Raw genomic sequence first — 288,358 nt, 5'->3', positions numbered from 1 at the left:
GCACATGGCTTCCACCTCCCCTTAGTGCCAGTGTTTGCCCCTTGCTTCTTGGAAAGGGCTATGCCTTGGGGATGCTTGGCACAAAATAAAGCCCTTTATCCTCAGCTGCTCTACTCAGTCTGTTGTGAATTGGATTTTGGGTTGGGAAAGAGAATCAATAAGTGCTGTATGAGAAACTAATGAATCCATTAGGATCCAGAGAGCTGGAAAAGCACCCCAGAACTGAGACCTGGGGTTTGGGGGAGGATTTCAATTCCGTTTGGATCTGAAGGAGAACCAACCAAATCTGCACTTCCTCAAACATAGACCGAAATACAGCTGGTCCTTCAAAACCCACACTCCTCCATGTTTCGTAATGCCGTTCTCCAACCAAGCAATGTGTGTCAAAATGCAGGCGCTAGGTCAGAGCTTTCCAAACTTTTCATGTCGGTGACACACTTTTTAGACATACATCATTTTGCAGCACATTAATTTAGTTTTGCATCATTTCATGACACAGTAATTCAGTTGTCCTATCAAACCAGAGGTTAAACTAACCCCTTTGCAGCATGGGGAGCATTTGTGTGACACACCTACACACTGCAGCTAACACACTAATGTGTCACGGCACACAGTTTGGAAAGCTCTGCACTAGGCCCTAATTGGCTGGCCTTCTCCAGTGCTACACATGCACACACTTTTCCATGGTGCTACATGTGACGTGGACCTGGGATTTTGTAGACCTGAAGGCAGATGGTTCTTATGTCCCATAGTTGTGTCTGATCCAGAATTGTTTACCCCACAGTGGTTTGTGCCCCAAATGAAGATAGAGTTGGGGTTACCTGTTGGCTTCTGTTGCCTATTCATGTGTTGGTTGCCAGGTTGCCCAGTGTACAGTACAGTATATATATATTGCAGATTTAATTTATCATGGAGAGGTAGAAACAGCTAAATTGGCTGAAACATCCTCTACAATGTCAGTATTAATGGTAACAGCAGCCCTATCATCCTTTGTTTCGTATGACACTCTCAGCTGTCCGTCTCTGTCTGTCTCCTGCTTTCCAAAGGTATCAAATATTTAAAAGCATTTAAAGTGCATTTATTTCCCAGAGACCTCAGACCTTTCTCTCAAATGTCATTGCAGGAAGATTCTCCGTTTATGCATATTGTCACCTGAGATGAGCAGTAGCACCCCCGTGGATTCGAGACTGTGGAGTATTCTCTTGTTATCTTCTGCAGCCTGCTTTCTGCTCTGCTGGAAGGTTACAAAAATGTCCTCACCCCTTCTAGCTGAAAAGGCCTTAAAAAAATAAAAATAAATCACTGCATGCATATTTTTTTTAAAAAAGAAAAAAGCTAGAATTTCTATTGTGGGATACAAACACTCAAAGAATCGAGGATGTTGCTAGCTGTGTTATAGCAGCCAAGAAGATTAAGAGGAACAAAGCAAATGCTGTATTTGTTCATGGGCAGAGCAATCTCAAAGTGGAAGCAGGGAGAGAGAACTGATAGCAGATGGATCTCCTTTCTGTCTGTCCTGCCAAGATTGCACTAGTAGAAGATGGGTCTGTGCACACCTAATGGCCTCCTCCGCATTTGTTACAAAAAGTATCATTTCTATTGATTTGGGTACAGCATCTGCCTTGCATGCAGAATGTCCCAGGTTCAATCCCCAGCAACTCTGGGTGGAGCTGGAAGTCAGGATGGAAGGATCTGTCGATATCCTTTCTCTCAGTCTCCTGATGAGGCGATCGCTTGGGAGATGTGCCATTAGGAAAACAAAGGAAGGTAATGGCCCTTTAAGAAAGCTATGGAGAGGGGCTCTGTGCCAGATGGCAAGTGGGTGGGGGCTGTTGTGGGCCTTCCCTCAACTCAGAGATACATCTGAAGACAAAGCAGAGTTCTGAGGGAGAGTTTTAGAAATGGCTGGGATGTGTGTGACCTGGAGGGGGAAAGTTGCAGTCTGGTAAAGGCGGCAAGCTGGAGAGAGGGTCAGATGTCAGTTTGAATCCACAGCTATAGCTATGGGAGAAGCAAGACCCTCTTGGGATGTCAATGCTGTGAACACCCCCCCATCCTAGGCTCAGTTTTATATATATGTAGGGACACGGGTGGCGCTGTGGGTTAAAGCCTCAGCGCCTAGGACTTGCCGATCGAAAGGTCGGCGGTTCGAATCCCCGCGGCGGGGTGCGCTCCCTTTGTTCGGTCCCAGCGCCTGCCAACCTAGCAGTTCGAAAGCACCTTCGGGTGCAAGTAGATAAATAGGGACCGCTTACCAGCGGGAAGGTAAACGGCGTTCCGTGTGCTGCGCTGGCTCGCCAGATGCAGCTTGTCACGCTGGCCACGTGACCCGGAAGTGTCTGGGGACAGCGCTGGCCCCCCGGCCTATAGAGTGAGATGGGCGCACAACCCTAGAGTCTGGCAAGACTGGCCCGTACGGGCAGGGGTACCTTTACCTTTACCTTTAATAAACGATACATCATAAAGACACCATAGTTTCTGCTGTCCCTCATTTTCCAAAAGGGAACATGAACCCTGAGTAAGCGTGCTTGGAACTCCCTAGAATCTCACACCACTCAGAGATTGGGAGGGGGGATGAAGTGTAACAATACTTTGGCCCTTGGTTGCCCCCACCTTCCCTGAAGTACAATGGGACTGCAGATATGGGATGGAAAGATTGAGATGGGAAAAGCCCCATTGCAGAAGCAGAATCATAGAATCATAGAATCATAGAATCAAGAAGTCCTTGTGCACAGCTCCGACTGATGATGTGGTTAGGTGAATCCCACCTTGTCTTTTATTTTGTAGTGCAATCATTAATCCATTTAATGATTCCCTTGCTAAGACACTGTATATATTGCTCTCTGAACAGTAGTAGCCAATATTCTCAGACTATGCAGGGGGACCAGAGGTTGCTGTGGCCAAAAAGTCATTGAATCCCTCCCAAACAGTTTGGCCATGGACCCAGCGGAAGTCCTCATTAAAACTTGTTTGGCCCCGACTTAAACATACAAACTGAAATGTGGATAATGGATTTCCTAACACCCTGTTTCCCAGGTGTTATCAGGATAACAAAATCAGCCATATCCATGGTAAAAGAGAAACTGCCGGGCTGATAATATTGCAAATGTCACACTGAATGGATTATTTTTGCTTCATTGTTATGGGTTTAATGCACCTTTGCTTTTACACTGCAGAATTGGCCAAACAGCATTATGCAAAGTTATTCTCCTATATGAGCATGACCTGCCAGACTATTTTGGGTGCAGATTTCAGAAAAGTAGAAACACATGCATTTTTCAAGCTTGATGGTAAATAATGTGAGAGCACAGTGCACATGGTCTCCCCTCCACAGAAGCAATATCCATGCAGGAACAGAGTGTGATGTTTGTCCTTCTCTTAAACAGCACATGCAAAGTAAGGTAAAAAAGAACAAACACCCCCAGGAGGATTTGGCTGCTTCCAAACGGAATGCTGCCACCTGCTGTCCATATCTTTCATTTCTTCTTCTTCTTCTTCTTCTTCTTCTTCTTCTTCTTCTTCTTCTGCGATCACTTGTAGCCAAGTAAGATTGTCTTCCATCAACACGGTTTTAACAATGAGTCTGTAAATGACTGTGGAGGCCAATTCTGGATCCACACATCCTTTCACAGTGGGGACATTGGTTTTCATGTGCAGCATTGGAATTGTGCTATTATTGACTTACAGAACTGTGATGAAAACCTATATAACAGCTTTATGTCCTGCCTAAGACAAATACATGGATTAATGGACACTAAAGCCCTGTTAAAACATTCTGAGCTCATCATTTGATAAGGGAGAGTGAGGAATAGTTTGCTGGGTTCATTTCCCTGCCTCGTTTATTTCTGTCACCATCACCCATCACAAATAGTGTGTGGGGGTGTGTGACTTCTCAGATCTGCTTGTTTAGACTTCCTGATGAAGAAATCATCCCTCCAGCCCATGAACAGCAATGTGGGCAGTGGAGCCAGTGATCTCACCCTTGCTCTCCTGCAACGCACGTGAGATTCAGAACATCTGAGGAGAGCTAATGCAGTGGTGGGTAGAAAAGGAGATCAAGTTCTACTGGTAGATCTCCGGATGCCTTGCAACAGGTCACCAACTGTTTCTGCCTCCCAATTGTTTAACAATAGCAGGAACAACCAAAAGGTTTTCCCCACCTTCTAAATTAGGGTGTTGAAGTAAGGTCTGGGGAGGGTGGTGGGGCAGGAGTGGATTTCTTTGTGACAGGATTATGAGCTCAGTTCCAATACTGAAAACAAATTCCTAGGCTGACATGTTCTCAGAGTCCCCTAACTCCTTAATTTGCCAGCCACTAACTTTTCAGATAACATTTTTAACTGAATTCAGGTAGGTAGCCGTGTTGGTCTGACACAGTTGAAATATATATAAAAATAAACAAATGATCTCTCAGGTGCTACTGGACGATTTGTTAATTTTTTATATATTTTAAACTGAAGTGTAAAATACAACAATAAACAATACACTCACCTCAGAACTTCAGCTTTTACAAATGATAAAAGGAATTGTTTCACATAGTCTAATTTTCAGCTGGGTATGACTGGTGGACTTTGAGATTTCACCCAGTCTTAGAAGGGGCAGGTTTTTTAAACAACAACAACAACAACAACAACAACAACAACAACAACAACAACAACAACACAGCTGGGAAGTGGGGAGGGGGGAGAGCCTTGGATGGAAAGAGATATTGCTAGACAGACACTTTCTAAGTAGAAACACATTGTGGGTTTTGAGGGGGGCAGGACCAGAAACAGCACAGGAAAAAAAATCAGCTTTATTGTCCTTGTAGCCCCCTTCTTAATGCTGTTTGTGTATAATAACTTGTTCCTAATGCTTTCTGCTAATTTCTTAATTTGTGACTGTTTTTCACCTCCCACATTGTTTAGACAACCCAAACCTCCTACGCAGCTGACGCTGATCTCAGTTTTTGAAATCCCTTTATTCTGTCACTATCTTAATTATATATTAACTCCCTATCGCATTTATAACCAGAACATCCAGTACATTGAAACTCATGGTGATTTTTTAAAAAAAATGTTACCAGAGCATAGGAAAATGCCTTACACGAAGCCAGACTACTGATCCATCTACCATTTGAGTATTGTCTCTCTTGAGTGCCGGCAGCTCTCCAAGGTACCAGACTGGGGACATTCCTGGCCTTATCTGGAAATGTCAGGGGTTGAGCCTGGGACCTTTCTTCAGTGGGATACTCTGCCACTGAACTATGGCCCTTCCACATGCTTATCGTGTAAGTTTGTTTTATCATGCTGTATTTTTGATGGGAAGCATTATGCTCCTGGTGCATAAAACAGTGGTGCCCTATTTAACTTCTGGAATTTAACAGGGGTGCTGTAATAATAATAATAATAATAATAATAATAATAATAATAATAATAATAAATTTATTTATTTATTTATTTGTACCCCACTCATCTGGCTGGGCTTCCCCAGCCACTCTGGGTGGCCTCCAACAAAATATTAAAATACAGTATTTAACCAGACTCTGGAATTAATGGTCAATGTGTTTGTCTGTGTGGCTCTTTAGAGGGCAATGAACATTATTTCAAAATGTAGTAAGCCAGCCTGCTGAATTTGGCACAACCCCCCCCCCCTCATTCTGCTGACTTGTCCCTAAACTGCTGCTCCAATGGTAAAAGGCAAAAGGTAAAGGACCCTTGGATGGTTAAGTCCAGTCAAAGGTGACTACGGGGTTGCAGTGCTCATCTCGCTTCAGGCCAAGGGAGCTGGTGTTTGTCCGCAGACAGCTTTCCGGGTCATGTGGCCAGCATGACTTAAGTGCTTCTGGTGAAACAGGACACCAAGACGAGTGCCAGAGCACACAGAAACTCTGTTTACCTTCCCACCACAGCAGTTTCTATTTATCTACTCACATTGGTATGCTTTCGAACTGCTAGGTTGGCAGGAGCTGGGAGAGAGCAGCTCACCCCATCGCATGGATTCGAACCACCAACCTTCTGATCAGCAAGCCCAAGTGGCTCAATGGTTTAGACCACAGCACCACCCGCTCCAATGGTACCACTGGATGATGCATATCTTTTGAAAAATGAACCTCATTTTTATGCTACCTCCTACCATGGGCAATGACAATGGTCAGGGATGATGGGAGGCATAGCTCAACACCATTTGGCAGGCAACAGCAAACTGATTGAGAATCTCAGAAGCGACAGAGGGTTGGAATTAATTTGACCCAACAACACTGCCCCCCACTCAAAAACAAATCACACTGCAACAAACTGACTGCAACCAACCATGCCTAGGCCCTCTGGTCTCTTGCACTGCCAACAAAAATAAGACACCTATTTATGTGATGCTGGCACAAAACCCCCGCCCATATACTATGCAAAAAAATAATAAATCACAAAATGAAAGTTTACCACCTCCCCCTCCTTTTCCTCCCACCTCTCTCCCCACTTCTTTTATCCCCCAACCCCAAACTTCCCAATGTCTCACACTGAATGTAACTGAAAACAGAGGTGCTGTATGTACTTTTGTTACCTAAGAAAATCTTTTAATGAAATCTTTTAAAAAGCAGACTTGTAGTTTTGCAAAACTTCCACAAGGTGTCAGGGGCGACATTCCGTGATTGGAGTGAATGGCAGCCAAGATTTCATTTACAGTGATATAAACAGAGGGGGACAGCAATGTTCATTTGTTTTTAAAATTCTAAAACTCAGGGTTGTCATATAGAAGCCATACAAGAGCACTCTGCAAGGAGGGTCGGAGGGGAATAGCCTAGGCTGGTATAAAACGGACTAGTACTCAGGAAGCTGAATAGCACAAGCTGTGATTTTCTTGCATGCCTCTATACCAAGGACAAGGAATCTGTAACCCTCCAGCTGTTACTATCAGCTCTCCCTAACATGGCCAATGGTCAATAGATGGCCAATGGATGATGGGAAATGTAGTCCAACGAAAGTTGGAAGGCCGCAGGTTCCCCATCCTTGCTCTATATACCTGATCATATCTTAGAGCAGAGGTTTTCAATCTTTTTGAGTCCACAGCTCTCTTGACCAGCTGCATTCTTCCTGCGGCATCCCTGTGGGGCTCAGGAGCCCAGTTATATCACTCCTTCCCAAGCTGGCAGCCTCTCACCCTTTTTCAAACACCCTCCCTTGTGGAGCACTCCCTCAGTCTCCTCTCCCCTCTCCTTGGGAGTCCTCTGGGCAGCCACTGCTGTCACCCCCTAGTCTCTGAGCTGCTCCCCCCCCCCCAAAGAGAGGTGCCTCTTTCGAACTGCTCTTACCATCAGAAAGTTCTTTCTGGCGTTTACCTAGAATCTCCTTTCTTGTAACTTGAATCCATTGATTCAAATCCTACCTTCTGGAGCAGGAGAAAACAAGCTTGCTCCATCTTCCAGGTGACAGCCCTTAAGATATTTGAAGATGGCTATCACATCTCCTCTCTGCCTCCTTTTTTCCAGGCTAAATATACCCATGTCCCTCAACCATTCCTCATAAGGCTTGGTTTCCAGATCCTTGATCATCTTGGTCACCCTCATCTGCACATGTTACAGCTTGCCAACATCCTTCTTAAATTGTGGCACCCAGAACTGGACACATAACTCCAGGTGTGACCTGACCAAGGCAGAATAGGGTGGGACTATTACTTCTCTTGATCGGGACACTATAGTTCTGTTGATGCAGCCTAGAATACCATTAGCTTTTTCACACTGTGGACTCATGCTAAGCTTGTGACCCACTAAGACCCCTAGATCCTTTTCACATGTACTACTGGTAAGCCAGGTACCCCCCCCTCTTATACCTGTGCAGCTGGTTTTTCTACTTTGAAGCAAGTCTCATTGTTCAATGAGACTTACTTTCAGATAAATGTGTATTGGATTGTAGCCTAGGTGGCAAAAATTGCTTCAAAAGGTTGTTTTCTAAATCAAATCAAGAGCAATATTGTTTGGAGAATAAAGTAGAGTTGTGGGTTGAAAGTATTAGGAGAAAGCTAAACAGATGGTTGATGAATCAATAGCTCTGGGGACCATCATATTTTGTATGTTGCCTCCAGCATTGCCCGTGAAATGTATTATCCCTTTTCTGTAGCTGAAGCCAAATCTTCCCACCTGATGTGACAAACAGAGCTGGCTTGAAGAGAAAGCGCCCACTGGAAGCAGTTGTCTAAATATTGAGAGGGAACTTGTGGGCTACTGTGTTATTTATGTACACATTTAAAAGCCAAATCTAAGAAAAATGTTATATCCATCTTTTCACTGCCCACTTTCCACTGGCTAGAAGAATAACACTCAAATTCTACTGTTGCATCCTCAGTAGTTCCATAAAAGGTAAAGGGACCCCTGACCATTAGGTCCAGTCCTGGCTGACTCTGGGGTTGTGGCGCTCATCTCACTTTATTGGCCGAGGGAGCCGGTGTACAGCTTCCGGGTCATGTGGCCAGCATGACTAAACTGCTTCTGGCAAACCAGAGCAGCGCACGGAAATGCCGTTTACCTTCCCGCCGGAGGTATTTATCTACTTGCACTTTGACGTGCTTTCGAACTGTAGGTTGGCAGGAGCAGGGACCTAGCAACAGGAGCCCACCCCGTAACGGGGATTCGAACTGCCAACCTTCTGATCAGCAAGTCCTAGGCTCTGTGGTTTAACCATCAGTGTCACCCGCGTCCCTAGTAGTTCCATAGAATCAAATAATTAGAGTGGTGGAACTCCTCCTCATTTCTTTTTCTCTGCAGCTCCCTGCACACCCTCAAAATCTGTTCCATATGGTTGGGGGACCCTGCACAGGGAGAAGTGCAGCATTGGAGACAAACTGGTGACTCCCATTGCACAAAAACCACTGCATGCATCTGTCTGGAATTTAGCAGGCTTCATCAAAAAGGACTACTGGGCCTACAAACTTCCTCCATTTCTGTCAAAACATAAGAAATATAGCCATTTTGTTCATTTCTCTTGTAATTCAGTGGGGAAGACATAGGAAGCCTTGGATTTTCTGGAGTGAGCTTTTGATTTGCACCTGAGTGGAAGTGGGTGTCATCTTGAGCAATCCTAGCCAAACTCAGAATGCAAATGCAAACTGAATCTTTTTTTTTTTTTTGCTTTTTTAATTAAAATACAAAACATATGCATTTACACAATACACACTACCTAATTTTCATAACATAAAACATACCTACATTACTCTATATAATACCTACCTATACTATACATATGGACACCCACCAAGTGACTTGACTTCCAGCTGTTCTTGTTACGCTACTTTATTTTTCCAACTAGCTTGAACGCATTTCATTGTTTAATCTCTTCTTTTATCTTAACTTTACTCTCCTTTCACTTTAATCATTTTCTGGATTCACTCAGTATCTGTCAGAAATTCTACTTTTCCCACATAAATTTTGATGTATTCCTTAAAGATAGCCCACTCCTTATTCACTTTTTGTACCATATCTCCTCTTATCCTCCCTGTTAGTTCTGCAATATGGAAGTATTCCATCATTTTAGATAACCAGTCTGTTTTAGTTGGGACGCTGCTGCTTTTCCAATTTTTGGCAATCAATAACCTTGCCACCGTAGTTGCATACATAAATATTGGTCTGACTGTTCTTTTTATTTCCTCTGACATGATACCTAGGAGAAAGGATTCTGTTTTTGTTTCAACTGAAAATCTAAACATCTTTTTCAGTTCATTATAGATATTTCCCCAGAATCCCACTATCTCTTTGTACTCCCACCACATATGTAGAAAGGTTCCTGCCCCATTGTTGCATCTCCAACATACATCACTACAGTTTTTGTACATTTTTGCCAATCTGGCTGGGGTCAAGTACCATCTATATTGCAGCAAATGCAAACTGAATCTAATCTTTGGTGCACGCCTCTTGGAGACACATGGATGCACCTTCAGCCACATGGGGCTGCTGGGAGATGAAATCTAAAATACCTGGAAGGTGCCAGGTTAGGTACAGGCATGCACTTTGTCCCCACTACTAACTTTTCCAGGGGTCGTTCCTCTACCCCCAGTATTCATGTGTCTAATGTGGGGGTTTGAAGGACCTGTAAATATATATTTGCCAGAATGTGTTTTGTGACTGGGAGCCTTGGGATCAGGACCCCAGCCTTATCAGAGTTCCAAAGAGGCTTGTAAGATTACTCAGGCAAATGCACATGCAAGCTATCTTCAGATGTTGCTGCTAGACACATTAGTGCGCGCTCTCTCTCTCTCTCTCTGTGTGTGTGTGTGTGTGTGTGTAGTGCATGAGGGATGGGGGTGACACACAGCTCTGTACACAGTTTTCCCTGGGTATGGCCAGGCTGAATGCTTGAAAACGGCTCACATCTAATCCCCATCCATTCCTCTTGGCTGAGTGCAGAATTGTTGTCCCCTCAGCCATATTTTTAGGAACTCCTCATGCCAGGAGTTCTGCTGATACATAATAGAAAAGCTTATTTATGGCTCAGGCTTGCCCATACTTTTTGTGAAGGTAGAATTGTGTGTTAATATGAGCTTGTGGGGGAGAAAAAAGACTTCAAATGACTTCATGAAATGACAAAGAGCAACACACACACACACACACACACACACACACACAATGTAATTTGAGCAGTTATGTGCATAACAACCAGTCATTGTGCACATTTCCTAGGCCTCATGGAGAAAATGCACATAATCTGCTCATGAAGAACTGTGCACATTTCCCAGTGAATATACATAATCTCCAAAAGGCTTTGGGGACTCTGCATATATCAACTGAATTTTGTACATTCTCTGGCCATTATGCATAATCCCCATCAGCCTTTGGGGAATGTCAGCTGTGGGTCATGTGTGCATTGTTTTGGGGAAACAACCTTGAGGGCCATGTTAGTACCCTGGCTGAGCCTAATCTGGCTTGTGGGTCAGAGGCTGCCCATCACTGCTGTGAAGAAATAAATAATTGGTGCTGCTTTCAGAAAGAGCTGTTCACTACCTATTAAAAAGTGGCCATAGAAGCTCTTCACTACACATGAGTTGGCCCACAAACTGGAAACTAGCACAGCAAAGAACTGGGAGAGAGCCTTGCTCCTGATCTAGAACTTGCTCAGGGGAGGGTGATCTGGAAACCAACTCTATTTTTTTTTTTATGTTTAGCCTAGAGAAGAGACGTCTGAGGTCTTCAAAGATCTGAAGGGCTGCCACACAGAAGATGGAGCAAACATGTTCTCTGGTGCTCCAAAGGCCAAGACTAGAACCAATGGGTGGAAATTGCAAGGAAGCAGATTTTGGCAAAATGTCAGGTGACATTATAGTAAGAGAAGTGGAGGAGATTGCCTGGGGGAGTGGACTCTCTGTCACTGAAGGCATTTAAGCAGAGGCTGGATGGCCATCCATTTAAGATCACAACCTGCATTTAGCAGAGGGTGGGACTAGGGGGGACCTCCAAAAGCCCTTCCAACTCTATTGTTCTCATTTTGGAATAATAATTTATTATTTATACCCCGCCCATCTGACTGGGTTTCCCCAGCCACTCTGGGCGGCTTCCAACAAAAGATTAAAAATACATTAAAACATCAGTCATTAGAAACTTCCCTAAACAGGGCTGCCTTCAGATGTCTTCTAAAAGTCAGATAGTTGTTTATTTCTTTGACATCTGATGGGAGGGCGTTCCACAGGGCAGGAGCCACTATTGAGAAGACCCGCTGCCTGGTTCCCTGTAACCTCACTTCTTGCAGTGAGGGAACTGCCAGAAAGCCCTCGGAGTTGGACCTCAGTGTCCAGGCTGAATGATGGGGGTGGAGACGCTCCTTCAGGTATAAAAGAAATGTCCCTTTTAACATATGCAATGCACTTTCAGAAGAGATCGGTTGCGGCATACATTTTCTTTCAGGATAGTTCACTAATGAAAAAAGTCAAGGAAGTCAGGCTGATCTTTGCATGCATAATGAAAAATAAATGAACCTCCCTCCCTTTCTAAATAACGGAAGAGCAGAAGCATGTGTGTGGGTGGCTGCTGACCAGCACTTCATGTTCCAAAGCTGTGCATGGCTCATTAACCATAAATAAATAAGCACAATGTGAAAAGTATTATGTTGTGAAATTAAAGTGGAATAAAAACAACAACAATAACCCAAAGGTTTTGCAAGATGTAAGAGATACCCTAGGTTGGCTCAAAATAATTAGCACAACCACCACACAAACTGACACATGTAGCTCAGTGTTAGACCATCTGCTTTCCACAAAGGAGGTCTCGGCTTCCATCCCCATCATCTCCAGGTTGGGCTGGGGAAGTCCCCTGTCTGAAACTCTGGACAGCCACTGCTAGCCACTACTCAGACACTAGGCTATTCTATTTCAATGCTGAAATAGAACCAAGGATTCGGGAATTGGATATTGGATGTCAATAGTTGTTCCCCCAGCAGCATCTCAGCATCTTCTGAGGCAGTGCAGGGATTACTTCTTTGGCAAGAACTGTTCCCTGTCACCTGCAAAAGATCCTTTGCTCTAGTTTGCAAATTATTCTTATTCTTATTATGCCGCACATCTGACTGGGCGGCTTCCAGCAAATTAAACACAGTAAAACACCAAGCATTAAAAACTTACACACACACACACAGAGAGAGAGAGAGAGAGAGAGAGAGAGAGTGCTATATCTCTAAGGTAAAGTGCAAGTAGATAAAGGTACCCCCTGACTATTACGTCCAGTCACGGAAGACTCTGGGGTTGCGGCGCTCATCTCACTCTATAGGCTGAGGGAGCTGGTGTTTGTCTGCAGACAGCTTCCGGGTCATGTGACCAGCATGACTAAGCCGCTTCCGGCGAACCAGAGCAGCACACGGAAACGCCGTTTACCTTCCCACCAGAGTTGTACCTATTTATCTACTTGCACTTTGATGTGCTTTTGAACTGCTAGGTGGGCAGGAGCAACGGGAGCTCACCCCGTCGCGGGGATTCGAACCGCCGACCTTCTGATCGGCAAGTCCTAGGCGCTGTGGTTTAGACCACAGCACCACCCGCTATATCTGTAGATACACATATATCCTTATATACATAAAAATGTAAGGCTGTTGTCACGCCGCAGTTCATGTAGGAGACCACACTGACTCCAACATGATAAGCGACAGCCATTTGAGTGAGGAAACATGCTGGTGGCAGGCAGCCCAGGGTAGAGGTGCTTCACAGGGCAGTTTAACAAGCTGCGCTGTGAAGTCTCCCTCCTTCCATTAAATGTGACTGCAGCGAGGTCTAATAAAGTGGCGAGGTGCGCTTCACACACTGGTTAAGCAAACTGCTATGTGAAGACACTCCACCTTTAAAATGAGCTGGGGGTTGGGGCAAACAGTGCGGGGAAGGGGTGGGTGACAGTCCACTCAGTGTAATCAGTTTCTGCAAAAAGAAAAGGAAAAGCAGCCACATAAGGAGCGATTCCTCCTCCTGAGCTTCCTTCCCTCCCAAGAGTGTCGCCAAATAATTGAGTAGTTTTCCAATTTTCCAACAGGCTGGATTTCCAAAATGAAGTAACCCACTGAAATGATTGCCTTTCAAGAGAGAAAAAAAAGTCTCCACTAAATGAAAGTTTTACAAAAGTTACTGCTTGGAATTGTTCACTTGAGCTGGCATATTATTAGTAAAAGAACAGTGCTTGAGCTATTGAGTATGTACTATTTTACTTCCTTTTGAAAAGGCTGCCTTTTCATTACTGTATTTCCAGTAGGACTTTCAATTGCTATGGGCCTGTTCCATTCCCATGTGGTTGAACCCAAGAAACAGGACTTGAACACCAAAAGCATGTTGAATAGGATCTAGGAGTCTTGGTTGACCATAAACTTGACATGAGCCAACAGTGTGACGCGGCAGCTAAAAAAGCCAATGCAATTCTGGGCTGCATCAATAGGAGTATAGCATCTAGATCAAGGGAAGTAATAGTGCCACTGTATTCTGCTCTGGTCAGACCTCACCTGGAGTACTGTGTCCAGTTCTGGGCGCCACAGTTCAAGAAGGACACTGACAAACTGGAACGTGTCCAGAGGAGGGCAACCAAAATGGTCAAAGGCCTGGAAACGATGCCCTATGAGGAACGGCTAAGGGAGCTGGGCATGTTTAGCCTGGAGAAGAGGAGGTTATGTAGCACCCTGCTTGTGGTTAACGCTTAGCTGGAATGAAATATTCAACGCAGCAATAGAGAAATTAAAATAATAATTTATTTGTCAGACAAATAAATGAGAGGCACAGTGGTATATGGTTACCAAGCTCTGGCCTGCCTTCCTGCCATTATGGCCAGCACTTATATTTCCTCAATCCAGCCCCCTTTCTCCTCCCTTTGGCTGCCTTTGTCCAATCAGCCTGGTTGAAATTCCTATTGGCTGTTTGCTAGAACCAATCATAAAAGATACACCCATTTCCTATTACCTTTTATGGGAGACAGAGAGCTATATTTTCTTCTATTTATAAATGGCAAACAAGTAGCCATTAACCTCTACAAGGCACCTTAATTACCAGATAACCTTTGGCCCCTCTTGCCCTATTCCCTGCAAAACAGATGGCTAATGGTTCTAATTTTATCTGAACAGATCTTTTTGTTCACCTTCTCACACACCATCTATGAAAGAGCTCCTTCTTTGGAGGTCATATGTCAGGAGTGCTCTGATGGTGTTTCCTGCTTGGCAGGGGTTTGGACTCAATGGCCCTTGTGGTCTATTCCAACTCTTCTATGATTCTATGATTCTATGAAATAAGAATCTAACATTTATTACTTTCTAGATGCTTATTGCATTCAGGCAACAGAATATCATATTATACATAACATAAATAACCTTTTAAAAGGAAAAGAAATCTTTGCAGAGTAAAAGGATCTCAATTTAAAAGGAACAAGGAACAGCTTAAAAAACGGCTCTTTACTCCCCCTCCTGCCAGCCAGATGCTTTGACCTTTTTGACCTTTAGGCAAATGACTCTTTGTATGTTGAGAGGCCAAATGGCAAAACCTTTTACTATTTACTAATTCTTAATTTAGCCGCTTTTATTACAGCTTAATTATATTCTGTAATATGTAGGGTCAGTGACCTTTTGCTCTTCAGCCTTTTTATGACCGCAATAAACCAAAGGGGCCTCTGACAAAGACCTTGCCTGCTGGTTTCCTGCCTCGAAAGAAACATTTGTGAATTTAAGCTCATTTTTAGAATACAGGAATCTGATCAAAATATAAGCCTTAAAATGCAGGCTATGATCAGATGCCTCAGTTAAGGGGTGATATGATAGCCATGTTCAAATATATAAAAGGATGTCACATAGAGGAGGGAGAAAGGTTGTTTTCTGCTGCTCCAGAGAAGCGGACACGGAGCAATGGATCCAAACTGCAGGAAAGAAGATTCCACCTAAACATTAGGAAGAACTTCCTGACAGTAAGAGCTGTTCAACAGTGGAATTTGCTGCCAAGGAGTGGGGTGGAGTCTCCTTCTTTGGAGGTCTTTAAGCAGAGGCTTGACAACCATATGTCAGGAGTGCTCTTATGGTGTTTCCTGCTTGGCAGGGGGTTGGACCCGATGGCCCTTGTGGTCTCTTCCAACTCTATGATTCTATGATTCTATGAAAGCTATTTGTCTATCTGGATCAGTATGCTCTACTCTGGCTGGCAGCAGTTCTCTAGGGTAGGGTAGGGTAAGCTTTTTCAACTTGAGGGCCAAATGCCCTAGTGGCTGACCTTCTGGGAGCTGCATGGCAATGCTGGGTGTGGCAACGAATGTGACTCTTAATCTTTATACACACTTTTCCATCCAAGCAGGAGATCTTGAAGCAGAGACTAGAATGCTGGGTACACTCTAGCGCTGGATCTCTCTCATTGAGCAGGAGGTTGGAGTAGATGCCTATAAGGTCTGCCCCCAACTCTATGATCCTGTGGCAGGGACAGGCAAGCCTTCTCATCTGAGGGTCACACTTCTTCCAGGGGCTGTGTGCAATTTATGGGTAGGCAAAGCAGAAGAGTGTTGAAACTGTTGTTTAGCAAACAGGCAGAGTGGCATGATCGCCAGGGAAATAGGATCTGCTCCAAATGGCTGTGTAGTTATGGGGAAAATTTTCTCTGTATATGTTTCTGTGCTATGTACAACACCTAAACTAATAATAATAATAATAATAATAATAATAATAATAATAATATTTATACCCCGCCCTCCCCAGCCAAGACCGGGCTCAGCGCGGCTAACGCCCGATATAAAAACAAATTGATTGAAATCCAACGTAAAAACAAGATTAAAATACAACATTAAAACATAAAAACATTAAAATGCAGCCTCATTTCAGTGGAAACTCAAATCGAAAACTTTTGGGGGGATGAAAACATCAAGTCTTCACCAAGGCTAACTATCCAGACTGGTCCTACATGGGCCAGGAAAAGACAAAACCGCTCTGCTCCTGTACCCTTGAATCATACATGGTTTTTGTTCAGTTTGCTCAGTAAAGTGTCATGAGGACTTTTCTCTTTGGGCTTCATCTGTGTTCTTTAAGTGACTTTGCTAACAGTGGTGTCCGACAGTCACCTTTACAGTCGCTCGTTTACAGTTTCAGAGCACAAAATCCCTACAAAATTCATTTACATCTCTCGTTCGCAAAAGCAATCAACAGCCTCCTCTTGTTGCTCCTGCCTGGTGATTACGTTGCCATCTGCTTTGACTCTAGTGGGTCCCTCACTTTTACGCCCTTCACTTTCTATGATGTCTGCTTGCTATAACTCTCTAGTCTCCACCTCATGTGTCAGTGCCCCCAACATGGCCAAACTGACAACACACTCCAACCACCCCCATTGTCCCTTGCAATTTCTAACTGGAGAGGCAGATGTTATTATAGACTTTTCGGTCTGTGCGTCTCTCTTTTTCGCAGAGCTCTTTAGCTTAGCCAGATCTAAATCAGTCAAATCTAACCTCCATTTTCTGGGTGACCAGCCACGATGCTTATCTCTATGACAACAGAGAGTTTGCCAAACAGTGCTTCAGAAAGCTAACTTTTCCAATGTACTTTAAATTATGTTTTAAAGGCTAATAAAGGTTTGCTGATAACTATCTCCTAATAGGCTTGGCTAAATATTCTACATTTTCCGATAAATAAATTAAGGGTCATTATCCAAAGTGATCTTTTCCTCCCAGATAATGAGTTGCATTTGTGGCATTCCATGCTTATTAGTCTTCAGGGGCCAGACATCAACCACTCTATGTTTCTCCACACTTTTTCTTTATGGTGGGTCAATACTTTTTTTCAGCACCATCAGTCTGGCCTTCAATAACACTGAGATGCTGACAGCTCTCGGGGTGCCACTTGCTTATGTTGCTTACCCATCGGGCGGAACATTGGTATGGGGATAACCCAGAGCAGATTCTTACTCTACAACAGAGATGAGGAACCTGTGTCTGGACTACAACTCCCATCATCCTTGACCATTGGCATTGCCAGCTGGGGCGGATGGAAGCTGAAAGTCCAATGACATTGGTACGGTTGTTGGCTCTCCAACCCTGATCTACAATATGTAGAAAACCATATGGTGTTGCCTTATAACAAGTCAGACTACTTTGGTTCATGGAGCTCCTGCTTTGACTGGCAACAGTTTTCCAGAGTCAGGACATCACTATTGTGGAGGGTGGGGTGATTAAAAAATAAATCCTCCTGTCAGATTGGGACTATCTCCTCACTCATCCAGTTTAGGGATATCCCACCATTCTTCAGCAGAGTTTCTTTTCCTTCAGCAGGGTAAGCGGTTCATGCGGCCTAGGACCCTCGTACCTATGGGACCGCCTCTCCTGGTATGCCCTGCGGAGGACCTTAAGGTCCATAAATAACAGCACTTCAGAAGTCCCGAGCCCCAAGGAGGTTAGATTGGCCTCAACCAGGGTCAGGGCCTTTTCAGCTCTGGCCCCGGCCTGGTGGAACGCTCTGTCACAAGAGACTAGGGCCCTGCGGGATTTGACATCTTTCCCCAAGGCCTGCAAGATGGAGCTGTTCCGCCTGGCCTTTGGGCTGGACTCAGTCAACCCCCCCCCTCATTTTTATTTTTATTTTGATGGAACCCCTTATATGGGATTTTGTATATAAATTTTCCCTGGACTCTTTTTGCTGGCCCATGTAGGACCTGCATGGATAGTTGGCCTGATGAATATTTGACGTTTTCTCCCCTTATGGCTTTGATCTATAGGGTACCATTAAAACGAGGCTGCATTTTAACTGCATTTTAACTTATATTTTAATCAATTGTTTGTTTCGGTGTTTTGTTTTGTTTTGAATGTTTTTACTGTATTTATATTTGGTGTTAGCTGCCTTGATGGTGCCGGGGATGCCGGGGATGGTGGGGTATAAATAAAATGTATTATTATTATTATTATTATTATTATTATTATTATTATTATTATTTCAAGCTTTAATAATAAGTAAAATTGTAACACGAAAAAATACCATCTATATGTCAGGAATTTGTCAGACACAGCCGATACTCCCCCCTCTTAAACAGTGTCTGGGAGGAAATTGCTGAAATGTCCTGGAAAATCTGGTGGTATGGTAGCCCATGTTGGTAGTGTAGATGTTGGTGAATTTCATTAAAAATAGCTCAAAACTAAAAAAAAAAAAGTGGAACAACTTTTGCGCCCGGATTTTCACTTTGTGAAATATGGCAGCCCTAACTATCTGAGAGAAACTAAAGCAACATCATGAGGCAAAAATGACAGTTGGTTTCTCTAACTGATTTTAACTGAATACCTGAAGGGAGGGGCCGATTCCAGAGCAGAACACAAAAGCCCTGCCCACCAGATGCCAGACATTTTACTGTTCAAATTAGGCCCCAGTGTTTTTCTTACAATCACTCTGGACCACCTCAATCAACTAGAAAATATGGCACCGCTGATTCAGGAGGAATACTCATTGTCATATAACTACCCCACAAACAAATGAATCAGAACAAACGTACAATAAAGGCTGGACCGCCATGTCAGCTTTGTGCAAGCAAATCAGGATGAATGTTCAATAAACAGGTCATCTGGAAGAGCCCTAGCAGAGGAAACATGTTTCCCAGGCAATGTCTTAAGACAGGTTTATGGTGCCGATAAAAACACCCGTTCACTAGAGCGGTGGGAGAGCCAGGCTAGAAATTATTAGCTGCCTGTATTGAGTATCCTCTTGGAAGGCTTCTTGCTGTTGACGCAAAAGAGTGGATCTGAGATCACTGCAGGGGAAGTCTATTCATAGAAAAAAAATATGAATTGATTCATACAGCTACATAGTTGTTCCAAAACACTTTGCCGGTCACCTTTTCCCCACTGTAGAAAATGAATGTATTTTTTCTGGACGTTAACATCATCCAATGCTGTCTTCTGTTTCATTCACCCTGCATGAGCATTATTACTATTATCTGTGCTATTTTTGAATCACCTCCTATGAAGCATCTCAAAGCAATTTCAAAGCACAATAACAGTATATATAAAACTACTGCATAGACATAAAAAATTCAACAAAAACCTGTTGCATACATAAAAAAACAGTTAAAATAATTACATTTATAAATGCAATTTCAAATCCTTGCTGTGTAAAAAATTGCTGTGTAAAAATATATATTTGCTTTGTAAAAAATATATTTGTGTTTGTTCAAATGCAGCCTGATCCTATGCATATGTACAGACAAGTGAGGTCTGTTAAATTCAATAGGGCAGCATCAGAAGGGGTTAAGGTAAGCAATTTTATGGACAAGCAGCTCTTGCAGGTTAGCTTGGTTGGTTAGCGCCTGGTGCTTATCCTTGTGTGGGTGCACATTCCTGCATTCCAGGGGGTTGGACTAGTTAATCAATGGGGGTCCCTTCCAACTCTATGATTCTATGAGTCTACTCCACCACTACCCTCTCCAAACAGCTCCTTAATTGCCAGATCCAATAGTAGTAGTAGTAGTAGTAGTAATAGTAATAATATTTATTTATTTATTTATACCCCGCCCATCTGTCTGGGTTTTCCCAGTCACTCTGGGCAGCTCCCAACAGAATATTAAAAACACAATAAAATATCGAACATTAAAAACTTCCCTAAACAGGGCTGCCTTCAGATGTCTTCTAAAAGTCAGATAGTTGTTTATTTCCTTGACATCTGATGGGAGGGCATTCCACAGGGCGGGTGCCACTACCGAGAAGGCCCTCTGCCAGGTTCCCTGTAACCTCACTTCTCGCAGTGAGGGAACCGCCGGAAGGCCCTCGGAGCTGGACCTCAATGTCCGGGCTGGACAATGAGGGAGGAGATGTTCCTTCAGGAATACTGGACCGAGGCCATTAGGGCTTTAAATGTCAGCACCAACACTTTGAATTGTGCTCGGAAATGTACAGGGAGCCAATGTAGGTCTTTCAGGACTGGTGTTATATGGTCTCGGCAACCACACCTAGGCACCAGTCTAGCTGCCACATTCTGGATTAATTGTAGTTTCCAGGTCACCTTCGAAGGTAGCCCCACGTAGAGTGCATTGCAGTAGCCCAAGATTACATAAATCCTAAAATTACATTAAAAATATATTTTCACATACAAATGGAATGACAAAATTAAAATGGCTGAAGTCCCAAACATGCTTCCTTGAAAAGTAACCCCATTGGAATCAATAGGACTTCCTTCAGTGAAAATGCATTTGGGATGAGAGCAGTAATGTGGGAAGTCACATTATTTCTCTTTCAGAAATATAACATGTGGGGCTGGTGGAATCTTTTTAACCACTACGCCACATTGGCTCTCAAGTTTGTCCACAAGTCATCAAATTTGTGTGCTTATTTATATATATATATACACACCAAGCAATCAGACAAAGCTACCAATTGTTAGCAAACTTCAAACAGCTTGCTAAAGCTATCAACAAGCCTCCTGTTACAGCATTTCACCAGTCTCCAAATCTATGCAAACGATTAGCGAGAGAACTTCAGTTCTGGATCTCACCCTTGTAATTCCAAACCCTGTTATAACCTGTGATTGTCTCACAGAGACAGCTACCTTTGAAAGCCCCAAGACGGGTAGAACAGATGGGTTAACATGGTGGATATTTTTGCTTACAAAATATCACCTGCAGGCCCTGCAAGATAACATATCACTGAGTCCAAAAAATACTGGGATGCAATACATCAAGGACTACAACCAACCTATGCACACATTCCAGGAACCACAAATTGGCAATTTGGACCAAAGAAGTGGAGCGACCGGTCTGGTGGAGCACATTCTGTTTCTGAGCCCCACAGCTGGTCAGGCTCAACAATAATTGCTATAGAGATGCCAACAGATCCAACAATGTTAGCAAAGAGGAACAAGTTCTGGGTTTATGTGCTGGAGACATTAACGCTGTATTGCCTCACTCAGCCTGGAGGATTGAAACAGCATCGCTTCGCCTCAGCAAATGAAGTCATTCTGTTGTTTGTTTGTTTTTAAGATATTTATTAAAGTTTCAAAAAAGGTTACAAAATAAGAAAAAGAAGGGGGGGAAAGAGAAAATACAAAATACAGGGGAAAAAAACAGTTAAAAACAAATCAATCTTTTCATATCTTGTCTTTCATTTACTTGTTTCCCTGACCTCCTCATACCTCCCTTTTTTTGTATTCCAGTTCAGTTAGTTAATTCAGCAAATCCTTTCCCTCCTTGTTTTTATCTTAATCCTTTACCTTGATATATTATAACTTTACATTCTCACCTGTTAACAATCCATTTTTACATACTCCTTTATAACATTGCTGCTAAAACCACTTAACTTCATTCCGACATCATTCTAACATTCATTAATTTTGCAGTATTTCTGTAGATAGTCTTTAAATTTCTTCCAATCTTCTTCCACCGACACTTCTCCCTGGTCTCGGATTCTGCCAGTCATTTCCGCCAGTTCCATATAGTCCATCACCTTCATCTGCCACTCTTCCAGGGTGGGTAGATCTTGTGTCTTCCAATACTTTGCAATGAGTATTCTTGCTGCTGTTGTAGCATACATAAAGAAAGTTCTATCCTTCTTTGGCACCAATTGGCCAACCATGCCCAGGAGAAAGGCCTCTGGTTTCTTCAGAAAGGTATATTTAAATACCTTTTTCATTTCATTATAGATCATCTCCCAGAAAGTCTTAATCCTTGGGCATGTCCACCAAAGGTGAAAGAATGTACCTTCAGTCTCTTTACATTTCCAGCATTTATTATCAGGCAAGTGATATATTTTTGCAAGCTTGACTGGTGTCATGTACCACCTGTAAATCATTTTGAAGTCATTCTGAGCAATCCATCCTCAAAGCTCTCTATAACTCCCACCTTGGAAACAGCACCATGTAATTTTCATCAGAGCAGCAGATGAAGATGGAAGCCCAAACATTTTGCCGCCTAAATAAAAAAACTTATATTTGTTGAATCGCAGTAGCATATACATTATTTCAGAGGTTTACCAAATTCGAAAAGGGCTCCAAATCGAGTTCCTGCACCAGTGCTCTATAATAAAATGCATTTTAAATGTTATTTCAAACAATGCATGCATTTCTGTGCACACAATTTTTCTAGTATAAGCATCTCTGTATATATTGGCATGCTGGAAAGCTGCATTGCAAAATTCAGGGGATTGGGAATTTTGAGGAACAACTGCGTTTCGATTCACATATCATTTTCAGGAAGTGAGAATTGGGTAGGTTTGCCTTTAAATGCCATCTGAATAATAATAATAATTAAAAAAATGCCCCATCCCTACTTACAATCCATTACCAGCTTGTGTAGGCTGGAACAGCTAGGAAATGGATTATCTACGCCTGAGGAAATAATTACAGTGCACAGGTGATCCATTGTGTAAAATAAGAAGAAGTTGGATTTGCTGAGCTTTAGGGGGGAAAGAGCGAGGAAAGCCAAACAGGGAAAACATGAAATGAAGAGGCTTTGATCACTAGATTGTGTCCTGTAAAAAGTGAGTGAATGAACTGTTGTTATTCCATTATTAACATCTAGTGTGGAAGCAGCCTAATGTATGCAGCATCAGTTTTTCCCTGGATATCACACAAAAGCTAAAATGACTTATTTAGGGTGAAAAATGCAGCATTCAAAATGCTGGGACACGTGAGAGTGAGGCGGCATAGCTTGCTAAAATGACCACGGTTCCCTGCTCGCTTTAGGTTTCACCACTGCTGTGTTCCTAGGAAGCCACAGCTGTGCTCCAGGCTGCCTACAGTGCGCTTCTGGATTTTTAAATCAAGGAATAGGTGACAAACCTACAGAGAATGTATTATGTTCCATTTGAGGAAGAGAGTTAAGTTGAAAGTGTGCTTGCTTGCTTCCTCTTTTCATGTACCTTTCTGATCTGACTTGAAATGAAAATGTTTAAAGGTTAGGGTTATTGGGCAAGTGAAGAGGAGGCCTCAGGCAGCTGGTTATAGGTGTCCTGAAAGGACAAGACATTGGTGGTTACTTAATTTATTGCACCCCCCCAAAAAAACCAGGAAGATATGCTTGTGGGATTGCTTGCCTCAGCTGCCAAAATGACTCTGCACATTGCCTTGGGGTGGGAGCAGATGTCATTGACTGGTCCACCTCCGGCAGTGAAATATTTGGGGCTGGCTGTGTTGTACCAGCCAGCTATTGAAAGAGCAAGAGCAATGATGGGGAATCAGGGGCTGTATATGGCCCTCCAGCCCTTTCATTCTGGCCCTCAGAACTCTCCCCTTTTCCAGACCACACCCCTCACTGACCCTACATTGCAATCTGTGTGGTTTTGCTGACTGTCCTTGAATTCTCATAATATTTGATAATGAGCTCTTTACCCTGGCCTCTGACACCTGAGGTGTGTGTTTTCGGGCCCCCACCCTATTCCTGTGACTGTTTTTAATTTTTAATTGTGGTAACCTGCCCCTGGGATCTGCTGGTGAAGGGAGACAGTAGTAGTAATAATAATAATAATCACCATCACAATCCTTCTTGCTCATCTGGATGGAGGAAAGAGAGGGGTGTGCTACTGTGTGTATAATATATTGCATTCCTTTCTGTGACCATTTGGGTCTCTGGCCCCACCCACCCCTCGCATGTAGCCTTCAGAAGTTTGCCCGGATTGGAAATAGGTCCTTGTGGCTGAAAAATGTTTCCCATCCCTGAGCGAAAGAGGAAAGAAAGCTGCTTTCTTTCACCCCAGCCTGGTCAACATGAGAAGAAGAAGAAGAAGAAGAAGAAGAAGAAGAAGAAGAAGAAGAAGAAGGGGAGGAGGAGGAGGAGGAGGAATTTGGATTTGATATCCCGCTTTATCACTACCCAAAGGAGTCTCAAAGCAGCTAACATTCTCCTTTCCCTTCCTTCCCCACAACAAACACTCTGTGAGGTGAGTGGGGCTGAGAGACTTCAGAGAAGTGTGACTAGCCCAAGGTCACCCAGCAGCTGCATGTGGAGGAGCGGGGATGCGAACCCGGTTCACCAGATTACGAGTCTACCGCTCTTAACCACTATACCACACTGGCAGAATAAGATGATGGCAAGCAAAGGTGGAATAATGGATTGCACCACTTCAGAGTAACAATAGGAATTGCAACTTCTGAATGTTTTTCTGTGCCAGAACGCTCTATGAGTAATTAATACATATCTAACATTAGTATATTAGGTTCCAGATCAGCTTTATCTCCACTGTGCCAGAAGCATAGCTGTCAACTTTCAGATTTGAAAATAAGGGATCAGCAGCCTCGAAAATAAGGGATCAGCAGCCTCACCTGTCCCGGGGACAGTCTACAGGATATCTAACAATCCGGGATAGCAGCGGGAAGCACCAGGAAATGGAGCTGGAATAAGGGAATTTCCTGCAAAAAAAGGGAAGGTTGACAGCTATGGCCAGAAGGTGTTTTTTTCTATTTGTAACATGGGGAAATCTTTAAAAATGTGTCAAGCACACTTCTGCAGTGTGCTATGTTCTATCGCCTCTAAATTCCTACACTTCATTCTGCTGCGTAGACCCAGCTTACGTCCTTGGCATGGATCCCAAGGTCAGCTGAAATAGGTTTGCATCTGTTCAGTGCCTGGATGGGCTACCACCTGAGAACCCCATTCCTCCCTCCTTGAGTTCCATGCTGGAATGAATCAACATAAAAGAATAAAATCTTACACCTTCCATAATCTACGCTGAATACAGGGAGTGATGTCTTGACAGAATAAGAGGTTGGCATGGCAGCAACTGACTGCAAGCAAGTTATTTGTCTGTTTGTGCACCAACATCTGTTCCCAGTCCTCGCGTCTCTGAATAATCCTAGGAAGTTTCCCAAGTGGAAAGGTAGTAGATTGCTCAAGGTCATTCAGTTGGATAAGCATGTTCATGCGTGTCCCACAGATGGATAATTGAGAGCTGTCGAGATTAACATAAAGATTTGGAAATGAGGAGCAAGCAATCAGAGAAGGGTCCTCTTGATCACATCTGCTGTACATCGCATGCTTTCAAAGAGTAAAGTCAGACAGCACACCTATCGGTTTTGATGAGAAGAATAAAATCTGTAAATAATGGATTGGTTCCGTAATTTTTTTGGGTGGTGTTGGTGGAAAGGTTGTGTTGGTGGTGGGGGTTAAAGGTTGCTATCTCTTGTCATGTCTAGCTCTGACCTGGTGCCAGTCCTCAGAAGATGAACCAAATGTTCCATAGGTTGAGGACCATGAGCTGCAGGCAGGGTCTCCTGGAAGAATGCTGAAGATCCCCTTTGATTGGGGGAAGGGCTCTCTGGTGGGAGATCCTCCTGAAGAATCCTTGGAGGAGGAGGTGGAGTCACCCATCACTCCTTGAGAACATCAGTACCAAAAGGCTGTGACAAGATGAAAGTATGAACCCACACACATCCATCAACATGGGGCCCACAGTCCACAGGAGGGCAATTCGAGAATGAGTTATTAACAGTTAATGGCCTTTTGGCTTTCCTCCACATGAATAGGAGTTCACTTTTTCAATAATAAGAATTATATGTGGGGCATCAGGATTTTAGAGATGCTTAGATGGGGCATGGCCAAAAAAAGGTTGGAAACCACTGGTATAGACCCAATGTACACTAATGGGAGGGCTGGAACTTTTTGCATGTATACATTCAAGCCTTATGCCCAGCAAAGGTTGTGGCACAAAAGGGAGTAGGAAAATGGATATGAAAAGAGAGTATATGAGTACTGGTTCAGAAAGCAGGGTTACAAAAAGTGGGCAGAAATTAATCACACAGCTTAATTCTAAAAAGGAAAGGATTCATAACTACCCAAAGCCCTAGACCAGTTCACCTGTGAGATCACCTTACCCAACCTGTGCCCTCTCGACTGCTTTGATCCACAGAATTGGCACTTTTATAGGAGCCATATATTACCCATTCCACATTTGTAATAACTCAGTGTAATAACTTGGTGTGGCAGTGCCTACACTTTAGAACTCCCTGACTATTGAGATCAAGCAGTACTTCACAGTACTCTTTCTGACACCTGCTAAAACCATTCTTGCTTACCCAGGTGCCTAGAAAGTTGAGGCAATTTTAATCTGTTTTAGTTTTTTTCACTTTTGTATGTTTTAAATCAGGGTTGTGATATTTTTCTCTCTCGAGTTTATTGTTTTATCTTTTTGTAAACCACTTTGAGTTTTTTTGGGGGTTTTTTTTTACAATCAATCATATAATTTTTTACAGTCATATAATTTTTTATGAAATAAATAAAATAATAAATAGAGAGTGAGCGCAGCAGTTAGCTACAGGCTCACACTAAAAATAAAGAGAACTAATGGGAAGGAGGCATATAGCTGATCTTGGAGAAAGTGAAGCACAAAGTCTGGGAGATCTGGGATCTATGCTTCCCACAAGAATTACAGAATCCTAAACCAGCAAGGCAACTGTGGCCCTCACTCATTCCTTGGTCCATAATCCAGTTGAGTGTAGGGCTGATCCTTGATATTGCTGAGGAGAAAAGAGGGGGTCCTGCTGGAGTTGTGAGTTAACTAACTATTGAGAACCTGATGTATACTTTAACTTCTGTGGAGTGGGGAGGGGGCTTCCATAGCGAGTGAATAATATAACACTTAAGTCCATTGAAATGCTTTTTCCTTCTGGTGCACTATTGTGTTTTGTAACATAAGTTTGAAGTGAAGAGTACATGACCTTAATTTTGGGGTGACCGTATCTTTATCTCTCTAATTTCTGAACAATAAATCCACATGAAAGGGGATTTAATTGTCTGCGTGAAGTTCGTCTCGTGCTTACAGAAGGATGGCTGGTAAACACAAGCATTAGTACACTGATCTTTTCTGCAGCTATTAGGGTCAGGATGTTAATTACTTTTATCAGGTTATGTTTGAGATAGGAGCTTCTACAGGGATAACAGCTAGTTCAGTGGGGCGCGGGGGGTGGGGATATGTTATATTAAATTTATGCCAGCTGCAATGATGCCATGCTCCAAGGACATAAACCATGCAAAAAGTACAAACTAGCACCCACTGCTGTAAGGTCCAGGCCTGGACAAAGAGCAATGACATAGGATGTGTCTATGGACCCAGAATCATTGTGTGGGTAATGAGTAAGGGTTTATTCAAGAATAAGCAGTCCCTAAGTCTCATTTACTGTCAGAAGCAGTGCTTAGGGTATTGTCTGGGAGGGTAGAATATATAAGGTTTCTGGATAAAACATGGGTCTCTGGCTTCTTGCTTCTGATTCTAGGTCCCAACCAGTGCCAGATTTATGTATAAGCTAAACAAGCTATAGCTTAGGGCTCCACTCTCTTGGGGGCCCCAAAAAAATTTAAAGGAAAAAACCTGGATGTACATTTCCAAAATATAAGATAAAAAACAAATAAAATAAAACCTACATACAGCAACAGTGTTTTGTGTTGTGTATTTGTTATGTGCAAATGGCTTTAGATACCTATTAGGTCCATATAGCATATATTCCACACAAAAAACAGTGGCAATTTGTTGTTGACAAAGGACTGCTGGACATATAAAGGGCCCCATTACCTTCAGTAGCTGAGGGCCTCATCAAACCTAAATCTGGCCCTGGTTCCACCCTGCCAAATTCTATGCTGAGCAGACCTTGGACCACAGGCATAGTGGGTGGGGATGCTGGCAGGGTGACCTGAGAAGAACGCAAGAGGCATGCACTCTTCAAATGTGCCACAAACAGCAGTTCCCTGATTCCTTCTTACCTTAGTACCAGCTATTCCTGTGCTAAAGCAAGGTTGGATCCGAAAGAGTTCCTACCAGAGAGGAATGGCAAACCAAGCTGTTGGACTATGCTTAAATGGCAAAGTTGACTGGATAGCTCAGGAACCAAGAGGACAAAAGCTTTAAAAAAGAATGGGGAAAAAATATAAACTACTTAGGGGACCACTGCAAGCAGATGAAACCATTAACAGAATTTTAATCTCACTTGTATTGTAACAAACGTTATGGACAATATGGATTGATATAAAATGTAGACTACAGAATAATATGCAGTTTTAAATGTTAACAATTGGGCCTATGAAGGGAATGGGGGGAAATCTCAAGATTCAGAGTAATCTCTATATATGGATATGAATTTGGATTGTTGTAAAATTGTATTGGTAAAACCAAATAAAAATGCTATTTATTTTTTAAAAAAGCAAGGTTGGATCCTCTGTCCACAATGGATTTAAGAATACTGCAGAGATCAATTTAGGTTTGAAGGTTGTTTAATATGCTTGGTGGATGGAAACCAAAGGATAGGCAAATGGGGCAGTGTTTACAATTGCAGCTTGACGATATGTGCATGCACTTGTACATCCCACTAAACCAGACAGGCCTGAATAAACATGCATAGGAGCAAGCCGTTGGTCTGATTCTCCTATGTTCCCTTTGTTGCCTTCAGAGAGTGCAAGTCTGATCTGTGGCCAGCGCACACTAGGCCATGAGAACACACTTCTTTGAACAGCAAACCCTGCAGCTAAATCCCTCGAAGGGAATGGACAGGGAGGAGGCTCAATGACCTTTAAAAGCACAGTGAGGAAAGATCTGTCAAATAGCTGCTTTCAAAAGTGCAGAGAAAGGGACTCCCCAGACATCCCACATCCAGCTCTTCCACTGATGTCTTGAAGGGTTGTTTTTGGCCAGAGCTTACAAAGAAAAGCATTTGTGTCCAGGCAGGAGCTAACTTGTACATTTCATGAGTCTTTATTACTGCAAGCTCCTCCAGGCAACCTATTTGTTCATCCTGATTTGCTTGCACAAGGCTTCAACAGAGGTTAGATTATATCTATTCTTTATAGAGTGTCCATCCTGATTTGTTTGTGCAGCAGTTATTTATTTAAACTACTTCTTTAAACAAGGTGTTTACCAACTTAACTACAACCATAGTCATTAAGTGGCTTGCAAAGGTTCAGCACAACAAATAAAGATCAGTTGAAACTATGAAATAAAAATGCAATACAATAAAAATGCATGACAGATATTTTTTTTGTTAAGTCTTCGGTAGTTAGAACTTCAGTAGGAAGGAGACTTGGCTGATTATCTATCTCTATCTATCTATCTATCATCTATCTATCTATCTATCTATCTATCTATCATCTATCTATCTATCTATCTATCATCTATCTATCATCTATCTATCTATCATCTATCTATCTATCTATCATCTATCTATCTATCTATCTATCTATCATCTATCATCTATCTATCTATCTATCTATCTATCATCTATCTATCTATCTATCTATCTATCTATCTATCTATCATCTATCTATCATCTATCTATCTATCATCTATCTATCATCTATCTATCTATCTATCTATCTATCTATCTATCTATCTATCATCTATCTATCATCTATCTATCTATCATCTATCTATCTATCTATCTATCTATCATCTATCTATCATCTATCTATCATCTATCTATCTATCTATCTATCTATCTATCTATCATCTATCATCTATCTATCTATCTATCTATCATCTATCTATCATCTATCTATCTATCATCTATCTATCTATCATCTATCTATCTATCATCTATCTATCATCTATCTATCTATCATCTATCATCTATCTATCATCTATCTATCATCTATTGTTGTTGTTTAGTCGTTTAGTCGTGTCCGACTCTTCGTGACTCCATGGACCAGAGCACGCCAGGCACTCCTGTTTTCCACTGCCTCCCGCAGTTTGGTCAAACTCATGCTGGTATCTTCAAGAACACTGTCCAACCATCTCGTCCTCTGTCGTCCCCTTCTCCTTGTGCCCTCCATCTTTCCCAACATCAGGGTCTTTGCCAGGGAGTCTTCTCTTCTCCGGAGGTGGCCAAAGTACTGGAGCCTCAGCTTCACGATCTGTCCTTCCAGTGAGCACTCAGGGCTAATTTCCTTAAGAATGGAGAGGTTTGATCTTCTTGCAGTCCATGGGACTCTCAAGAGTCTCCTCCAGCACCATAATTCAAAAGCATCAATTCTTCGGCGATCAGCCTTCTTTATGGTATATATATATATATATATATATATATATATATATATATATATATCGTATTTTTCGCTCTATAACACGCACCCAACCATAACACGCACGTAGTTTTTAGAGGAGGAAAGTCCATAGGCATGCAACCCGTAGGCATTCCCTCCATAACACGCACAGACATTTCCCCTTACTTTTTAGGAGGAAAAAAGTGAGTGTTATGGTGCAAAAAATACGGTATATATATAAATAATTTTTCTGTTTTACAAATTAGGGTATTCATTTAAACAACTTTAGAATATCAACGACTTGCCTTCTTCTCTTTCCATAACAAAAATCCCTACATATTTTACATAAACTAAACCATTCAGTATTTCATTATTACAGGGACATCCAACTCCCAAGAGACTGTGATCTACTCACAGGGGGAAAAAACTAGCAACTGGCAGTGATCTACCCTCAGCTCAAAGCTGTTAAGCTTTTTTTAGGGAGGAAAGTTCCATGGGTGGGGGGGGGGGGCAGGGCAAAGTTTAGAGTTTAGGGAAGAAACTGTCAGACTGCAGTAAAGGGAAAAGGGGTTTAGATGCTCACTGAAATATCGCTATGGAAACAATCTGACTCACAGCCAAAACTAAGTCTTCCGTTCCAGCGATCATGCAAAAATTGAGGGTGGGGTGAGGGGCTGGGGCTGGATGCTCTTAGGCAAAATCAAAGGAAAAGGAGCCCATGATCGACAGTGATCGACCGGTCGACTTGTTGAACATCCCTGCATTATTACATCCATCAAAACTTATTTACACTGTTGAATTTATTTTAATGCTGCCAACAATTTCAAGTGTACACAACCCCCCCGTATATTCAATAAACATTTCCCAATCTTCTTAAAATGTATGTTCTTCTTGTTCTCTTATTCTATATGTTAGGTCCGCAAGCTGCGCATATTCCATCAGTTTAAGTTGCCATTCTTCTTTAGTTGGGACTTCGCTCATTTTCCATTTTGGGGCTAACAAAACACAGGATGCAGTAGTGGCATTAATAAATAACGTTTTTTGACACCTGGGAATTTCCATATGAATTATCCTCAACAAAAAGGACTCTGGTTTTTTCCCCCCTGGGGGTGGGGGGAGTGCTTTTAAACATTATTTCCCAATACTCTCTTACCCTTTTACCACATATAAAAGACTTGGCTGATGTCAGCTGGAAGGAAGATCTATAAAACTGGGCCTGCGTTACTAAACTTGTAGATCTAAGCTGTGCATCTGAGCCATGGGGGACCACTAACAATGCTTCAGTGATTGGCCAAGGATATAAGAGATTAGGCGGTTCAGGTATACTGGACCCAAATTGTTAGGGTGCTTGCAAATTAATACAGGAACCTTGACCCAGGCCTAGGAGTGTATGGGAAGCCAGAGAAGCCTTTTGAGCACTGGAGTTATATAAAGGCTGATTATCGTCTGTTCCCATCAACTGTCTAGCTGCAATAATCATGTCTTAAGGATATCAGTGCATGCCTCACCATGACCAGTCTATCCCTACCCAAGAACGGAAGTAGTTATATGACAATGAACATCCATCTTGCTTTGCTTGCAGGGCGTTTATATCTTTCATTAGTCATCTGTCCATCCTCCACTTTTCAATGAGTTTCCCCATCAGCCAAACTACAAAAAGTGTGTTTCTTCTTTTTTAAAAGGGGATTTGTTCGCTGGGGCAACATAGCAATGTTATCCACTTAAATGGTGCAAAGCTAAAGTTCTAATATATACTGATATTTCTCCCACAAATGAGTGGGAGTCTGGAGACACACCCTGTGTGTTCATGGGATTATTGCACAATGTTTGTATTTATGGTAGGTTTTTACAGGTCTCCACCTGAAGGTGTTAGTACCAGGAAACGTAGGCACCATGTGTCTTCAGGATATTGACCCCAGTGTCACCTCTCTGATTTGGGACAATGCTTGAGCACTGCAAGGTTTTTGGGTACCAAAGAGCACAAACCTTTTATCCATCCTCACAGGTGAAACAAGCATTACATATGCACCATTATTGTGGGGAAAGACATTAGCAAAGTCTTCATTATGCAAGACTGGTTGTAATTTTCTACAGCAACCAACCCAAAAATGCATCAGGATAATACATTTTGCAATGTTGACAGAATGGTTTTGAAAACTATAACTTCTGTAATAAAATCTAATTGCATGGATACCCAACCTTGGTCCTTAGAACTAGCAATTAGCAACATGTGTTTAATATTTCAAAATAAAACCATAACAGCTGCTAATTAGTTAGCCACATTTTGACAGTTTGGTGCTAATAAACCTGAATAATCTGTTTTTTTGGATGCTAAAAAGATTTGAATATTATCTCATTAAGATATCATATTTTTGGTTCGAGGCAATAATATGTAACTGGGAACTATCTCTCACAAACATACTGCATGGCAGATTGCAGGCTACTTAGCTGAGATCCACAGTGTGGCCTTTGCTATATTTCAGACATATCTATCCTATTTTGAGCCTCACATCAACCCAAAAATGTCTCACACATAAAGGATATTTCCTGATTTTACACCCCTCCCATCTTCCCTTCAGCATGGAAGAGAATAAAGCTAAGCTGAAATATTTCATAGGGATAGTTCACATATAGAATCCTCATCACATGAAGGCTAACTAATGGCACAAGCTTTTATGTACTGCAGTCTACTCCTATCAGATGCATGAAGTGTTATCCTGAGTTACAGGTACATACAGTTAAAGAGGGATAGGAAACAAGGCAAAGGAAAGTGAAATGCAGAAAGCACAAACAGTGAGAATAATGATGTTAATAACAGCAGCAATTCAAAGAGCAGCTGGTGATAGCACAGATGATAGGAGCCCAAGAAAGGGGAGACCCAAAGGACCCCATTTTGTCTCATACACCAGACATTAGCTAGAGACTCCATCTTGCTCCAAAACAGTAGATTTTAGCTTTTTGCCTCAGGAATCAGCCTTTTGCAAGCAAAGCATAGCTTTGGTCTCCTCAGCAACCTTTTAACCCAGCTTGAATGGAGAAGAGTGTAAGCTCTAGACTTTTCTGTCCCTTTTTTTAACCCTACTGACTCATTCCCCCATGTACATCAAAAATTGCAGTGGTCTTCAGAAGCTGACTTAAGGCTGCTAAAATCCTACCCCGATCTTGTGACCATTTTAGACCTTGTCTTCTTTACCTCTGTCCTACTTCCCTAAAAATTGTCCTGAGAGCAAAATAAGCTAGAAAACCCCCAGACAGATGAGATAAAATAGTACGTTGCTATAAATTGTCATGGTAAGTATGTTGTGTAAAATACTACAGCTCGCTTTAGGGGAAGCCACGACTATTTAAAATGGTACTATAACACTTTAAATTTATGATGTGAATGTGGTGAGGGCAGGGCTGTCTTAAGCATATGCGGTGCCGGGGTGCAAAGATCCGCCCAGCACCCCCCCCCAGGTTGCCCAGTCCCAGGCATGCAGGAAGGCGGAGCCAGCTGGCCATCTCAGGGTTTTGCTGGCTCAGTCACCCCTGAACTTGCAGTACAGAGCTGCCTGCAGCAGAAGAGCCTGCAGTGGTGCTCCGACCGACAGGCAGGCTCTTCCCCGGACTCAGCTCTCGGCCTGGTGCCCCTGAGAGCCCGGCATCTGGGTGCCCCGCACCCCTATCGCCTATGGGTAAGATGGCCCTGGGTGAGGGCCAAGTACAAAGCAATTGATTAATAATAATAATAATAATAATAATAATAATAATAATAAATTTTATTTATATCCCACCCTCCCCGGCTGAAGCCGGGCTCAGGGTGACCAACAACAAATATATAACATAAAATCAAACAATAATTAAATTACCTCCTAAAAACAGGTCAATTACAGAGTAATTGCTGTGTACATGCAGGTGTGAACAAGGATTGAGGCTTGTTGATTTGAATCTGAGATACCAATGGAATAACCTCAGGCTATGCAGCATCTGGCTCCGTATCTTTTTCTTCTTATGAACAATCCCAGAAGATTTCAGATATGGTGATACATCAAATGGAAAGATAAAGCTTTCAGGAAAGAGGGCATATGGTCTTGGACTGTAGCAATTATAAAGTAGCAAAGCCACCCACTCAGTGCTAAAAATGATCATGCAAACTGAGCAGCAAAGTAAGCAGACGGTCTGCAAACACAGTATGTAAATTCTTTTCTAAAAAGAAAATATTGGGGATATTTCCCTTCCTCATTAAAAACAGTAGCACTGTGCTCTAGTGAGTTCAGACAGGGGACTTTCTCAGCAGTACTTGGAGAATGAGGGCCCCTCCAGACATCCATAATGCTTTTGGCTCATGATAGTATTGAGAGAGTTATACACATTCCTGTATTCAACACTATTTGCGCCTGCAAAGGTTTCAGGCCACCATAGTGCTTTGTTTCCAATCAGTTCACATCTTGTAACTTCCTGCTGAAATTCCTGTTAACTGTTTATACCACAAATGTTCTGGTTTATCTTTTGTTGTGCTATGGGGCAAGAATGGCCCTCCAAGGACACTTTCACACCATACATAGTGCTAATTTGAGGGCTTCCGGTTGGAGGAATGGCGGACTGAGATATGGGCGCCCCTGCCCACAGAGTTAATGATGCAGTGCTGAGAGGTGACCAGGATGTAAGTTGTTAACCATTGTTTAAAGGTGAATATTTATGACACCTGTTGAATCTCTGTTGGAAGAGTATCCACAGGATTGGGCCAGAGAAACTAAAGGCTCGGTTTCATGTCAATGTCAAATGAACCTCATCAACTTGGAAGACAACTAGGAAGGAACTCAGTGCGGGATATCGGATGCAAGCATCTTTCATCATCCCTCCGACATTTCCCTCTCCCCTGCCCCTTGATCACTGAGAGACGTCAACCAACAACATTCTTCTCCGATGTATTTTCCTTGAGACACATCCTGTGTACAGAACCCTCTGCTAGATAAGTTCAACAAACAATCAATCATGCCACTGGGCTGCACAGGCATTAAGCCATAATAGTCTCATAGAGCCTGCCATAGATATACTCACCATCTAGCTGTGCAAAACTGAACATAAAACAAAAATTCAATATATTGCACCGGCATACCACTTTATCTCTCACCTGGTGCATAAAACAATCTCTTCTCTGTCCCATATAATGCATCTACTCTTATACCTCTTATCACATCTATACTAAAAAATGTGAAACATACAGTAGTACCGTGTCATCATTGTAAGACATTCACAAATTTACTGTCCCTTCTTAAGGTGGTGCCGGTCTTAGAGGTGTGTGTGCCTGGCAATTCTTACTTTTGCAAAAATCAAGAGATGGAATGGTAGAGGTTCAGTGTCTCTGTATTTTCCAATTAATTAAGATGTATGAAATTCACCGAGGTAGGATCAGAATGCTAGCATTCCAAGCAAGTAACTGCTGAGTTATGAACAGTTTCAAAAAGTACTGACAGCTCATCATTAGCTTGTACATGCCAAATATGATTTATATCCTGCTGCTTTCGAACTGAAACCAAGCAAGGAAGTTACTAATCAGCATGGAAATAGCAGAGAACAAAAGACATGGGCAGAACATTGAATTACTGTATACAGTTGGGGTTGGTCAGAATAAACAAGCTTCCGCCATGCATTTGCCAACCTGGGTTAATTGTGTCCTCTTGAAAATCACCATGTGTGGGTTTTCTTTCCAGTTGTATACAGAGTCTGTACATGAGAAGTTCCTCACATGTAGTGCTGTTTTGCTAGGGATGGGGAGAATTATTTTCAGTTCACATTTCAAGGCGAAACCTCCCTAATGAACACTTCCTCTTTGATGTTGTGAGCTAGTTTCAAAATGGTTTACCATGGGAAAGTGGCATTCAGACAAATGGTGCTGAGCCCACTGTGTTTCCTTTTTGCTAAATGGAGGCAGAAAACATTCATATAAGATAGGACCCAAGGAAGTTAATGAACAAATTCATTAAAAGCCCATAAACCAACCATGTAAGCTTTGTCCTTGCATCCACTACAAAGCAGAGAGAGGTTGCATTTGAAATGCCCGTCATGTGTGGGTGGCTTGCAGAATAAGAAATCTGCCTTTATCTGTGGGCTTTAAAAAATTGTGATATAAGCAAGAGAGCATGACCTCTTGCAGCATCGTTACTGCCACTGCTAAATGCTATGATTGCCCTGTGAGGTTATTGAGGTCAGCTGCCTGGGGTGTTACTTTGGCATAGAGGTCCTTTTAAGGGCGCAATAATCATAACTCTTTAGTAAGTTTGGGAAACCGAAGAATAACTGTGGGGAAATTTATATGCTGTTATTAGGGAGATAAATGCACACTGTGATTGGCCATAGTATGTATACGGAGCTTTTAATCATACCATTTCATCTCAGTATTTTCAGAAACTCTCCAGCAGAAACATATCAGTGGAAGAATTTGTATGTGTGTGTTTGTGGGTGTGTATGAGAGATGATATAATAGCAAAAAGAAAAGTACTGTGCTGTTTTTGATATGCATTTTTCCCCAAAGTGAGTCTTATTGTTGCTATTATTAATCATGCACCCTTCATCCTATGGTCCCAGGGTGGGTGACAACAATTAAAACACAATGTTAAGAACAGTTTAAAGCAACTTACAATCATGGAAATAAGGTGGGTCCTAAAATACACCTCAAACATCAAAAGCCAGGGAAAAGGGGTGTGCCGTGCCGTGAAGATGAAAGACAGCTTGATTTCAAGCCTCCACTATCCTCAGGATTAAAACTGCTCGAATGTCTGCAGAAATGTGGTTTTCCACCTCTCTGAGAACTCCCCCGAAAGGTTATGTTGCAGGGCTTACGCAGTCCGAAAAGTAAATTAATGAGGCTCAATATTCAGCACACTCTGGAGGCTGACCCGTCAGAGCTGTCGGACAAAGCTAGTGAAGGATACATGGCGCCCAGCACATCCAGGGAAAAGGGCACAAAAACCTCTAGCAGCCCTGAGGAGAGGGATTCGGTGAAATTTATTGCCAAACTAAAACAGGTTCTAGACTGACTGGCCTGCTGCTCTGCAGCCACCTGAAACTAAAATTAAAATGTTACCTGATTGCATAGCTGATGTAACACAAACCAGCAAATGAAGCGCTTAATGTTAGCCTGGCCACTCAATCTGAACTGCAATTACTCAAAATGACATGGGAAGATCAGGAATGAAAAATTGAGGATCAGTCTAACAGGGATAGACCAAAAAAGTTTTCTCTACGCAGAACAGGAGGAAATAGAGGACATGATTGCTTTTATTTTTAATTGGTTTGGCAGTTTGAGTATAGACCCCACCCCCTGCCACTGCCACTCACTTCCATTGGCATTGAACAAGCTCACAGAGTGGGCAGACCCCAAACAAGGGCTTCGGACATACCTAGGGATATTGTTGTGCATTTCAAAAGATATCAGATCAAAAATTCAATCTTCAATTCTGTGATCTTAAAAAGCAAATCCTTGATTATTTGGGTGTTCCTGGACCTATTCCTAGAGACCTTGGCCTGTCGCAGATCATTCAAATGCTTCACTGCTCCGCTAGTAGCTGCAGTAATTTGTTACCAGTGGGACTTCCCATTTAAGATAGTGGTGCAAGTAAATTGTGAATACCTTGTAGCTTATAATGTTCAGTAAATAGAAAATATACTGCATAATCTTGAAATTACCATCCCAGAATTGGCATCAAATGGAAGGTCTATCCTCCATCCCCTCCTCAGCACGGGTGGCTCAAAAGGAGAACAGGACGTGGCACTACTTGTTAATATTATGGGAAGTAAACCTAAGACTTGCAGACATTCAACTTCAATTCAAAGCCTTCAGGCTATTATTACTTAATTCCCGAGGAAGGAGAGGGTGTGGAGAACTAAAATAATCCCCCACCCAGTCCTTTCTTAATTGCCTGATGCTAGATCACCAGTGTTGAAGCAATGATTCTTCAACGTCAACTTCGTTGGACTGGTCATGTTGTGTGGATGCCTGATGATCATCTTCCAAAGCAACTACTCTACTCTGAACTAAAAATGGAAACAAAAGAGTTCCCGCAGGGCTCCCTAGGCTGCGGATAACAGCCTGCTGCACGGAGCGCAGGGTGCGCTGAAGCAGAGTGCCCCACGCTTCGGGCAGACATCGGCCAGCCCCACAAGCTCGGGGGACAGCGGGGAGGTGGAGCGCCGCCATACCGCTGTTCCCCGACCTGGTTTGGTTTACCCGACCTGGTTTTGGGGGGGAAATAAAGGGAAAAAAATTCCTTTATTCCCCCCCCAAAAAAACAACTAGATGCGTCCTATGGGGCGGAGCATCCTATGGGACGAAAAATACGGTAATCCTTGTTCAGGAAATGCACCAGAAAAAAAACAAAACTAATACTCACTGTTTGAAGGCTAAAGGCTAGGTGATCAATATTGTTCTCCAGTGTCTTCCATAGTATGGGGGGGGTGTCGCAGTGAAAGTGCCATTTGTTGTTAAAGACTCACTGGCAAACCCAAGAGGTAGATACCTTCTGGTACAGGGCTCTCTAAGGGCATATAATCTCATGGTTGCTTGCTTTATGCTCCTAATATTTCTCAATTAGATTTTTTTGAATCTCACACCCAAACTCTACAAGACTTCCAGGAGGGTGAAATAATTTTAGGAGGAGACATGAAGGAGTGTCTGAACTCTCAACCATAACTTCTGTGACCCTTGGCAGCTTTGCCACCCCACTGATAAGGAATTCATGTTCTACTCATACTTATCTCCCTTAGTGGCCTGTTTTGATTGTCTTTTCATCTCACACAGTCTTTGGCCTAAAGTAACATGGATAGACATAGGAATTATTTCAGTCTCAGATCAAGGTCTCTTTGCCTCCAAGATATTTCAATGGACTTTTGACTCACTTTTATTGACAGCTAAATTGGCTAAATAAAAATTACAATAAGCTCTATTTCCAAGAAAATGCCATTCCAGAAACTAAGGTCTCAATTTCATGGCATGCCATGAAACAAGTTATTAGAGGGCAATGCATTAGTGAAGCAGCCATAGGAAAAGAGAGAGGAACTTCTCTCCTCCTGACTACACAAGGAAATACAGAATTTGGAACTCCTATGTTCTCAGTAGTGGTGCCCACCCTGTGGAACGCCCTCCCATCAGTTGTCAAGGAAATAAACAACAATTTGACTTTTAGAAGACATCTGAAGGCAGTCCTGTATTTGGAAGTTTTTAATGTCTGATGTTTTACAATTTTTAATATGTGCTCTAAACCGCCCAGAGTGGTTGGGGAAACCCAGCCAGATGGGTCGGGTATAAATAATAAAATTATTATTATTATTATTATTATTATTATTATTATTATTATTATTAACCTGAGAATGCAGCACATTCAAACTTCTACGAGCTAAGAGAGCAGAGCTTGAATCTCTAGAGACAGATCACATTCTCCAAGCTCTTGTTGTGGTTTAGTTGTTTAGTTGTGTCCGACTCTTTGTGACCCCATGGACAGGCACTCCTATCTTCCACTGCCTCCCGCAGTTTGGTCAAACTCATGCTGGTAGCTTCATGAACACTGTCCAACCATCTCGTCCTCTGTCATCCCCTTCTCCTTGTGCCCTCCATCTTTCCCAACATCAGGGTCTTTTCCAGGGAGTCTTCTCTTCTCATGAGGTGGCCAAAGTATTGGAGCCTCAGCTTCACGATCTGTCCTTCCAGTGAGCACTCAGGGCTGATTTCCTTAAGAATGGAGAGGTTTGATCTTCTTGCAGTCCATGGGACTCTCAAGAGTCTCCTCCAACACCATAATTCAAAAGCATCAATTCTTTGGCGATCAGCCTTCTTTATGGTCCAGCTCTCACTTCCGTACGTCACTACTGGGAAAACCATAGCTTTAACTATACAGACCTTTGTTGGCAAGGTGATGTCTCTGCTTTTTCTCCAAGCTCTACCATGCACCAAAAGAAGTTACTATGGCTTTGGAAATAAAGCCTCGCAACTACTAGCGTGCAACTAAAGAAGTGGTGTTCAAGAAACTTGATTCTCTGCATACACAACACTGAAGGCTACCTCTGCTATGAACATCATAAACCAACCATGAATTTGAACCAGTCTTCAAAACCTCTACATATCTGCAGATCGATCTAAGGATGATATTGACTCTTACCTGTTACAAACTGGACTGCTGACTTTGACCGATGACCACAGGACCTTTTTCCAAAACAAGTAAACTTTTTCCAAAACAAGCACTGTTTCCAAAACAAGTAAAGGATACAATTAGACAACTAACAAAAGGTAAATCTCCAGGATCTGATGGGTTCACTGGAGACTTTTACAAAACCTTTTGTGAGGCATTAGCTCCTCAACTGAATGCTTTATTTAATGACATGCTGTCAGGTGGTATTGTCCCCTCCTTGTGGAAAACCTCTAGAATTGTATTAATCTCCAAATCTAATGCATACCCCTAATGTATTATTGAATGCTGGTGCAAAAATACTATTATCTGTAATAGTCCAATAACTCAGTGTGTTTATTTCTGATTATATAGCTCTAGGCCAATCTGGCTTTATTCCTCAAGGGAGTATTTCTGCTGCTGTTAGAAGGGTTCTCAATATAATTCACAATGCATACAGATTTTGCCCTTCCGCAACTTTTATTTCACTAGATGCCTTCAAGGTATTTGATTGTATTGAATGGAGCTATCGCAAGAGACTCATAAAAAATGTTGTTTGGGAATAGATGTTTACACTTAATTGAACAAATTTATTTGGAATCCCCAGCTTACATTACCATTAATGGAATTGATTCAGCTCATTTCCTAATGAAATGAAGGACCAAACAAGCCTGTTCACTATTGCCTCTTCTATTTGCAACTATGGATCTAACATTCTTCACTGAAATTAAAGTTATCCAAATTCAAGGAACTGAACAATCTGCTATTAATGATATGTGATACTAAAAAAGCTATTCTGTCTTTACAGCAGGCTGATGTTGCTGGGTTAAAAATCAATTACAACAAATTGATCATACTGCCTATTATTTCCAAGATTTCAGAAAGCAACTAGTTATGCTCTAACACTGGCTTTAAATTGCTACATGGTGGGTATAGATGTCTTGGTGTAGTTATAACCTCAGCATTATTGTAAAGAAACCATAGGGATCGCCACAAAAAGACCACAGAAAAACTTCACTCTTGTAAGTGTTTAAATTTAAGCAGGTTAGGTTGAATTGCAGCAGTGAACATGCGCATTCTTCCTAACTTTCTACTGTATTTATTTATTATTTTCGGATCCTGCCCATACCTGTCCCTCATTCTCAATTGACTTGATGGCAACACTTGATTAATAATTTTATTTCAGGAGGTAAAAGAAGCAGGAAGAACTGTCTGACCATGTATTAACTAAGGGAGGTACTGGTACCCCCAAACTTAAGTTGTATTATGAGGCTTTCCAGTTAAAATAGTTGACGCTTGTGATTAATTCAACTTTGAGATGGCACTGGACTCCACTCCGTTTATCAAAAATTAGAAAATACCATGCTAATCCATGCTGGAGAGACTGTGATTCCACTGGAACGCTACTCTATATGTGGTGAAATTGCTGTATCATTCAGAAGTTTTGATCTTTGGAGGTTTTTTTTATTTTATTTCAAGGATCACAACTCAAGTGCTAATCCCAGACCCAGCTCTGGTGGTCTTCTCCTTGGAAGGGGGCAACAATTTCTACATTGCTGATAAGTCCTTAGTATTCACATTCCTAGCTGCAGCCATATTCACAGTTGTGACTTATTGGAAACCTAACCAACCCCGCTCTCAGGAGGAGTGGCTTAGAAAGATTTGGAACACCTAATGCAATGAAGGAGAGCCCTTAGAGGCAAGTCAAAAATAGACCGTTTTCATTTGATATGACATAAATTCCTTTCCTTTGTCAACTCAAATGCAGAACCCACCAGACCTCCAATTTCCCAGGTTACTATGTGGAGATTAGCCTTCTTTCTTATTCTTCTCCCTGTACATTCTATTTATGATCACTATGTAAAGCTGCACTGCCTGTTTTTGTTAAGTCCTGATTTCTCCCTCTCCTTTTCTTGAATTATTATGTGTTATGTTTCATTATGGTCTCCTTTGCTGTGAAAATCACCTATGTAACACATGCTTCTTCTCTCATAACAAAATAACAATAAAGATTTCTTTTTTAAAAAAACAAACAAAAAGCTAGGGTAAAAAACATATATATTCAGCATTTGCCAAAAGCTGTATAATGCACCTTTGTGGGGCATTTCCCCCAATTTAGGGGCTGCCACAGAAAATGCACTCTCCTGCCCCTTCAGTGCCTCTGAGGGTGCTGGAATGACCCCTATTAAAACCCATGAGGGTCTGTAGGAAAGAAGGCACTCTTTCAAGTATTCTGAGTTGTTTAGGACTTTAAACAGGGTGACCACCTTAAATTGCATCCAGGAACTGACTGGCAGCCAATGCAGCTGTTTTGTGTTTTTTTTATATAAAAAAAGCTTATGTGAGATATAAACAGAATCCCAACCAGTAACCTAGCTGCTGCATTTTGACCCAGTAAAGGTTTCCTGGCCATCTTCATGGGCAACTCCACATAGAACGCATTGCAATAGTCCAATCTGGAAGTTACCAGAGCATGGGATACAGTCAGTGGCAGAGAGCAGGCGGGGGCAGGGCTGGTGCGTGTCCTGTGGCATGGCGCCCAGTGCAGGCGGGGGGAGGGGCAGCCATGATGGCACCCCACCGAGATCATGCTGCCGGGGGCGGTGTGCTCCCCCCACATGCCTCTACCTCTGCCAGTGAGTACAGTGACCAAGTCAATGGTGTTCAAAAGGGACTGTGGCTGCTGAACCAGCTAGGAAAAGGCCACTAAAGTCACCTGACTCTCCAGTGACTTCCAGAAGCACACCCAAGCTATGGACCTGCTCTTTCCAGGGGAATGCGAATCCATCCAGGTCAGGCTGTCTTCCCACCAGCTGGACATGAGAACGCATGACACACAGCACCTGCCTTTTCAGGATTCAGCTTCAGTTTATTGGCCCACATCCATTTGTTCACTGCCTCCAAGCACTAGCCTAACAACACCTCAATCATCTTTCCTGATTCCGATGGAATGGTTGTCATCTGCATATTGATGGCTCTTCACGTCTCCGACTTACAGCTCCCAGAGGTTTCATACAACCTGCTCCCTGTGGGATAGCTGTTGAGCAGAGGGATTGATCCTGTAGGGTATGGGTGCTGCTTCACAAGCAGCTTCCCTGCAGGTAAAAGAGCACCATGGAGAATTTAAACAAACCATTGGTAAGAAGTGTCAATGGGACGCGAGTGGCGCTGTGGTCTAAACCACTGAGCCTCTTGGGCTTGCTGATTGGAAGCTCGGCAGTTCAAATCCCCGCGACGGGGTGAGCTCCCATTGCTCTGTCCCCGCTCCTAGTAACCTAGAAGTTAGAAAGCACACCAGCGCAAGTAGATAAATAGGTACTGCTGTGGCAGGAAGGTAAACAGCGTTTCCATGAGCTCTGGTTTCCGTCACGGTTCTCCATTGCTCCAGAAGCATTTTAGTCATGCTGGCCCCATGACCCAGAAAGCTGTCTGTGGAGAAATGCTGGCTCCCTCAGCCTGAAAAGCGAGATGAGCACCACAAGCCCATAATCGCCTTTGACTGGACTTAATCATCCAAAGGTCCTTTACCTTTACCTTTTTTTACCTATCAATAGCAGAATGTAGAGCAGCATGGCTCTGAATACCAGTTGTTCAAAGTGGAGAGAGTGCTAGACTGGTGATTGGGAGTGGCTGCCGAGACCTGAAAGACCTACATTGGCTCCCAGTATGATTCCGAGCACACTTCAAAGTGTTGGTGCTGACCTTTAAAGCCCTAAATGGCTCCCTCACTGCGAGAAATGAGGTTACAGGGAACCAGGCAGAGGGCCTCCCATCAGATGTCAAGGAAATAAACAACTATCTGACTTTTAGAAGACATCTGAAGGCAGCCCTGTTTAGGGAAGTTTTGAATGTTTGATGTTTTATTCTGTTTAATATTCCATTGGGAGCCACCCAGAGTAGCTGGGGAAACCCAGCCAGATGGGTGAGTAAATAATAATAATAATAATAATAATAATAATAATAATAATAATAGTAGCATTCAAGTCCTACCTGGAGGCATCTGGCTGGCCATAGCAGGTTTCTGGATTAGAGGAGTCTTTGGCCTGATCCAGCATATTTTTCTTATGCTTGTGGTACATGAGTGTAGCACTGCATTGTTGCATGAGTGCTTGCAACTGATTCCTGTACTCTTTTCACTTCACAACAGTCATTAACTGTTAGCATGAACTGATAACAGCCTGATATGTTTCCCAAAATGTGCACTGTATGGTTCTTTAAAGGAAACATGCTTCCTTTAAAAAACATTGCTTTAAATATATTGTTTAATATGCTTCCTTTAACAACAACCTTTTCACCTCAAACCCTGTTATGAAATCCAATTTCTTTCCCTCCATTCATATAATTGGTTGTTTCCAGGAGTTCTGCAACTGAAGGCAAAGAAGCACAAGTGATGCTTCACACATTAGAAAGAAAATTGGATTTTTTTCTGTTTCTTTTGACTGTCCAAAACGACAGAATACCAAAATAATATATAAATAGAATAGCGTCTGTGGCTCTTTAACAGAGCACTTCAAAAAAAGAAAAGAAATGGTTTGGAGGCAGGACCCCTCCTCTTTCTCATTTTCTCTGAAGTGTGGAAATTCAGAGCAGGATTCAGAGCAGGGAGAGAGAGAGAGAGAGAGAGAGAGGAGTTGCCACGTATACTTTCCAGGTGTAGATTCATAAGGGAGCATCCATTGCACATACCTGTTTGGATGCTCCATTAGCAGTCCTAAAAGAGTAGAGTGGTACTTGCCTTGTCTGTCTGTGCATTTGTCGCTTTTTTCCTTTTCCTTTTTACATAGACCTCTCGAGTTAAAACTGTGTCGCCAAAAGAGGTTCTATTGCCTTTCCCGAGAAAAGCAGATCTGTGGATCAATGGACACTTTGTGTATCTTTCTCATTAATAGGCTGTTTGTGATTTGGCAGCTTGGTAGCTTTGAGATGATCAGCCTCTTCCCTTGGAGGGCTTAGGGGAGACTGGAGCGGCGAAGCTTCTGCGGGCAGCGATCTGCAGCATGTTTGCGGAGTGAAGTGTGATGTGCTGGGTTTTCTCTGACTGCCCAAAGTTGGAGCGGAGCTTATGTCGTCAACTCAGATTGAACATGCACAGCTCTGAAGTCCCTGCAAAAAAGCTGAAGGTAAGTCCCATATATTACACTGAATACAAGGACAGGAGGGAGGAATGGACTGGGGTATCTGATAGATAAATATCTGCATGTATTATCAACACACAACTCTCTATTCTTCTGCAGTGATAGAATTGCCTTCATCTGACTAGGGCTGATCAATGAATGCCAATGGCTGTGGCTACCAGCAGGATAGCATAAAACAGTGTGAAAGGGCTTTAACTCTAAATATTTGGATGCAATCCCTTTCATTGAACCCTCAGCATGACTCTTTGGGGTCGTTTCCTATGAAGAATGTCTTAAGCTGGGAGAGTTAACTCTGTCCAATCTTTACTCCCAATTCAATCCTCTCTCAAGTCACTTAAGACTTTAAAAAAGAAAGTAATAGAACTAAGGAATACCAGCTGTGTACACACATATTTTGTTTTGTCCTGCTGTGTTGTCGATTCAAGCAGATTTTTGAAATTGACTATTGTCTGGAGGGGGAGACCTAGCCTAATTTGTCTCCAGTCTTAGATTCACTTTTGCTGGAAAGAGAATAGTTACCCTTGTCTTCTGAGGCAGTCTTTCCAGCAGATAGAAAAGTCCTTCTTCCACACCTATCAGTGCCTGGTTGTTGTTGTTGTTTTTATACAAATCCCCACCCAATGAAACAGATGAACATACCTGTATCATAGCTTTGTGTGTGTATTTGTGTTTGCTGGGGCTAGTGGTCAACAAGCTGTTTGGAACAAAGGACTGTCATGTGTGAAATATCACCACACAAGGGACCTGCATCTTACACTCCATTCACTATGATCAACTTTTCCTAGGGAGACAAGGGGGAAAATGTGCTGACCAGTAGCTGATGGGCAGAAGCAGCCGAGTGAAGATGGAGAACACTACAGACAATGGACAGAATCAAACAGAGTTCTTGCCGATCCGGGAGGTGGCTACCCTTGAATACCAAGTGGTCACCATCTTCTTGGTCCTCCTCATCTGCGGGTTAGGCATCGTAGGCAACATCATGGTGGTGCTCGTGGTACTCAGGACGAAGCATATGAGGACCCCTACAAATTGTTACCTGGTGAGCCTTGCTGTGGCGGACCTCATGGTGCTTGTGGCTGCCGGGCTTCCCAACATCACGGAGAGCATCTATGGATCCTGGGTCTATGGCTACATTGGGTGTCTCTGCATCACTTACCTCCAATATCTTGGCATCAACGCTTCTTCTTGTTCTATAACCGCCTTCACCGTTGAGAGGTACATAGCTATCTGCCACCCTATCAAAGCCCAGTTTCTATGCACATTCTCAAGAGCCAAAAAGATAATTATTTTTGTCTGGGCTTTCACCTCCATCTACTGCATGCTCTGGTTTTTCTTATTAGATCTCAACATGGTAGCCTACAAAGATGCCACTGTAGTGTCCTGCGGGTACAAAGTGCCCAGGAGCTACTATTCTCCAATCTATATGATGGACTTTGGGATATTTTACGTCATGCCAATGATATTAGCAACTGTCCTCTATGGGTTGATTGCCAGGATATTGTTCCTAAATCCCATCTCGGCTGACCCAAAAGAAAACTCAAAGATGTGGAAGAATGACGTGGCTGCCCCAAACAAGACCAAAACAACCAACAAGGGTATCAACAGTGCTGTGGCTTCCAGAAGGCAGGTAGGGAAATGGCCTGCCAATGGCTTTTTTTTTTGGAAACTGTAGTTGTAGCTGAGGTGGGTGGGTGTTCTGCTGCTTTTGGATGTAATGGAACCAACATGTTTAGGAGCATTGTACCTCTGAATACAAGGGACGCGGGTGGCGCTGTGGGTTAAACCACAGATCCTAGGACTTGCCAATCAGAAGGTCAGCGGTTCGAATCCCCACGACGGTGTGAGCTCCCGTTGCTCAGTCCCTGCTCCTGCCAACCTAGCAGTTCGAAAGCACGTCAAAGTACAAGTAGATCAATAGGTACAGCTCCAGCGGGAAGGTAAACGGCATTTCCGTGCGCTGCTCTGGTTCGCCAGAAGCAGCTTAGTCATGCTGGCCACATGACCCAGAAGCTCTACGCCGGCTCCCTCGGCCAATAAAGCAAAATGAGTGCCGCAACCCCAGAGTTGGCCACGACTGGACCTAATGGTCAGGGGCCCCTTTACCTTTACCTCTGAATACAAGCAATGGAGCTGTGTCTTCACGTCTTGCTGGAGAGCTTCACAGCTCTTCCTGTTGGCATGATGGACTAGATTGACTATAGTCTGATCTAATGAGAACATCTTAACTTTTCTATTAAAAGTACAAATACCTGACCTAGGACATGCAAAGAACCCTTCATCTGTCTGCAATTGCAGTCAAAGACGGGCGTGGTGACATCACAGGGTGCTGTTGTCAGGAGCTACACCTGGGTAGGGTTGTTCTTTGTCTTATCGCTTCTCTTTGAGCAGAAGTGATATATATTGTTGAGTGCTGTAAGATCCTAGGAGTTCCAGGTGCATATACTCAACGTTCGTGTTTCCTTTTGGGAGTGAGGCACAGAGGAGACTCCAGTATCTTTATTATATATGGTTTATTACACACATAAATAACCAAGATTGTCTTGCTTCTTTCATAGCTACAGCCTTGAATTCAAACAGTCCCCAGCCATGGCTCTGACTCTCTGCAGCTTGCTGACTTTTACATGCAACCTTTCACCCCCAGGTTACCTGTAAACCAACTCTGAAACTCTCCTTTTAAACTCTGCTTTGCCTTCCAAACTAAACTCTGAGTTGAGAAAGGGGCTCCTCCCATTTGTTGTCTGCCACAAAGTCCTCCCTCTCTGGTTACCCTAATGGTTCATTACCTTCCTTTTGTCTTTCTTAATTGCTCATCTCCCAGGGGATTTCCTGACGCAGGAAACTGGTCTGGCTTAAATTTTAATGCTTGCTATATCCAATGTCTAGCATCCAGTTTTAACATGTCAAGCATTGTTTAAATTCTAACATTTACTGAATCCAGGAATTTAGGGTGTCTAGCACCCACAAACTCATAACAGTATGGTGTGGATTGGCCTCAAAACAGCCTTAATGGACTCCTGGCTCAGATGTAGCTTCTTACTATGTGCTCAGTCATGAACCCATATTGTCGCTGCAGAATATGGGAAACTCTTAAGAAGCCAAGCAAATGTTGGTGCCAAAGCACCTCAAGAAATCAAATCCAAAGGGATGGGAGTTCCATTGTTTGTTGTTCAACTGAGATGCCTAAGGAAAACTCACAAATAGGTGATAGATGTCCCCTAAATTTTCTCCCATGATTTGTTAATCAGGATGATTGCTTTAGAACATGGAGTTTTTACTTTCTGGCAGTATTATAGCAAATGTAATATTGGGATTTGTAGGATAGGCTCTACCTAGCCCAGTGATGGCCAAACCTGGCCCGCCAGCTGTTTTGGAACTACAACTCCCATCATCCCTAGCTAACAGGACCAGTGGTCAGGGATGATGGGAATTGTAGTCCCAAAACAGCTGGAGGGCCAAGTTAGGCCATCACTGATCTAGTCTAAGGGTCATCATTCCATCATCATAGTTTAACAGTTTTATACAGTGTCCATTATAAACTAGACACTGTACAATAGCAAGTGCAATACATCCTTGCCAGCACATTCTAATTATGATACAATACATATGGAAGTGAAAAGAAGCTGGCAAGGAAAATGGTTAGTTTTGCCAAGCATTGGGCAACGGAAAAAAATAATGCAAAAGAAACATTTGGTGCTTGATCTCAGCAGGCTATAATGAGGCTTCCAGTTATGGTTCCTCTTCTATATTTAGTGTAAAATTAACCAGAGGCTTGTTTGTTTGTTGCCAAATTTATGGCCTAGCTTTGAGGTTCTCCTTGCTGTCTTTTGTATGCACCCATGCACAATCTCATAAGTTACCTTATGAACAGAAGCCACACATTCTCATCACCAGCAGCAACTAACCATTCCTAAATGCCTGGGTAGATAGATTCCGGCTTACAGCTGGAATGTCAATAAGTTGGTACCATGCACACTTTTTTAAAAAGGCGTTTTAAAGTCAGGGAGCCACCACAGAGAAGACTCTGTCTCCATTTCCACCACAGGGGAAGATCCAATGTACTTCCCCTGGTGATGGAACAAATAGTAGGCTTTGCTGAGGACATGGACAGGATCACACAGGGAGAAATGTTCCTTCATATACCTGAGCCCTAAGTTATTTGAGGCTTTGGGAGCCCGTGTGGTGTAGTGGTTAAGAGCGGTAGACTCGTAATCTGGTGAACAGGGTTCGCGTCTCTGCTCCTCCACATGCAGCTGCTGGGTGACCTTGGGCTAGTCACCCTTCTCTGAAGTCTCTCAGCCTCACTCACCTCACAGAGTGTTTGTTGTGGGGGAGGAAGGGAAAGGAGATTGTTAGCCACTTTGAGACTCCTTAGGGTAATGATAAAGTGGGATATCAGATCCAATATCTTCTTCTTCTCTTCTTCTTCTTTGTAAGTCAAAGGTCAACAGTCAGTGTGGATCCTTCAGGAGCAATGTTATTTGATCCCTGACAGCTATCTCTGTTGGTTCCCTGGCAGCTGCATTTTTGAAAGATCTCAGGGAGGTTTATATTAAGTGGGTTATATATACTTTTAAATAAGGTGGCACCCATTTTGAGGGTGAAAGGACCCACAGGCCAGGGATTTATCTCTGTCCTGGGTGTGGAGCCAAGCACTGCTATTGGTTGGTTGTTCCTGCACCCAGGGCAATGCCCCCAAATTCCTGTCGCCATTGGCTGATTTGGTGGCAGGAAGGTGATCTGGCCTGCAATAAGCCAGTTCACAGTGGAGGCCTGGGACCCGCCCACAAAGCCACCTGCCCGAGATGCTTTTAAATAAGGTGGCGCCCATTTTAGGCGTGTCCAATTGATGTGTGGCTGCTAACATCTGGGTCCTTTTGGACCTGGAAGAGGAAGGAATGGAGGTGGAACAGAAGGGATGGAAATGGGAGCAGGGTGGGGAGGGCTTATGTGTGCTCCACTGATGTGCACTTTGATCCAGAATGAAACCGCCATGGGAACAAAGAGCTGCTTGTACATAAAAATAAAAGGACAGCTTCATTACAGTAAGTAACTATGTAAGCAGTTCCCAGAGCAGGGGGGCAGGGGTCATTGTGCCTAGGCTACCTTTGTCTAGCAATAGCTATAGCTGGCATAGCAATCCAAACTGCGAAGGGATTCCGTGCCACTGAGGCTACCTGGGGCTCCAATGACAGAGGTACTCTCAGACTACATGCCTGCTATTTCAGGGCATGTGCAACCACCACCATCTGCCCCAACCTGGAAGGTTGTCCTCCCAATTCCCAGCCCCAAGATCCACTTACCCATGGGACCTCCAACTTGTTAGCATCCACTCAATTTATTGGCCTTCATCCAGTTAACCAGTAGAGGATTGTGCTGTAAATGTGTGGCTTTAGGCACTTTCTTGGGACCTAGACCTACTAATTAGGGCTGTTGTAAATATAGCATTGGTTCCTTGGGATGAAATGTGATAGAGAAACAGTTCTCGTTCTCTCTCTCTCTCTCTCTCTCTCCATCCCTAAAATATGCTTGCTTATAAACAATATTGGCAGAATAATGTGCTGCAGGTGTGATGAGCTTCTGGGTTCAAGTCCTCCGAGGTGCAAGGTGGTCCTGATGCTGACTGCATTTGTAAGACTGAGATTTGTTTTTCATTGTATCATCACAATCACTTCATTTCTCCCACATGAATGCCTGGGGTTGCTGCTGCTGTTGTTTTACAACAGCAGCAACAACATTCTTTCCAGGTGCCCTTTCTTTATTATCGGGCTCCATGCTGACAGAAAGAGAGGTGTTAACAAGGAGCATCCTTTCAATGCAGCCTTTGAAATCAACGGCATCCTTTACAAAACGTATACCTTTGTGTTGCTGGAAAGAAGTCTTCACTGAAGCCTCATCACAACACTTATCAGTTTCCAACGCTCAAATAGATTGTGGCTTTTGTATATCATAAATTGGCTCTTCTAGTCAAATTCTGTAGAGATATGGAATACTTAACTTGGGGTGCTTCGAGATTTTGAATGTTCTTCAGATATGTGAACACAGATCCGCTCTAGATGACTTTTTTGGGGGGGGGGTGAATGTCAGCATTCACCGGTGCACCTGAGTCAACTCACTTTATTTTTTTAATTAACAAAATTTGCCTGGAACGGATAGCACTCCCATGTGCTGAATTTCAGCATTCACCTTTTAAAGGAGAGGACTGTTATTAACTGTTTCATTATTTGTCTGCCAGTATGCTTTTTATTGTGCTTTTTATTATTATTATGGATGTTCTGTGATGTGTTTTTAATGTTGTACACCGCCCTGGGATCTTTTGATAAAAAGTGGTATATAAATAAAATAAATAAATAAAATATATATCCAGGGGTGGGTGGCTATCCTTTGCCCAAAACCAGAGCTCTGTGAACCAAGTCTCTAGGATGCACATTTACCACTAGTCTGACAAATTGGAGCTAAGATGAGAGCTGTTGCTTCAGCAATGAAGGGGTCCCAAGCTATTTGGGGGTCTTGCCTGCTAGGTCTCTTAGCCCCCTTTTCAGGCAGGCGGCTTGGCAGGTGGGCCCCGGGCCTTCCTGGCAAATGGGCCTATCGCAGGCCGGATTGTATTCCTGTTGCCAAATGGACCAGTGGCAGCAGGAGTAAGGGGATGTTCCCCTGGACATGGGACCAACCGACCAATTGCGGCCCTTGGCACTGTGCCCAGGGGAAGTTTAAATGCCCGACCTTTTCTCTCGCCGCACTGGTTCTGCCACCCTCCCTCCCTCAGATTAGGGTTTTCATGTGCACTTTGACCTTGCTATGGGCAATGTCGGTCTCCTAACCTAACTTGGCTAATTGGCGCCGCCATTTGGGTTTTTGCCTACCACATAGCAATTGTCACAACTTTGTAAGGCAGATAGGTATTGAGTAAGCCTAGTCTTGGTTGGGGGGAAGGTTGTAGCCTCCACCTGCCCCTCCATGGGGAAGGGTATCCTGTTAAAAGCATCCAGCATCCAGGAGGAGTGGCTTCTGCCCAGATGGAGGCTAGGGCCATACCACTCCTCCAAAAGGAACTGCTTGGGATTTGACGTAGGCCACAGGGCGTCCCCCCCCCCATTGGCTTCACCCGTAGAAACTCTCCCAGCGAACCGGCAGGAGTGACATGCACAGTTGCTATGCCTATGGCCAAACCTCACATCTGTAACCAATAAAGTTGTTACCTTATTTGATTCCCAATCCAATATCCTGTGTAGTGTCTAGTGATTTACATCTTGGGGAACAGGGTGGTCACGGGGCCTCGATACACAACACCAACACCTTGAGTTGGGCATGGTAGCTCATTGGCAGCCAGTGCAGAACTTTCAGGACCAGTGTCCCATGGTCCCATCAGGCTGCCCCATCTACCAACCTAACAACTGTATTTAGCACTAGCTGTAGTCTCCAGATCATCCTCCAGGATTGTTATCCAGTGGGTGCTCGGGTTGCGAATGTGATCTGTGCGGGAAGCACGTTCGCAACCCGCAGCATCCACAACCCGCAGTGTCGTATCTGTACATGTGCAGGTCATGATTCGGTGCTCCTGTGCATGTGCAAAGTGTGACTTAGCACTTCTGCACATGCGCAAGCGCCGAAACCCAGAAGTAACCCATTCTGGGTTCGGCACGGTGTGCAACCCGAAATCGCGCAACCCAAAGCGTCTGTAACCCGAGGTATGACTGTATATCTTTAAGCACAAGGCAGAAACATTGCCTTTGGCCTTTCAAACTGGGGAGGGGGGTGCTCTTGCTAGTTATGGGAGCAGAGAGGAAGTAAGAACACTATCTTTGGGCATCAGTAACTGTTTGCCTCTCAAGGCTAATTTTGGATAGGAGGCAATTGTCATCAGGATCACAATGCAGGAGGAAAGTCCTGCCTCCCCAACAGCCGTGGGTAGAAATATAAATTGGCATTTGATATAACATGTCATTTGGCTCTTAGGCTGCAGTACTGCGACACATACCTGAGTGTTGGACTGCTTGAGCTCAGCGGTACTTACACTCCAAACATGCATCGCACTGTAACATTCTGAGTTGGATTCAAATAAATTGTTGTACTAGCAAACATGCAGTGGGACTCCCACAACACACCACACAACACCGCACTGCCGGAGGGTCAAGAGAACACCCCAAAAAGTGTGCAGGGAAATAAGAGGGAAGTTTGTTGCTTCGCACAGGTAGAAGTGCTTGCGCTGACAGAATGATCGCCTTAGTTGCTATGTTGAATTCCACCCGCTGTGTTCTTGTCATGTCCCAGAGAAGAAAGGATGGAATGTATTACCAAAGCAATGTTGTACATATACAAGGTCTAAGGTGCAGATATTTGCATCTCCAGCTAAAGTAGCAGGAGATGGTGGAATCCCAGCCACTATTACTCAGAGCAAATAAAACTGCATTTAGTGAGCGGATGGTCTAATCCAGTGAAAGGTGGCTTCATAGCTTCATATTTTCTTTATTTATAACTGGGGCAGCAGAATGCCGAACACAGACATCTGGTCCCATGTATGAATCTTAATCTGATTAATAACTACATGTAAATTTTGTTAGGATGTTTTGTTTTGTTTTTCTGTTTTAAACATAGAACAGTGTCCATTGTGTGCGGCATGTGCCACAGCAGAGATCATTCAGTTTGTAACTAAAAGGTGAATTCTGTCAATGTAAAGTCAACGAGCCAAGGGGGTGGGTGGAGTGTTGCTTAGCAACCAGGCAGAACAACCTGAATGAGGGATCAAGTGCTCTGATTAGCTGTGTAGTTCAGAAGGAACTTCATATAAGGCTTGAACTATGAAAGGCAAAACCTCTCCATTCCTTTCTCCTCAAATTATACACTGGTTTTGTTCAGCTTGCTCAGTGAAGTGTTATCAGAACTTACGGTAGCTCATGTTAGCAACATGACCTTGATAACATATTGTTCTGACGGTGGTTTCTGCCTGTACGCAATGGCCAGGCAGTGGTCTGCTTTGACAATGCTGTTCATCAGAACTCAGGGAAAAGGAGGAGCTGTTTTCATATCCTTTGCAAATTTGAGTCCTTCTAACAGGCTGTGAGGGACGTGGGTGGCACTGTGGGTTAAACCACAGAGCCTAGGACTTGCTGATCAGAAGGTCGGCGGTTCGAATCCCTGCGACGGGGTGAGCTCCCGTGGCTCGGTCCCTGCTACTGCCAACCTAGCAGTTCAAAAGCAAATCAAAGTGCAAGTAGATAAATAGGTACCGGTCTGGCGGGAAGGTAAATGGCATTTCCATGCGCTGCTCTGGTTCGCCAGAAGTGGCTTAGTCATGTTGGCCACATGACCTGCGAGATGAGCACCGCAACCCCAGAGTCGGCCATGACTGGACCTAATGGTCAGGGGTCCCTTTACCTTTACCTTTAACAGGCTGTGAACCTGAAGCCATCCAGGTGTTGCTGGAATTCAACTCCTATCAGCCCCAGCAAGCCAGCAAATAAATGACCAGCGATGATGGGAGTTGGAGTCCAACAACATCTGGAGGGCCACAGGTTCATTGCCCCTGCAATAGGTGATCAGCTTTGACAGTAACAAATTTCTTCTAAGTTTGCACAGCAGAATCATAGAGAAGTGTACTTTTTTTCAATAAACAACAACAGTCCGTTTCATTAAGGGTAGTGCAAGAAAGATAAATGTCAATTTTTTCATGTGCTAGTATTTCATTCTTATCCTTTTCCAGAATTCCCTTTGGGCTACCGTGTTTGTGGTGCGCTTATCCAAGCAAGTGTCAAACTCTTCAGTACAATCACACTGCTAATGCCGTCTCTGCTGTGGCCCTGAGAATTTTCTCAAACCAGCCAAGCACCTGCAATTTTGTTCCAGTGTATGCTGCAAGCAGATTGTTCAGTCTAACAATACACTCTCCCCCAAATTGTTCTCAGCTTTTAAAGAACTGAACCATCTTATCTTACCTTACCCAGCTATAACCCTCCAGGCAGGCTATTTATCGGCTGCTTTTCTATTAAATTTTGAATTTCCACAGTCTTTCTGCTGATAAGTGTTTTTACCTGCTGCAGTGATGGTATTTTTTAGATGTGATGGTGCGTTTTAAATTAGGCACTCAATATTATATGGTTTGTAAAATGTTGTTATAAATTGTGTTTTAACGTGTTGGAAGTTGCCTTGAAAGGGTGTTGTTGTTGTTGTTGTTGTCATCGTCGTCCTCTTCCTCCTCCTCCTCCTCCTTCTTCTTCCAGACTATTATTAGGCCTTCCATTCAGACTACCATCTCCCTTCTATTACTCCACTCCTTTGATCAGGATTTTAAAATATTTTCAACATACACAGAGAGAGAGAACTGTAGGAATGATCTGCCAAGTCACTCATCTTGACAACTACACAGGGCTTAATATCCAGGGCGGGGAAGGAAGCACACAGCTAGGTGCAAAACACACCTGGTGAATTTTGAACACTGTGGGGCGCGCGCGTGGAGAGCTGTTAGTACTACAGCCCTACTACAGGAGTCGGCAATGTGCGGTCCATGGGCCACATGCGGCCCATGAAGACTGTTTTACCAGCCCACAAGCTGCCCCCAAACCAAGCCGTCCTCTCAGTGAGATGCCTGCGGGCTGCGCTAAACCAGCACAGTGCGGGGACTTGCCAAGCGGTGCCAGAAATTGCATCTGCACATGTGCAGATACCGGAAATCGCATCTGCGCATGTCCAGACACCAAAAATCGCTTCTGTGTAGGTGTGATTTTCAGCATGTGGGCATGCGCAGATGTGATTTCCGGTATCTGCACATGCGCAGACACGATTTCTAGCATCACGCTGCACCAGTCCGGCCCACGGACGATCTCCATGGGAGTGACTCAGCCCATGGCCGATAAACCTTGCCGACCCCTGTTCCACTATTATGCTATGTATTATGTTTTTATTATCATATTTTGTAAAATATGTTCTTAATGTTGTACACTGCCCTGGAATCTTTGGATAAAGGGTGGTATATCAACCAACCAAACAAACAAACGCTCATGGCTTCCCCCCAAATAATTCTTGAAACTGTAGTTTACCTGTCACAGAGCTACAATTCCCGGCATCCTTAGCAAACTATGATTCCCATAAGCTATATGCCTTAAATGCATGGTGTGGATGGGGCCGAAGTCACCTTATGCAAGAAACCAGTTGCTTGGGGAGAAGAGCCAGGGTTTTAAATGGCTTGGTTGACAAGGATTGGTCCCTGGGAACAGCTGACTCAGACAGGCTTGTTCTGCATCCTGGGAGGCAAGTTTAAAGCACAGAACTTAGTCTACCAAGCTTATTTGGAGGAAGAGGTGGCTAGAAGCAAGCTAGCGGTACCCCTAGTTGCAGGTCCTTCCTGGCTTATTACACCTGAGGAGCCATGTGGCTGGCTTGGTTTCTCAGCATAGAGAGCAGCTCGCAGACAGCATAGTTAACCAGCAGAGTCAAGGAAAGTATTAGGGGCAAGCAAGCTTTCATCAGGAGAAGTCTTGTCCAAATGCGGAGAACAAAAAAAGAACAGCTACTTTGGCCAAAGAAATAAAAATGAGGATGAAAACAAAAATCAACCAGCACATTACTAAAAATATTAAGATCTACAGTAGAAAAAAAGAAAAGAAAACAGTAGAAAAAAGAATAGAAAAAGTAAACACTTTAGAAGCAGGAAATCAGCTAGCGCTGTGGTTGGGACTTTGGGTGACAAGGGAGTCAAAGGTGTGCTAAAGAAGGAAAAAGAGATCACAGAGAAGCTGAATGAATTCTTTTCATCTGTCTCCCCAGTGCACAAAGTAGGGCAAATCCCTGCACCTGAACTAACTTTCTTAGGCATGAAGTTCAAAGAAAACAGTGGTGACAAAAGATGAAGTTCTAGGCCTTACTGACAAATCAAAAACAAACACATCACTGAGTTCAGATTGCATCCACCTAAATGTGAAAATGCTGTCCTTCTAACAAGCATGTGCAACATTTCCCTAAGATCAGCCTCCCTATCAGAGGACTGGAAAGTGGCTAATGTGGTGCCAGTTTTTAAAAAGGGATCCAGGGGGATTTGAAAAATTACAGGTCAGTTAATTTAATGTCTGTTTCAGGAAAAGTTCTATGGTGCATTATTAAAGGTAGAATTAGTAAGCAGATGGAAGAACAAATTGTGATGAAGCAAAACCAGTGTGGCTTCTTCAAGGGCAAGTCCTGTCTAACTACCTTTTAGAGTTCTTTACAAGTGTCAGTAAGCATAAGGATAGGCTGTGATCCAGCAGACACTGTGTACTTCAAAAAAAGCCTTTGATAAACCCCTTCAAGACTCACATGGAACACGGAGAAGATCAGTAACAATTTAAAGGACAAGAAGTGGAAAGTAGGAATAAACAGACAGTTCTTACCATGAAGGGATGTAAGGTGTGGAGGTCACCCAAGGTTTTGTGCTGAGACGTGTGCTTTTCAACTTGGTCATAATTCACCTATAGGTGTGAGATAGCCGGGTTTGCTGATGACACCAAACTGCTTAGGATGGGAAGAAGAAGAACAATAACAACAACAGTAACAAGATAAAGGTGGAGAGGAGTGATTGTGAGGAGCTCCAAAAAAAATCTCTTGAAACTGGGCAAATGAGCGTTTCTGATCATGAGTCCACCAATGAATGGAAAACACCCCTCTTCCCCAATTTCACCCTTCTGACATTAGCAGGCAACAAATTGTTATTATTTTCCCAGATTAGACCTGTTCAGAAGCATAGCATTTAACATTTGTAACTGAAATAGGGTCACGTTCAATGAGACTATAATACAGCACACTGGGTAAGCTGGCTGTTTGAAGCTTGGAAGATCAAAGTCTCATTCCTTCATTCAGAACTCAAGAGGCCAAGTTCAATGCAAATTCCACGTTGGAGCATATTTCACTATGGCGTGATCATTCAGGGAAAGGTTGTGCAAGAAATTAAATGTGATAGTGGCAACATTTTTAGAAATAAAAATTCCGTTGGTTTGCTTCTAAAGGTTCTCTTGTATATTGTTACAGCCATATTGCATATTGTCATTTCTCTCTGTAAAATTAAGAAATAACTTTCTCCCTATACTTCTGTATAGATTGATACCTAAAGATTTAGTGGTCACTCTTATTGGAAGCCAGAGGGACTATAGCTGAATGGCAGATCACATGCTTTGCATGCAAAAGGTCCCAAATTCAGACCCTAGCATCTCCAGATAGGTCAGGTAAAAGTCACCCTGAGCACCATATATCTCAGGACACACACACCCAGCTCAAGGAACAGTGGTGCTTTGACTGTCCTGATCCCTTGCAGGCCAGGTCACATGTCACCTCAACTAGACCTCTGATCTTAGCATTGTAGTCCTACAGCACTAAGATTGCAGATTATCCTCTGCCTGCTCTTTAATAGTAAACTGGCAGGATTTATCATATTCCTAGTCTTAGCACTGTGGTCCCACAGCCCTAAGATGACAGATGAATGTCTGCCTGCTACCTTTTTAAAGAACAGAGGCTTAGCCCCAAGCTTAGTGCTGTAGGACTACAATGCTAAGATTAGAGGTAAACCTTTGCTTTGCTCCCAGCTTGAAATTTGTGAAAAATGACCTGTGGAGGGTGGGCCAGTTCTGTTGCAGATATTAATATTGCACCACTTGAAGCAATAGGATGTATAAAAACTGACTTCTTTTGGAATAAAAATGGTCCAGACCCATAAATATGATTCAAAAGCTTTACTAACCAGAACTTTCTTCATAACAGGTACAAAGACAAATAATGATACATCCAGATAATTCCATAAGACATATAATATAACAACAACAACAACAACAACAGCAACAACAATTTATTTATACCCCGCCCATCTGGCTGGGCTTCCCCAGCCACTCTGGGCGGCTTCCAAAAAATTTTTTAAAATACTGTACTACATCAAACATTAAAAGCCTCCCTAAACAGGGCCGCCTTCAGATGTCTTCTAAAAGTCTGGTAGTTGTTGTTCTCTTTGACATCTGGTGGGAGGGCATTCCACAGGGAGGGTGCCACTATACTTGTCAAAGCATAGGTTCATCTTCTTAGTAATATTAGATTACTCCAAACAGACCTGAAATCAAAAGTCTTTCTCTTCCTACAACTTCTATTTGGCTGGGAATGTTATCTCTCCTAGAAAGACCTCATTAGCACATCTTTCTCTCATGTGGCTGGAAACAAAATACCAAAGGCCTTCAAAATGGTGATTTGCCGCTAAATACCTTATTCATGTGATCTAAGGTTAAATACCACGTGAAATAGCAAATCACATCAACAGTTAATTATTAACCCATCTAAGTACTTAGAGAGCTCTGCTTTTTGCTCCATACCCCAATGGAATTTTCCTATGTTAAACCCTTAACAATACACATACAGGCATTTTCCAGTGTGAAATTAAACAATTACATTTAACAAGTTTCAAATCTGCAGCCTAAAAGAGGGTTCTCAGCTGCTACTCTAACAAGAAAATTATTTTTAGGAAAGGCTGTGCCTGCCACATCATACTGCTTGAAGCGATGAGATGTGATAATTATATAATGAGATGTCCTAATGAGGAACCGCCCGCAATATTTCTAAATCTTCCTGGAATTTTCAAAATGATTATCATATCTGTGTGATCAACAGACAGTAGCTGTATAGAAGAAATAATGCATTCAGGACCACAAGCACATCTATAATGGCACTGCAATGGAATGGGAGTCAGAGGGAATGTTTATTATCTCAACATGATGAGCCATTCAGTATCTGCAGTCTTTTGCAGAAAGGTATGCAATTTGCGAAGGAAGAGATGTGCAGGGGTCCCAAGTATCATTCTGCCTGAATACGCACAACACATTTCTCCCTTTGTGTTCTGAAATGGATAATGGTAAATCTTTGGAACATGCCGGGCACAACCCACTTTTAAGTCACGTTGTTTTTATTTGGAGAAGTGTTTGATTTTGGCCTGTTTTGCATCTTCTGCTATTAGCAAGCATTTCTGACACAATCCTCCTAATATTTACTCAAATGTATATAGGATTACTTTATTTTTCCGTGTATTAGACAAGGTTTTTTTCACTCAAAAATCATGTAAAAAAACTGGGGTCGTCCTATTTATGGATGGGGGGGGAGCTGCGAGCTGGTTGGCGGTGTGCAATTTCCCCCATGCAGCTATGGGAGGTGCACACTCTAGGGAGATTGTCCCCCAGCGGCATGGAGGGGAAGCTGCATGCGCCAGCCAGCTGATTGGCGGGCACACAACTCCTCCCCATGCCGCGGCAAGAGGCGCACGCTCTAGGAAGCTGTGAGCCACCAGTCAGCTGCTTGGCAGCCCACGCTAGTGGCATGGGGGGAGCGGCTGCCCACTTTGCCAACCCCCAGCAACAGTCCTGATGGGGTGATGGCGCGCGTGCAATTCCCCCTAAAAAAAGCTCAACAGCATTGGGCCATCTCCATCTCCCCTCATTTTCTTTAAATTTATTCACCCCAAATAGGGGACGTCTTATATATGGGGGTGTCTTATACACAGAAAAGTATGGTAAATTCAAAAGGGCTTACTCCTAGAGAAGTATGTTTGGGGTTGCAGGTGTGCAGCACAATCTTATGCAGGTTTATCCAAATGCAAACCCCACTGTGTTTAATCATAGGTCCTAGTTGTGTAGAGTTGGAAGAGACCCCAAGGGTCATCTAGTCCATCCCCCTGCAATGCAGAAATTACATCCCTGACAGATGGTCATCCATCCTCTGTTTAAAATCCTCCAATGAAAGTTCAATCCTACATGGACAGTGGGAGTTAAGGTCAAATTGCATTCTATGTTAAATAATATGTGCCCTTCCATTTGTGGAGGCGTCTTTGATCTAGCAGAGGCTTCTACTAATGGGATTTATTTATTTTTGGTCAATTTCCCCTGAAATTCCCTGCAGCTATAGAGCGGTCAATTTTTTTGTTAGATCGTTTTTATTAGCTTTCCAATAAAAGACATCCAATTAACATATCAAATCATAATCCAATAAAAATAATAAAATAAAATAAAAAGGTCGAATTATCTTCCGAATTATAACTGTCAATTTTAGTCCTCTTGCTTGCTGATTTTTCCAATCCTAATTTCAGTTCTCCACATTTTGTAACAATTGGCAACTTCATTTTAATTTAACTCATCATAAAAATTCACCAGCATTTAATGTGGATTTCTCCGGATGAACACATTTTGATTTACAGTTTTGATTAATATACACATATTTGAAAGCAGTTTCCCCTAATACATGCATTTTTGTGAACATTAGGTGAAGACCTGCATTACAAAATTCGAATAAGTGTGAATTTTGCAGGACAGTTGTGTTTCACTTCACCTATTGCTTTGGAATGTGTGGATTTGATAGGTTTTGCTTTAAATGCATGCTGAACAGAACTTTTCCTTTGCCCCATCTGCAGCTTCTGAAAATCTACTCCATAAGGTTTGAAACAGTTTGGAAAATAGGGTGGGGGCTGTAGGAGAAAGGGACTAGGCAAACATCACCTCTGATCTTCTTCCATCAGCAGAATCCTCCAGGAGATCAGTCTCTCACAAATGGAAAGAAATGAATGGATACAACCAATTGTGGTTTGATAGGTTTTGGGATTGCAAAAAAATGTAATGATCCTGTTTTCACTGATGTGGATGATTTCCTCCCCCCTCTTTTTAAAAGTGAAACCTTTTATTAAAATATTGGTTTGAAAGCCAAACAGATATAGCAGCTGTGATATGACAAGCCCTCTCATTTGCACACAAAAGCGTTAAATGAATGGAGTGGAACATTTTTCATATTTAGAACATCAGGTGCTACTTTTAAATGTGCAGCCGTGGTGGGGAGATACATCAATTAGCCCTCCACTCCCTCAGTTTTAAAAAACAGCTTGCTATCTTGTCTGCGTGACTTGTGACATGCTGCTATTCAGAAACAAAAGAATACTAAATAATTATTCCATGCAGAAATCTTAACTTGCATTTTTTGGGGACTGTGGCCAGTACCTTTGCCAAGCCCCTCTCAGTTACAAAATCTGCCTTCATATTTTGCTTAATATAGCAAATACTGAAATACAAGCAGCCGCTGAACCCTAACAAATGAATGAATCAAATCAGGTATTTGGTGAGTCTAATTGAGGGTTGATAATTCTGTTCAGTGTGGGGAAAGCATTGTGGACCTCAAAGGTCATTTAAGGCCACAGAAGGTGACTGCCAGGACCCTATATCCCAACATCAGTACCTGAGTTGGCTGCAAATCACGTATCATATATACGTGCAATTTGCCTCATGTCAACTGCACAGTTTGGAAAGAGCACAGCTGTCCTTAAGTTCACCTGAACCTGCTGCAATAATGTTTCTCTACAAAATTCAAGCAGAAAAGAACTCTTTAGCATCAGAGGCAAGGAAGGTATTATTCCCTCTCCCACTCTCCCTCTCCTTCTCTTCAACACATACATCCATAAACAAGTAGAACCTTAATAAATAAAAGGGTTCTTTACTTTATTCTGTTTCTTCCCCATCCTTTACCCTAAGGTCCCAGGGTGGGTTGCAAACAATCAAAACAGTTCCATGCATTCAACAATTAAAAACATTTCCATATACGAAATCAATGCAAACATTTAAAAATAATAAAATATAGACACAGTTCAAAATAGTTCCAGTACAGATGCAGGCTGGAATAAATGTGGAATGCTATGTTTTCCAAGCAGCTGGGTCTTACCCCCCCCCCGAATACTACATTCCATTCCCCTTCCCCCAGACACCCATCCCTTGCAATAGGCCTGTGAGTGTTGTCCTATTCTCATTTGGCTGGTTTTGGGGGTTATGGGACTGCCCCCTTCGGCCCCCCCATTTTTGTACTTCTATAAACGTTGGGGTTCCCCACAGCATGCTGCAACAGTCCTTTTGCTTCTTAGTGGCTACATTACCATTCACACGTGAATTCACTGCAAGAGGGAGTAATTGCATGGTATCATTAATGAACTTGGTGCTTCACAAAGTAGCATAAGCCAAGAAGACAAGTCCCTACCCTGCAGAACTTGCAATTTTATAGAAATATCATTTCCCACAAAGCCCTGTTAATGACCCTTTCCTCATGCAACAAAACAGAAGGGTGGTTGCATGAGATACAGGAATGTAAACACACAGGCTATCCATTCTTGGTCATGTCAGCAGATGAACTGCAGTGTGCTCATTTACCAATGGGAGCCTTTGGGTTTTCGACTGAAGTGGGAGAGCTGTGGGCCTCTAGAAGTTGCTGGACTACAACTTCCATCATCACTGATGATGCTCTATGTTTGGTTGGGGCTGGTGAGAGTTGAAGTTCAGTGACATCTGGGATGCCTTGGGCTCCCTATTCCCAGAGAAGGCTCAAAGGCAAGTTCTCAAGATCCATGTTGTATTGAACAGAAGGGCCATAAGCCCTCCCCTGTTCCCACAGAAAGCTAATTAGAAACACTCTTTCAGATAATGGGCTTTGTACAGTGGTACCTCAGGTTACATACGCTTCAGGTTACACACTCCACTAACCCAGAAATAGTGCTTCAGGTTAAGAACTTTGCTTCAGGATGAGAACAGAAATCATGCTCCGGCGGCGCGGCAGCAGCAGGAGGCTCCATTAGCTAAAGTGGTGCTTCAGGTTAAGAACAGTTTCAGGTTAAGTACGGACCTCCGGAACGAATTAAGTACTTAACCTGAGGTACCACTGTACTGGCAATCACTTCTGAGGGCTAGCATGCACATTCCCAGAATAGTATGGTAGAGCCTATGTTTGGTAATTAATTTGGGGTGAGGAGTAGCCCAGAAGTGCAATTCCAAACAAGAGCAGCATTCTTAATATGGCAGAGTGTTTGCCTGCTGCAGAGTTGCTTTGCTAGTTAAGGAGGTTCTCAGCTTTTTTCCTTAGCTGCTATAAAAAGTACAAAATTCAAAGGAATCAATATCCTAATGAGAATATTGTACACTTTGGAGTGTTTTCATGTTTTAAAAGTACAACATTTTTACCATGAAGAGGGTCACCGGGGGGGAGGGCAGGGAAAGAAAGGTCTATCTCATCCCTAAATTGAAATCTTATTAGGCTTCTCAATAAGGCCTATTCAATATGTTTTCCATACAAAAAGATCCCCCGATGATTGAATTTTCAAGTGCTGTTTAAGGAAGACTTGTTCAGAGGGAAGCATCTTGCCATTCCTGAGAGGGCATTAATGAATGGTTGTAATAATGGATTAGGTCAAAACACTTCAATGATATATTTTTAATCTCCTTTATAAGTACTGTGGCTATGTTAAAACCCACATCAAGGCCAAATGTCTTGGCGATGCTCAATGTCTTAATGATGGATGAATCAGACTATTCTTCATCCCTGTCTCCATGTGTTCATTTATAAGTCCATTCTGTCCTGTTTCTGCATCAACCTGCTATGCTTCAATATGCATTTTCTTACACAATAATATTTAAATATGCATTTTGTCCCAGTGTACTCCTGGTACATTGGGGGAGAAATCTGATTAAGTGCACATGTTAAAATAACCTAATTAATGCACACTTTCCAAAACAATACATGAGCCGAAACACAGGCAGCCTTCCTAGCCTTGCCAAAGTAGTTCATGTGCTGGTTACTTCAAGACTGGGTTACCGCCATATGTGCTCTATGTGGGGCTTCTCTGATTCTGCAGTCAGTGCAGAACGCTGCAGCACGATTGCTGACAGGAGTGAGGCCTTGTGCTCAGAGATCTGCGCTGCTTGCCGATTTGCTACTGGGCCAAGTTCAAGGTAGTACTATTAGCATGTGAAGCCCTTAACAACTTGGGACCAGTTTATCTACAAGATCGCCTTACCCGGTGCTCTTTTCCTAGAAAAAACAGTGTCAGTAATCACCACGATCCTCTCCACCTTTTCTCTCATTCTCTCCTGTTCCCCTTCAATTAATTAAAGCCCCACTTTGTGCGACCCTCCCCCTTCTTCAACCTCTCCCCCACCTTGCCCCGTCTGCTCTTCACACCCACCCAGCATCCCACCCTCCCAATTCCCGTTCTCCTCCTTTCCTCTCCTCCCAGCCATCACCTGCAGCATCCACACTCATGCAGCAACAGAATGGAGGACTGCGGCGCTAGCAGCAGAGGCTGCCTCCCCCCTTCTCTCTCTCTCTTTTCCTCCCTTCCCGCATACATGGAAAGAATGAGCAGAAGCAAAAGGGAAGCGGTGCTTCTGCTTGCCCGGCTGCTCGGGGTGCACAAGGCAGAAGTATAGCGGCACGTCCGGGGGGGGGCATGCATTGCGAGGCAACTGAGGGAGAGTGCTGCAACCTGTTGACTGAGAGTGGCAACTACAGCCCCAAACAAGGGCCTTGTTTTCCTCGCCACCATCTCAGCCTCCTGCTTTTCACAACCTGAAGTGAAGGACATGAGGCAGGAGTTGATAATGCGGGTGAGCTGTGCACAAGCAAGCTGCCAGCTAGCTCTGCAGAGGCTCCTTTTATTGACACAGTATGCAAACCAAGGCAGATACATTTTGGGCTGTAACCATATTCCAGTCCCGAGATCGTGGGGTGGTACAAAGTTATTTTGGCACCTGTTTCCACAGTGTCATTTTCCCCTTTCACAATGTAAGATGAAGGAGACAAAGGTCACAGACAGGACACGGCAGACTACTAAGACCGCAAAAGGTTAGACGGAGGGCAAGATGTTCAGACAGCTGTGGCTTTATCTGTGAGGGGGAGCATGCTGCACACCCCAAGGTCACGCATGCAGACAGCTGAGGCTGCCCATAGGCGGGAGTGTGCTCCGCAACCCAGTGATCATTCCTGAGCCAGTGTGCTGTAGTGGTTAAGAGCGGTAGTCTTGTAATCTGGGGAACTGGGTTCACGTCTTTGCTCCTCTACATGCAGCTGCTGGGTGACCTTGGGCCAGTCACACTTCTTTGAAGTCTCTCAGCCCCACTCACCTCACAGAGGGTTTGTTGTTGGGGAGGAAGGGAAAGGAGAATCTTAGCCACTTTGAGACTCCTTAAAGGGAGTGAAAGGCGGGATATCAAATCCAAACTCCTCCTCCTCCTCCTCCTCCTCCTCCTCCTCCTCCTCCTCCTCCTCCTCTTCTTCTTCTTCTTCAACAACCCCCTTTTAAACATGGTTGCTTGCTTGCTTTCCCAATCCTCCATTTACCTTATTGCAAGATTTTGGGGGGGGGAGGGGAAGGTGACAGTAGTGTGTACCGTTGAAAAAAAGCACATGTGCCCACTCAACTGTTTAGATCTGCGGAATTGGCACAACTACAGGGGCCACATAATATCCATTCCCGAGTCTATAAGAACTTTGTAACTCCCTGCCTTTTGAGATCACGCAGGCGCCTTCACAGTATTCTTTCTGGTGCCTGCTAAAGGCATTCCTGTTTAGACAAGCCTACCAGATGCTCAGAAAGCTGAGGTGATTTTAAACTGTTTTAGCGTTGTAACTTTTGAATTGTGGGAGCCAGGAAGTCATGGCAAGGTTTGTAGTGCCACCTGGTGTCTTGCTGACCCAGTGACCAGCATGTCTGTGCCTTACAATGTATTAGAATTGTATTGACCTTAAAAGGAGTTGTGTTTCCTCTGGGCAGTGTTGACCCTATATGGTGTGGGTGGGTTTAAGCTTGGCCAGATGAGGTAACATGAGACACTGGCAAGCAGCCATGCGGCTGGAGAGAACAAAGGGTAATAAAGTGACCGGACTGGAGAGGAGAAGATGTCTGAAAGAGCTGTCCATCAGTACAAGGAAATAAGCTAGCTCTCTGCGTCTTTATTTTATGCTAAAATAAGCGCCATTTGTAACGGCTGGCCCGACAAGTGGTGCCCCGTGTGAGGCTGAATAAAAGATTATGACTGAGGTTTTTAAAAGAGAGCTAAGAAGCAAGATTTGAAGCAAACAGTCTGGGCCAGACTGTGAGAAGATTTTTGATCCAAGCAGTGGATATTCATCGACTTACCTCGCCTGGAAAAGGTTTCAAGCGCTATTCATCTACGGATCCAAGGTTAGTCGATCCCTTAAATATTGATTTTAGAAAAATGGGCAGCTCTTTGACTACTCCCCAACAGAAATTTTTAAAAGACTTAAAATTTCTCCTCTCCTGCAACAAATTGGAAGTTCCTGAGGGAGATTTGATACAGCTCATTCTGGCAATTGATGAACATTGCCCCTGGTTTCCTGCAGAAGGAACTTTGGAATTAAAACTTTGGGACAATATTGGAACACATTTTCATGGACTTCCCAGCATTGGTGTTCGAAATTTAAATGCATGGTGCAAGGTTCGATATGCTATGGGTTCTTTATCACCAAAAAATATCTCCATAGCTGCATTGCCAACACAAGCTTCAGCTTCTTTAATTCAGCCTGCTGTCCTGCCATGTGTTCCAGCCCTTGCTTTGCCTGCAGCCCCAGATCCCAAACCTCCAGACTGCAGTTCCTCACCAGAGGACCCAAATCTGCAAAAATACCGTGGTCTGGCTGGAAATGATCCTGCTTTTTCAGCAGCAGCAAAAGCAGCTACCCCTTTGCAACGTGCAGTATTTGCCTGTTCCTTAACTCAGGATACTATGGCATTCCCTGGTGCTACAGCAGGAATTCAAGCCCAGCTTTTGGCTCCAGATGACATCAAGCCTTTGGCACGTACAGTTTTACCCCCATCAACTGGTGTATTGTTTGCTCACGAATGGGAAATTGCCTGTGGTGTTTATGCTCCTGCTTTACTGCAACAAATCAGAGGAAATAATCCTAATCTTACCCTCGCAGATGTGATGGATGCTATGATGGGGCGTGAGCCCTATGCTCAGGCTTCAGTACAAGCCACACTGCTGCAGATCTTATTGAGGGATACTGCTCTTGCTGCTCAACAAGCAATGAGAAAAATCAGGCTGATTACAGCAGTGAGTAGCCAAATTGAAAATCCTGAAGCCAAACAAATAATTATCAAACAATTGGCCTTTGAAAATGCCACTGAGGATTGTAAGGTTGTGTTGCGCCCGATAATACACCTTCCTGCCATTGATACAGCTACGATGCTACGCATTGGTCAGTCTGTTGGTACAGCCACCCACAAGGCTCATTTGCTGGCAGCAGCGCAAGATAAAAACCAACCTGTGGCCATCAATACAACGTTTCCAGCATGGCAAACCAAGATCACTGATACTTCAGTGTGGGTAGAACAGTGGCCTCCACCAAAAGAAAAAACCGCAGCAATGGCACCATCTCGTTTCTGAACAGCTTATCTCTGAACAATTGACTTTTAGCTACATTGAATCATTTTAATCCCACTGGATCCAGCAGACAGGAACAGTTTGCTTTTACATTGCCAGTATATAACAAATTGCAATCCACCCAGCGATATCAGTGGATTGTTCTGCCACAACAGCATGCGGAACTCCCCTACATTTTGCCAAAATTTTGTGAATGAAGCATTGAAACCTTTCCGCATGCACCACCTAGAGGTGCTGAACACAAGCTGCATCTGGCAGTATTTGCTACACCATTGTTGCCAACAGGAAATTTATATGCTCAGATGGACAAGAAGAAGACTATCTGCATTATAGAATGCTTACATTTACCTCATACCCCTTTGAAGAACATTTATTCCGCAAATGAATCCACATCAGACAATTGTTATCAAAGGACATTCACGTGCAATAACTTTGAGCAGTTTTGATGTTGCATCAATTTATATGCCATTTTCACAGACTGAACAGCAGCATTTATTGATCACAAATGCTGCCGTGCAAATTGTTTTAACTAAACCCTTTGTCTCTCACACCTCTCCCCTCTGCACTAACCCTTTTCACGGATGGAACGAAAAATAGGGGGGGGGTGACATGGGAAGAGGGAGGAAAATGGAAAAGTTATTTACCTCTCCACAGACTTCTGCCCAGCGAGCAGAGCTAGCGGCTGTGATTCTTGCCTTTCAATCCTTTCCTACTCATTCTTTCAATCTTATTGTGGATACTCAGTATGTATATCGCTTTTTGCTATTTTACCAATATCTTATATAACTCCTTCCTTGGATTCTGACTTGTTTTCCTTGTTTCTTGCCCTGCAAGCCTTACTTCAGCACACTATCCGCTGTTTCTAAGTCATGGGTAAACCTACGCGTATCAAAACTGATAATGATCCAGCATATATTTCTAAAACATTTTCGGAAATTTGTATGTTGTGGAATGTGAAATTAACTCATGATATACACTTTAACTCCATAGGGCAAGCGATAGTGGAAAGAGCGCACCTGATGTTCAAAACACTATTGCTAAAACTGCTTGGCGGCCGAAGCATTCGAACAGCACTCATCCCTTCAGCTGTTCACCAAGTTCTTTTTGTGCTTAACATTCTTTTATATCCAAATACTAGGACCCATACTCCCGCGGAATTGCATTTTAGGAAGGAGGAGGCACTCCCCCACCCCTTGGTGGTGTACAGACGCTTGCCTGATCCCGCATGGCATGGACCTGTCCCGCTGATCACGTGGGGACGAGGGTACGCGGCAGTGGATGTCGAGGACAAGCCTTTATGGGTTTCAGCTCGATGTGTGCAGCCATGGCAAGTCCCTTCAACTGCGGAAGTGCTTCCTAACCATTTCCTTGCCATCCTTTGCTGCACCGTTATACAAGGAAGAGAAGCAGACGACACAGTCCAGTTGAAACCACCATATTTCACCTTATCGGCTGGCAAGCAGCAGTTGCCTGAATCCTACACTGGCTGGCAGTATTCATGGCTCAGCCACTCTCGAACTATAAGAACAGTGTTGTTGAATAAGACTTTTAAGGGTGAAAATTATCATAAGATATGGAGGAATAATATTTTTGTACAAGTTATGATTAAGTTTACTAGTTTATTGCATGCTTCTAAATGTTGGGTATGTATGCCTGCCCCCAGTTAATTTCAAATTAAAGAGGGAAAGAATCATGGGGCATATATCCAAACTGTCAATATACATTGAAATTCATGTTTAATAGCTCTTGTTCTCTTACAGGAACATACAGCGACCAATCTCAGTGCTATAGAAGCGATACCAGTGCATGACTAATAAACTAGGAAAAGAAGCCTACCATGCAGCATGGAATCAGAATTCTTACATTCTTAGCTTCCGGATGGAAGTTGGCTTCGACATTTATTGATTATAGTGATTATTATAGTAGTTATTTGCATTATTTTGTGTTGCTATATACAATGTATTCATTCTTTTTGTGTTGCTATATACAATGTATTCATTCTTTAATTTCTGTATGTACTGCATGGTTCTCCAGTCCACGGCCCGCTTCCGGTGTCAAAAGAGTCGCTTCTCGCGCTCGACAAAGCCATTGGTACTGATATATATGATTATGCTTAAAATATAAAGAAAGAGGGCATGTGGGAGCCAGGAAGTCATGGCAAGGTTTGTAGTGCCACCTGGTGTCTTGCTGACCCAGTGACCAGCATGTCTGTGCCTTACAATGTATTAGAATTGTATTGACCTTAAAAGGAGTTGTGTTTCCTCTGGGCAGTGTTGACCCTATATGGTGTGGGTGGGTTTAAGCTTGGCCAGATGAGGTAACATGAGACACTGGCAAGCAGCCATGCGGCTGGAGAGAACAAAGGGTAATAAAGTGACTGGACTGGAGAGGAGAAGATGTCTGAAAGAGCTGTCCATCAGTACAAGGAAATAAGCTAGCTCTCTGCGTCTTTATTTTATGCTAAAATAAGCGCCATTTGTAACGGCTGGCCCGACATTGAATTATTATTTTTAAAACAATCAAGTGATGTACACATCATGTGAATAAAATGAATAAGCAAAGTTTGCAGTTCTCTGAATTTTCGCATTCCATTTCTCCAGACAAATAAATGTGTACAAAATTCATATACTGGGGTAAACTCCCAGTACGTTTCTGAGCACAATTCAAAGTGTTGGTGCTGACCTTTAAAGCCCTAAACGGCATCAGCCCACTATACCTGAAGGAGCATCTCCACCCCCATCATTCAGCCCAGACACTGAGGTCTAGCACTGAGGGCCTTCTGGCAGTTCCCTCACTGTGAGAAGTGAGGTTGCAGGGAACCAGGCAGAGGCCCTTCTTGGTAGTGGTGCCCGCCCTGTGGAATGTCCTCCCATCAGCATCAGATGTCAAGGAAATAAACAACTATTTGACTTTTAGAAGACATCTGAAGGCAGCCCTGTTTAGGGAAGTTTTTAATGTTTGATGTTTTATCATATTTTTAATATCCTGTTGGGAGCTGCCCAGAGTAGGATGATAATAATAATAATAATAATAATAATAATAATAATAATAATAATAATAACAACAACAACAACAACAACTGTACATAAAAATGCATTTATTAGTGAAAATAATGTCCATACCCCCCAAAACAGAAGCCGCAGCATGCAGTCCACAGTAGCTTACCAGCCTTAGACTCTGAGATCCTCAGCTCACGTTGTAAAGTACCTGACTTCAGTGCCTTTCAAAAATGTATCCCCTTTGGGAATCGATAGAAAATTGCACTTCTCGAACCATTAGCTTTAAGGCATCATCATTAACTTCTGTTGGCTTCCTCTACAGTAAGTGCTTGGGGGGAGAAGGCCTTCAGCCTGACCTCAATAGATAATGCTTTGTTCTGCGTTCAGTTCTTTTCTCTCTCTCTGCCACCCTGCCCCATTTCCGTAATAGTTCTGTCCCACAATCCCATTCACTATTACATTAATGGCTGGCTCTTTGCTCCTGATAAAATGGAGCACTCTTAATTTAGTGCAGTGGGAGAACGCCGAGTTCGAGCTTGTAACTGCATCAGATTAAAATAATTTCTCTTATTCTCTGGACAATTCTTGGGCAGAGGTTGTGCTGAAATAACTGAGATGCTTAAATTGCTTATGATTGGTTAGTATCGTGTAACCCCTGAAGTCTCAGACAAAAAGCTTCTAGCATGGGGGAAAGTATCGTGTAGCAAGTTATCCATTGACCTTTGTTTGAAGGACTGAGTCACTGCAGCACATTAATGAGAGAGTTGGGGCTTGGTTTCAATGATAAGAAAACAATTATGATTATTCAGAAGCAGCAGAACACTTTCCATTTTATTTTTTCAGAATTTGATGGCATGCTATAGAGATGGATATTAATTTTATAGGTTTGCCGAAGTATTGGAACTCATTCAGAGCTCCACAAACAAGTGGAGGGATAGGGGAAATTTAATTCAGAAATCAAAGCCTGCTATTATTGTTATTATTATTATTTATTAAATTTGTTGGTCTCTTTATCTTGCCCAAGGCTGTCCACAGCAACTTACAACCAATCAACCAACCAACCAACCAACCCCAAACACCTCACATAGATACAATTAAAACCAAGTGGGAGGAAACTACATTAAAAACACTCCTCCCACTTATAAAATGCCACAGGTGGTTAAAGGCCAAAGGCCTGGTTATAGAGGAAAGATTTTGCCTGGTGCCTAAAGATATATAATGATGGTGTCAGGCAATCCTCCTTGGAGAGAGAATTCCACAAAGAGGGAGCCACCACAGAAAAGGCCTGTTCTCATGCTGCCACCCTGGTAGTAATATCATCATCAAACCTTTTATTGCATACAAACATCCAAACATCCAAAACAAATCAATACAGAATTACCACTTCCCCAGTGGCACAAACATTTGCTAAAAGAAAGGAGGCAGAGCAGTCTATCGTCACATCTCTAGGTCTCCAGGAAGATCAGACGTCTGCAGTGTATTTCGACGACAAAAAACCAAATAGAGATATTTAGCCACTAACTTGGTGAGCTCCTGATCATTCCCCAGTAATAGAAAATGTATGACCTCCAATTCTGATTTCCATTTGGGGATGCAGAGTTGATCTAGAAATTGCTGACGGAGATCAGCATATAGTTTACAATTGAGAACCATATGTGTGAGGGTTTCCACCAGGTGGTCTTCACATGGGCAAGTTCTTTCTCCTTCCACCCTGCCTGAGAACCTTCCCCAAAGGAGGTTTGAATTAAACCTGGCCAGCGAAAATTCCTTTCTTTCTTGAGGGTTAAGCAGAAATTCAAGGTAATTGTGGTTAGAACATGTTTTCTCTGCTGCTACTGTTAATTCCTGGCCCTCAATATCCAATAACCTAGTTTTTATTATAGCCTTGGTAGATGGTAGGGACATTGATCGCAAAAGTTCCACTGACAACCCAAGTTGCTGTACCTTCTTGTTAAACTGTTGTAGCCCTGGGGAAAGAAAGGGGTCTAACAAAACTTCGCTGAGGAGAGGATCTTTATCTGATGTAAGGCAGATGTTTAACCAGCAGAGAAGAAATCTCGCCCAGGCGAAAGTCTCTGGTAGTAATATGCATTCCACCAGATTACCCTTTCCCAATCTGGTGTTCACATTCTCCAGCTTGTTTTCTTCATCCAAGGGAGAGTTCAGCTGGTAGAGCATGAGACTCAGGGTCAAGGGTTCAAGCCCTACATTGGGCAAAAAAATCCTGCCTTGCAGGGGCTTGGACTGGACTCTACTTAGAATCTCAAGATTCTAAGATTTTACGATGTTTTTAACTTCAACCCTGACACAACTATGGCAGCTGGGGCAGTGGCGGAGGAAGGGGGTTGGGGGGGGCTGCAGTCTGCCCCGGGTGTCATCACTGGGGTGTGGGTGTGTGTGACAAAATGAGTTGTTGTTGTTGTTGTTTTTAAAAAATGGGCTCATGAAACTTTTTAGGAGTGATGTGGTGGCTTAGACGACTGCAGGTTCTGCACTGCCTGAAACAACAGTGTGGGAATTGTGTCTGCCTACTGCCTCTCCCTCAGCCGCCCTACAGCTGAGGAGGTGGCAGCGGAGAGGCTCCAAGCGTTGGAGAGGCTTGCCCCGCCCCCGGCTGCAGGACACCCCCCTGCACCAGGGACCCAAGCGGCTAGCTATGCCGCTGAGCTGGAGCTGCTGGGAGTTGTGGAAGGCTGAAAAAAACCCTGAAGTGTTTGCTGTGTTCCTTCCCTGCTTTCCCCTCCCTCTCTGTTGCTCACATGGTATTGTTTCCTGTTCCCCATAGGTTACCAAGATGCTGGCTGTGGTTGTAATCCTCTTTGCATTTTTGTGGATGCCCTACAGGACCCTGGTGGTTATCAACTCTTTCCTGTCTCGCCCTTTCCAAGAAAATTGGTTCCTGCTGTTCTGCAGGATCTGCATTTACCTAAACAGTGCTATCAACCCTGTGATTTACAACCTCATGTCCCAGAAATTCAGAGCAGCCTTCAAGAAACTCTGCAAATGCCAGCAGAAGCAGTCGGAGAAGCCCAACAACTACAGCGTGGCCCTAAACTACAGCGTCATCAAGGAGACAGACCATTTCCACACTGAGCTAGAAGACATCACCGTCACAGACGCTTATCTGTCATCCGCCAAAGTGTCTTTCGATGATACCTGTGTGTCTTCTGAGGTAAAGAAGCACTGCAATGCTTTAACTATGTCCTTCATCTTAAGGTCCATGGAAAAGGTGTAACTGCAGAAGGTTTTTTGACAGAGGTAGAATTGATGACTAGAATCCAAAATCCAGGTCTTTAATAAAGGGATGGGGATAGTGTGGCACTCCAGGTATTATTGGACTACATCTCCCATTACTACTACTACTACTACTACTACTAATAATAATAATAATTTATTATTTATACCCCACCCATCTGGCTGGGCTTCCCCAGCCACTCTGGGTGGCTTCCAAAAAAAATATTAAAATACTGTAATACATCAAACATTAAAAGCTTCCCTAATCAGGGCTGCCTTCAGATGTCTTCTAAAAGTCTGGTAGCTGTTGTTCTCTTTGACATCTGGTGGGAGGGCATTCCACAGGGAGGGTGCCACTACCGAAAAGGCCCTCTGCCTGGTTCCCTGTAACTTAGCTTCTCACAGTGAGGGAACCGCCAGAAGGCCCTCGATGCTGGACCTCAGTGTCCGGGTAGAACAATGGGGGTGGAGAAGCTCCTTCAGGTATACAGGACCGAGGCCATTTAGGGTTTTAAAGGTCAGCACCAACACTTTGAATTGTGCTCGGAAATGTACTGGGAGCCATTTGTTTATGCTGGCAGGGGCCAAAGGGCATTGGAATCCAACAATAATTGCATGGCCATGGATTCCCCATCCTTGCTTAACCCAATACACATAGAATAATAGACTTGTAGAGTTGGAAGGGACCCTAGTCCAACCCCCTGCAATGCAGGAATATGCAGTTGTCCCATAAAGGGATCGAACCTGCAACCTTGGCATTATCAGCACCATGCTCTAGCCAACTGAGCTATCCAGATCACCTTTGTAACTCACATTTAATCATGATGGAGCTCAGAGCAGTTTTCTGTCCAGATTCTGGCTAGATTTTGTATCAACAAATTGGCTTTCAAAGGAAATTAGATAAAGCATGGAGAATAAGGCTATGGATGACTTGGTGGCTACCTGCCACCTCCAGGATCAGAGGCTATGGGTCTTTGGATACCATTCACTGGGGAACGACAGAGAAGGATGTCACCCTCCAGTGCTGCTTGTGGGTGTTTCTTAGGCATCGGGTTGGGCATTGAAGGAAATTAGGGTGTTGGACTAGATAGGCCTTTGGCATGACTTGCTCTTACATTCAGTGACCTCAGGACGTCGATAGGCGCAAATCGGAGACGACAGTCTGTGTCGACAAAGTGACTTCCGCTTGTGCAAAATGCTCTCTGGATCCCACTCATCGTTTATTATTTCATTGGAGCGTTTTGAAGTACAGTGGTACCTCGGGTTAAGTACTTAATTCGTTCCAGAGGTCCGTACTTAACCTGAAACTGTTCTTAACCTGAAGCACCACTTTAGCTAATGGGGCCTCCTGCTGCTGCCACGCTGACGGAGCATGATTTCTGATCTCATTCTGAAGCAAAGTTCTTAACCTGAAGCACTATTTCTGGGTTAGCAGAGTCTGTAACCTGAAGCGTATGTAACCTGAGGTACCACTGTAATGGTCTGTGTTAATCCACTCCAGAGCAATTACAAAAGCCTGGTTGTCAAGTGGCAACAGAAAGAGCTACTTCATGCATCAATTCAGCATTCCTGTGTATTTTATTCTTCTCCTTTAAAAAAAACAAACTATGAAAGTTGGTCTGTCAAGAGGTAGGACACGATGGGTTGCATTTGCATGACTCGTTTCCCCTCCTTGCTGCACACACCTCTGACATTTCAGGTGACTCATTATTTCAATTTCTGCTTTCAGGTGCTGTGACGTTGGAGCCTACATCTGCTCTGTCTCTCTTACTTTATTTGATCTTGCAGAGCCACCCAGTTCTGAACCAGTCTGGTTGTTTTCTAGTTATATTTGATGTGACCGAGCTTGATATTACAAATGCTGACCCTGCTCACACCACAGGGAAGCTGCTTCGTTTCATTAAACTATGCTTGCTATATGGAAACTAGGAGGCAAATGGCAGAAGTGTGTGCATTGTTACACATTCCTTTTTAAACCATGTGCTATGAAGCGAAAGCTGCCCAATTAATTATCCAGGGCAGGACTCCCCAAACTTGCATCCCGACATGTTTTTGGACTAGAACTCCCAGGTGCTGAGAGTTGATAGGATACCCCCATTCCCCTCCCAGAGATACAATACCAAAAATGGCATTTGTTCCTCTTCCTGATGCAGCTGCCCACCCTCTATCCCCCACGATGGCTCACAAGGCACAGCAGTTTTCTGCCCCCTTTCCCCCACAGATGTGTTCCCTGGTGGTGGAAGGAAGCTGTGCATTATGGGTATGGAGCCAGCTCCACACAGGTTTCATATAGATAAGCCTACACATCAACACACTTGGGAGATAATATGGATGTTCCTTCAGAGTAAGTAACTCAGGGCAAACAGCTCTGCAGAACCGGAGGAAAGGAATGTGCTTGACAGAGAAGCAAACATTTACACTGTAGCAGTAAGCTTCTTTTCCAGATTTAAAATGTACATAGCAGCAGTGCTCTCTTGGGTTTTAATATACCAGTCTGGCCGACCGCTACTGTTGCTTGCCTCATATGCAACTGTAGTTTAAAATGATTAAATTGTAATTACAGAGGGATCTTGAGAGCAAAGTGAGGGGAATAGTTTTTCATTCCATAGCAAATAGTAAAATTAAAATTTCTGAGCAATGTTATATTCAGCTGTACCCTGGATCTCAAACGCCTTGGCTCCCGAACAAATCATCCCTCAAATGATCAAAACCCAGAAATAAATGTTCCGGTTTTCGAAATGTTTTTGGAAGCTGAACGTCTGACGAGACTTCCGTGGCTTCCGATTGGCTGCAGGAGCTTCCTGCAGCCAACCGGAAGCCACACTTTGGTTTCTGAACATTTTGGCAGTCGAACAGACTTCCAGAACTGATTCCGTTTGTCTTCCAAGGTACAACTGTATATATATGTATGCTTCCTCTGTGAAGAGGGTTAAAGGACCTGTTACTCTCTTAGCATTCTCACACTAACCCAATTCAAGAATTCGCTCTGTGAAATTCAGCTCCCATTCTTCGGGGCCTCCTTGTCATCTTGGCTTTCTGTTTCATGATTCCCCTCTCCCGTAGCTTCTCTGCATATAGTCCCTTGTCCAAGTATTAGGATAGAACCACTTGACACTCCCTTCTCTTGTTCTTATTCCTGCAGCATCCTAACTCCTCTCTTTCTTTCCTGCTGAACTATCTGACTCACCCATGATCATTGTCAGCATGCAGCCTACTCTGCCCCAGCCCCAGCCCCACCATGAGGGAGAATCATATCATTGGAAGTTGCACTGGAGGCCATCTAACACAAGAAAAGCCTGCCGGATTGGGCCAAGGGCTCTTCAGCATCCTGTTCTCACAGTGGCCAACTGGATGCCTGTGGGAAGCCCGGAAGCAGGACCTGAGTGCAACAGCACTGTGCCCTCATGTTGTTTCCAGCAATTGGCATTCAGAAACATACTGCTTCTGACCATGGAGGCAGAACACAGCCAAATATAGCCTTATCCTACATGGATTTGTTTAATCCTCTTTTAAAGCCATCCATGTTGGTGGCCACAATGAGAGGAGGATGCTGAACTAGGTTGGCTATTGGTTTGATCCAGCAAGCTCTTAATATTCCATCATTCTGGTACCACAATTTTTCACTAGTTCAGACCATTGCTTCATCTAGCTCAGTATTGTCTACACTGACTGACAGCTAGGGTTTCAGACATGGGTCTGTTCTAGTCCTATCTGGTGAAGGGAAGGATTGAACCTGGGCCCCTTTGCATGCAAAGCATGTTCTCTACCGCTGAGCTACAGCCTGACCCCTATTTGGTCCCTGAAAAACAGGCCTTGTCTCTTTCCACACTGCTCAACAGTATTTGTCACCATGGTCAGTCAACGTTTTGTGAATTATCCTTCACCTTCATAATTTTGGATATTTGTGAATATTCCATAGCATGCAGCTAGTTCACCAATGTTTGGTGGGAGGGTTTGCTGTGATAGCAGTTAGCCATTTTAGCAGATGGATTTTGCCATAAAATTACAGGCAGAATTCCCTGCCCCCACAGTCTCATTCTCTCTTTGTCACATGCTCTTAAAAAAGGGGGAAGCGACTGATAGTGGAGAAATTGAGAGAACGAGAATCAAAGAGTGAACTTGAATCAGAGACCAGTTTGCACAGCCTCAAAGTAGCATTATTCAGATTATTATTTTTAATATTATTACATTGTACTCCGGGCCCTTTGTGACATAGAATATAATTTTGGTTCCAGTGAAATAGACAATACTGAGATGAGAAAGGCACTTTTCCAACAAAAGGCTCCAAGATGTTTTTTTCAGGCTGCAGGCCCTTGAGCAGCTTTTAAAATGAAAATTAAATGGCGGAAGCCACTCTTGACTTCCTCTTAACTCAGCCAAAATTAGCTAGCTACAAGCACATTAGTGCAAATACTTATGTGTGCTGTTAACTGTGTGTGTTACGTCAAGAAATAATTGTGCGAAGTGGGACTCAAATGAGCCTGAGAGCAGAATGCCAACCCATTCTCTGTCAGCAAAAATCACTCATGTGAAATGTTCCAAAGAGAACTGACGATCCTAAATCTTTCTAAAGCAAATGTGGGGAACTGGATCTGGAATCATCTACCCACAGGTCATGGACCAAGTTTAACAGGTGGGTGGGTCCACACACCTCACAATCGCTTGTGATCCCCCCACATAGGTCTTTGCAGAGTGCTTTGCAAAGTGTTCCACAAGACCTGCTTGAGAAGCCTCTTGGAAAGCACTGAGCAGGGCAGCACTTTGAAAGGGGCTTCTCTTGAATGCCAGGTCTTGCTAAGGCTCTTTCAAAGTGGTATATAGCTCAGTGCTTCTCAAGGGGCCTGCAAGGTTCAACAAGCTTGCCATTTTGAGACCCTATCTCTGGAAACCAGGATATATAAGTCGTTCCCAGAAATACATGCATACATCCATATAGTGCATTGTTTTGAAAACTTGAATCCTATTTTCTACGCGGTGACTTTGCCATATAAATATTACATGGTGAACATTTTAGTTTGAATGTGGCTTGCATATACGTGGAAACAGAATTAATTAGGTATGCAAAACTGCAGACAACTTTGCATATGAAGCATTACCATAATATCATGATTTATTGCTAGGTGTGCAAAGCTCATTCCGAAGTGCAGAAGAATATATTGCCCTTTGAATTTCCCCCCCAACCTGATGTGATTAAATATAACATGCATTTCAAATTCATGAATCTCATTTTCATAGTTCAAGCATTGTGAAAGTGTCTGTTGGAAAACATCTCTGAGCTTGAACTAAATATTTTTATTCTTGTATTTGTGTTTCTGTTGCTGGAATTATGTGTTTTAGCATGTACAGAATTTTGTAAGGTCTGAAGAAGTGCATTTTACTGCCCGCTTTTTATTTATAATATTGTATATTGTATTGTTTCTAGAAGGAATCATCTGCTCAGTTACTGTTATGAGACCTAATTTTGAGGAAAGGATTTTTGAGTGGTGACTTTGTACTTATTGATCTAGACCAGGGTAGCCAACATAGTGACCACCAGATGTTGCTGGAATACAATCATCCGTGACCATTGGCCATGCTGGCTGAGGCTGATGGAATATTGCAGTCCAACAGAATCCAGAGGGTACTTCCTTGGCTACCTCTGAGCTAGAGAGGATGAAATCAATTTAAGAAAGAACAGTATGGTGATACCTGTTGTCAGTATGCTCATTAATGGGAGCTGCATGATGCCAATTTACTTTTCATGGCTCCATGAATACAAAAATTTAAATAAACTTTCTGATGTGGAAAACCGCCCAGTGTTTCTCTGATCAGCGATATAAAAAAGACAGCCAAATTCTTGAACGATTCTGCTGATGGCTGGGGTACTTTATCACTGTCAATTAGGGATGTCAGAGAATTGCGACGGAAACGTAAATGGAATCAGAAATCATTGACGTTTGCTTATTCATCTCATGTCTCGAATGGAAATCAATCCAGTGAATATTATCTGCAAACTTTGATGGGTCCCTCCACCTATTTGCATTAAGTTTGCTTTGCCCTTAAATGAACGGCTTTTGCATTGGAATGAACATTGTGGAATAATGTAATAACAAAGTAATCAATATGACAGATAATTATGAAAAGCTCTGCCATAGTGGACAGCAAGATGAATATTGTAGGGGTTTTTCTTGGAAGCTGAACTACGTTGGAACAGAAACAGCACTACATGAGACAAATGTGCACTGGAACAGGAATCAATGCCTTCTTATTTCCATACTGTCAGTGATCTATAATTATATTGCCATTTAACTCTAGAAATGGACTCTAGAAATGGACATTCACAGTGCGTTGTTAGGCATGTTGTATTCAGAAGGCAATCCCATTGATTTCAATGGTGCTTATATCCAGGTAAAAAACTAAAAACATGTTTGGATTCCACTGCACAGGCCCCTACTGACTACATAGCTACACCACACAGAAGATTATCTTGTTCTCTGGGGAAGGGGGACCATTTTAATGTTGAGAATATTTTCTCCATTTCCAAACCCATTAATTGCTATTTTTCCCCAGATGGCAGTCACATACTGACAGAGAGAGATGCCACAATTCAGCATAGCCTGTCTGATATGCTACACGATCCTATCACTGATAGTAAACAATCCTAGAGGGTGGGAGGGAAGAGAGAATTAGTTTCCAAATCAGTCACATGGGTAATTCTAGCCAATTAGGAAAGGATTATGTCATATTATATAGCCAAGCTAATAGGGTTACATGGTGATGGCACTCATAGCAAACATTTCAATTAAGAGAGGGAGAGTTCCAGGATCAGTCTCACTGATAATTCTAGCCAGTTAGGAATCACATTATGAAAGAATGATGTCACACCGCAACATCTGACTTAGCCACATGATGAAGTCATTCACAGTAAACAAACAAATCGAAAGAAACTGCAAGAGAGTGCTCTTTCTGGATCATCCATATGGAATCATGTAGTGGAACGACAGCATAGCACTACACAATCAGTTTGATGTGGGTGCATGATTACATCACAGATGGCAAAAGAAATGCAATGAGTGTAAGACAGCTAGAAAGGTGAATGTATGCGAACTGGTGAATTGTGAAAAATCATGGAAAGGTAAGTCACTTTTCAACATTCTCCCAAAAAGCAGCCAGTAGTTTCAGTTTAATCCTAATGCATACCTGTACACATTATGAATGCTTGCCACCACCCCTATAGATCTGTTAGCTGATCATTAACAGGATAGAAACTGACTGTTAACAAGGAGGGGGAATTAAGGTGAAAGGACTGTAATGCAGTATCCTGCCTCTATTTGTCCATATCTCACACTGTTACTGCACATGGTGCATAGCAAAGCTGGTTGGGTTAAGAAATACAATCCTAAATTCCTTCAGCGCATCCTGAACAAGAAACAGGCTGTTCATCGACATTCTTGCTCCAGTGAGAAAACGCACACAGAATGTTCTTTGATGGATGCCAGGATTTTATTCTTTGTGACAAGAAGCTTTGTCATGGCTCTAATTAAGAAGCAATCAAATAAATCTCTCTCTAGCTCTCTCTGCCACTTTAGCTCCAGAATGAAAACTGTGAGAATGTGATGAGAACCAAGGCAAAGTTAGACAGTAGGGCCAAGGGCCAAATTTACCCAGCAGTGATTCCTGTTTGGACTAGGAAGCCATTTCTCACAATCCAAACCCACCTGCCCCAAACCCGATGTCATATTTGATGTCAAGAATGGGGCAGGTTCCAATGTTCCAATAAAGGAACAATCAGGAGCTTAAAACTGAGCTCCCAATTGCTCCAAAAGCAGGAAACAGTTTGCATTGAAACAGCTACTAAAATAGCAGTGGCCAGTGGTATAGCGTGGGTTGCCAGCACCTGGGGCTGGCAGAGGGGTGTGTGGAAGGGTAATGGATGGAGTATGCATGCACATTCAATTGCCTAATGGCGTCCACGTCACCTAGGAGATTGGGGCCGCAGAGATAAGAAAATAAGAGTCGTTCCGTTGTCTAGAAAGGTCACTTCCTGGTTCGCATGGAGAAGTTGTTTTCAATGGAGCCCAGTGATGGAAGTACGCAGCTGGAGAGAGATATAGATCTGCCCCACCCCAGGATACAAAGTTTCTCCACTCGTGCAGTATGTCTCAAAGGGGCACGAGACAACATGTTCCAGCCCTTATTCACACAGTTATTTAATACTATCTTTCTGCACATACTTATATGAAGGAGCGTCTCCACCCCCATCGTTCTGCCTGGACACTGCCGAGTGCCTTCTGGCGTTTCCCTCACTGCGAGAAGCCAAGTTACAGGGAACCAGGTAGAGGGTCTTCTCGGTAGTGGTGCCCGCCCTGTGGAATGCCCTCCCACCAGATGTCAAAGAGAACAACAACTACCAGACTTATAGAAGACATCTGAAGGCAGACCTGTTTAGGGAAGCTTTTAATGTTTGATGCATTACTGTATTTTAATCTTTTGTTGGAAGCCGCCCAGAGTGGCTGGGGAAGCCCAGCCAGATGGGCGGGGAATGAATGAATGAATGAATGAATGAATAATTATATGAGCTGCCTTATAATGAGTCAGCCCATTGGCCCCTCTGCACCAGCATTACCAACACTGATAGGCAGTGGGTCTCCAAGGTTTCAGGCAGGAATCCTTCCCATCAGTCAGAGGCAGCGATGCTTCTGATTACCAGTTGCTGGAAACCAAAGGAGGGAAGAGTGCTTGAATCCTGCTTGTAGGCTTCCAGCCAGGCATCTGGTTGGCCACTGTGAGAACAGGATGCTGGACTAGATGGGCCACTGGCCTGATCCAACCATAGCTGTCAACTTTTCCCTTTTCTTCTGAGGAATCCTATTCAGAATAAGGGAATTTCCCTTAAAAAAAGGGAAACATTGAAAGCTATGGATCCAACTGGTTCTTCTTATGTTCTTATGCTCTTTGTAGAGTAGGCTACCTTCCAGCTACACAAAAGTCAGAGATTTACACACAATCCTAGTGATGCTCATTTTCCTCAGGCATCATCGCAGCTGAAGAACATACTGAATCCTGGTCAAAGCGCTACAGAGTTAGGGCCAATTACAGGGATGGCTTACGGAGATTGTCTGGGGTGGTCTAGGAATAAGCCCACTTGAAGAAGGTCTTGAGCAGGGGTCAGCAAACTTTTTCTTTTCTTTTTTTAAATAATTTTTATTAACCGACCAATCAAATCAAATCAAATCACATCACATAAATTCCGAATTACAAAGCTGAATTTTAAATTTTTGTTGAGGGGACCCATATTTCAAGTTCCGAAGGGGGATTCCGATCATCTTCTTGCTGCTGCGTTAATATCCAAATCAGTCCAAATAAAGTTCATAATTCTATCCAGTCTTATCTTGCTGTTTCCACATCTCATCTTGTTCGTATATATTTTTTCTTTTTTTCTTTATGATCTCTTCTGATAATCTCCTTAAGCAGATAAACCCCAATTGTAATACTGTGTGAATTTTTCCGTTCGTCCAATCCTCATATCGAGATGGTTTCCATATATCATTGCTTTCATAAATAACATTGCTCTTTCCATCATTTATCTCGCAAACTGTCTTTCTTAAGTCCCTCTGAGGAGTCTCACACACAATACAAAAGCAGCTCTATTTCTCCTCCCAGACTCAAGTCCTCCGACAGAGCTTGCCAACATGGCGACGGTATTTTTAACTGCGTCATTCCAAAGCTCTTATACATTCCACTATCTTCTTAAAACATGCTTTGGTTAGAAAATTTATCTCCACACAGTCTTAAATCCACAGCTTAAGTCATTAAAACGACATTTCTGACTTGTGAGGGGGGGGGATTCTTGTTTAATCACATAGAAGAAAGAAAGGAAAGTTTTTCCCCCCTCCCCCATCCAGTCCCTTTGCCGTACCGAGTCTTGGCGTATCTTCTCATGATTTATTCTTGTTCCTCCGACTCGTCTTGTTTATCAGAGATCTCTTCAGTTAGCAGTCTTTACTCCCCCTCCTTCCTTGAAATATGTGCATTCACTTCATCCTAATTGTTTCTTTTGAAGTTCTTGCAGCTAGTGGCGCGGATCAGAGACAGCGTCCAGGAGCGCCGAGATCCCACAGGAGGGCATTCTGCCTAGTGCCCCCATCCCCACAAATTCGGGGGTGGTATAGGGCACAGCAGGCAAGGGCAGCCCCCCCACAACCTTGGGGGGGTAGGGAGGCTATTTACTCCCATCACAGCCTCCTAATTACCTCGTGTGGGTCGGAGAGATGTTATTGTCAGCCATCTTCCGATGCGCCCCTAGTGGCCCCTAGGGGTCAGCAAACTTTTTCAGCAGGGGGCCAGTCCACTGTCCCTCAGACCTTGTGGTGGGCTGGACTATATTTTGAAGAAAAATAATGAATGAATTCCTATGCCCCACAAATAACCCAGAGATGCATTTTAAATAAAAGGACACATTCTACTCATGTACAAACACACTGATTCCTGGACCATCCGTGAGCTGGATTTAGAAGGCGATTGGGCCGGATCCGGCCTCTGGGCCTTAGTTTGCCTACCTATGGTCTTGAGGGTTGGATAAAGAAGCCTGAAAGAGAAGGCCTGAGTTTCGCCACCCCTGGTCCACAGGCTTGGTAATTTTTTCCCACATGGATGGATGCTTCCACACAAGCCTGATGGAACAGCTTAGGAAAATTATGTGTGGAAACAGGAATGAACATTATAAAGACATTAATCCTTATTGGGTTGCTGAGGAAACTGTGGAGAGGGAGGGGAATCATGATAATGTTTAGTTATCTACTTTTTACATTTTAAAAAAATCTCCACACAGACTGCAATTTCCATTGTAAGGCGGAGAATATGCTTGCATGAAAGTGCTTCATAGATTGCACTCAGTCTCCTATAATGATCTCCTTGCTTTCTGGTGGATCTTAGATGCCTATAACGCTGATATCTGGCTGTATTTTATTATTGTGTTTTTAAAAATAAATTATTTGTTAATACATTTATGATCACCATTCTGCTCAGGAGTTCAAGGTGGTGTAACATGGTTCTCGCCAACAAGTCTGTGAGGTAGGTTAGGCTGAGAGGCAGTGATGGACTGGCCCAAAGTCTCCCAGTGAGTTTCATGACAGAACGGGGATTTGAACCCTGGTCTCTCAGGTCCCAGCCCAGTACTCTAAGCACTGCACCACACTGGCTATATGAAGGTAAACTATCATCTTGCTGGTCACTTACTCCCCATGTGTTTGATAATAAAGACTCGGCCATGTTAAAAAAATAAATAAATCCTAGTTTGCAAACAGGTGGCAGTGTCCAGAGATAATGATAAAGGCTGTGATATCTCAAAAGCATCGAGAGAAGATGCTTGAAGAAGAATTTCTGTGTTTTGATGCTGCCATTCAGCCGTCTTAGCCCAATAAAATGTTCCTTGTGAATTCTGTTCCTGTTTTTATTAGCAATTCTTCAAAACGTCAATGCCTCCCATACTCCAGTTTCTAAATTATTATTCTAAATAATTATTCTAAATAATAATGGACCTCATGGGCACAGATGTTTTATAATAAACTTATCTGAAAGCTTTAGCCTTCAAGGGCACAAATTTGCATTAAAAACAATTAATTTTAATGTGAGAAGAATGTCCTATTTTCCTGTCAGCATGATCTGCTTTGAGGTGCTATTTGTTTCAAGCAAGAGTCTTTGGGAGTCATCCATCCCCCTGTTTTTAATGATCTTGGATTGTATTATGTGGATAAAAGCAATGACTGATGCATGAGACATTTATATAATGGGTAAATTCCTGAATCAATTAAATCCAGCATTTACTTGCATTAAAGCTACAACTGCACTATATATTGAAAGCAGTATAATACCACTTTAAACAGTCATGCTTCTCCCCCCAAGTCCTGGGAAGTGTAGTTTGTTAATGGTGCTAAGACCTGTCAGGGGACCCCTATTTTCCCTCACAGAGCTACAGTTCTCAGAAAGGTTTAGTGATCAATCTCTTTCCCCAGAAAACTCTGGAATCTGTAGCTTTGTGAGGGAAATAAGGATCTCCTTTCAACTAGTATACTAATAGTTTATGCTATCACAACCATGATGGCTAATAATAATAATAATAATAATAATAATAATAATAATAATGTATTTATACCCGGCCCATCTGGCTGGGTTTCCCCAGCCACTCTGGGCGGCTTCCAACAAAATATTAAAATACAGTAGTCCATCAAACATTAAAAGCTTCCCTAAACAGGGCTTTCTTCAGAAGTCTTCTAAAAGTCTGGTAGTTGTTGTTCTCTTTGACATCTGGTGGGAGGGCGTTCCATAGGGTGGGTGCCACTACCGAGAAGGCCCTCTGCCTGGTTCCCTGTAACTTCGCTTCACGCAGTGAGGGAACCGCCAGAAGGCCCTTGGCACTGGACCTCAGTGTCTGGGTAGAATGATGGGGGTGGAGACGCTCCTTCAGGTATACTGGACCGAGGCCGTTTAGGGCTTTAAAGGTCAGCACCAACATTTTGAATTGTGCTTGTTGTTTAAAATATAGGCTGAGGTGCTAATACAAACTTAGATACCAGAGTCTGTGCTACTGTCTTCACACAAATCATAGGAGATGAACAACCATTAATTCAACTTGGCAGCACTGGAATGTTTCTACAGGAGGCTAATATTGAATTTTAATTCGTACTTCAATCATTTTAAAATTGTAGAGCATTTTAAATCTTTGCCGTTTTCAGAACCAATTATTTTGGACTTAAAGGAGTGATAATGATAGCATCGCTTTCAAGAGAGGCCAGCTAATCTTCTATCGTTCATTGACATATTTTGCTGGGTATTACAACTGGCCTGGAGGAATCTCTTACAGGAAAGGAGCAAGCATAGCAATATAATGAAATGAGGAAGCCTCCAAGTATAGCTCTCCAGCTCTGCCTCACCCCATCCTTGAGTGTTTTTGCCTGCCTTGAATATGTCATTGAACTCTAAATGCCTGTTGCTTACCTAGATGCAGGATGGGACCTGATATGTATGTATGAAGAGTCTGCTATCAGCTGAGAGTCCCAGTAAAGAGGAGGGTGTCTGAGAAGAGACAGTGACATGGGACAGTGCCAATGGTCAGGTCGAGAAAACTACCGTTGTTCCACAGGCCTGATAGCAGGTTTAAGTTCCTGCTTCTGAATCTCACTGACGATCTTTTCGTAAAATGCCTGTTTCATATTTCCCCACTACATTTGCTTTATTTGAGTTTTGATTGCATTCCTGTGATAAATTTCGCAGCGATGTAATAAGCTGGAATTGCAAATGATAAGTTGAGTTTTCCATTCCTTTTGTCAGCTTGTCTTGGCTGAGCAATATATCCTGCCAGGAATTAGGTCAAGAAAAATGGTCAAAAGGCATGAAAAAACAAACTCGCTTATTTCCTGCAGATTATTGCAGAGCTGTGAACTTTATTGAGGTTCTGGGTGTGCCAGCTTTACATGAATGCAGGAGAGGTGCCCAAACCACACTAACTAATAACATTATTACCTTGTGGATGTGCACAACCCCCAGATAAAAAAATGTGAGGTTATTAATATCCGCCTTGTGTTAAATGTATTTTCCTACAAAGACAAATACCTGCAGAAGATACTGTCCCGAAACGCAACGGTAAGATGAAGAATGCATTGATAAATTGCTGAAAGGAGATGAAAGGTTTGGCTTATCAGTCTAATCATGAACCTGAATAATTGCACTTCTTTGGGGCAGAACAGAAAGTACTTGGCCTCCTGAGAAATCATTCCCAGTGTGTCAAAAATCTATTACTCTTTGTTTGAATAAGCTGTGCTGCTTGTCAGTTGTAATGAGAGGCAAGCAAGTGTAAAGATTACCTTTACAAGCATTGATCTAAATGCCTGGAGAATAACTTCAACTACATGTGTATACACCTCTTCATTATTAGTATGCTAGCACATCATGAACTACCTTTTGCTTCACGCTTACTATGAGTCATTCCCATAGAGCACAATGTTGCTGAAGGAGCATGCATAGGATTGCACCGTAAATTTCAGACACAATTATCTACAGGGAACATACCCTCCAACAATTCTCTCATGAAAATAGGGGTAATAATAATAATAATAATAATATCCTGCCCATCCAGCTGAATTGCCCCAGCCACTCTGGGCAGCTTCCAGCATATAAAAACATAACAAAACTTTAAACATTAAAAAACACCTATACAGGTGTCTTCTAAAGGTAGTATAGTTACTAATCTCTTTGGCTCAGGGGTCGCACAACCTCATACCCTCCAAAATTTCTCTGATGAAAATCGGTAATCTTTGTGTTCTTATCTTATATTTTTATGTTGTGAAGTGCCCTGAGATCCACAGATGGTGGTATATATATTTTAATGACACAAATGTTTCCAGGCTTTACTTTCCTGCCTATTTTCTGGTTTTAAATCTCTGCTGTGGTTCTCTCACCAAAGAGCACTTGCCCCAAACTTGGATCTTGGCATCCAGGAAGTCTCCCTCACCCTACCCCTTTGCCACCATCAGGGTGGCCATTTGTCATGGATGCTTTAGCTGAGATTCCTGCATTGCAGGTGGCAGACTAGACGACACTCAAAATCCCTTCCAACTCTACAATTCTATGATTCTGTGAAATCCCATCCTCCATGCACAGAGCTATGCTATGCTTATGAATGGAGTTGTATTAGTTGCATCATGCCTCTGAGTATCAGTTGCTGAGCAGAATTTTGTTGAACTTGTGTCCAGCTTGAAGGCTCCCCAAAGGCATCTTGTTTTTTGTGGCGATCACACAGGGTCCCCGGACGTTTAACGGTCTATTGATCCCTGTGCCACCACTGTGCTCACTTCCCCGCTGCCACCAACCAGTTACTCTCTGGTAAAACACTGAGTCCAGTCAGTTGTTAAAAGTGAACCAAAAAAACAAGTTTATTTTACAAACATTAACAAGTTTATGGTTTTTCAGATAATACTCCTGTCAGTATCTAAACTTTTGTTTCTTTACCGGCCTCTACCTTCCTAATACCTTCTGACTGATTATCTCAACTGTTTGACTGACTCCTCTTAACAAATTCTCTCACTCTTTCACACCAGACTAGCCCAACCCACAGACTTATCTTCTCTGTCTCTCCTAACTCCAGACTTTCTTCTCAACCACTCATGGAACCTCTGTGCTTAAACCTTATATATAGTTAACTCTGCCCCTTGGGTTCCCATTGGTTAGTCATTTTACAATTAGTTAACCCTTTCCTTACGAACCCAGTATGATGTCACACACATAGGAGGGCAAATGCCACATTGACCTCTGTGACAACAGGATGTTGGACTAGGTGGGCCATTGACCTAATCCAGCAGGTTTGTCTTCCATTCTTATCTCCTGGGATCTTTTATGCCTAGCTTTCCTGAATGCCACTACAGTAGCAAGAAGGCTAATTGGGAAAGATCACATCTACCCTGGAAAAATATATCAGAGCATAAATTAAACCCAGCTTCTGCAGATGTTTTTTCAGGGTTTTCAGACAGAAAAGTCCCAGGTTCAATGCCCGACATTTCTAGGTAGGCTGAGATAAGACTCCTCATCTGATATCCTGGGGAGCCACTGCCAATTAGTGTAGAGAATACTGAGCTAAATGGACCAATGATCTGAAGCATGGGTAGGCAAACTAAGGCCCAGGGACTGGATCCAGCCCAATCACCTTCTAAATCCGGCCCACCCACGGTCTGGGAACCAGTGTGTTTTTACATGAGTAGAATGTGTCCTTTTATTTAAAATGCATCTCTGGGTTATTTGTGGGGCATAGGAATTCATTCATATTTTTTTACAAAATATAGTCTGGCCCCCCACTAGGTCTAAGAGACAATGGACTGGCCCTCTGCTGAAAAAGTTTGCTGACCCCTGAGAAGGTTATTTTAAAGTTCAAATAAGGCAGGTTCTTATGTTCCTATGATCTCCTCCATGACTAGACAGGCCAACAAGAATCATCCTAACATTTTAAAGGCAACAAATAGCCCTCATTAAGTCAATGTCTACCAAAAGCCTGTGGTAGTGACATTCAAGTACTCAGGAAACGCAGAACATATTCCAGACAAATCTGACATCTTTCCATCTCAAAGAGATGCAGTTGCCTCCCAGCCGAGATCATTTTCAGGCTTATAACTTCTCAGCTGGCAGTCTGTTTCTGATGCTGGCAATAAATACAATTCTATCATATCATTAGATCTGGCTTAATGTGGCCAATATGATGCTGAAAGCAATGGATATAATGAAGATGAAAGCAAGGTCATTTAGTTACGCTGCATATTTTTAAAGGACAAAATAGGTCATCATTCATGCTGTGCTTTGCCTAAAGTGTCTTCAAATGAAGATCGAGAGACTGACAGCTAGTGTTGGAGGAAAAATCCACATGAGTTTATTGGTTGGATCCTTGCTGCTCTGAAACTGTTAACAAGCTGTCATTCCTGAAAGTCAGTTGTCATCCATTATTTCCAGTTCAAAAGAACTTAAAAGTTCGAGGTTGTTCTCTGAAACTGCGGCTAAAGCTGATAACCTGTGGAAAGTGGATTTTTCATGGCAGGTTTCTGAAAAGGATATAGGATCTGGGGCTACCTTAAATCAATGGTGGTTGTGTAGGATAGCCTGCCCCATTGCCAGGGTGCTGTCAGCAGCTCCTGGCTGGTTGCCCAGGAAAGTATAAAGATAAGGAGAAGTTTCTTACCATCCTTTTTTATTTCAAACTTTACAGAGAGAGGCTATAGAACCAAGCCTCTTGGATAATGGCGTTATCCCGAGTGAATCTCCACCCCCGTCTTTCCCACTTCCTCATTTGTCATCATCATAATCTCCTCTACAGGTGCTGCTAAGTGCCCTCTGTCTTTGAACTCTTTGCTCTCCTACTTTTAAGGCTCGCCAGGTTCTAAGAGATGGTGGGTCTGGATTGCTTTCTAGTGACAACATGTAAGCCAGCTGCTGCTCCAGCTCTGTCTGCTCCTCCTCTCCCATTATTTCCCAACTTTCCCCCTCACCTGCCTCTGAGCTGTGACCTCCCGCAAATCACTGTTGCAAATTTATAGTCTTCCCTTTCCTCTTCCCTGGAAGGGTCAGGATGGGGAGGCAATCTCCAGCACTCCCCCTCCTCTCCCCAGCCCCTGACACTCATATAACCAAAGTGCTTAAGTCTAATTAATACATGAAGGGGTTAATGCCATAGAGTAAGCTGCCCTGCCACACTTAGCTAGGTCACTCACCCTCACCTTGGAAGTAAGAAGTTGAGTTTATTGTTCCCTCAGTCTACCATGTGAACTTCAGTGTGTAAAGAAGTCTGAGCTGGTTGCTCCAAGCCTTTCTACAAAGCCATAATCGTGTTCCTATACAAATAATGTAGGAACTTTCACCACTTTGGAACTAACCCAAGTTTTGCTTCCTGGGTTTTCTGAATGCTGTATAGAAAAGCACATGATTCTGACCTTTGAAGAGTTTGTAAGTAATCCATTTTTAACCAAATGTGTGGTCTTTTTCTATGCAAAGGGAAGTTGGAAACTTTGGAAGGGACTTAGAAGGCCATATTTAAAGCTCTAATAACCTGTGTTTCCACACTTTACTTTGTAGATTTTAAATCTTTGTTTGTCTTCTCTCAACAAAGAGTACTTGCCCCAAACCTGGATCTTGTCATCCAGGGAATTCTCCTCCTACATACCTAGTTTTCCTTTCCCTACCAACAGGCTGTTTGGGTACTTTTTTGGGTGGAGGTATAAAATGTGGTTAAGGAACCCTCCAGAATTTTGAGAGGCAGGGGACTTCAGAGATAGAATAGAAAGGGTAAATCTGCTCTCATGATGTTGGCTGTTGCTCTCTGGATGCTTTGTTTCTAAAAGAAAAGCAGAGGGACCTTTTCCCTAATATAAAAATGTTTGGATTCCTTAAAACAATAGATCTTCAAGCCACAGCCTCATTCAAGCCACAGCCTTCAAGAAGCAGGGATTTCTCTGTGATGCAACAACTTCTGTGGAACTGTCATCCTTTAAAAGCCTACCAGGCAAGTTCTGAAGGAGGCCTTAAAAGGCTTAGGATTTGTGGGTCCTATGTCGTGATTTAATCTGGGGTCCATATGTATTTTCTTTTGGTTTTTATTGTGGACCACTTCAGAGGCTATTTCTAGCATGTGATGGAGAAGCTATTATTTATAAAGGGATAGAGAGATCAGTTATATGATAACTTACATCCATATTGTGATTTTATTGCTATTTGAAAACAAATAACATAATTTGTATTACGTATTTTCTAAATGGCTTAAAGGTCCTGGAGGGCTATGGGCAGGTTATAAATAAAGTGCACACACACATACACAACAACCATTGAAATTCATCAGTTTGTGACACTTTGTCCCTAGGAATAATTTGAGTAGTCCTGATATTGCATGGATGATGGTGTCTTTAACACTCAGCACACTGCACAAATAACAGTTTGGATAGTTAGTTTCTCCTAGTGTTTCTTTGCTTGTTTTTTTAATATTGCTCCCATTAGGGTTAGGTTTTATGATATGTTTGAAACCTGATCATTTTTTATATGCTGATGATGAGGCTGTGTTCTGTAAGCCACTCTGATTTCACTGGGTGGAGTATAAGTTTCTATTTAAAAAACTGAATATAACATTTGGAAAAATAATTAAGACACTTAAAAGAGAACACCCCAACACACATCCATTCATCTTGACATCATCTCTGAAGATATTCTGCATATCTGTGCCTGGAGCAATGATTTCTAGCTCAAAATAAGTGCACGAAGCCTAATAAAAATGTTATTAGCTGCATCTATGGGAACTTGATGAGATCTTAGATAACAACAGCTCCAGGGTATGTGAATCCCAGCAGAAGATAACTCTAATGTCCATGGCTGATAAATTATATATCGACATTGTTAGCTGTTCTGATCATTGTGTTGTGAAGGAGAGCTGAATTATATTCTTAGAGAGGTTGTAGACACATGGACAACCACCACCCGAATCCTGGAAGGAACATCTCCCTGTGGAAATTGGTAAACATGCATGATGCCTTCACCATAAAGCAGATAGGTGGGATGATGGATCCTACTCTCCTCTCTCTTGTATATGACGTGTCTGCAATCTTTTATTTTCCCTGCTGGCTGGGATGCAGTTGGCATTGTGGTCTAAACCACTCTTGGGCTCACCGATCAGAAGGTCGGCAGTTCGAATCCGCACGTTGGGGTGAGCTCCTGTTGCTCTGTCCCGGCTTCTGCCAACCTAGCAGTTTGAAAGCACGTCCGTACAAGTAGGTAAATAGATACCGCTGTGGCGGGAAGGTAAACATGGTTTCCATGCACTCTGGTGTTCCATTGTGCCAGAAGTGGTTTAGTCATGCTGGCCGCATGACCTGGAAAACTATCTGTGGACAAACACCAGCTATCTTGGCCTGAAAGTGAGATGAGCGCCACAACCCCATAGTTGCCTTTGACTGGACTTAACCATCCAGGGGTCCTTTACCTTTTACGTTACCTATTTTCCCTGCAATATCATCAAACTTCCTATTTTTGTTACATTCCTTTATAGCAGTTCGGTCTCTGCTATATGCCCCAGACTGCTCTTAAGCTCACTGTAAAGACAAGATCTGAATTACAGGCCTTCTGGTTCACTAATCAGGCTAATAGGCACTGTACAAAATAGCACCTTTTCCATACCTGCTAGTCATAGGAAGAACTGGAAGTGTTTTGCTAAGCATCAACATCTTCCCACTCTTGTGACCAATCCTTACAACGTGATTTCACCACATCCCATTACGTCAAATTTATTTTCACAACCCTATGGACTAGAAACCTATTTCAAAACAAACCAACCAGAGAGATCCTTGGGCTGTAATCCATGCATTCATCCTGATTTGCTTGCACAGAGTTTACACAGAGATTAGATTGTATCTGGTCTTTACTGAGCCTTCCTTCTGATTTGTTCCTGCATTCCAGGCATCCTGTGCTCATCCTAGTTTGTATGCAAGGTGCTTATCCACCTTCCTATTCACCATTTGTTGATTCCACACTTTTCAACACATTTCCTCATCACTTTTCTAACCGCAAAAGGTCAGGTTACCCCCCACTCCCTCTTTAAGTGGATTTGTTGTGCTAATGTGGCAGAGCACTTTAATCCACTTTCCTGGTGGGTGCGTTTCAATCCCTCCCACAAAATACCGACAAACTGGAGCCACCCTAATTCGTATACGCCAACCACATTTGCTCTTTTTGAAAGTGAATTCATGTGCTTGAACACCTAGTTGGAATATCTAGAATCCAGGGTGGAGAACATAATGTGAATATTCATTTCAGCAAGTAGGGTTCGAAGTGGCAATGCTGAGAGACTGGCAGCCAAAACGTAACCTTCTGAAGCTTAAGTAACCAATATCGGCAAAACGCTTAAGCAACAAAAGATCTATAGGTGCATAAAGGCAGCCTTCCCATCTTGCCAGCTCAGCTGGCATGCAGGAGAGCAGAAGAGCAAAGACATGCATATAATTGATTTGTAAAAGATTGAGAATGTCACTGAGGTGCACTGAAGACTGTCTCTTTGGAAGAATGACTAAAGGGATTCAAAACCTAATTTTGATAACAAGGATGATAATAAGAAGAGAAAATGGTGCATGAATCATTCACTGTGCTAGTAGCTGGGGTCTGTGAGAACCTAATCTATGACTCTCACCATCCTCATAATATATGTGCTGCAAATCTTTGTCTTGGAGATCGAGCAAAAGTCTTTGCTTGGCTAACCAAGGAGGACCGGTTTAAATGTTATGCAGGGGGAATTGTTGCAGGAATAAACAGCAGGGATAGATGCATCTCTCGATGAGCAGTCTGTAATCTTGATAATTTTAATGGTTTTGCTGTTGGGTTTTTTGTTTTGTTTTTGCACATCTATTGTAAGCTGCCCAGAGGACCTTTATGTTATGGGGTGGTACACAAACCCCATAAATAAACAAACTACAAGCAACTCCCCATTTGTGCAGGAACAGCATGCTCATGACCACTGACGCATGGGCTGTTTTTAGGGCAGAATGGGCTGGGTTTATGTGCATCCTGTTGACCTGTTTAGTGCCTCGGAACGCAACTCCCGTGTAAATGAGGAGTTACCCGTGTAGGAAGCCTCTTGAGGATGGAAATCAGCTGGGAATAGTGACAACAGTGATGGAGGCATATGCACATCCACCCCAATGACTTCTGAATGTCTCAAGTTCTATTACTATTAACTTATCACATTTGTCAGTCACTTTATAACAAAGAAAAAGGCCCCAAGTGCTTTAGCAAGATAAACAACAGCAAACGAAAGCAATTTAAGTCCAGTAAAATTCACAACGAGCAATACAAAATACATAGAATGCTCATTCAAGAGCATATGAATAAGGCCAAGTCTTACCCACCCAATCAAAAGATGAGCACCACCGTTTGTGTCATGAGTGTGCCATAATTCAGGGCTGAGGGAGCTATGGCCCTCCAGGTGTTGTTGGACTACAACACCCATCAGCCCCAGCCAACATGGCCAATAGTCAGGGATGGTGGGTTTTGTAGTTCAGCAGCATCAGAAGGCAACCGATTCCTCATCCCTTTCCGAATATGTACCAAGGTTTGTTAATTTCGCTCAACAGCTGAACAAAATGGCATGTTTCATGCAACAGCAATGGATGCTCATCTTTTCCTCACCTTAGGCGAACCACTTCCCTGGACCAAACTGCCCACAAATTAAAAATTGTGTCCTCCTTACTTACAGGAAAAAACTGTATTTTCATTAAAACTGGAACTCTTCATGCCTCCATGGATGAGTAGTCAATGCGGAGGGGCCCTTAACGCTTCGGCAGCTAATCAATATGGCCAATGGTCTGATTGCTTGATGCTGAGCACGCTTTCATGTTGGGCATAATAATTAGAATTGAATCTGGGCTTCTTCTTTCTTTCTCTCTCTCTTTCCCATGAATCATGAGCTACTCGGGCCCTAATTTACAAAACATTTAAGCGCTAGAGAGGTTTGGAGGCTCTTGTCAAGGAAATAAGGATGCAAAACGAAAGAGCCCCAGAAGGACCAAAGCTTCAGAGTGAGGGGTGGAAGGAAATGTTTTGCTGACACTGAAGTTTAACCTTTTAAATTAATCAAAGTTGGAGAGAAGCGAGGGATGTCTCTTAAACGCTCGCTGTGTTCCACCGAGAGCCCATCTGCTTGAGCCAGGCAAGATTAAAAACAAATCCCGTAGATCAGGTGCACCTGCTTGTATTGTAATACATGGTGATATAACGGAAGGATTTGGGGGGGGGGGTTGACAAAAGCAGGTTGGATCATTAAATGCACACAAGGGGGCATTTTCCCCCTGCAGTGCACTTGTCAAGTATCAGCTAATTGGCTCAATTAATTGGCCTCACATTGTTCGGATCTGATGGGCATTATCACCGTGTCGTAATAAAATCTTCAAAATGATTTCTCTCTGACAGCATTTGCCAAGTTCCATTCGCTGTCTCTCAGTACTTACAGTGTGTTTGTTTGTGGGGAATGCATGCACACAGAGAGACATGCATACTTGTGAGTTGTTGCTGTGCTTGCCTGACAAGTGCAAAAGGCAACCACTGCTAAACAAACAAACAAACAAACAAACAAACAAACAAACAAACACTAGAGCCACTAGAATGCTGCAGAAGATGAAGATGGCAGCCGCATTGGAGTTAGCAGGCTTCACTTCTCATTGGTTCTGGCTCTACCTGTCATTGGCTGTAGCTCCACCTACTACGGACCTCCCTCCCTTCTGCACCACCAGTCCTAATGGGCAGCAGCCACCATTGGTTGGATTCAACACTCCCACAATTCCCTCTGCTCTTTGAACGCCAGCAGCTGGTGTGATTTTAACCTTCCTTCCTTCCTTTCTTTCTTTCTTTCTTTCTTTCTTTCTTTCTTTTTGACATAGTAAATTGTGTGCTGTATTCATTCCGGTTAATTTATTTCTCTGTGCATGGTGTTGTTGTTGGTTTTTTTAATAAAAAAAATGTATGCCGTGTGCACTGAACATGTAGCAGTGAAAGCCCCCTTCCCTTCCGCCTGGAGACTGTGGGCTGCCCAACTTATACGGCCACACTAATCGCACTGTAGAGCTTTTCCTGGCAGTCTTACTTCAGATTGCAGATAAGCAAGGGACTGCATATTCACCTCCTTGCCCACAAAAATAAGCAGAGGGGAAAAACCAAAAGCAAATTAAGGGGAAAGGTTTGGCTTTGCCTTATCCCCAACATGTTAACTGTCTCTCTGTGTGGAGCATGTGTATATTCATGCATTCAACAAATATAGTCCACCCACCTACAGAGGAGAGCTGTAGCTCAGTGGTAGAGCATCTGCCTTGCATGCAGAAGGGCGCAGGTTCAATCCCCAGCATCACCAGGTATGAAACCCTGGACAGCCACTGCCGGCCAGTGTAGACAATACTGAGCTAGGTGGACCAATGATCTGAATCAGTCTAAGGCAGCTTCCTGTGTTCTTAAGCAAAAAATTAAGTGTCTTGAAAAAAACACAGCTCAATGAAGCAGAACATGCACAGAGATTTATTTATTTTTTAAATACTGATTTTATTCTCTGCTTTATCATGTTCTATTTTTATTGCTAAACCACCTAGAGGACTCGGTCACTAGATGACATATAAATACTGTTAGCAAGTAAAATATATTGTGTGTGGAGGTCCCCAGGCCACCCCTCAAAATAATTCACAAATCACACATAATTTTTGTTTAAGGTTTTTGGCATAATTTTGGCCACAACTTATTAAAATACATCTGTGAGTGGTTGCTTAGGCATTAGCTATGACTATCTGCCCCCCCCCCCCGCCTGGGACAGAACTGACTTTCCGAACTCCCTCAGAAGCCAGTGAAGGGAAAACAATATTGGGGATCAGTTGAGCTGAGTGACAGTCCCTCACCGCTCACCCAACCTGCTCCCCAAGGCTTGCCAGCCCTGGTCCAATTTCAGGGATTGGACGAAATCGTGGCAAGCCCCAGGATTCCTTTAACAGAATTCCCTTCCACACCACCATTGGAGAGGCAGGCCCAGCCTATCCTTACCCCTCCTCCACCAATTTTTAGAACCAATGCCTAACAGCAACCTTACAAGTTGTGACGAATTGCTAAGTAGTAGGCAAAAACCAAATGGCACCAGCCAATCAGCCAAATGGACAAAATTCCTACTAGGCCCCTGCCCCAACAGCAGACAACCCCATGACAGGCATAGCAAGGTCAACCGGGCGGTTGGGCGGGCGGGCGATCCAATGCACTCAGCGAAAGAGAAAGGAAAAGCTGAGTGCCCCAATATTTAAAGCCTATGGTCCCACCCCCCCGAATTGCAACATGCAATTTGCCCCAGCAACCCGGCCATCCAAACGTTGCCCCAGGCCATCACAATTTTTACCTGCCTGGCAACTGAGGGTTGGCCTGGCAGACCCCACCGCAACACGTGGTCTCATTTCAGGGAGAACATGCTTTGGAATAAATGTCTGTCTCCTATCTATCAATGCATTCAGTTTCCAGTCACTCAATGGGTTGCTTTCTTTAAAAAGAAAGGAAAAAAGGAGGCTGTAATCAAATGCTGCCTTTCGCTCCTTTTAGGTGTGCAGGAGCTGGAACCGAGCAACGAGAGCTCACCCCATCGCTGGGATTCGAACTGCCGACCTTCTGATCGGCAAGCCCTAGGCTCTGTGGTTTAGACCACAGCGCCACCCACTAGATTTAAAATCTATCTATTCCCTGACCTGCCCCCAGAATACTGTGGGGGGTGGAATATGCCAGACAGCATACAAATTTTATTTTTTAAAGAATATTTATTAGATTTTCCAATTTTTTAAACAAACAAACAAAAACAGAACAAACAAAAACATTAAAAAAGACATAAAGTTCATAAATCATACTTTTAAATAACAAATTTCTCAGACCTCCTCATACTTCTCCTCCTTGTATCCCAATTAAGGTTATTTGTTCAGCAAATCCTTCATTTAAAGCATTACAGCTTATAACATTACCTTATTTTTCCAACCCTTCCCCCCCCATCTATGTTCCTTTATATCATTACAGCTAGAAACCCCTCAGTTTCAATCCAACACCATTTAACTTTCCTTAGTTTTACAGTATTTCTGTAAATAGTCCTTAAATTTTTTCCAGTCTTCTTCAGCCGACTCTTCTCCCTGGTCATGGATTCTGCTCGTCAATTCTGCCAGTCCCATACAGTCAATCAGCTTCATCTGCCATTCTTCCAGAGTGGGTAGATCTTGCGTCTTCCAATACTTTGCGATGAGTATTCTTGCTGCTGTTGTAGCATACATAAAAAAAGTTCTGTCCTTCTTTGGCACCACTTGGCCAGCCATGCCCAAGAGAAAGGCCTCTGGTTTCTTCAAGAAGGTATATTTAAATACCTTTTTCAATTCGTTATATATCATTTCCCAGAAAGCCTTAATCCTGGGACACGTCCACCAAAGGTGAAAGAATGTACCTTCATTTTCCTTACATTTCCAACATTTGTTGTCGGGCAAATGATAGATTTTTGCAAGCTTGACTGGGGTCATGTACCACCTGTATATCATTTTCATAATATTCTCTCTAAAGGCATTACATGCCGTGAATTTAATCCCGGTGGTCCACAACTGTTCCCAGTCAGCAAACATGATATTATGTCCAACGTCTTGTGCCCATTTAATCATTACAGATTTAACCGTCTCATCCTGAGTATTCCATTTCAGCAGCAAGTTATACATTTTTGACAAAGTCTTAGTTTTGGATTCTAGCAATTCTGTTTCCAATTTAGATTTTTCCACCTGGAAACCAACTTTCTTGTCCAAATTGTAAACCTCCATTATCTGGTAATAATGAAGCCAATCTCGCACTTTATCTTTCAGTTTCTCAAAACTCTGCAGTTTCAGTCTGTCCCCTTCTTGTTCCAAAATTTCCCAGTATTTTGGCCATTTGGCCTCCATGTTAAGTTTTCTCTGAGCCTTAGCCTCCATTGGTGACAACCACCTTGGAGTTTTATTTTCCAATAGATCTTTATATCTAGTCCAAACATTAAACAGTGCTCTCCTGACAATATGATTTTTAAAAGCCTTGTGTGCTTTCACCTTGTCGTACCACAAATATGCATGCCACCCAAAAACATTGTTAAAACCTTCAAGATCCAAAATGTCTGTGTTCTCAAGAAGCAGCCAGTCTTTCAACCAGCAAAATGCTGCTGATTCATAGTAGAGTTTAAAGTCTGGCAGGGCAAATCCACCTCTTTCCTTTACATCAGTTAATATCTTAAATTTTATTCTAGGCTTCTTGCCCTGCCAGACAAATTTAGAAATGTCTTTCTGCCACTTCTTGAAACAATCCATCTTGTCCACAGCATACAAATTTTCTGTCCCACTGAGACCAATGAGAGCAAAAAGCTTCCGAAAGAAAAGCTTGCGGAAATATAAAAAGTCAAGAGAGAGAGAAAGAAGAACTATGAATCACACCTTCCATTCTACTAAGCTGAGCCCAGGAGGGTTTTGGATTTAGCAATTTCTCTGCCTTCACTTCTCCCTCCCGCCATCTTTTGGATTGTTCTCTTAGAACAGAACCATTAGTAAGAATGTCTAGTGATTGCCAAAAGCAACAAGGAAAACAAGCAATCATCCCCAAGGTTCAGGATTGCTAGATTAGATTAGCAGCAATGAACAATATGGACTGCACCGATAAATTTTACACACCCTTTTAAGTTTGTTTCCTTTGAAAGGGGCACCTGAAATCAATGAAACTGCTCAAATTGATTATGAGGTGCGGTGACATCATCATTTGCCCTATATGATCCCTGATTTGCAAGGAACGTGCCGTGAATAAGTAAACATGCATAGGATGGAAGAGAAAGCAGAAATTAATTTAGTAAACAAGGCTTCTTGGATGGTACAATATATATTATCCAGCTAAGTACTTTTTTCTTGTTGCTGTATATGATGTTGAATAGTCAATAATACAGTGTGAGTAAAATACGCAGGGGGGGAAATCAATCTAGGCCTGAGGTCATAGACAATATTGAAAAGCAGTGCTGTGTCAAATCTCTGTGAAGTTCAGATATTTTGCAAAGTTCAATTTCTGACACTAAAGTTGCCGGAAGAGGGTATGGCTTGAAAGATGGGTGCAGAAAAATTATTCCACACTCATGCACATTTTTGTACTTGGTTGTGGTAACTGTTTCCCCAACCTACTGCTGCTTCAGAGCCATGTTTTAGTACCTAAAATTGAATTTCAACTGTAGCCAGTCAGTCTTCTCCATCTTCTTCCCTCTGCCTTCCCTTCCCAACCCCTTCTTCTAATTTTTATTTTTATTTTCTTCTTCCTTTACTCTTGGCTTTGATTAAATATGTCCAATTTTCTTCATGGTATTATGAACTGACATGCTTCTTCTTTTTTCCTTTTACCTTTACTGTTCATTTTTGTTACTTGCATTCTTACAAAAATTAGAAAAGAATCTCCAGCAAACAATACATTCAAAAAGTCTGCAAAAATAAAACATGCCTTCTTCCTTTGTTTTAGGTTTGCCATAGTTCAATAAGTAAAAACCAGGACATCCCAAAAGTTGTTGAGCTTTTTCTTACAAAAACTCCAAAACCCCATGATTTTTCAATTGACTTGCCTAAGATCCATTTCCGCCTTTGAAATCCCGGTAATGTCCAGGAAAATCCAGACGTATGGCAGCCCTACTTGTTTTGACACAGAACTAATGAAAAGGTTTGTAAAACCTAGTTTTTCATCATCTAGAAGCAGATGCTCCACAGAGACAGAAGTAACTACTTGACACACTTTTGTGATGTCTGATTTTCCTTTTGTTAAAAATAAAGAGTGTTGCTGCTGCCTTGGAGACATGGAAACAATTGATTTGTTTATTGTGTTTTAGGCCACAAGACCCCTGCAAGTTAGTTGCTTAGTCCTATTCAGAAATGTAGTGAGTGAAAGAAGCCTTTGATTCAGAGATGCTAAGATTTTGCTTTTCTTCCAAAACGTTAAAGAACCCAGCATTGTTACCTTGATAAAGGATGGAGGTAGATTGAAGAAAGATTGATTGTGGATCAGTGAAGAAGTAGGTTGAGTAAATGAAGGCTCTGAATAAAAGAGTCTCAGGTTTAGACATCTGGGAGAATACAGTCGTACCCTGGATCCCGAATGCCTTGTGGGTTGAACGTTTTGGCTCCCGAACGCCGTAAACCCGGAAATGAGTGTTCTGGTTTACAAACGTTCTTTGGAAGCCGAACGTCCAACGTGGCTTCTGTGGCTTCCGCGACTTCCGCTTGAGTGCAGGTAGCTCTGCAGCCAATTGGAAGCTGCGCCTTGGTTGTTGAATGTTTTCGGAAGTCGAACGAACTTCCAGAATGGATTCCATTCAACAACCAAAGTACGACTGTACAAACAGCATGAAAGGTAGCAGAACTGGAAGAAGAAGAAGAAGAAGAAGAAGAAGAAGAAGAAGAAGAAGAAGAAGACGACGACGACTAGAATTGAGAGGTGACTCCACTATAGAAAGAGGCTATTAGGACTGGCTTGAACGTCACACACATCTAAGATGTGCACTCAAAACAGCAATGTGTGAATGAGAAAACACACATTTGGAACACCTACCCAGAGATTGGACCTGGTGTTGTCAGCTCTTTCTCATGTGCACATTCATTGACAAACTAAGATTTGTTTGCAAGCAATAATGGCAAGGTTCCTTGATGCACAGAAATGGAATGTGCATAGACTGAGAAGCTGGCATAAAGCACACCTGTGTAAATTAAGCCACGGTAAAGTTACACCAGATCCAAACCCTGTTCAATGGGGTGTGGGGGGTGTGTGTGCTGCTCTGCCTAAGCCTGGCAGAGGGAAAACAGAGGGGAGGAGTTGGTGAGGACAGACAAAGCTATAATTATGGACTGCTTCAAAGGAGTTTCAGAAGCAAGAAGCAAAAAGACCCTCTCTTGGGCTCAAGGGAGAGAAACACATTGGACTTGCTATGCATAAATAATACTGCTTGTAATAGTTGCCACCCTGCAAGTAAAGAGTCATCTTCAAAGTCTTGTAAATGGAGTTTACTTCATCACTAGGGCTTTGAGGGTGAAACCACTGTATCCCTCTGCATGACTCAACTCAGAAAAATAGCTAACAGGACCCAACCTAAATCCCCCATCTCTGGTCTGGCCCATGTCATGCCCCATTTTGGAGCATGTACAGTGGCCTTAATTCAGCCAGCTTCAGCTCAGCTGGCAGAACAAGGATGGCCAAGTTACACTGGCAAATCTTTGGCTGAGCCAGGGTTGGTGGCTAAACACTGACTGAGCCTTGCTGTGCCTGCAATCAGGCAGGTGAGCCAGAGATCCACCACATCCTAAACTGCTCATCCCTCTGGGTCTTCACATAGGATTGTCCGCTAAAGCTGTAGCAAAAATGCAGCCTGCAGTTTCACAGACCTATTCTCCGGTGACCGTGTTTTTGGCAAACAGCTCTGTGAGCAGGAGAAATTCTGAAAAATTGCCCAGTGTACTTTCATGCTTGACCGTGGTAACAAAAGCTGTACGAAATGCAGAGGGGGGTGGGGGAAAGTGAGATTTCTAGCAGCCAAAGGCTTCAGATTTAACAACTCGGCTGCACAGGGGGAGGAAAGAGTTGTTTACGTTTCTCCTGTTTGCAAAGCTTCAGGATGAAGAAGGAGATTGTGTAAGTAAGCTGACCCCTCTGTGCAATGGGGAAGGATCTGAAAATTTGTATAAATCCTCTACTTTGACCAAAGACTAACTGCAAGCACGACCTAACTAAATCTTATGCATACATTTAATTCCAAAACAAAATTTGCTTTATGGGAGAGCCAGAGCTCCGAAATCTGGAGACCCAGCACTAATCAAGCATAATTGAAATAGCTTTAATATGACCTCAGGGCTAGCAGACACATTATTTGGCAGAAGTATTGGTTCCAGCATGCTCGGCAATGGGGATGCAGTTTCTGAACCAAAAACAAGCACAGTCTGGATCTGGACCATGGCTCGGGGCAGGAAAAGTTCTCCCTTTCCCTCTGTGCCATGTTCTGGCTTGGAATTTGGCTCTCCCATAAAGCTGTTATTTCATAGAATCATAGAATCATAGAATCATAGAATCATAGAATCATAGAGTTGGAAGAGACCACAAGGGCCATCGAGTCCAACCCCCTGCCAAGCAGGAAACACCATCAGAGCACTCCTGACATATGGTTGTCAAGCCTCTGCTTAAAGACCTCCAAAGAAGGAGACTCCACCACACTCCTTGGCAGCAAATTCCACTGTCGAACAGCTCTTACTGTCAGGAAGTTCTTCCTAATGTTTAGGTGGAATCTTCTTTCCTGCAGTTTGGATCCATTGCTCCGTGTCCGCTTCTCTGGAGCAGCAGAAAACAACCTTTCTCCCTCCTCTATGTGACATCCTTTTATATATTTGAACATGGCTATCATATCACCCCTTAACCTCCTTTTCTCCAGGCTAAACATGCCCAGCTCCCTTAGCCGTTCCTCATAAGGCATCGTTTCCAGGCCTTTGACCATTTTGGTTGCCCTCCTCTGGACACGTTCCAGTTTGTCAGTGTCCTTCTTGAACTGTGGCGCCCAGAACTGGCTCCTGTACATAGAGCCTGCCTTTGAGGAGCAGGTGTAGAGAGAATCTTCTCTGTGATAGTCCCCTGGCTGTGGAATGCCATCGTCTTATAGCAGAAGTGGGTCACCTGTGGCCCTCCAGATGTTGTTGGACGACAGCTCTCCACTATCCCTGATCTTTTCTCCTGGTGCTGATGGGAGTTAGAGCTTGCCAACATCTGGAGGAATGTAGATTTTCCCCAGCCAGTGGTTAATTTTTTTCTGGGGGTACTCAAGAGTACAGAGTACTGGCACCTTTTTTCTAGAAGAAAAGCACTGGCACTCACTGTAGCAACTTCGTGGTGAATACCAACACCTTTTTTCTAGGCACAAGTGGGGTATAGTGGTTAGCCTTGGACTAGCAGCTGGGAGATTCGCTTTCAAATCCCCACTCAGCCACAAAGCCTTGGGCCAGTCACTGCCACTAAGCCTAATCATCTCACAAGGTTGTTGTGGGGATTAAACAAGGAGGAGGAGAACCATGTAGCCCACCACAAGCTCCTGGGAAGAAAAGGTAGTATATAAGGTAGCAAAGATTAAATAATAATAATAATAAAATAAATAAATAAATAAATAAATAATAAATGTAATAAATGTAAGTCATCAATTTCTTCTCCCTGTTTCCTTTTTTTTAGGAGATTACATAGCTATTCCATGCAGAACAAAGACCACATTTCTGTGTCAGTGAGACAAATTTATCTGGGCGAGACAAAGTGATGTGATGCTCACTCTTGTCAGCAAGAGTGATTTCACCTGGTGATTTCCCTCTACAAGAGCTTTGCAGAATCAATATTCTGAAGCTTCCTTGTATGTCGACTGCATGAATGTAGCTGACTACGTTGGAGTCAAACTGCCTCAGTCCAGGCCTCTGAGCCAGAAGGCAGAGCTGGATTCACAGATCGTTCCCTTGGGGTTGCTTTTCATTGGAAACAATTCAGCCTTTCAAAGGAGTTACAAGGGGAGGCAAGTGGAGGGACAGCAGTGAAGATTTAGCAGCAAAGATAACCAGCTCACTCCTATTCAGACATGGCAGCATCTAATATCTTTCATTAGGAAGAGGAATGGGGGTATTGACACAAGCTGTGATCTTGTCAGTTTTCAGGCTAGGTTAGCTTGAGTCAATGATTGTGGGAGAGATCACTAGGAAAATAATATTCTGGAGATGCCTTATGCCAAGTAAAAGATTTTGCCACATATTCTTCTAATGAAAGCTTAGCTAACTGGTCAATTGATTCAGACTTCTTAGGAGCTGATGCATATGCTCCCAGACAATCTCAGCTTCCTCCATATAATGAAACCTCCACAATGCATAATAACAATTTTGGTCTACTAGAGACAGAAACTCTTTCACTGTGGGAACTTCTACACAACCAATGTCTCTTAACAAAACAAATAGCAGAGGGAATCTTTACCAGAAGGGACACATTGGAAAAGGAATTTTCCAGTTTGAATGCCATAATTGGTACACTGGTTGGGTTAGTGGAGAGAGGAATTCTCTCCAAGCAAAGAATTTGAAGTTGGTGATGGTTTGGAGGTACATCAAGATGATGATAGGTCTGAGCTTGCTAAGTCCCTATCAGATTCATGTAGCTAAACAATTAAATGGCATCTATCAAGACTGGGACTTGAACTCAGAGATCTGCTTTTACACCAATTTGAATGCTCAGGAGATGGACTTGTAGAAGTCATTTCCATTTGTGACCTAACTCCTTCAGATCCAAGACTACTGATAATGAATGAGAGAGAGGAGAGAGTGAACTGTTTTATTTGTGATAAAAAGGTAAGCCCAATATCCTCTCAGCTACATTACACATTAAAAAATAAATGTTCCTGTTGAAGTTGAATAATTTTGCTTGCACAAATTCTTCCCAGCACTAGTCTAATGTAGGGGTCACCAGTGAGGGGGCTGTGAAGGCCTTCATTGGCACCCCCAGGTGGGGGAGGGGGCTATGCTTGGGTTTCTCTTTTTCTCTTAAAATGTAAGTCTCTAACCCCCCAGAAAGAAAGCTATGAAGAAAAAAGTGTGCAGATACACCTCTAAACAATTTCTGTGAAATGAGCCAGACTGGCTTCTCCTGCCTGTGAAAGTGAAGTCAAGACTGTGATTGATAAATGAATTGTCTGGACACCAGGCAATAGTATTCCATGGGGTCCTAAATGGCTGTTATTTTCCCTGTCCCCTTTTTCTGGTGCTTGTAATCTCTGTAGTTTGCCCACTGGCACGACCCCCCTGGTCTAATGTATTTTTTATTTTATTTTAAAGGATATCAAACTATTGGCAAAACGACTTCCCATTTAAAATCCACATGATTGTGTGGACCCTTGTCTTATACTCTGTACTATTCTAACATTATGTTCATGCACAATTGCCCTATCTGATTCGCTGTGTCTAGAATGCAGTTTTGTGCCCTGTATTAAAAAAACCCTGGTTACACTTCATGGCAGCTTCTATCAGCTCTACAGCTGTTCACGTAGCAGATAAACAGATGTACCTTTTGCACAGCACATCAAATGGCATCAGGATTGTCAATAACCAGCCAAGTGAGACTTGCTCATGCAGGGGAAAGGCAGTAGGAGAAGTGAGCTGCATACTGAGAAGGTGCATAATAGTTAGCACAGCTTTTAAAATAGGAATGAAAAAGGCAATGGGGGGTTGGGGAGAGGTTTTCTTAATTCACTGTTACAGGTGACTAAATATTGACACTAGATAAAAAAACATTCTTGTTTAGTTAAGTCTACCCAGGTGCTTAAGGGACGCGGGTGGCACTGTAGGTTAAACCACAGAGCCTAGGACTTGCTGATCAGAAGGTCGGCAGTTCGAATCCCCGCGAGGGGGTGAGCTCCCATTGCTCGGTCCTTGCTCCTGCCAACCTAGCAGTTCAAAAGCACATCAAAGTACAAGTAGATAAATAGGTACCGCTCCAGCGGGAAGGTAAACGGCGTTTCCGTGTGCTGTTCTGGTTCGCCATAAGTGGCTTAGTCATGCTGGTCACATGACCCCGAAGCTGTACACCGGCTCCCTCGGCCAATAAAGCGAGATGAGCACTGCAACTCCAGAGTCAGTCACGACTGGACCTAATGATCAGGGGTCCCTTTACCTTTACCTTTACCCAGGTGCTTAGAAAGTGAAGATAATTTTTATCTGGTTTAGTATTTTAACTTTTGTATGTTTTAAAATAGGGCTGTAATTTTTTCTTGATTTTATTGTCGTATATTTTTGTAAAACACTTGGAGTTGTTGTTTTTTTACAACCAAGTGGTATATAAATTTTATGAAATAAAAATGTTGATTCTGTATTTAAATCATGTCAGTGATTTGGACTCTGCAGAAAGTTGAGGTATGCAGTTCATACATGGATAATTTAATATTCAATGGATATATTGACATGCTTTGGAAAACAGCTGCTGCTCTGGAAGCCCAAGGCCCAAAATAAGAACAGTTCATAACATAAACTGACTTCTTGCATGGGTAGAGATGGAAAGGAAGCAATGGCAAAGAGGGTGAAGACTTCTGTAGGATTTGAGTTGCACCTTGACCCAACTTTCCTTTTGACAAAGCAAAGAGAGTAGATAGAAAGGGGCAGGGAGGAAAAGGCTGTAGCTGGTTAATGAATTGAACTGGAGCCTTCCTAAGTCCCACTGAGACCATTGGTATTGCAGAGCATGCCTGAAAGCTCTCTTCCTTGCTGCTGAAAACAGCAGACACTGGGGTTTTCAGCACCTTGGAGAGAGGCTGGATGCTGTAAGCATCTGGAAAGCACATTCTGGTACAGTATGCAGCCTCTGATTGAAATCTCATTTGGAGCATTAGGCAGCCTATTAGTTTTCTTCCTCTTCCATAAACATTACATGAGTAAGTAGGTCGGAGAACAAACTGACAGGTCTTAACTTTGCAGGTCTGTTGAAAGCGTAATGGGCTGGGCTCACAGAATAGAATTATATATCCTTGGGATTTTGTTGGAGGTTTAATGGCCAGTTTCTGTTGTTGTTAACATTGCCCTAAATAAGAGCATAGTCTGAAAAGTACACATTGGCTTTTGAAACAATAGCACAAATTTAGCAAGTTTTTTTCCTACACCTGCAATTCCCCTCTTTCTTCATTTTTCATGCTTTGCTGTGCCTCTCCTTTCCCCATTCATACCAAGAATGACAATTGCTGCTGTCACTGAGGCCAGCCAAAATCATCCAAGAGTTTGTGTGTTGCCTAGGCTTCCGTCAACACAGAGATTGTTCATTCACACTTACTGATAAATACAGGGAAGCCTGGGTCTTAATGGGTGGCAAGTAGCGAGCTTTCAGATAGCCTGTCCAACCAGCAGCTAATGTTACTTCTTTGAGAGACCATTAACTAGAGCAGCTGGTTGTCCTTTCAGTTCATTTCTGATAGCAAAGATAATACCATAGCAAGTGTGATGCTCATTTGAGCTTTTCAGTCAGAAAATGCTCAGCAATATGGTTGGAACTGATGCTGCAATCTTGGCTACAGCATGGTGCACATTTCATGTGGAGTCTAGATATTAATGCTTCTCTTATCCTAACCCTTCTCCAGCTTCATCTTTGTGCCACATAATAGCCCCCCCTCTCTCTGTGTGTGTGTCACAGGCTGGACTGAGGAGTAATGGTGTGGGCTGCCCCCCTCCTCCTAAACCTTCCTGAGAACAAGAGGACAGTATAGATTTAGAACAGTGGTTTGCAGAAGGGCATAGTTCAGAGGCTGCAGAGGGGAATAGCTGGAAAATATTGGGAGAGGAACAGCAGGAAGAAGAAACACCAGGGAAGAGACAGCTGGCAGACTCAGTGTCTTTGGAGAGCATTCCTGACCTCCCCCCCCCACCCGCTCTCAGGACCAGATGGCCATTAAGAGTAGGAGAACAGAAAGTTCAGAGGCAGAAAGCTCAGATCAGCTGATGACATAGAATAGGAGAGACAGAAGGGGTTGGAGTTTACTTGGAGCAATGCCATTATTTAATAGAGACTGCATTCCTTCACCTCTCTCTGTGAATACTGAATAAATTATTTGGTAAGAACTCTTTTTGTTTTTCTGCTTCTTTGCTGCCACCGGTGGAGGGATCAAATTCCCTGAAGCCTGACAGTGCTCTTGCAACTGACAGAATGGGAAAGCAGTGCCACAGTAGTTCATACATGTGCTTTATTTGTGAAATTTTAATGATAGTCCTGAGCTATGCCAAGATACTACAGATATATATACATATAAATAAACACACAGAGAGAAAGACACATTTACACACACACACACGTTCGGCAAATTGGCTCCTGCCACGTGGCTTTCACCATCCTCATATCTTAGTTTAGGCATTGGGTAGATGTAATCTTGGACAGAGGGGAGGTTGTAGCCTCTGTCTGCCCCTCCGGAAAATGGGGTAGCCTATTAAAGGGATCCAGGGGAGATGATTCTGTCTGGACGCCCAGGGGAGGAGCTACTCTTTGATGTTCATCAAGAATTCCCTCTCTTCCGACTGACCCCAAATAAAGTACTTCCAGCAGGCAGACTGGAGGGAGTGTTTCAAATCAATGCCTATGCCAAACCTCTTACATATGTAGTCAATAAAGTTGTGGCCTGATTTGACCCCAAATACAACTTGTCATGTCTCATTATTCAAAGTTAATATGGTCCATTGTGTGGGAGGATGCCTGCGCACACAACTCTTCATACTGCAAAAGTTCAGCTTTGCTGGTTAAGGATTCCATATGTTGCATCAGGATGTATGTATGTATGTGAGAATGCGCGCGCACACACGCACACACACACACACAGAGAGGGAGAGAACCTTCTGTTAAGGGCTACTACTATTTCCTCTGCTGCCTGCTCTTTGCAGAATAAAATACCCTTTTAACTTTTGATTATGAAGTTTTCTCTAGCCTCTAGCCTGTACTGTGTTTGCTTTGAGAAAATGAAGCGTATAGAATTCTCCTCATGATTTAGGCAGGATATAAAGAAAAGCAAAAATAAATAAATAAATAAAATGGACCCTATTGAGCTGGAAGAAAACAACACGTTCACCTGGGCTCCCTCATTCTTACCCACTCAGTTTGAAAGTGATGCAGTCAAAGAGCTAAAACCCAAATATATGAATAAATAAAGCACAAAGCATCAAGGGGATTGGTTTTCACAAAACCCACTGCCGTTAATAAATAGAAATTTAATTCATTGGAGAAGGGAGAGATTGTAGAGAATGGTTATTGCCAAAAGGGAAAGAAGAGATTATCAAAATACAGAAATAAGCTACAACAGGGCGCTCCTGTCTAACGCAATGTGGACCCTTTTGAATGTTTGCCTTCAGAGTTTCTCTCAGGCTTACAGCTGGGAGTTTCTCTCTTTGGTTTCTGTGCTGGACAACAAATGTGGCTTTTCTTTTATGTCATCCCATCTTGCCCCAACAGGTAGCCTGAGGCAAAAAACCATGAGAGCAATTTATGACTAGCATATTCCAACCATCTCCACTCTTCAGTAGCATGTGCCTCACTCACCATCCTCCTTTCACTGGTAGGGACCTCATGGTTTTCTTGCTCCCAAGACAAACGTACACTTGCTAGCTTTAATTCATTGTCTTGTTATGGACATTTCTCAAAAGTCCTGCAACCAGTAACACTTTATTTTATACTTCACTATCTGGGTTTGCAAGCTCAACCTAACACAGAGAAAACAGAATAATCTGGTAAATTAACACAACATGAATTAAAATAGTGCACATCAGTTACCAGAAGAAACAATGCCATTGCATGAAATGGAGAGAAATTCCTGTTAACAACAACAACAACAACAACAACAACAACAACAACAACAACAACAACAACAATTTATTATTTATACCCTGCCCATCCGGCTGAGTTTCCCCAGCCACTCTCGGTGGCTCCCAATCGAGTGTTAAAAACAATACAGCATTAAATATTAAAAACTTCCCTAAACAGGGCTGCCTTCAGATGTCTTTAACTTTAAGATCATTTAGATCAAGGCAATTAATCCTTACAAAAGAAACTCTGGGAGTTTGGTGGCACAGGTTTGGGCAGATTGAGTGGATGAGACCAAAAGTGGGCCCAAAGGTCAAGAAGGTGGTTTCTGGATGTGCTGAACAGGGAAGTGAGGAGCAGGTGGGGCTCGTCAATCTGGGAAGGTAGCTCATCTAGGAGAAGGAAAACTCTGATTCTAAACCTCCACTGCATTGTGAGATATCTTTGGGAGAAAAAAAGGTGAAGGAGTAAACCCTGCACAAATCCAGAGTGTAGTCCCTAAAACGGTTGGATGGCACCTTGTATGCTTCCTTCCAGCAACTCCTGCAGTCTAGCTGGTGCTTTGCTTTCCACTGGGTCACACTGAGGCCAAGAGAGGGGTCTTGTCATCTGGGCAGCCCAGGACCTCCCTACATACTGCCAGGCTTGCACTTCGGTGCTGCTAATGCAGTGGTTTGACTTCACCCCTGGAAGACTACTCCATTTTCTCTCGAGACAGATGGATGCCAATAATATATATTTATTTTGTTTTAATTCAATTGGCTTTTTTAAAAAGATTGTTTTTAGATGTACTTATTTTTATCTTTAAGTCACCTTGAGTGCCTGTCAGGGGAAAAGGCAAGGTAATAATAATAATAATAATAATAATAATAATAATAATAATAATAATTTATTTATACCCCTCCCATCTGGCTGGGTTTCCCCAGCCATTCTGGGCAGCTTCCAACCGAATATTAAAAACAATACAGCATCAAACATTAAAAACTTCTCTAAACAGGGCAGCCTTCAGTTGTCTTTTAAAAGTAAAATAGTTGCTTATTGCCTAGACATCTGCTGGGAGGGCGTTCCACAGGGCAGGCACCACTACTGAGAAGGCCCTGTAACCTCACTTTTCCCTGGTTCCCTGTAACCTCACTTTTCGCAGTGAGGGAACCGCCAGAAGGCCCTCGGTACTGGATCTCAGTGTCCGGGCTGAACAATGGGGGTGGAGATGCTCCTTCAGGTATATAGGACCGAGGCCATTTAGGGGTTTAAAAGTCAGCACCAACACTTTGAATTGTGCTCGGAAACGTACTGGGAGCCAATGAAGATCTTTCAGGACCGGTGTTATATGGTCTCGGCTGCCGCTTCCAGTCACCAGTCTAGCTGCCGCATTCTGGATTAATTACAGTTTCCGAGTCTCCTTCAAAGGTAGCCCCACATAGAGCGCATTGCAGTAATCCAAGCGGGAGATAGCTAGAGCATGCACCACTCTGGCAAGACAGTCTGCGGGCAGGTAGGGTCTCAGCCTGCATACCAGATGGAGCTGGTAAACAGCTGCCCTGGACACAGAATTGACCTGCGCCTCCATGGACAGCTGTGATTCCAAAATGACTCCCAGGCTGCGCACCTGGTCCTTCAGGGGCACAGTTACCCAATTCAGGATCAGGGAGCCCTGATCCTGATAATATATTTATAACAAGGAGAAACAGAGTTGCATCCTCCCTGTCCTGCTCTTAATACAGATCATCAGTCTGGGCAACAAAGGCAGGCAGGTCCAGTCCCCAAACCCAGACTGAAAAGACTTAGATAATATATATCCTCCAGGACTTCCTGCAATTTGTATCAACCAAGAAAAACCTCATGGCAATTTCAGAAGCTGAAAAACACATCTTGAGGCATGTCCCATCTACACAAACCACACACACACACCAGAAATCAGTACAAGCCTCACCCCCATCCCAAACCATGGAAGCACATAAGAAGGGGAAGTCTGAAGAAAAGAAAACCAGTGGAATGGACTTTCAAGCTTGTAATGCTAGAAGTAAAATCAAAGCTTTTCTTCATACAGCCGTACCTTGGTTTTCAAACATAATGCATTCCGGATGTCCGTTCGACTTCGGAAACCAAGGAGCGGCTTCTGATTGGCTGAAGTAGCATTCTGCAGCCAATCAGAAGCCACAGAAGCCATGCCAGACTTCCGAGGCAAAGTTCGCAAACTGGAACACCTACTTCCAGGTTTGCGATGTTCACGTTCCGAGTTGTTCATGAACTAAGCTGTTTGAAAACCAAGGTACAACTGTTCTCTTAAAATATATGCAACAACTTCTCAACATCAGTTATGAATTAATGATTTTTTTAAAAAAACCAGATTAGGACTCCTAGGGCAAATCTTTTTATTTCAGCTAGTTTCAAATTCCTACTATTGCTATTTATCTTCCAGTGACAACCCTAACATTGACAGTATGGTGTTTTTTTAAAATGATATTTATTAAGATTTTTCCATTATCCAAAAAAAATAAAAATCAAAGAAAAAACACAAAAACACAAATAAGAAAACAAAACAAAACAAAAGATTTAAAAACACATAAAATTCAAAGTCTTCACTTTCAGTAACATATTTTCCTGACTTCCCCCCACCTCCCCCTCTTGTATTCCAGTTCAAATTGTTGGCTCAGCAAGTTCTTGTCCCCAATTTTTAACCTTTTTACATCTCAGTCATTTTAGAAAAACCAATTTTAACCCTAACATTGACAGTATGATCCTCACCATGCCTACTCAGAAATAAGTCCTATTGAATAAGTCCTATTGAATCCACCAGGAGCTTACTCCCAGGTAAATGGAGTTAGAACTCTTTACAAAATGTAGCAGAACTCTTTACAAATCAGAGGCGCTGAGATTCCTGCAGCCTTTGCTGTTACAAAAACCTCTTTTAAAACTAGTCCATTATACATCCGAATGTATTGTGCCTCATTGCAAAATCTTTACCCGGCAATTTCTGGTCATTGTTTGTTTATATTCTATTGGGAGGCTATCAAGAGAGCCAGAGTTGGATGCTGCTATTTCACAACAATGTGCTTTGCAGTCACTCACCCTCAATCAACTTGTCTTAGCATTAAACAAGAGTGACACCATAATGGAGATTAATGCCAGTCTAGGGAGTCCTTAAGCCTCTGCCAATGCGAACTTCATTTCCAGGCTCAGTCAGCAGTACATAACGCAGCACACCTGCTCTTAATATTAAACACTGGAAGGCAGAGTCCCTTGGGGGCACAAACAGGATTGTTGCAACGCATAATCTCAGGTGTGCTACCTGGAACAGGGAGATAAATGTAATAAATAAATATCCAGGATCAGAGTTTTGGTCTGGGCTTGATCTATGGCTCATCTGGGGCTGCTGAGTTTAGAAAAGAGGTGAGGCAGGGCATGGATGTTGGAAGGTGCATAAAATTTTGCATAAGGTGAAGAATGTAAGGCTTTTGACCCCTTCTGATAATGCAAGATGGGACGCGGGTGGCACTGTAGGTTAAAGCCTAGGACTTGCTGATCGGAAGGTCGGCAGTTCGAATCCCCACAAGGGGGTGAGCTCCCATTGCTCGGTCCTTGCTCCTGCCAACCTAGCAGTTCAAAAGCACATCAAAGTACAAGTAGATAAATAGGTACCGCTCCAGCGGGAAGGTAAACGGCGTTTCCGTGTGCTGTTCTGGTTCGCCAGAAGTGGCTTAGTCATGCTGGTCACATGACGTCGGCTCCCTTGGCCAATAAAGCGAAATGAGCGCCGCAACCCCAGAGTCGGTCACGACTGGACCTAATGTTCAGGGGTCCCTTTACCTTTAATAATGCAATAACCTCAGGGCCCTCCAATGAAGCTGAATGCTGGAAGGTTCAGGATGGGGGAAAAGGAAGAGCTGGGAGGTGTTGTGATGGTCACCAGTTCAGATGACATTAAAGTGGGATTAGACTCATGGTGGAGACAGCTGTCAATGGCTGCAAGCCACAGTGGCTACCATATACTCCTTCCAAGATCAGAGGCAGCAGGTCTTTGAACAGCAGTTGTAGTGGAATACAGAAAGTTGACTTATACCAAGTGAGAACATGGGCTCATCTAGCTCAGCATCTCTCCAGGGTTTCAGACAGGGAATTTTTCAGTCCTTCCTGGACATGCCAAGGGTTGAACCTGGGTCCTTCTGTATGCCACAACAGCAATGGGAGAGAATTGTGCTTGATGATGATGATGATGATTCCCACCTGACTGGGTGGCCCAAGCCACTCTAGGTGGCTCCCAACAAAATATTGAAAACACAATAAAACATCAACCATTAAAAACTTCCCTGAACAGGGCTGCCTTCAAATGTCTTCTGAAAGTCAGATAGTTGTTTATCTGTTTGACATCTGATGGGAAGATGTTCCACAGGGCAGGCACCACTACCAAAAAGGCCCTCTGCCTGGTTCTCTGTAGCTTCACATCACGCAGTGAGGGAACTGTCAGAAGAGCCTCAGAGCTGGGCCTCATTGTCTGAGTTGGACAATGGAGCTGGAGACGGTCCTTCAGGGACAAGGCCATTGAATTGTGCTTGGAAATTGACTGGGAGCCAGTGTAGATCCTTTAGGACCAGTGCTATATGGTCCCGGCCGGCTTCCTGCATGGGGGCTTCCTGCAGGCCTATAGTTGACCACTGTGGGAAACAGGAAGCTGGTCTAGAAATGTACCTGTATTCTACCTCTGCTGTTCTCTTAACAACCGTCCACATGCCTAGCCCAGGCCATTTTCAAGGAGAAACATACAGTATATGGAGACCTGGCCTCTGTGCCAATGGGGAAGAGTTCCTGGTGGGTCACGCCCCCCCCCCAATGTTCTCACTAAACCAGAGGCATGATTAAAATATTCCAGGGTGAGCAATCACGTCCTGGAGAACTGTATTGTCATCTTGCTAAATAAGTGGTGGAGGCCGGTCCCTTAGGGCAAAATGGGGCAGTGCCTGTCCTTGTCTCTGGTTCCACTTATTCTGGGTCTCCATGCCTTCTGTTCTAGCGATCCCCAATGGGCACCAGCTGCCACCACCAACGAGAAGACAGCCTTTACCACAAATCAGTCTGAGTGGTTATCCGTGTGGGCTCTGCTCTCTCAGAAGAAAACCTGCCTGCCAAAATGATTATTAGTTCTCTGTAGCCTGTGGAGATTGTACAAGACAGGTGTTCATACCTGCAGGCTTACAATCTAACTTAAACATTTATTAAAAAGGGGAATTAAGTAAGATGACTTAATGGGGAAACTTGATTACTTCATTCCTAATTATCCCCAGTAACAATTGCTGCATCTTCTAGCCAGCAGCAGCTAAGGCAATTCCCTCCCTCCTTTCTTTTTAAACCATGTTCTCTGTTGCCTTTTGCCAACAGGAGCTATGCAGAATGGTAGGGACTTAATAATTTGTGAATTATACAGATATTTTGCCTAGAGTGAATCTTATTTTCTAATAGTCAAAGGCCTCCGTGGTGTCTGTGCTATTCCCTACTCCTCACAGTTCCTTATGGCTCATTCCAAGACAGCTCATTCCAGGCCACTGCTTCTGGCTGTGATTTGTTTTGTTTTAATTTTTTAAAAATAGGGGTTTATTAGACACCCACCCACTATTAGAATATAGGCTGTCAGAAGTACAATGACTGTCTGAAACAAGACTGATGAAAGGAAGGAGAATGAAAAATTTGCAGGCATATATTCCTTTACTGCAGAGATGGGGAACCTGTTATTATACTCTGATATTATTGCATTCAAAGTCCCATCAGCCCCAGCTAGCATGACCAACAGTCAGGGGTGATGGGAGCTGTAGTCCAGCAGCATCTGCAGGCTCACAGATTCCCCATTCCTGCTCTATTATTAAGCCTAATTGCTTATTGGAATCTGGTTGTGTACAGGTAGAAAGAGGGGTTAGCCAAAGTGGCTGATCTTCTGAGTCCCACTATCCATTCATTTAATGTGCTGCAGGGGAAAAAAAGAAATGCAGACTCTGAGATCGTGTAGCGTAGCATTTGGTTTTTGAGCAGGAAGTCTGGGTCTTGCCATCAGCAAAGTTAAATGAGCAGACCTTGAAAAAAACTCATTGTGACACCTTTCACAATGAATAATAGCCCAGCCAACTTCAGGGTAAAAAATTTGTAGAAAACAAACAGGGAGGGTGTCTTGGTGGACAGTTCATAAATATTGGGCCGAGTCCAGCTATGGCCAGAATGCATATAAATGCTGCAACGGAAATAGCTTTTGACAATATTCCTAGGCCCTGTCCCCAAACCGTGACTTCCTGAAAGTGTTACAAAACGTAACTCCAGAAGTCACCAGCATGCATGATTCCATGGGGATTCCATTTAGTATATTTATTTGAAATGTTTTCCCTCCCCAAAGACTCTCAGAGTTGTGCACACAGCAATCAATAAAAACAAGCCGTTCCTTCCCCACAGCATTACAATCTAAGGGTGGCACCCAGCAAAGGAAGGCTATGAGTAGACTTCCTTGACCAGGGTTTTCTGTGGATCTGTGGGTATGGTTACCATCCAAAAACAGCACAATAGGGAATAAAGAAGAAGAGAAGAAGAAGAAGAAGAAGAAGAAGAAGAAGAAGAAGAAGAAGAGGAGGAGGACGAGGACGAGGAGGAGTTTGGATTTGATATCCCACTTTATCACTACCCTAAGGAGTCTCAAAGCAGCTAACAATCTCCTTTCCCTTCCTCCCCCACAACAAACACTCTGTGAGGTGAGTGAGGCTGAGAGATTTCAGAGAAGTGTGACTAGCCCAAGGTCACCCAGCAGCTGCATGTGGAGGAGCGGGGAATTGAACCTGGTTCACCAGATTACGAGACTACCGCTCTTAACCACTATACCACACTGGCAAACTCAAGACACCAATTCTTAATACTCTCTTTCTCTCAAATCACTCCTCAATTGGATGACGCCCTTTTGCTCCCCCAATGTTAAGCATGAACCTTCGCTGCGTGGGGGGAATTCAATGATGCAGCAATATGATTGTTCTCTGCCAGTGTGATCCTTTCTGCCTGCCTGCTGGAACAATATCCCCTCCTCTCTGGTGATGTTTTTGGGGTTCTCCTAACCCTCCAGAGCTTGTGCCCATGAGGACTGGTAGGGTAGACGGTAAGGAGACCAACAGTAGAAGGCAGGCAAGTGAGGGTTGGCTGGGGGCAGATTGAGGTTGCTGGGACAGTGCTTCATTCATCCTAATGGATCAGCCTTCACTGTAAGGGATCTGGAGGGTCACAGGTGCCCAGCCCATTCTGTAGCATCTTTCTTGCCAGATGCTATTTTCAGAAAAACTTTACCAAGAGATGTCTCTTGAACTTTCCCAATAACTTTCAGAAACTCTCTCTGGCAGGAAGAAGCTACGGCTTGAATGGATATTCATTCGATGCATCGTAGCTAACCAAATTTCACAGTGGCAGGGAATGGATTGCATTTTTTCCATCTCTGTACAAAGCAGCTGCTGCTGCTGTAAATTATTTCCTTGTAAATTAAAATGTCCTACGCGTTTTGAGCTATTGCTCCTAGTCAGCGGCAGTCTCTGGAAAGGAAGTTTTAATGACATCGACAATTCATACGGCTCTGCCGTAATACAATTTATTTGAAATTTTTAAAAAGAACAAACACATTACTTCACAAAGTTAAAATATGTACAGTTGGCCCTGGGGATCTGGAAGTTTGATATGTCCATATTAACCTCCAGTGCCCCAGTCACACTCAATGCTGAAATTGCCAAATGGAGTATGTACCATGCAAAGTTCCCCTAAGTTGCTGGAGGTATTCAGTTAGCCAAAACGCCTCTGGAGAGAAATGTGGGTCGTTCTGGGTTGTGAGGTTTTGACTGTGATATTTTGCTTGTAAATTAGGCACAATCCATTTAAGCAAAACTGTAGATGTTATGCTACCCATACTAAGCTGGTCCCAGTCACCAGCCTAAACAAACCTGCTCCTTGAACTAAGTTGTTATGGTTTTTTCTTTTTTTAAAAAACTAAAAATTGGCACCCTTTCCTTCTTCAGATGCTGCCTTGTTGCCTTTTCTGTTATGGCATCCGATGCCCATTTCCTCCCACATGGCTGGGAGGAGACATTTGGAAGATTTTGCTTTTGGCTAGCAGTGGTTGGTCATGTGGCTTGGAGCAACAAACCTTGGTCGGTATTGGTTAATTTGTTATTATGTCATGTATTTTTGTGTTTTTATGCTGTAAACTGCCCTGTGATCTTCAAATGAAGGGCAGCACAAAAATTAATTTAACAACAACAACAACAACTCAAGGATAGGCCTTTTAATCCCAAAATTGCATTACAGCACATGTAACACACTCAGATTGAAACCTTTGTGCCATCCTGCTTTAGGAGTCAATTAATGGATAACACCGTATTTAGGATGCAAATAATTTTACATGGCAGGCTAAGCACTGGCTGCGCCCAACAATCAAGAATAACTTGCCAAAGTCAATTATTTTACCCATTGCTATTATCAAATGATAAGCTATGCCCTGCTGCTATGGAGGGATCTGTTTAAATTAGACCCACAATAATCTCTGTGTCCCTTAACAGTGGGAACAGAAGTGGGTCATTCCATTTCTTCCCTCCTGCTGTGGAACACAGTGTATGAAATGGGAGATCCAACCGTATTTGGAATTAGGATACTTCTCTATCTTTGCTGGGGATACACTACGAGATGTGGAGATCAATCTTTGTATGCTTGGGTCGAACAAGATTTAGATGTGTGCTGCAAAACTTTGATTCATTGCAAGTACTATTCTATTTCCAAAAAGTGTACAGAAGTATCATTAAGAGGGAAATAAAACCTTTTTATGGTTAGATTTGCTCCGTTGGTAACCTTTGGAAGTTAAGCTACATTTTCCATGCTTGCCTTTTTTTGTCTGCTATAATGAAGACTATGTGAAGAAATGAGTAGGGAGCTATTTGTTTTTCTTTCTCTGCCACAAGAGACAGAGAAAACAAACTTCCCACAACTCTTAGCTTCATAAATGCTGACATGAATCTTAATGTTTTAGTATTTAACTTTTCGTTTGTTTTAAAGTATTGCAAATTCTTCCTGATCTTATTGTTTTAACTTTTTGTAAACAGCTTTGAGAGTGGGCAGGTGTTTTTTTAACCATCAAGTGATAAATTTTATGAAGCATATAAATAAATGTGCTGTTGTGTTCAGGAGAGGAATTATTATATAACTAATGAATCGTTATTTTATAAAGGAGCTTTTTCTCCAACAGTAAAATTTAGCTTCGCAGCAGGGCTGGCTGATGAAAGGAAAAATAGGTGAGTGCATCTTGCTTGCATCATGTCCACAAACTGGTTTAATTTTTCAAAGATCTCACCCGCATCATGATCATACTGAAGTGGATTTTGTGTGCCTTTGAACAGTTGCAGAGCAGCTACCTTCCTGCTTCTGCAACAGTGCTGAACCTCCTCTTCTCATAAGAGGCTTACCTATGGCATTGTTTAGATTCATTATCTCTTACCTTCAGACAGTAATAGCAGCTGTAGAACTGAGTGCCCTCAAACCCCTAGTTATTCTCCCTCAAATCAGAGCTCCTACCTCAACATCAGGGGAAAGAAGACAAGAACATCAGTATTATTTATGTATTTATTTATTTGCTTGCTCTTTAAAAACCCACTTTATTTCTAAAAAGGTTGAAGATTTTCATCTGGAACCCAAACACAATCAAAGTTTACACATAATGAGAAGTTTCAGAGTTAATTAAAAAAAAATAGCAGAGGAAAGTAAGATGTTCGTGCTAACTATCGTTTATCCGATGAGCCAATGCAAAGTGCTAAGCATGGAGACATTTATAGAGATGAAAAAGCAAACAAAACAAAAATGAAAACAAATAACCCCGCCTTTTTAACTAAGGCTGCAAATTACATTTTAATTATTCTGGTAGATTTCCACACACATATATATGGAGTGATTTGACTTAGCATGCCAGATAAGACATTGCTGTAATAAAAAAAAAAATGAAGAAAAATGAACAATGTACTTTCAACCAGCTATTATTAAAAAATATGTGACTGGAAACTATTTGGAAAAGCAGCAAATTAACCATTTCATGGAAGCACCTGCTGGAAAGATAAAAACAAACAAATTCCTTGCACTTCCTTAACAGAACTGCAACCTTGCACAAATAATGAACTGTTTATTAAAAAATAAAGCCGAAAACTTGTCTCTATTAAATACAAGGCAAATGCGAAGATACATTTTGGTCATGGTGCGATAAATGTTGCTTTTGAACTTACAGCATACCTCTGTACTTTCCTAATATTTTTTTTATGCAGTCACTATTTGAGCCAATTTTGAATGCAACGATAACGCAATACGTTTGGTCATTAGTTCTCAGTGTTCACTTTTATTATGAAGAGCACTTTCGTCGTCAGAACGAACAATCTCTCGTTTGTTGCCTGGAACCCCAAAACGGGGTCATGGGTTTCAAGAGTCGCTACCAACTGCTTTGCAACTTGCCCCACTTGTCTTCCTTCCTTCCTGTTGTAGAGAACAGTAGACAGAGGAGTCGGTTGCCGATAGATGAACACGCGTCGCAGGCACTCGCAAAGGGCAGAATAGGAGTGATTTGGGGCACACGCCATAAACTTCTTGTCTTGCTTTGATGCTTGCACATAACCTGAAGCACACACAGACAATAAAAAGAAGATAGGGCTACAGTGGTACCTTGGGTTACATACACTTCAGGTTACATACGCTTCAGGTTACAGACTCCGCTAACCCAGAAATAGTACATCGGGTTAAGAACTTTGCTTCAGGATGAGAACAGAAATCGTGCAGCGGCAGCGCAGTGGCAGCAGGAGGCCCCATTAGCTAAAGTGGTCTTCAGGTTAAGAACGGACCTCCAGAACGAATTAAGTACTTAACCCGAGGTACCACTGTACTGGCCTCTGAAAAATTCAGTATATGAAGTGGCCCAAAGATGTGGAAATTCACCACAAAGTGTTATTCATTAAAAATTATGGGATGATTAAAGCAAAAATGCTTTAGGATTCCCTGTTATTTTCCACAACGAAGAATGCCAGCTAAAAAACCCAAAACCCTAAAGTGTTGTTGTATTTTTTACATCAACACAATCCTGAATTGAAATCTTCCAAAGGGTATAAGATGGGTAATACTACAGCACTCCTTCTGCCAGTAGTGTGCTCAGTGAAATCCACTCAAGTCAGTCAGCGTGCCTGGAAATTTTTTATGGATTTCCCCCCACTCTGGAGCAAGTAACTTGGAATTGATCCTCAAATTTGATCTGGGAGTTGTCTCGAACTAAGTTCTCCTGAGAGCAGGCCCACAGAAATTAATGGCCATGACTAACTTAGACCCATTGAGTCTACCTACAGCTTAACTGCACACAACCCTGAAATATGTTTTTTATCTGTGGACATAGATTCTATTTATGTTCTCCAGATGGCACTGTAGAACCCTTCATCCATAAAACTAATTTCTATTTAATTCTGAAGAAACTTGGCTTGCTGATGAGATAGTAATTAAGATTTTAGAGATCTCCATTCTCAATTAGTTGGCTATGATGAGGAGGCAGTAATTAAGATTATACTGATTTTTTTCCCCATTGTCAGTTGGTTGCTTATTCCCTTTTAAGTCATTACGGAAGTCAGCTTAGCGTTTAGCTACTTTCCAAGATGCAGCGATTTATCAACCGAGTTTTGAAAGACAGAGAGCTCTGTTATGGTTGAGATCAGAGATACTGCACGGAAGTGTTGGAAGAGTTATGGACCACAGCTTTATAAGGAAGAGAAATGCTATTTCAAAAAGCCTTCCTCCCATACCTAAGGCATTGAAGGTTGAAATGTGCTCCCATTTGTCCTGCTGATCTGGGCGTGGCTGCCAGAGAAGAGCATCGACATCATGGCGTAAGCAGAAGCATGGCATTTCCTTGGGATCCACGACCGTTGAGAAGAGGTACTGGTTGCTTCCAAGATTCACCTGCAGACAAAAAAAGGGGGGGATCCTTTTCATACAAATGTAAAGCTTATCTTCTTGCTTATATGTAGCATTAGCAGCTTCACAGCAGTTGGGGGAGGGGAGTGAAAGAAAATTGATAGAGCAGGTATCCATGCACTGTGGAGGACCAGCAGAGCTACAGTCAGTTTTGGTTCCCCCCCTGCCCTGACATAGATATGAACGGTGGTTTACTTACACCAAGGAATGTTTTAGTGCAACATTAAAGGTAAAGGTACCCCTGCCCGTACGGGCCAGTCTTGCCAGACTCTAGGGTTGTGCGCCCATCTCACTCAAGAGGCCGGGGGCCAGCGCTGTCCGCAGACACTTCCGGGTCACGTGGCCAGCGTGACAAAGCTGCATCTGGCGAGCCAGCGCAGCACACGGAAACGCCGTTTACTTTCCCGCTAGTAAGCGGTCCTTATTTATCTACTTGCACCCGAGGGTGCTTTCGAACTGCTAGGTTGGCAGGCGCTGGGACCGAGCGACAGGAGCGCACCCCGCAGCGGGGATTCGAACCGCCGACCTTTCGATCGGCAAGTCCTAGGCGCTGAGGCTTTAACCCACAGCGCCACCCACGTCCCTGTGAGTGCAACATTAGATCCATTCAAAACCGCTTCCTCATGGTTCAAAGATTACCCTAAATTCTATTCCTAACAGCCAGGGGGGCATGTTGGCTTAGAAGCTGGGACACTGAAGTTCAGACCTCCACTCGGCCATGAAACTTGCTGGTTGACTATGAGCTAATGGCTATTTCACAGTACTGTATAATCTAGCTCCCTGTGTCATCATGAGGTTAAAATGCATGCCACCTTGGACTCTTAGTAAAGGGACCCCTGACCATTAGGTCCAGTCGTGACCGACTCTGGGGTTGCGGCGCTCATCTCGCGTTATTGGCCAAGGGAGCCGGCATACAGCTTCCGGTTCATGTGGCCAGCATGACTAAGCTGCTGCTGGCGAATCAGAGCAGCACATGTAAACACTGTTTACCTTCCCGCCGGAGCAGTACCTATTTATCTACTTGCACTTTGACGTGCTTTCGAACTGATAGGTACGATAAATAGGCAACAAATAAACCATACAGCACAGCTGTATAAATACATGTATAAATACATTTATCATTTTAGTCTGAATATAATCTTTACTTTTTAAATTCGTTCAGATTCTGAAGTTTCAGACAGGACTGAACCCATTTAAACTATGAAATTACTGGGCACGTTTAGGACGGGGAAGCAAAACAAGTATCAATATAGAACTTAAGGCTATTGCTAGACATTACTGTTTAAGTATCTAAGCACTGACTTGCACCTCTGTTTCCTGTTTCTCCCCCCTAACGGTAATATTTATGTAGTGTTTGTTACTCAAAAATAAAAATAAAGAAACAGAAATTCAAAACTTCCTTTAGAAAGACTACCAGCGACACCTACTTTTCTCAAAACCCACTGGTGAATTGCCAGGGCTTGCTATATACATTGAACAACAGCTACAATTATAACGGTAAATGAAACCACCAACCCACAAGTGCCACGTCTTCCAAAAGAGGATGTGGGGGAAGAAATGGCTGCTTGCTCACAAGTAGTCCAACCAGCAACCAGTCAGGATGGGCAACAGCTAAGCAAGGGTGGTGGGTGATGGCTTATAAGTCTCAGAAGGAGCCAGGGAGGAAGAGAGAAGCCAGAGGAAGGCAAAGGCTACCTCTGGAAGGAGGACGTTGCAATGGGTGCCGGGAGTTAGGAGGGCTTATTTATTCCCCCATGACAAGCAAGGTTTCTCTGATCTGCCAAGAGTGGACAGCCTGTGCCTAAAAGCAGCAAGGACAGCTGTCTAGATCTCTGAGTGGTCTGGGACCATGACAGCCCCATTTTGTAAAGATAATGTTTAAGCCAATTTAAGCACCTACTTCTCAGGCGTCTAATGGCATGAAAATAAACTGCTCTGCTTTGCACGCCGAGAAGGATTGAAGCAGATCCGCTAGATGCAAAGGCTACATCGCCAGCAGCTGTTTTTTTCAGAAAAAAGAACAATCTGGCTGTTTCAGCCAAGACGGCAACTTGTAACCAAAGGCAGGGCTAGCCGACATCTGAAGTCCAGAGAACTGGGGGCTTAAGCACCCGTCTGCTCTTCGGCTAGTTTGTTAAATTCTGTATCTACTTCAGGGTTGTTGTTTTTCCCTTTTTAAATATTTTCTTAGTTTAAGAACAGAAGAAGTCTTAGACCATGTCAGATCCAGCTTAGTAATGTATGCACTGGCTGGCAACAGCATTCCGTGGTTTCATGCAGAAATCTTTCTGCACACGGCAGCATCTCTGCCATGCAACTATGACCCATTTGTTTTCTCCTCTAAAGCAGGCTCTCTGGACATTATTTGTTGCAAAGAGGCAAAACTGTAAGGCCACTGATATCAGGACTTGCCCGTTTTACACGTTTACATTTGTATCCCCAATCTCAGCACCACCAGTCGCTGGATGACACTCCAGCCCCCACCCCCCGTGCTGCGGATGAACAGCAGAGACTGAGAAAGGTAACGTTTTCAGAGAAATGATTTTCTAGGTCAGTTAATCAGTATTTCTACTATGATTCTGAGAGTCCCATTGACTATACATCATGCACTGTCCGCAGTAATAACATTGCTGGCAGATTCTAATATCATATGCTGACTCCCTTGAATAAATAATGCCTGAATCCACATTACTTCTAATCCAACTCTGCATTAGGAACACCAGAATGGAAGGCCGTAGAGAAACGTAAGCTTCTCCATGGACTAATTCAAAACAGATTACTGTTATTAATATTATTTCCCTCTCCCCCCGCCCTTTTCTCCTTCTACCCAGTATCTTTGAACGTACACACTCCCCACACAAGTTAAGATCAAGAAGATGTCTCTCTTACTGGGATTCTCATGGTTCATTATAGTTCCTAATGAAATAAGGCAAACCTAATGAATACATTACTTTAGTAGTAGTAGTAATAATAATAATAATAATAATAATAATAATAATAATAATAATAATTTATTTATACCCTGCCCATCTGGCTGGGTTTTCCCAGCCACTCTGGGTGGTTTGCAACAAAATATTAAAATACAATAGTCTGTCAAACATTAAAAGCTTCCCTAAACAGGGCTGCCTTCAGATGTCTTCTAAAAGTCTGGTAGTTTGTTTTTCTCTTTGGTGGGAGGGCGTTCCACTGGTGGGAGGGCGTTCCACAGGGTGGGTGCCACTACCGAGAAGGCCCTCTGCCTGGTTCCCTGTAATTTGGCTTCCCTGATTCTATTGTGCCTGATTCTATTGTGCGTGCATGAGAACCTTAAGCTACCCAACTGGAGCCCATATGAAGGGGTGATGAAGTGCAATCCAGAGAGGTGGTTGGCTAAAATATGCTACATACTGATAAACATTAAATTAACCCAGTATAGATGGGAGGCGGGACACAAAGATGCTTCTCTGCTAGACAGCCTTCAGGATAGACATGTTTCTTGTGCATGCATTCAATTTGTTTTGAGATTTGTTTCCTACCATATGGTTCCCTGAACCTCCTGGGAACCTCACAAGAAAAAAGAAGAAGAAAAAGCCCAACACAGTATCTAAAGAGAGATGAAAAGCCCCTGATCAGAAAAGCATAAAACAGCATACTAGCAGCACATGACAGAGCCTCCAAAATCAATTCCACTTACTCTCCCCGGCACCTACTGGAACAGAAAGCTTTTTGCTACTTAAAGATAAAACCAGAGGCAAACTGCCAAGCTTCTTTTGAGAAAATTCCATAATGAGGCTGCGTCTGAAACATGCACCTACCCACTCACCCTGGTGCTCACAAGAGGGTTAGAGATCGGCTAGCTTTCTCAGGCAGCTGCAGGTTGGTCCCAAGGATTATTCTTTGTCATTCAAAATGGACACTGGGAGGGTCTGGGCACAAGTTAACGCCAACTGCATGCAGTGAAGAAGTCTGAGTGAACAGCTATTTGTGCAAAGGCTTCTTCCTGGCAAGCAGTCTACATGGATGTCCAAGTCAGGACCAGAAACACGGTGCTACTCCTGGTAACTGTGTGATGCCCCCTTCACACAACTCACTCCTTGCAGTATCAGTTTTAGGCTTAAGGAGAAACAAGAGCGGAAACTGCTCAAAATTAGCAATATTTTCTTACTGGTGGATAGCTTCTTGTTTCTAAAATGGAAGAACTTTCGTCAGGAATTACCATATTTTTTGCTTTCGCTGCGCAGCGATCCCTCTTGTTGTTCTGGCTTCTGAGATTCAGAATATTTTTTTTCTTGTTTTCCCTCCTCCAAAAACTAGGTGCGTCTTATAGTCTGGTGCGTCTTATAGAGCAGAAAATACGGTTAAGAAACCTTAGAATCTTGCAGCTGTTGACTTCCGAGACCTGGACATTTTAAGGGGTATCTACACTGAAATACAGTGGTACCTCGGTTTATTAACTTAATCCGTTCCGGAAGTCCGTTCTTAAACCGAGACGCGCCTTCCCTAATGAGGCCTCCCATCCCCAGTGCCCTTCCACCGTTCCGCTTCTGTTCAAAGACTGAGGTAAAGTTCACTAACTGGAACACTACTTCGGTTTTGTGGAGTTTGTATACTGAATAGTGCACAAACAGGGCTGTTCTTAAACCGAGGTACCACTGTACCTACATTGGCTCCCAGTACATTTCCAAGCACAATTCAAAGTGTTGGTGCTGACCTTTAAAGCCCTAAACTGCCTCGGCCCAGTATACCTGAAGGAGCGTCTCCACCCCCACTGTTCAGCCTGGACACTGAGAAACTGCCAGCTCCGAAGGCCTTCTGGCGGTTCCCTCACTGCAAAAAGTGAAGTTACAGGGAACCAGGTAGTGGGCCTTCTTGGTGGTGACGCCCACCCTGTGGAATGCCCTTCCATCATGTCAAGGAAATAAACAACTATCTGACTTTTAGAAGACATCTGAAGGCAGCCCTGTTTAGGGAAGTTTTTAATGTTTGATGCTTTATAGCTTTATTATCATTATTATTATTAGTAGTAGTATTCCGCTAGGAGCCGCCCAGAGTGGCTGGAGAAACCCAACCAGATGGGCAGGGTATAAATAAATTATTGTTATTATTATTATTACAATGACACTGAAATTTGTTCTGTATTGTAGGCGAACAACTGTGACCCTCCAGGTGTTGGCAGATTACAAGACACACCATTCTTGACCACCTTTCCTCATCTTATCATGCAACAGATTGAAAGCCAGGTCCTTCTCTACAACCATGACTGCCCAAGCAATTTTTGCACAAGTAACAGCACCATACACCTGAGCCTAGTCAAAGACTGCCTTGGTTCATGTGTTCAATGTACATTATGGATGTAGGAACTTGGACCCAGATGGGCAAGAGATCGCAGAATATTGTGGAGCAGGGATAGAATCTGCATCAAGGGATGGTAGAAAAAGAGATCCCTCTCCCTCATCAACAGACAGGAGAGAAGAGTTGCTTGCTTTGAAATTTATCAGGCAAGAAATTAGCTAAAGGCACCTAGTTACCCAGTAATTTTAAAATACAGAAAAGCCCCGCAAGGTAGAAAGGACAGGCCTACTGATATTCTAAACTAGTCTGCAAAAAAATAATTACAGTTTGCAAGATGGCAATTATTTTTGAGGCACAAAAGAAAATAGAAGCAGTCAATACCAACCCATTGATTACTAGGAAAAGCAGAAAAGAATATAAAGAGACACTAATGGCAGCTATTTCCCTTCATCTCTGACAAAAGAGATGTATCGGTTGTGGATTATTTTTTTTTGGCCAGACAAGATGAATTCACATTATAGTAGTCCTGTGCCTCAAAAAAACACTGGTTACATTACCTTGCATGCAAAGATTAAACACACCCAAACAAGATAATGCAGTTTAGCATGTTGATTAGATTCAGCCACGCCTATATTCTAGAGGCAAAAATAATGTGCATCTCTGTTTTTATATAGAAAAAATACATTTAATTGTTAATTAACATCAATAGTAGCTGACAACAGCTAACTGCACTTTTCTGTCTGTGCAGGAACCCTGTACCAAGAGTCCATGTCTGAATCACATTAGAAGTTTCCAAATTCACTAATACTCTCGAAAGCAGTTAATTTCAAAGCAAAATGCAGACTGCTTTCAGCAGTGGCTGCCTCTGTGCAACTATGCATAATGCCCAACATTCAGGGCTGTTCTTGGATTCAAGCAGCATTCAAAGCATGGGCAGCTAATGCAGACAATCTGAGCTTGGATAAGCCTTGGGATGGCAAATCTTCATGCAGCTCGTCAATCTGCTAAAGTTGTCTATTTGTAATGCTGATTCCAAATGTCAACTTTTATCGGCAGAATGAGCTGCGTGGACACCTAGAAAAATTGAGGCAAGGGGTGACTGCAATGAAGAGCTGGGGCCCGCAACAAGACCTGGCTGCTGATGCTTAAAATGGAAAAACAAAACAAAAACACACAAGTGAGGCGGGGAGATGGTACAGAGGAACTTTGAAACAAAGCCCACCAAGATAAGCTGCATTGTCAAGCTTCTGGCAGTTTGTGATTGATGAGCTATCAGCTGCTTGGTTTGGCTTCTCAGGTGCTTGAAAATGCCCTTGGTTTTGCAGGCCCAGGCAGACAGCAGACACAGGGTTTCTAATTGACCCTTTCCTGGGCTTCCATAGATGACTGGCAAGTTGCAATATGTGAAAGCTTATTTTAAAGCAATGCTCTAGAGCAGCGGTGACCAACTCCCAAGAGACTGCAATCTACTCGCAGAGTTAAAAACTGGCAGTGATCTACTCCCTTTTTTGGGGTTGAGGTCAAAGTTTTTGAGTTTTTTTTTAGGAAGGAGGAAGGCCCATTTTGGGGGTCGGGTCAAAGTTGTTGAGTTTTTCAGGGAGGAAGTAAAATGTTGAGCTTTTTTTAGGGGAGCCACAATTGTTCAGCTTCTTTGGGGGGAGCCAATGATCTACCAGTGATCTACCGCAGATGTCCAGTGATCTACCAGTAGATCATGATCTACCTGTTGAATATGCCTGCTCTATAGAGGGAGGCAAAAGGAGCTGAGTGGCACCTGATCTCAGACAACCAATCTCTATGGGGATGTTGTTCCAAATACTATATACGCCCTCCAAGTGGCAAATGGACACACAGAAACAAAAGCAAATGAAATTGAAAGAAAAAAAGCACACCACCCCAATCATAGAAGCAAGAAAAAGTAAAAGAACCATGTTGTGGGGTTGAGCTTTGGGGGGGGGGGGGGGAACGACGACACAAAAACATACAAGGGCTAGAAAAATTCAAGAAGCACATTTCTAGCACCTATTGGCCACAATGACTACAAAAAGAAGCAGCATGATTTAGCAGAGCATTACTTCCAGTTGCTAGATGATACAGACAAACAGGAAGTTATATTCATTGTTATGTTGCTCATCAGTGTCTGGCTGGCCAACAGAGTGCTGGATTAAATCATCTCTGGTCTGATCTAGCAAGACAAACATTGTGCTTATTTCTCATATGCATTTATCATCCCATACTAGTGAAAGAAGTTTAAGTTCTGCCATGTCTTTGGGTGGAAGATAGATCAGCTTGAAGAATGCAAATTGTTCAGGCTAACGCTGTTGTGCATGCTTTTTTAATTTCTAGGGATTATTTCTGGAAGAAAAATGTGCATTTTGAAACCATACCAGACCCAGCTTAGCTTTGCAAATGTGCTAGCAGTTTTGTTCCCACTCTCCCCACAGCAAATGGCATAATTACATACCAGTGTCTTGCCCATCTAGTTTCAGAAGTAACCAACTGTATGCATCCTGCTCGAAAGGAGCAAATATGACAAACAGGCATTAAGTACAAAACCATTTGCATTGAACTGTCTTCCTTGGTTGCCAACTGGTAATTATTTGATACAACTGCATAAAGGGGAGTTTGCCTTTCTCATGAACATGTATTCACTGCTTGTTATCTATGCAAGCACTCCTCTTTTGCTGTCACAGTTAAGTGATTTCTACAAGTTTTTCTGTTTTTAAAATAATGAATGGCAGCAACCTTTTGGCTTAGATGCAAACAAGATGAGCTGTTATTTTCACACACAACTATTTAATGAAGGAGGAGAGAAAGTGCACTGAAAAATCAAAATTAGAAGAACGATATTACAATGGACTATTATACAAAGAACTGTGGACATTGAATCTACTTTATTTATCAGATCTACTTTATTTAGAAAACTTCGAACCTAATAGTGCACAAAAGACTGATTAATTTCCTGAAAGTGGTACATCTCTAAAGTACTGGGGTGTAAAGGTGCACTACTTGCCCTGGACAAAAGGAGTCAAGAAAGAGAAGGAAAAGAAAATCCTCTTCAAGAGCAGCTAAAGTGAATGAAAGACAGACAACTTGACTGGTTGAGCTCATATCTTGAGACTGGCAGTAAGCAGATAAATAATACTAATAAAAGGAAGATGCATGGCTCCATTGGCCAAGGCATAAAGTAGCAAATCCCAGAAAAGTAACAGCCCATAAAAATAAAGAATTGCCTTACTATCTCTGAGAATTTTCAATCTTGGAGGAAGCGGGGGGGGCATATACCATATCTTGGCATGATGTAGGAGATAGTAAGTTTGCCAATGAGATCAAAAATATGACTTTGTCTCTCCTTAAGTTAGTGTTTGAAGTGATAACAGAAGAACTGGTACATGATATATACATATTTTTTAAAAAAACAGATTTGTATATCTAGCATCTGGAAATGGGATCTCGTCATCGGCGACTTCAAATGCTAAATCACTGCTAAAACTCAAAGATCAGCTAATAGCCATTCTGAATGCTTCCTACAAAGACTTGATGCAAAAGCTGTTTTAAGAAGTCCAGTGTGGAAACCTGTGCCATAAATTCAGCCAATGAAATAAACATAAAGGGTTGGATGGAAGGTTAAGCTAATTCCCCTATCATCCATCTCCATTAGGCTGTCCCAAATGCTCCACCAAATCAGGCTGAATGGGGCAGCCTATAGCGAGAAGGGACAGGTAAAACAGGTTATGCCAGCCCCCAATTCTACAGCTGCTTTGACTTCTTCTATGTATTTTTCACTCTGCTCACCCACCCAGGTTTCAGTAATATAGACCAGATCAGCCTCCTCATCCACAATCAGGATCATGGATGAGGGAGATCTTATTCAGAGCTGACCTGATATTCAACAGCAGCAGCTGCAGGCCCCACGGCTGGCTGATAGGACAACCACAATTCCCCAGGTGGTGGGGTTGGCACATGGCACAACCATTAAGTGCCTGTGCCATATGCCCTTTACCTGGCCTTCCCTACCTGCCCCTCTCCCAGGCTTCCTCAACCTTGACCCGCCAGATGTTTTGAGACTACAGCAGTGGCGTAGCGTGGGTTGTCAGCACCCGGGGCAAGGCAAGTAATTTGCGCCCCCTAACCCGTGGATTTTAGCAGGGGGCAGAGAGCTGCGAGTGCGAGCGCCCCCCCCAGATGTTGCGCCCGGTGCGGCCGGCCCCCCCTGCACCCCCCACGCTACGCCACTGGACTACAGTTCCCAGCATCCCTGACCACATGGGAGTTGTAGGCCAAAAACATCTGGAGGGCCGAGGTTGAGGAAGCCTGCCCTACCCTAAACCACTGCAAATGATCCCCCTGCTCTCTCCAGCTCCTCCCCTCCCAGGCACATCTCCCCTCCAATCATCACCACCACCACCACCACCACCACCACACACACACATCCATTATAAACAGTTAAAACAATTGTAGCAGAGAAGCTGCCAGATGCATCAATACGACTTGTGCAGCAGTCAAGCTAGGAATAAGCTTTTTCGCCCTTCTCTCCCCTTTGCAGAGAGATGAAAGGCTTGGCCTGCCTCTCCCTCTCCCCCTCTCCCTCTCTCTCTCTCTCTCTCTCTCTCTCTCTCTCTCTCTCTCCCATTCACCTCCCTGCCACAAACAGCACCAACCACTTTCAGGCCGCCATAAACCTACATGGAATATGCAGTATATAAACTATGCCATATAAATAAATCTTCAGAATGGTAAGTTTTTCAAATCTTGTACACAGAAATAAAGAAAACTTACCAATATGCTTTACAAGGGAACAAAACATAGCAGCTAAGAGAGGACAATGCCACAAGGATTGTATTTATATTCAAGGACAATCTGCTTTTTAGTATATCTTACACAACTTGCATGCACATTACGTTATTCTACAACACAGAACAAACTACGTGTTGAGCCTGTTCGAAGATCATCTTTCCTGATGAGCGGAGTCCAGGCCCGGCAGATAGGTGGTGAAGGACTAATAATATCAGACCACAATGCAATCCAGTTCTCTGCTGGTAGGCAAGTAATTAAGAAATGCTTATTATCAATATTATTATCTTATGCTTACCACATGGGTGACATTGAAGGTGTTACCATCAAATCTGCACAGACTTGTGCTGTCTTCGAGAAAAATGTCGCATTCTTCCAGCTCCTGGGCATTGCACGGAGGGTTCTCTTTGTTAGGGTCTGGATTCTAAAACCAAAAATATTATTTAGATTTTTAGGCATTCCAAGGGCATATAAAGGTTACACTACTGAAAAATGGGTGAGTGGGAAAAATAGCCACACAGTAAAACTAATATGATAAACAGCCACTAATGCAATACAACATGTACTGTAACAAATATTTCAAAGGTAGTTCAAACAAGCCAGGGCCATTCCAGGACCCCAGCAGGAACCCAGGAGGGCTCAAGTTGATCCGCATCGGCGGGGCTCCCCCTACTGGTGGTTTACCCTTCAAGGCGGGCAGGAGTCAGATATAGTCTGTTGGTGCCAATGTCTAAGCCAATACCACTCAAATTCTGTAACCAATAAAGTTGTAGCCTAAATTTTGCCCATTAACATTAACCTAAATTCTGTGTCCTTGTGTCTTTATTCTTCTGGGGTGGCTTGGGGGGTCTTGAAGCACAAATACCCACTAATGCAATACAATATGTACTGTATCAAATATTTCAGAGGTAGTTCAGACAAGGTCTTCTTGAACTTTTGGAATATGAGTGATTTCAAGGAACAAATGCAACATGGCAGTGCTCCTTGGGCTGTACCATTTCATACCGCAGCTGAGACAGCAATTAATTCTTCACATAACATGCTAGCTGTACATATTTGAATGTGCCTTTAGCACAAGAAAATGTAACAGCTATGCTGCCTGGATAGCTCAGTTGGTTAGAGCTGTCAGGAGTTCAGCCTACACTCGAGTAGAACCCTGGCAGAGACACAAGCCCGACTAGCATGTTCTCTCCCTCCTGGTCGATCGTTTGGGAGCTTCATAAGCTTTCTTCAGCCCGAATATCACAGCGACTGATGCAAACCGACACCGGTACACTTAGGGATCCGCAGAGTTTGCGCATCATGCGCATGACAGACCTCAGCAATTCAGCATATTGGCTAATCTACCGTATTTTTCACTCCATAAGATGCACCAGACCATAAGACGCACCTAGTTTTTGGAAGAGGAAAACAAGAAAAAAAAAATTCTGAATCTCAGAATCCAGAACAAGAGGGATTGCTGCACAGCGAAAGCAGTGATCCCTCTTGCTGTTCTGGCTTCTGGGATAGCTGCGCAGCCTGCATTCGCTTCATAAGATGCACACACATTTCCCCTTACTTTTTAGGAGGGAAAAAGTGAGTCCTATAGAGCAAAAAATACGGTACTTTATTTACATATAAACACACACGGAGCACTGCAACATGGCTCCCTCCCTCTCTAGCATCAGACAGCAAAGAGAAAAAGAACAAAGGACAATAGTCCCACTTCACGGAACACAGTAACACAAGCATCCTGTCTCCGTCACTCCCACTCTGTGTAGTCAAAACACATATCGTCATGTGAAAGACAACAATCCTATGACTGCAATCATAGATCAGGAATTCTAACAAGAGCATGGTGCTGAGAATGCCAAGGTTGCAGCTTCAATTCCCATAAGGGACAGCTGCATATTCCTACATTACAGGGGGTTGGACTAGATGATCCTCATGGTCCCTTCGAACTCTACAATTCTATGATTCTATCACAAGTTTCAAGGACACTGTTTTCACTATGGAGGCACTGAACACAAATGACCCAGTGCTCCCAGTGAATCTCTGAAATCACAACAGCTCAGAGTGGGAGGCTTCTACGACTTCTAGGGCTGACCATCTGTACAATGTACAAAAACCACACACACAGGCCCGACGCAAGGACAAGTAAGATGATAAAGCAATTTGTGTACAGGCAACAAATACTGCATTGTGTAAATGAGCAATACTGCCACAGGCAGAGGTCAAATCAACTGTAAAATGAATGAGGAATATAACAAATCGGCTTGAGAATTTTAAGTTGGGTTGGCATTTATATGCTCCAGCAATGCATTCACTTTGGAAGCTGACAAAAATGGGTAACAAGAAAAGCCAACGTTTTAGTTTGTTCATGAACAGGCAAGATGAATAAAAATTAGTTCCCTGGAGTTGTTTGCAATTTGCCAGTTGCCATGCTACCCTTGACTGAATATTCAAGGGTCATGTAAACAAGTCAGGAATCTTCATCTTTAAGCACAGGAGTGCCAGAAGGAAAACTATCCAGCTTTCATATGGACACCATATATTCTTTGTTCCTGTGCTCAATTTGAGTGCAATTTTGATTTTTTTGGGGGGGCCTATAAAGCAGGATGTAAGTATTCTAAAGAAATACAAGTGATAAAAGAGGATATTGACTTACTGGGAAACTCGCATTTACTGGAAGAGGGCTTGCTGTGCCACTCTCAATTACTCCCAAATGAAAACTGATTTCTCTTAAAGGGGATGAACAGTTGACTAAGACTAGAAAGAGCAAATCAAAAGCTGAGAGCAGAATTTACTTATATATATAAAATATTCATATATGGATATATCATTTTAAAATATGAAAGCGATTTATTGTGTGTGTATAAAATCAGAGTTCATCAGCTATCATGGAAAGATGAATTTTTAATTGCAGGCATAAGCCTGGTGGAATAGAATTTTTTTCAGGATGTGTTTGACAGTTTAAACAGAATTTGGAAGTTGTTCTTAGGAAAAGCAACACTATACCATTTTCCTTAATATTTTAATACACTAGACTAGTTACTGGGATGCAGGGCCTCCGCTGAGAAATAATGCTCAGGAGCGCAGAAACCATTTGCCCTAGATTCATTGCTTTTAATTTACAAGACCAAACATTTTCCATGTCTAAATTTTTATGGTTCACAGAAGTGAAACCTTGGTCAAAGGTATTATGAATCCAACATTAGGTTTTTCTCCCCCCCCCCCCGAGTGAAACAATGTGAAGGATATGTAACAGATTTCAACCACGGTTTCCTATATACAGTGGTACCTCGGGTTAAGTACTTAATTCGTTCCGGAGGTCCGTACTTAACCTGAAACTGTTCTTAACCTGAAGCACCACTTTAGCTAATGGGGTCTCCTGCTGCCGCTGCACCGCCGGAGCACGATTTCTGTTCTCATCCTGAAGCAAAGTTCTTAACCTGAAGCACTATTTCTGGGTTAGCAGAGTCTGCAACCTGAAGCGTGTGCAACCTGAAGCATATGTAACCCGAGGTACCACTGTAGTTATAAAGACAAAAAAATATGAATCTGAGGTTCTTACATTGAGACTTCTGAAATGTTTTTAATATTAAAATCTTTGAAATTTAAATGACTCATTTGTTAGGGAAAACGCTCTTTAAAAAAAGAAGAAAAAGAAACCAGAATAGGAAAGCAGCAGATTCCATCGTCAATAAAGCAGCATGACTAGATTAAAGGTTGAATTCCAATAGACTTAGCTTGACAAGCTAATCAGCTTTTACCAATCTATTGCTATCCAGAAGTTTTGGGTGACAATTCCTATCAACCCTAGCAGGCATGACACTGTCATCTCAAACATCTGAAGGGCACCAGGTTGGCAAAGACTAAGCTAAACTTTATCTTCATAGTGTGCTTGGGATCTTAAATAGGCTTGGTAAGGTAAAGGTAAAGGGACCCCTGGCCATTAGGTCCAGTCATGACTGACTCTGGGGCTGCGGTGCTCATCTCACTTTATTGGCCAAGGGAGCCGGCATAAAGCTTCTGGGTCACGTGGCCAGCATGACTAAGCTGCTTCTGGCAAACCAGAGCAGCACACGGAAACGCTGTTTACCTTCGCACCGGAGCGGTACCGATCTATCTACTTGCAGTTTGACGTGCTTTCCAACTGCTAGGTTGGCAGGAGCAGGGACCGAGCAACGGGAGCTCACCCCGTCGCGGGGATTCGAACCGCCGACCTTCTGATCAGCAAGTCCTAGGCTCTGTGGTTTAACCCACAGTGCCACCCGCGTCCCTATAATAGGGTTGGTAAACAAGGTTAAAAACTAACCATGACTTGTTAAGTATTATGCCTGCACCATGTCTGAATAATTACTCTGAAAGGTGCATTTGTTTTTCCACCGGGCTAATCAATCTATTTAAAGATTCTTGCTTTCAAGGATTATTGCCATAGTGGATGTCAATCATCACAGGCTTCTTCAGAGCTGGGATGAGAGATTATTTCATAGCCGAGATAAGAAACAGAATTTTATCGTAGTTCCACCACTGTGCTGAAACCTGAGATAACGCACCACGATGCATGGAACCTTGAGAGGATGCGGTCTCCCGCCGTAATAAAAGTACACACTCAAAACCTGGGATGAGAAAAGTTCACTATGTAAAGTCCAGAGCAAGGTGGGGTGCCTAGGAAATTATTATGAAGGTTAGGACTGAAAATGAAGGGGATTTGAGTGACTTGAGCACAGGGAGCAGCATTTAATCCTATTGATTATAAGACTTCAGGAGCAGCTGACGCAATGAGGCAATGACACCTTCTCAACAGCGGCGGCACAGCATCATATTCTCTGCATTTTCTCTTGGTAACTTTTAAATGATTCTTCAGGTGCAGAGGGTCCTGCAATCCAAGTCAAAGCATGCTTGGTCCTAAGTGGGTCATACAAAGTTATTGGGACTTCCTAAAACACAAACAGGGACGCGGGTGGCGCTGTGGGTAAAAGCCTCAGCGCCTAGGGCTTGCCGATCGAAAGGTCGGCAGTTCGAATCCCTGCGGCGGGGTGCGCTCCCGTTGTTCGGTCCCAGCGCCTGCCAACCTAGCAGTTCAAAAGCACTCCCGGGTGCAAGTAGATAAATAGGGACCGCTTACTAGCGGGAAGGTAAACGGTGTTTCCGTGTGCTGCGCTGGCTTGCCAGATGCAGCTTTGTCACACTGGCCACGTGACCTGGAAGTGTCTCCAGACAGCGCTGGCTCCCGGCCTATAGAGTGAGATGAGCGCACAACCCTAGAGTCTGGCAAGACTGGCCCGTACGGGCAGGGGTACCTTTACCTTTACCTAAAACACAAACAGATCTTGAATAGAATTGCAGCAAAGTTATTACAGCCTTGCATATATAGAATTGGGGTTTTGGGGTGTTTTTTTGGAGGGATACTGAAAGAAATGCATATTATGAGTTAAGAGAGTGAACAAAAGCACAGATCTGACATTTCACATTTTAGCTGTTTAAGGGTCTTATTATTGTGAATTGTTTAATTGTTCTCCAGGTACAGTATGTGCAGCACAAAATGAAATAAATGGTACAACGTACTTTAAAATATGGTTCGCTATTAATTTGTTTCTAAGTGAAAAAGTTAACACATATTTAATTGATGGCAGTTCTGTACCATTCTCACAAACAAAACAATTTTAATTACAGTGGTACCTTGGGTTACAGACGCCTCGGGTTACAGACTCCACTAACCCAGAAATAGTACCTCAGATTAAGAACTTTGTTCAGGATGAGAACAGAAATAGCACGGTGGCAGCGGGAGGCCCCATTAGCTAAAGTGGTAAGAACAGGTTAAGAACAATTTCAGGTTAAGAACGGACCTCCAGAACGAATTAAGTTCTGAACCCGAGGTACCACTGTACAGTATGCTTTTTGTTCTGAAAACATGCACACACCAATTCCTGCTGTGTTTACTGCTACTAACATTGTGTTCCAGCAGGCAATATACAGAAATATTTCTAGGATTTAAAGTTTTAAAATTTCCCAGTAAGCTATTTAAACAGTAAGAGTCCCAAGAATTTTTTTGGGTACAAATCATCCTCAAGAGAACATTTTCTCATACCATTTATTGTTTCATCTGGCTTCATTTCAAAGACAACCGTGTGAAATTCTCCTTCCCACCCCTAACTTCTTGGTAGGTAGTTAGTATGTGTGGGGATGGCATTGGTGATGGAGACAATAATGGATGGCTAATTTCAGCTGACTGGGCCCAGTTTTAAACACATAATTCTTAATCAGGCTATTTGTTACAAAATCAAGGCCTGTACAGATTTCTCCAGTATGATAATGCCTGCCACTTACGTGATACAATTATGCGAAAGAGTATTTTAAGAAAAAAGTGGCTTGTCTAATTATTCCCTTGCTGACGGGTATGAAAAGTTGCTTAGTGCAGCCTAATGAGGTACGTTTCTTGCCATGCATGTGATTTGTGAATGAACTAGGCAAATTTTCCACTCTTTAAAAATATAATAAAGGTAATAGATCTTCTTTACCAAGACTTTTTTTGCAGGTTCAACAGTTTGCTTTTTTTAGATTATTATTCAAAATATCTGTAGACAGCCTAACATCCAAAAAACCTTGAAGCGGTGTACAAAAGGATCATATATATATACAATGACAACAACCAAAATAAAAACTGCTGCTGGAGGCATTGTAATGGTATCAGCTCCATGATCTGCCCAGAAGGAGAACTGGGAGGATCGGAAGTGTTAGGGCACTGTGGCGGTGAAGGAAGAAACATTCAACCAGCCAAAGGACCAAAGGGCAGCCAGTGGAGCATCAATAGCAGGTCCCAAGAAGGGAAATTTTGGAGAACAGGTTAAGTGGAGCAGCCCAGTGAAACACAGAAACAAGCAGGTGAGGGAGATTGGATACAGAGGTAAAGTGAAGGCAGCAGAGAGAAACAGACAGAGAAGGAAAGGGCAGCACAGAAGGGGAAGGCAGGCAAGTGTTGCCTCAAAAGCAGGCATAGGCAAACTGGGCCCTCCAGTTGTTTTCAGACTACAGTTCCCATCATCCCTGACCACTGGTCCTGTTAGCTAGGGATGATGGGAGTTGTAGTCCCAAAACATCTGGAGGGCCAAGTTTGCCTATGCCTGCTCAAAAGTGTTGCCTCAGTATATGTGAAGGAGCGTCTCCACTCTCATCATTCAGCCCAGACACTGAGGTCCAGCACTGAGGGCCTTCTGGCAGTTCCCTCACTGCAAGATGTGAGGTTGCAGGGAACCAGGCAGAAGGCCTTCTTGGTAGGGGCACCCGCCCTGTGGAACGCCCTTCCATCAGATGTCAAGGAAATAAACAACTATCTGACTTTTAGACAGGCCTTGGGGTGGGGGCAAAAGATCCCACAATTATTCGAATCTTCCAGTGACTCATAAGATAGAATAAAATGCATGACCAACAGCTACTCTAGGAAGGTTTAGCTGAAAGTCTTTAGCATGCATTGAAAACGTAAGATAGACAACACATATCAGTGGGGAGAGTGTGCCCACTGCAGGTGCTTCCACATAAAAGCTCATTCATGAAACACTGGCTATTATCAAGTCTAGCTCAAAAGTTTGCACATTATTCTAGCACAAATAATGGACTACAGCATCTCTGTTGTTTCCAAGAATATTTTGAATACGAGAAGATTAAGTTGAAACATTATAACAAATATGAAGATACACCTCACACAATAAGCATACTCAATAACACTTCCTATGAATTTGTAGCACATTATCAAACTTTCAGTCAAAATAAATATATATTTTTTAAAAACTACCCTTTATATGCATGCCTGTGGGTGAAGAAGGAATAGATTTGAAAACATGGGTGTTGGCTTTTCTTGTTCAAGTAACACCATGTACAGATTTCTGTTCCTGATGTACTTCTTAGACTCAGTTTCATAGATAAGCTATGTGTACCTGACTCCTCCTGTGCCTCCCTGGATGAGGAAGAGACAGAAGAAGCACAAGAAGTGCATGGAAATAAGGATCTTGGACAAAAAAATGCCCCTATTATCAGCTGTGAAACATCGGAAGGCATGCTATCTCAGTATCTTCTGAAGCTGTTGAAAAGAGCTTCAGTCCACAAAAGCTTAGCATCACAAGGCATTTGTTAGCCTTTGAAAGGTGCCCTGGGATGCTGCTCTAATCGCTGTGATAGCACAGGCTAGAGCCTTGGAAACGGATGCTTTAAATTACTGTTGTCATCTCTCTTTCTCTCTTTTGAGGAAGTAAATAAACTACTGAAGAAAGTACCATCATCAGGGTAACAATTGAGCCATAATATGGTCAGCCACCACACAGCCCAACCACCTGCCTATACACGAGTCTTTTAACAGGGAAATCAGTGCAGGCTTCTCAGAGTTAAATACGTCTTAGAATCCATTGCTGTACTATACCACCCTATCACCAATTCAGACACAGGCAAAAGTGAGCCCCGCTTTACCAAGCGTTTGTGGGTCGAACTAGATGCGATAAGAAATGTGTTGGTGCTGATGAAAACTGAAAGCTTCCCCAGCTTTGACCGTAACATATAATTATGCAAATGGACGCTGTCAGGTGTTCCCACCAGCACTCCACATTGTTGATCTGCCACTGGAGATTGGGGTGGGAAGCACAACAATGACACCCGCCCACCTTCCATGAAGGAAAGGAGTGGGAACTCAATGTAGCATTGGTGTTTTTAGCAGTTTAACTGTTCATCATAACAACCTTGTCCTGGTTTGCTCCAAGCGTCAAGGTCAACAGTAGGTGGGTGTTCAAGGGCCACATCCCGTGAACATGCATACAAATATATTCTCTCTCTCACTCACACACGCGCGCGCGCACACACACACACAATCTCTCCCCACTGGACTGAAGGACAGACCCAGGAGAGACAGCAGCACTCCTCCCAACCCACCAAACAGTTGCTCAGAGCTTTCAGGACAAACCACACAACTGCTAAACAAATGCCCACCATGAGTGTCAGCCAGTGTTGAATGTCTAGGGTCCCACTGGGCAACCAGGGGCAGAGATTCCAGCTAGGAAGGGGCCCTACCCCAGATTAGGAAATGTCCCAAGCCTAACCTCCCACAGGGCCCTTGCGGGCCCCCACTTTAAGCAGAGAGAAGGCAGAAAGGGGTGACTCTTCCTGTGTGCCTCCCCCCTGCTCCCCATTGCAGCTGCAGTCCTCTCAGCCTTCGGCTAGTGAAATTAGCAGCAGTCAGGGGCACTAGCAGAGGGCTGCAGGTTGTCCATCCACATGCGTGCTAGGTAGTAAGTTACACTGACTTACGGGACTCGCTTCAGTGAGATTGACTTAAAGATTCTGCTGCAAGTTGATAAGACTGATTTCCCTCTTAGAATCAAGAGTTCATTTTGATCAGCACTTTACCATTTCATCAGAGGTTAGATGCGTCAGACATTCAGCTATTGCGGCACTCTTGGCTGGATCCATGACATATTCCCCCCGAGAGTCACCAACAATCAGTTCTGGCCATGAAGGTCCCACTTCCTTCTTAATCAGGAAAATCTCCAAGCTGCAAAGAGATGAACAGACAAACACTGGTAAATTTGATCCAGCATTGAAGGAGTGGAAAGGCAGTTCATACTATATTTCCCTGTCCCTCCCCACCTACACACATGTACTTCCCCCACCCATGCCCCCCAAATCTTCATCAAAATCTAGATAGGGAACTTTGTGGGCTGCAGTGAAAGGGAGATTCACCTGAAATAAAGCAGAGCAACATTGCACCACTTGCACAAGGTTCCTGATTTACATGGGAGAATTTGGAATTTATGCACAATGGCTTTGTTACTTCCATAGTAAAATGGTTTTGTCCCCAAGATGCCAAAGCAGTTTGACTTTAACAGGAAACCTGCAAGAGGCTCATGTACTAGCTAGCTAGAAAATTTTAGGAAAGCTTTTAAACTGACACTTGGAACCACGCATAATGAAAGAGTTAAAGGCAGTTCTCTCCATTCTATTCTGACCTCCTACTTCCAGCAATACTTTCAGATCTGTTTCCAAATTGTGCATATAAGTTAGCTTGATATTATACCGTCCTCTATCAGAATGCCATATGGCTGCCCCTTGGACCTTGCCAAAGTTGCTGAAATCCAGGGCTCAATGCAGCAAGCGGCCTTTTAATTTATAAAAATGGGGGAGGAAATATTCTCTAGAATGAATTCAGCAAAGAAGAGGAGCCATATAAACATAACAAATCTCCCATTTAGAGAGTTTGCCTCTCTAAATGTACTCCAAATCTTACATGATAAATTCGTATTGTGGAACTCGCAGGGAAGTAACTTGTTTAGTGCTGAAGAATTAATACTTCACTTTGGCACTTAATCACAAGCTAATAATTACTAAGCCACTCTGGCTTTATAAATTCATAATTTAGATTAGCCGCTCATTCCTCCCTTCCCCATAGCCATTATTAAAAGGTCACTCTTCTTCTAAATATTGCATTAACTATCCAATGAAAGCTTCACTGAAGGGGGAAAAAATCAAATGGGTAAGATGCAGATGTGGCACGACTGGTACTATTAGTGAGATATTCCGGAGCAATTCCAAACCAATTATGAAAACAAGATGAAAACAGATAATCAAATTAACCTCTCTCAGCCGGAGTTAGCTGCCAAACTGCCCCCAAGTTGAATTCCTTACACCATCAGATCCTCCCCACTAAAAACGCTTTCCAGTCCCTTATTGGTTGTATCTGCATTCTAGACGAATTACTAAATATGAGAAATGAAGACAAGCTATCAAATCAGGCGCCTTGTTTCCATTAGTGGCCACCCTGGTGATTCTAGCAGGCCCCAAAGCAATAGACTTCCTTTGCTGTTTGCCTCCATTAAGTGGTATTCAGAGATGATGTCTCTGAACAAGGTATCCTAACGAGTTAGTGTCACTAAACCATTTCTTCTCCTTGGCTTATAACTGAAAGCTTTTCTTGTATAGGCTGCTGTTGCTGGGTTACTGTTTTTTTGGTTGGTGTCTTAATTTTATTGCATCAGACATATTTAAACAGGTTCTTGTATTATGATTTCAATTGTATGCATGTTTCTAAACATATATTGGTTATTAACATACAGCAACGCATATTTGCTACCAATGGAAGCCATATTCGGAAGGCTATTAGTTTTGAAGGGCAGTGTAACGTCTGTTACTTAAGCATGCAGTTGTACATACCACCAGACATCCAAGTCTTCCATAAGCGCTAACATTAATAAAGATTAATTGAGACACAGAAAAGTGAAGTGTACACTCCTCGGAAGACCACCAGGCATATGCAACTGGGCTAGTTCAACAGTTTAAAATACAGTGGTACCTTGGGTTAAGAACTTAATTCGTTCTGGAGGTCTGTTCTTAACCTGAATCTGTTCTTAACCTGAGGTACCACTTTAGCTAATGGGGCCTCCTGCTGCTGCTGCTGCGCCGCACGATTTCTGTTCTGAGGTAAAGTTATTAACCCAAGGTACTATTGCTGGGTTAGTGGAGTCTATAACCTGAAGAATCTGTAACCTGAAGGGTCTGTAACCTGAGGTACCACTGTATATATGAAATAGCAAAATGATAAATACACACACTCTCTCTTACAAAAACCCTGATCAATTAACATAGTAGGGCCAGAGGTCACTAGTATTTGGCCTACCACTGAGGGTGCTCTTCAATATCCTCCCTCAAACAACATACTCCCTTAACTGAACTGGCAAAGTAATGCCACACAGATGGACGGCTTTGCATCAGAAGGCAAAATGTGCTGGCTTACAATCTGAACCTGGAAGGTCAATTTTTTTAATTGAGTTTTTAATTACATCCACTTAAGTACACCCACTTTCGCTGTATCTCATTGTATGTGTATATTCCGACAAGTTATAATCTATCCAGTGACCATGTGGTGAAGGGCGGCACACAGATTCTTAAATTAGTAGATATATAATGTAGAAGGTAATTTGTGCTGCAAACATAGTGTGTACAAATGAACGAACCCAGCTTCATTCTCTTTTCTTTTTTTGAAGGGAAGATGATGCAAATTAAGTTTGCACTCATACATATGCATGGCCCAACTTGCTTTGTTTGCATGATTTTGATGCAGAAGCACTTTCAAACACGTGGTCTCCACATGCACAGCTGAAGTGGTATCATTTCATTGCAACATTTTATGAGTTCTCTGTCTTAAGATGTATGACTATAAGTGCTGTTACCATTTCTCATGTTCCTGATTTGTAACTTAGCAGGTGCTAAGACAGGCACAGGCAAACTTGACCCTCCAGATGTTTTGGGACTACAACTCCCATCATCCCTAGCTAACAGGACCAGTGGTCAGGGATGATGGGAATTGTAGTCTCAAAACATCTGGAGGGCTGAGTTTGCCTATGCCTGTGCTAAGATGATCTGCAGATCTGAGTGCTAAGATCTATTACAGGTTCAAGTGTCAAACCTACCTTGATGGAAGCCATCTTCCATGTGGAACAGCAGGGAAGCCACTGCTATAGTATCCAGAAGTTCATAACTCCTGTCCTCTCAATCTTTACCATGAGAGTGTACTGTCTAAAGGTAACATTTACGTAGTATGCATCTTCTATTTTTTAAAGAAGGCATTGTCAAACTGGGGACAATGAAGATTTGAGTACGGTGTGTTACCTGCTCTAGGAGGCTGTTGGAAAATGGAGAATACTACTAATTAGCATGCCTACCGTGTCATAGTATATTCCACACTATAATTATATATATTTTTTAATAACCACGCCAAAAAGTTGTTTCAGTGCTAAGGTGCTGTTGTGCAAGTAGGAGGCAAATCTGTGCACAGAAGTGTCTGTTTTTTGCTGGGACCATCACTCCTGCTCCTCTGCCAGGTTATGTGTGCAGCAAGAAGAGTGTTGCGCCACATCCCATGCAGTTCCCCAGTCTTCAGGGATTAATTCTTGGGGGGCAACAGAGACTACAGAAGGAGAGCTCTGTTCTGTGTGCAGAACAGACCCTAGCATCCAAGCCAGAACTCTTAACTACTGCAATATGAGTAATAATAAATATCATGTTTATCCTTCCAACACTTGCAAGTTCTAAACGGAGTGTGCATCCTGGTCACAACCATGCTTATTTGGGAAACAGCCAGTGCTTTCTTCCTAGGAAAAGAGGTGCAGGAACTCCAACCTATTTTGGATGGACAACCAAAGCTGTTGTCTTCACCCAAAAACACCAGGATTACACAGGTCTTCTTAGGAGAGGAGTGTTGTGGCTGCAAAAGAAGCTCTGGAAACAGCCATTGATTTTAAATGAGGCTTCCCAAAGTGCATGCAAAAGATTATGTCACTGAGCATGGTCTGAAGCAGATATGTTTCAAATATGTACTTCGTTTTGATCTCTAGTTCAACCAAGGCCACCTGGCTAAGTGCGCTGTTCTCAAAGCTATGATGGGCTTGAATCTGGGACCTGCTGCATACAACACATGTGCTCTACAGAATCAAGCTATGGCCCTTCCAGTACCCCTTCTCCTATACAGAAATATCTGTTAAATTTTTTTATTTTTTTTTGCCTATTAGAAGGTAGGAGTAGAAAACAAAGGGGGATAAGGAAAAGCAGTATTTTAAAAAGCTTTAAGGGAGGAAAAAGAAAAGGAATCTGGAAGATTGGATCAGTATGCACTTATCTCCATTTCTAAAAATAGAGTACCAAATGTAGCCCATACCACGCCTTTGTTTTCAAACACTTAAATCAGAGGAAAAACTTGAAACACATTTGTTGTCAAAAATGATCCTTGCAAATGTCTTAATTAGCTTTGCAGAAAGAAAAGCCAGCCAAATCAACCCGAAACACTGACAGCTGGAGGAAAGATAATGGGGATAGGAGAAGCATTGAAATAATCCCATTGTTTTCAACAAGTTAATTTAGATGGAAAGAGCTTTCGCTTTCATGATCAACATGTGATATGATTAGAAAAGGCTTTTTTCAATCCCAAAATGATCAAGAGAAAGCACCACTCACTTCACATGTGGTTACAAAATGTATGACTAGAGGGCTATATGCATTTGTATTGAACAGAATTCCTAACCTTCTCTGCAAATAGCTAATCAGAATGTTTAACATGTATCTTTATTTTGGATCTTACGATCTATGTGGAAATTGTTCAATTTTGTTTTGAACTTTCTGATGTTTTGTTTATGACTACTTTTGTTATGTTTGCAGTTTCGTAATTATTTATATGTCGTAAGTGGCCTTGAGCACAGTTTTAACTTTGGCGTACAAATAAAATGATTGATTAAGGCTGTTAAAACAACAACAAAAATCTCTTGGAAAACTGGATAGATTTTCAAAACTTTAATCTGAAGCAACAGTAGACATCTCTAAGTTATCCATGCCGAGATGAGCTAAAGCATTTTAATTTTCAGTCTATAGTTCTCCTCACTGGTATGAAAATAGTGTTGCTTTCATTAAAATAAATTAACCCCCCTCAGAGAAATCCAATACTGAAACCGGCCTAATGAAAGACATTTGTTTAATGATTGTTCCCATTAAATGGACTGAACAAGTTACATTAGCGTCCAGTGCTGAGTTACTCTCTTCCTTTATTTAAGACTACACACTGGATTTATATAGATCTCTAGATAAATAAATCTATATAGATCTTGCTATAATGGTGAATACATACATGTGTCATAATTATTAATAATATTCTGCGGTGGCTCCCTGTTTATGGAATGCTCTCCCCAGGGACATTCGCCTGGTGCCTTCATTATACACCTTTAGGCACCAGGTAAAAACGTTCCTCTTTAACCAGGCCTTTGGCTGATTGACATGCAATGCACTTTTAAAATGTGTTGGGGGGGGTTATTAAGTTGCTTTTGTTTTTATTATATATTTTGTGTTTTTATATTGCGACTTTATCTTGTGAACTGCCTTGGGACCTGTGGGTATAGGGCGGTATACAAATTTAATTAACAACAACAACAACTGCATTTAACCCACTAGCTTTGCTGTTGCAGCAGCCTGCTTAGAGGCACAAAAGATAATAGTATTAAATCACAAGCACTCATTAAAGAGAAGACAGGATTTATCAGCAATTCCTATCGAGCAACAAATGTAATGGAAATAGTGGAAGGCCCTTCCTCCTTGTTCATATTCCATTGTCTCACTTTATAAAATGTCTACGTACGACTAACTGTGACCAGTTTCTGTTTCCGTGAAGAAAAGGAAGCAGCCTGAAAGGAAAGAAAGCACACCTAATAAGACAGCTCAGGTTCACAGTATTACACACTTTAGTGCCCAGGGCTATTGAGCTACTTAGGCATTCAGCTATACAGACACCAGACTAGACTACTCAGTACTGCAAGAAATACCTATTATTTTCTTTAATTATCCACGTGGAGCTTTCATGATCAATCGACGAAAAAAGCGTTCCTTCTAATACAGGGCTGAGGGGATCTTTCAGTGCGACACTGAGATGGCCTGGAGAAAAGCGGACTTGAATGTCCTCTTTGGCAAAGTCTTCTGGTAGCTGAAAAGTAACCGTCAAATCATCTTCAGTCTCTTGCCAGTAGTAGAGAGGTTCTACAAACCAAGAACACGAAATGGAATAGATCACTGATGGTGAGCTGCAACACTAAGCACACCTGTAGGACAGGCAGGGTGGTGTAGTGGCTGGAATGTTAGACTACGACCTGGTAGAGATGTGAAGGCCTGGGAGAAAAAACCTGGAAATTTTCAAAAAAAGATGTTTCTCTCTCCCCTTCCCTGTTTTTTTCTGAAGTTTTCTGAGCAAATCTTTCTAACTTAACATGGAAAACCTGCGCCAGAACAAAACAGAAGTTAAGAGGGGACCCCTTGCATAAAACAGATACATCGCACTAAGATTACCCTCTGTAATGCTGCCTATCCAACATACCAAGTGCTCCCTGTTGTTTCAACGCAGCATCACATAATCAATTAAGTGAAATGCTGAGCCTGTGGAGAGGGGAAGCAATAATTTTCCTAATCCCTGCAGGTGATCAGCTTTTGTCTCGAGGCATGTACTTGTTAAGTCTGCTGAATCCTCAGGTAATGGTCATCAAGCTATTCACCCTTCCAAATAAACAAGCTGCATCTTGCTCATTTGGAGAACTGACAGGTTGATTTCTGCACAGATAACTTTAAAACCATACTACTAACACTTAAGGGACGTGGGTGGCGCTGTGGGTAAAACCTCAGTGCCTAGGACTTGCTGTTCGTAAGGTTGGCGGTTCGAATCCCCGCGGCGGGGTGAGCTCCCGTCGTTCGGTCCCAGCTCCTGCCCACCTAGCAGTTCGAAAGCACCCCTAAGTGCAAGTAGATAAATAGATACCGCTTTATAGCGGGAAGGTAAACAGCGTTTCCGTGTGCGGCAATGGTGCTGGCTCGCCAGTTGCAGCTTTGTCACGCTGGCCACGTGACCCGGAAGTGTCTTTGGAAGGCGCCGGCTCCCAGCCTCTTGAGCGAGATGAGTGCGCAACCCTAGAATCGGTCACGACTGGCCCGTACGGGCAGGGGTACCTTTACTTTACCTTTACTAACACTTAAGACAGCACTGAATGTAAAGTGCACTGCATTTCTAACACAAATATAAGCTCCAAGACCATGCTTTGTTCCCTAGTGTGCCCTGAAAGGTGAGATAGAAATTTATAAAGCAATAATAAATGAGCTAGTTGTCTAACCTATTGTCAGGAACGCAAGGTTACCTTTTTTGTTTTCCTCTGCTTTCTCCTTTTCACTTTTGTCGTGCTTATCCTCACCATTCTGTGTGAGAGCATAGGGCTTGTACGAAATAACCATCAGGCCATCGCCACTTGGCTCTATAGCTGCATAATGTGGAACTGACTTTCCTTGAAGAACTCGACGCTTGGAGATTTCATACCCATGATCACCTGATCAAGAGAGAAACAATTCCTTTGAATGTGCTGACACTACCCAACTCTGCTCATCCCAGTTTTTAAAGGACAAAAATCCAACCCGCTGGCTGGTTGACTTTAACAGAAATCAACACGTTCCTCACTTGGGAAGATCTTGAACATACAAAAAGTCAATGCAGAAATGTTGAGATAGGTGTCTGCAGGCTTTTCAGTCTAGCAGGTTTTCTGTATTCCTGGCATGACAGACTGCAAGGTAACCCACAAAGCACTAGTTGAAAAAAGTCAATTCTATCTGATTGCAGCGTCATGGGGTAACAGTGTGAGAAAGAAGTCAAACAAACACAAACATCTCAAAGGTTTATGCTCTTCGACAAGTCTTCTAGCATAGTACAGTGGTACCCTGGGTTAAGTACTTAATTCGTTCCGGAGGTCCGTTCTTAACCTGAAACTGTTCTTAACCTGAAGCACCACTTTAGCTAATGGGGCCTCCTGCTGCTGCCGTGCCCCTGCCACGCAATTTCTGTTCTCATCCTGAAGCAAAGTTCTTAACCCGAGGTACTATTTCTGGGTTAGTGAAGTCTGTAACCTGAAGCGTATGTAACCTGAAGCATATTTAACCCGAGGTACTACTGTACTGTTGACTCTCACCTACGGGACCGTAATGAAGACTATTTCTAGGCAAATGGTCTCCAGAAACAATTTCTGACCCCATTCCTAGAGGATTCATGCTGCTTTTAAGCTTCCTGGGTACACTTGGCTCTGCTCTCACTACCTCCCTCTCTCCAAAGACAATGAAATCTGTAGCCAATTTGGAGAGTTTAATGAGACCATTTCTTTGTTTCCATATGCCGAGCTTCCTCCTGTCATATTCAGACTAAAACCTATATGGAAGTATGTCCTAAGCCTCTTCTACCCACTTCCCACATCCTCTGAGGCATCCTTGCTAATATTTTTTTTATTGCAAATAGAGAGCTTGGCTAGTTGTTAAGGATTTGCCCCTCTGTATAGCCTTACAGAAGAATAGATCCCTAGAATGAGCCCGTTTCCGCTTTGTCTTAACCTAATTTAGTAGCCTGTTTTGTTCATAAGATGTCCCCTCTAATAACTAGCATCTCACTCCTCTGTTGTCGCACAAAAATGCCAGTGTGCATTGGGCTTTCCTTGGATTCTGGCTGCAGGTATGCAAACCCACCCCATCCATCTAGGTGTTTCCATTTATGCCAGACATAGCTTGCAAAACTGGGTAGCCCCACACAGAGGCTTACCTGAAAAATAAGCATATTTCAGAAAACAGTGAAAACCCTGATACTGTATTTTTCTAAGAATTGTTTTCGCCTTAAATACATACACTTAAATAAATACAGCACTTTTCAGCAACCTGTTTCATTCATCTGAAGCAGCTACATAATAAATATCCAGGCTGATAACAAATTCATTTTGCTGCTCTAAAAGAGGCAATTCTCTATTGGTCTTCTAGCTATTTCATTAGCCTTTTCTTTCCTACATTTGCTCTTTTGTGGTTTGTAATTAAAACCCAGCCCCCCCCCTTAAAAGTAACCACCAGTACTGTGTTGGAAAGACCTCAGGAAATGCATAAAATTAGATACCAATAACCGCTACAAGAAGGCAGCAGGATCTGTTGAACACAGGAATACAAATAAAGGCCATATTAATATTTACCGCAAGGTTCTTTGCACCAGCAGGTAAGCTATTCTAAAAGATGGCTCCGAGGAAACATGGAGTTTCTGTTCCAGCCAGCCATGACTGGTGCCTGAGGGCACTGAGTATTTCTGTACTGATCGGCTGGGGAGGGGAAAGAGAACTTAATACTGCCTTGATCTTCTTACTGCTTAGCCTTCGTGTGGGATGCACAGGAGCTGTTTGTCTATATGAAAGAGTGGCACTGCCGTGAAAAATACTTTTGAAGAGTGGTACCAGCAGGAAAGAGGAGTATCACAATGATTTTACTGTGGGCATTGGATTTTTTTTGTAACGTATTGTCAGGGAACTGCCATCTGAGACGCAGGAGGTGAAAGGGCTCACGGAGGGTGAGAGAGACCATTCAGCTGAGGAGGGAACCAGCAGGGGGAGAAGTGGAGTTCCAAGGGAAAGTGAGTCGGAGGGAGGGCTCAGAGACACTTCAAGCGAGAACAGTGGGGAGGTTTCAGGACCTCCTATAGGGACACCCACTCCTCGCCGGAAACTGTCACGCCGAGAGTCCAGAAGACGCGTTTCCGTTAAGGAGCTTTTATGCTGGAAGAAGTTCCGTAAACGCCCACTGTCCGATTCAACGAGTGACTGATGGAGCCATGCTTAAGGAGCTCCGTCACAGACAGAGGTTTGTGGACTTAGCCAAACTCTGAGGGACTAGGATTTTACGCACAAGCAGCTCACCATCCCATCACACGTATGTTGTTAGCCACCTCCAGAATACTTAACAGAGAGGCAGGGTACACAGTATTTTGGTGGTGGGAACAATAGTATTGGTAAAACATCATCATGCCGCAACTATCCCAAGCCCTGCAAGAGACAGCCAACTAAGTGAAAAGGCAAATATTGTCCTGTGACAGTATCAAATCACAGATTTGGTATTACAAAATGCCATGTGGAGTTCTCCTCTTCAGGATGCTCCATGTCATTCCTTCTCCTTCCATAACCCCTCTATTCCATTAATTTTTGCTCCAGTAAACTTGCATTCAATGCCTTCTAAGAAGGCTCGGTCCTCACTGGGCTGTTTTTGGGGTCCCCAGTGCATCTTAGAAGCTGAGCGTTTGGGCCTAAGAAGTGGTCTGAAAATACCTTAAAAATATTTGAAAGTGCTTTCCCTTGTAAAGACTTGTTTGTCTTCTGTGCAAAATGTGGGTTCCCCCTCTGCAGCCTGCTGATACCAGCTCTCGTGCACAGATGCTGCTGTTTGGACTACAGAAGGATCAGTGCTCTGACAACTGAGTTGCAATTAGTATCTCAATGATTTCAGGAGAGAAAGGAGAAGTTGCAAATGTGCTGCTTGCATCTGCCCTTAATGTCTGGTTCCAGTTCCATGGTTGAAAGCTTGGGTTTTCATTATGGGAAATACTAACAAGGGGCACACAGCAGCCACATTCCCAAGACACCCATTGACTTAGAAGTCAGCCCCATTGATTTAAATTTGATTTACAACATGCTTGTTGCCTTCCTCAGTGACTGTTTTGACTCTCAGGGATCCAACAGTCCCCCAAATGACTTCAGATTCAGATCCTTCCCTCAACTATCAAAAAGATGACAAAATTATTTCCAGCTACCCGAGCCACTGGAATGGCAATTTCCTAAACATATAAGGAGTACGAGTCTCTTTTTCAGACACAAGGAAAGCAACAGCAAGTAAAATACTTACTCTCCTTGGTTGTTTTTGTAATTGTGACCCATTCCAAGGAAACATGGAAGCCACTGCCTTGCACATCCAATTCATCTTTTTCTACGCGAAGGAGTAGTACGCCCACTGAATGAGCATCAGACTGCAGAAAGGAGATGCTGTGGACTATAACAAAGGGACTCCCGAATTCTTCATTGAATAGTATCTGAGAAGAGACGGACTTTGTGAATGCTACTGTGCCATGCCTTCTGAATGCACAATGCATGTTTCAGATCAAACAGATAACTCAAGGATGAGACAAGAATACAGTGCAGAGTGTGGGGGGGTAGATGACACAGGAATGTTGGGTTTTGGTGGCATTTCTGCTCTAGTACCTGGTTCCACAAGAGTTATTACCTTTTGGAAAATGTTGACGAGGCACACACAACACTCATCTTTCCAAGACATCCATCCAGCTTTATTGGCACTGTGAGCGTTATTACTTGAGAGGTTTAAAAACTCGCTGAAAGCATAGCGTCATTTTCATTTCAAGCATAGATTTTTCTTCCCATTTTTACTTGTTTCATGCATATAAATAATTTGATTCTGGTGCCTACGAATCTGACATTCCCACCACCCCTGGAAACTAGATCATTTCCACTATCTAATAAATGTGTGGGCAATGTACAGTCCGAAAAAACAGACTTGATAATGAGCCTGCATTTTAAGCCCCGTAATTAGAAGGAAATGGGTTTTGAATAAGGGTTTTGAGTTGTCATCAACTTTAGTCAAAAGTATTTTTAAAAATGGGTAGAAAAATTGACTGCAATCATGCTTTGTTACCAGTAAGCACCAGTGTATTCACTGAGCAGTTTTTGAGCATCAGGGAGCAAGCAGAGGGAAGAAGGAAGTTGCTGACTTCTCATATAAATGTTTTAATCAATAAATAAGCATTTGCAACCAATGTTACCTAGGTTTCAGTATCTGTATTTTCCTACTCTAGATTTTGTATTAACCCCTGCCCCCAAAATTTTATTGTATGGCCTTTGTTTTAAACTGACACGGAAATAAAATTCAAGTTATACTAATGCTTGAAAATTTGGATATGCACTTGCTTAGGACAACTTTGCTTTTTTACACAACTGTTCACAGGAAACAGATTATTACTCTTTCATCAAGGAGGACACTGAGAAGCTGGAACGTGTCCAGAGGAGGGCAACCAAAATGGTCAAAGGCCTGGAAACGATGCCTTATGAGGAACGGCTAAGGGAGCTGGGCATGTTTAGCCTGGAGAAGAGGAGGTTAAGGGGTGATATGATAGCCATGTTCAAATAGATAAAAGGATGTCACATAGAGGAGGGAGAAAGGTTGTTTTCTGCTGCTCCAGAGAAGCGGACACGGAGCAATGGTTCCAAACTACAAGAAAGAAGATTCCACCTAAACATTAGGAAGAACTTCCTGACAGTAAGAGCTGTTCGACAGTGGAATTTGCTGCCAAGGAGTGTGGTGGAGTCTCCTTCTTTGGAGGTCTTTAAGCAGAGGCTTGACAACCATATGTCAGGAGTGCTCTGATGGTGTTTCCTGCTTGGCAGGGGGTTGGACTCGATGGCCCTTGTGGTCTCTTCCAACTCTATGATTCTATGATTCTATCTGGAAAATCAGCATGAGCTTGCTTTGCAAACTAGCAAACTAGTACATCTAGATAAGTAAGGCCTTACAGTGAAAATATATGCCATTAAGTTGAAAAAGCATTACAAGCAAGTCTCCTTCCATCAGCTTTCTCTTTAAACAGTCTCCAACGATAAGCAGCATTAATAACTTAGATATCCTGTGCACTGAAAGAGATTTCAGACCGTGGAAAGTCTGAATATAAGCTTTTGTGTCACATACTTTTTATACGATGCACAGATATCATACCCTAGCTGTGCGATTATCTTAGAACCAGGATTTTTTTTTTCAAATGAACAAGGCAAAAGTCATACAATCCCTGCCTACTGCAGTTAGCCCAGACATGGTTCTGAAATTAATATGCATAACGTTTTATTATTGGTAACCAGCTGCTGTCAGAGTTGGGTGAAGTGAAGTGAAATGGGGATGGATTATCTGAAAGAGGCTCAGTCCATGTCTGAAATACCGATTGCCCAGACGGAGAAGCCAGTCAGAAGTTGATGCTTTTTATGACCAGGTGGGTCACTATTGGTTCTTTGTGTTATCAGATTACTGATGACTGGGTAGCTTTATTGCTGCGTATTCTTTCGAAGCATTTCACCTGCTCAGTAAGATACATTTCCGATACGTATGTGTAAGTAGGTGGGTTTATGTACATCACCATTTAATTTACATTTCAACCCCTCCATTTTCAAAACAGGTACAATAATGACTTGACTACAGTAGTGCTGTTGTCATGAACCAACATACGCAAAGTGCTTTGAACCCTCAAAGCAGGACACAGATGACATGTTCTGCTGCTACTGTGTCTTTTGACATTATTCTGCATTATTCTCTCTCAAAAACAGTTCAGATAGTCAATTTAGGATGCTTGGAAATAAAGCAAGCAAAGTGGATTCTTCAATGCTCAATGAAACCACTTATGGTATAAAGCTAGGATTAGTGCCCATCTAAACGCTATTAATGTTAATATGGAATCCACAAATTTCTTCCACGGTTTATATTAATACTTAATTCTCCTGATGAATTATGGTTGCAGATCTATGACTTGCAAACAAAATCAAATTTCACATTTCAAGTATCAACAAAATCACAGAGCGACTATGAAAGGCACACTTCGAAAGGCAGCAAGGTCCCCACGAGACACTTTAGAAAGATGCATACTTCTCATACGCCTTTTCACTTAATGTGCTTATATTTGCTTGACTTCACTTCAAATGTACTTTTACTATAATTACCTTGACTTGGTAACACTGAATGTAGTGGGAGAAGCCATAGAGTACAACACAGAACTAGTGTGTCATAGGCAGCGCCTAGCCGAGTCCCCATAAGCTCAGGCTGCAGGGCATAGAAAGGTCTTAAACAGGTAATCACAGTAAACAAATGACTTGGAATGAAGCAGCTTCAGACATTAAGAAGACCATAGCTTCAGCACTTGGCATTTCTACATCTGTTTTCAAATTCACTTAAGAAATATCAGCAGGAGAGATTCATCTGAGTAACTTTGATTGCTTTCTGGATGTGCTATCCAGATGTGAAGTTACACCCCAGGCTACACATACAGCATGGCAACAAAATGCAAGGGTACAGAAAATTTGGCTGACTTTGGCAGCCAGTCAAAAGGTATGCTGGCCATCTATCCTACGGGGTCCAGATTATAACATGACACCTCCAACTAGAGGTATCTGAAGTGCTTACAAAGTCCAGCAAGATTGTAGAGGTGAGCCCCACCCTCCCCTGTGCTTCCAAGCTTAGGACATGCTGAGAGAAAAGGTTTTGTCCCTGCTTGCCCACATCTCACTGCTTTCTGAGCTGTACTGAGGCTCAGTACAAGATCAGGGAGATCACTTTTCTGTGAGGCTTGGAATAAAACCATTATATATATTTTTTAGAAAAATGTACTTGCCATTAGAAGCCTGTCCAAATGACATCACCACATTTGGAGGCAGTATACCCAAGTATCAGAAACTAGGAAGGCACCACAATGGGTACCTGCTGCCTTCATGCCTGCTTGTAAGCTTCAGAGATCTCTGGGTGGCAACTATTTAAAACCACATAATGAACTTATCAACTAATCCTGAAAGACGTTTCTCACTCTCTCATACAGTGGTACCTCTGGTTACAAACTGAATCCGTTCCGAGGGTCCGTTTGTAACTGGAAACTACTCGTAATATGAGGCGCTATTAGCGAAAGCGTGCCTCTCATTGTGTGCGCACCTCTGACGTGCGAATTCCGTTCACATCCCGGGGCAAAGTTCGCAACTGGGAGCAGCTACTTCCGGGTTATCGGAGCTCGCTTGTAACCCATAGTGTTCGCAACCAGAGGTACCACTGTACTTTCTTAGTGTCTCTTGCACCATTCCCTGTTCTACAGTCAAAATTCACCTTCTCTGCCATACATTCTCCTCGCCAGCTGACAGGGTTTCCTAGACTGTTCTTGTACATGTTAAGTAAGGTAGTATGGCTTGGATACCGTATAACCCTGACTGGCAAGTGTTCTTGCACAAATGAAGGATGATCCAAGTTAAGGTTCTGGAGATCTGAAGACCTTCAAGATGCAGTAAGGGGAAAAGAGCTGGTTTACACATGAAGAGCAGGAGGCAGTAACTTCTAGCTTTGCTTAAGCACATTCAACCATATGGAAATAGAAAAGCTAGGCTTTACAATACTTACTTCCCACTTTTCACATGAGCCATCGCCACGTTTTCCTGTTCGAATCAGATACAGCCTTCCTGTTCCATCTGAAAGCGTAACCCAGGTGGAAGATGTAAAGTGTACAGATGCACAAATGCGATTATCACAAGCTATCAAGTCTGCAGGAAGCCTGAATACTTCTCTGGGCTTTTTTAAGGCAGCGTCCTGTAAGTAGGAAACAAAAACAGAGCTGAAATTAGACGAATGACAATCACACCTTGATGAACAAATGTTGCTGGCAAATGCTTGCAAGTTCACATATTTTATCAGCAAATAGTTTGGAATACAAGGAGAAGAGACACCTCATCCTTATCTCAGGATAACAAACTGCCACCATACCCTTATTAGAAGGATGATATATGAACTGAGCCCTAGAGAAATTCATACCAGGAGAGCGAATGTTAAGAAAAACCTACAGCTGGTACATGACAATAATAATTTTGAAGATCCAGTTAATCCCATAAAAAAAGTTTCAGTGTTATTTGACTCTGTGTAGGTTTAAAGAGATAGATGTATCCAAATACGAAAGACAAATATTGGAAAGGTGAAACAAGGCATATTTAATGCATATTTTATCGTGGCACACACATGTATGACCTTTCTGGAAGGGGGTGTTAAATGATACTCAAATATGTCCAGGTATAATATTCTTCTGGTCCCAAAGAAGATTTTGTTGGATTACATAAAGGTTATGATAGAAGCAACAGTTCCAGAGATAAGTAACTTACTTACAATTGCATGCATTAGTATTGCCATGTAATACTAATTTCACAATTTCCAACAATTTTGCAATGGCTGGAAAAAAAAAATATGGGATATAGCTTGGTTGGTACAATTGCCTTTTTATTCTAATAAGATACATTCATCATATATATATCTTTGCTGTGGAAATTGAGAGTTGCTTACTAATTGCCATTACACAGAATTTTATTAATTTACTAGTGTTATTAAATCATCCCTGCTATTATGAATCACTGTTTTTATGACTTAACAAGTTACATTAATTATACACTTAATAAAAACATGAAGAGAAGAATGTAAAAGATCCAGACTGCAGTTATCTGATAAATCGTGAAAAGGCTTCAGCTTCCCTAGATTAGAAGCAGGTTGGGAACTGGCAGCCCATGGAACAAAGCCAGCCTGCAAATTACTGACCATGGGGCAATTCCTTTGGGAACAAAGGCAGTTGCTTAGTTTATACCATGTTATACCACTGCTCCATCTCGCTCAGGACTGGCTGCACTGATTGGCAGCAGTTCTCCAGGGTTTCAGGCAGGGATCTGTCCCAACCCTAATTAGAGATGCTGTGGATTGAATTTGCATGCACTCTTACCACTGAACCACATTCTGAATGCAACTGCTTGTCCTTTGCACACTATATATCTTTTGGCAGAGGGAAGAGGTCATGCCAGCTTGAAAGCTACAAATACATTGAGGAACATGCAGCGCTTATCTATTCAGTTTAGGGAGTTATGGAAGAGTTTCTACTTTTTCTTTTTGCAAACCTTGTAAGCAAAACCTTGTATGCTTTTACTGTTAAAATGAGAGTCAGTTTATAAATATCTTAAAACAAGATGAATCTGAAGATGGCATGCTTAGAGAAAACATTTTCACTGGAAGAAGGTTGACTGTTTTGTTATAGTTAGCAACACTACTTATCTTTGAATGCAGTGTGGGTTAGCACAGTGTGGGTGTGGCAATACTTGTGTGCCTTGCCAGTGCAAAGGACACTGCTGCCAGTAACCAAGAGGGAGAGAGGCAAAGCGGTGGGGATGCAGTGCGGTGCGGGTGCAGTGGCAGAGTCAATCCAATGTGGTGCCACTGTACCTTCCAACCTGCCTGCTGCCTTGCCTCTCCTGGTTACCAGAAGCACCTGCAATGTTTGGAAGCCAGGAAAGCAAGGCTACTCATCTCTCAACTGCTACTGTTTGAATGAATCTCTTTTTCCTTAGTCATTAAAAAAATGTATACGTATAAAAAAAAAGATATTGTGTTTGCACTAAGGCAACGTTTAAAGAGTATACAAAGAAAGTCAAAACAATTCTAGTATACTCTTCAAATACATAGTTTAGACTAAGATTTAAACGGGTGTTTTTATGCAGTTTTGAGCAAACAGGCTTTGCTATAAACTGAGTGTTAAAAATTGTTACCTCAACATGGTAAAAATATCAATATATGCATTTTCAGTTCTGTTTTAGCCCTCAAGAGGAAAAGGGATGTTACCTTCATGCTCTGCTTCCCAGAAGTATTTGGCTGACCACAGCAAGAAATTGGATGCTAGACTGGATGGATCTTGGTGGTTCAATCCAGTAGGGCTCTTAGGTTCTTACCAAAGCAAAATGCAGTGTGTGTGTATTCAGTTTTGTGAGTTATTATTATTTAAAAAATACATAGCCTGCTTTCCCATACACAAAGGGATTGCTCAAAGCGGCTCAGAACAGTAATGCAAGCATGGATCAAATCAAACAAAAAACTGCAGAAACCCCAGGAATATACAGAACAGCACTCAAGACTCAACATATTATAAGCACAATGGAATCAAAGGCTTACTTTCAAAAAGGAATGTTTTGAATTGCCAGTGCAACACAAAATGATGGGTAAACTAATGTAACCCTGTGAGGCAGGGATTTCCACATATTGGAGCAACCAGCAAAAGCTCTCTTGCATGCTACCACTTGCCTTAGGAGGAAATGGCACACACGAGAGAAGCACAACTGCTGATCTTAAAGGATAGGCAGATGCACCTAAGAGAGACCAGCTGTTCAAGTACTTTGGTCCCAAGCCATTTAGGTAATAACTATCACCTTGTATTGCACTTGGAAATGGACTGGAAGAATAGGCTGCATAGGCTTCGCTCCTAATGTTCTTGGACATGAATGATAAAACTAGATGCTTCAGATGCCCTCTCCGTTACAGATGGGACTAAGATGATTTGTTCCCAGACAACCTACACTCTCGCCTAAATATCAAGTTCCCTCTTGAAGTCAGCTTCCATTTTTCAGGGACCAAAAAAGTCTTTCAACATCATGGTCTCCAAGGTAACAGCTCTTCAATAGTTAGCATTTAGTATGAGCACAGTGTTTCTGGCACATACCCACACAGAATGACACCATGACCTGCTTGCTGGAAACAGTTTGCAGATAACTCTGGGGCAGCACCTCACCCAGAGCTGCAATTTCTAAGGATATGGCAGAAATGAGGAAGGGAAAGCTCATCCCATCACGACCAGCATAATTATTTGGAAGGGAAGGAAAGGAAATAACTTTGCTTTCAGAGTGAAGAAAGATTTGTGTGTGTGTGAAAACTGTTTTTACGGCAATCATTTTTTTATTAAAAAAACAATACTTCCAAAAGGTTCAGATAAACATGGTGTTTTATACTTCTCTGTACATTTCTATAACAAATTATGAGTAAGAAGTGCGACATGTTTGTTTCCTCAATTATTTATTGAGGCAGGGGCACATTTCTCAGCAAACAAGTCACAGAAGCACATTATCCATCTCTCACAATCCTTAAGGGTGGAAACAATTATTTCCATCTTTGTCTTACTTCTTAACCACACTATTTTTAAAGTTATACAGTACTAGAGTGGTACCTTGGGTTACATACGCTTCAGGTTACATACGCTTCAGGTTACAGACCCGCTAACCCAGAAATATTACCTTGGGTTAAGAAATTTGCTTCAGGATGAGAACAGAAATCGTGCAGCGGTGGTGCAGTGGCAGCAGGAGGCCCCATTAGCTAAAGCGGAGCTTCAGGTTAAGAACAGTTTCAGGTTAAGAATGGACCTCCGGAACGAATTAAGTACTTAACCCAAGGTACCACTGTATTGCAATATTATTCAACAGACTGTAGTCAAATATTCTGCTGACTGCTCACTCAAGCAGGAAGTTCAGCAACCTTCACTCCACTGCCACTTTAACCTTGCTTCCCCATTGTCCCACTGTCCTACAGAATACCTTTGTTGCCCATTTTCTGTCAAATGCATTACCCCAAACCTGTTGCTTGAGTTTCCTTGCTGCTCCGCACTGCTTTCCACTAACCTCTGCCTCCTCCATCCATCCTTCCTGCTCATATCAGCCTATTACGTATTCTGTTTTTGGCCATGCCTCCTTAGTTTCTCAGTTCCCATCCACCATGTCTGCCCAGCAATCCTGCCTCTTTCCTAATAGTACGTTGTACTCAGATCTTTATAAACAATGGCAGCACTTTCTGCGAAGGTGTTCTCCGTTCCAGACAACTGCCTTCCAAGCTTGGCCAGGGATAGCTACAGAGGCTTGCCTTTCTTTGTAAAACCCAAAGCATTCTTTATCTGAATCACTGCCTTTGAGAAGAATCAGGATATTTCACAAATAAGTGTGTGCGCCGGCTCTCTGGAAGGGATCACAAATAAAGCTTCTGGAAGCAAAATCATTTCAGTATGCAGAAACCTAAGCACAGAGTGATGATTAGATGGAAGCACATGTTGTACACCTACCTTCCGGGACTGTTTGAACAGACATTAGAGATGGCAAGATTGTGACACGACCCCATCTAAGCAATTAGTAAGCCTGCAGCTTCAGTTCTAACTTCAAATTTGAAAAAAAGGAATGTGCAAAGTATTGCTCTGTGCAACTAACTGAATAGACATAATTAAACAGTGCATAACCCTGTGAGTGCAATTCTTGACTACCTAAGGTGAAATACAGGGCAGTTAATATCGTGCAAATGTGTTGGGTAGCTTAATTAATAGCAATGAATAGTGAAATAGCAACATTATTGGAGAATGTGTAATCTTTATTGGATCACACAATTAATGGAATTAGAAATGCCCATATTTAAAGTCAAAAGTGTATTATTTTTAAAAAAAATCAATTCTATAGTGTCTCTTTTAATTACAAATCATAAACACAAAGATGTTTAATGATATTCGAGAATCATAAATTACTGAAAAAATATGTTAAAAAGTATGTTCATATTATGAATACTAGTATTTACTTGGTGGCATCTAACTAAGTCATACTCAAAGAAGAACCAGTGTAATCAATGGACTTCAGTTTGAGGTGATTGACTTAACTTTTTATTTCTTTTTTCATGGCATCCTTACCAGAGTAATGCTTAAATTCATGACTCTTCCAAGTTGATCAACATAATAAACATTATCTTGGTACCAGGGATCCAGGTGTAGATAATTATACATGCCAAAGGCACGCATGTGATCCAGGGTATACTGATCATCCCGAAGTTTGACTTCTGCTACAGCTGAAAAACAAAACACAAACCCAGAAAATGTAAGAGCCTGCATCAATTAAAAACAAAAATCTCAAGTTACATTTAATAGATAATAATTCTTTGGGACCTATAATTCAAAATGGTAACTTCATTGAAAAATAGAATTGTCCTTTAAGTCTCTGACTTACTGAATTTAGATGTTTTATTCAAACTATATCATCATCATCATCATCATCATCATCATCATCATCATCATCAAATACGGTGAAGCAGATCTGATAAAACAACAGCAACCCCAGAGTGCCACCTGCTGCCTCTAGCTTAAGTTGTACATAAGCAAGAGACAACTTTGTAAAACGGTTTTGGTTCTTTTCCCTATTGTCATCAAAGCTTCCCATTTGTTTGGTGTCCCAAAAACGGAGAGAGAAAGTGGCAACAAAGCCATAATCGAGCCTGGCAGACCTTCAAAGCGCTATGACCATGTCATTTCGCATAATATTTTCATGAGGTTAGCAATCATTATGGACAAACACACACACACACACACACACACACACACACACACAAGCAGGAACAGTGAAGCTTCCACTGCTAATGCTCTAGGCTATCAGGTCCTGTTTCCCAATACCCAATTTATACATAACTTTTGGTGAACTGCTAGCTGAAATACAAGAAAATTGCATACAGTATTGTGTGATCATCACCATCAGGCAGTAACGGAATCGCCATCTTTTCAGGAATGCTAAATCGTGGCTTTGTGTTACATTCACAAGCCAAAGGGCTCATGTCCTCCAGCATGGCCACAAGGAGATGGGAAGCCTTTGTTTCAGCTTCCAACTAACCACAAGTTGTTGCCAACACTAGACAAAGTGTGGTTATTGTTACCTATGATTTTTGAAACGAGCCAACTTAAATTTTGGTTAATGATTCTGACTTATTTTAATAAACTACAATTTACTAAATGCAGTTCCTAGACCGCACAAAACAAACGATGAGTTGAAAAAAGAAGCAGATGCTTCCAACATCTTCCTTGAAGTTGCATGTGGGAAAGCACACAAATCCAAGGTTCATATACTTAACACTAAAGAAGAAATTAAGTTAAGGAGAGAAGATACTATATTTAAAAAAGTAATTCTACACCACTCATACACACAGCTCTGTTGGAGCATATTTCCTCTACCCAAGTATAGTAGACTCAGTTATTCTGGTTATCCCAAGCTTCCTCTTCAAGTCAGATTCAACAATGAGCCCATAAAGGTCACTAGGTTTATGGGACTAAGGCAGTGACTGCTCTAATTCATATTCCTCACCTGCCATTGAGTCACTGCCCTGGCCTTGGTGTGTAGATAGTTTCATACCATTCTCTGTCTCCTGAACAGGGCTAGCTTTGGGCTGCATCTACAATCTATAAACTGCCACAACTCCTCTCCTTAGAAAGTATCAATCAGGTGACCTGCCAGTAAAAGGTGTAAGCACCTGGGTGGTCTTCTATAGCCTCTGGGCTATTCATTGTGCACAAAGATACCAATATATAAACATTCTCTCTTAATATATAAATCTTCTCTCACCACCATCTTTAAGCAGAAAGCTTTAGAAATGATAGCCAAGGCAACTCTCTGCATTGTACTGCCATCCTGTGGATCAAACCTGCCACAGCTTACAAACACATTTTAAACCAGTGGTTCCCAACCTTCACTCTTCTCCCCAAAACCACTTGAAACTTAGGTACTTGACAGACCAATTAAAATGATTTTTCTTTTTGTTGTTTAGCAATCATAATGTGCTGAGCTAGATGCAAAATATGTATCAACTCTCCACTCCTTTCAAGTGGCTTGTCAGACTCTTTTCTGCACTGGAGACCTTCCATTGTCTTGCTGCCAGCTGTGGGTTTATTCTTCGGAAAAAGGCAGATTCTCCTCTTCCCATGACTTCAAGCCCATCTGCTCACCTTCTGGGTAGACTGCTGTGTTCTAAGAAGGATGGAGCAGTCTCTGCACCAACTGTTCTTCACATATATATAGCTATGCTGCTCTGCAGAGTTGCTACCGGGACTAACTGGATGAGAGTCATGGACCACTAATGGTTCGTGAACTACTTTAGGAACCCCTGCTTTGAAGCACAGTTAAAGCTAACTGTGGTTTAAAGATGAGCATTCACTGTGTGCTGGTGCATAGGAAGAAAATTGTGGTCACTTAACTCTTAATAGCAGAGGAGCAGCAAAGTCGTGGTTTTCTTTGTGCTACGTCCTAACTCAGACTCATGGTTTGTGTCTTGCCAAACAAACCATGAGCTGTAATGAAGTCCTGTTCTTGACTTAGCACTTAGTGCCTATGATTTCCTTTGGAGAGAGAAACCATAAACCCAGGTCCAGACATAAGCCAAACTATGGCATAGCTCCAGGTAGCATAGCAGCAGCAAAAGCTGGGGAGAAGTGGCTGCGAAAGCTGGGTCAGAAACCCTTGTCCAGGACTCCGACACCTGAATCCAAGTATGTGGTGACCAGAGAGAGGGCCTTATCCAAGGGAAGCTTGTCAGCACCAAGCAAAAAATAAAAAAAAAATGCCCAGGCATTTAAGAATGAGGCAATGACTCAATAGCAAAGTGCATGCTTTGCATTCACAAGATCCTGGGTTCAACCCCAGCATCTCCAGGTAGAACTGGGAAAGACTCCTGCCTAAAACTCTGAAGGGATACTACCAGTCTGTGCAGTAGACAATGCAATGTTCAGTCTTAGGCAGCTTCCTACACTCCTAATGCCTTTGAGCCAATTTTAACATTGTATACATATTGTTTTGAAGGTTGCGTGCCACCCCCGATCTCTGCTGAGCAGTAGCAAGATTCCGGGGGATCCAGGCACTTACCCAGGGTCATGTTTCTGTTGGGAGTCAAGATGCAGCAGAGACCATTGTGTCTTTAAAAAATATGGTTTATTTTACTGGAGGGAATACAGAGTTTACAGCATTTGCATCTCAAGAGGGGCTTGTTCCCCACAACCATGCAGCATGAGATTCCGATACACATCCATTCCTCTGTCCCAGCCTGCCCTCAGCCAGCCCACCAATTTGGTTCTGCCCCTCAAGGCCTCTGCCTCTAGTCCTACTAACTTCATTTCTTGTTCCCAGGAAACACATGGTCAAAGCAACTCCTCTACATCCATCCACTTGCCCCCTATTCCAAGCCTAGTTTTAAAAGGTGACAATTTTCCTGTAACCTACATAATTGTAACTTTGGCAACCAGAGTCAAGGATTTCTCTGTGATAGGCCTTCAACACCTTTTGTCCTGTTAACAGCCTCTATCCCAGGTGAGGCCTTGGCCTGGAAAGGAAGCTTGGCCTGTGTTTTCCCACTGGCTTGGAATCTTCCCTTTAACACTCCAGCTATTTTTTAAATGCAACCATTTTACTAATTTCTAACATTCACTAACTCTAGATTTGTAACCATATACGGTATATATTTTCAATGCTGTTTGTTTACCATTGCATGACATGTTCTTATAATTTTCTTGCTGTTTTAATCATTTGTATTCCAACTACTGTTTTTATTATAAAGTTTGCCCACTTGAGAGCTTTTCAACTTTAAAAAATTGCTTATATTTTTAATAACTTACAGTGCAATCCTAAACATGTTTTCTCAGAAGCACTGATATCAGTCAGATTTACTCCCATACAAGTCAGCAAAGAAACTGCAGCCTAAGGATGCAAATAGTAAGCAGACCTAGTAGGAAATAAGGCCAACTAAGCACAGTGGGACTAGCTTCTGAGTAATCATGTGCAGGATCGCTCTATTTTTTAAAAAAAGTGTTGCATGGGCAGGTTAAAAGCAAGGCCTGTGTATCAAAAAAGTTGAAGACATCTGATATACAGACACCAACACCAACTCTCATTAATCTTAAAGTCCCTTTCTGGTCCTATAATCAAGATCCTCCTATCTCTTGAGCCTCTTATAAGTATGACTGGAAGTCTTTCTAGCAGCGATTGCCCTGTAAAATCCAGTGAGAAATGTCAGGCATGCCCTGTCACCATTGTCCCAAATGGATGGCAAAAATGTACCTTGTTAAAAGATCATCAAAAACACCCCTTTATCATCCACCAAACCCTACCCCACCAGTTTATTTCTGATGCTGCTTTAGTTTAGATGGCTGTTTTGGAATTATTAAAGGTTTCAGTTTTCTACATCAATATTCTGATATAAAGATGAGCGCTAGAAACAGAAATTGAAGTACCGGTATTTCAATATTGTGGCCTTTGGCTAATTGAACAAACTATGGCCTTTAAACTGTGTGTGGGGCAAGTATTGTTTTGTTTGCTTTTATGTTATGCGTGTTTGCATTTTTATTCTGTAAACTTCCCTGTAAACTTTTATTCTGTGACCTTCAGAAGAAGGGTGGCATACAAATTCAATAAATAAATATTTGGATTTGCCAGTCACTTAACAGTTTTTAACTTCGTCCCCACGGGCACACTCCGTCAGTCTCCTGAGACAGATGAATGCCAACATAACCGATATATATATGTATTTGCCAGCCACTTTCAGCTTCATTTGAAACTAGAGGGGTTATTATTATCCCTATTAAACTACAGTGATAATTATAATAATGAATCCCCACAAACCCCACTCACATGCAAGACGTTTTAGGCTCCAGGCCTGGCAGAGGAAGGGTTTGTAACATGAACTCTTAATTGTCAAGAGCTTATATCACATACCCTCCAACATTTCTCTGATGGAAAATAGGGGCATTCCATTCCATAATGATAATTTTACTATTTACACTCCACACTTCTGACTGGGTTGGCCCAGCCACTCTGGCAGCTTCCAACATATATAAAAACACATAATCAAACATTAAACATTTTTTTAAATAAAAAAACTTCCCTAAACAGGATTGCCTTCAGGCAGCTCAGGAGTCAGATAACTCCATACCCTCCAACATTTCTTCGATGAAAATAAGGAAACCTAAAGGAAAAGTGGAACATTCTGGGATCAAATCAGAAACTGGGTGGTTTCTCTAAACCAGGGACCTCCCTGGAAAACAGGGGCACTTGGAAGGTCTAGGGTAAATATTTAACAGAATTGCAAACAGTAGCTCACTACCTCCACAGAATGCCATGCTGCTTGCAGGGGCACAGAATAAAAATTTAGTACCATGAAAAAAATATGCTTCCAACATATAAAAATTAAAATATATATATATTAAAAACTTCCCTATACAGGATTGCCTTCAGACGGCTCGGGGGGTTGGGTAACTCCATACTCTCCAACATTTCACCAATGAAAATAGGGACATCTAAAGGAAAAGTGGGACATTCTGGGATCAAATCAGAAATCGGGATGGCTTCTCTAAATCGGAGACACTTGGAGGATCTGATATCACAGTATCATAAACCTGTAGTGAAGGGGCCATGAGCTTCATCTAGCCCACCCTACTGCAATGCAGGAACCCCCATACCTTTTTTAAAAAAAGAGAAAACTTCCAGTACTTTTTACCCCGCCTGTCTTGCAGGCATAGTAAAGAGAATAAAAAGTAACCAATCATCCCCAATAAACACTGCTATAGTTTCGAAAGGGGGTTCATTTTCCTTCCTTGCCCCTCCCCCGGTGGTGACAGGGAGCACTGAAGCGTCCAGGCCCCTCACGGCTTTCTCCCCCATGGTACTCACGCGAGTCCAGGCCAACTTGGTAACAGGCCAGCGGCTCCAGCGACAACTTGTATCCCTCGAACTTGGGGTCCAAGAGCAGCCGCTTGACGCGAAGGGAGCAATTCGCCGCCGCCTCCATGCCGCCCGGGAACCAATAAAGTTGTTGTTGAAACGGCGAGGAGTCGCGATCGGCCGACGAAGAGCCTCTCGCGGCCGCAAATGATCCTGGGTACTGAGGCACGCCGGGAGATGTAGTTCAAGAGCGCCCTCTAGGCTCCAGGCTGGGCTCTCGAGAGCACAGGTGAATGGCCGCGGCCTGCGCTCCCGTGCGCATGCTCCTCACACTGCAGCCAGGATCTCGTCGGTATAGGAGTTCTCCAAATCCAAGCCCAGGCATCGCGGGCGTCTGGCTTGGGGGTGCAGTTTAACAGGGTCTACTTCTGAGAAGGTGGCGGAATAGCTCAGTCGGTAAACTATGAGATCTCAGGGTTATGGGTTCGAGCCCTATGTTGGGCAAAGAAGATTCTTGCATTGCAAGGGGGTGGGGTTCGACTGGATGATCCTCGGGTGCCCAACTCTATGATTGCCGGGGTAAAAGCACGTCTTGCAATCTAATCCTGTGGACCTTGCTCAGAAGTAAACTGCACTTTCAAAGGGTTGGGTTTTTTTTTATTCCTAGTGACAAGAGTTGATGAGGAGCCCATTAACTTTGCTAAATACACTTGCGTGCTTTCCTTACGTATTAATTAACCCTGTTTAGCTTTCGCTAGGCATATTTACCTGGGAGTGAAATCAGAAAAGATTTAAGAGTCAGAAATAATAATAATAATAATTTATTATTTATACCCCCCCCATCTGGCTGGGTTCTGGACGGCTTCAACCGAATATTAAAACAATACAGCATCAGACATTAAAAACTTCCCTAAACAGGGCCGCCTTCAGTTGTCTTTTAAAAGTAAAATAGTTGTTTATTGCCTTCACATCTGCTGGGAGGAAGACCAATATTTTAGCAAGGAATGGGGGAAATTTATAACTTACCTCAAAGACCGTTGTCAACAGTTAAAATCGTTAGTAGGATCGGAATATCACTTGGAGTTGAAGGTTAAATTCTGGACATAATGGAAAAGTGGTAAAGGTTTTGGATTATCATAAAAGATGCGGGAGAAAAGGATTAATAATAGGACCCACAAAGGGGAGGATGGAAGTTCAGGAGATTCCTTGGAATCGTGTTTTTTATTATTTATGTGATATATCTCTGTAAAAAATTAATTTGAAAAACCAAATAAATAATGTTATTTTTAAAAAAGAAATGCAAAGATTTGCATCTAAGGAAAGCTGCACACTGGATGGGAGCAAATCCATTAACTCCTACTGAATTGAGTGACACCTAAACTCCCGGGTGAAGTTTCGCAACCTGGACCCCCGCGAAAACCAGCCTTCCTCCTCCGCCTTCTTTCTATGCCTGCACCACTCTGAATTGAACCCGCGCAAGACTGCGTGGGAAAAACACCCTCCTACGGCTTGCCGGAGTCGAAGCTGCCGAAAGGGATTGTGGGAGACATAGTTTCATCTCGAGACGTGGGGTGGGGGCTCGAGCAAAGCAAGCGAGCGGTTGGAGGGCCTTCTGGGAGTTGTAGTTCTTTTGCCGTAACCAGGGCTTGGAGAGTTCGCAACCAAGGACTACATTTCCCATGCATCCCTGCGGCGGGGAAGATTAGGCAGGGCGTTGAGATTTCTGTTAAGTCTTGGTCTCGGGAGCCGGACGGGAAGGGATCGGGTCTCCTCCGGGGCAGGTAATCCGACTTGTCGGCGGCAGGGGTGTGTGGGGGGGAATAGCGGAGGAGGCGGCGTCTTGGTCTCCTGGACTGAAGAATGGCTCCCTTTCCTCTCTCTCCTTCTCCCTTTTCCCGATCTCCCCACTTGGAACTGGCTACTCTCTCTTTCTCTCTCTCCTCCTCCCCATTTCCAGATACGGGGAAGGCTCTTTCTTCCAGATCCAAGTTCCCCAGTGTGAAATCGGGGTGGTTGTAAATTCGCCTGACTCCAGTAGGTCGCATCTGCGTGTTTTGGAAATCTGGTGGCCAGGCAACTAGAAACATGTACGCATTTAAAATGGGCTGGTGATTCAGGGTGCATTCTCACGTTAAACGTGACTGTGGCGTGTGCACGCCGGAGTTTCCCCCACTCTGAGAACACATAACGCCTGAATGGTACACCAGTGTACTGTATGCGCTTCTGGTTTTGCTGCCAATTGATCAGCCTGGTTTTCAGTATGATTTATTGGCAGCAGTTGTACAAGGCTTCAAATAGGGATCTTTCTGATCCTCGGTGGTGCAGGGTGGGTTTGTCCTCCAAGTGCTTTGTTTTTCTATGATAACTCAGTCAAGGGATCTTTAGTAATGGACACAGGACACCAACCTTTATCCTAAGTTTGTTGGCACACAGACGCAGATGAGGAGGTGGTGTGGTCTGGGGAAATGAAAGCTGACTGTGTCCAAATCCCAGGAGGTGGGAAGTAAGAGGAGGTTTAAGGATTTATTTCCTTCTCCCAAAACCCAGTGCAAAGTTATGACTAGATGATTCCTTCATTTGCCTGATTTCTTCTACATCTGCTATCAGGGTGGGAGGTGTAGCATCCTGAAAGCAGCCAAGTGCAATTCAAGGCTCCTTTGCTGCTTCCAGCTTCTGATTTCTGCTTTGTGCTGAGCTCTGTCCATATGCCTTCCTATGTTCTTTGCAAATGCAGAAAGACTGGGGTGGAGAGACATCATTGGTGACCACAAATAGTGACCATCAATTGCATTAAAAGCATTACTGTTTTGAAAAGGTATAGGCAAACTCGGCCTTCCAGATGTTTTGGGACTACAATTCCCATCATCCCTGACCACTGGTCCTGCTAGCTAGGGTTGATGGGAGTTGTAGTCCCAAAACATCTGGAGGGCCAAGTTTGCCTATGCCTGGTTTTGAAGGACAAATGCTTTGTTGCTGTTTTTTCCTTTTAAATTTGACTCGTTGTCATAATGACTTTGCTTCATTATTTCTGATCAGTTTTAAAACTATCAATTGTATCTTCCTTGCAGAGGGAGCTCTGAAATCCGTGGTGATTGAAATCTGTTTGGGAACAGCATAGCGTGTGTTCCTTTCTTAAAACGTAAGTTTCTCATCTTGCCTCTAGACCAAAATTTTCAAACGTGCACTTTTTGGCTCCTGTCTTTTACTTTCCCCCTCACAATTTACATTTACTTTTATATACCCCTTTGTGTATGAAGTGAAGGGCCATAGCTCATAGATGGTGCTTTTGCTTATATGTAGAATGTCCCAGGTTAAGTTCCCAGCATCTCGGAGCAGGGCTGGGACAGATCCCTAACTGAAATACTGAAGGACCAGTAACAGTCAGTGTAGATCAAGGGTCCAATGGAGCACAGGCAGTAGCCTGCATGAGGGGAGGAGCATCACTTTATCTAACTTGAGATGCACCATTCCTACATCAAGACAGCGAGAGACTTTCTTCAATTGACACTTTCAGCCCAGTGCTGGTGCATCTGATATCTGCTTGCCCAAAGCTGCAGATCAATCAAAACACGTGGGGTATCCATTATTGGGACTCTAAAATGATTTTTTTAATTAGGAACAAATATTGGTGGGCGGGGAGAGAGAGATTTAGATTGATGTTGGAGGTGGGAGTCTTAGCCCTTTCCCTTTTACAGTATTTCCTGAATTTAAATTGCCCCCAGCTGTTAGTGGTCTCAAAGAAGAAACAAGATTGGTTCCTGTAATGTACCTTCCTCTTTGGGGCTAATAGTTGCTTTAGGGTTGATTTTAAATGAGTGGGGGGATGGCACAGACAGGAAGATACACCACCCTGCCAAAAGCCCACACACGTTTTCCCTGCCCTTAGCTGTTCCTAACTGAAGGGGGGGGGGGAAATCCATGTTTAGTTTTGCCAGAAAAAAATTGACTATCATAGTAAATAAAACAATGAGCTCATTTTCACAATATGGTAAGCCAAACTATGACTTGCGGAGCCCACAAAAATGTATGTGGTCCCAGAGAGGAGCTTTAAGGTGTTTTGCTCCTTTTTAATGCTGCAGTGCACTGAACTAAGTTGTTTTGGACTACATCTCCCATTAGTGCTGGCCAAGGATGAAAGGAGTTGTATTCCAGAACATTTGGAGGGCACAGGCTGGCAATGGCGGCTGTATACACTTCCTTGGGCTTAATTGCATTGAATTGAATAGGATTTAGTTCCAGTATATGTACCTAAGATTGGCACCTGGTCAAAATGTTGGGAACAAAGAGCCACATTTATTGGGAGTGGTTTGGAATTCGTAAAATCTATTAATAAAACATTGTAATTGCATACGATCTCACTGTTCTGGTCTAAGAAAATCATTGTGCTTGGCTCTTGAATCAACAACGGAAGTTGTTGTCTTGCCACTGAGGTCCTTGTGTCAGATGGACAGAATAGATTTATTTAGTATCCGACTATAAAAACAGAACCAACTAACAAAACATTGGAAAATCTCAGAACAGGTCTGTGTACTTTGCGATTCCCCCCTGATCAAACCCTGCCCATCCAACTATGCATTGTCACCTTCTGAGACTTGACAGCTTTCCTGTTATCAAGTCTCTGGCAAGCAACCACATGTAACTCATGGACTATATTCACTTTTCTTTGTGTACACCCAATTTAGGTGGATGGTGGATGTTGTGTCTCAGTAAGGTTCATCTCTGCAATTTTTATTTTGTATTTTTTGTAGATCGGTTGTTCACAGATAGACTCCCCAAAAAATGAATAAAGATGCCCAAATGAGAGCAAGCATAAACCAAAAGCTAATCGAAACAGGAGAACGAGAACGGTAGGTGGGCTTTGTTTCCTGTTCCACATGTAGAAATATATTGCATCTCTATGGCTGCAGTCGTAACCCCACATGGTTAGGATTGGAGACTTCTGTGTTCATTACTAGGGAAAAAAGGTGTGTTAATATACGAAAAGTCCTGCTGGATCAGGCCAGTGGCCCATCTAGTCCAGCATCCTGTTCTCACAGTGGCCAGCCAGACGCCTATGGGAAATTTACAAGCAGGACCCAAGCACAAGAGCACTCTCCCTTTCTGTGATTTCTAGCAGCTGGCATTCAGTAGCATTACTGCCTCCAATCATAGAGGCAGAACATAGCCATCATGGGTTGGGGCAACCTATTGCCTTATCCTCCATGAATTTGGCTAAAGCTCTTTTAAAGCCGTTCCCTGCAGCCCTTGTAAATCTGGTTCTGGGGGGTCATGGGACTGTTGGGAGGGGTACACAGGGGGAACTGCAGATGGAGAGGAGAACCTGTAGCCAGTTGGTATCAGTGAGCCTAAGTACAATTGTAGAGACAATAAAATTGGTGGGTGGTTGGGACCATGCATGCTGCCCTTAATCACTTGGAGTAAAAAAAACTACAACTATAGCTGGTTTGGGATTTTGCTTATTGGGTCCATGTTAGGTTTCTAATTCAGGTTGTTGGAACCCTCTGCCCCAGCTAGCATGGCTGCAATCCAACAACATCTGGAGGGCTACAGATGTGTCACCCTTGGATTAGGTTTGGCCAGTGCAGATTCCACATTCCAAGCATTTGTTTGTGCTAATCTCTCTTATGTGTGGTAGTTTATATTTGTGGCTCGATAATGCGGTTTACTTTACTGTCCTCTAACGACATGTTGTTTTACAGCCTTAAAGAGTTACTGAGAGCCAAATTAATCGAATGTGGCTGGAAGGACCAGCTGAAGGCACACTGCAAAGGTAATTGTCGGTTGATCTCGGTAATTGTGAATGTATTGACAGAGCTAAGCCATAAATACAAAGCATATGGAAGTGAGTGCCTATATATCTGCATTTTAAAGACTGATAATTTTTTTAAAAACAACAACAACACCTGTCTGTTTCTTTCCACCTCCATTCTAGCAGTTTTAAGCACTGCATTTTAGACCCAGTTCCTTCTAGAGCCAAAATGTCCATTTCCCAGAAGATTTATTCCACCTTCTGGCGCATAATCATCAGCTGCTTAAAATTTCTATTAAAAAAAAAGTTTAAATTTTCTCTCTTTATTATATTTATACCCAGACTATGCTTCTAACAAGCTAAATCTGATGATGATTTCAGAATTAGGTTGACTGAGGTTCCTACTTTTATATGGTCACTAGTTCGAGTATATTTTTCCTTCCTATTTCTGTATAGGTCCAATGCAGACATGACACATCTGATCACTTAAAGTTAAATGTGTAAATGCGCTTTGGAATGAGCCGCAATACATGTGTTGAGTTTTTTCATACAGGCTAGGCCTATCATTTTCTAATTTGAAGTATTGTGTGTAACCTTGCTTAGATGTCATCAAAGACAAAGGCCTAGAGCATGTCACGGTTGACGATTTGGTGGCAGAAATTACTCCCAAAGGCAGAGGTAAGAGAAGTAACATTGCTTTGAGACATGTGCAAAGAACAGTGATGTGTATCTGGCTGAGATTTATGTACTGCTGCATCTAGGAAAGTGAATCTGTGGTTGTGCAGTCATTCCTGGACTGCAGCTTCCGTCATTCCTAATCATCAGCCATATTGGCTGGTGCTGATGGGAGTCGGAGTGCAACAACACCTGGAGAGATTCAGGTTCTTCATCCTTGATCTAGGAGAATGCCACAATTGGTTTACTATAAACAAGATTCTCTGTCATCTTGAGGCATGTACCTAATGGTGCTCATTTACTTAATTGCGAAGAGATGAATTGAATGTGTTTAATGTGATCAGCCATAGGCATTTAGGAAAGGAAGAAAGAAAGAATTGAGTAAAACACTGGCACCAGCACAGCTCTAGCCACAGGCAACTAGTCTCATGTAACAACTGAACATGCATCCTCAATATTATCGGAAAATGCATCCAGCTAGTTCAGTATTTCCTGATGCGTATTAATGGCTTGGATCCTAATTAGTTCTCAGTGATTGGAAGGGCCTCTTCTGTTTTGTCCAAGCAGAGTTCAAGGTGGATCACAGCAAATTAAACCACTGGCAGTAATTAAAGGACATAGAATAGAGTTATAACCCAAAACAGATACAATAATTTCAGGTAACATCAAAGTTGAATTCAGCCTAGCCTGACTGCCTGGCATTTTTTTACAAACCCATAAAGACTAAGGCTGGGAGATTTCTCTTGGAAGAGAATGACACAAACGTGCCACTGTGCAAAAGTTCATATGATCCATCCATCCAAAGACAGCCCATGGGCTATTGATTGGGACCTGCCAGATGCTCAACAACTCAGACAAACCCAGAGATACTAACTTCCCAGTAGACCGGAACTATACATGGCTGTTGGGCTTTGTAGAGCCAAAGTTCTGATCTCATGGGGTTTGTTATTAACCTGGACTAAACAGGATGAATATCGAGGGGTATAAAATTGGGCTCTTCACTTGGTATGTATTCTATAAAAATGGTGTTTGCACTGCAGCACTTGTAAGCTCCTGTTGTCACATGTAATGTGGCTACAGCTTGATTTCTCACATCTTTTCCCCACTCTCATCTCTTGCTATTTATTCTTACTTTTCAGCCTTGGTACCCGACAGTGTAAAGAAAGAGCTTCTACAAAGAATAAGAACATTCCTCGCTCAACACGCCAGCCTTTGATTTCTTCCATTGAGTCTTACCATGTTGTATTACGTGAATCTTGCCAGAAACTGGAAGATGTTTTTCCATGCTTTAGGGTTGAAAGTTCACTTTTTTTTAATGTTTAGTTACTGGAAGCGTACTTTGCTACATTGACTTCTTAATTCTTGCTATTTTAATAAAAAATAAAATGAACTGCTTGTGGGTGTATGTTGGAAAGAGATGCCATTTCTTGCCATTAAAAGGTTATTGTGTCGCTTAACATGATTGACATCTTTTTCATCACTATTAACTATTCCAAGTGTCTCTTAAAATTGCAGTAGCAGAAATGATAACAGTAGAACACACGCTAGATAAAGTATTTGGTTAACCGCAGAGAAAAATAAGGATGCCCATATGATACAGGATGGGGCAGAGCAGTGATGGGTAGGATTTTGGGTAGATGGGTATTCTCTTAGCCTACCCTTTCCCAACCTGGGAGCATCAATATCTTTTGGTACCCTAGCCTATAGCTATACTATAGCTAAACACTGCCTATAGCACTTAATTGTGACGCTGAGTTGAAAGAGATGATGTTTTTAAAAGAAGCAATTAAGATATGGGGGGGGTATATGAAGTCATGGCAATGGAAGCTAGATTTTAAAGGCAATTTTGACAACAAAATAAGGTAGTATGCCTGCCTGTAAGACCGTGAGATTTGAAAGTGATCTCAGAAATCAAATCTTCCTCTGATGTTCATATTTTAAGGTCCTGATGGCACAGACTAAGGAGAAAAAATCTAGACGCTAGATGTGTGTCTTGCTCCCCCCCCTTTCTGATCGAGAACCTTGAAATCCTAATCCATTTTACCCAATGACATTCTTTAATTGCAATCTTACATTATCTAGAAACTCCTATTGTAACATTGCAGACTATGGGGTGTATCCAACTAAGCTTTACCCATTAAAATCAATGGCTCTAAATCGTGTTCATTAATCTCAGTGGGTTTACTCTGAGGTGGATTAGTATTGGATATAGCCTTATTACACAAGGGGCAGGGGGTTGGACTAGACTGAGGATCATTGTGGTCCCTTCCAATTCTATGGTGTATTTTCTGGCAGGAGTGGCCAAAACTATTTTTCTATACATGGAATTCAAACAGCACCAGTAGTTAAGAACAGAATGGGTTGTAACAGCAGTTGCTGGTACCCACATGACTAGGACATTTAAATGACATGTAACTTCTCATTTCTTGTTTATTATTATTATTAATTATGTAAGTTTGTGTATAGTCCTTCATTTCAAGATCACAGAGCTGTTTGCAACATAAAAATATAAAATGAGAACACAGAATACATCATAAAAGAATAATGTGCCACGTCCCAAACGGATGCCTATGTGTATATAAGTAATAATCTGTGTCAGTTTTAAAGCCATCCGACTCCCCCCCCCCAATGTTTTTAAATTTCTGAAGTGAATTACAAATAAAATGTTAATACTGCATTTTTCTGTCAGCCTGACACTTAATTTTCTTCCGGCTAAGCATGCCAGTCATTTTAAAGCCCCGCCCATCTCTCCTCCCCCCTCCCCCCGCGCGCCTTCCTCAGGCCAAAGTGCGAGATGACGCCTCGGAAGGTGGCGACAAGCACCCTGAGGCGCTTGCGCAAAACGCCTTTTCCGCTTCCTGTCTTCTTCCTCGCTATTCTGCGCCTGGTTGGCCGAGAGCGGCGGGGCGCGGCCGGAAGAGGTGGAGTCGAGCTCGCGAGCGGGTCTCCCAGGTGACAGCGAGGCCGGGCTGGCGGCAACGGCCTATGAGGGAAGCAAGCGATGGCAGCAGCGGCGGCAGCAGCGGCGGCGGCAACGGCCACGTCTGAGCGGGAGGCCGCGTCCGCCCTTGAATGAAGGGAGCCCGCGGTCGCCGAGGGAAGCGGCTCCCCCTCGGCTCGCGCCGCCGCCGTCGTGTCGCCTCTTCTCCCGCTTGGCGCTGGACAAGGTGAGCGGGCGCCGGGGAGGCGCTGCCCGCCCTGGAGCCGCCTCGTCCCGGGGGGTGAGCTGGGCAGCTGCTTCCCCGGCTCGGAGAGGAAGCAGGCGGGCCCCGTCCCTCCCTCGGTCCGCCTGCGAGCCCTGATGGGGCGGCCTCTGGTTGGCCAGCCGCGGTTCTCCCCCCGCTTCCCAGTGGCGGCTCTTCCGCCGGAGCGAGGAGTTCCAACTTGCCAGACACCCGCTTCCCCTCTGCCGAGCTCAGCTAACCGGGGAAGCCCCAAAAGGTGTTCTTTCCCGCTTCTCACCTTGTAATGTAAGAGTCACAGCCTTGTTGTGGAAAGCCAGCGGGAGGTGTTCTGCGGCACCCCTTTTACAAAAAAGAGTTTTATTCGGGCATGTGCTTTTTTCTTTATGAGTGGGGGAGAGAGGAGAAGAATAATCTTTATTTGCATCAGCCACTAGCCATAGCAATAAAATAAAATGTACTGAAGACAGAGGTAGAAACTTAGCTAGAGAAAATGCATTTTGGGGGTTTACATCAATAATCAAATAATAGATCTTATTCTAATTGCCCCCACTAAAAACCTTGCAGTTTTTCTGTCACCTGATCATCTCGATGTGCTAAAAGGAAGGACACAGTAGCAGTGGTTGAGTGACCCGGCATGGACAATAATAGAGGGGTAATAACTTAGGTCCTCAAATCTTTATAAAGAGTGCAAGCCAAAAGCACATGAGTAACTGATGCAATACTGCCATCTCCACATGGACATAACTTTTTCCAGTGGAATTTTTTGAAATCAACCCTCAAGTCCAGCCGAAGGCAGTATCTTGCGAAAGTGAAAGCGCGCCTGTATTTTGGAATTGTTAAATTTTGCAGATAGGGTGCCAAAGTGTCAAGATGACTAGGTGGAAAATAATCATAGCATGGACAAAATGTCCTTATTGTGGCCAAATTATTCTCTCACTCGATATCATATAGGCGCTGTCTAATTAAAATATTTGCTTTTCTGAAGCCCAGTATTAGTAACTGTTGTGGTGATAAACCAGAAAAGTAAAGCTTTTGGTTGACAATTTTAGTCCAAGCACTCTCATGACAATCTTGCGATGTTGAGGGTAGTAGGCCAGTGGGGTTTAAATTTAGGCAAAGCCATGCAGGAATCGCAACTGAAGAATCCCTGACACATGTCCATCCAACCTCAGGTTAAAAGCCTCTTGAGAGATAGTGCAGGTAAACAGGCACACACACACACACACATTCAATATGTTAGTTCCTGAGGTCAGTGGGGAAATGAAACTGGAAGGAATACGGGCAGGGATAATGGCAGTAAAGTGTAAACGTGTGGAAAACACGGTTGCAGTAATCTAGCGGTGTTTATGGTAAACATCCTGGCACTGGTTAGGTAATTAGCATCTGTGGTTGAGTCAAAGGCCATAACCTCGTTTCGAAGCTCAGTTGATAAGCTTGGTTTTCCTTTTTTGGGAATGAGTTGAGTAAAAGTTGGAAGCTGTTCTAAACTAGGTACTATAAATACTAGTGGTAGTTGTACAGTGGTACCTTAGGTTACAGATGCTTCAGGTTACAGACTCCGCTAAGCCAGAAATAGTACCTTGGCTTAAGAACTTTGTTTCAGGATGAGAACAGATATTGCACGGCGGCGGCAGCGGGAGGCCCCATTAGCTAAAGTGGTACCTCAGGTTAAGAACAGTTTCAGGTTAAGAACAGACATCTCGAACGAATTAAGTTCTTAACCCGAGGTACCACTGTAGTTCTTTATAAAACAGTGCTTCCCACTTGGAACCAAAGCCCACCTTTTAAAAGGTGCCCTCTGACATGTGCAGCTAAATAAAACTTCAAGCATTAGGGGACTAGATAAAAGTTATAGTTCTTCTTCTTTTGAACTTTTACTGTGCCTACCTACATGCATCACTTGTGAGATTGCCTTTTTCTTCAAAGAAATACTGAACTTACTTCTGATATCACAAATTATGAGAACTATATCTAGAGATACGGAGAATTGACCTTGATCATGTGAGATGCAGAGAAAAGCTCCTTGGCTGTATTTAATGCATGTTATACTGGATGAGTGGGTGGCGCTGTGGGTAAAACCTCAGTGCCTAGGACTTGCTGATCGTTGGCGGTTCGAATCCCCGCGGTGGGGTGAGCTCCCGTCGTTTGGTCCCAGCTCCTGTCAACCTAGCAGTTCAAAAGCACCCCCAAGTGCAAGTAGATAAATAGGGACCGCTTTATAGTGGGAAGGTAAAAGGCGTTTCCGTGTGCGGTGCTGGTGCTGGCTCGCCAGATGCAGCTTCGTCACGCTGGCCACGTGACCCGGAAGTGTCTTCGGACAGCGCCGGCTCCCGGCCTCTTGAGCGAGATGAGCAGGGGTACCTTACCTTATACTGGATGAGACTTCAGACAAGTCCAGCATGCTTCAGCTGGTCAAGGAAGGGGTCACTCACTGTAAACTGTTGTATTGACCTAGTATTTGAGGAGGAAAACTCCATGTTCAACTGTCCAGATGTCTTTACTGTATACCTGTTCCCCTAGATTTGATTCATAATAGCACCTTGAGCTGTATAGTTTATTATTCTATTCTAAATAAGTTTGAGTTATGAGATTGACTCTTAAGTCATGGGCATGTCATATTGGCAGTTAAAATTTTAGGATAAGCATTACAGTTACTTTGTGCATGTTTACCTGGAAGCAAGTCCCAGCGAGCTCAGTGGAATTTGATGTTGGTTGGAAGGGAAACTGGCTATCACTCATGAGTCTTGGTAATTGTGGCTACCAGATTTTTTGTTTTTAAATACAGGGTCATATATTTTAGATTCCATTTAAATTGAACAACTTGAACGTTACACCGTTGATATTTAAAAGGCAAAGCTTCTACTTTATGCATTTGACTCACTCTGGTTGTGACACATTAGGAATGCTGGACATTAGTGGGAGTTGCTGTTTGAGGAATAGCCATTTTTTGAGCAGTATGAGTTGACATTTGTGACAATTTGTTTTTTTGCACCCATGAAAATCCACAAGAGACGTTCATATGCCTAGCATACATTATAGTATGTATTGATAATTACTACTTGTATTGAAAAAAATTAAGGGTTTGCTATATTCAATCTATATATTTTGTCACTTTGAAAAAGCAAAACACCTCTTGGCCCCTAGATGAATTTCCAAGCTATCTGAAAGAGTGGCTAATGGGAATAATACAGTTGTCCACTTACAGCACCCCATAGTCAATTTTGACTGAACTTAACCATCCAGGGGTCCTTTACCTTTACTCCCTTATGAGAATGAGGGGTTATGAACCATATTTTCTCTTAATTGATAAGGGCTGTCCCTTGCTCTGAACAAATTAAGTACTATAGTGCTAAAGAAGAATTCCTGTACCTGTATAGCTAAATGGGGTTAACCAGATAACAAGGACAGGCAGAAAGTAGGGGCAATGCCTATAATTTGAGGGTCTCCTATCTTTTTACTGGGACAAAGGCATAACTTGCAAACCTCTTATCATATCCTTCCTTTATTTACCTTTGCTCTAAATGAAAAAGCTCCAACCATTGCATCCTTCACTTGTTAGAGGAGTAGCTTCAGGCCCCTGCTAATTTTGGTTGTCTTTCTCTGCACCTTTTCCACCACAGCAAGGCGCAGTGACTGGAACTGTGCACAGTATTCCATATGAAGTTTGATCAGAGATTTGTATAAGGCCATTATAGTATTGGTCTTTTTATTTTAATACTTTTGCTGTTCATCTCCAGCATGGATTTTGCCATTTTCATAATGCAGGATTGATGTTTGCATTGAGCTATTCAACATGACTTCAAGATTGCTTGCCAGAGTAGTAGCCACTAGATCAGGCCCCGTCATTGTATATATGAAACTAGATTTTCTTCCCCAGTGTGCATCACTTCCTGCTTAACTAAACACCATTTTCTCTTTTAGTACCCATTCAACTCTTTATTTGGAACTCTTTATTATCCCTTTTCATTTAATCATCCCATTTAATTTGGTGTCACCACAAACGTGGCCACCATATAGTCTAGCTCTCTAAACAACCTACAACAGACAATGTTAAAGAGGTTGTATTGGATTACCCATGGCTTCTGAGATGACAAAGGGAAGTCCAAAAGGATGGCAAACACTATAGGCCAAAAGACCAGTTTTAACTGAAGGGAGAAAAGTGAGTAGGCTGGAGAGAATGCACTAACTGTGTGTTGCTTTGGCAACCAAGACGAACTTTTCTTATATACCTGAGGTATGGCTTGTGAGGACTTGTGCAGAGAGTTATGGGCCATTTACACTTCAGAACAATCCAGGAAAGTAGACTAAGAACGTAGAAGAAGATGATGATGAAGAAGATGAAGAAATGAGACCGGTGAGCATAAAATCATAAAATTGTAAGCTGGAACAGACTCAACTTACAATTCAACCCCCTGCAATGCAGGAGTTCTGCCCACAGCCGTCTCTGGGTGAGCTCAAACCATTAACCTTCTGGGTAGCAGCCAGATGTTCTCTTGGGAGCTACGTTTCAGTGACGGGCTCACTGAATCTGAGATACGCTTAAGGTACATGGTAGGACTACCTCCTTGCAGTGGAGGGTCTTTAAGTCGTGGAAGAAGGTAGAAGGACATTTTCAGAGACAGATACTGTATTTTCAGCCCTTTTTTACATACTCTGAAAAATGCTAGCTCCAGAACTTAAGTTAGTGCTATTATTTACTAGTTCATTGCAGTGTACATTGGCGGCTAAAGGGGAGGAGCATCATGAATGTCTGATTGTTCTAAATTTATGTTCTTATTTTATAATGCCACTCTTATCTGGTTGCTGTAACTGGTTGGAGCTGTTGGTTGAGAGAGATTATTTTCATGGCATTTAACAGTTGCATGCTTGTTAACTCTGCAGAATGCATTTGAATCCTTGTGATTTTCAGGTTATGGCTTCAACATCTGTTACTAATAGATACTGAATTTATCCCTGAGAAAATACAGATCACCTAACTTACCACTTCTGTTTCCATCCTCTTAGGTGTATGTGAACCCTTTGCTTATTGAGGTAACTGTGTTACTATAAGGTTATATCCCCCCCACCTCAGTTCCCAGTTGGTGTCAAATTGTTTTCTCTTTCGTTTTTTGGCGGGGGAAGAATTGTGGGTTGTATCCAGCTAAATCATTATTGAAGTAGGTCTGTAGAAATCAACCGTTTTAGGTTAGCCATGTTCATTGAATTCAGTAGCTCTACACTGAGTATAACTTTGTTAGATTCAACCAGTGCTTTTTTTCTGGGGGATATGCAAGGGTACGCACACCCCTAAACATTTTGTGAATCTTTGTACTTTTGTCCATTTACTGTATTTATTTCCCCCGATTTGAACTATAAAATGGTGTTTTTCTTGAGCCAAAATGAGAGTACCCCTAAACATTTTTTTAGGAAAAAAAGCCACTAGATTCAAGCCAAAGTGTGAAGATAAACGTTTTTTCTTTCTCAGGGAGAACTCCATCTTGGCCTGCAAACCTAGGCATGCTTAGTTGAAGTAAATATAATAATACATGCATACTTAGTTGAAGTGAATGAAATAATGCTTTTGACATTGATTGGCTTCTGTTTATTTTATACATTAATTCCAGTCCAGGAGAACCTTGATCTTCAAATCTACAGATATCTTTTTGGAGTGGTTATTTGTCCTGATACACCTGATATATGCATAGTCAGCTTCTTTGTACATTTTTCTTACTGACCTTTATAAAGCCTCACACAGTTGAGTTACAAATATTTAACTTGTGTGAATTCAGCTTTATACACTTGGCTGAAAAAAGAGGGTTGACCATCCAAGGGGAAGAAATGTTGGCAATCTCACAGTACACTTATATATTTTGAAATGTCTTCAGAAACTTTGTTGCTGTGCCATTGCCAGAAGTTTCCACAGGTAGATAAGCTTGGTAGATGAAGTTGGAGTTGCATGTGTAACCCCTTCTTCTCTCCACTGTGCTTACCTTACTCTTGCCACTGGAGCATCAGTTGCTGCTGAGTATTAAGAGCTTCCCGCCCCCCCCCCTTTTTGAATGATGAAGCACCTTTCCCTCCTAAATGAAGGGCAAGGCAGTAACAGGACAGGATTGTCTGCCTGCCACTATTGCCTTCCATCATGTTATTTACTCTTCTATTCTTCTTGCCATTTACAGTACACTTATGATATATTATGGGATATGAGGATATGCTTCAACCTCATGCTGTCTTAATAAAGTTATTTGTGGTCATAAAATGCAATTCCTATATACAGTTTGTAAGAATAAAAAATCATAGGCATTATGGCATACAGACATAGATAACAAAATTCCAAATATACTGTAAAGCTCCTGGGAGGACTGTACAGTAGTTTCTGTATAATAGAATAGATTTTGAGTTGTAGGACTCTCAATTATTTCACAAGATTGCACTGTTGAAGCTGAAATGGTGATAGTTATTGTCTGAGAATTATTTTTCTATGTCTGAAAGAATTCCTTGATGGTTATTCCCAGGTGAATATATACAGGATTGCAGGCTTAGTGTTGCATATCATGAGAAAATGTAGGGTTAACTGACTTCATGGTGGAAGTAACACTGACTGTTCTGAACTGTAATAAACTCTTGATGAGTGCCAGAATGGTAAGCGTTATGGGCTGTATGTTTACAGAGTGGGGGTACAGGAGAAAGTTCATATTTGTATTTTCCAGTTTAAGTCTGTCTGTGAATGAGACATAAAAATATCAAAAATACTATTCATTGCATTAATGAAATCAAGTGAAAAACAGAGTGTGTGATTGACTTTTCATTAATTAGTATAAACTTCTTTTAAAAATGTCAGATTAGCTTATTGTGAAGCCCTGTTGAAGTGCAGTGGAAACTCACTTGAATAAATAGTCACTCATTTGATAAACTATGGCAAGTAAGAATTGCTTCCATGCAAGGAATATTTGGTTGAGGCAGAGAGGTGGTTCTTTTGTTCACTTCAGGCTGTTAATGTGTCAGAAGTTATTAACATAGGTTTGCATGGGCAGGCAGGCTAGTAATTTTTTGTGACCTTAAAAATTAATAGTAAGTTGAATGCCCTGATGCTGCAGTTACTGAAAACCATTTGTGGAACTTGATAAAGAGAACCACACACTTGAATTACTGTTTTTCCATTTTTATTTGGACTATTTAAGTGTCTGATTCCAAATTATCTTTGTGGGGCTTAGGGAGTGAAGTGCAAAGGCAGTTTAGAGAACCCACCTCTCCCCTAGACCTGATAAATTCAAGAGGCTGCTTATAGTTTGGCTTCTTAATATCTGCTTTCCTTGGTAAAAAAGCAAGACTTGAAGGTGGTCTGAAAAAAATATGTAAACTCATGAATTCAGTGAGCATAAACATAGAAGGGCTGGCTAGGCCTAGTTTGGATGTTACAGCCAAAGAGTGGTTTAGCGAATGGGAATGTGCTGGCTTTGTTCCTGCATCCATAAGGTACCAAAAAGTTGTGTAATACATGTCAGCATAATTGTATTAATTCTTTTGCAGGTGAAGACTTTCACCATGGCCATTACACAGTTCCGTCTTTTTAAAATTTGTACATGCCTGGCAGCAGTACTGTCTTTTTTTAAGCGCTTAATATGCAGGTAAATAGCTTCTCTTGCATGTGATTTTGGTTTAATTGTAAGGTTTTTCCCCCCTCTTCATTTGTGAAGAACTTTGTTTTCTTATTTAATTTCAGGCTGTGTAAAGCTCTACCTTAATTTGCATGGTTACACGTTTAAATGAGTTGTACCGAAAAGAGTTGTAAAATATATATATATATATATAATTTTATTCCTTATTTGCACTGCTAAGAAATAGCCATGACAGTTGTTTTAAAGAACCTGCTTTCACCTCTTCTTTTTCATGTCATCTATATAACTTTTTTCTGAAACTTCTGGAGTACCTGGAAATGTTGAACAATTTTTATTCTGGTTTGAAATGACACTTTTAGCAACATAGAAGCTAACAATGTAAACATTTCTTTGGAAAAAGGAAATGTTATGCTGCAAAAGCAACAGAGACTGCTGGGACACCTTAAGCCACTTATTGTGGCATTAGTGTTTGTGGGCCAGAATCCACACTTTTGATTGCATGATGAGGTCATTTTAATTAGCTGACATATCTGCATTACTGCCGTGGGCTCCTCTGGAGGAATTAATTAAATAGATAAAATCCTGAGTACAGAGAGAAGGGTAAAAAGTTCCATTCTTTGTTAGGGACAAAGTCAAGCAGTTCCAGGGAGCAGTAGGTGTCACAATACTTTTCAGGAGTGGGTTTTACCAGAGCTAACTAGATCTTGTATTCCTGTGATTGGGTTTTCTGTCCTCAATATTTGTTTGTTTGTTATCTGCAATACTCAATATTTTTCTTCTTGATGAATAAGCATAGCTAGATAATACTGTAAATAAACTTTGAATAGAAACAATTTCAGAAAGTGTGTGCAGCAGTAATTACACTGGTCTAAGGTGCCAATGAATCTTTATCTGTTACCCAACCACCACCCCTGGCCAAAAAAACAACAACCATGGACAAATTGAGGCATGCAATTAGTATCATAGAATCATATCATTGGAAGGGACCACAAGGATCATCTAGTCCACCTTTCTGGAATTCAGGAATCTTTCGCCCAAAGTGGGGTTTGAACCCATGGCGCTGAGATTAGGAGTCTCATGCTACCGACTGAGCTATACTACTCTTTTTTAAAAAAAGTAGAAGTATGCTTGTTGCTTTTGTAGTGTTCATTCAGTAGTGGTTCTATGAACTTTAATTTGGTTCAAGATTGAACCTTGAAAATATTAACACTTTACTTAAAAATTAGAAAACAAAAGTACAGTCCATGTGAAGATTTTGGTAGTTACAGCATAGTTCCCATTCCTGGCAAGCCTCCCTTATTATTCTCTCTGGCTTTATACTCACTCACCACCACCACCACCCCAATATAAATAGTGAGAAGCATGCATACCATAAATAATGTTAAACACTGTTCCATCCATTTGGGCTGCATAATTCAATAAATTTAGCAAGACTTTATCGAACTAAAGACTCAAAGCTGTGTCTTCCAGGCACAGTTCTCTCTTCAAAGTTCAAAGTTCTTTACACACTTCAGTGCCTGTGTTTTGGTGCAGAGAAACCATACAGACTACTGCTTCAGTTAATGTCCCAACACAAGGATTTTAATGGCCAGATTCCACAAGAGGAAGAGCAATCGGAAAAGGAAGTGACCTCTTCTTTTTATATATTGTAAAGCGGGGGGAGGCAATAAGATGCTCTCCTTATGGTATGGACACTAACTCCATCAGCCCCAGCCAGCATGTGCAATGGTTGGAGTCAAAGAGAATTGTAGTCCATACTATCTAGATGTCATCACACTGTGTATGTGTTCCCTTCCAAATCACAGATGTGCAAGCAGGAGTCTGTACCTTGGTAAGAAGTAGTCAGGTATGTTGATTCTTATGAAGGAAATCACTTGCATCAGCTGAGAGACATCTACAGTAACTAGGATAGTAGTGGGAGGTTTAAATTAAGATAAAGATAAAGACCAGCACTTCTTCAAAAGCAGATATTAATCTTTGCTTGTTCACACAAAAATTACTAACCTTTTCAATCCACTGCATTTTCACTTAGCTACGTTCAATCATTTTCTTTAACATATTTAGCCTTACTAATAGCTTTTAGTGTTCGTGTTTTCAGAACTAAGAAGATCCTTGCCTTTCTTTTTCAGGACTGGAAGAGGGCGAAAACTTAGTGGAGATCAAATAACTTTACCAACTACTGTGGATTACTCGTTGGTTCCAAAGCAGGTAATACCTTTTAATGTCAGTGATTGAACAATAGTAATTCCAAGTGGCTAAGTCAAATATAGATTGTTTTTTATGAGTGTCAAGCTGCAAATAGAAAGCTGAAGTCTCACTGTTTTCATCTTTAGTCAGAAGTAGAAGACTGGACTTCGTGGGATGAAGATGCACCTACAAGCGTGAAGATTGAAGGTGGCAATGGCGATGTGGCCAATCAGCAAAATGGTTTGGAAGAAATGGAGCCTGACTATTTTAAGGACATGACGCCAACAATAAGGAAAACACAGAAAGTAGGTTTCAAGCACACGTGACACCAAACATTATGTAACATCTTATAAAGTAGTCCTTATTAGGATTTGGTGCAGAGGAAATTTCTTTGTGTGAATCAGCTGGTCTGGTGCATTTTAGTATTGTAATGCAACAATATGGTTGTATGTGGCAGAGGGATAACATGCAAAATTAAAGGTGTTACTCCATCTTGATCTCTTAACTGGCTAGTCTGGGTTGCTACAAGTACAGCAGCATGTATAGTTACATTATTGCTGCTTGTATCAAATTTTGGAGACTTCAGAGGAAGCTTACTCTTTTCTGTAGCTTAGAACTTCATTTGTAATCAGGTGACTGGCTTGTATGTTTACTGGCGACAGTATGATACCAAGGGAGTTGGTGCATTTAAGGTTTCCAGAGCAGCGTTGACTCGGTTCAGAAGTGTACAAGCCTTCATAAGCTTTGGTTTTGTCCCTTTTCTCCTCCTTGGTATGCACAAAGAGGAAATCATAAGCACCTTTTCTGTTTTTAAACAAGCCATGGGGCTCTGTTTTTGCCCAAACATGGGAAACACCAGTTTGTTTAACTCTGGTTAGTGGAAACACACTGAAATCTGAGACCATAGTTTAATCCTGGCTAAATTCTCGCTGACTAGAGCTTAAGTAAACCAGCGTTACCAGAGTTTGGACATAATGGGAAACCATATTTTAAAATTGGATGCAGATGCTTCTGATCATTTGGCTGCAAGAGGTTGGGAGGGAGAGTGAGCAGCATAAGTCTAAAGGTCATGAAGAGTGGTTCATTGTTTGGGAAGTGTGGGAATGCCCGTGTGCGCGAGTTTCCTTCCAATTCACAGATGTGCGGGTGTGAGTCTGTACCTTATTGTCAAGTAGTCAGTTATCATATTGTCATGAGGCATGATTCACTGTGGCCACAGTAGGTTAATAAGCTGAAAATCTTGCAATTCATTCTGTTAATAATGGAGGTATTTATGATATGTTTTCTCTTCTCCAATGTTATATTTCAGATTATTGTTAAAAAACGCGAACCCTTAAGTTTTGGGAACCAGGATGTCAGTGCAGGATTTTCTAGTAGATTAGCAGCTACACAAGACACTCCTTTTATTCATCAGTCTGTAAGTATCTTCTCTGTACTGATCACTTTCTGTGTTTATGTTTTATCTCAGACGAATGTGTAACTAATTTTGCTTTTTCAGAGGCAGGTTGTTGTTGGAATGTCTCTTAAGGGTACTTTCCAATGCCAAATTTCCAAAGGCAGCACTTTGTTTTAAAGAGTGTATCTTGAAACTTGTTGATTATATCACTCCTACCTGTACTCCTACCTCCCATAATACAAAAGACCTGCTAAATTGCAAAATAAAAATGGTTGAACTGCCAAAGCCTCACCCTTCCAAGCATTGACCAGCTATTTTGGTGGCTTGTTGTAGAGTAGCTTCAGGCATGGCTCACTACACTTTCTTTCCTGCTTATTGTTCTCCATGGCATGTTAGCCCAGCTGCAGTATTGGTTGATCCAGTCTGCTCCCCCAGCTTTTCAAATTGTAGGATTGCTTCAATTCATTCACTTCCCCCTTAACCCCTATTACAGGGGTATCCAAACTTTTTTCAAAGACGGCCAGATTTGATGAAGTGAACATGCGTGAGGGCCAGCCAAAGGGCCGACCAAAGGTGTTGACCTTTTTTTAGGATTGAAGTTGTTGAGCTTTTCATTGGATTTTACCCCAGGAAATAAACTGCCACAGGGGCCTGATTAAACCGACCGGCGGGCTGGATTAGGCCCCTGAAACGGACTTTGGACATGCCTGCCCTATTACGTGCAACAAGTGTTTCTGTCAAAATTAAGAACTAAACCAGTGCATCCATTTGTTCTCTCTATCGATAAATGTGGTGTTTTTCCACTAACCCCCATGAAAAGTATGTGATGCATTAGACAATTGCCCATAAAAGGAAGTGGTTGTTAACCCCCCAAGCCTGCCAAAAGGCTCCCATGGGTGTCAAGGGGACTCTGCTGAATAGGGTGTGTTGTGCTCAGGGGGACTGTGGAAAATCCGGTGGAAACACCTTCTCTGAAGACTTCCTGCAGTTCTCCCTTTCCCCCTTTTCACCCTATTCTGCAGCCCACCCCATTCAGCAGGGTGCCCCTAATCCTTGGAAGATGCTGAGGGAGGAGGAGCAAAAAAAACTCACCTTGTGCTAACCCCCTTTCTTGGGAATATTTCTGGATCCAATCCTATATATCATGCCTTTCGTTGATATAAATTTGGGATTTCATGTATGTAAAAACTAGGACGTGACAGAGACATCTGTGATAGTTTGCTTTGTCTGCTAGTAAAAACTTCAGGAGTTTTAGACAGATGTTCCCAAAGGGAATGTTACAATATAGTATGGCAGGAACATGGAAGAGTGATGTATGCACAGTTAAGGAATTAATAATGTCTTGGCCAGCACTAGAAAGCAGAAAATGCTTCTGTGTTTTTGGAAGTTCATTCAACACATGGCTGCCTTCATTAAGTACTGTGGAGAGTGGTAGAGTTGCTGTTGCCTAACTAGGATTCCATTCCTATAAATAGGATGACACACCCCTAATGTGGAATAATAGTTTTCTGAGATTTAGCAAGTTGAGTCTCTCTCTATAGATGTGTGTTGAATTCTTGTCCTTTTCCAGCCAGAACTGGGAGACTTGGAGACATGGCAGGAAAACAGAAATGCTTGGGAAGAAGAGGAAGATGCCTCCTGGCAAGCAGAAGAGGTTCTTAGGTAAATTTGCACAATCTTATAATTAGCTGTACTGCAAATATTTGCTGTTAACTAGCAGGCATTGATTCAGGGAGCATGCACTTTTAATCGTGTTTGCATGTAACACTAAGCTCATTGTCATATGAATGAACCCTTCAGCTTGTATGCTCCTCCCTGACCCCTTTTCCTTTTTTGATACAGTCATGAGCTATTAGACGCTATTGGGCCATTTTCGCTGGCACAGTGAACTTCAGTGCATTCAACAATTGCGTCAGTGGACTGATTAGCACAGAACACTGGATGCAACCCATTGCTTGTTTTTGAACAGAAGCAAGTTCAAGTAGTTAAATTTTAATTGTGGCTTATAGAAACCAGCAAGCTTCATAAACCAGGGTTTGAAATTGGCTTGTGGCGAGTAGAAAATGAAAGCAGCTCACCAGAGGGAGTGGGGAGTGTGCAAGTTTAAGGTCACCTAAGCTCTTCACTGTACTGAGCACAGCATTCATATAAGAGAATTAAAAAATACAGTGGTACCTTGAGTTACAAACGCCTCGGGTTACAAATGCTTCAGGTTACAAACTCTGCTAACCTGGAAGAGCTGCCTTGAGTTGAGAACTTTGCCCCAGGATGAGAATGGAAATCGTGTGCCAGCGGCACAGCGGCAGCAAGAGGCCTCATTAGTGAAAGCATGCCTCTAGTTAAGAAAAGTTCAGGTTAAGAACGAACCTCCGGAACAAATTGTGCTTAACTAGAAGTACCACTGTAAACAGAAACCCCAAGTATAAAGAGGCAATACAATTACTGTGAAGATTCATAACAGTAAAATCATTGCAATTTGAAAAGCCCCAACACTTTTGTGAATTTAATATTGGAATGCTGTTCCCAGTGCTGCTCACTTGTCACATATCCAGAGCTTTAGGCACCAGGCCAAGAATTTTCTATTCACCCAGGCATTTGATTGCTTCTGTTTAAGGCTGTTTTCTGCTCTTAATTTGAACATTTTTTTGTTTGGTTCTATTTTCTTCTGCAATCCGCTTTTTTAAAATCAGGATAAAAATTATGGACCATATCCAGTGCTTCAGTTCTGCTGGCATGATGGACTTTCATGCATGCAGCGGGGCTTCCTCTTCTCTCCGCCCCCCCATCCCCAGATGTTTGAGGGCCCTTCTAGAGCAGATTTTGCAGTGTGCACAGGGAGGAGGAGAAGTCTCATTACACCAGTGGAAATATATTGAATGCAGCCCCTTTTGTTTGCTTACTTACTTTTAAAAAATACTATTTATCAATAAAAAGTGGAGAAAAGGCCATATTCAGGGTCCAACACAGCTAAGAGTTTATGAACGACAGCTTCTCCATACCTTCCTGTTGCATACTTAGTCAGCACAAGAACCCAAATAGTGTGGTTTGAAGGCACAAGAAGCCGTGCCTGGATTGGAGACTGCCTAGGAGCCACATGTACACCATCTTTCTTTCATGATGGAAGAAAGGTGGGATCTGCAGCGTTTGCTAAGGATTCCACGTCATCTTAAGTTGCTGATAAAAAATGGTACAGCGCTTCATTCAAAATCTCATTCTGGTTGGAGAAGCATTGATGAGTGCTGTTTAAGTATGACTATAAAGATGAGCAGGAAAGGTTGTTGTTATAATACACAGTTGTACCTTGGTTCTCAAACAGAATCCGTTCCGGAAGTCTGTTCAACTTCCAAAAACATTCAGAAACCAAGGCGTGGCTTCCGATTGGCTGCAGGAGCTTACTGTACTCAATCAGGAGGTGTCAGACGTTCGGCTTCCAAAAAAAGTTCACAAAACACTTCAGGGTTTGTGGTTTTTGGGAGCCAAAACGTTCGAGTCACAAGGCATTCCAGAACCAAGGTACAACACTATACGTATGAGATCATTGCAAAGAATAGTTTAAATTGTTGGAAATACTGAATCCTTAAAATAATACCTTCCCTAGCCACCAGAGGGCTCAGTATACATCCAAGCCTCTCCCATTCTTGCTTAAAGAACAATCATCATTTGTTATATTTCACTTTCTTGAGGATTAGCGTTAAGGCCATGGATGGTTTCCCATGCCTTACTCAAAATACATGGTCTGAAATCTTACCCAAACTGCCATGAGAAGGGGTGAATTTTACATCAAACAATGCTCACATCTGTTTTACCAAGCTTATGTTGGTTAACACGTTCCACTGCTTAGCTCTAAATTGTATTGGAAAGTAGATTATATTCCATGGGTAGGCCGCTATTGGTCGCATCTCAGGCAGCCATTAATTCTGTGTCACTGTATTTGTGCACCTTCTGTATACGGAAAGTATTTGCATCCATTAGGTGGAAAGTCATTTCCATCTTTTGCATCCATTGATGCAGTTCTATTTTTTGTCAAATTGCAGGCAGCAGAAAATAGCAGAAAGGGAAAAAAGGGCAGCTGAGCAACAAAGGAAGAAAATGGAGAAAGAAGCACAGCGGTTAATGAAGAAAGAACAAAATAAAATTGGTGTGAAGCTGTCCTAACAACATTTGCCTTGGTCTCAAGGAGCCAGCAGTGGGGAGAGAATTCAGCTTCATTATTTTGTATTGATCTCAGTATTTTTAGAACTCCGGCTCACTACTTATTTTAAAGCCATCTTGGAAGAGACGGTTCGTTCTTCCATAAAGCAACTGGACAGTTCAAACAACGACAGCATCATCCCATTTAATCCCATCAAGTTGGGACAGTGTTTCCTGCAGAAGCCCTGTCCCCGTGCACTCCCACTGCGAGAAGAGCTGCTACTTCATAAACTCTTCAAATGCCTGTTTTGAAGCTAAAGGGAAAAGGGTGTAAATAATTGAATGATGGCAATCTATTGTCTATTATGCTTATTACGAGAAAGGTGTGTAATTAAATAATTTTAAAGAATGTGTTGCTTCACTGCTTGTTTTCACAAAACCCTGCCTTTACTGCAGTACTAAGTGCCTCATTATAAATTTTAGGGAAGCCAGTTAAGCTGACGGTGTCATACATAGAAGGATAATTTGCTTAATGCCAGCCATGACTTCAGGCAAAAAAGAAGATGTTGCTATTATCTTGCTTTGTTCGATGTACCTGCGATGATGTTTGCTTTCTTGCATCTTTAAACTCCCAAGACAGAAGCCCTGCTGGAAGGTTAAGCTGAGATAGCAACTTCTGCTTCTCAAACATAGGCAACAGGTGTCTGCCTGCTTTCATGAAAAATTCCAGAACTGCTTGGGTGGTGATCTAGGCATTGCTTATGCAGATTAATATATCAGTGGCTGCTTCTGAACTTTGAAATCCAAGTTTTAAGGGCACAAAACTCCTTTGATATGCTGAAGTCTCAGGGGCGAGGCAATTGTGTAAGTCCCGGCAGCCAGATGGGCTTTCCCTCCACCTACAAAGCTGGACTGTACTCCAGTGCATGCGATCAGGTTTCTTCCAGCCTAAGTGCAAAGAAGCCTTTCCTTTCCTGGTAATGAAGGGTCATTGCATCTATGCCAAACATCCAAAACTTTGAAGAGTGTGTCACATGGAAATATTGAGTTGTCAGATCAACTTGAAGCTGGCCTCACTAAGGAAAAAATGGGCAGTTGATTGCACAGGAATGAATTGCTCTAGTATGTATCGCTTAATTTAGCATGCTGAGCCAATCCTTGGGCTGTTTGTCAAAGCTGAAGGCAGCTGGAAAAACTTATATGGACTCCTGTTTTCCCAGGTTGCTTGCTTAGGAACTCATCATTCCATGTTTAACTTGCCACTTCTGAAATAGGGGCATTGGTGCTTGTGCTGAGGGCCAGCCTACATTTTACCTTTGTCGTGTAGATAAACGGAGGTAAGATTCCTACGTTAGATTTTGATGTGTATCACTGGCCGTATTTTTCAGGTTGGCTGCCATATCAAATGTGTTGGAGTGTATAAGCAGGGATGCGGGTGGCACTGTGGCCTAAACCACTGAGCCTCTTGGGCTTGCTGATCAGAAGGTTGGTGGTTCGAATCTGCATGACGGGGTGAGCTCCCGTTGCTCTGTCCCAGCTTCTGCTAATCTAGCAGTTGGAAAGCATACCAGTGAAAGTAGATAAATAGGTACCGCTGCAGTGGGAAGGTAAATGGCATTTCTGTGCGCTGTGGCTTCTATCACGGTGTTCCGTTTAGTCATGTTGGCCACATGACCCGGAAAACTGTCTGTGGACTAACGCCGACTCTCTCAGCCTGAAAGCAAGACGAGTGCCGCACCCCATAGTCGCCTTTGACTGGGCTTAACCATCCAGTGGTCCTTTCCCTTTCCCTTTATAAGCAGGATAGTCACCCATTACAGGAAATATGTAAGCATTTGTCAGTAATTACTTTAATGGGATTTAGTAGCAATTAATTTTATTTAGATCACAGCAATTTTTTTGAAAGAATCCTTTTTTCATTTCTATTACAGCAACACCTAAAAAATGTGCCCTTAATCAGTCTATTCCCCAGTTAATTTGCCCTCAGATTTAAATTGGTTCCCAAATCTTTAGTTATCTACCAACTAAATAGGTTAAATCTTAGTCCCAATACATAATTTCCCCAAAAAAGTGAATTGATTTCAGTTGTAAATAGTCTAGACTAGGGTCCCTGAATAATATCTTGGCCAATATAATGATTATTGTTTTTTGTTGTCCTGGTGGTTATATTACTTGGGTAATTAAACTCTGGGTTTTGTACATGAAGGATGTGTATGAATATTTGCTGAATATAAAATAATCAAAACCAGTGGAATTTGTTTCTTACATGCTTTAAGGGAATGTTGTTTGGCTACACTCTCTACTTGACCTACTCAGTCTCTTAGAAAAGAAAAAATGAAGTTTTAGAAAAGTGGCTTTTGTGGGAAGATGTGGAGAGGCAGACGTTGTCCTTTAATAAGAAAGTACATCTTCAGTGCATTGGTCTGAACGAGATATTTATTCCTTTTCACAGTCCCACCTAGTTAGTCATACATATTATTGTTTTACTGTGGGGTGGGGTTTTCTTTTGCCTTTGTGAATTGTCCAGAAACTTCCTCTTATGAGGACAGCTATATAAAGAAAATGAATTCAACAGTGTGACTAGAACCCCACAAACCTGCTCTCTCTGCCACAGTCATTGTAAGCAGAACTGGGCAAGGAATTTCCCCTGTGGTTTTAGCAGGATTTTATTAGGCTACCCAGAACCAGGGTGGTGGTTGGGAAATGAGCAGACAGCAACTTAAGATTGCAAAGTGGTCCTCATGCTCACTGATTACCTTTCCCTGAACCCCAGATGCCGTTTGCTCCAGTAGGACTCATTTTCAGTATCCTGAGTCTTAACTAAGGGCAGTGTATGACACCAGGAGGAAAGTTCAATTCAGTGCACACGTGTATTTACCCTTTGCATGAAAGGTCATCCTATATTTCCCACTTCATATCCATGTTTAAAATAAACCAGTTTCCTGTTCAGCTGCGAAACTCCTTGCATCTCTGTAGACAACTCACAAGCTTCCCAGGCCTAATTTACCTGAAGGTGGTAAAGACGAGGGCGGGTGCTGAATGCAGTAAGTGGTAATGAACAAGATCTTTGTCTTCTTTGGTCATGATAGGAACCCTAACTGCCCCTGTACAGTATGCTGCTTTGCTTCAAGATGAGCAAAAGCAATAACATTGGCAAGTGCGTAAACTATGGCTGTGGACCTCCAGATGTTGGGTGTCACCTGCCTTCCCTGACCACTGACCAGATGGGAGGGATCTGGCCCTCCAGATGTTGCTGAACTTTAAATCTCACCATCCCTGGATCCTTTAGATTGGAATAGGTAATGGTGAATTGCAAATACCCCCTTTTGAGAGAAGGACTGTGGTCAGGCAGCTGCAGGCAATCTTGGAGGACACCGCAAGGATTATTTAGATCCATCTCAATCTGGGTCTAGTCCTGGCCATGGAGCTAAGTTGCCCTTGGTTGCCTTGATGGAGAGCAGGATAGGGGGAGTGTGACTGGCTCTTGCTTATTGATCTTGATCATTTGATACCACCAGCAGGGAACTGGAACTGGGGGGTACTGTATTATTACATTGATTCCAATCCTACCTTCAGGACCAAGTCGGACAGTAGCATTGGTAGAGTGCCTTTCATATGGGGTACTGCAGGGGACTATCTTATCTCCAGCACTATTTCATATCTACATGAAGCGTTCAGAGCGGTCATTAGGCGTTTCAGAGCAAGGTGCTGATCACACTCAATTCTATTTCTCCATAATATCTGAATCGGAAGAGGCCGTGTTCAGGAGGTTACTATTAATATTTAAAGCCCTTAACAACTTGGGACCAATTTACCTACAATACCTTACCCAACATGTGCCCACTTGACTGCTTCAATGAGCCGAACTGAGACTACTACAGGTGCCGTGTAATGCCTGTTTTGCATTTGTAAGAACCTGATCGTTTAGTGTTGCATCCTGACTATTGAGATCACTGCTCTTTCCGGCACCTGCTAAAAACCAGCTTCTTTAGACAAGCCTACACAGATGCTTAGGAAGTTGAGGTAATTTTAATCTGTTTTAGTATTTTTGCTTTTGTATGTTTTAAAGTACAGTTGTACAGTTTTCTTGGTTTTCTTGTTTTATCCTCTTGAGGGTTCCCCACACACACACATTCAAGTGGTGTATACATTTCATGACACAAACCAACAGTGGGAGGGCCTAAGGTTACCATATCTTCCATTGAGCATGGCAGCCGGTGCTGCTGGGAATTGTAGTCCAACCACATCTTGTGGCCCTCAGCCCCTGGCTACACATTGTGTAATCCCTACTTGTTTTCTAACTGAGGTGAGCATCCAGACCTCTTGCAGTGATCCATGCCCAGCTAAATCAAAGACACCAGTTCAGTTTCAACATGCTTTACTTATAGCTTGTGATTATAAAGCATTCTTCTTCTTTTTCCTTAAAAGATTATTTAACAAGAAAAAAATAAGTTAGTACACATACATTTAAAATATTCCTTCATACACTTGTGTGACAACAGTACGTTCCGAGTAAGACTTCATTTAAGACTTTGAACAGACTTCATAAAATATATTCACAATCATATTTATAAACGTGGTTAATAACAAGATTCAAGACTCCCCACCCACCCACCCATCTACAATACCATTTTCCCCTCTCTTTTTAATTTTTGGTTTACGGTCCCCTTGTACACAGGATCAGTGGAATGCAGGGGGCGATTACATAATTAAAGCACCACGAAGAAGCACAGACAGACAATACATGCGAGGCTTATGTAAGCTGCCTTTGTAAGAGTGTACTTTCCCCTCCCATCTGAAAACAATTTGGTATCACAATCCACATATCCGACGACAGAACGAGAAGTGCTTAGCATGCTTCTTTTAAAAAATAAAAATAAAAATGCACTTGCGTTTACATTTAGCGGCAGAAAGTCTCTGTGCCACCTTCTTCTTCTTCTTCAGTTTCAAACAATGAACATGTTCTGAACTAAATATAGTGCAAATCAAACATTTAGGAGCAGGACGGACAGAACCCAACATTATATTCACGCAACCAGAACCACACCCACCAGAACTCAGCCTCTTGGCACAACTGTACAGGAGAATTCCCTCTAGGGTCGGACGCTGACGGGTACGTGGCGGAGAGAATTCAAGGCAACCAAGCAGCATCCTCGAAGCAATGCTCCGAAATTGTAGACAGGGTTAGTCCCTCCTCGCTGGGTACTGAACATCCACATTACCGTTGGCAGGATGGGAGCGGCTACGGCCAAAGCATCAACAAAGAAGCTGCTGCTCCAGTATCTTTTCACAACGCTCCTCTCGGACAACTTCGTGACATTCCCAAAGCCTTCGGCGTAACAGTCTGTGAAGTCCAGTTCCTTCATGACTCTGTTTTCGTAATACCTAGAATCCACAGCATCGTGTGCCGACTCCAGCGGGGATAAAAGGATAGCGGAATTCGGATCGCATGGAGTCAAGTCCACAAGCAAGTCTGTGATGCTTTCGAGACCAGATCCGTCGGATTCTTTCGAAGCTGAAGAAGGACTGATGGGGCGTCCCTCGTGCGCCTTGAATATGTTCTGAATCAGCTGCTCCATGCTTGAGCTGTACAGCAACACATCAGCCTGAACTGCCTGCTCCATTGCCAAACTATGGCTGTGGCTGTCATCTTCTTCTTTGGCGTTTGTGAGGTTTTTAACGAGATCCAAATGGTTTAAGGGGGAAGGTGTAAAGAGTTCGAGTGTGGCGTCCATCGCTGTCTCTTCAAATACATCGTTCCCATTGGCCACGTCGTCACTAAGCAATACACCGCTATCTGCCATATCCTCCACAGAGTGGTCTTCCATGAGCATGCTGTCAGCCATTTTGGAGTAGGCCGCACTTGGAGTCAAAGACTTATCAGGTGACCCACACACATAATCTAGGCTGTGATCCTCGTGACAAGAGCCGTTCTGTGCCATTTCCATGCTCTGGAGCAAGGTCTCCAGCTTCTTGTTCTGGATGTTGATGTCCACAAAATACTTCTGAATCCCTTTGTCTTTCTCAGCCAAGCTGTTCTTCATGGTTTCGATAACCTGCTTGAGTTGTTTGATCTCCTTCCTTGCTTCCTTCAAGGCAAGCTGGGCTTCCACCCGATGACACTCTTCTTCAATCCAGTCTTCCCTCATGCGGGCAAGTTGAGATTTGAGTTCCTTGATTTCTGTTTCTCTGAATGGAGGGCAAAACAAAACAAGGCATCATTTCCTGTGAGGAGAACCTGCCCTTTTGAGGTTACCAAGCTAGGAGGGAAAAGATATGGTGAAGATGATGCATGAAGGAAGGTAGAGGTTTTCTGCTTGAATCAGACATGGTCAGCTCATAGACATGGTTAACTTCTCTGGATACCGTTGGACTACAATTCCCATCATCTCTGACAATCATGGTGAGAGCACACCATGTTACCTACTCCTGTGGTAAAGAGATATCCATATATCAAGAAATAGGCTTTTATAACAGCAAAACTATTATATAAACCAGGGGTCAGCAAACCTTTTCAGCAGGAGGCCAGTCCACTGTCCCTCAGACCTTGTGGGGGGGCCGGGGAAAATGAACAAATTCCTATGCCCCACAAATAACCCAGAGATGCATTTTAAATGAAAGAACACATTCTACTCATGTAAAAACACGCTGATTCCCGGACTGTCTGCAGGCTGGATTTAGAAGACGATTGGGCCGGATCTGGCCCTTGGGCCTTTGTTTGCCTACCCATGATATAACTGTTTCTTAGGCCATCGATTGTCCTCATGTTTAAGCAAGAATGTTATGGATGAAACCCAATGTGGTGTGAATGAAAGTCCCCTTCAATTCCAGCCCCCCGCAATCTCCTGCCCCCTTCTTTCAAATCTGTTCTGGAGGGTTTCTCCAAGTCTCTGGGGCAGATTGGAGGGGGTAAAATCCGTCTTGCATCAGCCCCCAGCCAGCATGGCCAATGATCCAGGAAGATGGTAGCAATGTTTTGAAGGCCATCCATGCATTCACCCAGGGTAGCCAATGTGATGGACTCCTCGTTGTCAGGAATAAGAAGAGTTGTAGTCCAACAGTATCTGCAGGGAACCACGTTGGCTACCGCAGCACTAAAGCCGCTTAATGTACATGTTAAGCGAGCTTCACTGGGAAGGGCATCTGAAATCAGGGTGCCATCACTGAAAAGGCCCTGTTAGTAGAAACTCTTACCTTTCTTGCAGTCTGCTCTCAGATTCCTTCAGTTTTGTTTTCAGGTGCCTCACTGTAACTTCCTTTTGCTGCAGAGGGGTCAGATACTGCTCTGGGCTAGGTGGTTTGATGCCGTGGTTCTCTCCACAAGAGGTGTATCTTGCCGGCCGCCTACAACAGAAAAATGTTGTTGTGCCTGCAAATTTTAGATTTACATTCTGCTTAAGGCAAGAACCGGTGATTTAGGTTGCAATTCTATACAGACTTACCTGGGAGTAAGTTGCACTGAAATGGTTGTTCCCTTTTTGAAGCTGTTTTAAATTGCTGAGGTTAAATAACTGTCATTACTGATGATGGATGTATTTTAAAATCTTTTTTTCATAATGTGGTATGGCTCCTCTATTGTATTTTTGTGACTGCAAGTTGTTTTAAACTGCTTTTAATTTTGTGTTTTAATATTCAACCCACCCTGGTACCTTACGGTGAAGTGAGGTTATAATAAACAACAACAAACTTGATAATGATGATGTCACTATTTATTGGTGTGGTCAAGTTGTTTTTTAAAGGTTGCTTATGTCTGATGTTGGCCATCTTGGGCTTATTGAGGAAAGGTGGAATATAAAAGTATAAACTAACTCGTAATAAACAGTGCTACATCATGACATGTGTTACTGGGCCAGGTTTAAGGTTCTGAAAATTCAAGGTTAATCCCAATGTTCAGGGATGATGGGGGCTGCAGTTCAACACCTAGAGGGCAACATCCACGATATGGGTGGCATCACCAAAAAGGCCCTCCTACCTAAAAGGCCCTAGTAAGGCCTGTGCGCTGGATCCCAAACCAAATTGGGACGATCCTGGTTAACCTGGGATTCGGGTGCATAGGACTGAGGCGGCCCCAGATCTACTTGGAACAGATCAAGTCCATCAGAAGGATTCAGGGCTCTCAAAGCAAGGGACAGTGTGGCAGTGAGAAGAGAGGGGAGATTGAGACATGCAGGCAGTCTGCGTCTATCTCCCTGCCTCGACCATATATTTCATCAGGATATAAAACCCCAGGATTAAGCATATGGACCGAGGGGGGGGAGAGAAAAGGGGACCCACATTTCCTCTCCCTCTGCCTGACTGCATGTTTAACTAGGGTTTAAAACTCCACTTTTAAACATATGACTAGGAGGGTGGGGAAGAAGGAAAGGCACATGTGTTAAATGATAGTAATTGAGCCAACCATCAGTCTGACACTGGAGGCAGACTGTTGACAGAATGCATCTTTTTCTGGCTGCCTGTATCGCAGGCAGACATTGTCTCATCCACCATTCCAGTAAGTAAACGACAAAGCAACAAAAACTGCCTACAAATGATTTCAGAAATATCAGGAAGAATCCACAATTATGATGCTGTCAGAGGTCTTGGAACGCTTTTGGGGGTGAGAACCTGTTGTCATGCATGTGCTAATTAGTTTTCAGCACCTTCTAGAGATGTAGTTAATTCTGCTAAGTGTTTTCCAATAAAGTGGGCTGCTTTTCTGCATTTTCCCTGGAGCATCTTCCAGCAGGCTCCCTACAAAGCTGCCTGCAACTGGTGCCCAGACTGACTCCCCACCTGTAATGTAACCTGTGGTGTAAGGAAGCAGGGACAGGCCAGGACAAAGCACCACCAGCACTTATTTCATAGGTCAGTTGGTGGAGGGGGGGTGGAGAGAAGGAAAGGCACATGTGTTAAATGATAGTAATTGATATTTGCCAGTGTTAAATGATAGCAATTGCTATTTGCCAGTCCTCTGCATGCCAGACAAATAGGCTTTTCTTGGAGAGAACCTGCCCATCACGCTAAGCATGCATAGCCGAGCCCTGCTTTTATTTTGAAAAACTCTCAAGTCCCTTTATTATCACCAGATTTAAGAGCAAGCTTCTGACTCTCCCCCAGAACTCTTCATCAGACTGGATGTTCAGCAAAGCCAAGAGCAGCGGTTGAGGGGAAATGACTTCGTATTGAAGCCATAACGTCTGCATTGGTCAAAACTTTATTTTTGTTGCCAGGTCTCAGAAGGAGTGGCTTTGGGGGCATAGCTCTGGGGGTTGTCAGGAAGAATGCCTGCACTTTAGAGTTCACCACCACACCATTGCAATGTGGAAACCATAGTACAGTCTTCTGGTTGCTCATTGTCGTGAAAGAAGGAGTGAAAACATTTGCATGCTTGGTGAGCAGCACATGTGCTGCCAGGTGAGCAAATGATGCCTTTTGTTTTAACCCAGAAGGACCTTGGGAGTTTGATTGGCCAATGGCACAAGGAGAACTGTAACCATGGCTGCGACCCTCACATTAGGTACACAGGAGCTGCCATATGCTTGGTTAGACCATTGGTACATCCAGCTCATACTCTTCTAGTGTCCCTATTTTCCATGCACAGTTTCAGAACTGCGAAAGCCATCCTGGCTTCTGCTTTGATCCCAGAATGTCTCTATTCCCTTTCACCAGTGGGCTCAGGGAGGAGGATGAGCTGGCGCTTGTCTTGAGTGACAGGCTGCGAGGGAGCATCCTGTTGCCTTTCCATGGCCACCACTGCTGGCCTCCTCCCTTGGGCAGCTTGTAGCAGCTGCTGGGGGGCAGGCAGAGAGCAGGGCTACCCTGGGCAGGAAGAAAGAGTGAGCAGAGTGCAAGGAGTCTCGACCCTTTTAATTAAAAAATGCTTTGTGTGTCCACATTGAATCTTGCCTGTTTCTAAAATCTAAAGGTAAAGGTAGAGGGAGCCCTGACCATTAGGTCCAGTCGTGGCCGACTCTGGGGTTGCAGCGCTCACCTCGCTTTATTGGTTGAGGGAGCCGACGTACAGCTTCCGGGTCATGTGGCCAGCATGACTAAGTTATCTCACGCTTGGACTACTGCAACACGCTCTACGTGGGGCTACCTTTGAAGGTGACCCGGAAACTGCAATTAATCCAGAATGCGGCAGCTAGACTGGTGACTGGGAGTGGCCGCCGGGACCACATAACACCGGTTCTGAGAGATCTGCATTGGCTCCCAGTACGTTTCCGAGCACGATTCAAAATGTTGGTGCTGACCTTTAAAGCCCTAAACGGCCTCGGTCCTGTATACCTGAAGGAGCGTCTCCACCCCCATCGTTCAGCCCGGACACTGAGATCCAGCGCCGAGGGCCTTCTGGCGGTTCCCTCATTGCGAGAAGTGAGGCTACAGGGAACCAGACACAGGGCCTTCTTGGTAGTGGCGCCCGCCCTGTGGAACGCCCTCCCATCAGATGTCAAAGAGATAAATAATTACCTGACATTCAGAAGACATCTTAAGGCAGCCCTGTTCAGGGAAGTTTTTAATATGTAATGCTGTACTGTTTTTAACACTGATTGGGAGCCGCCCAGAGTGGCTGGGGAAACTCAGCCAGATGGGCGGGGTATAAATAATAAATTATTATTATTATTATTATTATAAGCTGCTTCTGACGAACCAGAGCAGCGCACGGAAACGCCGTTTACCTTCCCGCCGGAGTGGTACCTATTTATCTACTTGCCCTTTGACGTGCTTTCAAGCTGCTAGGTTGGCAGGAGCAGGGACCAAGCAACGGGAGCTCACCCTGTCATGGGGATTCGAACCGCCGACCTTCTGATCAGCAAGTGGTTTAACCCACAGCGCCACCCGCGTCCCTTCTAAAATCTAAAATCTACCAACGAATAAAACAATAAAATAAGAGGTTTTTCAGGATAGTGGAGGGTGTGTGTGCTGTGTCCTATTGGTGGTGGAAATGCTCTGTGGGGGACCAAAAATGGGAGGTTGAGGAGGTTCAGTGGTGGGGGAGTGAGAAATGACTGGCAGAAGCTCTCCAGGCAGGGCACATTCCAGGCCCTTCCTGGAGCTGCCAGGGATCAAATATGAGACCTAGTGCATGCAGAACAGGCATTCCACCACTGATCTATGCCCTTCCTGGACATCGTATTTCCTGGAGCATACTTAAGTGCTCTAGACGGAGCAGATAGCAAGCAACACCCATTTGCCTCTAGTAAAGACATCAAGTGAAGAAGTGGCCACACAAAGGTCAGGAGGGTCACACATCAAAGGACACCACACGATGCGACAACACCAGAGGCTCTTTTTGCAGCAGCTGCAGGTCAAGGCAATGGCAAGCAGGGTTAAATTCTATACTATCCCACAACAGGGTTGTATAGAAGAAACATTATTGTAGACTGTCGAGTTAGCAAGGAATACGCAGCCTTTTGCTAAGCTTCTTCCCTCGGAGGGAAATTAATTGGTTTAGCGGGTGCGCTGATGGTGTCATCACTGCCACCACACCTGTTCAAATGCCTAAAGGATGTCACTGGAACGCCTAGAGAATTTACGAGCCTGATGTACCATGTAACGAAGAAAATCTTCAGTTACAATTGGAGATTCTGATGACAGCTGAGAACGGAGGGGGGCTTAGGTGATTGGCAGGGCAGAGAGAGGAAAAAGCTGCGAGAAGCTCACTTGCCTCAAAATGGGGCTGTTATCACTTCCCTTGTATGAGCCTGAATTGCTGCTGCTGGCCGAAGAAGCCTCATAATTCGGGTGGGTGCTAATGGGACTCAACTGATTTTTGCACAGCATTGACAGGAAGTCCTTTTCGCGGGACGTGGTAGGAGGGCTAGATCCAGACTTGTAGGACAAGGCTCCGTTATTCCGTCCGTGGGGACCCCGGCTGGAGTAGACAGCAAAAACAATGTGTTATAGGGCACAAAGGAAATATACATCAGAGTTACAATCAGTCAGCTGTATTAATCTGTTTAAAAGCCTCTTGGTTGGTGGGAAAAGGTATCCCAAATTAATTGGGCAGGGCATCCATTTTTTAAATGTTGCTTTTAAAAAAATAAAATAAAAATAATTAAAATTGCATGTACAGTGGTACCTCGGGTTAAGAACTTAATTCATTCTGGAGGTCTGTTCTTAACCTGAAACTGTTCTTAACCTGAGGTACCACTTTAGGTAATGGGGCTCCTGCTGCTGCTGCACTGCCGCACGATTTCTGTTCTCATCCAGAAGCAAAGTTCTTAACCCGAGGTACTATTTCTGGATTAGTGGAATCTGTAACCGGAAGCGTCTGTAACCTGAAGCATCTGTAACCCAAGGTACAGCTGTAGTTGTCACCACTTTCAAAGAGGTATCCTTCCACTCTACATAAGAGGGAAAGTTCATTTAAAGGCAGTGATTTCTGGGGCACACAAGCATCTTCCAAAACAGAGGTGGAGAACCTTTATGGCTCCAGATATCCCTGACTACTGGCCATGCTGGCTGGTGATTATGAGAGTCCAACAACATTTGAAGCGTCCAACCTAACAGCAATGGCTAGAATGCTCCTTTCTTCACAGCTATTGTTTTTATCCATTTGCAAACCTATGCAGATTTAATCACCTGATTGACCGGCTAAACCTCACGCAATGAATCAGCTTCAGATTTCTTTAACTGGGTGGTAGCTCTAATATGTATTATCTACTAATAGTGCACGTTTACTAAAAATAGATATATGCACATGCACGCTCTCCCATTTCTGTGATGCAATAGCCACTGGAGATGTGATCACCGCTGTATTGATGTCAAACCATAATTACAACTGCAATCCCATGCACACCTACTTTGGAGTAAGCTCCACTGAACTCCACTGGGCTTATGTCTGAGTAGACATATATAGGATGGCACAGTAAATTTCACGCAAAGGGCTCATTATGATAGATTCAGTCAATCTGAATTTAACACCTCTGATTAAAGCAGCCTTTAGCTGCCTCTTAACTAGTTTTAGTCCTATAAAGACCTGCAATTGCTATAGTTGTCACCAGGAAACTCAGGAGACAAGTTCAATAAATCTACTGCTGGAGAAATAAAAGTATTATTACTGTCCATGGAAGTAATTCAAAGGCTAAAGAAAGAGAAAATAGATGTCTTACATATATTTGCCTTTACTTTTCATCTTCAGGCTTTTACCATGATGTTGTAAAATTGCTACTGTCCCAAACCTATTTACCCTGTTTAGATGTTTATCTTTCTATACTCATCACCCTAATTTAAATGCTTTTTAAAACATCAACTTTTCTATCTACACATTGTAAATATTGCAAAATGAAGCTGGAAAATAAGAGGGCATAGCGTCTGAAAACCTCAATTTCTAGGAGAACATACTGTAAAAGCCATGTTTATTGTTTTACTTTCTAAGAACTTTTCACTCCTTTTTTATTATTATTTAAGAGAGATAGCAAAATTCAAAGGATCTTCACCACTGTATCTGCTGACATGGGATCTACCCAATGTGTGTGGGGGGAGGGGGGAATACAAATTAGGTTAATAGTATAAATGGAAATTAGCAGCACGGGAAGTCTCTAAAGCAGGCTCTGTCAAACCTGTTGTTCACCTCCTACTGGACGTAAAACAAACAAACAACCCCAAAACCGTTTCTTTTAAAAAGATCAAAGGCGGCAACAGCTGAGAGCAGAAGGGGGGAAAGTCAGAGGAAGCGCAGGAGATACACCGCAAATCACGAGGCAGAAAGCTCTGAATTTAGAAAGCTTTTGAACTGGTTTTCCTTCTCTCTTTGCATGGAACACTTTATACAGACCAGATGGCGGAATGAGTTGTGCTGCAGCAAGGCAGCATCCCAAGGTTGTGGTTGGCTTAGCTCCACTCTGATTTGCCTATGTGGACACAATGGAAAGCTGTCGTGGATGCTAGACAGCTGTACTGGACTGATACGCTGAGCAAATCTCTCACAACTGCACCTTGCCCTTGCACAGGAACCAAAACCAAATAGTATATATATATTTTTAAAGACTAAAAAAATGTGGCAAGTGGAGGAAAACAGTAAAAGAGGAAGAAAAAAAACCTGTTTGCATTTTGCACACATGGCGCAGCAGAGATATTTTTGGCAAGTGTAATATGCCTTGTTGGCTCAAAGGATGTATTTGAAAAGGATATTTTATGGAGCTTGAGCGAGGGGATTTTAAGGCTTGGCTCTGTGGTTTCCCCCTCTTCACTTCCTTGCTCAAATAACTTTTTTTTCCTTTTTCTTTTTTAAAAGATCATTATAAATAGCTTTAACTCAAATATCCTAGGGTGCAATTGTTTTAGGAGAAACTGCATGAAGGTGACCAAGTTACTTGTGCGACTCAAGTTAATCCAGTTCCCAGTTCCAGCAAATTTGTTTCATTATGGTATCAAGCTTCTTTCAGTGGAGAATTTTGTTAGAAGGAGGGGAAAGTGGATTTTACTTTATTTTATTGTCTAAAAGAGGGGCATTTATGGCATTTTTATCCTGCCTCTCCTCTGAAGAGTTCAGGGCAATGCTCTTCTTTGCAAAATGTCCCCCACAAGCTGTCTCCCTCACACACAGTTCCAGGTATATTTAAATTATGGAGCTAGAAACCTGCAGGAGGAAGGAGGATAACAGGGGTTGATTCTGAGTGGGGTAAATGGCCAGTGGAAAAAGGATGGAGCATTTGCCAACCCACACTCAAAATCACAGCTTCCCAAAGTTGCTTTTCAAGTTAAAAAATAAATAAACCCTCAGCGAGCCTCAAGGGAGTTCAGAAACTTTCACTTTGATTTTAAATTAATTGCAGCTTGCAGCAGCATCCAAACTCTGGCCCGTGAATAATCCTAACTATAGTTAGTGGAAATGAGCCAACTTCAGACTATGAAGTCTATGAAGTCCACTTGTTTCAACTAACCATAGTCAAGGTGAACCACATTCCAGGTGGATCTTAGGCAAGTCAATCGAAAAATTGAATTATTTTTTTTTGGGGGGGTTGCATTTTTGTAAAGAAAATGCTCAATGACTTTCGGGGTGTCCTGGTTTTTACTTTTTGAAATATGGCATCCCTAGAAATGTGGAAGCCCAAGACTTGGTGGGGCTTGTTTTCATAGCTGTAAGCAAGGATAGCAGCTTGTATGTTTTGAGCATATGGGAGAGATGATGTTCGTTGCATTGCCAGGGCAGAGCAAATTGTTCTCAGGAGCTCCTGTGATTAACCAGGAATGATTTATTAGTTATAAAATGTTCTGTAATGAACTAGAAAAAGTCATATTCTGCACAACTTTGCCATAGTGGGGGTATATATAAAAACACACCATACGTACATGCTTTTAAGAAAGAGTTAGTTGCTAGTTGTATTGATATATTGTCCAAAACCAGTTGGAAGTTCATATAATGATATCAGTTTCATAGTTTTTGACCTGGCAATATATTGCGAATCATGATGTGTGTTAGGGCTGGGTGATATATCATCTAAAACCAGTTTCAAGTCCATATCATGATATTGGTTTCACCATTTTTGACTTGGCAATATATTGTGAATGTGCTATGCAAAAGTCACAATGTGGGGAAAAAACTGCAGCCAGCCAATGCCTCTACATTGCTCCATCCTTATTATAGACATCGTAATATATCAGTATATTGCAATGTTTAGCTGGTGATATATCTCAAAGCTGAAAATCAGATCTCACCCAACCCTACATACTAGATCATGATCTCATGATACACACATGGAGACTGCGCACTGCAGAATGTAGTAAATTGCCCTAAGTGAAGTCTGCCATAAAGCAGTACGGCTGCAAAAGAAACTTCAGTGCCCATCCACTCTGTTGCTACTGTTTTTCCAAATCTTGTATCTTCTCGTTTAAGTTTGAACTCCCTCCTGCAATGCCATCTGGGGCCTCTGTATCCCTAGGACCTTAGGGATACAGTCCTCCTCTAGCCCTTTCCAGATGGCCTGACCCTCTGACTCTGCCAGAGTCTCTTCTCCCTGCTCTGTGACACAAGGCAAGTTCAGCCAATCATCAGAGGCTCCCGTAGCCTTTAGTATGCAACAACAGAGGTATTACACCAGTGTCACAACTTTTCAACTGACTGCAAAGCCCATGCTACACTGGCAAAACATTACTGCCAAAAATGTGTGCTGACCAGAGAGGATGAAGGTTAATTGCTATGACAGGGTACAGTTAAGGGACTATACGTCCAGCTGCTTCCCCAATTTTGAATCCTAATTGTGTTTTTTTTATCTGCTTCGCTTGCTTGCAAAATGGAATGTGTTGAATACTGAGGAACAGCCTCTTTTGTGGCATACTTAGAACATTGAGATCAGGTATGGGGAACCTGGAATCCTTTAACTCCCATCATTCCCGACCATTGGCCCATTCTGGCTGGAGCTCATAACTCTAGAGTTAAAGTTCCACAACACCTAGATAGTTGCCTATCCCTCATGTAGAGATTTGCCTGGCTGCCTCCTTATTGTCTTTTAGACAGAAGCAGAAAACAATTCTATTCCACTGCTGTTTTTAAATGACTTCTGCCTTTTATGATTTGCCATTAAATTTAGAGGTATCTTTTCTCCTCATCCCTGTCCTTTAGCCAGTTCTCTGCAGCTGAGCAACATTCAACAGGTGTTGAACCCCCACATTTTATGATTGATGTAAACAGATTTTATCTTGTTTGTAGCCTTGCCGTGCACTGCTTAGACACGATGGTATTAAGCCAGGCATGTCCAAAGTCCATTTTGGGGGCCTAATCCAGCCCCTGTGGCAGTCTATCTCCTGGGGTAAAATCCTAAAAAAAGCTCAACAACTTTGGTTGGCCCTCACGCATATTCATTTCATCAAATCTGGCCCTCTTTGAAAAAAGTTTGGGCACCCCTGGAAGCAATATCTCTGCATTAGATATCAGCCCTCACCTAGATGTCAGATTCTGGTTTGTACCACAAAACGCATTTGCAACAACATGAGGAGACAGAAATGAATTGAGGGAAGGCTCCTGGTCAACCTCCACCTCCAACTTCTATCCTCCACACCCAAACCAAAACAAGCCGATCTTCAACAGAAGCGACATTCACAGGCTGGGAGTTGGGCAAAGATGATGTTGCGTACTTGCGAGAAAAAGATGACCTCTTGCTTCCAGCAGCAGACATGTGGACTTCAGGAGCTGAGATGCTGCCTGTACTGCTTGAGGAGCTAAAATCAGCTTCGCTTCCTGGAAAAGGAAAGGGAAGAGTAAATGTCTGATGGAAACCGTAGCTCAAGGATTGATGTGGTGAATCACTGCCATCCTTCCTTGCCTCTCCCACTGGAATTTGGAAACCAAGCCTGCAGTTTTGCAAAATGTTAAGGGTGGATCCGTTTCAGCTTCTTCACATTTCCTCAAAACTGACGAGCCAAGAAAAAGGATGCAAACGTTATTCTGGAATTTTTTTAAAAGCTTGGCTTTTACAATATAGACATTTTGAAACAGCCGAGATCTACTTTTCCACCAGGTCTACAATAAGTATAGGCTGACTCTAGCATTCATTTCCTTTATTATTTGAAGTATACCACTTCTCCAAAAAAAAGTCCACAGCGGTTTACAAATACAAGCTTAAAACACATAAGACCAATAAGAAACAAAAGTACACAAGAAGAAATATCAAAATTCATCTTCCAAGGCAGGATGAGGGCCTTTGACCATCTGAGGCCTGCACACCAACTAGAGCTTTGGTAAACCTTGTTGTTAGATTACTGCAGTGCAGTGTACATGGGGGCTGCCTCCGGAGACTATTCAGAAACTCTGTTTAGCTCAAAATACATCTGCATATTTATGGGCAGGACCGCTTGGTGGAACACCTCTCACCGGTTCTAAACGATCTTCCCTGGTTACTGGTCCATGTATTTCCTTCTTTCTTTTCGCCATTTATTGAACAAAAAAAAAAAGGAAAAAAAGCGGGAATAAACATTTTAAAAAATATATACAATTAACATAGCTCAGTTGGTGGGGTATGAGACTCTTAATCTCAGGGTCGTGGGTCTGATCCTCACACTGGGCAAAAAGATTCCTGCATTGCAGGGGGTTGGACTAGTTGACTCTCATGGTACCTTCCAACTCTATGATTCTAAGAAGGAATAAGATGCTAAATATGTTCCAAGGTGTGAAGTAATTTGTTGGTGCAGATTCCATTCATTTTGGCAGGAACAGCACTAACCAACTGTCTTGCTGGATCAGTTTCAGAAAACATCTGAGACATGCTGCTAAATGGCTTGTTATCTGCAAATGCCATAGCTGCAATCCAGTTCAGAGTAATAATAACAACAACAACAACAACAACAACAATAACAATAATAACAATAACAATAATAATTTATTATTTATACCCTACCCATCTGGCTGGGTTTCCCCAGCCACTCTGGGCGGCTTCCAACAAAACACTAAAATACAATAACCTATTAAACATTAAAAGCTTCCCTAAACAGGGCTGCCTTTAGATGTCTTCTAAAAGTTTGGTAGTTATATTCGCATGGAGAGCAATCCTATGGCCCTGGGGCCACAGGGACACTGGGAATACTGCCACTGCTATAAAACAGAGATGGGGAGCCTCCAGCCTGCATTTCAGGATAGAGAGGGATCTGTCAGAGTGAAGAAACTAGTCTACTGTATGAAAGGTAGAGTCGTTGCCCAACCCACATTTGTCTCTGGCCCCACCCACCACCAGTATGTGGCCCCAGGAAGTGAACGTGGCCCTCACTCTCAAAAGGGTTCCCGTCCCTGTGGCAAAAAGTTTGCAACCAGCGCCTCAACACTGGTAAGGGCAAAGGGGAAATGTTCTGAGGGCATGCCAAGAGAGGCTGTGGGTCTGCAGTATCCCAAGCCCTTCTCTTCCCCCAGCCCCCAACACATAAACACTGGAAAGTAATGAAGGCCAGCCCTGGAGTCTGTGAGGTTTAATTCCCTCCCATTGGAATGAATAAGGGGGAAACTGTTTAAAACAAACACACACACACACACACACACCCAGAAGGGTATATGAAAAGGGGGGGTCAATCTGCCTTTAGCTCTTCCTCCTCCTCTCACTTCTGGATTGCTCTTTCCTATATGATTGCTGAGAAGTAAGGAAGTCCCACAGTGTTCCCACTTTCATGCAACCGCACATGGGATCTGCATACCCTCCAACATGTTGCAGAGAAAAATCGGGGTGTGCATCTTTCGGGGCTGCACTCTTGTGGAAGCCAGGTGACTTGCGCGAGAGAATGGCCCTCCCAAACAGGCATCTCTGGAGGATGTGCTCTTGTGGGAGCCGAAACAGAACATCCCAGGATCCAGTCAGAAGCCAGATGACTTCTGTAATTCTGGGATGTCCCACTCAAAGCTGGACAGTTGAGGGGTATGGGTTTTGAGCTTTAAATCTCTCTCACTTTGGTAGGGTTTTAAACATGCATAAAGATGTACTTCAGGGATAGGGAACCTGTGGCCCTCTAGATATTGTTTAGATGACAAACACCTTAATCTCTGGCTGTAGGCCATTTTGGCTGGGAGATAGAGTCTGAAAACATCTAGAGGGACACAGGGTCCCCCATTTCTGATGTACCTGATAGAAGAAGTAGTTCTAGTCCCCCTCAATTCTCCATCTTTAGACTTATTATGACATTTTAAATATGGACTTGGTGTCTTCTACAACAATGGGGGGGATGTATTGTGGGGCCAAAAGGAGGAGATTTCAGCAAAGGAGGTGAGAGAAAAAATGGAAGTAAACAGACGAGCTGTAAAACCATGCTCCAGGTCAACCTTTTCCACCTACTAAAATCAACGGCAGATTGTGTGGAGTGCTCATGGCACCGGTTACATATTTTTGTTGGCTCAGTGTCATCACAGCTAAGTGAAGGGGAAAGAGGAAGTTGCTGTACTTCCAAACAGTATTGCTGTCCCAGGGACTGCGTCACATTCATGTCTAATTCCAAAGAACTGCAACCGAGATTGGACGGCAGGCAAATCTCCCTGCTAGGAATACACACTATGAACAGAGGTTCTTGTATGAAATCGCAAGTTCACTCTGTTGAAATTGAGCAGGGCTCTTCTATGGACCACAACTGGAGGTGGTGTGTGCTACCTTCAACTTTGTTGCGCGACGGCCTCTCTTGCCAGTTTCAAGTAGGCAGCTGCTGCAAGCATATAAGGACATTTTAACAATAACAGATGTACTTAGGAGCTATTCCAAGCCATTTCAAGCCAAGTACTTTTGTAGCTGGGCTGTATGCCGACAAGTTAATAAATAATCTAGTCCATTTTTTTCTTTTTCTTTTTAAAGAGCTGAGCGCTTGGAACTAGCAATGGGTGAATCTGTCAGGTTTAGTTTAATCTCGGTTCCTCATCCTAACCCCCACAACCTTAAATTCAATTCTCTGCATTTCCACATCAGTCTGTGATATATCGTGTCCTCTCTAAAAGAGGGCATGTGTTGTGGTGAGACCTGGAGACGGACCTCCTGATTGTGGGTGGGTCTACTGGATAGCCACAACACCCGATTGGTAGGTCCCTCGTTGCTGGGTTTAATCGGGCCAATGGGGTGCAGTCTAAATGGATCGAGCGACCTATATGCACGTGTCCCAGAACTTCCTCTTTCGGCTTGTGCATCGGAACACCTGCCCACCTCTCCCTAATTTTAGGGCATTTTACAATTGACCTTGCTGTGCCGTTGTGTGTCATCTGTCGTTGGGACAGGGGCACAGCAGGAATTTTCCCCACTTGGCTGCTTGGCTGTAGCCATTTGGGTTTCGCCTGCCACATAGCAATTCGTCACAACTTGTAAGGTTGCGGATAGGCACTGACCTATGATAGAGCTCTGGGTCAGCGCTACCTGCAAGGATGTAAGGAGCTAGTCGAACCAGAGCCTATGCAACCACTCACTTTTCTGTAATCAATAAAGTTGTGGCCTAAATTCTGCCAAAAACCAAAACTAAAATTTGAGTCAAATATGTCTTTATTTAGGGGGGAGGTCTCTGGGTCTGAACACACAAATATTTTTAAAGTCCTCATTCATCAGCGTTTCGCTGCTAATTGCTCCTAATAAACACTTTTTTTGGCAAAGCAATTTACATACATATGTATGTATGCATGTATGTTACTGAATGCAGTTGAAGTAGTGTCTGGGATTACAGGTGGCTGAAGACCTTTGACTATTTCTGTAGCAGAGACCCTGTCTCCAGCCTGCAAGAGGCATCAAACCAAGGGGAGCTTTTTAGCCACTGTGTGCTCCAAAGAGAAGTACAGTATTCAAAAACACTGTAAGCACTGGGTGCTTCTGTTTCAATTTAAGTCACTTCGAAAGAAGATATCAGAGCACTCCAAATCATTGCCCATGTGCAGGCACAGAAAATAGTAGATCTAGCTGAAAGGCATGGAGAAACTGTTGCAAGGTAATCCTAATTATTATTATTATTATGGTATAATGGTATAATTAGGTTGCAAGATCTTAGAAGGGGCGTAGCTGAGAGGGGACATGGCTATGGCTACCATGAATTGATCCTGCACTTCTGAATTTGCCACTACATCCCTGATCTCCTCTCTATTGGTATTCCACCATCTCTTTCTGCTTAGCTCTACCCTAATTCCCATTCTCTGCTCATTTTATATTGTCTCAAAGACAGAACACAGAAATTGGCGTTTATATATATGGTGGCAAACCCAATACACAGCCCCACCCAGGCGCCCACTCACAAAAGGTAACTTTCAGCTTCAAAAAACAAACAAAAACAAAAACAAAAAACATCTCTAGACTCATCATTTCACAGTATTTTAATATTCACCAGTGGCTCCTTCAACACGAAATGGAAGATACCCAAAACAGTGTCTATCTCATTGCTTACATTTCAGAGGGTGTATTTACTTAAGCTTTCAGAAAAAGGTGAAAGTATATCACTGTACAAAAAACACACAAAAAAACAAGAGCACATTTTGTGGAGAGATGTGTGTATTTTATGCCTTCTGTGGAGTATAGTTTCGTGCAGGCGTATCCATGGAGACAGATCCTTTAATAACTCCTCAAGTTAGCAGGTCAAGTAAGCAAAGCTATCCAGCTCCATGGCAACAGACTTGAGATGAACGGGGAGCCTATCAGCAAATGAGCAGCATCTCCTTCTCTCTGGGGAAACTGCACAGCACATTATCGCGATGCGCAGGCTGGCTTGCCAAAAGGGGCACTACCCATTTCAAGAAGGTGCAAAGGAAAACAAAGGACTGAACAGGAAGCCATTGCCTTAAGGCTCACTGCATGTAAGGACCCAGACAATGCTGTTTGTTAGGAGCAACTGGTGGTAGACGCAGCATCATTCTGCAAAATACAGTAACTGGGAAGAGGCAAATTGATGTTAGAAAATGCATATAGCTCTGAATATCTGTCCATCTCATCTTAGAGTCCTTCACTTGGGGGTTGTTCTGTTGCCTTTAGGACCAATGTCATTCCATCTAGCAAGACATATCCCTCAGGGTGGCCACTTATGATTCAGCAGTTAAAAAAGCAGGGGAAGTAAAAGGGGACAGAAATTTGCATGCAATTTGCACATGCTAATTTATATCTACGTAGGTACACAAGGCGCTGCCTTATATTGAGTCTGACCTTTGCTCTATCCAGATCAGTATCTCCCAGGATGTCAGACAGGGTTTTCTCCCAGTCCTACTTGGGGATGCTAGGGATTGAGTCTGGGGCATTATTCACGCAAAGCTATGGCCCACGCCCAGAAAGATGCAGCTGTATGGTATGTAGATGCAACTCTAGGAATTGTGCCTATGGTATAAGGGATTTTATCAAGAATGGGTTGTATTTGGTTTGAGCAATAGTCTGGAGGCAGAATTAAAGGGAATCAGACCTTGAAGTACAGCATGTGGGAAGCTACATGAAATTTACAATTGGCTATGTAATTGATTTGTATTTGAACTGGTATTGCTATTTGGTATTAATATAATATGGCACATATTGGATTTTTGTAATTGAAAATTAATCAAAATTATTTAACAGAAAAAAATAGAAACTGTGCCTGTAATTTAAATAGAAATGCAATTCATCTTTCCATTGGGGGAAAGACTGAAGGCAGATGGGTGATGTGCCTGCTCAGTGTGCTATCAAGGTGCTTAGCACTGATAGGCACATTCTTCTGGTTCTACATCAGAGGTGCACCAGATAACTCTTCAGGTAGAGGACGGTCCTCTGTAAATTAGGCCACATGGCCACCCTAGTACCAATCCTGTCAAGTATTGCCACATGTGTATATTCGGAGCCCAACTTCCGTTGGGGAAAGAGAAGACAAGCTGTTAAGCATCACACTAGCATCCTGGAGGCAACAGCCAAAAGGCAGAACTGAAAAAAGTGGTGCTCTTGAATTGAAACAAGGGGTGTTTACATTTCGCCTTCAGTGTGTGGAAAATCTTGGGCACCTGTGTGGGCAAACCATCGAGCGGTTCACTTGTACAGCTATTTGCATTTAAAGTTCCACGAATGTACAGCCTGCATACCTCTGTACACAACAGTTGAGCTGTACAAATAAATAAACAAGTGTATACTGTTCTACACAAGCATTTGTACATATGAAGAGATACCTTGTCCTTGTGTTCAGTGTCATGTATGAACAAATAGAACTGGACTTGTAGGATGAAATTAAGTGAGCCAGAGCAAATGACAGCAAACAACAAGACACACATAGATATAAATGTGCCTTCTCCCAAATTTCCCTTCTGCAGAAGAGCAAAGACAGTTGCTATAAAATAAGTGGCAACAGAAGTAACTGGTAAGATCATCAACCCCCTTTTCCATGGAACTGAAAGCAGGGCCAACATTTTTTTCTGCTCAAGAACAAATGAAGTGGAAAACACACACACAACCTCTCAAAAAACACACACACACACAACACACACACACACACACACACACAACCTTTCTCAGTATCAATGGTGAAACAGCATAAGCCTATCTTCAAAATCTAATCTCCAGTAAGAATGGACTAAGCAGCATTTTCACTTTGACAATAGGTCAATGCATAACTGTTATCCCAAAAGCCACTCAACCATTCCCATGACAAAGGCACTATTCAACTTAGCACATTCTGTATCTTTGTCCGAACAGCAAACACATTATTCCCCCCAATTTGCTGATCTTTGCAGCAAAGTGAGAACAAAGAGCAGCGATCCAAGCAAAACATTACAAATGTCATTTTTATAAAACACTTTGCCAAGCATGTTTTCCTCCAAGAAGAGAGTATTATACTTTTGGATGAATGTGAAGTATCATGCTTTGTGTGACTTCCTACAGATCACAAGCTCTTCCTGCAAAGTCATGTCCGTGTCTCTTAAACAGGAAAGCATTAAATGCCAATCAGTGTGCTTTAAAGTGATTGGTCAACTCATAATTTTTTCATTCTGTTTGGAGAGGCCAATGGAGCTGTAGTACCAAGCTATGTCTCAAAACTCACACATCAAAGTCCAAATCCTAATAAATCAGATGCGGGGAACCTTTGGCCCTCCAGATATTGCTGAACTGCAGCTCCCATCATCCCAAGCCATTAGCCACGTTTCCTGGGGGCTGACGGGAGTTGTAGTTCAGCAACATCTAGAGAGTTTCCCCAAAGAGGGAGAAGGCTGTGACGCAATGCAATGCAACTGAGCTGAATGGGACTAACTTCCCTGCAGACAGGGATAGCATTGTGCTGTAAATCTCAAGTAATTCTAGCTTAATCACACATTGATTGACTTTGCGCTGAATAGTGTGAAACCAAGAAGAAAAGCCATTAAACATAGGACCCAGGCATTTGGTGTAGTGCTAAGTCAGGGTCCCATCAGTCCCAGGGGCAGAGGAAGGGGTGTGTGGTGGGGACAGGCCGCCCTGGGTGTCACCACTGAGGGAGGTGACAAAATGCCGAGTGGCACTCACCGCGGGGCCTGCAGCACGCCCGAACCATGTGTCTCTCCCGGGAGTGACATGGTGGCTTGGGTGCCTGCAGGCTCTGCACTGCCCCAAACGGTCTGTAGGGCAGCTGAGTGGGAAGAGGCAGGCAGACTCCTCCAAGGCCCCACAGAGCATCCTGCCCCGGCTTGCCCCGCCTCCGTGGGCAGCTGGTCCCGCACCTGGGAACAGGTTACACACACCGCCCCAAGCACCTGATTGGCTTGCTCCGCTGCTGATCAGCGCAAGGACGTTTCAGAGCAGATTTGGGGAGGAACGGGCAGGCAGAGGAAAGGGGAGAAAGCCTTGCGCACAGGATAATTTAATAGCTGCCAGCTCTCATATGGAGACTCTTGAGAGTCCCATGGACTGCAAGAAGATCAAACCTCTCCATTCTGAAGGAAATCAGCCCTGAGTGCTCACTGGAAGGGCAGATCCTGAAGCTGAGGCTCCAGTACTTTGACCACCTCATGAGAAGAGAAGACTCCCTGGAGAAGACCCTGATGTTGGGAAAGATGGAGGGCACAAGGAGAAGGGGACGACAGAGGATGAGGTGGTTGGACAGTGTTGTCGAAGCTACCAGCATGAGTTTGACCAAACTGCGGGAGGCAGTGGAAGACAGGAGTGCCTGGCGTGCTCTGGTCCATGGGGTCATGAAGAGTCGGACACGACTAAACAACTAAACAACAACAAGCTCTCATATGGACCTACCTGCCTGACAAAAGCGTTGTCTGAAGTATAGCAAGCTGAAGACATGGAAGAAGCCTTATTTACAGCAGCAGCAAAGCTGCTTATTTCCCTCACTAAGGGACTTTCCTTTTCACTGGAGGAGGCAGGGGGTGAGGTAGGTGCGGTCCCCCCTGGGTGTCATTCCTGGGGGGGGTGTGTGACATCACCACCCCACCCCCGGGCACTAGCTTTGCCTCTGTTCCTTTTAGAACGCAGGCAAAGACCTCCTTTTTCTGGAAGTCTTCATTTTTTGAAGTGCATCTGGAACCGCTTCATATTTTTGCTTCTGCTAGTTATTATTTATAGGTTGCCATTTTTAAAAAAATAAAAAAAACCCTGAGTTTTAGCATTATGTTTGCTTTTGTATCATAGTTAGCATGGGTTTTGTTAGCTGGTTTGGATGTTTTTAGCTGAGCAGCAGCTTAACTTTTTTAAAATAAAAGGGAAAAAGAACAATTTCTACAAGAAGCATTCTTGACGCTTAAAAGGGTGCTTGCTTTGCTACTGCCCTGACTTTATTCATCACAGGTGGTTTACAGCCACACAATATAGCGAAGAAACGTCTGGCATCCAGACTTAAGAGCGGTTCCAGGAGGATTCCCAGCCCCCACCCCAGTTCAGAAACGTGGAACTTACTGTACATGATACAGCCAAACTGGGACACATGCACAGTAACACATTTCTGTCTATGTCCCCTGCACTTGCAGAAAGTGAACTCAGAAACAGAACAGTATGCACCCATGAATATTTCCTAGAGTGAGAGACTGGGAGATGGAAGAAAAGATCACAGGTGAGACCTGGAAGGCTTTGTCATTTTCTGTGGGAACCAGGATTAAGCCTTGGATAGAAAGAAAATTCTGTATATTTCTACACTTTGGGGTGGGGGGTATTTCAGATACCCTGCAGCTGATTTTCTCGCCGCTTATTTTTTATATTTTTGCTTTTATGGGAATCTGTCTTTTATTAGAATCTGCATTCTGTTACGTATTTCTGACTATAATTGACTGCTTCACTTTTTATATTATATAGATATTATGTTACATTTTGACATTTGTGTTCGGTGTCGTAAACTGCCCTGTGGTCTTATGACAAAGGGTGGTATATAAATTTAAACAATCGTAATAAGAACAGTGATAATAACGGGGTGAAGCTGTCTTTTTTCATTAAATTTTCTGCTGAGATTAGTGATCTTAGCTGATCTTAGCAAACAAGGTCGACCAAAGCCCAAACAACACCACAATACAAAATTTGGAAGAAACCCAAGGCAATTAACTAATAGACAGATGAGAAAAACAAAACAATGTGACCATTTGTCAGCTAGTATCATACATTTCAAAGCAGAGAGAAAAGATCTTTTCATCCTAGCAGCAAAACACCCCCGAATGATGAGACAATGACAACAAAATGACAAAAAACCCAGGCAGTTCCTAGAAGGCTTCAAATGAAGTTTGTATATCAATCAAAGTGTTCAAATGCTTCCTGATCTTCTAGCTACTGCACCAGGCCCCATAGGATGACACTGTCACCTTTTTGTTCGTCTGTAATTTTCTGTTTGTTTTTTAAAAACAACACTTTGTAGTATTTTGCATCATTGCATCTAAACAATTGCGAAGATCTAGCAATCCACATAGCTATGTAAATGTAGGCAAAGTATCTGATTTACAAGCAGTGGGTATTGCATGCAATTTTAGAGACATTCTGACCATCACCTGTCATGAGACAAAGCAAAAGTGCCACTGACAAATCCAGAGACCCCAAAGTGATCTTACCTGGCTTTATGAAGCTTGTCTTTGTTTCCTTCTTATATCGAGCCGGCTGTTGAGTTCCATCCCCCATTGTTCCCGAATTAAATTTCTTCCTTGTGTAGTCTCCTCCATCATTGCCTGTACAAAAACCAACTGGACTGTTTCCAGCATCAGGAGGAGTCTTAACTGGAGAAACGGACTGGCTGCTGGGGCAACCTGTGTCATCTGCAAACAGGAGAGCAAAAGCAAAAAATAAAACCAAAATGCGCCACAGGAGAGATCCTTCGTCCAATTGAAAACAGATGATGGAGAACTGTTCTCTTTTAATTATTATTGTTACTATCTGTTAAGTATATCACACAGCCAATGAAGCATGTGTGTAAATCCTGCCATAGCTAGATAGAGAAGACATTTGCTTTCTGTGGGGGGAATTCTGTGCCTGTATTGAAAAACGTGGAGGGGGCACAATTTCGGGACAGCAGCTGGTTCCTTGGACGTCTAAGGACCGTGAAATAAAAAAGCCACCATGAATTCCTTAACCTGCTGCTTCCTGGTGATGTCAAAAGAGACCTGCTGAACTGTGGATGCATATACAGCTTTTATTTACAACAAGAGTGGTATCTGGTTCAGGGACACAAAAAAGCCTCTGCTGTGTAACAGGGAGGGAATAAGAAGAGAGTGAAAAAGGAGAATTGTCATTGAATAGGCTAGGGAGCAAGCCTCCTTAATCTCCAAGAGCATATTATTAGGAGTGTAGATTTGGCTTTTGGGGGAGGGGACACACACCTCGTGACACATGCCCCTGTTCTCCTGCCCCCAACCTTCATTCCTTTCAGTGGCAATGCCTCTGTAGCAATCCCTCACCCACTGACAGGATTTTGGAAGGGGAAAGAATCTGTCTTGAGGGATGTGTCTGCGCCACGTGTCTGCACCTCACGCATCCCCAGGCTGGAAGGGGAAAAGCAACAGCCTCTCAAATAAGCAGGTGACCGGGGATGGGGGTGGGGCTGTCACTCCCAGGACAGCCCTACCATTTGGCCTATGAGGCAGCAGCCCCAAACACCAGGTGCTGAGGGTGGGGCCCTCCATCATTCCCCATGTGATTCCTTTTCTACCATTTCCCATTGCCATTTGAGAAGTAAGATTCAGTTGCCTGCCTGGTGGGATTCTGTAAACGGAAAGCGGGTGTCTATGTGGTGCTATCTTGTCCTTTTCCTTGGGCATCAAACTGACTTGGCCAAGCCTCCAAGCAGCTTGCTACTCTCAGCTGCTGGGGAGATTCCAGGTCCAGTATACCTGAAGGAGCATTTCCACCCCCATCGTTCTACCCAGATACTGAGGTCCAGCGCTGAGGGCCTCCTGGCGGTTCCCTCACTGTGAGAAGCCAAGTTACAGGGAACCAGGCAGAGGGCCTTCTCGGTAGTGGCACCCGCCCTGTGGAACGCCCTCCCACCAGATATCAAAGAGAACAACTAAAAGACTTTTAGAAGACATCTGAAGGCAGCCCTGTTTGGGGAAGCTTTTAATGTTTAATAGACTATTGTATTTTAATATTCTGTTGGAAGCCGCCCAGAGTGGCTGGAGAAACCCAGATAAATAATAAATTTCTTCTTCTTCTTCTTCTTCTTCTTCTTCTTCTTCTTCTTCTTCTTCTTCTTCTCTGACAGCATCAGAGCAGCATGCACACCTCTTAGTTTCTGCCTGTTTATTGTGGGGGTGGTGCAAAGAGCTTTTCTGCTCATCCCTGATTCCTTTCTGCTACACCACCTCCAGTTAGGCACTCTGGATCCCCAAATCTGGATAGGATGTTGTTGTTGGCACCCATCTCTCTCAAGAGGCAATGGAGTGTGCCTCTGGGGTACAGTCAAATCGCTGTGTTAGCAGCACCTAAGTGGCCTCCCTTGGGTTGCAAGTGTGTATGGAGGTCCTGGGCTTCCCAGACGACAAGACAAGTCTTGCTCTTGCTGATGTGGTCCAAAGGAAAGCAGAGCAATATGTTTGGCACCAGCTTGGCTGCAAGAGTTGCCGGAAGGAGGACACTTTCCTAATATAGGGAATGATTCCTCTAATGCATCATTCACATTCTCCCATTCATATTTTCCAATCAAGCCAGTATTTCTCTGATGATGGCACAAGGCAACTGGTACAATTTGAGAAAACAGTGACTGGGGAAGGAGACATCTCCAAAGGGTAAGAATCAGCAATATAGAAATTGCTATTGGAGAATGAATTCAGGTGGAGTTCTGATCTTAATGGGACATGGAAGAGAAAATTTGGTTTACAAACTGAAGGCGGCTAGAGGACTAGAATCAAATCTGGTCAATGCCTCCATTTAAATTGATATCATCCCACAATTCTTCACAAGGGATATCAAACACCACAGGGTCCTCCCAGTTCTGTTAAAGGGGTTGTTGTGCAATACCTATATTCTGAGCCTCCGGGGCCGGATAAGTCAGCCCTAGAGGACCACGTTTAGCCTGGTGCCTGAGGTTCCCCACCTCTGGCCTAAGGGGCAAGTTTCTACTATGGTCCGTCTTCATCCAATTATTTTAAAAGGCAAGTCGTTCCCAGAAGCAGTTTGGGAAAATGCCCAAAAGAGTGGAACGCACATCGATTTCTCTATGTCTCCAAAACGCTAGCCAAGTTTTGTTTTGCTTTGTTTTTAAAGCACAAGCTTCACTGGTGTGCAACCAAGTTTAGGAAACCTGCGAAGTTTGGAAATGGTTTAGGAGAGCTGTAAACTAGATGCGTTTGCTGACAGCCTGGTCAAAGTAAACAGAGCAGGTGTTGGCAACAAGCTGCTGCGTTACAGGGAATCATATTTCATTAGCAAAAGGGAAAGCCTTCAAGACCTACAGCACAGTTTTCCAGGTTTCTCTTTCATAGGAGGGACTGGGATTCTTTGTTCCAGTGGGGAGGGCAGAAGACCTTCAAAAGAGAATCTGCAGGAGTCAATGCAGAATATATTCATACTCAGTCTAGAAGTGCTTACTGACAATCTGGTCAAAGCACTGAACACTCGCAGCCAATTTCATATCCCTCTTTTTCAAGGAACATCTATAAAGCACTATTATATAAAGCATGTGCAAAGTATCTCCTGTCACCACGAATCATAGAACTGTACAGCTGGAAGGGACCCCGAGGGTCAACTAGTCCAACCCCATGCAATGCAGGAATCAAATGCCGCCTGTCCTAATAATAATAATACTTCATATAGCTCATTTAGAATTTCAATAGTACCTTGTTGCAATCCTTATTGTTTGGATAATACTACTAATACTAATACTAATTCATAATAATTCATGATACTTCATAATACTTCATCATGAATAATAAAAAATAAAACTTCATATAACACATTTAGGACTCAGCTACATTAGTCAACAACCAGTGCTTTGGATGCATTATAAGCATGCAACACCAGATGGCGCTGGAGAGCAAAAAAAAACCTCTTTGAGATTTTACATAGCGGTTTTCTTTGGTTATAATGATTTAATTTCTGACCTATTTATGGTGTCCCCCCCCCCCAGGTAGATCCACACTTAGCCTATTCAGAGTTTCAACAGTACCGTGTTGCAATCCTTATTGTCCCCATATTGCAGATGGGAATGTTGTACTTGACTGCTACTTATGTATCACATCCCACAGGGGATACATTCTCCCAAGCTTAAATCACTGCATAGTTTATGGTCAGAAATATGCAGTGTAGAATTCACAAGGGGATAGCCAAGGCATGGTTTTCCCATATGTACTGGGAATGCCAACAGGTAAAGGAATTCTGGAATAAAACCCTAAAGGTTATTAATTTATTAGTGAAGCTTTCAATAGACTTTGATTTCATGGCTATGGGTATACTTGGAAAGACAGCTATAGAGAAAAGTGACCAGCTTACCTTCAAAGCTATGATTTTAGTGGGAAAGGCAACGATAGCTTTAGGTTGGAAAGATAGAGAAAAATGGACAGTAGAGGCATGGAATTTGTTTGAATTTATTCAGTCGGACATTGTTGCAGTCATGTCACAGGAAACAACGTGGGAGGTCAAGTCCACCACGATAAGGAACAGATGGAACCCCTATATTCAATGGATAGAAACTACTGGAACAAAATACATTTGGTGGAAACTAAAGACACTATGCCCATCGCTGAGGCTAATTGTTTGAACCCTTCCAATGGATGTGGGGAGGGGGTGGGAAGGGAGGGAAAGGAAAAAATTGTACAGGAAATTTAAAAATTGGAAGGAGGTAATATAATGTATGTAAAAATCCTGAACTCAATTTTTTTTTTTAAAAAAAAGAATTCACAAGGGGATTCAATTCTACAACATTATAATGTCTACATACGTTTCAGAAGAAGAAGAAGAAGAAGAAGAAGAAGAAGATGTGGAGGAGCGGAGAGGCGAACCCGGTTCCCCAGATTACGAGACTACCACACAAAGCTTCCCAACTCCCTTGAGAAGCTGCCAGGGCTTCCAAGCCCTGCTAGGGCACACCACTGATATCTTCACTGTGTCCCTTTCTAATTCTCTCCCCCCCCCCAGCTTAGACACCAAGCAGGACCATGGGTCTAAGCTGCCATTTTAATTTTCTACAAAGCCTTCAACATAGCAGCAGCCCACGGCATTCTGGGAAATTCAAACTGGTGGGCTGCATTGACCCATCACTGCTTGGATCAGTGCAGTCTGCTGCTACCTCCTCCTACTGGCTGGTAAACTCACCATGTTCTACCAGCAGAGAAGGGGGAAATTGGGGCATTTTCTCCTGCGCCCTCTCAAACATGGCTCCAGCCCTGAAAGCTAAATTCAGCCTCACAACTCCTCCATTTTAACTGAAATTGCTTAAGCTCTCCAGCTTTCACGGACATCAGGCTGCTTATCATGGGAACAAACTGAACTTGGCACAGACAACAATTCCTCCTCTTGGCTCCTATCAACATTAATGACCTTTAGACATACCAATAACTAAGCCAGGCTTTTGAATTCAGCTGCAGACAATGAAAGGATTTGTTGCATGCAATCCTCTTTCCTATGACCCTTCTGTTATTTCTAAATAAACGATATAGCTAATATACCCCCCTCCCCACAAAGCAGCCACATGGAAAATATACGGTACATCTGGACAGTTGCAGGACCCAGCTCATTCTGCCAGAGACATTTCCACCTCCCCACCCCCCCAGCAATGCATATAAATGTATCAGATGTACATTTGAACTCAAGATCTTTTGCAGGATCAAAATTTTCGCCGTCACCCAAAATAGCAGCAGTGCACTGCCCATCACAAGAGGCAAAGTCATTTCTTGATGTAGGACACAGATTACATCCCTGCATATATAAATCAGCCTTCTTCAACCGGTGCCCCTCCAGATCTTTTATGACTACATTTCCCATAACCTCTGACCGTGGACCATGCATTTTCTCTGCCTTCCTCCATTGCCTTGTCACAAATCATCCCACTGCCGGATCAATCACAAGAAGGGCAGTGGGCTGACCTCTGGACTATCTTGAAGACCTCATGCATCTCCACACTGCCAACTTAGCAACTCTGCTCAAGGTCCAGCAATTTGACAAGATTCCTTACAGGGTGGGGAGAGACACCGCTTTCTTTTAAAAAATAAAATATATCAGAGAGACACATCTACAGACACTACCATAGCAGTGTAAGAAGCATTTACCAGATTGTGAAGGCACAGCCAGAGTCCTGACTGGAACGGAGAGGAAATTTCCATGTCGTCCATTCGTAACCGGAGATAACATTTCCCCGAGGCTATGACTATCGTTGCGCAGAAGAAATTAAGAGGAAAAGAGAAGGATGGGACTTGGTGGTACCATCAAACCACGAGTTGGTTATCACCAGTTCTTATTCCTCTGTTCACTTGGACATAGCATTTTTTGTTATTAAAAAAGAAAAGAAAAGAAGCAAGGTTCATTCTGTCAGCTTCCTGCTTTCATGACTTGGCAAGTCTTAATCTTGGATGGCACAAAATGTTTGCCCCGCCTTTTTTCAGAAGGCCGTCTGTTACAAACAGTTTCTAACAGACGTCAGCTATAACTTGGCTGACAACTCAGGCAGGATGTTAATCCCTTCGCAGAACAAGCACATAAAAAATAAATAAATCCTCAATAGCCTGGGAATTAAGAACAGGCCCTATTCTTCTCCAAACCACCAAAAATGATGCTTACAGATGACAGTATGTTGAGTTGACAATGAAGATGGCCCAAATGGAACTCCAAAAGCAAGTTTCAAGGCTCACACGCTGATTACGGATTCAAAAGGGACAGCTGCACATTCCTGATTTGCAGAGATTGCAGGATCTAGATGATCCTCAGTGGTCCCTTACAACTCTATGATTCTATGATTAGGTGACAATGCATATAATATATATATAGTAGGTAAAAATCATACCAAAATGCTGATGATTTTTCATAAGAATTTTTTAATTCAAAATAATAATCACAAACTCTTGTGGTGAACTGAACTTAAGACTGAAAAAAATGAGAAACCGAGAGAAATGGACATTTGCCCATATGGGCAGTGTCAGGATCCTGGAAATTGCTCATGGATGCTAGCCCTCAAACTATGTCATAAGAATGCATGGTATAACAATAAGTAGTGAATTGCAATGAGAAAAGTGCATTCATCACTAAACTAGACTGTCATCTTAATGGTGGGGAACCGAGACAGAAAGTAACCTGCTCAAGGCTACTGCTCCTGGTAGTTAAACTCTCTCAACATATATGAAGCTTCAATCTGATCCAAACCTAGCATCCCAATCCAGATCTGAATCTGCTTGCAATGCACAGACCATGTGCATGTATAGAGCTAGTGCCACACAGTGCCAGAGGATGACTGATCAGATTCCAATCCCCATAAACTTCATTGCATGACCTTCATCCAGCTCCTATCATTCAGCCTAATCTACCTCATGAGAGTGCTGGGAGGATAAATTTGAGGAAGAAGCTGCACTGAGTTCATTGGAGGAAAAGGTGGAGTAAATATGCAATCAAGAGTTACTTGAACCAGTGCAGTGAGGGGGGAGATAGCCCGAGCATCTGTTCAGCAGCCTCAGCTTTTTTTGGCTAGAGTCAGCCAGGTCTCCACCCTCCCAGGCCAGGTGGGAAAAGGTTTGCAAGGCAGGGAGCAGGTCTTCCAGGACTTACAGCCAAGATATACCAAACATTGACTTTAAAAAGGGAGCTGAACTAGCTGGACTGCAGGGCCCCTTCCAGCTCTATAATGCTATGATAATGTAATCATGGAAGAAAATGGAATATGCACAAGAGAATGAAGACTAAGGGCTCAGCTAGACTGGTAAAGAAAAAGTGATTTATGGGTGTTGTATATGCAATATAACATTGTGTCACCAGATGGCGATGTGGAGTCCTGTTTTTCTCTACCTGTTTTCCCTGTTTAAATTTACAACGTTACAGAAACGCCTCTTTGATGTCTTTAGATCCAGCCTAAGTTCTGTCACTGGTTGCATGTGCAAGGAAGCACATGAAACCGCTTCCGACAAACTGAAACTGGCATTATACCAGTGCAATTTTCAGGGCTTTCCCCGAAGAATCCTGGGAACTGTCTGGTGAAGGCACTAACATATCCTCCAGCATTTCTCTGATGAAAATAGGGACCTCTTATTCAACAACAACAACAATGTCTTTATACCCTCTCCCACCTGACTGGTTGCCCCAGTCACTCTGGGTGGCTTCAAACATGATGTATAATCACTTATCTGCTTGGCTCAGGGGGTTGAATATCTCCATATCCTCCAACATTTTCCCAATGAAAATAGGGACGTTGTAAGGAAAAATGAGACATTCTGGGATCAAATCAGAAACCAGGATGGTTTCTGTGAATCCGGAACTGTCCCTAGAAAATAGGGACACTTGGAAGGTCTCCACTAAGAATGATCTCTTTACAGATCCCTAGTCTCCCTACCCTAGAATTCATGGTGCCCTAGAAAGAGAAAAGAAAACACTGGCAGCATTAAGATAAATTCAACAGTGTAAATAAGTTTTGATGGGTTCAATAATAGAATACTGAATGGCGTAGTCAGTGCTTCCCCCCCCAAAAAAAATGTTTAGGGGTATTCTCATTTTCCTATTCATATTGAAATACTGCCCCCTCAATGAGGCCAAACAAAATGTTTAGGGGTATGCATACCCCTGTGTCCCCCAGGAAAAAAGCACTGGGTATAGTATTTGTAAAATATGCAGGGATTTATGATACGTAAAATGAACCATGGAAAGAGAAGAAGGGGAGTCACTGATATCTTAAGGATGTAAAATGAGTATTTTAAATCATAAAACAGAAAATTTAATAAAAATTATATACAGAAAAAATAAAAATAAATATTAAGCCAGTTTTAAGTTTGTAATGAAGGCCCTTAAGAGCTAACTTGCAATGAATGTACTGTGAGCTTTTGTTTTCTAACATCAACGTGCTTTGCAACCATCCATCAGTGCCAAAGGATGCTTTCAAAAGCTTTCAAAGAAATTGTAAAGTGTAACTTCAAAGTCATATGTGCAGATGCATTGAAAAAGAAATGAACTAAAGCAGGGAAGGATGAGGCATACTTTGCCAGGTGCTCCTCTTTTCCAGCTCACTCTGGTGACTGATGTACAAAGCAGGTGAAGACAGAAGCAAAAGTCATCGGGCATGACTTCTCAAGCAGGTGCATCGAGCACTGAGATGAGGGAAACTGCTTTGTAAAGGGCTCTTGCAAGACTCTATCAGTTTTCCAGGAGTTGCCAGGCAAGATAATTCCATATTAATTCATGTGCATTCTTACCCTAGGCATATGCAGACTCTGAAACAAACCCTGCTGAGTTCAGCAAGGCTCACTCTTGAGCAAAAGTATACAAGAATTGCAGCCTAACGGTGGGATCCTGTTAAGTTGTGGGTGAACATATCAGGCGACACAGCAATTCTTCAAACAGCTCTTGTTTATTCACAGACCAGAACAGAACTGAACTGAAGGGTTCAGCCAGCCTGCTTATATAGAGCTCCAGAACAACGTAATTGTAACAACTTTCTGTAACTATCCAATCACTGAACGTCACTTTTGGTCCCTTATTTGCATATGTGGACCTGAACTATCTACAGTATCCCCCTGCTGGCCCAGGGTGAGAACTTCAGTACATAACAGATCCTATGCACATCTGCAGAAATGCAAGCCCCACTAAGTTCAATGGAGCTTATTCCGAAGGTTAAATGTTTAGTTGGGGTTGGCGGCTGTTTTAATTGCGGTATAACTGTAAACTGTTTATTATTGCCATTACAGTGGTACCTTGGTTCTTGAACTCAATCCGTTCTGGGAGTCCATTCGACTCCCGAAACGGTTCAAAAACCAAGGCACAGCTTCCGATTGGCTGCAGGAGCTTCCTGCACTCAGGCGGAAGCCACGTCGGGTGTTCAGCTTCTGAAAAACATTTGCAAACCAGAACACTCACTTTTGGGTTTGTGGCGTTCGGGAGCCGATTTGTTCAGGAGTCAAGCCATTCGAGTACCAAGGTACCACTGTATTGTTATTGTTGTTATTGGTTTCTGTTGATTTATTCGTTTGTTTTTTGCTCATATAGGATATATTTTTTTTAATGTTTGATGCTTTGTTGTGTTTTTATATATGTTGTAAGCCGCCCAGAGTGGTGCGAAACCCAGCAAGATGGGTGGGATATAAATTAAAATAGTAGTAGTAGTAGTAGTAGTAAGTGTATACATAAGAGGTTGGGGATCTTTTGAGCCTGAGGGCCATATTCTGTTCTCAACAGCCACCCAGGGGCCACCTGCCAGTGGTGTGCAGGACGAGAGGCAAAAGTGGGTAGAGCGATTAATGTGAATATCTCCTGTTTCCTTGAATTGTTCTGATGTCTCCTGCTTGCTTGGATGGAAGAATGGAGGTGTATGATGTTTTCCTGGAATATAGGCTACTATATGAAGATAAGTGCCATACTGGATACTGTGGGGTGTAATCTACTGGGAGCAGTCATGTACAATATTCCTTGTAATGCTAGAGAAGACATGCGAGGGAATGTTAGGTCCAGCCAGTCAAAACTTCCTGTTCCTCCTGGCTGGAACATCCTTCCTTTTGCATGTGACAGAAGGTGGGCGTGGCCTAACCTGTCCAGGTAACAAAAGGAGAGAGCACCTCTCTCTCTCTCTTTTCCAACTTCCTTTTGTTGTGTGAAGCGTTGGACTGCTGTCTTGCAGTCACTGGGATTATTCCCCCGTATGGGGTAGATCCACATGTACATATTAGTAACTTTAAGCCTTTAGCCCAGCTTCAGGGATCACACTGTGCTCTGCCTGATCGTGAGTAAACTTTTGTTTTCTTACTTTTGAATAAGACTGTCATGTCCTTATTCTTTTAGGAGGGATTCAAGGGAATTTACCAGGAACGTACAATTCAATCTGAGACAGATTGAATTGTATAATATAGTCAGAGGCTCACATGAGCCTGCAACCAGCTATCTGCTGTGCTGTGTAAAAGGGAATGCACTCTGCTAAGTAAAGAAACTTGCTAACACAAAACAAAAAATTTTTTTTCCTTCCAGTAGCACCTTAAAGACCAACTAAGTTAGTTCTTGGTATGAGCTTTCGTTTGCATGCACACTTCTTCAGATACACTGTGTATCTGAAGAAGTGTGCATGCACACGAAAGCTCATACCAAGAACTAACTTAGTTGGTCTTTAAGGTGCTACTGGAAGGAAAAAAATTTTTTGTTTTGACTATGGCAGACCAACATGGCTACCTTTCTGTTGCTAACACAAGTTAGGAAGGATATTAGTAAACAATATATCCTCTCCTGCCTCCCTGAACATTCCCACAGATACTCTACCAACCTTTTGCCCCTTGCACTGCCTATCACTGGCGTGCACTAGGGAATGTAGTGCTTGGTGTGAAAAAGATGTCCCATTTGCTGTGAGTGCCACACATGTCCTACTACCTTGCAGGCAGATCTCCACAGCCTACGTTCTCCAGAGTGCTCAGGAGACACTCTTTTTGGGTTGCCTTTCTCTGGAACACCTAGGCCATGAATGGGCCATTCAAAGCTGAATAGCTGGCACTGCTTTGCAGACATCCCCTTTTCCAAGTTGACAAGGTAAATGCAGCACTCAGTAGAGAACCGCTCCCAAGCAGCCCCTACTATGCAACTTACAAGGATAACAGACCTGATGTGGTGAAATACTTGGCAGCTGATGAGGCAGGCGTTGCTGCTGGGAGAATGTTTTTCTCTCCGCTTGACATATGAACCCTGCAGCTGAAATCCAAACCGGAGGGGGAAGGCAGGAGGGTGCCTGTTTCAATGTCAGATGACAGACAGCACGCACGCCAAAGCATTTGTTTCGTTTTATCGAAGCCTAGCATCCAGCTGGAAGTTTTATAACGAGCTCCACATGCAATTGGCTGGAACAAATGTGCGTTTTGAAAGCTGCCTCCCCCCCCCCCCCGCTGATCAATAATTTCATAGAAGAAATAATAGGGGGCAGCCGATGTTAGCCGTGCTCAGAGTAGACCCACTGAAATGAACAGACCTGTCTAATGCCAATGGATTACTCTGAGCAGAACTTAGTTGGATACAGCCCAACATCTTCCTGTGACTTTTGCAGCCCCTCTGAGATCAACAGGCCATACCCTCTCTCTCTTAAAAAATGTGTAAAAATGCAGATGCAGAAATCTTATTCTCATTTTATCAGCAAGGATGCCACTTACAAATGAATTAATCCAGAGTAGCCTCATTTCAAAACGTTTGCAGGATGTTTATGCAGCATGCATAAATCCTATTCCACAGAGAATCCTATGCATCCTTATTATTATTATATGTAGTGTTATGGGGAAATAAGTCCTAGTGAGTCCAAGGGGGCATACGCTCTAATAATAACAATAACAATTTATTTATTGCTGTCCATATGACTGGGTTGCCCCAACCACTCTGGGCGGCTTCCAACAAATTATAAAACCACAGTAAGATATCAAACATTAAAAACTATATAGGGCTGCCTTCAGATGTCTTCTAAAAGTCAGATAGTTGTTATCTGTTTGACATCTGGCAGGAGGGCATTCCACCGGGTGGGTGCAAGTACCCTCTGCCTGGTTCCCTGTAACCTCTCTTCTCACAATGAGGGAACCACCAAAAGACCCTCAGAGCTGGACTTCAATGTCTGGGCTAATGCTTCTTCAGCTACACAGCACCAAGGCCACTTAGGGCTTTTAAGGCCAGCACCAACACTTAGAATTGTGCTCGGAAACGTACTGGGAGCCAATGTACTGTGGTACCTCGGGTTAAGAACTTAATTCGTTCTGGAGGTCCGTTCTTAACCTGAAACTGTTCTTAACCTGAAGCACCACTTTAGCTAATGGGGCCTCCCGCTGCCGCTGTACCACCGGAGCACGATTTCTGTTTTCATCCTGAAGCAAAGTTCTTAACCTGAGGTACTATTTCTGGGTTAGCGGAGTCTGTAACCTGAAGCGTCTGTAACCTGAAGTGTCTGTAACCCGAGGTACCACTGTAGATCCTTTAGGACTGGATTTACATGGCCCCAGAGTCTGCTCCTAGGCACCAGTCTGGCAGGCACATTCTGGGTTAGTTGTAGTTTCCCAGGCACCCTCAAGGGCAGGTCCACAGAGAGCACGCTGCAGTGGTCCAAGTGGGCTCCCACACTCTGTACCACAGTGTGTAAAAAAGTGCACATATGACGATTTCACATATGATGTACACAGGCTGAGCTGCACAGAGCTATGTTATCATCACTTGGGGTCGTTTATATGTCTTGGTCCATATAGCTCAATATTGTCTTCATCAGTGGTTCTCAAACTTCCTTCCTCTGGGCAACCCTTTCACATTAAAAATTTGCTCGTGCCAGGCTGGTTTTTAATTGATAAGAAATACATGAGGCAGGGGGACAACAAGAAGTGCTTTATTTATAACATAGAAGACAACTACTTTATAATAAGATCATGGGACATGGTGGCTTCGTTATGTACCTTTAGGTGCCAGGCAAAAACATTCCTCTTTAACCAGGCCTTTGGTTGCCCTTTTAAGGTGTGGGGGTTTTTTGAGGTGGGGGTGTTCTTCAGTTGTTTCTGTTTTTATTTTGATTATGTGTTCTGTGTTTTAATATTGTAATTTTACCCTGTGAAACGCCCTGAGACCCGCTGGTACAGGACAGTATATAAATTATTATTATTATTATTATTATTATTATTATTATTATTATTATTAACAATGCAGCTACATAAGAACACAAATCATTCCCAAAATATAATTATAAATGATCCTCTTACATATTTACCTCAAGCAGTGCTTTTTTTCTGGGGGGACACAAGAGGATGCATACCCCTAAACATTTTGTGAATCTTTGTACTTTTGTCCATTTACTGTATTTATTTTTCCTGATATGAACTATAAAATTGTGATTTTCTTAAGACAAAATGAGAGTACCCCTAAAAATTTTTAAGGGAAAAAAAAAGCATGGACCTTAAGTATGTATACAAACTCAGTGAGAGGTGTGAACTTGCTTTTGCTGGGTAATCTCATTTATATTAGGCCTAATTTGAGACAAACAAACTCTCATCTCCTCATCAACAGAAAGAATCTTTGCTCTTGCTCTCATTTTCAAAAGATATCTATCCATATTCTGCAAAATAATAATAATAATAATATTTTGATAAACTGAAATGTTTAAATGCTTCTTTGATGTTCCTTGAATCTTCCTGCCACACTTGCCATTCTCTCCTGCCACACCCTTTGAGAAGCTGTGGTCTACATTGGCTGGCAGTTACTCTGCAAGGCTTCAAACTGGGGACATTCCTAGTACAGAGGATGCTCAGGTTGCGAAAGTGATCCGGGTGGGAGGCACATTCGCAACCCGTAGCATTTGCAACCTGCAGTGCCGCGTCTGTGCAAACGCGGGTCATGATTCAGCACTTCTGCGCATGCGCAAAGTGCGATTTAGTGTTTTTGCGCATGCGCAAGTGCCGAAACCTGGAAGTAATCCGTTCCAGTACTTCCGGGTTCAGTGCAGTGTGCAACCTGAAAATGTGCAACCTGAAGCGTCTGTAACCCAAGGTATGACTGTACTGGGGGTCCCCAGATCTCCTGTGCATTGAACCTGGGATGATCTGAACCCAAATTAGATGCTTTACCACTGAGCTATGCCACTGAGAGCCAGTGTGGTGTAGTGGTTAGGAGCGGTAGACTCGTAATCTGGGGAACCGGGTTCGCGTCTCCGCTCCTCCACATGCAGCTGCTAGTTACATTTCTTTGAAGTCTCTCAGCCTCACTTACCTCACAGAGTGTTTGTTGTGGGGGAGGAAGGGAAAGGAGAATGTTAGCCGCATTGAGACTCCTTCGGGTAATGATAAAGCAGGATATCAAATCCAAACTCTTCTTCATCTCCTCACTATATCTAGCCTGCCTGCTAGCCAGTCAAGGAGTTAGGGAAAGAGCAGAGCAGCACAGCAGAGACCCAAAAGGTACCAACTAAAGGAGCAGAGCAGTCATAAGAAGGGAGAAGAGCAGGACAACCACAGCCCTACCCCCACTTTCACTTGTCCACCCCCACCACAACCAGTCAGCAATTGTCTGCTATCATACCCCTTTTTTCAATGGGAGCACGCTGGGGAAGCACTTAAAGCAAAAGAGATGGGTACAGCAGGGAGGGTGGCTGTAACTTCTCCACACATGTGGTTATACTTTATGAGTCAGCAAGTCTTTTCTTTAAGCAGCCCTGCCAATCCAGCTCTCCTCCTGCCCAATTGTGAAAAGCTTAGCAGGGCTGCTTTTGGCACCAATTATGACTGGAGTCCCGGCTCTGCGACTGCCGTGCACTGTCATTCGGGGCTTATTTAACAGCCGCTCCCTCTCCTCTGAAAGACAGAGCCGGAGGCCTGCTTAGAATTCTTGTCACCCTCTTTGAACTATAAGTCCTACCGGGGGAAGCTGTGAAAGTTAAAGTGGTAGGCAAAAATAAGTACTTCCTCCACACAGAATGAAGTTGAACTACAGAATTCACTCCCCGGAGAGGCAACGATAGCCACTGAATTGGATAGCTGTGAAAATGGATTGAACAAATTCATGGAGGACAAGGCTATCAGTGGTTAGCAGCCATGTTCTAGCACACTGTTAGATGTAAGGTAAAGGTAAAGGGACCCCTGACCATTAGGTCCAGTCGTGGCTGACTCTGGGGTTACAGCGCTCATCTTGCTTTATTGGCTGAGGGAGCTGGCGTACAGCTTCCAGGTCATGTGGCCAGCATGACTAAACCACTTCTGGCGAACCAGAGGAGCACATGGAAACGCTGTTTACCTTCTCGCCGGAGCGGTACCTATTTATCTACTTGCACTTTGACGTGTTTTTGAACTTCTAGTTTGGCAGGAGCAGGGACTGAGCAATGGGAGCTCACCCTGTTGCGGGGATTTGAACCACCAACCTTCTGATCGGCAAGCCCTAGGCTCTGTGGTTTAACCCACAGCGCCACCCACGTCCCTCTCTGTTAGAGGTAGTAGGACTCTAAATAACCAGTTGCTAGGAACCACAAATGGGAAGAGTGATGTTGCATACAGGTTTGACTTGAGTTCTTAGAAAGCCAATGTACATTATTAGCAATGTAGATGTTCCCCTATAACTAAGAAATCCCTTGTGCCTCCTTGTACACTCTCCCTTGCTGAGCTGTTCCAAATTGTCTTTGGACTTGAATCACTAAGCCACTGTGTGGGTATAGGAAAATTCCCACTAGTCAAATTAGTATCAATATCTGCAGGGGATGGAGGTGGAGCAAGACTGTATTTTCATTTGCATGCTGTAATTTCCACACTCAACATTGCTTATATGGAACCAGGTGCAACAAACATTTGCCCCCCCCCCAGATGTTGCTGAACTGCAGCTCCCATCAGCTCCAGCAAGCAAGCATGGCCAATGGCCAGGGATGATGGCAGTTGTAGTTCAGAAGCATCTAGAGAGCCAAAAGTTCCATACACCTGTATTAGATGGTCATTATTTGATTACTGACCCACACATGTGACACAGTGAAGCAGTGGGAGGTTGGGTGTCACAAACCAGTGTTGTTGCATGACATCTGCTGGGTCACTTTTAATTGAGACAGGGATTAGAAACACCTTTGGATATAAGCTCTCTTTAGAAACCATCTTTTGAAACTGTAAATCGGTACTCTCCTGAACCAATTACCCCTCTCGTTTTACATGCAAACTTAAATTCGCAGATCTAAGCTGCTCCTGGGTGAACCTCACCCTTCAAGATTCTCCAAGTGTGTAAACCTCAGCTCGGTTTAAAACGGGCATGCCAAATTATTTTTTTCATGCAGCGTTCAAGATAAACACTTACTAATCCAAACAGAAACATCTGATTTCAGTCAGCGGCACATGCTTCATGTGCTCAGAGCTGAGTTTCATTGACAGTGACTTTATTTCTCTCTAAAGCTCCACTGTACGGAGCCAGGCAATTGGCAATGTGGAAAAACACAGCAATATATATTTGGTGCCTCTTGGGATACATTTGTGACAAAGTAACTGGAGAAGGGCTGCAGCCTAGTGAAAGAGCATCTGCTTTGCATACAAAAGATCCAACTCACAGCACCTCCAGGCAGGGCTAAATTTTGCCTAAAATCCTAGAGAGAACTGCTGTCATTCAGTGTAGACAATGTTGATATAGCTGGACCTGGCTTCCTAGGCTCCTATTATGCAGCAAACAATTAATTTTCTACAGGTTTCAGTTGGTGTATTTGCTACCACTGACCCCCGTTAGGGAAGTTATTCTATTTTCCTGGGTAGAGAGGAAAAGCAATTGGGCTAAAATGCATGGGAAATCTATAGCCCTCCAGTTGTTGTTGGACTACAAGTCTCATGATCCCTGACCGTTGACCATGATGGCAGTGACTGATAGGAGCGGAGGCCCAACCCCCTCCCGTAATAGTAATAATAATAGTAATGATTTTATTTGTATCCCGCCCATCTGACTGGGTTGTCCCAGCAACTCTGGGTGGCTTCCAACAAATATAAAAGCATAATAAAGTATCAAACATTAAAAACGTCCCTATGCAGCACTGCCTTCAGATGTCCTCTAAAGATTGTAGAGTTACTTGACATCTGATAGGACATTCCCTTGAACATGCAATTATAATGTGTCTATTATGGTATTTTCATTTTCCAATAAATACCCCATATCCTTTCCCAAATAGCCAAAGGCCTGGCATGATGGGACTTGCTGTTCAACAATATTTGGAGAACATAAGAAGAACCTAATGGTCAGGCCAGTGGCTCATCTAATCCAGCTTCCTGCTGTCACAGTGGCCACCCAGATGCCAATGGGAAATGCTCAAGCAAGACTTGAGCACCAGGGCACTCGGCCCTCCTGTGGTTTTCAGAAACTGGTATCACTGCCACCAACTGTCAAGGCAGAACATAGTCACCATGGCTATCATGCCTACTAGGTCCATAAATAGCAACACCCTAGAGGTCCCGGGCCCTAAGGAAGTTAGATTAGCCTCAACCAGAGCCAGGGCCTTTTTAACACTGGCTCCAGCCTGGTGGAATGCTCTGTCTCATGAGACCAGGGCCCTGCAGGATCTGATTTCTTTCTGCAGGGCCTGTAAGACGGAGTTGTTCCACCTGGCCTTTGGCTTGGAATCAACTTGATCCCCTCCCCCTCTTTCCTTTTTCCTTTCTCCTTCTGTGATGGGACTCCTATTTGGGGGCTTCCCTGGCTTTTTCTGGCCCATGTAGGACCAGTCTGGATAGTTGGCCTTGGTGAAGATTTGACGTTTTCATCCCCAGAAAGTTTTCTCTTGAAATGAGGCTGCATTTTAATGTTGTATTTTAATCTTGTTTTGAAGTTGTATCTTAATCAATTGTTTTATATCTGGTCTTAGCCACCCTGAGCCCAGTCTTGGCTGGGGAGGATGGGGTATAAATATTATTATTATTATTATTATTATTATTATTAGTTCCCCATCTCTGGACTATAATATCAGCATTGCCACAGACACACTGTTTCTTCTAGTACCTGAGCAGAAACTGTTGCTGCTGATGGTCCTTGCAGACCCTCCAGAAGAGCTGAGGGGGTGGAATTCTCTGCTTTCCTCCTCCGAGAAGGGCGACTCGGACGCCGGGGACAGTTTCTGGTGGCGGAGCTGCTGCTGGGGGAAATGAGGCCGGAGGACCAGGCGAGGAATGCGGCTGCGGCAGATCTCCTTGTCCTGCATTTTGTGCTCCTTCCAATGGCAGAGACAACGGGCACGTCAGTCCATGTGCATTTCCCAGCCCTGCCCCACCCAAAGGTCTGGCTCAATGTATGGAGTCAGCAGGTCAGCTAACACCCCTGGATAGCTCAGTTGGCTACAGCATGGTGCTGATAACGCCCAGGTTGCAGGTTCGATCCCCATACAGGACAGCTGCTTATTCCTGCATTGCAGGAGGTTGGACTTCAATGATCCTTAGGGTCCCTTCCAAATCTATGATGGTATGATCCCCACCAAAAAATGCTTCTGCTCAGGTGGAGCTGCCCATGGACAGCATTCCAGTTGGCCACAGTGAGCCACGTGGAAGGGCCATCTCAATGGTACAACGTAAGAACATAAGAGCTGCTGGATCAGGGCATCTTGTTCAGCATCCTGTTCTGATTGTGGACAAGCAGATGCCTGTAGGAAACCCCCAGCAAGAAACCCAAGCACAACATCACTCTCCCATCCTGTGGTTTCAGAAACGGGTATTCAGAAGCATTGCTGCCTTCAACTGTGGAGGCAGAACATAGTCATCATGGCTAGTAGCTAAAATCCTGGACCTAAAATTCTGGACGCAGTACAAAGCCCGATGGACTGGCTGGATATTTCTTATCTTATTTCCTTGATGTAGACTGAAACTACACTGACGATGAACATGATACAGTGGTACCTCGGGTTAAGTACTTAATTCATTCCGGAGGTCCGTTCTTAACCTGAAACTGTTCCTAACCTGAAGCACCACTTTAGCTAATGGGGCCTCCTGCTGCTGCCGCACCGCCAGAGCCCGATTTCTGTTCTCATCCTGAAGCAAAGTTCTTAACCCGAGGTACAATTTCTGGGTTAGCAGGGTCTGTAACCTGAAGCGTATGTAACCTGAAGCGTATGTAACCCGAGGTACCACTGTACTAAGGTTCTGTGCACCATAAATGTCAAGCACATTACCTCCCTCCTCCCGCCAAGAATCCTGGCAGCTGCAGTTTGTTAAGGGCGCTGGGAATTGTAGCTCTGTGCAGGTTAAACGATGGGCTTTAAATGTATGTCGTGCACACAGCCTAACTGTGGTTCTGCCCATGCGGAAGTGATTTGCAGCGGCTGTTATGCCACTGCTGAACTGAGCAGAGCTAAAAACGAGGCGAGAATGTGGGAAATGTCACATGCAGACATTGATGTGGCAAGCATCTTTGCAAGCATATGTATTCATCACATGGTCTACTTGCTAGGAAGATGCGATTTGCTGCTGCTGAGGCAACTCCGCCGTAATGTGCAAAATGGCTCGCAGGGCTTTTCCAGCAATCTGTAAATGCTGGAGTTTTGCTCTTGTGCAACAGTCCAACATATCACCATAAAAAGCCCCCTCTTGTATCCACACCTAGCAGATGGGGGTTAGCCTTGTTCGATCAATATGTGCATGTGAGTATCCACACAGAAGTGCACTCCCGTGCCGGAGAAGTAGAAAAAAAGCAGAAGTCAACAGCTAAAAGCGAAAGGTTTGCCAGACGGGAGATGCACAGAACCTATGCAAAGACAAGCAAGTACCAGCACTGCAATTACTGTGCTAAAATTGGATCAGCTGGAAAAGCACTGAAAGGCAATTATCACAGCCGTTTGAGGCATCCTTGCCACCTGTATCGGCAGGGCTACAGCCCCCAAGAGGTTCTGGCAAATGCAAAGAGGAATGCCCAGAGAAAATGGGGATTCTGGTCAGCCTTCCCAGCTTTGGGGTGACGTAATTGTGAGCTAGGTCTCTCCCTGCTCCCCCCCCCAAACCTCCACTCCAGAGAAAAATCTGCGGCAGGGGCACAGCAGCAGTGATGATGTCAGACTCCATCAGAGATGGACTCGAGGGACACTCTTCTGGGTGATGCTGTTGCAAGGAAGGTGGAGAGGGCGAGAGACACCCTTCGCCTCCCCTTTGCTTGGGGACCCCCACTTATGAATTCCCTTCACCCCATCCCTTGCCTTTGCCCCACACATCCCCATCCACCCTATTCGACTTCACTTCCTCAAATAAATACACACACCCTGAATCCCACAAATTTTGCCTTAATGATGTCAGACTCCATCAGGGGCGGACTCAGCAGCGTTTGCTCTTTTAGCGTCTGTTGCTGGGCATTTTAGAGATGAGGAGGGGAGGGGAGGGGAAAGTGAAAATATCCATCACCCCACTTTTTCTGCTGGTGTATCCTAGTCTTAAATACCGCTCTTGCCTTAGCCAAAGCTTGAACCCCGCTGTCAGCACATACAGCACCCCGCATTCACTCGCACACATTATGGCAAGTATTCACACGTACACGCGATACACAGAACGCGTGTTTTTTGGGGCTGCACGTGCATGGACCTGATTTCCTTATCCTCCCCGCCAGCCCCACCGGAGAGCCCTCTTACCTCACCTGGCAGCTGTCCCCGAGGTGTCCCATCCCGCCCCACACCCGCCCCGTCCCACCTGCGAGCCCCTCCGCCGTGCGCTCACCTTTCTGCTTTCCCGGAGGGGTCCCATCCCGCCTGGAGCCGGCGACGCAGCTGCGGTGGGAGGTGGCGCGGGGCACTGAGCTGCTCGCCAGGGGAGGAGGCAGAGGCGAGGCGCCGTCAATGCCGCAGCAGCCTCCTCGCTCGCTCGTTCGCCCTCCTGCCTGCCTGCCTGCCGCTGCCTCGCTCGCTCCCTTGCTAGCGCGCAGCAGCTCCAGCCCTGCCCAGCCCCAGCGCTGCCTCGCCCCGCCCTGACACGTGGAGCCGCCGTTGCCGCCGGCTGCTTCTGCCTGGTCCGCTTGGCTGCCTGGCGCTGCTGCAGCCGTGGACGCCTCCTGGCAGAGGGCAGAAGCGCCGCGGGGAGGGAACCGAGGGGCGCTTCGGTTTGCTTTGGGGAGGGAGCCTCTTGCGCCCACTTCCTTCTCTGAGCAGCGCGCGGTGTCGTCTTAGAATCATAGAACTGCAGAGTTGGAAGGGATCCCCCAGGGTCATCTAGTCCACCCCAATTGCAAGAATCTCAACCAAAACATCCATGACGGATGACCCGTCCAACCTCCAAGGAAGGAGGTTTTTCGTCTTGGGGCGAAGCGGAGAGCGGCGCGTAGATCGCGGGTGTCTGAGAAATCAGCTGAAACCAAGCAGTACTGTCAACACACGCCTGTAACTACTTTATTTTATTTTTTAATAGAAGAAGTGGATGGAATTTGCCAACCCAGTCGCCTCCATTTCTAAAGGATCGAAGTCTGCCCTCTTTCAAACAAATACATTGGTACCTCGGGTTAAGAACTTAATTCGTTCCGGATGTCCGTTCTTAACCTGAAACTGTTCTTAACCTGAAGCACCACTTTAGCTAATGGGGCCTCCTGCTGCCGCCGGAGCACGATTTCTGTTCTCATTCTGAAGCAAAGTTCTTAACCTGAGGTACTATTTCTGGGCTAGCGGAGTCTGAAACGTGAAGCATCTGTAACCCGAGGTACCACTGTAGTTGCATCATACATTTTGAGGGTGGATTTTATGCCCTTCACTATGGTAATTTGCAGGAACATGACACACAATTTTTATTTGTTTGTATTTATTTACGGCATTTCTATCCCACATTTTGCCTCTCCAAGGAGCTTGAGGCACATGGTTCTCCCCTTCCTCATTTAACCCCCAGAACAACCTTGTAAGGTAGGCTGGGCTGAGAGGGTAGGGACTAGCCCAAGGTCACCCAGTGAGCTTCATGGCTTAGTGGAGATTTGACCCTTGGTCTCTACCAGGTCTTTGTCCATGGAGTTTTCATGGCAGGGATACTGGAGTGGCTTGCCGGTTCCTGCTCCAGGTGGATCACCTGGAGTCCCATGGACTGCAAGAAGATCAAACCTATCCACTCTTAAGGAAATCAGCCCTGAGTGCTCACTGGAAGGACAGATCCTGAAGCTGAGACTCCAATACTTTGGCCACCTCATGAGAAGAGAAGACTCCCTGGAAAAGACCCTGATGTTGGGAAAGATGGAGGGCACAAGGAGAAGGGGATGACAGAGGAAGAGATGGTTGGACAATGTTCTCGAAACTACCAGCATGAGTTTGACCAAACTGTGGGAGGCAGTGGAAGACAGGAGTCGGACACGACTAAATGACTAAACAACAACAACAACTCTGCCAGGTCCTAGTCCAGCTCTCTAACCACTACACAATATAGATAGCGTGGGGGCTGGGCTGGCCACCTTTGGTGCCCTCTCAGTGCCAATCCTACCACCACCCCCAGCAGTCCTGCTGCTGCCACCACTAGCTTTGCCCTCATTCTTAGGACCACAGGAAGCTGCCTTACACATTTCCAATGCCATAGGCAGGAGACACTCCCAGTCTTACCTGGTAATGCTGGAGGGGATTGAACCTGGGCAATTACACATGCAAAGAGATGCTCTGTCCCTGAGCTGCAGCCTTCCCCATTCTCAAGAGGGTGGAGCAGCTGGCAGCCTCCTTGAAAAGCGGTTCAACATTCTTTTACTTTGCAGGATTGCCCAGAAAGAGCAACAGCAACAGCCCTGTAAGAGATAGGGAGCTGAGCAGTTACTGTGCTCCCTAAGACTTTTTGCTGGACAGCTTCCTTACTATCTAGAAAAGGATGGACAGAGAAGCAGGTGGGGATAAGCTGCTGGGTTCTGGGTGATTTGCAGTGGTTCAGCAAGTATTTCCAACCCCCAATTAAACACAGCAGCAGCAGCAACAACAACAACAACATGGCCCTAAATTACGTAGCTGAAATGAACAATGTTTGCAGTCTTCAGGAAAGGATTTGTGTGTGTGCAATCTCCATTCTGTTTTGGTACTTGGAAAAAAACAGATTCCCTGACCTCATGTAATTCTTTTCTCTGGTTGCTTTTCTTCTCAGATTGCTGATCAGCTACTGTAAACTTTGTGTGGCATCCTTCCTGACATGCTGGTTTCCCCGTTCTCTTTTTGGAGGTTTGCATACTCTAAGCATAAGGAGCCTAATTAAGAGGGTCTTGATCCCAAAGTGGATCATGCAGTTTTGAGGACTCCTGAGAAGGGCTTTTATCCAGAGGAGTCCTACAAAGTGCCTGAAGCATTTTTGTAATGAATATGGCTCTTTTTAAAATTAAAAAACACACAAATAAACTGAAGGCCTTTCAGAACTTCATAGTTTTTTCTAGCTATTTTGTAACTCATGACATAACATGGTAACAAAAGCAATTATTTAAAGTTGACCATTCCAGACTCTCCGTGTGTGTGTGTGTCTATATATTTTGTGCTTGGCTCTGGCTGGTAGATCTCAGGGTTCTAGTCCAAAACCACAAGAACAATAGACCCTGCAAGCCTGAAGCCTGCCACCCACTCCTAACAAAGAGCACTTCTTGGTCTTCTGGATAGCTCCTTGGGCTTCCTGGGTAAGGTGAAATTTTGAACCATGCGGCAGGGGTGGGAGAAATGGAACAGCTCCTGTCAGCCTTTCAGTCCAGCAGGAAACCATGCAGAAGTGCAGATCGTGTGAACTGGGACAGGACATATTCTGAAGAGGTCAGCTGTGTTAGTAAAGGCTCCACAAAGACGTGCAATTCCACATAATCCCTGCAAGTAGCTCTGCTCAATCCTGCAGGTGGGCATTTGGGTAGCATTGCACATCAGAACAGGGGCACTGATGTACTACGCTAAATTGTGACTTCCGAATTGTGCCAAATAATTGTAATTGGCTGCTGCAGAATCCCAGACCGCTGTAAGCTTAACATTCAATGCAAACTATTTCTTTCTTCTTCTTTTAAAAAAAATATTTTTATTAAACAATTTCAACAAAACAAATTATCCATCCAAGTTGCATCATTTTCTCCCCCTTTTTCTCCCCCTACTCCCCATCCCTCCTTCTCCCTCTCTCCTGAGACTTCCCTCAGCTCCCTTCTCTGATTTGTTTGCACTTGTTATTCTCTGCATGTTAAAAATTATACATATCATTACCTTTGTTGCTGTTTAGTCATTTAGTTGTGTCCAACTCTTCGTGACCCCATGGACCAGAGCACGCCAGGCACTCCTGTCTTCATCATTACCTTATCTGTCATATATTCTATTCATAAATTTGTGGATGTTTATTCAAGTAATGCAAACTATTTCTGTTTATATAAATTTAATCTTACAAGGAAACCTGACCAGCAGATATATTTCCAGACCACTGTCTCTTGAAAAACTGCCAGCTTTAAAGCAAACTAGATGGTGATGAAAAGTAGTGATCTGCAAATATTAGCTTTTAAAGAAACAAGTGTTTGCTGATCCAGATAATGATAAACTCTCTCCAGTTGGATTTGCCCCTTCATGGATCACTGCCTTGCCATGGTGAAGGGGCTTGAATAACTCAGAGAAGCTATGAACTATGCCGTGCAGGGCCACCCAAGATGGACAGGTCATAGTGGAGAGTTTGGACCAAACGTGATCCACCTGGAGCAGGATCCAGCAAGCCACTCCAGTATCCCTGCTAAAAAAACTCCATGGACAAAGACAAGCAAGGAGAAGGGGATGACAGAGGACGAGATGGTTGGACAGTGTTCTCAAAGCTACCAGCGTGAGTTTGACCAAACTGTGGGAGGCACTGGAAGACAGGAGTGCCTGGTGTGCTCTGGTCCATGGGGTCACGAAGAGTCAGACACGACTAAATGACTAAACAACAACAACAAAGTTGGATTAGGCCAGAAGTCTGGTAAGAACATTACAAGAGCTCTGATGAATCAGACCAAAGATCCATTGAGTCCAGTACCCTGTTCTTTGCCAAGCAAAGTTTGTGGGAAGCCCTCCTGAGAGCAGCAGCACTCTTCCTAATTGTGATTCTCAGCAAGCGGGATTCTGAAAGTCGAGGCAAATACTTAAGAAGATTAGAAGAGCTTGCTGGATCAAGACAATTGCCCATCTAGTCTAGCTTCTTCTTCTCACAGTGGCCAGCCAGATGCTTATGGGAAGCTAGAAAGCAGCACCTGAGTACAACAGCACGTCTTCCCTGATTGCAACTGGCATTCAAAGGCACTCTGTCTCCAATAGTGGAGGTAGAACATAGATAGCCATTGTGGCTAGCGGCCACTGATAGCATAATCCTTCATGCAATCCCTTTTATGCCACAATGGCAGACATGGGATCCAGTGCTCACAAGCACAAGCTAGGTGTTGGATTTCAGGTGTTTGTTGGCTAACAGAGAAGTGGGACTAGTACTCTTTGTTCACTGTTGTTTCAGGTGTGTGCTATGTAAACAAGTTAAACCTGTTTCTATTTCGGTTTTTAAAGTACTTAATCTTAACATTGTTAGAGGAGTTTGGAAAAAGAGCACACTAAATATCAAGAGTATTTTTTCTTCTTCTTCTTTGGGGATCCCTCATAGCCAAGTAAGATTGCCTTCCATAAACACACTTTTAACAGTGAGTTCGTAAGTGACTGTGGAGGCCAATTCTGGATCCACACGTCCTTCCACAATGGAGGCATAGGTTTCCAGGTGGGAGTGAGGGTTTGCCAAGCGTGTCTTCCTCTTAGCATGTTTCTCCCTTTCATCTTGAGTTCTAGTGCCTTCAAAGCCCATGACACCTTTGGTAAAGGCTGTTCTCCAATTGGAGTGCCCACAGGCCAGTGTTTCCCAATTGTCAGTGTTTATAGCGCACAACCCTAGAGTCTGTCAAGACTGGCCCGTACGGACAGGGGTACCTTTACCTTTTATACTACATTTTTAAAAGATTTACCTTGAGAGAGTCTTCTGTTGACCACCAGCATTACGCTTTCCATTTTCAAGTTCAGAGTAGAGTAGTTGCTTTGGAAGACAATAATCAGGCATCCAAACAACATGATCAGTCCAATGAAGTTGATGTTGAAGAATGATTGCTTCGACATTGGTGATCTTTGCTTGAAGTGTATTACTGACTACAAGAGACAACTAATCTTGTTTGTTTGTTTTTAAAAAATAATATTTATTACTTTTAAACCTTACAAAAAAGAAGAAAAGGAGAAGAAAAAAGAGGAAAAAAACAAAAAAAGAAAGAAAATACAATACAATACAATATATAAACAATACACAACATTAACACATTAGGCTAAATAAAGCAAAGCAACAACAATTTAAAAACATACATCATACCATTTCAATGCCCTATCTTTCATTCCCTCGTTTCATCGACCTCCTCTCACCTCCCTTTTTGTATTCCACTTCTATTAATTATTTCAGCAATTCCTTTCCATCTTTCACTATTTTCTGTCATATAATTTTCTTAACTTAATTTAACCTTATTTTCCATTAATACTATAATACTTATTTATGCTTAACTCCTTATAACATTTCTACTAAAGCCATGTAATTTCATTCCAACATTTTTCTAACACTCATTAATTTTGCAATATTTCTATAAATAAACTTTAAACTTTTTCCAATCTTCTTCCACCGCCTCTTCTCCCTGGTCTCGGATTCTGCCAGTCCTTTCCGTCAATTCCATATGGTCCATCAACCTGGTGATCTTCTGTCCGAGGCTCTTAACTCTTTTCCAAGTCCCTTCTGCGGATCTTCTTCATATTTATACATGCACTTTACTTTGTCTTCTGCTGATCTTGTTCTTAATTTCCTTCCTTTGATGCTGAAGAGTAGGTCTCGGGGAAGCTCCGACTTAACAATGTTTTTATTCCTTCTCGGCAGTTCAGCCAAATCTCCATAGTTAAAACTAAAATCCAAAAGATATTTCAGGACGTGTTTCAAAATCCATCCAAATCTGAAGGTCCCTACAACTCCAATCTCCTCCTGACCCAAGTCCAGGTCCCAGATGTCAATACATCCCTGCATGGGGGGATCTATCCAACTTTCCTTCTCCAGTCCAAGCAGGGCTCCAATCTTCAAAATCTGACTTTCTCTAAATTCAGTCATGGAAGGCAACAACTTATATTCATCAAATTGCCTCTGTGAGGCTGGGGCTCTCTCCTTTTCCACTTGTATTACTTTAGGTTCCACAACAACAACTTTCTCCCTCGCCTTCTCCACAATTTGCCGTGTCAAAGTAGATTCCTGTATCGATTCCTGAGTAGTTTCTGTATAGATATTCACTTTTTGTCCCAAATTAGTCACTTTTTGTCCCAAGTTATCAATTTTGATAGTCATCACATCCGTCTTCTTATGGAGCTGTTCCAATGAGTCACTTATCTTGCATAATGCAATCACTAAGGCTTCTTCTGTCGACATTCTTACCGATCCAAGGTCAATCCCTGGTTCTCACGGATTTTTATCTTGCAGCTGGAGATTCCCCCAGCTCAACTCTTGTAACAGTTTCAAAGGCTCCCTCTAGAAGGAAACAATTTCTATTTGTATCAATCCTTTTAAGCACGGTTCAAGCAATAAAATCAGTTTCAATTTTCAGTTACTTTTACTCCTTTTTAAACGCAGAAGGAAACAATGGAAACAATGTATTTCTCTTATTTAACTATCTGTCAATATACGTTTTGTTCACAGTCAATGAACTTTTCCAAAACGTCAAACTTGCTAGCAGCCCGTTTCCAGGTTCAGAGCGGTGGTAATTTAACTTTCTTCACTCTCTCTCCTGCAGGCTTGCGCGGTCCAAAATTTCCCCCCTCTTCTCCTGCCTCCAAGGGGGGTTTACTGATTTTAGCCGATGGAAGTTTAACCCTTTACAAAGGACTTTCCAAGACTTTAGCTTGCAGCCTCTTTGCTTCAGTCTATTTACAAAAGGGGAAGGCGGACTTCCTGTTTAGAACCTCCCTGTTTCAGTGCCAAATTAAGACGTTTAAAAATCCAATTTTCCATTCTACTCACGAGTACTTGTTTTAAGATCAAATTGTCCACAGGAAAAAGTCAGCGCTCTCCGGCAACAGCAATGTGGCTTCACTCCGTGAAAAAAGCAGTCGATTCAAAGCACTGCGCCACTCACCCCACGTCGCTCCGGATCCCCGAAACCGGATTTCCCTGCGAGTAGGGGAGGCGCAAAAGGTGCCAGCCGAATCCCACGTTCACAGGCTTCTCCCGCCTGTGATTTTTGGTGGGTCCCCACCTTCGCCGTGGCGGCCAGACCCTAGTTTCCACGAAGCAAATTCCTCCCAATCAGAGGAATTCCGCCATTGTCCGGAGGCGCCAACCCGGAAGTCCAAGAGACAACTAATCTTGAACAGCATGGAATTATATTACACGTTGACTCCTTATACCAGGGTTGGGGAGCCTGTGGCCCTCCTTATGATGCTGGGCAATCGGACGAAGTTGGAGTCCAACAATATCAAATAAATAAATAATAGAATAAATAATACATATCTGGTGATGTTCAAGTTATTACATACCCAGATGTGCGTATTTGCTTGTATAAACATGTATGCATGCACACAAAACTCTAGCTAAAAGTTGAGGGGCATTATATGGAGACCCATTTATTTGGATAGGGCAGAAGCAGCTAGGGGTTCCCCTACTTTGGGGGGCCTGATTCAGCCTCCCAAGTGAATTTTTCCAAATTCCACTGATTTTGGCAGCAGTCATGCTAAAAATAAAACACTAATGTGGACATAGTGCTAATGTGGAATGAGTGGAGTCAGTGCTCTGCTGGGAATACATATTGCTCCTGCTCAGGTAATGAGATCTAGCATTTAATGCGTGAAGAGGGAGAGACAACCCTCCTTAGCTGATCTACATGAACCTGCTGAGGACACAAGGTTGTATGCTTGTGTGTGTGTGTGCACAAGAGAGAGAGAGAGTTGGCCACATCTTCTGCTGGCATGCAATGTGGATTTACACCTACAGTTTGGCATGAACATCAGGTGTTGGAGAACAATTTACAAATAACCAATGACAAAGGAGGTTTTCATTTTTTCAAAATCCATATAAAGTAACACTAGCCAGTTCCTTCCTGACTCATAATAATAATAATAAATTTTATTTATATCCCGCCCTCCCCAGCCGAAGCTGGGCTCAGGGCGGCTAACAACAATCAAAATAATCCAACATTCTAAAAACATTCATTATAAAATTAATTAAAATCAAATTAAAATCAAATTGATGGCAACCATTAAGCAAAATTCTGTGCAGATTGCCAGAGGAGGGGGTCAGGCTGCGCCCTGACCAAAGGCCTGGTGGAACAGCTCTGTCTTGCAGGCCCTGCGGAAAGATGTCAAGTCCCGCAGGGCCCTGGTCTCTTGTGACAGAGTGTTCCACCAGATCGGAGCCACAGCCGAAAAAGCCCTGGCTCTAGTTGAAGCCAGCCTAACTTCTCTGTGGTCTGGGACCTTCAAGATGTTTTTATTTGAAGACCGTAAGTTTCTCAGTGGGGCATACCAGGAGAGGCGGTCCCGTATGTACGAGGGTCCTAGGCCGTATAGGGCTTTAAAGGTTAAAACCAGCACCTTAAACCTGATCCTGTACTCCATCGGGAGCCAGTGCAGCTGGTATAGTTCCGGATGAATATGATCTCGCAGCGAAGACCCCATAAGGAGTCTCGCCGTGGCATTCTGCACCCGCTGGAGTTTCTGGGTCAGTCTCAAGGGCAGCCCCACATAGAGCGAGTTACAATAATCCAGTCTGGAGGTGACCGTCGCGTGGATCACAGTGGCTAGGTCAGGGCGAGAGAGGTAAGGAGCCAACTGCTTAGCTTGGTGGAGATGAAAAAATGCCGCCTTTGTTATAGCTTTAATCTGCGCCTCCATAGAGAGGGAGGTATCGAAGATTACACCCAAACTCTTAACGGACGATGCTGGCACTAATCGCACCCCCTCAAGAGATGGGAGTTTTGCCCCCTCAATCCCATATCGCTCCGTCCCAGCCAGAGGACCTCTGTCTTTGAAGGATTTAACTTCAACCGGCTCCCACGTAACCATCCAGCCACAGCTTCCAGACATCTGGTCAGTGTGTCTGGGGCCGAGTCAGGATGGCCATCCATCAACAGATAGAGTTGGGTGTCATCGGCATACTGATGGCAACCCAGCCCAAAACTCCGGACAAGCTGGGCGAGGGGGCGCATAAAGATGTTAAAAAGCATCGGGGAGAGAATCGCACCCTGAGGCACTCCACACACCAAGGAGCGGCGCGATGACAGTTCCCCCCCAAGCGCCACCCTCTGTCCCCGACCAGAGAGAAACGAGCGCAGCCATTGGAGGACTGTGTCCTGGATCCCCACGTCGGCAAGGCGGTGGTCTAGGAGTTCGTGATCGACCATGTCGAAGGCTGCTGACAGGTCTAGAAGAATCAGCAGCCTCGACCCGCCTCGATCCAGCTGCCTGCGGACCCATGGTTTTGGGTCATGCATTATTGTCATTGTTTATTTCTAAATTGCTTCCCAATATCTGATATTTTATGCTAAAGCCAATATCTCTCCAGCCTCAGATAACCAACATGCTTAACTCTAATTACCACACGAACGAGTTACAATTATAGATTAAGCTGTTCTGTCACCCTCCCTCATATTGAGTTCCCAGACTCTTTGTTTTCTCTCTTCCACCATGTGAACCTTACCAGTAAGGAGGTCCAAGCGGGATGCTCCAAACTTAGACCATGTGGCTTAAGCAAGCCATCTTTGGGCTTCTATACAAATAATTTTAAAACATTTTACCATTTTGTAACCTAAGTTATACTGCCAGTCTTTTCTTGCTGCTTTATGGAAAAGCACATGAAACTGACTTTGGAAGAGTTTGTAAGTAACTCATTTTTAACTTACTTGTCTCTTTCTATGCTAAGGGAGGTGGGGAACTTTGGAAGCAACTATGAAGGGTGTCTTTTAAAAGTCTAACCACCTATATTTCCATGCTTTTCTTTGCTGCATATTTTGTGACTTTAAATCTCTGCTGTGGCTCTCTCACCAAAGAGTACTTGCCCCAAACCTGGATCTAGGCATCCAGGAAATTTTCCTTTTATTATACCTTACTAGCTGCATGTTATTCTTTAACCAAATACCTCAGCTGTATCTACATTTGCAAACAGGTCTTTCTAACTGAGTCCAAAGATTCTTTATAGAACATTTCCATTGTGATAAATATGTGAATTTGGTGATTATACCTGGCTTGATCTCCATAAGTGGAAGATGGGCAGACAATACAGACACAGTTGTTTATCTCTTCTCCAGGGATGGCTTGTTCTCTGATACTCTCTTCTGGCTATCCAGAAATGTGGCGTTGCTGCCCGCAAGGAGAATGTTGTCTCTTTTGGCAATTGGGTTGGACAGAAGGCTTGCACCACAATACATGTGTCGTCTCTAAGACTGTCTGCACATTACCATTTACTTTGGCTCCTATGCACTCCCGCTACTGGTGTTTGAAGCTGTGTACACATTAGCCGCAGTCCTGTAGTTTCTTGAGAGAAACTGCTGTTAGATAGGCTTTCCATCAAACTAGCTTCCATCCAATTTGAAATTGTAAGCTACATTTAATTCTCAGTTAAGCTGAGGTGTGTACATTTGGGATAGCCACTGTGCATGCACAAATGACAGCTTCATGTATAAGAATATCAGGATCATTGTGTTGCGGACGCAGGAACACCTAAGAGGTACATGCATTGCATGAACACATCCCTGCCCCTCTCTACTGTGTACAGCAAGACACAAATGTGACTTGAAATGCAACAGGGGTTGGGAATGACCTCGCTGTGTTTTAAGACAGTAATGTGTAGATGGCCTGAGATGCCACCAGACTCTCTTTCTAGAAGATCGGTCACAAAAGTTGCATTGTGTGTATATTATGTACGGTCCCCGAAGAGAAGAAAGCCAGAAATTGAAAGGGACCATTTCACCAGGCAGGAAAAGCAATTCTGTGGGCCCTTCTCTGTCTTGGAACCATCAGGCAATGGGAAAACTATGTAGCGCATGAGCAAATTCCACTCCTTGACATGAATAATTTAGGCTTGCACAGGAAGGAAAGAAATGTTTAGGCCCTTGCAATGTAGGTCAAAGCTGACACAAGTAGACTGCCAACTTCAGAAGGGATGTCAATTTGCAATTTTGCAGTGCAATGCGTTCGTTATTATTATCATACATATGAGACTTTTATCCCTCTCTCCTCCTCCTTTGTCTTCTTCTTCCCAAAGAGGTTCTCAAGGCAGGTGAAAACAGATTTGCACATTAAAAATCGCACTCACGTCTAGTCACAGGAACATGATATCGACATGTTGCCTAGATTAACCAAGAAGGATTTCTTGCCCTCAATCTAGAATGCCCTTTGGGTCCTTTTCCTGCTAGGCAGCAATCCCGCTGAGGACCTCTGAGGACAAAGTGGGACTGAGCATCCAGAAATTGCTCAGCCCCATGATGTCATCCCCCCCACTTGCTGTCAACTGGCAGTTTGGGTGAATGATGTAATAACAACAGTAAAGTTATTATCTAGCTCTTTTCAGCCACTGCCTCCTCATGGAGAGCAGGGCCACACCTCACCAAGCTTCTGCCAGACCTGTTACCCCCCCCAACCCTTACACACTGGAGGTGAGGGTCTGAAGAGGCAGCTGGTCTTCAGGATTTGAAATCATGCATTTAGATCCCCAATTGTACTCTACTTGGGTATAGTAGGCTCATCTCTGCAGACCTTTTCTCCAGAGTATCATTAGTGGGGGGCATTTCACTTGGAAATGCAGTGGAGCTGAAGGCCTAGCAAGCCTTTTTCACTTGCTACAGATGGCCGTCACTGCCTGAGGGAATGCCTGCAAATAACATCTACCTGTCTATGGATGAACAGCATTTGGTTGCACATAGTTAGCACACTGAGCCACCATTCCAGCATGACCAAAAAAGAGAGCCCAGGGCATGGCTCAATCCAGATAAGAGCAGACGTGATTGATTTGTTGATTGAATCATAGAATTGTGGAGTTGCAGTCATCTAGTCCAACCAGTGGTGGAGCAAGCTGAGCGGGCACCATGCCCTGTACCCAGGGGTGGGGCTAGCCACCAGCGAGGGCAGGGCCAGCTGCCTGTGGGGTCAGGCGAGCTGGGGCAGGATGCTCTGTGGGGCCTCTGAGGAGTCTGCCTGCCTCCTCCCACTCAGCCGCTCTACAGCTGAGGGGGAGGCGGTGGGCAGACTGTTTGGGGCAGCGCAGAGCCTGCGGGCACCCAAGCCACTGCGTCATTCCCAGGAGAGATGCGTGGATCAGGTGCACTGCAGGTCCCGCGGTAAGTGCCACCTGGCATTTTGTCACCCCCCTCAGTGGTGACACCTGGGGCGGACAGCCCCCACTGCACCCCCCCTTCCTCCACCCCTGAGTCCAATCTCCTGTAATGCAGGAATCACGACTAAATTATCCCTGACAGATGACCACCCAGCCTCTGCTTAACAACTCGAATGATCAGGCCCAAAGAGAAAAATTAATCCCTGATCCCATCCCTTAATGTTCTCCTATAGAATGGACCAGGGCCAATCCGAGACATTTTGGCAACTGAGGCAAACAGCAAAATGGCATCCCTCACCAGGGAAGGAGGGGGGGGGAGTGAAGCTCTGCATTGGGCAGGAATAAATATCTACACACAATGTGTTCCTTGGAGGCTGGGTCTGCTGTCCCTGTAGATCCTGCTGCCTGAGAAAGTTGCCTCACCTTGCCTCATAGGGTGGGTGGCCTTGGAACAGAAAGCTATCACTTATTCCTGGGTTGGGAAGTGGAATCACACACAAACTGTGTGAGTGATGTTGGAAATCAAGATCAAAACCTGCCCTTTGACTTGAAATCAAGAGTTCCTTCACAGAGATTCCTTGGGGCAGGACTACAGACCTCAGTGTTCTCTGTACATACCCTGTCTGTACAAAACAGTGGACCACACAGCTATAAATAGAGAGTTGCATCCTGTAAAGGGAATTGGGGGTTGCTCATGCATAAGGGGGCTGCTGCTCTAGGCAACGTTGTCTGGGTAAACCTTTCCCTGGCTGGACAGCCCTTTCTCCGTGGCTGTCTCAGTCACTGGCAGAATCCGTCAGTGGGCATTTCCTGAACTTCCAACATAAAAGCTCTTTGACGCCAAGTCTCCGCCTAGCCTCCCTGTGCGGAAGTCTTCTGCGCAGAGTGGGCGTGGCCAGCGGAGGTCCTGGACTCTCCCCGCTGGTCTCTGTGGAAGAGTCTTGGAGCCATCTCTCCGAAGTCCTTCCCTGCTCCCCTTTCTTCCTGGTGTCACGCCGATTTCCTTCCCCAAAGGAAGTGTTCTCTCTCTCCCTGCTGGTCCCTTCTCCTGCATCGTTGGGGAGCCTTACCTCCACTCTTGGCTCCGATGGCAGTTCCCTGACACATCCAAAGAAGATGCCCCATTAGCACAAGGATTTCTACCTGCACAGCAGACTTTATTCTCCCTTTCCTCTCCCCATGTGGCCCATAAATCTTCTCCGGAGGGTTGGAGAACTCCCAAACATTTTTTGGGTGGGGGTGGGGGTAGGGCTGGGCGAAACAGGGCCTACACAGTGAGAGGAGAGAGCGAGCAAGTCATGTTGTGTAGGTAGGATGCCTTGCAGCTAGAGTGGTGACTGGGAGCGGCCTCCGAGACCATATAACACTGGTCTTGAAGGCCTACACTGGCTCCCAGTACGTTTACGAGCACAATTCAAAGTGTTGGTGCTGACCTTTAAAGCCCTAAACGGCCTCGGTCCAGTATACCTGAAGGAGTGTCTCCACCTCCATCGTTCTGCCTGGACACTGAGGTCCAGCGCCGAGGGCCTTCTGGCAGTTCCCTCACTGCGAGAAGCCAAGCTACAGGGAACCAGGCAGAGGGCCTTCTCGGTACTGGCACCCGCCCTGTGGAACGCCCTGCCACCAGATGTCAAAGAGAAAAATAACTACCAAACTTTTAGAAGACTTCTGAAGGCAGTCCTGTTTAGGGAAGCTTTTAATGTTTAATAGGTTATTGTATTTTAGTGTTTTGTTGGAAGCCGCCCAGAGTGGCTGCGGAAACCCAGCCAGATGGGTGGGGTATAAATAATAAATTATTATTATTATTATTGCATTAATGGGATGACTTTGTCAGATACAATCTATGCTTTTCATTTTTCATGCAAGATGATTATCTCTCACTCTCTTAATTCTCTATCTCTCCAGACATATCACTAAGTATCCGCTTGAGGACAGGATAACAGAGAACCTGCTGTGAACACCAGCACCTTCCAGAGCAATATTTCAGAAGGTAGTGCATATTGCAATGACACCAGTCAAAACCAGAAGCCTTATCATTGTGGAAGTCTCAACCCTGCAAGCAAAGAACCCACATTGCCAGAGAGTCTCTAATTTCACTAAGCAGAGATACAGGCTTTTATTTTGCTCATTAGGGAATGTTAAATGTTCTGAATAAGCAAAATCATAATTATCATCATTTAATGCTAAATTAAATGAGAAGCAAGCCTTTAAAACTACAGCCAATGTCCTGCCAGGCAGCATTCTCATGCAGGTTTCTAGGATTTAAATGGTGTGGATGTGATCACAGAGTTTGGCTTGTAAGCGTCTTCTTATGCCTGGCTTGCACACAACATAAAACCACTGTTTACAACAAACTATGGTTTAACATGCATGAGTACCTTGAATCTCTGCTGCTCTTGACTGTGCCATGTGAGGGAGGAAACAAGCTTGTTGATATACATATGTAAGCCTAAGTGTCTGGTTTGTTTCCTTCCAAACCACAAGCAGAATCCAGGGTGTGTTCTTGGTTTAACACTCATAGATTGCTTGGAAGAAGGAAGCCACAAGTTTGGGTTCAGTCATCATAACAAACCAGACTCTGGCTTGATTGCCCCCCTACAGTCAGAAATGGGTGAGGAGCAATGCAGGCTGTGCAGGCTAAACCATAGTTCATTTTAAACTAGGGTAGAGAACCTGTGGCCCTCCTGATGTTGCTGGACTACAACTCCCATCATCCCTGGCAACCGACCATGCTGGCTGGGGGTTGGATGGGAGTTGGAGTCCAACAACACCTGGAGGTTAGCCACCCCTGTTTGAAACCATAGTTTAATGCTGCATGCAAACCAGGCCTTAGGGTGCTGGCTGTCTCGCTAGAGATCTGTCGTAGGGGCAAGTAGGCTTTCTCTGTGTTTTAAACTGTGCTTCCATCTATGTTCAAGCTGAGCATCTGTGAATAAATGTAAATATGATAGAACCCCAATAAGCTTTTTAGTGACCTTCCAAGGAGAACCAAATACGGGGTAAGTGCTGCACCCCTGAACCTTCTCATTGCTCAGAGAAGCAGGGTGACCATAACACACACACACACACACACACACACACACACACACACACACACACACAGCGCCATCTTTAAAAAAGTTATGTGTTGGGGCCAGTGCCAGATTTATGTATAAACTAAACAAACTATAGCTTTTGGCCCCCCAAAAAAATTTAAAGGGGAAAAAAAGAACTGGATGTACATTTTCAAAATATAAGATAAAAAAACAAATAAAATAAAACCTACATACAGCAACAGTGTTTTGTGTTGTGTAGGCTCTTACGGTGTAAGTAATGGGCCCCGCCTGCTCGCCTGCTCCCTAAAATATCACTGGTTTGCTCATTTCTATATGTAGGGTGCTTACATTCCACATGGACTGGTTGCATGGCAACATGTGCAAATGGCTTTAGATACCTAGTAGGTCCATAAATTACCGTATAGCATATATTTAACACAAAAAAGAGTGACAATTTGTTGTTGACAAAGGACAGCTGGACATATAAAGGGCCCCATTACATTCAGTAGCTTCTTGGGACTTGCAGTACTATGTTCCTCCCCTGTCACCTCCATTTGATGTGCAGGATCCTGTCCTTGTGATGGCCTTCTGGAAAGCACGTAAACACACCGTGGAAGGAAATCCACCCCATCTTTGGCTCATGAACTGTTCTTTCCTTCTAGGCAGCATGCTGTATGTTAGCACTCCAGTCTTCTCCTTACTGCTGCTGCTTCAGTGACCAGTGATTTGAACTGACAAATGGTTTGAAGCCAAATGCTGAGATGGAAATAAAATAAAGGTTGCCTTCTCTTTCTTCTCTAGACTGTGCAATGGCTTGCTAAAGGCAGCATAAGTACAGATCAAAAATGTGTAAGTCTGTTGTCAAGCTAGAAGCCAACACTTCCCATTTCTCTTTAATGAGCTACTGTACGTGGGTACTGCAACAAAACGTTGCGACGTAGAGCATAGCTGTTCAGGATGCCAGTCATTCCATTCCATTCAATTGCAGCCTGTTTTCTGGTTTTGCCTATCTCTCCCCGCCCCCCAATAATCCATTTGCTGGCACAAATATACAAAATATTACACAAATAGAAAAAAATAATCAGCTTTTACATGCAATAAATGTACTGCAGCCCTTCATCTGCTCAAACTCACCTCTTCATATTTCAGTACCAAGGACAGAGCAGAAAGTTTATCATACAGCATAATTCACTCATGGTGTCATGAATAATAACTCTAAGTCCCTTGTGGAATTGAAACTCTCTCTTTCTCTCTGTTTGACAACTCATACTACTTCAAGGGAAAGTTTAACTTCATGAATTGTATTCATTCATACATCTATATCTATATCCATTCAAACTGGGATAACTCAGTCGGTAGAGCATGATTTCAGGGTTGTGGGTTCAAGCACCACGTTGGGCAAAAGATTCCTCCATTGCAGGGGTTGGACTAGATGACCCTCAAGGTATCTTCAGATTCTACAATTATTTGATTCTATTTAGCTGTTGATCAACATTTATTTATTTATAAAAATGCTTATATATATCAATTTCATTAAAAGAAAATCAAAGCAGTGTATAGCAACACACACAAACACACACAACCCCTACATACAATAATCCTACATAAAAACCACCAGTCACAAAACTCTGGCTAACTGTGGGAAAGTGGGTGTTTTTTAACTGTCAGCAAAAGCCTGGCAGCATAGGGAATTATTCAGCAAGTGTCTAAAAGGGATCAGGCCAAAGCCCTACCTAGTTCATAATACTCTTCCCACAGCAGATAGACAGATGCCATTTATTCATTTGTTTTCTGATTGCATTCATACCCTGACCTTCTGCCAAGGCGCTCCAGGCAGTTTATACTTTTAAATTACCCAGACAAACAAATGGCATAAAATAAAAAAGTTGTCCTGAGGGGGAAGGGGGCTGGATCAGGCCTTCATGCGGGCTTTGCCTCTCTCCTGCATCCAACTCTCTGCTCCATTCCCACAGGGCAGATGATGTCCACCATCCATGATGAATCCTATGGGAAGCCCACAAGCAGAGCATGAGAGCAATGGCAATAGCTAAGGCAGCAAAGTGGAAGTATGAAATGAACAAAAAACCGAGGACCCAGATTCCGTACTAAATCATCCTTTTCCTTCCCCGCGTTTCCATGGTGATAAGCGTTGCTGCTTCTGCACTTCCCAGAGAAGCTGCTTCTGATCATATGCACATCTGGTAGCTGTCACACATTTTTAAAAAGAAGCACACACATGCCCTGATGTAATATGGTGTCCAAGACACTGAGCTGTGCATTAGGACAACTCTGGCTCAGTCATAACTCTGTGGTGGTAGATGGAGAAGGAGATCTGGAGGATCACTTCACCTGGAGGACACCACATCTGGAAGACATCACGTTGGCTACCTGATAATGCATGTTATCAGGCTAGTCACAATTAGCCCCCATACCTGGGGCGAAATGCCAACTAATTCTAGCCATGTGTCTTAATGTCAACCATAGAGTAAATAGGAAAACTATTTTCTGTGACAGGCAATGGGAGGCAATACTGGATTCTCTGTGTATAGTTATTCTTCCAACAGAAAAACAGAATAAATAATTCATTCCAAGAGGGGAGTTGGAACCTGATGAGCAGAAACAAAAAATAATGACTTCAAAGGATGGAAAGAAAGGAAAGTCTCTATTTCCCATACATTTTTCATTCATCTTGTTGCTGCTGAGCTCATAGCCATGTTCAACTAGTATTCAGAGAAACATAGGGCCTCTGATCCTGGAAGCAGCAGTAGGTATCATGATGCTTTGCAGAGACAACTTGGGTGTTTGGCATTATCTTCATCCAGGTTAGCCTGCTTGGTCAGGGGTTACTGACCTCAAATCATAAAATTGCAGAGTTGGAAGGGACGCTGAGGACCATCTAGTCAAATCAATTGGAATGCAGAAATCTCATAACAGGTGGCCACCCAATCTCTGCTTAAAAACCTCCAAGGAAGGAAAGTCCACAACCTCCCAAGGGAGTCCATTCCACTGTCTAACAGTTCTTACAGTCAGAAAGTTCTTCTTGATGATTAGTTGCAATCTCCTTTCTTGGAACTTGAAGCTAATGCTTCAGGTCATTCTCTTGGAGCAGGAGAAAACAAGCCTGCTCCATCTTCCATGTAACAGCCCTTTAGATATTTGGAGATGGCTATCATATCTCCTCTCAGTCTCCTCTTATCCAGGCTAAACATACCCAACTCCCTCAACTGTGTCTTATAAAGCTTGGCTTCCAGGCCCTTGATAATCTTGGTTGCTACTTCTCCTTGCTTGGGCCATCATGGTGGTGGCCATCCCAATGGATCACAGCAAGATGAAGGCGTGTGTGAAAACCGCTGGCTTTTGTGTGGCTAGAATGCAGATAGGAGTGAAATCTATTGATCCACCTGCTGTTGCCTTGGCTTTGCCTGCCATTGGCATGTGCTCTACCCCCATGAATGTTATACACCAGAGATGCAGTTGAAAAAAGTTCCCCTATCTTATCCTAGTCCAGCTTTCTGCACTGCAATGGATCACAGTGTAGTGTTATCTTTGGGGTGAAAGGGCAGGAGACCAGTGGCATTCCACCACTGCACAAAGCCCATTTTCATTCAAGATATGAATGAATGGGGCCCTAGCAGTGGTAGTTTTAGGAGAGCATGACCAGTTTGGGGTGCTACAACAATGCTGTAGAATGGAGTGTGAGAGGCGGGTGTGTGTGTGCCAAATAGTAAAGGTAAAGGGACCCCTGACCATTAGGTCCAGTCATGGCCAACTCTGGGGTTGCGGCACTCATCTCGCTTTATTGGCCAAGGGAGCCGGCGTGCAGCTTCTGGGTCATGTGGCCAGCATGACTAAGCTGCTTCTGGTGAACCAGAGCAGCACACCAAAACGCTGTTTACCTTCCCACTGGAGTGGTACCTATTTATCTACTTGCACTTTGACATGTTTTCGAACTGCTTGGTTGGCAGGAGCAGGGACTGAGAAATGGGAATTCACCCCGTCGCGGGGATTCGAACCACTGATCTTCTGATCGGCAAGTCCTAGGCTCTGTGGTTTAACCCACAGTGCCACCCACATCCCATGTGCCAAATTGTAGCATCACCCAAAGTCCACCACTAGGCCCTAGAACCAGCCTGCTCATTCATTAAAAAACAAGCAAGCTGCTATGTTAAGCAACAAATGTAGATATCTTCCTGCCACCCACCTTCTGTGTCAGCTTGCAACCCATCTCAGCTGGATCCAGGTTGCTGCATGGGGGAGTCTCTGGGATGAATGACATCAGGTTCCATGCAAGATTGCTTTTGTGGCTTCTGGCAGATCTCCATGTGACACCGAACGGCAGGCTCTGAGCAGAAGCAGACAATGCTCAAGAGGCAGCCTCAGCGGTGAAGGTTTGTTGGGAAATTTGTGGCACTTCAAGGCAGCAGCACACTGACCCCATTATGCCAGGCTCATCTTCAAACACATTTGTTACAGCAGAGTGCAGCTCATTTATATATAAATATAGAGAGGGAGGGAAATGTAAACTCCACGTACTGCATTATGGAAGGCAACGCTCAGGGATGCAAACTGAGTACCCTTATTGAAGCTGAGTTTGAAGAAATGGTCAAGGATGATGTAGAAAACTGATCAATAGTTTTCATTAAATGGCTTTGCAACATGTTCTCTCTCCCGTCCTGCCCCCCAGTCATGTGGGCTCTTTGATTGGCTGGGAAACTCAGGAACAATGCCAATGGTAAAGTGAGCATCTCCCAAAGCCATCATTATCCCACAAGAGATGCTGAGGCAATTTGCCAGAGCAGAGCGAGATACCTGCAGAGCACCCTGATTTATTTGGCTACAGTTCAGGGTTATGGGCATTTGAATTAAGGAGGCTGAAGTGTGCTGGACTACAGCCAGTTGCTTGAATAGAAGAATTCTTTTGATTCAGCAAAGGATGAGAAAGTGCCAAAGGGGCAGAAGACACTGTAAAAATGACAATAAATGAAGATCATGTGCCCCCACCTCCACCAATGGGAGAGTCCCATTTATGGAGTTAGATTCATGGGATCCCAGAATCCAAGCCACAATTACTATCAATGTTTTTGTTAGCGGAATGGTTCTCATACTGCATTCCTGAGAAAATTGGTTCACTCTTAGGTGTATCAGGGGTTTCTCAGCGTGAAGACCCATGATCATCAACGTTTTCCTAAAACACATTTTTTTCTCCTTCACATAAGAGCACTGCAAGGGTTGTCAGTGATTTAAGTCAGTTTTTGCTATCTGTAGTTCCTTCCACCCCTTTCCAAGTCTTGGAATTGATCATTATGATGTGAAATATGTTCATTAATTCTCCCATCAGGAAAATAGATACTGTCTAAGGACCAAGTTAGGAACGCTGCAGCTATACAAGGGAACAGGAAGGAAATAATTAAAGAGGTAGATGCTTTTTTAAAAAAAGAAGAAGCAAGGAGGAAGCTACTAATTAAAGGGACAGTGTTAGAAGGTTTTTGCGGAACAGGAGAGACTTCTAACTAAACTTGTAGTAGAATCCAACAAACGGTAATACCAGTTTTTCACAAGGAATATACAGTAGCACTACATTAAATGCTTCTAGCTGATGGTGGAAAACTTGTGCCTCAGCAGTACTAAACAGCCCTAAGATTGGAAGCAATACAGGATTCAAAGAACTGTTACATTTGTTCTTTATGTATTCTTGAAAATCTCTGGTAAAACAGCAGTCCTCCACGCTACATGGCAAAGGGTTTTTGAAACTAATGGGACTTTCAGAGGCAGCTTATGATATGACACGATGGAGTCTGCTGTTCCAAGCACAACCAAAAGGAATCTTGCCGGGTATTTTGAAGCGTTTAGGCTGCCTAAGGTCATTATTTGAATCCTGGCCAAAATCTGCAATATAAATCCAGTGATTCATACAACCTTAAATACCATCTTTCTGCTTCTCTAAAACCTCCCATTTGTGAGGCAAGAGGGAGTGTTGAATGAATGCTAAATAGAATGAATGAATGCTAAATAGACGTTTCAGAGTTGCTGGATTCATCTGAAATGCATCAGGGAGTTTATAGATGTGGAAAAAATGTAAAAAAAGCACACAATCAACTGTGTGTTGATTGATAAAACTGACTATTAGATTTTGATATTTCCCCTCTGCTGTTTTTCTAAACACACCATCCATTGCCTCAACAGTGTTGAGCATTTGAACTGCACCCATATAGAGTAGCTGGATCTTCGGTGCTCAAAGTGCAGAGGGAATGTTGTGTTCAGTACCAGCAACCCACTCCCCATTTGTGCTGACATCTCGCTATATCAGAAGACGAGGTTGACGTTTAGGTGGCTGGGTGGTATTTATTTTATGCTAAATGCCAAGACTTCCATTTTAGATAGCCAAAAAGCTAAGCCTGCCATTTTCAGGAGATGTCTATTCCCCTTACAGAGTTACATTTCCCAGCGTTCCCTGGGAAGAGGGACGGATTGTTAAACCACTTTGGGAATTGTAGCTCTGAGAGAAGAATAAAGGTCTACCAATGACTATCAGCATCCCTAACAAACTGCAGTTCCCAGGACTCTCTGGGGATAACCGTGACTATTTAAAGTGGTATGTTGGTACAGCAATAAAACTGCTGGCACATTTATGAAGCTAAGCAGGACCTGGTATGATTTCAAATTGGATGGGAGACCACATGTTGAGATTCCTGCATTGCAGGGGGTTGGACTAGATGACCCTCGAGATCCCTTCCAACACTACAGTTCTATGATACTGATATAAATATAAGTGTCAGGTGGGACCTAGATTATGGTTACCAGATTTTTTTCAATGAATATTGGGACACTTTTTTTTTTTTGAAGCTGAGTAGCAACCGGGATTCAGTAGTGGGGCCAAAGACCCTGGGCCCAAGCACACATGCCTATTGTATAAAGGTGCAAAGCCCTTCTTTTGCACCCTGTGAAACATAAATGTGCAGAGTTTTTAAAAAACTGGGCAACGGCGCACCGCCTACCCGTGACTCCGGAACCTCCCCCAATCTCTTCCCCCTTTGTTTTGACTGATCAGGGGAGGCTCGGGAGTCATGGGCAGGCAGCCATTGCCCAGTTTTTTAAAAACTGCGTGTTTATGTTTCACAGGGTGTGAAAGAAGGGCTTTGCACCTTGCCTGGCAGAGAAACCGCGCCTTGCGCCCCTCCTGGGCAACGGCTGCCCACCCGCGACTCCTGAGCCTCCCTCAATCTGTCAAAACAAAGGCAGAAGGGGGCAGGAGATCTGTACTGCTGGACATCCCCGGTTCTCCTTCTGCAGTGGCGGCAGCAGCGAGCAGCTCCTGAAGCCAGCCAGAGCCAAGTGCGCTACCAGGCTGGCTCTGGGCTGCTGAGACTCCCGCTGCCACGTTTTCCCGGGGACAGATTTGCAAATCTGGGGACATTCCAGGGACGGAATTTGTCCATGGACAGATTTGCAAACCCGGGGACTGTCCCCGGGAACCGGGGACATCTGGTAACCCTAACCTAGATGTCTTACAAGGTCCCTTCCAAATTTTATGGGTGGGATTCACCTGACCAGTCCCATTAGTGGGCGTCCTGTGCAAGGACTTGTGCTTGGACAATGGTGCTCCCCCTCTCCTCCCCTGCCCTGCAAATTGGCTCTGGTGGCGGCAGCGGGGGGTGGGTGGGAAAAGCCCCCAGAACAGCCACACATGGGAGGAAAGGGGGATGGTTCCATCTGGCAAACTGAAATATGTTTGTGGCAGTGCTACATTTAATTCTGTGCCACAACTGCCAAGCTGCATACCTTAAGCAAGGGGTGCCCAAACTTTTTTCAAAGAGGGCCAGATTTGATGAGGACCAAAGTTGAGCTTTTTTTAGGATTGAAGTTGCTGAGCAACATATATTGTAGTACCTCAGGTTACAGATGCTTCAGGTTACAGACTCTGCTAACCCAGAAACAGTACCTCGGGTTAAGAACTTTGCTTCAGGATGAGAACAGAAATCGTGCTCCGGCGGCGCGGAAGCAGTGGGAGGCCCCATTAGCTGAAGTGGTGTTTCAGGTTAAGAACAGTTTCAGGTTAAGAACGGACCTCCAGAACGAATTAACTTCTTAACCCAAGGTACCACTGTACTGCCATGGGGCTGGATTAAATCGACTGGCAGGCCGGATTAGGCCCCCGAAATGGACTTTGGACATGCCTGCCATAAGCCAACACACCTGGAGACATGGATAGTACTATGTTCTGAGCAGTGAAAGAGAATGTATGAAACTGCTGTGTTTCAAACAAAGGAAAGAGAGTACCGTATTTTTCGCTCTATAACACGCACCCGACCATAACACGCACATAGTTTTTAGAGGGGGAAAATCCGTAGGCATGCCACCCGTAGGCATTCCCTCCATAACACGCACAGACATTTCCCCTTACTTTCTAGGAGGAAAAAAGTGAGTGTTATGGTGCAAAAAATACGGTAAATGCTGACACCTAGAGGTCAGATAATGGGCTTTGTTTTGCAGAAGGCCATTTATAGAACTGTATACAAAATGAATGTAGGCGTTTACAGATGTGTCTGCACTCAGCTTCCTGCTCAGTTTACCTGTGCACTTATATTGCTTCTGTCTCTTGACACTAGATTGTACCTCTCAATATATGTGTCAAGTTTAAAAGTGCGAGCCATCTCTACACACATTCAGCTCTTTTGTTTTATAATATTTTATTGTGGTGTAGCTGCTTACTATATTTTTATATCCCTCTTGGCTTAAACAAGGCACATAGATGCGAGTCTATTCCATTTCCCCTTCACATTATCCACTTTTGTCCTCTTACCTCTTAATCAGCATTTCGTGGTCATGGAGCATGCTCAGTCTACAATGGGCTTTTATTTTGGGTCCCTCCCTCTTTTTCATCAGTTTTGTTTGCAAAGGAGTTTTCCTGTTCAGAGGTGGTGCTACATACACAGCAGCACCCACTTCCGAACATTGGAAATGGAACAAATGGGACCTGAAACAAAATATAACATTGTGGAGTGCTCTTCTTCCTGGCTGGCTGGAACCATAGGTGCCAACACCCTGGGGGCCTGAGCACCCACAAAATTCCCCATGAAGGGGCTGGGCACCCACAAATTTTGGTGCCAGGGCCATGCACACTGCATGGCACCTATGACCTGGGACACCAGCAGTCACAGGGCCAAGCTGGCATCCCATACCTTTTCCAGGATACTCCATTACATTCCTTCTCCCCTGTGCTTCCCATGCCCTCCCTCTAAGAGTCTTCAGCATTCCATTGCCAATGGGCATGTTCTGGCCTTGCTGGGCTGTTCCTGTGTACAAATAAACCCTGCAAAATACAAATATCATTGCCAACAACAAACACATCCAAATTAATGTCAGCATCCGAAAAATGCCCTCTGAAATTATCTTCATCGATCTTTGAAAAGCACCATGGGCAGGTCTCAAAATTGCCACTCTGTATGTGAAAAGGTACGGTTGGCTCCAGGAGTCCACATAGGAAAACTTGACAAAAGTAGCTTCTCATGAGAACATAAGAACAGCCTGCTGGATCAAGCCATTGGTCCACCTGCTGTAGCATCCTGTTCTCACAGTGGCCAATCAAATATCTGGAGGAGACCCACCAACAAGACCTGAGCAACCCCCCCCCTCACCAATTGTTTCTAGAAACTGGTACTTATAAACACACTGCCTCCGACTGTCATAGTCATAATGGTTACCAGCCATTGAGAGGGTTGTCCTCCTTGAATTTGTCTAAACCTTTTATAAAGCTATTCCAGTTGGTGGCTATCACTGCCTCCCGTGGGAGCAAATTCTTGCACGAAATACTTTATTTTATGTGTTCTCTTTCAACATTGAGCTTCACTGCAAGTCCATGAGTTCCAGTGCTATGAGACAGACAGAAATAATTCTTTCTCCTCTTTCTCCTTGCTACACACAATTCTCTTCAGGCTACAGATATCTGACATAGATATGAGTGGGCAGATAGTGAACACAACTTTTTTTTGATGGTCATAACTTTTGTGGGATGTTACTTGCAAGATGGCACAAAGGGGAGAATAATGTCATCTTCACTTTTATGGATGTAGTAAGGTTGGTTATGCATATTTACCCCAAAGTAAGTCCCAGAGTACAATCAGATTGCAAATGTAGATTGCCATCTGAATGTAGCTGTCTAAATTTGGTACTAATATAGCATTAAATATAGTACAAAAATGTATTGGAGGTGGAAACCAGACAGGACATGCTCTAGAGCAGGTCAGACAAAATTAAGTTATTTATTCAGTGACGGCCCTGATATGCAAGATTTTGGAACTTTCAGTGGGAAAATCTCCAAAGTGGCCACCAGATGGCATGTGAATAATATCAAGAGAGGGAACTGGATAAATCCCCTAAAAAGAAATGTTATGATGAAGGAGACTGCTTACTTAACGCCTGCTGAATAAAAACGGTTCCAAGTACAGACAAAACTTAGATTGCACTGAAATCAGTGGGACTTAGGAGTGTTTGGGCTAGGTCTCAACATATATATTGAGAAGGGATTCACCCACATGTCCTGTTTGCTTGTAGTAGTACAGTTGGCTGCTGTGACTAGGTGGACCTTCAGCCTGATCCAGCAGAACCAGTGGCATACCTAGGGGTTGATGAGGTTGGCACCCGCCAGGGGTGGGAATGCAAAAATTGTGCCATTCCACTCTGGTCTGGCTCGGTGTGGCTAGAAGACTGCCTGGGCCCTCTGCAAGCAACTCTTCCACTGCTCTGTGTGGCTGGGCAAGACACGCCGGCTCCTTTGGGCCCCCAGGTGGAGGAATCCAGTGTCTGGCACAGGCCTTCACAGCAGCCCTGTGGGGATCCCTCCCCAGTTGGCCAGCAGTGCCCAGTTGGGCTCAGAGAGTAGAAGGATGGAGAGAATGGGTGAGAGTTGCAGGAGAAACAAAAAGGAAGGGAGGAAGGATGTAGAAAGGAAAGCAGGGAGCAGAGGGAGGTACAAAGGCAAGAAGGCAGGTAGACCGATGGACCAATGGAGGGGAGGTGAATCACAGCAGACCCAATATAGATGGCCACAGAGAAAGTCTGTGAAAGGCAACGAAAAGCAAACTCTTTTGGTCCATGTTTTCTCTCAGCTTGACTCTTTGTCAAGGGTGCAAAGGACAGGTGGGCACCACTACATCTCCTTGGCAAGAGTGCAAGAGAGCCTAGGTATGTCTCTGAGCAGGACTGTTCCTTTGTGACAACACTGAGGAGGCTGTGGCCAGAGTCCTTTGACTCTTGAGGATGATGGCAGCATGACTTCCTTAAGCCTGGGAGGTGGTAGCCAAATGGGCCCACCATTGAAGGTTGCCCGGGGTTGCTGTTGGGTAGAATTCTGTCCTTTTGCCCAGAATCCATGGCACCGTTCCCTGAATGGGAGGAGGTTGACCAAGGGATCATGAGGACTCCCATGCAGCCTTACATTTATTTATTTTTTAAAGATATTTATTAAAGTTTTCAAAATGTTACAAAAAGAAAAAAGAAAAAGAGAAAATACAAAGTAAATACAGTTAAAAACAATTCAATCTTTCTGTATCTTATCTTTCATTTGCTTGTTCCCCAGACCTCCTCACACCTCCCTTTTTTGTATTCCAGTTCAATTAGTTGGTTCAGCAAATCCTTTTTATCCTAATCTTTAATCTTAATATATTATAACTTTAGATTATCACCTGTTAACAATCCATTTTTACACATTCCTTTATGACATTACTGCTAAAAACCACTTAACTTCAATCCAACATCATTCTAACAGTCATTAATTTTGCAGTATTTCTGTAGATAGTCTTTAAATTTCTTCCAATCTTCTTCCACCGACTCTTCTCCCTGGTCTCGGATTCTGCCGGTCATTTCTGCCAGTTCCATATAGTCCATCATCCCATGCAGCCTTACATGACTTGGGGAACAAAGGAAGCTGCCTTATATCTCTTTCAGACCAGTGGTCCATCTGGCTCAGTAGCGGCTACTCTGGCTGTGGTAGACCAGTGGTAGACCACTGTCAATTTGAAGCAGTGTAGAAATAAATAATGAATCATTGGTTGGCAGTTCAAGTGTATTTGTGACTATTTTGTTGTTCAGCTGTTGCGGGGATCCTTTGGGAAAAGGAATCAATGATTGATCAGCAGCAGTACTTATGGAGAACAGGGTTGTGAATTGGGTGGTCTTAATGTTCTTGCTGAGATTCCCAAGAGATCACTTCTCACTCTCAAGCAGCAGCATCTGCAGTCAACACTCCACAAGGCTCTGAACTCCACTCTCATCTCTCTCTCTTCTCTTTCTGCCCCTGGGAATTGACAGAAGGGGAGGCTAATGCTGTGCTTAGAGGAGCATGCACGGAAAAAGAAATCCGCAGAGTGATTTCTAAGCCAATTTCTCATGCGCCAGGGCCAGCTGTGTGACTTAGAAATGGTTCTCTTAATTGCATAGCTGACACCAGGGCGCACCATGGCCTTCACACCAGCATGCAACAGGGGTGTGAGAAATATAATCTATCAAGAGCAGAAATTAAAGAAAACAGCATTGGCTGTTGTTTGCCACTGTGCCGTTTGCAAACCCTGTTTCGTTTACCAGTGAGAATAGTCGGAATTAAAATCCCCCCTGCCTTAATATTGCTCCAGGGCATGTAGGGTTGGGCTGTAGAACTTGTTTTCAGCACTCAGCTCTGGAACCTGGGAAATTTAAAAAAGATCACCTCTAGGCATGTGGAAAGTGTATTTTATTCACCACTGAATAATGACAACCTGCCTCCATTAGGTCTCGGGATAGGGTCTGGCTTTTCAGTGTGTATGTTTTAAGAATATAGGAATCAAGGGAAACCAGTGTGGTTTAATAGTTGAGGGATGATTCAGGAATGTGAAGAACCAGGTTCAAATCCTGCCTCAGCCAAGAAACCCACTGGGCGATCTTGGGCCAGTAACTATCTCTCAGCCTAACCTACCTTACAGAATGTTGTAAGGTCAAATTAGGGGCAATGAAAACCAATGAGTTCCTTGGATGAAAGTTGGGACATAACTAAATAACTCAGTCCAGCAAATTCTCCTGCCTAACCTGCCTGTTGTTCTCCTCATCTTTCTACATGCATCCCCAAAGGAGCTTTCAAAGGGTGCTCTGGCAGACAGAGCCAATCCAGTGCTCAGACTGGCACACCAACATGGCCCCAACCTCACCATCACCTGGATGATGTACCCTGGTGTCAGCTATGCAATTAAGAGAACCATTTCTAAGTCACACAGCTGGCCCTGGTGCATGAGAAATTGGCTTAGAAATCACTCTGCAGATTTCTTTTTCCGGGCATGCTCCTCTAAGCATGATCCAGGTAAGCGACAGAAGCAGCACTGGTGTTGGGAGGGTTGTTCTACCCTACCACATGGGCTGCTACTGCATAAGGAGTTGCATAAACAGGGTGCCACCATGAAGCTGGCCCTGTCTTATGTCGCTCCCTTACGTTCTCACTACTTTGCCAGAGACAATATGCCTCTGAATTCTATTGCTGGGAATTCTAAGTATGAAGAGAGCGCTGTTGCACCCAGATCCTGCTGGTGGGTGTTCCACAGGCATCTTGCATGGCAAGGCCTCCCTTGCTGATGAAAGAACTTCTTGTAAAGGTCAAGACATTTCCTTCCAATTTCTTAAATGTTGTTTGCCGCTAAATTCGTAACATGGCACCATCTAGGGAAATGCATAAATACTCTAGACTCTTCTGACATATATACCATGAGTAATGGTGACATTTCGTAACAATGCTATCGCACGAGGAGCACAAATAGTTTCTGTGCTTCACTTTGTGTCTTTGTTGAAAGCTGCAGGACTGGATCATGTCGCCTAAGATTTCCTATGCATGGTTGTCAGCCTTGCGAAGGATGTCATTTGCATGTTGAAGTGATACATCTGCTACCTGCACGAATTTGGGATATTCCCCAATGTTTGAGATGCGCCTAATTGGATTATGTTGCTGAAGGCTGGAATCAACAACATCACACGGCAAGAATTCCAAATTGGTGACAGGCAAGCAAAGTGTCCCCCAGGGCTGATCTGCTACAGGTGCCTGCCGAGTCAAAAATAGATGGGACTCATTTTAATTGGGAAAGACACATGTACATTCATTCCACTTGCCCCCTTTACTTGGCAGAAGGCACAGAAGCAAGGCATGGGGGGAAAGACCAGATCCTTGATTCCTTGTATTAAGAAAGGAAACTTGAAGCGGGTTGCCGCTACCTTTCTCTGGAGGATTCCACCCACCCACCAGATTGGTAAATCAGTAGTCTGAGTGAGGAACTGTCCAAATGCTGCTTTTCCAAATGCTGTTTAGACTCCAACTCCCATCAGCCCCAGCCACCATGGCCAATGGTTCAGCATGATGAGAATCCAACAATGTCCAGAGGGTGATAGGTCCCCCATTCATGTGTCAGGGACTGGCACAATCCTGACATGTGTTCATCAGGGGAAGGGGGGGGTTGGAGTCTGATGGCAGAGTGGGATGTATTGGTCTGTAAGGACCTGTACCAGCCAGGAGGCAAAAATCAGAGCTGGAAGAAGAGGAGGAAGAGGCGGAAGAGGCAGGTCAGACAAGTGAAGGGTCGGGTGCTTCCCCACCTTCCCCTGAACCACTGTCTCCCTGAACCAGTAGAGAACTGAAGTGGGAAGAGCAGAAGCAGCTTCCACACAGGCATAGTCTCTGGCTACATGTGAGCAGCCTAGCAGGGGAAGGTATATAAATTGGGGGAGGGGGAGTGGTCTCCAGTTGTTGCAAGTGCTTCATTGATTGCACACCTGGAAAGAGTAGGTGCTAGATTGGTTTGTGTAGGTATCCAGAGCTGTGGAAGCGACTGGCACTGCCTTGTGCCACCCTGCTCTGCCCCAGCTCCGTTCAGAGATGGCATTGGGAGAGCAGCTCCACAACTCTGCCCCAGCACACTGGCTGCTATTGTATCTGTGTGTGAACCTGTCAGGATGCTGTCAGCAACTCCCGGCTGGTTGCCCAGGAAAGTATAAAGACAAGGAGAAGTTTCTTACTGTCCTTTTCTTTATTTTAAACTTTACAGAGAGAGGCTATAGAACCCATCCTCTTGGATAATGGTGTTGCCCCGAGTGAATCTCTACCCACCCCTTCTCTCCCACTTCCTCATTCGCCGTCATCTTCACCTCCTCTATGGGTGCGGCTAAATGCCCTCTGTCTTTGAACTCTTTGCTCTACTTTTAAGGCTTCCCAGGTTCTGAGAGATGGTGGGTCTCGAATGCTTTCTTATGATGTGTCAGCCAGGTGTTGCTCTGGCTCTCCCATTATTTCCAACTTTCCCCCTCATCTGCCTCTGAGCTGTGACCTCCTGTTGTAAATCTGTACTGTTTTCTTCCTCCTCCTCCCTGGAAGAGTGTCATGGTCCAGTTTACGGGTGGTCAAAGTCCTGGCTGGGGACGTCGGGACTGGGGGCAAGATGGTGGGGTGGGAGCAGGAACGGGAGTCCAGAAGCCAGGAGTCAGGAAGCCAAGAGTCCAAGGGTCAGAGAACCGGGAGCCAAGAAGCCAAGGGTCCGAGGGTCAGGAAGCAAGGAGTCAAGGAGCCAAATGCAGCAAGGCAGGAAATGTGTTGCTGTGGTGAAGAGCCAAAGGGAAATGCTGACCTTATATCCCTTCCCGGCTCTTGCCACCAGGTGCTGTGAATTACCAATCGGCCTCACCTGTGTGGCCGCGCCTTGCCTCTCCAGAACAAACTTAGGAAGGCCCCAGTCCTGCAAAGTCCTACTGGTCACAGGGCCTGGCTCCTGCACGCACTCCTGACAAAGGGTTAGGATGGGGAGGCGGTCTCCACCATTCCTCCTCCTCTACCCAGTTCCTGACAGAACCAGGGTTAAGTGAACCTTGGTGGTTATGCTCTGTTTCCACAGCTGGAGGCAGTACTGTTTCTGAATACTGGAAATTACAAGAGGAGTGTGTGTGCTCTTATGCTTGGGTCCTGCTTATGGGATTCCCACACGCATCTGGTTGGCCACCGTGAGAAAAGGATGCTGGACTACATAGGCCATTGGCCTGATCCAGCAGGCTCTGCTTATGTTCCTATGAATGGCTTTGGCTTCTGCATTGCCCTCCACTCAGCTCTTTGAAGTGACCTTTTCTCTTTATTCTCCAGTTTGAATTTTCCTCCAATTAAAGCCTACTGCCTCATTATCGTGACTGTCTTTATTCATTACCATCCCAAAGTAGCTAGAATTATCTCTGGGTCTTTTGTGTGTGTGTGTGTTTTCGCTCTTCCCTGGACCACAACAGTACATCAGCCTCTCTCACTAACCTCTGGCTATAGTTCTTCTAACCATTTGGAAAGTTGGCTTAGCGGAACGGCCTACAGTCTCTTTCCTCCACCGAGAAATCATGCTATAAAAATACTTTTCCCATTCCTTTCAGTTTCTATTACTACACGGACTCTGGAAAAACTCATGCCCAGGCTGAATATTTATGTATGGATACATATGCCATTGTGTTGTGTTAGAATATAATAAGGGGAAGCTAGGAAACTTACACAGTGGTTATATTACTTTTGGTCTCTAGTGAGCATTTCAAGGAGATTCTGTGACAATAAGCATTCCTATTCATCCTGGTTTGCTTGTGTGGTCTTTATACACATTCCCATTACTCATTCCTCTACCCCACTCTAATCAGTTCATTTCCTCATCACTTTCCTAACTGCAGAAAGGTTATTATTATTATTATTTTAAAAAGTAGTTTTTCTTGTATTAGGGTAACTGATTGCTTCATAATCATAATCATAATCATAATTTATTATTTATACCCTGCCCATTTGGCTGGGCTTCCCCAGCCACTCTGGGCGGCTTCTAACAAAATATTAAAATATAGTAATGCATCAAACATTAAAAGCTTCCCTAAACAGGGCTGTCTTCAGATGTCTTCTAAAAGTCTGGTAGTTGTTGTTCTCTTTGACATCTGGTGGGAGGGCGTTCCACAGGGTGGATGCCACTACTGAGAAGGCCCTCTACCTGGTTCCCTGTAACTTGGCTTCTCACAATGAGGGAACCACCAGAAGGCCCTCGGCGCTGGACCTCAGTGTCCGGGTAGTACAATTGGGGTGGAGATGCTCCTTCAGATATACTGGACAGACTTAAACCTAAATAAATGTTCTACGACTTTAACCTAAAGAAATGTTCTCCAATAACACAGTGATCTTCTTGGAGACCTTTTTCTGAGTGAACAGTTTCCTCTACTTCATCAGTGGAAACTGATTGTTCTTCTATGCTCTGTACCCTCTCTACTCCAGAGGCAGAACGGTCATCCTTGTCACGCCATGCTTATTAGGTATCTGGGGTACCTGTGCAGCCATTGCTGAAAAAGAATATTGAATAAGATGAACCTTTGATTTGATGCAGAAGGCAATTCAGAAGGTCCTGGGTTTGCTTTAACCAGTGCATAGCTCACAGAAAAGTGTGTGTCTAACACACACACACACACACACACACACACACACACACACACGAGAGAGAGAGAAATATTAGAAAGCATCAGAAACATAATGACAAACAGGTTTCTTTCTTGCATGTTTTGAAAGTAGTAAGCTATTTTAATAGGCAAAGATCAACTTAATTAAGTAGACCATAGAAGGGGAAGTAGAAATGGGAATGCCTTTTAATTAAAAACATAAACACTGTAGACAATGCTGTTTCCATCTATAGACAGGCTGAGCAAATATAAAATTGGTTTCTTTGTTGCAGCTATTGATGGCATTTGCATCTTATGCAAACTTCATCTTGCTGGCTTGATACTGAATGCATCACATGAAACTTGTATTGTTTAATGTGTTCTATTGAACTGTTAGCTCATCAGTATCTAGACATTCAATTGGAGAAGTTAACAAAGACTCTGTTTTGTTTTCTGAGAGAGAGAACAAGGCAGAAAAGAAATGGGAATTAGTTAAAGACCTACATAACCCTTGATAATTAGTCTTTCCTGCATGATTAAGCAAAGCACAACCCAACCGCATTTGGATGACATTGCTAAATGCAATCTTCAAATTGAAATAGGATTGTTACTTATATCTGATCCATATGAGATGAAAAAATAATCTGATTTTGAGGGCATAATGGTTGGGTTACTTGCCCGTAATCATTTCTTTTTAAAGTCCAGCTACATCAGATGTACACAACTTGTGACCCACCAAACTAATCACAGTTCATTGTCCATGTATGACAGCTCACTCAAGATGCTATAAATGTCCTGCTACTGAAACAACCGGGAGGGGCGTTCTGCTGCATCTCTGCATCCATCAATAGGCTTTCATCAATCATTACAATGAAGTGCTTTCAGAATTAATTGAAAAATGGAAGAAATAGACACCTTATGGTTGCTTGTGCTGGAGTGGAAACATTCTGGCCCTCTAGATGTTGCTGGACTCCAGTTCCCATGAGCCCCAGCCAGTGTGGCCAGCAGCCAGGGATGATGGGACTTGTAGTTCAACAATATCTGGAGGGCCAGTCCTATTGTAGTTTAACAGCATAGCCTTCTTACTTTTTGCCATCCTGAAGAAAATACTGTGAGTGACAGCAGCATAGAATGCTCTGAACAAAGTGCACAGCATTTTCATCATCCCAAGAGATGTTCCATTCATCCCCCTCTTTGTGACTAGCATTATTAAGGATAAGACGATGGGGATTTGATGCATTTATGTTTGGCTCAAGGAGAGCACAATCCATTTACGGGAGAAGTGGCTTTCTGCTCAGGAAGGATTACTCCTCAAGGGAGCACCCCCCCAGTTGAGAACAACTCAAATGCACCTCGTTGTTTTCAGAGCGTATTTTCATGAAAGCGAGACCTTTGTATCAACAACCATCACCAGTCTGGGTAAGTGTGGTGTCTTCAAGGGGTAATAAAAGTTTGAAATAATGGAAACATGCACAACTTGTGTCCCGTGAAACCTGTCATAAAGCACCAGCCATGGATGATGGCCAACTAGAGGCTCATTTACCATGCTTCTGCTCTCTGCAGAAGACATTGGGGCTCTCAATCTGTGGGTCAGGCCACAGCATATGGCAAGTGGGATGTGTTGGTTCAGGTTCCACCAAGTTGGTAGTGATGGTCATCAACCTGGATGACTTTAAAAGAAGATTAGAAAAAATCATGGAGAATAAGGCAGATGGTGGCTACTGACTCCTATGGTTATGTTCTCCCTCCACTGCTGATACCACAAGAGGGGAGAGCAGTGTTATACGGAGGTCTTGTGGAAACACCTTGGCAGGGCTAGTCAGAGGGATGGGGGAATGAGATGTGACTCTGGAAACCAGTCATGAGGAGCAGTCCAGTGGCTTGGGAGCTGCTGATCTGGACACTGGGGAGGGGCTGAGCAGGTAGTTAGGAGAAAGCTCCACTGCAGGAATAGCAAATATCCCAAGCACAGTGGGAGAGGTGTCTGAATCAGTCACCTCTTTCTGGTGAAGCAGTCATACCTCTCAGGAGGTACCTGAGTCTAGGTCAGACAATGAGCCACCACCATCAAGGAAGCAACACTAGTTGCAGTGGCATGAGAAGACCCAGCCTACTTGCAGGAGGGGCCATTTGTTTACCCAGTTCTGTGGCTCAGATGGGACCTGCACAAATGATTGTGTCTACCCCACTCTTCAAAAGGGGAGTTCCAGGGTGTGTATCAAGTGTTGGAGCGACATCTTGGCTTATGTCTAGCCATGTACCCTAGAGCTCTGTATTAGTTTGTGAAGTGTTGTCATGGTCCAGTCTATAGGTGATCGAAGACCTGACTGAGGACGTTAGGACCAGGGGCAAGATGGCAGGGTGGGAGCAGGAATGAGAGTCCAGGAGTCAGAGGGTCAGGAAGCAAGGAGTCACAAAGTCAAGGGTCCGAGGATCAAGAAGCAGGGAGTCACGAAGCTGAGGTCCAAGGATTAGGAAGCAAGAAGCCCAAGGCAGGAAGCTTGTTGCTGTGGCAAAGAGCTGAAGGGAAATGCTGACCTTATATCCCTTCCTGGCTCTTGCCACCAATGAGTTACTAAGCGGACAAACAGAGGAAGGCCCCAGTCCTGCGAAGCCCTACTGGTCACAGGGCCTGGCTCCTGCATGCACTCCTGACAAGTGTGAACCTTGTAAACTGATTTATGTTTAGGCTGCATAGTGAATTTTGGAATAAAACCTCTGGTAATAGCTGAGCTGAGAGTCCATGTACTGCATGCACAAGTGGGAACCAGGATACTGTTCTGGCTCTTTTGCTTATAAACAATACAGGGTTATGACAAATGTATTTTGTACGTTTGGCATGGAGTGGGGAATAAATGCAGTACTGAAAACGTAACTATGGTTAAGGTCACAAAACACTACTAGTAATGCTGTTGGACATCCCATCAAATAATTAATACAGAAATACAGAACAAGCCAAATGGATTTCCCCTTGATGGGGTACTACTGAATCACACTGCTTCAAGGCATGTTAAAAGCAATAATGTAAGTGGGTTTAAAAGGGGACTTGACAAGTTCATGGGGGATAATAATGGATTCATTTGTGTAGATAAATATTCAACTATTACAAAAACACCGCAAGTCTCCAGTACCCATTCCAGACAATGAAAATGACTTTATTAAAGGCTGTCCCATAAGATTTCCACTACTCAGACAAGTTGCAATCATGAAATAAAATGTGTTTATTTATTTACAAAAGTTATATACTGCATGATTGAAAAGTGACATGGTAGAAGTTTATAAAATTATGCATGCTGCCAGGGCCAGCCCAATACATTTTGGCACCCGTGGCAAACCACAAAATGGCAGCCTCTCCCTGCTAGGGAAGAAGGGTTACATGAAGATCTATATCAGGAACAAAGGATGAGTAAATATTTACATGGCAATCTGCTGCCCCTGTGGATTCTGCCGCCTAAGGCGGTCACCACACTTTGTCTCATGACATGAAGGAAGTGGATAGAGAAAAGTTTCTGTCTCTATTAACACCAGAACTTGTGGACATCCGATGTTGAAAGATTTGGAAGAGATAAAAGAAAGTACTTCTTCATTCAGGAACTTGTTCCCACACAGAGGCAGTGATGAGCACAGACCTGGATGGTTTTAAAAGAGAGTTAAAGAAATCCATGCAGAATAAGGCTACCATTGGCCACTAGCTAGGACAACAATGCTTTGGCTCCATGGTTGGAAGCTGTATTCTTCTGAATACCAGCTGCTGGAAACTGCAAGAGGGGAGAGTGCTCTTGTTGGAATTAGATGGAGTTTTGGCTTGTTCCATCATGAACCAGTTTTACAGACCAAGCTGGTGAATTGCATGAGAATCACCTGTCTAGCAAATGAACCATACTGAAAATTCAGGGTATAAGCTATAGCAAAAGCAGGTCTCTATGGCAACCATCTTTCTGGTATTTTGCCATTGGCCTGTTGCCGTCTCTCCCCCCCCCCCCCCGCTGATCAAATAATGTACAAAATGTTGATCAGAGGCTTTGCTCTCCTATCTCGTATACAGCAGAACTTGCACAGCTTCACATTCTTGCTACACTCCCACTAACGGTGCAAGAAAGTTTAATTATCATCCTTGCACTTCCCCACTTTAGTTGATGACAATAATTTATCAGTCGTTGCCGAGTTTGATGCTCTGGCAGCTCAGCCAAATCAGAGGGTACTGCAAGAACCACGCTAAGTATCACTGCCAAGCAAAGAGACGAACTCATATGGATTCTGCCATCTGTGATAAATAGATACATGCTAGAGAATATGGTGTGTGTGGGGAGACACATCTCTCTGTGGGGGATATGTTAAATTTTCAGGTTTACTACCCCTAATACTTTAGAGTAAAATGGAAGAGCTGGTGAAGGTGGTGGTGGAAGAGAACTGGTGAAGCACAGGATTCCATAATATGTCAGATAACGTGGGAATTGGAATGAGAAGTTTGAACAAGATAAAAGGAAATACTAAACAGAAGGGGAAACAGTGTTACAGAAGCAGAGAGAGAGAGAGAGAGAGAGAGAGAGAGAGAGAGAGAGAGAGAGAGAGGAGCCAATTCCAAGGACATCCTTTATATAGACTCCCACTCTTAAATCTGTTGCATTCCACCAGTATGCCGGGTTTCATTCTGCTATCCATAGTTAACAGGGAAACCTGTCATTCTAGATGGATGCGATGGTTATGATAGCGAAGCGACTGGCAGGGACTAGTGGGGGAAGGGACAAGGCATGCAAAATGGCTGCTACTCAAGGGAGTGGGAGAGGAATAGAGGTCTAGAAAAGGAGTAATAAAGATAAATCTAGAGTCTGCTTGGATCAGGCCAAATGCATTTCTAGTCCAGTATGCTAACAATAGGACACGGGTGGCGCTGTGGGTTAAAGCCTCAGCGCCTAGGACTTGCCGATCGAAAGGTCGGCGGTTCGAATCCCCGCGGCGGGGTGCGCTCCCGTCGTTCGGTCCCAGCGCCTGCCAACCTAGCAGTTCGAAAGCACCTTCGGGTGCAAGTAGATAAATAGGGACCGCTTATCAGCGGGAAGGCAAATGGCGTTCCGTGTGCTGCGCTGGCTCGCCAGATGCAGCTTTGTCACGCTGGCCACGTGACCCGGAAGTGTCTGCGGACAGCGCTGGCTCCCGGCCTATAGAGTGAGATGAGCGCACAACCCTAGAGTCTGGCAAGACTGGCCCGTACGGGCAGGGGTACCTTTACCTTTACCTTTATGCTAACAATGGCTAACCTGATGCATATAGAAAGATCACAAGCCGGATACGAGAGCCTTTCTCACTGTTGTGCAACAGGCATTCATAAGCATGGAAGTAGTCTGTGACCAGTAGCCTTTAATTTGCCTTATTGTCTATGGATTTGCCCTGTCCACTTTTAAATCTATCCAAGATGGTGGCCACCAGTAGATTTTGTGGTAGCAAATTCCATAAGTTTGTAGAATTCCAAATATTGCCTTTGGTCCAACTTGAATTCACCGTTCAGCTTTGCTGATCTAGTATTAGATTCAGGTAGGTAGCCGTGTTGGTCTGATGCAGTTGAAATACAGTAGTACCTCGGGTTAAGTACTTAATTCGTTCCGGAGGTCTGTTCTTAACCGGAAACTGTTCTTAACCTGAAGCACCACTTTAGCTAATGGGACCTCCTGCTGCTGCCGCGCCACTACTGCACGATTTCTGTTCTCATCCTGAAGCAAAGTTCTTCACCCGAGGTAGTATTTCTGGGTTAGCAGAGTCTGTAACCTGAAACGTATGTATCCTGAAGCGTATGTAACCCGAAGTACCACTGTATATATAAAAAAATGTCCCGTAGCACCTTAGAGACCAACTAAGTTTGTTTGTGGTATAAGCTTTTGTTTGCATGCACACTTCTTCAGATACTAGTATTGTGATCTAGTATCGTGAGAGCTGGAGAAAACTCTGTATCCACCTGCTTTACACCATGCACAATTTTATAGTCTGTTTCTTCCCTCTTACTCTTTATTATAATATTTTCATTTGGGTCTATTAGATTTAAGAGTTTATATGCAGGCACAAACACACATACACACATAGAGAGAAAAACAACTGGGTCTGGCTCAAGACATTTTGCACACACAGAAACTTCAGCACTGCTGAGCAGACAGCAACCTTCATTATACCTAATGCAGGAGGCTAGCTATGTGCGTCACAACTGTGTGTTGTCCTCCAGCATTTTGCCACTACACTGTGCCCATCGGCAACCACTGCCTGAGGCAGCTGGCTCATTTTGCCTTATGATAGGGCTGGAAAACTGGTCTAATGGGAGATCAAAAGAGTCATTAGAACTGTACAATTTGCAAGTCCACAGTGAAGATAGCTTGTAGAAAAATAATATCAAGCAGTTCCCAGAATGACATAGGAGTTTCAGGAACCCTGGATTAAGCCAAGGAAACCCATTATTTAAAGTTTAATGACCCAGAGGAGCCTAGCCAATGCTTCATATCCCAGATCAAAACGTAGGGACATCTCAGTAGAAGAGTTAAGAAGCCATATTTCTCTTTCCCAAGGCAACCCTGTCCACCTCTGTGATCCCGGTGTTCCTGCCACATGGCACAAAACGACAAACGTTGTGGACAGAAGGAGGAAAATAGGAACAGATGCTCTCACTTCTCTTCCAGCTTCAGAGAAAAAACAAGATTCAATCTCCCTCTACCATTTTTATAACTGAAGGGTATTTCACTGCAGATAATCAGCACTTATGCTGACATTTGGCAAAATGATGCTTCCAGAAGTATTATTTTTCTACTTGTAAGATTGAAACGAAACAAAAATAAAACTGGTGGTGCAGAGTTCGAATCCACAGACACCCAGTTGGAGATGAGAAGAAGGGGTAATGTATGCAAACTCCTCCTTATGTTACCACAGCATGTGAGCAGCATCCGTAAGCACGGTGTGTAGTCTGCCACATTTCACAAACAAAACAGGGACACAGTTGTAAAGGTCGTATATTATATCAGGGATCACTCCCTAGGGATGAACAAATCTGTCAACTTAAATTTCTCATTTCTCCCATCACCCATCAGCATTTTACTGCAAATTTCTCCCAATAAGTAAGCATGCATAGAAAAGCTCCAGGTAACCATTCAATGCAGTGCTTTATTGAGTCCCAGAGCAGACTGTACTGCAAACTAATTGGCCATTTCACTCAGAAATTAGGACATAATCCCAATGGGCCGAGGTTCAGCTTTCCATAATATTTGCTTCCTAGGTATTTATCTTGTTAAGCAAACCCCAGATAATTTAAGAATCAAAGCTCAGGATAACGAGTTTCACTTTCTCCTACTGAAGTTTTGACAGTTACTATCAACCAAACTAGCTACATTAATTAATTAAAATGAGACAGCTGTCACTGTCCTGTCAAAGAAACCACCAGTGCTTTGGGTTTATGTTGCAAATGGAGTGTTCAGATTTCTTCCTGTATGCAAAAATGGCACACAACCAACTCACACTGTTTTTTAGTCCTAGGTTTTTCAAAGTATTATGCTGTTTCCTGTCCGCACCAGTGGAAAATCCTTGAGAGAATGTTTCCATACTGTGTTGAGGCTTTGTCCTTCATTGTCTACTCCCCTGGCTCTCCGCTACTTTATCCTGTTCTAGACATTGGTGCAGGTATTTCTGGACCTCTGCCTTTAAAGAAAATTGCCCTACCAGAAGCATGCAATGTTTTCCATGTTTCACAATGGGCAAAATGAAGGCTTGTGCTTTTGTGGGTTGAGGAGAGGGCGGCATCTATTCCTATCTTGTTTCACCCCCTTTAACAATGGATATAGAGGTTTTGTGCCAAACTGAGATCCTAGGCAAGACCTATTATTATTATTATTATTATTATTATTATTATTATTATTATCATCATCATTATTATTATTGATTCCAGTATATTGTATGATCCAGCCCTGTTTAGGGAAGGTTTTAATGTCTGATATTTTATTGTGTTCTGAATGTTCTATTGGGAGCCGCCCAGAGTGACTGGGGAAACCCAACCAGTTGGGCGGGGTATAAATAAATTATTATTATTATTATTATTAGTAGTAGTAGTAGTAGTAGTAGTAGTACAATATTGAAGAAACTGGGTCCTCTAAACTGGGTTGTTAAAATTTGGATGTACAGTACTTTCAGCATGGAGCATTTGGTGGCAAAAGACACACTGATATTGTTTGGGCTGTTAGGGGAAATTGACTAAGCTATGCTCACTTGAAGAGCAGGGATGTGCTGACAGAGACTACTAACCTAAACATCAGCATGCATGTGAAATCCACAAAGTGCTAATGAGCTTCCATACCAGAGGTGACTGTGGTTTAGCATGGATGTGGAAAGGTAAGGAGACCACTCTGGTAATTCTCTCTTATATCATATTGCTTTCTTATGCCAATTAGAGCAGATAGCAGGTCCAATTTGGCCCACCATGCCATTTTCTGCAAACCATGTCCACCCACCAGCTGATGTCATTGGTGATGTCAGCTGTTGGTTGAGAGGATACGGTTTAATCTTCCATTGATTGGGCTGCCCTGTTCCCAGTAGGGAACAAAATTGCACAGCCAAGGCAGCAGGTTTTGACCTCTGCCCATCTGCTAATGAGCAAAGAGTGAGATTTGGGACTTAAAAGGGAAGGGAAGTAGACTTATAAAGGTTTTTGCAAGCTTTCTCTCACTGCCTTTTTAAGTTCTTGATTTCGGGGAACCACTGTATCCTACATACTATCTTTGCTGATCTCCCCATTGCCATAATAATAATAATAATAATTATTATTATTATTATTATTATTATTATTATTATTATTATTAAAACTGAAATCTGCCACCTGAGGTGGCTGCTGTACATCCCTCCCTCATGATAAGGTTAGCAATCTCTGCTTCTCTTGTCAGGAAGTCCATGGTGAGCCAAAGCCATTTTGCTGCTTGAGGCAAAGAACAAGATGGTGCCCTACTCTGTTTCATGTATAGGAGCTGATTTTACTAAGACTTGAATCTGACTTCAGTGCTGGTGACAGGATATGTTCTCCACAGCAGCTGAGCTTAGGGTGTTGGTGGTGCGGCACACACAGCTCTGTCTCTAGCAATTTGTCATTGCAACCAGCATCCCCTGCCCTACTCTGCCTAATGGTAGGCCTTTGTAAAACATGCCCTGCTTTTGCTTCCTGTTATTACCGTATTTTTTGCTCTATAAGACACACTTTTTCCCTCCTAAAAAGTAAGGGGAAATGTGTGTGCGTCTTATGGAGCAAATGCAGGCTGCGCAGCTATCCCAGAAGCCAGAACAGGAAGAGGGATCACTGCTTTCACTGCGCAGTGATCCCTCTTGCTGTTCTGGCTTCTGAGATTCAGAATATTTTTTTTCTTGTTTTCCTCCTCCAAAAACTAGGTGCGTCCTGTGGTCTGGTGCGTCTTATAGAGCGAAAAATACGGTACCTCTTTCCCCTCCCTCTCCAACAATTAATATTTGCAGCCTTCATACGGGATAAATATAACAGGCCTAAAAATAAAGAAGAACTAAGTAAGGTATCAGTTACCTGTTTTCACTGAAGAGCAGACAGAATAATTTGGGGGCACGTTGTGTAAAGCTCTTTGAGAGCAGGCTGAGAAATAAATGCAGCCACAAGTTACATCAGTGTCAAATTGGTTCTAAGCTAGACAGTTAGAGACAGAACCTTGGCACCAACAATTTGGATAATGGATCATGTAAGGGGAGACATCAAACTTTAAAGCAGTGTGCTCTGCAGCTAGTAATTGATTTCTGATTGCATTTGCACTCCATTGCTTGCTTTGGGACAGATGTTGGCATCACAGTCAAGCCACTCAAAAAGTACATTTCTCAGTGATGCATAATACTAATAATTGCCATTAGAACATTACACTAGATAGAAATCTTACAGCCTCTCATAAATTATGTGCAATTCCATCCCATTCATGTGGTTTTTTTTTCTTTTAAAAGAAAAAGAGAGACATCCTAATATCTAATAAAATCCAGGACAAATGGCCACCTTTAAAGATTTTCTTAAAAGCATACTGCTTTAATATTTCTAGTATTGATTATTTAAATCATTTATAGGCTGTCTTTAAGAATAAAAAAGCCCTCTCTCAAGAAGGCTTCCACGACAAAAATAAAAAATACATTGGGATTAAACCAAAGCTAGCTAGTTAGCAGCTTCTGCATGTTGGAGCAGATAGCTTATTGGTTGGTGTGTCCGGTTGCTGACATCTAACACAATTGTTTCAAGGCATTGCCTTTGCTGCTGATATGCTATTGAAAGAAACATTGGAAGAAATTCAAGTATAGACACATATATAGCCTAGGACAGTGGTTGAAGATCAGTATTCCCATCTTTATTGCAAGCTTTCATCCATACCATATGATGCCAATGGACCTCTTACAAGCAACGAATAAACACCGAAAGGCCTCACATCCAAAGTCGCTTTGCCATGTATTTGATTATGCATCAGCATTCATTCTGCTCAACTGCTTCAGAAATACCCAGTTCTCTTTTCTAGTCTGGGAGAGCTTAATTGCTGTGTTTGTCAATACAAAATAATAATAAAAATATCCAGCAACCAAATCCATTTTTATCATGCCTGTTCACTGGCTCATGAAAAAGCTTGTCTGCCAGATCATCAGAATTCAACAGCCACCTCTGCAAGGGTTGACTGAAATTAATTCAAAATTCAGAACAATTTCCTCCGCAGTGCATGCTGCAATTAACCATATCCACATTTTTTTAAAAAAAGATTTAAATTAAATTAAAATGCAAACTCTGTTACAAATGAAAAGCGTATTTGGGATACCAATCATGAAAGCACCTTGTTGCTTTCAGTGAATCTAAGTTTTTGAAATGTTGTTAGCTGGGGATAAATAAATAAAAAACACCTGACATAAAATTAATCTCCATTATTCTTTTCCCTTGACATGTAGTCAGATTTGAATCTGCAAATTCAGGAAGGGTGTCAAGTTTGAGATTGACTGAGCGTGTCTGTTTCTACTCGTTTGCAAAAGTGCAAGAGAGAACAGTGTCTGGAAGTATGCGTGTGTGAAACTGGAACATCAGTATTTGAGTCAACAAACTTCAAATCGTTTTAGGGCTGAGGCTGTCATCTCACTGTAGGAGTTAAAGCTAAGGCTGAACTGCATTTTGGTGCACTATTCATTGACATGAAGAAATTTGCATTTTTGAGAGGGAGAAACTTTTGTCAAATAGTGATGCAAATGACATAAATATTGAATCTGTTTGGCCATTTTTCATCCAAGTCCTGGATGGAAAGTCCTGCTGACACAGACCAGTGAAGCATTATAGGGCAGGCCATGTGTTTTGCATGAAGGCTCAATCCCTAGCATCCCTTTGTAAGGCTTGCAGGGACTCTTGTCTGAAATTCGAGAGAGCTACTGCCATTTAGTGTAGTGAGCTAGATGTGCCAATGGCCTGACTCAGTAGGGATGGTAAGCAGTAGGTAGATCATCTACTAGTAGCTCTCCGAGGCATTAGCAGTAGATTATCAAGAGTTTTTCTTGCCTCCAAATACTTTAACAAAAGCAACAACAGAGTGGTCCCGATCCATATTGAGACCCCACATCTATTATATCCATTAGGTTGAAAATTCCCATGAGTTCCAGTGGAAGCTTTCCCCAATACAAATAGGTATAAGACCCCTGGTGTGGATCAAGACTTCTGCTTTGTTTCAACAAAAGTAGGTGCCGGAACTCACCATAAGAGCCAGTGTGGTGTAGTGGTTAAGAGCGGTAGACTCATAATCTGGTGAACTGGGTTCACGTCTCCGCTCCTCCACATGCAGCTGCTGGGTGACCTTGGGCTAGTCACACTTCTTTGAAGTCTCTCAGCCCCACTCACCTCACAGAGTGTTTGTTGTGGGGGAGGAAGGGAAAGGAGAATGTTAGCTGCTTTGTGACTCCTTTGGGTAGTGATAAAGCGGGATATCAAATCCAAACTCCTCCTCCTCCTCCATAAAGTTATTAGAGTAAGTCACAGAGCAACTTCGAGCAGCCCTGAACAGAGGCTGGTTTGACAACAACTGCGTTCGCTGTTCCCAGAGATGCTGAAAACTATGGAAAGCTAGCTGGTTTGGGAGTCGCTACTGGTTCTGGTGCAGGTGAAATAAATGCACCCCATCTCCCTCATTTTCTTTGATTCAGGTGGGTGGCTAGGGCATCTCAGGAGGGCCCTTGTGCGAATGCACATGTGTGCAAGAGTAGATGACTGTCTGGAAAGCTTAAAGCCCACCATTGCTATATGGGAGATGGACTGGAGAAAAGGAAATGTGAATTGGCCACACCCCATTGCTTGACCAATCATCGCTAGGAATGTTTCCATTGACCATAAAAATATCAAAAGTTAATTTTCCCGGAGAGCTACTTTTCCAACTTCACATTTTACATTGTCAGCCCAGTTCTAAACACATTACTTGGAAGCCCAATTGAATTCTCTGCGATTCACTTCCA

General features: G+C 43.3%; 5 protein-coding genes across 10 annotated transcripts; 3 read left to right on the top strand and 2 right to left on the bottom strand.

Moving 5' to 3' along the window:
- Positions 1-44,959: 44,959 nt before the first annotated feature.
- TRHR (thyrotropin releasing hormone receptor) lies at positions 44,960-76,987 on the top strand. The gene is made up of 4 exons (XM_053395433.1): positions 44,960-45,616; positions 46,417-47,258; positions 74,608-74,994; positions 76,786-76,987. The coding sequence occupies exons 2-4, from the start codon at positions 46,452-46,454 to the stop codon at positions 76,792-76,794; spliced, it is 1,203 nt and encodes a 400-aa protein (XP_053251408.1). The 5' UTR covers positions 44,960-45,616; positions 46,417-46,451; the 3' UTR covers positions 76,795-76,987.
- A 45,049-nt stretch (positions 76,988-122,036) lies between these two features.
- Positions 122,037-170,084, bottom strand: NUDCD1 (NudC domain containing 1). Its single transcript, XM_053395432.1, has 10 exons — positions 169,889-170,084; positions 164,107-164,261; positions 159,000-159,185; positions 154,701-154,884; positions 151,157-151,342; positions 149,804-150,014; positions 143,856-144,000; positions 134,782-134,907; positions 124,247-124,403; positions 122,037-123,081 (listed from the first exon to the last, which is right to left on the bottom strand). The coding sequence occupies exons 1-10, from the start codon at positions 170,004-170,006 to the stop codon at positions 122,789-122,791; spliced, it is 1,761 nt and encodes a 586-aa protein (XP_053251407.1). The 5' UTR covers positions 170,007-170,084; the 3' UTR covers positions 122,037-122,788.
- Positions 170,085-171,534: 1,450 nt separating this feature from the next.
- Positions 171,535-177,760, top strand: ENY2 (ENY2 transcription and export complex 2 subunit). The gene is made up of 6 exons (XM_053395431.1): positions 171,535-171,660; positions 172,948-173,018; positions 174,625-174,726; positions 175,579-175,649; positions 176,232-176,306; positions 177,443-177,760. The coding sequence occupies exons 3-6, from the start codon at positions 174,659-174,661 to the stop codon at positions 177,517-177,519; spliced, it is 291 nt and encodes a 96-aa protein (XP_053251406.1). The 5' UTR covers positions 171,535-171,660; positions 172,948-173,018; positions 174,625-174,658; the 3' UTR covers positions 177,520-177,760.
- Positions 177,761-179,218: 1,458 nt separating this feature from the next.
- On the top strand, positions 179,219-195,209 carry EBAG9 (estrogen receptor binding site associated antigen 9). Of its 3 annotated transcripts, none has more exons than XM_053395429.1 (7): positions 179,372-179,470; positions 186,998-187,095; positions 189,216-189,294; positions 189,420-189,578; positions 190,583-190,690; positions 192,240-192,331; positions 194,704-195,209. In XM_053395429.1, the coding sequence occupies exons 2-7, from the start codon at positions 187,013-187,015 to the stop codon at positions 194,822-194,824; spliced, it is 642 nt and encodes a 213-aa protein (XP_053251404.1). In that variant the 5' UTR covers positions 179,372-179,470; positions 186,998-187,012; the 3' UTR covers positions 194,825-195,209. The 3 variants fall into 3 exon arrangements, with proteins under 3 accessions (XP_053251403.1, XP_053251404.1, XP_053251405.1); XM_053395430.1 differs by lacking the exon at positions 179,372-179,470 and adding an exon at positions 184,922-184,997; XM_053395428.1 differs by lacking the exon at positions 186,998-187,095 and having other exon boundaries at positions 179,219-179,470.
- Positions 195,210-199,017: 3,808 nt separating this feature from the next.
- On the bottom strand, positions 199,018-243,073 carry SYBU (syntabulin). Of its 4 annotated transcripts, none has more exons than XM_053395423.1 (7): positions 242,838-243,073; positions 240,151-240,358; positions 222,162-222,362; positions 211,859-211,961; positions 206,448-206,654; positions 201,995-202,144; positions 199,019-200,989 (listed from the first exon to the last, which is right to left on the bottom strand). In XM_053395423.1, exons 1-7 carry the CDS (start codon positions 242,862-242,864, stop codon positions 199,894-199,896), a joined length of 1,992 nt encoding a protein of 663 aa, XP_053251398.1. In that variant the 5' UTR covers positions 242,865-243,073; the 3' UTR covers positions 199,019-199,893. The 4 variants fall into 4 exon arrangements, with proteins under 4 accessions (XP_053251402.1, XP_053251398.1, XP_053251399.1 ...); XM_053395424.1 differs by having other exon boundaries at positions 199,022-200,989; positions 206,547-206,654; positions 242,838-243,072; XM_053395427.1 differs by lacking the exon at positions 206,448-206,654 and having other exon boundaries at positions 199,018-200,989.
- Between the last annotated feature and the right edge of the window lie 45,285 nt (positions 243,074-288,358).

This window comes from Podarcis raffonei, chromosome 7 (genome assembly GCF_027172205.1).
Source record: "Podarcis raffonei isolate rPodRaf1 chromosome 7, rPodRaf1.pri, whole genome shotgun sequence".
Taxonomy (NCBI): Eukaryota; Metazoa; Chordata; class Lepidosauria; order Squamata; family Lacertidae; genus Podarcis; species Podarcis raffonei.
This window is presented reverse-complemented; position numbering and strand designations above follow the sequence as displayed.

What these genes read in the sequence shown, in the direction of transcription:
- EBAG9 (XM_053395428.1), top strand. Translation starts at nt 179,376, where the DNA reads ATGAAGGGAGCCCGCGGTCGCCGAGGGAAGCGGCTCCCCCTCGGCTCG. An exon ending in ACTCGTTGGTTCCAAAGCAG is followed by an intron (nt 189,295 to 189,419) that starts GTAATACCTTTT and finishes TTTCATCTTTAG; the next exon opens with TCAGAAGTAGAAGACTGGAC. An exon ending in CAATAAGGAAAACACAGAAA is followed by an intron (nt 189,579 to 190,582) that starts GTAGGTTTCAAG and finishes GTTATATTTCAG; the next exon opens with ATTATTGTTAAAAAACGCGA.
- ENY2 (XM_053395431.1), top strand. Translation starts at nt 174,659, where the DNA reads ATGAATAAAGATGCCCAAATGAGAGCAAGCATAAACCAAAAGCTAATC. An exon ending in GAAACAGGAGAACGAGAACG is followed by an intron (nt 174,727 to 175,578) that starts GTAGGTGGGCTT and finishes GTTGTTTTACAG; the next exon opens with CCTTAAAGAGTTACTGAGAG. An exon ending in AATTACTCCCAAAGGCAGAG is followed by an intron (nt 176,307 to 177,442) that starts GTAAGAGAAGTA and finishes CTTACTTTTCAG; the next exon opens with CCTTGGTACCCGACAGTGTA.
- TRHR (XM_053395433.1), top strand. Translation starts at nt 46,452, where the DNA reads ATGGGCAGAAGCAGCCGAGTGAAGATGGAGAACACTACAGACAATGGA. An exon ending in CTGTGGCTTCCAGAAGGCAG is followed by an intron (nt 47,259 to 74,607) that starts GTAGGGAAATGG and finishes TGTTCCCCATAG; the next exon opens with GTTACCAAGATGCTGGCTGT.
- NUDCD1 (XM_053395432.1), bottom strand. Translation starts at nt 170,006, where the DNA reads ATGGAGGCGGCGGCGAATTGCTCCCTTCGCGTCAAGCGGCTGCTCTTG. An exon ending in CCAAGTTGGCCTGGACTCGC is followed by an intron (nt 164,262 to 169,888) that starts GTGAGTACCATG and finishes TTTGTTTTTCAG; the next exon opens with CTGTAGCAGAAGTCAAACTT. An exon ending in TGAATTTAAGCATTACTCTG is followed by an intron (nt 159,186 to 164,106) that starts GTAAGGATGCCA and finishes TCCTACTTACAG; the next exon opens with GACGCTGCCTTAAAAAAGCC.
- SYBU (XM_053395423.1), bottom strand. Translation starts at nt 242,864, where the DNA reads ATGGGACCCCTCCGGGAAAGCAGAAAG. An exon ending in CCCTCCGGGAAAGCAGAAAG is followed by an intron (nt 240,359 to 242,837) that starts GTGAGCGCACGG and finishes TGCCATTGGAAG; the next exon opens with GAGCACAAAATGCAGGACAA. An exon ending in AGGTCATCTTTTTCTCGCAA is followed by an intron (nt 206,655 to 211,858) that starts GTACGCAACATC and finishes TGTCTACTCCAG; the next exon opens with CCGGGGTCCCCACGGACGGA.